The sequence below is a fragment of the Sciurus carolinensis genome, chromosome 8 (assembly GCF_902686445.1).
Source record: "Sciurus carolinensis chromosome 8, mSciCar1.2, whole genome shotgun sequence".
Taxonomy (NCBI): Eukaryota; Metazoa; Chordata; class Mammalia; order Rodentia; family Sciuridae; genus Sciurus; species Sciurus carolinensis.
Window position 1 is genome coordinate 120305012 of NC_062220.1, and position 287364 is coordinate 120592375.

Here is a 287364-nt window from a genome sequence, read left to right on the forward strand (position 1 = left end):
ATATTCTATCCTTGCACACCAGAGGCAGTGCCTTTTGGTACCTTCAACTCAGTTTCTGACTGTCCAGACTCCTTACCATGCAAGTGTATAAATGCCTATAATACAGAATCTCTTCCATATACTTGATCTCTGACAGACCAACTCCAAATGCAAGATTGTATAATAACCCAGAAAACCATTCAAAGGCTAGATTTGTTACAGTAAAACATCTTTCTCTTAGATAAGCTTATACCTATAAGTGGCCCTTTTTCAACTTTCTTTACTACTGACAGGCCAACGCCAACTGCAAGATTGTACAAAAAAAAAAAAAAAAAGAAAGAAAGAAAGAAACACAGAGACAGACAATAAGAAATGATCCCAAAACCATGACTGATAGACAAAAACCTTAAAAACAGACCAGCCACAATCTTTCCTAAGAGACTACTTATAGGATCAATATAGTATTGCCCATGTCTTAAAAGGGGCAGTAACAGACAGAAACAAAAACACAGACAGAGGGAATTTCCAAACCCAAGGCCAAAAAACGGATGAAAACCTAGAACACAGAAGGACATAAATGTCCCTAGGTTCTCCAGTCCCACTAACCATGACTCCTATACCAGTGGCACCCCAGATGTCCCCACAAAGAGGGACCAGATGTGTGAAATCAAGGGTCTTGGCATGCACACTGGGGGAGTTACCAGATGGCCAAGGGTGTCACGACCTTATTGAATTCAGTTTCCTTTTTCTCAAAGTGGTCCAAGCTGGAGCAACCTGTACCATTCAGGGAGAGAAGCAGGTTGGAGTCCCTTGAAGCAAAAGGAGCTTTAGTAGCTGCTGGGATAGTCTCTCACTCCCTCCCTTTACTCACAGGAACAGCTCCTTTGGTTTGACCTGAGACAAACTTATTTGTCTCCTAACTCTCCAGCAGTTGGCCCTCATCTTTGCATCCTGAGCATAGAAGTGGGGTTGCTTGGCGTGCTAAGTCTGCCCAAGAAGGTTGGATACGGGGGTTGCTCTCAGGTTCCATCTGGGTTACCAAATTTATTGCCAAAAGTTGGGTCCTTGTCCCAATGCCAATACAATAACAAAGACACAGTTTTGAGAAAAAGAAAAAAGTTTTATTGCTTTGCTAGCAAAGGAGAAACACAGTAACTCCTGTCCCAGAGGATTTTTTTTTTTTTTTGTGGTGCTGGGGATCGAACCCAGGGCCCAGGCAAGCACTCTACCAACTGAGCTATCTCCCCAGCCCCATCCCAGAGGATTTTTAAAGAGGTGAGTCAAAGGCTACATTCCATGTGTTCACTATCAGGAGTTGTAATTCACTTGTTAATTGGGGAGACAGTCGTTTCTGAGATCTTCTGGTGCCATCCCCAAAGTCTGAATTACTTCATTCCTGTGGTGAATGTGTACTCAAGGACAAACAACTCTGCCTAGAATAGGGAAGAAAGATAATCCTATTTTCCAGAGATTAGGGAGGGGGAGAGGTTAGGGAGGAGTAGTGAGAAAACAAGAGAAAGAAACATATCTGCTTTTAAAATAAGCTTCAGTGGCAGGACAGCAGGGCAATAATCAAAGTATAACATGAACAACTGTTATATTCCTGCTGTTATTGGTTCAGATTTTATGGGCCATTACTACTACCTAACAATGGGAAAAGTTCCACATGCTAAGGGGTGAATGGAATTGCTCAAGGTATGTGTTGACTATGCATTTTCCAGATAAGCTTGAACTTCCTGAAGTTCTTTTCAACCCAGGAATGGGTTATGTTCTGAAATGGAATGTCTTATGCTAGTAGCTGAATCTGTTGTTGCAGCCATCAAAACATAGCTGGATAGTCCGTTGAAACCATTTGTCAAATTAATAAACATATCTCTCACAATACTAGGAATTGAGCCGGCCATATAGCCCATCTCGTAGAATGCCTGCCTCTCATGCTGGAGGCCCGGGTTTGAGTCCCCAGCACTCTGCGATTATGGAAATAACCAACAAAAGAAACTATCCTCTCTCACAATACTAGGAAATGAACCCAGGGTCTGGTGCATGCTGGGCAAGTGTTCTACCACTGTGCTAAACTTGCAGCCCTTCAAGTTAACAGACATTTAAAACAGTTGTACTAAATCAGCCTGCACTTTTAGATCTACAGGCCGTGATGTAATCTTATTCCAAAACAAAACTGGACAAACACTCACCAAACTAATATAATTATTGAAAAGTTTTACATCCTCTGGATTTTACCTTACTGATCAGAAATCAAATGCTTAGAATGGTTCACTTGTGTTGGGAGCTGTGTATGAACTATGGATATCGTTTGAGCCATTAATGCAGGGAAGCTGCTTTTCTGGGAAATCCTCCGTGAAACTCCCTGGTTGGAGAAGGCCCAGATCATGCTGGCGCTCTGCCTTAGCTCACATTTCCAGGTTCAAACACAGCCTTCCGAAGATGACTGTGACTTGCCAAGCACCAAACAACCTGCTTTCCCCCCACTCTTATCCTGTTTTTTTTTTTTTTTTTTTTTTTTTTCCTGAAGGAGCTCCTACTGATCCCCTTTGGTATGTACTGCTATAAATAAAGCAAGCACGGATTTTTCTCTTTGTTAGGGTCAGACCCATCAAGTCTACTCAACCCATCATAACGCTCACTTTTGAATTCTTACCTTCTGTATTTCTTTTTTTTTTTTTTAGGGTGAAAAAATACACTGAGTTATTATTTTTAAACATTAATATTAATTTCAAAAATTTCAGAGGAATGATAGTCAAAGTCACTATTAACAGAAGGAACCCTGAATAGGAGGGTATTATATTCTGTGGGTTTGCCAAATGGGACCATTTTGAAAATAGGTGAGGTCATTTCACAATAAGACTAAAAGCTAGAGCTAGGTATAAGTCTTTGAACAAGTCACATAACATTTCTAATTTCCTTTCTTTTTTTTAAAATTTATTTTTATTGTAAACAAATGGGATACATGTTGTTTCTGTTTGTACATGGAGTAGCAGCATACCATTTGCGTAATCATACATTTACATAGGGTAATGATGTTTGATTCTTTCTGTTATTTTTTCCTCTTCCCACCCCTCCCACCCCTCTTTTCCCTCTATACAGTCCCTCCTTCCTCCATTCTTGCACCCCTCCACCCCCCATTATGTGTCATCATCTGCTTATCAGCGAGATCATTCGTCGTTTAGTTTTTTGAGATTGGCTTATCTCACTTAGCATGATATTCTCCAATTTCATCCATTTGTCTGCGAATGCCATGATTTTATTATTCTTTATAGCTGAGTAATATTCCATTGTATATACATACCACAGTTTCTTTATCCATTCATCAATTGAAGGACATCTAGGTTGGTTCCACAGTCTGGCTATTGTGAATTGAGCAGCTATGAACATTGATGTGGCTGTATCTCTGTAGTATGCTGATTTTAAGTCCTTTGGGTAGAGGCCGAGGAATGGGATAGCTGGGTCCATTCCAAGTTTTCTAAGGAATCTCCACACTGCTTTCCAGAGTGGCTGCACTAATTTGCAGCCCCACCAGCAATGTATGAGTGTACCTTTTTCCCCACAGCCTCATCAACACCTGTTGCTGCTTGTATTCTTGATAATCGCCATTCTAATTGGGGTGAGATGAAATCTTAGGGTAGTTTTGATTTGCATTTCTCTTATTACTAAAGATGGTGAACATTTTTTCATATGTTTGTTGATTGCTTGTAGATCTTCTTCTGTGAAGATCCTTAGCCCATTTGTTGATTGGGTTATTTGTATTCTTCATGTAGAGTTTTTTGAGTTCTTTATATATTCTGGAAATTAGTGCTCTATCTGAAGTATGAGTGGCAAAGATTTTCTCCCACTCTGTAGGCTCTCTCTTCCCATTGCTGATAGTTTCCTTTGCTGAGAGAAAGCTATTTAGTTTGAATCTATCCCAGTTATTGATTCTTGCTTTTATTTCTTGTGCTATGGGAGTCCTGTTAAGGAAGTTTGATCCTAAGCCAACAAGTTGAAGATTTGGACCTACTTTTTCTTCTATAAGATGCAGGGTCTCTGGTCTGATTTCAAGGTCCTTGATCCATTGTGAGTTGATTTTTGTGCAGGGTGAGAGATAGGGGTTTAGTTTCATTCTGTTGCATATGAACTTCTAGTTTTCCCAGCACCATTTGTTGAAGAGGCTATCTTTTCTCCATTGCATATTTTTGGCACCTTTGTCTAGTATGAGAAAATTGTATTTATTTGGGTTTGTGTCCGTGTTCTCTATTCTGTATCGTTGATCTACCTGTCTGTTTTGGTGCCAATACCATGCCGTTTTTGTTACTATTGCTTTGTAGTATAGTTGAAGTTCTGGTATTGCGATACCCCCTGTTTCATTCTTCCTGCTAAGGATTGCTTTAGCTATTCTGGGTTTCTTATTCTTCCAGATGAATTTCATGATTGCTTGCTCTATTTCTGTAAGGTACACCATTGAGATTTTAATTGGAATTGCATTGAATCTTATAGCACTTTTGGTAGTATGGCCATTTTGACAATATTAATTCTGCCTATCCAAGAACATCAGAGATCTTTCCATCTTCTAAGGTTTTCCTCAATTTCTTTCTTCAATGTTTTGTTGTTTTCATTGTAGAGATCTTTTACCTCTTTGGTTAGATTGATTCCCAAGTATTTTTTTTTTTTTGAGGCTATTGCAAATGGAGTTGTTTTCCTCATTTCCCTTTCAGCTGTTTCGTCGCTTGCGTATAAAAATGCTTTAGATTTATGCGTGTTGATTTTATAGCCTGCTATTTTGCTGAATTCATTGATGAGGTCTAGAAGTTTTCTGGAGGAGGTTTTTGGATCCTCTAAATAGAGAATCATGTCATCAGCAAATAGTGACAGCTTAAGTTCCTCTTTTCCTATTCATATCCCTTTAATTTCTTTAGTCTGCCTAATTGCTCTGGCTAGAGTTTCGAGGACAATGTTGAATAGAAGTGGTGAAAGAGGACATCCCTGTCTTGTTCCCGTTTTTAAAGGCAATGGTTTCAGTATTCTCCATTAAGAATGGTGTTGGCCATGGGCTTAGCATAAATAGCCTTTACAATGTTCAGGTATGTTCCTACTATCCCTATTTTTTCTAGTGTTTTGAGCATGAAGGGGTGTTGTATTTTGTCAAACACTTTTTCTGCATCAATTGAAATAACCATATGATTCTTATCCTTAAGTCTATTGACATGATGGATTATGTTTATTGATTTACGGATGTTAAACCATCCTTGAATTCCAGGGATGAACCTCACTTGATTGTGGTGCACGATTTTCTTAATATGTTTTTGGATATGGTTTGCCAATATTTTGTTAAGGATCTTTGCATCTATATTCATCAAAGATATTGGTCTAAAATTTTCTTTCCTTGATGTGTCTTTTCCTGGTTTGGGTATGAGGGTGATATTAGCTTCATAGAATGAGTTTGGTAGGGTACCCTCCTTTTCTATTTTCTGGAATACTTTGAGAAGTATTGGAATGAGTTCTTCTTTGAAGGTCTTGTAGAAGTCGGCTGAGAATCCATCTGGTCCTGGGCTTTTCTTGGATGGTAGATTTTTAATGGCTTCTTCTATTTCATTGCTTGATATTGATCTGTTTAAATTGTGTATGTCCTCCTGGTTCAGTTTGGGAAGAGCATATGTCTCTAGAAATTTGTCAATGTCTTCGGTAGTTTCTATTTTGTTGGAATACAGATTTTCAAAGTAGCTTCTCATTATGTTCTGTATCTCAGTGGTGTCTGTCATGATATTTCCTTTTTCATCACAAATTTTGGTAATTTGAGTCTTCTCTCTCCTTCTCTTTATTAGTGTGGCTAAGGGTTTGTCTATTTTGTTTACTTTCTCAAAGAACCAACTTTTTGTTTTGTCAATTTTTTGAATTGTTTCTTTTGTTTCAATTACATTGATTTCAGCTCTGATTTTAATTATTTCCTGTCTTCTACTACTTTTGCTGTTATTTTGTTCTTTTTTTCTAGGGCTTTGAGCTGTAATGTTAGGTCATTTAGTTGTTGACTTTTCATTCTTTTCTGGAATGCGCTCCATGCAATGAATTTTCCTCTTAGTACCGCTTTCATAGTGTCCCAGAGATTTTGATACGTTGTATCATTGTTCTCATTGACCTCTAAGAATTTTTTTATCTCCTTCCTGATGTTTTCTGTTATCCATGTTTCATTCAATAGCATATTATTTAGTCTCCAGGTGTTGGAGTAATTTCTGTTTTTTATTTTGTCATTGATTTCTACTCTCAGTCCATTATGATCTGATAGAACACAAGGCAGTATCTCTATTTTTTTGCATTTCCTAAGGGCTGCTTTGTGGCAAAACACATGGTCTATTTTCGAGAAGGTTCCATGTGCTGCTGAGAAGAAAGCGAATCTGCTCGTTGATGGATGGAATATTCTATATATGTCTATTAAGTCTAGGTTATTGATTGTGTTATTGAGTTCTATGGTTTCTTTGGTTGGTTTTTGTTTGGAAGATCTATCTAGTGGTGACAGCAGTGCATTAAAGTCACCCAGAATTATTGTGTTGTGGTCTATGTGATTCCTGAAATTGAGAAGGATTTGTTTGATGTACAGGGATGCACCATTGTTTGGGGCATAAATATTTACTATCTTTATGTCTTCCTGATTTATGGTTCCCTTAAGCAGTATGAAATGTCCTTCTTTATCCCTTCTGACTAACTTTGACTTGAAGTCCACTTTATCTGATATAAGGATGGAAACCCCTGCTTTTTTACTGAGTCCATGTGCGTGGTAGGTTTTTTCCCATCCTTTCACTTTTAGTCTGTGGATGTCTTTTTCTATGAGATGAGTCTCTTGCAGGCAGCATATTGTTGGGTCTTTCTTTTTAATCCATTCTGCCAGTCTATGTCTTTTGATTGATGAGTTTAGGCCATTAACGTTCAGGGTTATTATTAAGATATGATTTGTATTCCCAGTCATTTGGCTTCTTTTTGGTTTTTAAGTTGGCTTGGTTTCTCCTTTGAGTGGTTTTTCTCTAAGGTAGTTCCACCCTTTGCTGACCTTCATTGTTGTTTTTCATTTCCTCCTCATGGAATATTTTGTTGAGAACATTCTGTAGCACAGGCTTCCTATTTGTAAATTCTTTTAACTTTTGTTTATCATGGAAGGATTTGATTTCATCTTCAAATCTGAAGGTAAGTTTTGCCGGGTATAGGATTCTTTTAAGCTCTTTCAGAGCTTAAAATACGTTGTTCCAGGCCCTTCTAGCTTTTAGAGTCTGGGTTGAGAAGTCGGCTGCTATCTGCATTGGTCTCCCCCTATATGTAATCTGATGCTTTTCTCTCGCGACCTTCAAAATCCTATCTTTATTTTGAATGTTAGGCATTTTCATTATAATGTGCCTTGGTGTGGACCTGTTGTGATTTTGTGCATTTGGTGTTCTGTAAGCCTCTTGTATTTGTTATTTCCACAATCCCACAGTGCTGGGGACTCGAACCCAGGCCTCCAGCATGTGAGTCAGGCACTCTACGTGATGGGCTACATCACCAGCACAAGCCTCTTGTATTTGATTTTCCATTTCATTCTTCAGGCTTGAGAAATTTTCTGATATTATTTCATTGAAAAGGTTGTTCATTCCTTTGGTTTGTAACTCTATGCCTTCCTCAATCCCAATAATTCTTAAATTTGGTCTTTTCATGATGTCCCATAGTTCTTGGAGATTCTGTTCATGATTTCTTACCATCTTCTCTGTTTGGGCAACTTTATTTTCAAGATTAAATATTTTGTCTTCATTGTCTGAGGTTCGTCTTCCAAGTGGTCTAGTCTTTTGGTGATGCTTTCCATTGAGTTTTTTATTTGGTTTATTGTTTCCTTCATTTCAAGGATTTCCGTGTTTTTTTTTTTTTTTTTTTTTTTTTGAGAATCTGTATCTCTTTGTTGAAATGATCTTTTGCTTCCTGCAGTTGCTCTGTCAGCTTATTGGTATTATCATTCATTGTCTGCATTTGCTCTCTTATCTCATCCTTTGCTTCGCAAATCATCTTAATCATGTATAATCTGAAGTCCTTTTCTGACATTTCTTCTAACATACTGTCATTGGATTCTATTAATATAGAATCTAGATTTGTTTGGATCATTTTCTTCCCTTGTTTTTTCATGTTGTTCATGTATCTTCCCCTCTAGCAGTGCAGATCTGGGGTATTACAGATTTCCTCCTATAGGCTTCTAGAGGCCCTATAGGTTTCCAAAACCCTTTCTTTAAGGGGAGATCAATATTAGCAGTGCCCAATTCAGACACTATGCAATACTAGACCAAATAGCCCCTATGAGGACAATAACAACATTGTCATAATAAACAGAATGAGTTCAAATATTATCTTCAGTAAAACAAACAAATTTGCAATAAGGTTTGCAGTTTCAAATGGAGGACAAAGAGGATGCAGAGGGATGTAGAATGTGGCTGTTAATGGGATAAGAAAAGAATATACAGAAGTTCTAGATAATAGAAAGGGTGAGAGTGGTAATCAAAAGAAATTTTTACCAAGTAAAACTGCATGGTACGAATATCTTCAAAAACAAGGGAAAATAGAGTATATATCAGCTGAAAAATGCTAATAGAATAACAAGTTGTTACCAGTAAGAGTGTATTGAATCAATAATCATCATTTTACTTCTTGCACACTAGTTTTATAATGCCTGAAACATGAATTTCTGTATTCATAGTGTCTTCTTACCCAATCCCACTGTGCAAATGGTTCTATGAATAAACACCAATTATCAGAACCTAAACAAAAGGAAGCCCAGCTAGTTCTCTTCCCATAATCCAAGGATTTGAGGGGAGTAGGTTTTGCATCCTAAAAAGAATATATCACAAGACCAAGTCTAGTGATTTTTTTTTTTCCCCAAAAATCTTTAGTATTGGAGCCACACCATTTTATTTTCCTGGGAGATGTAAAAGCATGGAAGTTTTGATCCTTTTTAAAATTTTCTTTATAAAACACTAGAATATTTGGGTAGCTCCATTTTGGAGTTCACTTAGTTCATTTCAGAACTCAAGCTTTATTTATTTAGTGCTTGTAGATTACCTTAGATCAATATGTACAAAGAATGTCTCATTCATCAATATTCATGTAAATACTAGACAATTAGCTTCACAAGGGCCAGGATGTTTGCTTGCTTTGCTAATTTATTCCTAATGCCTGAAACATTACTTGAAATAATACTTGTGCTCAAAGAATATTGTCCAGTTTTGCAAATACTCTCCAAGAGCCAGATTGGTGTTGGAGGTGCATGGCTAATCATACTACTGCATAAATGGTTTTCTCTTAGTTGTGGGGGAAGGATTCCTACATTTCCAGGTGTTCTTGAAATACATATTTCTACTAAAACAGTATTATTAAAGATTTTTTGTCTTTATAACTTGGAAACTCAATAATTAAACACTCAGATAAAAATTATTCCTAAATCAATGACTGAGAAATTACACATGGAATAGAACACCTCTACAATTTAGGGACTGATCATACTACAATCTTCCAACTCTCACTTGAACCTGAAAACCAAAGGAAAACAGAGTAACAAAACAGCTTGGAGAAGATGGCTGGTCTTGTTACTTCTGTAGTGTGTTTAGCAGTTTCAAAACTTTTCCATCTCTCCTCAAAGGGCAAAAATCAACTTTCTGAGAAAGAGAAAGTCTCAACTTACTCTGTACAAGTCGAATAAATATTCTAGGATTCAGAACAAAGTTCTCAATTTTCTAAACCATGAATTAGTTCCAAGAAATAGAGAGGAACCCAGAAATATGTACAACGATGAAAATAATATTTCTTGTGTATATTCTGGCAGTTCTACATTGATTCCTGTAAATACCTCAATCTGCTAATGCCTTCACAGCCAAAGTAAAATCATAGTTTAAACTACTCCCAGAAAAATGCAAATAAAAGAAAATATTCTTTCCTAAATTTTTATGCAGAGTACTTGTGTAGCTATATTTTACCAAACTATCCAACCTATTAGCAGCTTTAGGATCTATACTCTGAGTTAGAAAGAGTTGTTCTAGAAGTAGAAAAATTATCCCCAATTTAATAAGTTAATATTAAACATCCAAAATCGTTCACATACATTACTGAAATTTAAAAATAAAAAAAGTATTCATAAGAGCTTAAGCAATTCGAATGTATTAAATGCTTTTACCATAAGCATACTGAAGAAGAGATGCCATAGTCTAAATGCAAATGATTCCCCACTTTATACTGATTAAATTTTCATATACAGATTTAACTTGTAAAAAATGTACTCTTTGGCATGTAAGAGTCAGTTTTCTTTTTCTTTTTCTTTTTTTTTAACAGTCAGTTTTCTAATTTTTAAAAATCATTAGTAATACTTCTTTAAGACAAAAGACAAATCACAGCTCATATTAAACTTAGGGTAACCTGAAATCCAGTTTTTTTAACTAAAAAAAATTAAAATATGAAAGAATTGTGGCTAGCTATTTTTCACGTTAGCAATAACTTTAAGTTTATTTGGGTAAGATTAGTTAATAAAAAAAAAGAAATTGGATGTTAGCATGCAAAAAAGGGAGAAAGAGACTCTGAAGGAACAGGTAAACAAAAGGAAAAGAGAGCAAGAAAAGTAAAGAAATAAAAACTTAAATTTTTTCAATAAGGAGAAAAAAGAAAATCCACAGTATAACAGTCATATAGTAATGAAACCTCCCAGAGTTCAGTAGCCTGATGCATGAGAGGTACCTGACAATGAGCTTCAAGCCTCCAGCAGGTGTCTCAGGATGGGTTTTGCCCAAGAGGTGGACTTGGATGGAACTCTGGAAACTACCTAACGATTGGAGCTACAGCTTCCAGGATTATCCAAGATGGCTGCTCTGGCTTTGAAATGTGTTGGCAAATGGGGAGCTGCAGCTCAGGGTGTGGACATGGTCAGCAGGAGGTCCTGCAGGCGGGATGCAGTTGGTCAGGCAGGGGTCCTGGAGGTCGGGTGTGTTTGGTGTGGTTGTGGGATCCTGGAGGCCAGTTGCAATCAGTCGGTCTGGGGTCCCAGTGATAGGGCGCAGTCAGTTGGTCTGGGGGTCCTGGCGGCAGGGAGCAGTCAATCGATGTGAGGGCCCCAGAGGCAGGGAATGATCGGTCGGGCTGAGGGATCCTGGAGATTGGACTCAGTCAGTCTGACCAGGGGTCCTACAGGGCCTGGCTGTTTTCTCAAAATGGCAGCAGCCACGTGTAATCAAACCTGCAGGTACTGTAACAGTGAACTTTCAGTCAACAGCAGGCAGCTGGTGCTCCACTGGTGGTCGACGATCAGTTTGCTGACTGTTGTCAAATGATAGAGAGGTGAACCTCATGCGTTGGGTGATGGATAGGTGTAAGGCAGGCGATGGACAGGCGAGAGGCAGGCAAATGGCGGATGATAGGAGCCTGACAGTGAGCAATCTGCACTCAAAGAAGGCATCGATATGCTGGCAGACTGCAGGTGATCACAGCAGACAAATGCTCACAAATAACTCATTTGCCATTTTTAATAACTTCATTTTCCTCACCATTAAATGGGGTAAACAGCAGGCGATCGATAAGCAGCAAAAACTGCCTCACCAAGAAACAGATATCCTCTGCTTGAAGCCGGAGTTACGGAGTTACGGAGCGACAAGGAACGCAGCCTCCCTCTAGTCCGCCATCTTGGATCTCTGTATTTATTTCTTAATATACTACTTTCATAGATTTTATTTCTCAGCCAGCCCACATCTCACTTTGTTACCCACTCCCTCCCCATGCAGATCGAGGACTGAACACTTGAGCTTCAAACAAGTTGTTTCACTTAAGTTCTTCTTAAGTTTTATGGCTATTCAAGCCCAGAGAGCAGAAAGCTGGCACAGAAAAATGATCCACTCATGGTTCCAAGCCTCAATCAATGTAGATAAAATCCTCAGTATGCACCCTGATGGGACTTTCAACATGACCCTGGTAGGTAGCTAGTCAGCCATGAATGGGTGAGCAGGGAAGGACAATGAAAGGCAACTAAAAACCAAAGGGAGCCTTATCTGATAGATAAGTACCTGGTAGATGGGGGTTGGTAGGTTAAAACCTCCTCCAGCCATAGTTACAGCCATTTAAGAAAAAAATATTATTCCAAGATCATGTCACAACATATCATGTGACCTGGACCTTCATTTCCCAAACTATGTTACAACCTCCATCACTGTAATAGCCAAACATCAAAGAAAGCTTGATAGGGTTATTTGAAGGGTAATAAACTGATGAAGAGAGCAGGCAATTGAGGCAAAAATAGGGAAACCCTTACTCAGACATAAAGAATGATAAAATTATGGCATTTGTAGGCAAATGGATGAAATTGGAGAATATCATGCTAAGTGAGATAAGCCAATCTCAAAAAACCAAAGGACGAATGATCTCGCTGATAAGTGGATGATGACACATAATGGGGAGTGGGAGGGGTTAGTGTTAGGGTTAGAGTTGGGGTTAGGGAGGGGGGCAGAAATGGAGGAAGGAAGGACTGTATAGAGGGAAAAGAGGGGTGGGAGGGGTGGGGGGGAAGGGAAAAATAACAGAATGAATCAAATAACATTACCCTATGTAAATTTATGATTACACAAATGGTATGCCTTTACGCCATGTACAAACAGAGAAACAACATGTATCCCATTTGTTTACAATAAAAAAAAAAACTCAATATTCCAGCTCTAATAAGAAAGGATTTTTTAAAAGTTAAGGTATTTATAATATTTTAAATTATAACTTGTAAATGCAAATAAACAGTAATATGATTTTCATAAATGAAAAAAAAAAAATAGGGAAACTTGCTAACAAACCCATCAAGGGGAAAGGAGATTGAAACAAGACAAGGAGACTCAATTTCCTTAAAAACTCCTACTCAATGAACACCACACCATCCTCTCTTGGAAGTGGTCCATGCAATTCCTATGCTGTCAGTCAAAAGTCAAGAGGTGGACTTGGATGGAACTCTGGAAACTTCCTGGGACTACCCAAAAAACTGGAGGGCAAGAGAGATGTGATAGGATCCACTTCTTCATTGAGAGTGCCCCCTGCTACTAACTCATTCCTGAGTTGGGTTTGATGGCACAAGACTATAATCCCAGTGACTCAAGAGACTGAGGCAGGAGATCACCAGTTCAAAGCCAGCCTCAGCAATTTAGTGAGTCCCTGCCTTAAAAATAAATAAATAAATAAAAAGGTGGGGGTGCTGGAATGTGGCTCAGAGGGTAAGTGCCCTTGAATTCAATCCCCAGTACCAGTAAACAAACAAACAAATGCAATCCTGTAAATCTGAGTGATCTGTCTGAAATTTTTCTAACCTGATCCCAAGAACCTCGGGTGAAGGGGTGGCCTTCACACTGCCTCAGTTTCACAGAAGGCCCTAGCCTGTAATAACTCATTTGCCATTTTTAATAACTTCATTTTCCTCACCATTTAAGCAATTTTTAGGTAGTTGAAGCAGGAAGGAAAAGGACAAATCTCCCAGGATTTAAATATCTCAGGATAGTTGTTCCCATTGTTTCAACTGTAGTTTGACTAGTTGATAAAGCATCTCAGTGCTGAGTCCTCTCCTCAGAAATCGTAGCTGACCTGAGCTTTCCAGGGCAGGATTTTGCTCCTGGAAGAGCTTACCAAAACTGTTACTGGGCAACAAGAGTCAACACTCTCTGCTTCAGAAACATTCATAGTCAAATTGGTAAGAAAAGAAGTTTTATTCAAACAATGATGAAGAAATCTAATTGTTTCAAAAAATTCCATTTTCAAAAATCTCTGGCAGAGAAAAGCTTTTAAAAGAGGAAAAGGATGCATTAGGACAAAACAGAATTTTACAGGGGTGGAACAGATTTCACTTAGGAGCCATTATGGCCCAAAGGAGTTTCACAGGTTTTGATTCCTTCTGAGTCCCTGGAGCCTTCCTTATCATATCAGTCTATTTCAGGATTAAGTGTGTTAATAGTCACATAGCTTCTAGCATAGTTTACAGAACATGATAAGCACTATATAAATTGTTCATTAAAGAAAATAAGCAACAAAATTGGTTATAGATTACAACTCTAATAAATACTGGTGTATCTATAAAAGGAAAAAGAACTGATTTGAACATGGAACAATTAAAAATTTTTATTTAAAATTTTAAATTCTTTGATGTGGAAAAAGTTCTTAAAGGAGCAACAAAAATCTTGGGAAATTTCAATGCATAATATGACGGGGGCTAGTTTCTTTAACAGCTAAATACTTAAATATTTACTATCAGAGAGCAAGAGTCCATTAAAAATATTCACGGGGATATGACTCATTTGTCTGTCCACTAGAAATACTCTCAGGGGCATGACTCATTTGTCCATAGAAGGAGAACTTCAAGTAACTGTTTTTAACTTGTAAGAAATTACCCAACCTCACTCATAAATAAGCATTGCCAATTAAAATAACAATGAGATCCCAGCGGGACAAAGCAAATAACTCTAGACCCAGAAGGCTTCTTCAGTGAATTCTTATAAACATTGAAGAAAGAAAATAAGAGCTTATACAAACTCTTCCAGAGAATGAAAAAGAGGAAACATTGCTCAACCTCTTTAATGAGGTCAGCTTAATCTTGAGAACAAAACCCGACAAAGAAATTTCAAGAAGGAAAAGTTGAGGGTGATTTCATTCATGAACAGAGATGCAAGTCTCCTATATGAACTATGAGCCAGCCAAATCCAGAGGTATAGAAAAAGAACATTTGTTATCACCAATTTGGGTTTGTTTCAGGAATGTAAGATTGGTCAAATGTTAGAAATTCACCACGCTAACAGAACAAATAAAGAAAACCATGGCCACATCAACAGAGGCAGAAAACTCTTTGATAAAATTTGCCAATATTCACAAGCGATAAAAACTTTCAGGAACTAAGAGTGGAAGGAAACTTCCTTGATCTGATCAGTTGTGGCTACAACAAAATTACAGAATGCAAAAATTGGTAAAATGTAATGTTAAACATTTTAAAGATTATGAATTAATTCTCACCCCCCCTCCAAAAAAAAACCCATACAGTAAAGGTACTTAATAAACAAATATAAAAAACCTTCTCCTTTTGAGATCAGGCTCAAGAATCACTGATGTTCATCATTTCCTTTCAATAGCATAAGGGAAGTTCCAGTCGGTGCAATAAAATGAGGGAAAAAAAAGTCATAATATGGATTAGAAAGTAGGACATGCAGGGTTGGGGATGTAGCTTAATGGTAGAGTGCTTGCCTAGCATATCTAAAGTCCTGGGTTTGACCCCCAACATCACAGAAAAAAAATTAAAATAGCAGGGAGTGGTGGCACATTCTATAATCCCAGGAACTCAAGAGCCTGAGTCAGGAGGATCACAAGTTTGAGGCCAGCCTGCTCAATTTAGGAAAACCTTATCTCAAAATAAAATAAAAAGAGCTGGGGATACAGCTCAGTGGTTCAATCCCTAAGACTGAAAATTAATAAATGAATCAATAAAATAAATATAAAAACCACAGATAGAGGATCTACTATAACGGATTTCAAGAATAAGCTATGGGGGCAGGGGTCGTAGCTCAGTGGTAGAGCACTTGCCTAGCATGTGTGAGGCACTGGGTTCAATCCTCAGCACCACATAAAAATAAATACATAAAATAAGTGTATTTAAAAAAGAATAAGATATGGTAATTAAGGTGATTTGGTATTCAATAGAGTCACCTGATCCCTGACAGAAAGGACACAGCAGTGTAATAGGAAAGGGATAGTGTTTCAATAACTGTTGCTGAATCCTCTGAATATTCACATGAAAAAAGTATACCTTGACCTCACAATATGCACAAAAATCTATTTTACATGGTTTACAGACCTAAATATGAAACATTAAGTAATAATGTGTTTACAAGGAAAACATAGAAAGTCTTTGTGACTTTGGAGTAGGTGAATGTTTCTGCAATAGAAAAAATAATAACTGTAAATTGGACTATTAAGATTAAGAATTCTGTTCAACAAAAGACACCACTGGAACACTGAAAAGGCAACTAACTCCCAGAATGGAAGGATATTTGCAGTTTGTATACATGACAACAAATTTTTATCCAGAATATATAAAGAATTCCTACAAATCAATTAGAAAGATCCACCAATAGAAAACGAGCAAAACACTTGTATGGGCACCTCACAAAAGAGGAGATATAGATAGCCAATGAACATATGAAAAGTTGTATAACTTTACTAGTTGTCAGAAAATGCAAATAAGTCCACAATATACTATTACAATACCCCCATCAGAATAACTGAAATGAAAGAGACTGACAATATCAAGTGTTGACAAGGATGACACAACAGAATTTGAATAAACTGATGAAGAATGTCAATTGATAAAGCCATTTTGGAAAACTGGCATTTTCTACTAAAACTAACACACATATACCCTATGCCTAGCAATACTACTACTAAGAACTTACCCAAAATAAATGCATATATTTATAAATCAAAAGACACATACAAACTGGACATGGTGGTGCATCCCTGTAATCCCAGTGGCTTGGGAGACTGAGGTAGGAGGATCATGAGTTCAAAGCCAGCTTCAGCAAAAAAGAGGCGCTAAGCAACTCAATGAGTCCCTGCCTCTAAATAAAATACAAAAATGGCTGGGGATGTGGCTCAGTGGTTGAGTGCCTCTAGGTTCAATCCCTGGTAACTGCCCCCACCCTCACCAAAAAGAAAAGAAAAGAGAAAAGACACATACAAAAATGTTCACAAAGATACAAGTCATTGTAGTCTATTTTAGTCAGCATCGCATTGCTGTGACCAAAAAACCTGACGGAAGGATTAGAGGATGGAAAGTTTATTTGGGGCTCATTGTTTCAGAGGTTCAGTCCATGATAGGTTGATTCCAAGGCTCTGGGCCCAAGGGAAGGCAGAACATCATGGCAGAAGGGCATGACAGAGGAAAGCAGCTCAGGACATGGTAACCAGGAAGCAGAGAGAGAGTGAGAGCTCTGCTTATCAAGGACAAAATATAAACCCTAAAGTCACACCCTTAGTGCTCTACTTCCTCCAGTCATACCCTACCTGTCTAGAGTTAAATCTTTCATAATCTAATAATTTCACCCCTGAAAATTCTTGCTTTGTCTCACACATGAGCTTTTGGGGGATATCTAATGTCTCAAGCATAATATAGCCCTACACTGGAAACCACCCCAATATGCCTCAACAGAAGAATGGATAAACACATTGTAGTGTTATTAGCTTTTCATTACTATAACAAAATACCTGAGTAAGAAACTTATAAAAAGGAAAGTTTATTTTGGTTCCCAATTCTGGAGGTTTTATTGCCGAAAGCTCAGTCCTTGTCCCTGATTCCAATCCAATAACAAGGACATGGTTTTGAGAAAAAGGAGAGTTTTATTGCTTTGCTAGTGAAACATAGGGGACTCCTGTCCCAGAGGCTGTGATTCTGCCCATCAGCAGGAACAGGGGGTTTTTAAAGAGGTGACCCAAAGGTTACATTCCACGTGTTCTCTGTTGGAGTTGTAATTCACTTGTTAATTTGGGAGAGTCATTTCTGAGATCTTCTGGTACCATCCCCAAAGTCTGGATTACTTTGTTCCTACGGTGGGTGTGTACTCAGTGACAGATAACTCTGCCTAGGATGGGGAAGAGAGGTAATCCTCTTTCCCCTGAGATTAGGGAGAGGGAGAGTTTAGGGAGGAGCCCAGAAAGAGGAAGAGAAAGAAACATGTTCATTTTAGAAATAAGTTGCAGTGGCAGGGCATCAAGGGTTATATTTAAAGCATAAAGTGGACCTCTCTTACAGTTTCAGTTCTTGACTGTGGTGACACATTATGGCAGGAGTGTGTGGGGGAAGAAACCCATTCATCTCATAGCTGAGTGCCAAAGAAAGATATGGGACTGGGTCCCAATAGCCCCTCTGAAGGCGTGCCCTATTGACAAGACATCCATCTGGGCTCTGTCTCTTAAAAGTTTCATGATCTTCTAATAGCACCAAGAGCTGGAGACAAGACTTAGTACTTGCATTTTTGGGAGACACTTGTTGAAGCCATAGCAGGTGTATTCATCAAATGAAATAATACTCAGAAAAAAAAAATAGCCTCACACCTCAACATGAATGAGTCTTATACACATAATAGGCAAAAGAGTAGATAATAAAGCATTTATGCCACAATTCCATCTATGTTAAGTACAACACTAGGCAAAACTAATCTATGGTGTGAGAAAATACAATAGAGTTACCAGGGGAGGAGAGGATGGTGACTGATAGAGAACATGGTGGGAGATGAGGCAGAATTGACCTGGGTGGTGGTTACCAGGGCATGGTCTCGTACGGTTAATTCATTGAGTTGAACCTTTCACAGCTGTGTACTTTCCTACACACGATTCACATTTTATTTATTTTTTGGTACCATAGCTCCATAGTTGGCTCCATAGTTTAGCTATTGTGAATTGAGTTGCTACAAACATTGATGTTGCTGTGTTACTGTAGTATGCTGATTTTAAGTCCTCTGGGTATAAACGGATGAGTGGGATAACTGGGTCAAATGGCAGTTGTCTAATAATAGCATCAGTTGTTATGTATCTATCTATACATATATGTGTGCTCAGATGTGTATATGCACATCTAAGCACACAGACACGCATACTACATTGATAAAAATGTTCCTAAGTTGTAGAACTGAAAATAGTTACCATATTATTCTCTGAATTCTCTGAAATTAAATACATGAGCTTTCAGAATTACTTTCTGAAAAAAAAATGGTGGTTGTCTGTTTTTAAGATGGGGTCTCACTACATTGTCTAGGCAGGTCTCCGACTCCTGGACTCAAGCTGTCTTCCTGCCTTAACCTCCAGAGAAGCTGGGACTATAGGCACACACCACTGTTCCCTAACTTTTCTTTAAAATGTGAATTGTAGCCAGGCATGGTGGTAATCCCAGTTACTCAGGAGGCTGAAGCAGGGGGTTTGCAAGTTCAAGGTCAGCCTCTGCAACTTAGTGAGATCCTAAGCAACTTAGGGAGACCTTGTCTCAAAATAAAAATTAAAAAGGGCTGGGGATGTGACTCAGTCACAAAGAAGAATGAAATTATGGCATGTGCTGGTAAATGGAAAGAACTGGAGAATATCATGCTAAGTGAAATAAGCCAATCCCCAAAAACCAAAGGCTGAATGTTTTCTCTGATATGAAGATGCTAACTCACAATAAGGGAGGGGATAGGGAAGAATAGAAGTACTTTGGTTTAGACAAAGAGGAATGAAGGGAAGAGAGGAGAAATGGGAATAGGAAAAAGAGTAGAATGAATCGGACATTACTTTCCTGTGTGCATATATGAAAAACAACCAGTGTAATTCCACATCCTGTATAACCAGAAGAATGAGAAGTTTTACTCCATATAGGTAAAATAAGTCAAAATACATTCTACTGAGCCAAGGAGCACCATCTTGCCTGGGGTGTGGAGAGTCCTCTGGGGAGGAAGGAGACCCAGAGAACCTGGGTCCCCATCTGCAGCCCAGCCTCCAGCTCTCCCCAGCACCAAGACCAAACCAGAACCACAAAAGCCACATCCTTTCTTCTTTTCTTGTATCGGGGATTGAACCCAGGGGCTCATAACCACTGAGCCACATCCCTAGCCCTTATTTATATTTTATTAGAGACAGGGTCTCGCTGAGTTGCTTGGGGCCTCACTCGGTTGCTGAGGCTGGCTTCGAACTCGCATCCTCCTGCCTCGGCCTCCCGAGCCGCTGGGATGACAGGTGTCCACCACCCCCTCACTGGGTTCTTTTAAAGCAGTCCCAGACACTCACTTCCTCCAAAACCATTTCAGCATATATCTCTAAAAGTTTGTCTTTCAGACCTGTTGATCCTGGAAGAGGGGCAATTCGTTTCTGGTGAGGTGATTGCTTCTACCTGCGTGGGGCGGGGGAGCGCGGTGATCTCACGATGGAACGATCTTCTACCTGGGGGGCTTCGTTTTTCTGGAAGGTGCAGGGTACTGACTGAGGACTTCCAGGTGCCACTCCAGCAGGTCTGGAACAGGATGTTGTACAAGCTGGCAGTTGGATGTTCCTGCAAATCCTGAAATGCCTCCTTTACTCTTATCTCGGTGCCTTTGGCTTTGGATGAACACTCCTTAAATGACTGACGTACCCATGCACAGAGCCAAGCAGGGACCTGAGCCCAAGCTGAAGGTAAGACAGGAGACAGCGCCCATGAAGCAGAGGCGCCAAGCTTCATCGGGCTCTTACCTACCCGTCAGGCACCAGTAGGCCCACGTGAAGAGTATGTCCCCTGTCCCTCTGGAGGTTCCTAACACTCTTAGAAACTCTAAGAGGTGGTGTTAGCAGAGGGGCAACCCCAGAAAGCAGGATGCAGACTGTTGCCCCACTTGGTAGCCTGAGTCCTGCAAATCAAGTAATTTTCTAATAAAGCTCTTTAAGGTTGCTTTTCAGAAAGAATGTTCCACAAGCTACCCTGAAGAGTCTGAGTCAGTATCCAAGAGGCGAACTTCATTTCACTGAAACACCGAAATCTCCACCTAGGGAAGGGCTGAAGTCTCCTTCCCCAAACCGGGAAGGGTGAAGGCCGCGCTGTGGACTGCACCTGCGCGGGCTAGGCCACCCCCCCCCACCCCCCCCACCCCCCGTCCCCGCTGAGTCTGCATCCCATCCTCAGAGCCTGCCCTTGCCCAGCTTCAGGGAGTTACAGTTTCAGAAGTGATTTCCCTCAGTCTCCTTATTTACTGCACATGAATTTCACTCTGCGACAGCTGTTCTCAGTGTTTGGTTCTTGATTCCCACCAGATCCACTGAGCCTGGTGACAGTGGACCAAGTGGGAGGCCTTGAAGAGGACCACAGGACGGGCCTCTTCTCCTTCTCTCTTTCTTTCCATTTCCCTGCCAGGAGGTGAGCAGTGTGCTCTGCCCTGTTCTCCAGCACGTCGCTGCCTCGCCACAGGCCCCAAAGCAATGAAGTCGTTGGATGATGGGTGGAAGGAAACCTCCAATACTAGGAGTCATTTTTTTTTTTCTCTTTATAAGTTGATTATCTCAGATATTAGTTACAGTAAGGAAAGACTGACTTGGACATGTGAGTGCTTTGAACTGAAAAGTGGTTTTCCCGCTCCTTTTCCCCTCCCCACCGAGCTGGACCCTGATTCTGGCTCCTCTGCCTCTCCCAAAACACAGAGAAGATCTTTTTTTTTTCCCCCCTCAAATTCCCTTATCTGACTAAAGGAAATTCCTCCAGAAGGAATGTAGTCGTCTTGAGCCCCATCTGGGCAATCTCATGCAATGGGAAGATTAACTCCAAGCCGAAGAAACTGAAAGTCAAACACCCGGAACCCAGGAGAACTTTGTCCCAGGCTATTGTCTGTTCTTTGGATCCATTCGTGTCTCCTAAAAATCATTAACTAAACTTGCCTATGGCGACACTCCCTTCCCCCTATGAACCAGGGCGTGTAAGTGTCTTTGGCTTTAGGATCTTGGGTATACCACTTTCCTCTGGTGCTCCCGGTGCAGGGTGAAAGTGCGTGTCTTTTCTCCTGTTCACCCATCCTCAGTTTGTTTTCGTGGCCTCAATCACCTAAACTGCAGAGGGAAAGAGGGTAGGTCCCCTCACCCCTACACGTTTAAAAGTTTAGAACTTCCACATATGATCCAGCAATCCCACTTCTTGGTATTCCCCTTCCCCCTGACAAAAAAATGAGAACAGGGTCTTGAAATACCTACACACTCCTCTTTATAGCAATGTTATTTACAACACTGGAAGCAACCCAAGTGTCTATCAACAGGTGAATAAGGAAAATGTAATGTGTAAATACAATGGACTATCATGCAGCCTTAAAAGGAAGCAAATTTGAACGGGTCATTGCATGTCTCGAGGACATTATTCTGTATGAGTGAGATTCCGCATGAATCCACTTGTGAGGAATTTAGATTACTCAAATTGATAGGGACAGAAACTAGAATGGGGGGTTATCAGGGCTAGTGGGAGCAGTGGGGAGTTATTGATTAATGGGTATTGAGTTTCAGTTCTGCAAGTAGGGAGGAGTTCTAGAAATTGGTTGCACAAGGATGTCAATACACTTAACAGCACCTGGAAATAGTAAAAATGGTAAATTTTTTATCGAATCAGGATTTTACCACGATTAAAACTCTGCTCTTAGTTTCAAAAGATTAACAATAACATTTATATAGGTAGTGACAGCTTCAAGGTAGCTCAGCATAAATCCAACAAAAGATGTGCAATACTTTATGAAAAAATTTATAAAACTTTACTGGAGGGCACTGAAGAAGAGTTCAGTGAGCTAAATGGATGGAGAACTGTACCTGGGCGACCTGCTGACCCTGTGGTATGAGAACATGAGGTTTTGGCAACACAGACAGGTCCAGAAAGCACATCCTCAGTGCCAATGTGAAGCTGCAGGTTGTGAGCACCCTGCCTTGTATATAGAACTTGCCTAGGAGCACATACAGCAGTGCTATTATAAATGTGGGCCAGGTACCCCCAAAGAGAACACTACCTAAAATGTGTATACTTCCCACGTATTTCAGGACAGTGGTTATGCCTTAGTGGGGGTGGGGGACATTGGAGGGATGGTGGGAGATGGTGCTATGGTTTGGATCTAAAATGTTCCCCAAAGGTGTTCACGGCTTGGTCAAGGATGGCACTATTGGGAGGTGGTGGGACCTTTGAGAGGTGTGACTTAATAGGAGATCTTCAGGTCACTGGGGACATGCCATTGAATGACATTGCGGAACCCTGACCTGGTCCTCTTTCTCTTTTTGCTTCTTGACCATGAGATGAGTAGTTTTGTTGAACTAAGCTGTGATGTGCTGCTTCATGACAGGCCCAAAGCAGCAGGGCCACCTGACCATGGACTGAAACCTCCAAGACTGTGAGATGAAATCAACCTTTTCTCTGTGTAAGTTATCTTGGGTATTTCATTATAGTGACAGAAAGCTGACTAAAACAGAGTATTTGGTTTATGTCTATAGAACTTCATTTGTTTTAGGAAAAGAAGGCAGAAACAAAAAAGTTAAAATATTGATCATATTAAATCTGGATTTTAGATAAAAAAATACATTCTACTGTCATGCATAACTAATAAGAACAAATAAAAACAATAAAAAAAGGCAATAAAAGAAAACTGGGTACAACTCAATGATAGAGAGTGTGTCCTAAGCATGTGTAAGGTTGTTGGTTCCATTCCCAATGGGCACCTTCCTCCCCCACAAAAGTAAAAGATGTCACATTTGTATCAGTTAGGATTTCATCAGTGAAGGAGGTCCTACGACTGTGGAAGCTGTTGAGCTAGCTCTTTAAGTCTGTCCTCATTGATCTAACGTTGGAGCTTAAGATTCATTCTGCTGGGAGTCAGGAAGGAAGGATGGATATAAAGTGGGGTGGGAACTCCAGAGCTAGCTGGAATCACAAGCCTGGCTGGCACCCATGAGGATGGACTTAAGCCCACAACCCTTCTTGTTGACATGGGTGATGAAGGTTTCCTGCAGTAGCTGGGACCCTTCATTGAACGCCTAGCCCAGGAGACAGTGCTGCTGAAGGCTAATAGAGGGCAAGGCAGAGCAGTTGCAGGCCTGGCCTCTGCTGATTCAGAAATCAGCTGCAAAGACAGTGAGCTCCAGAAGTGACTGCTGCTTCTCTCTTCTGTCCATCAAATCGTGCACAGGAATCTCTCTTGTGAGCATCCTAACCAGAAACATGCAAGGAAGGGAAATCTTGGAAGTGGTGTGCAGCCTAGCCAAGTTGACACAACCCTTACATTTTTCATCCGTCTAGCAAAGAGAAAAAAAGAAAAATAGGAGTTCCATACACCAATGACAGAGGCAGGTGGGGTGAAGATCCAGGCTCTCTGGTAGGTTGGTGGTAGATATCAACGTGGGGGCCAACTTGAGGAGGAAAATATATATGCCGATTAACCAGCCAATCTGCTATATGGATTTCTCCTCTGGGCAAAACTAAACATATTCACAAAGTACAACAGTGTTTGAAGAAGTGAAAAAATGAGCACAATTGAAATGCCCAACTGGGTTGTGGGATGTGGTGGTGAATGCCTGTAATCCCAGCGAATGGGGAGGTTGAGGCAGGAAGATCACAAATTTGAGGCCAGACTTAGCAACTTAGGCTGTCTCAAAGTAAAAAATAAAAAGGGTTGTATCAAAGTGGTAGAGGCCTTGGGGTCAATTTGCACTACCACAATCAAACAATCAATCACATAAAAAATAAAAAAAGCCTAACTAGGGTCTAGTTCAATAAATTCTTAACTAGTTTAAATTGTTCTAACTTTATATACACAGTATTTATTTTAATACTAATGAAAAGAAGGGCAGTTTTTCCTACCTCTGTTTCTGGTGAATTGTTAGAGGGATCCACTGATGCAATAAAACTACCCCCTTGGGCTGGGGACATGGCTCAGAGGGAAGAGTGCTTGCCTCACATGCACAGGGCCCTGGGTTCAATCCCTAGCACCACAAAAAAAAACAAAACAAAAAAACAAAAAAACCCTATCCCCTAGCCCCACATTCCAACAACATATCCTGGTTGAATCATGAGTTTATTTCTTGTTTCCAGAGCAGTATAAGATGGTTGGATGTGTGAGTGTGTGTATGAGTGTATATATGGAGGTCCTCTTCCATGCTGGGGACCTAGGAGGGACCCAGGTTGACATGGCTTCCAAAGTCATTCTTGCAAAGGCAAGAGCAGGAGAAAGAGCCTGGGAGATTTTTTATGGACCTGGATTGGAAAAGTCTCCCAAATCCTCAGCTCACATGGCCCTGGCTAGACCCAATTACATGACCACCCTGAGCTACAAGGGAGGCTGGGAAATATATCTACTGTGCAACTGGAAGATGGGTCTAAGCGATGTGGGTTGAGCTGCTAGCAGATAGCTGTTCAACTTCACTTCCCTAACTGGTTTTCATCCTTAGAGACTTAGCTGAAGCTAGACTCCTCCAAGAAGCCCCACTGACTCCCTACTCCCACGACATCCTAAACTGACCATTCCCCCCTCCTCAGGCAGATTTAGACCTGAGGATAGGTCCCCAGGGAGTCCAGCAGAGGTTTGGCCCAAACCAGAAACTCAACTACCATGAATTTTTTTTTTCTTTGCAGTGTTGGGGATGGAGCCCAGGACCTTACACACGCTAGGCAAGCACTCTTCCATTGAGCTATGTCCCCAGTCTACCCTAGGGTTTTTGAAAGGAACTGATTGACCTGGCAGAAGTGGAGGGGACAGTTCCTGTACTTGGTGGAAGTCCTCCTCACCTTCTGCTGTTCTCAATTGTGCTCAGCCAATGGGAAGTCCTAGTGAAAGACTGGAGTGCAGGAGGAGAGAAGTAGGTGCTTCTTTCTGCTTCAGTTGATGGGGGAGTCTGTGGCAGGATTGATGCCCTTGTGACTCTGGCCAGGCTGAGCCAACAGGCCTGCATAGTTCCTGCTTCTGTGTGGACCTGGGCCTGGCTCCAGGAGCACATCCTTCACTTTAATTCCTCTGCCCAGGGGTGGTGCCAGGATCCTGTGGGTATTTCACTGGCAATTATTTGATCCTCTGGCTCTCCCATCATCTCTTTCCAAGTCCTTGGATTACCATCTCCCCTAACCTTATTCAAGGGGTGCATAGTGTGCCACAGGGCTCTGACTTGGATGATCCATCAGTCCAACCTGTGGTGGGCCATTCACAAATCTCCCACTGTTGTCCGTCCAGCAAGCTCTGTGGCTGCTGTTTTAGAGACCACCTCCCCAAGGTAGAGGTCCCTGCCTTTGATGTCTCTAGAGGATCTGTGCTTGTTCTGGTAACTTCCACTTTTGCAAGGGCCCAACAGTACCTCTATCTCCTTTGGGACCCTGGGAAAACCCCTGTCAGGTGGTGGGGCTTCCCAGCCTGGCCTGCCCCTGGCAATGGGAATGTCTGGGGCTAAGGTCACAGCCAGGGTGCCCTTTTCTCCTGCTGGGGAGGGGAGATGTGGAGACAGATCTAGGGCCTGTCTTGGAGGAAGATAGTTTGGACAGAGAAGACTGAAGTGATCTGTGCTTTACTCAGGAAGTCTAAATGCCATGGCGTGGCAGCAGAGACATCTTGACTGGCCTCCTATCCCACCCACTGCTCCTCAGATACAACTACCAATCTCTCCCTCTGAGCCTCTAGTTAGGCTGTTTCTTTACCTGGACTAGCCTCTCTAATCGGAGCTCTGAGAATATAATGTCTTTTTTGAGAGGGCCTGTCCATGTTGCCAGTCTGGCCCCAAACTCCTGGACTTAAGCAATTCTCCTGCCGCAGTCTCCTAAGTAGTTAGGACTACAGGTGTGTGTCACCACAACCTATCTTTTACCCTGTCTGAGACACCCTCTGCTAGACTGAGTCATGAAGTTGCCCCTGTCCTCCTGGGCTTCTTGAACTGCCTACATGTTCAGGCCTTGACCAGGAAACCAACCTCTCATTGACTGAGGCAGCTAGACTGGCCTGGCTTGGCATAGGAATGTACTGGGGACTCAGGCAATGAGGAGATGAGACTACCTCATCTGTACAGAGGAAAGTACCAGCTCAATGTCCAAGGGGCAGGGAGCACCACCCCGCCCCAAGCTACCAGTCTAGTCTAAGAACAAGGCAAGGAGGGATCTGGGAAGACAGGACACTGACCTCATTGTTTTTGTAGTTTCTTGGATGACCCTTCATTCTTCTAACCCCTGCCAGCTGTTTCCTTATACATGTTCCATCATGATCTTCCTCCAGGAAGTCCTCCAGATGGGAACTGCTCCTGCCTCTCAGCTCCTCTACTTCTGGCCTGGACCCTTTACTAAGTGCAAGGCTCAGTGAGTGGGAGTCCTGAACTCTTGACTCCAGTGTCAGTTAGACAACCCTGGGCAGCCTGTACAATCTTTCCTGAGACTGAGAGTTAACCCGTGGTCCTCCCAGGTAGGGGAATATGAAGGCATCACAAATCTCCATTACAGCTGTGATCAAACCTGCTGGCAGCAGCAGATTGTCAAGCTTCCCCCAACACACTCATTGTTTCTACCCTCTGCTGCCTCCATGTGGTCATTCCTAGAACTGCAGGCTATAATGACACCTCTACTCTTCCCCACCCAAGGGACTTCACCTATGGGCATCCCAAGCCCCACCCTCTCCTATACTTTCTCCATCTAAGATCTAAGATGCAAATCTGCCTAACCCTCATTCAGCGACCTATCCACAAAAGAGGACTTTGGGCCCTACTTTTCCTCCAGCTGGTTCCAGGTTTGTGCTTCCATGGTGTTCTGCCACTCTTAGTCCCAGAGGGGCAGGTAAGGAACTGCTCAGGTGGGCAGCAGTAGTATGTCTGTATCTAGCTTCTGGACATTCTTGAGTGAAGGAAGGTGAATCACTCACTTGAGGACTTAGGCATGGTCCTACCAATTACTGCCCAGGCAAGGAGAAACCTCTTGTAGTGCAATGCTAGAGTTATGATTAGGGGCCAGGGTAGGCTTGGCAGCTTGCTGTGGAGCATACATCTCTTCTCAGGGAACACCAGGGCAGGGCATGCTGGGAGAGCATGAGCATGGACAGGGTGGATCTGCCCCTTCCCGTTTCCCAAGTAACCAGTGTGGCTCTTCATTTCCTACCCCACAAGGTGGTCACTATTCTGGAACCTATTTTACACATTAGAAAGAGGCTGTGGAGACCTGTCCCAAGTGACCCAGAAGTGGATGAAGCAGACAGTACTCAGACCCTGGTGCTGTTGGTAGGTGACTTCACAGGATGACCATGGAGCCCTCCAGAATCAAGGTACAGCATAAGCAACAGGACAGCAGGGAAGGAATACAGAGAGTTTGTTTTCTCCTTGTACAGACAGTGGTGGGGAGTATTCTTGAGCAACATTCCAGAATAGGTAGAAATACAAGCCTGAAGTGCAGAGAGATCTCTTCCCTACTGGGGGACTTCTCTTCCCAGGGGGCACTGAGGTCTCTCATTACCCCAGGGTTGAGTCCACCTGAATTCTCAGGCTGAGCCCGGGGTCTAGGAACTAAGACAGCTTGGCCCTGAGGCCCCCACAGGGGGTGGGGGCAGTAGATCTCAGTCTACCAGGGGTCATGGCCACTGGCATCAGGTTATGGGGAGTGAGTTTCTGATGTAGAAATATTAGGGCTTGGGGCACAGGCACTAGCATTCCAGGACATGAGGTCTCAGTTCTTAGGAATTAGAACTGTGAGTAGTAGGGGAACAAAACAAGGGGTTGATGACCGGGATTTAGAATTCCTAACACCAGGTATCCTACCTCCATCTGAGATGACAGACTAGGTACCCGGTCTTAGGTCCACAGGTGTTAAAGGCCCAGGTATCAGGTGTCCAATCCTAGGGGTTTCAGAATCACAGGACTGGTGACTATATTATTGGGAGTCCAGGGCTTTCTCCTGGGAGTCTGGGTCTTGGCCCTAATGTGACCCTGTGTTGCTGGCCAAGCATGCTCCACTCTCAAGGCTGCAAGTTCCACATGTTCCTGCAACAGAGATGAGGTTGGACCAGTCACAATTGTCCCACTGGCTGTCCCAGGGTCCCAAGAAAGCCCAAGAGGGGCACAGGTAGGGGCCTCAACCACAGGTCGGTGGGGCTCTCAACCTGGGTGGGGTCTCACATGTTGCCCTTCCTTCGAAGCAGCACATAGATGATAGCAATCAGTAGTACCACTGCCAGTCCTCCAAAGATGATGCTCAGCAGCACCGTGTAGCTCCGTCCTGATAAGTGGGCCAGAGTGGTGAGCGTAGTTTAGGGCATGTGGGCGTGCAGGGTTGGAGGGTGCACAGGAGGTATATCCTCACCTAACTGGCACTCTGGAGTGGGTGTGGACCAGGTGCCATCTGCCTGGCAGGTGCTGGTCTCTGCCCCAGTCAAGCTGAAGCCGCTGTCACAATGGAAGTGCACAGTGGAGCCCACCAAGTACCTGAGGCCCTCCTTGTGCCCATTGGAGGGGGGAGCCAGCCAGCCACAGGATACCACTGGAATGGGGGCAGAACATAGACCACAGGTCTGAGTCACTGGTCACAGCATGCAGTTGGCCAACCCTAGAGGCCCCCCTAGTTCAAGGTGGCTACTGGTTTGCCCAGGCCTCCCCGCCCCTCCCCTCACCAGGCTGCAGGTTCCGTATGCGCTGCTGGTGCAGTTGGTGGGCAACCAGTGTGGCATTGCCCACACTCAGGTTCCCAGTGGCTGCCACATCGAAGTTGCAGAAATGGTCATTCCCACACAGTTTGGCTGCCTCATCTGCCTGGCTCGGGCTGAGAGTGGTCTTGTCAGGGAAGAGGGGCTCAAAGGTGGGGTCATGCTTGGGTTGGTACAGGAAGTTATGAATCAAAAACCAGGAGTCATACGTGAACAGGGAAGAGGTGTTGTGTACTGCCCCTGCAAAGACAGGTGGTATGCCTGGGTGGTTATGGCTCCGAGTAGTGGTCAAGGGTCTGATGTCCCCACGATTCACAGATCCCACCTGTGTCATGCTCCAATCCACTACCCCCCACTCCAGCTCTGCTCATTCTGCCCAGTGTATTCCATGGGGCCACTTACAGTCAGCCCCAAACTGGAACAGCTCCTGGGCACTGGCATTCGGGGGCAGGACCTGCCCACTGCGTAGGGTGAAGTCATCGGTGGGATCATTATTAAGTGTTCCAAGGAGGCCATGGGTGTGGGTCAGGAACTTATCAGGTAGCAGGATGTCCACACTCAAGAAAGGGCCCTGTTTGCTGACCTCTAGGCCGGCTCCCGATGACAACATGATGGATACCTTGTCCTCAGCAACCATTGACAGGAACAAGCCTAGGCACAGTTGGAGATGAGCTAGGACACCCCTATGGTCCCTGTGCCCTGTCCTCACCCCCACCACAACCCAAGAATTGGGTGGGGGCACCTGCAGAGAAAGAGGAGGGCATTCCCAGGGCTGACCTGTTGACTATGATGTTCTACCATCTCCAGCCCACACTTGCACCTGGGCCCCAGATGGACCCAAATTGCCCAATTCCTGCAGAGAATGTGGGGGCTGTTTCTGAATGGGACTTGCAGCAGTGTCACCTGCCTCTGCCTTCTCTAGGGGTTTGGCACACTCATCCCTTCTATCTCCACTGGGAACTATTTCGTTTGTGTAGCCCCTGAGGTAAGGGAATGGTGGTGGCAAGGGAATGCTACACTGAAGCTGAACCCTTGAGTGCCACTCTGAGCTGTGCCCTGAACTCTGGAGGCATGGCTTTCTTGCAGTGGCCTTCCTTTCTTCTTCTTTCCTTTTTCCCTTCCCCTTCCCTCCTTTCCTTCCTTTCGATTAAACCCAGAGGTGCTCTACCACTGAGCTAATTCCCCATCTCTTTTTATTTTGAGAGCCTCTGCCTTCTGAATAGCTACCCCATTGCACCCAGCTTGCATGACTTTTGATGATGGAATGAGTGACCACAGCAAAGTAGTAGAGCCATGCAGGCCAGCAGTGAGTCCTGACATGCTGGACCCTGGACTCCTTTGAGTCATGGGGAGGCCCCATCCCATACTTATGGCCTCTCAGGACTCTGAGCAGACCCCATGTGTATGACATGGGCATCTTCATAGGTGTCAAGATGTGAGACCAGACCTTAGGCTGGACCCTTGCTACCTCTGGCCTAAGATAGCCATGGGCAGGGGCACAGATTCATCCACCCAGCTGTGCTTTGCTGGGTCCATCTCCAAGCCCCAAAGGCCTGAAGGCTACCCTCAGCCTCTAGGCAGATCACTGACCTTGTCTAGCCATGCCACTCACCCTTCAGGTCCATCCAGCTCTGCTCAGCAAAGCTGAGTACCTCCTGATTCAGCAGCACCTCCAGGACCCCAGACCTGTTGGCCAGTCGCACCTCTACCACATCTGAGTCGCCCTCCTGGACAGCCACTGCAGTCAGCCCTGTGCCGCGGGCCTGTGAGCCTGGGGTAAAAGGTGCAGAACGGTGTCACCTTGGCTCCTACTTCCCACCCCAGATGATCCAGCATCACTCAGAACCTGTGGGACCCTGGACTCACCATTGGTCAGCGTCCCAGGCTGAGCCCGTGCCTGAACTCTCAGGTCTGTCACCACCGCCTCTAGCAGCACATACTCGCCACGCCCATTGAATGTGAGGTTGGTGCCATCAAACGTGACAAAATGAGGATCCCCGAAGATGGAGGCTGGGGCAAGAGCAGATTAGACAGGTTGCCCAGCACTTGGCCCTGCCCAGCCCTCCCTGGGGCTAATGCTCAGGAGGCTGGCACCTACCCAGGTGTGGGGGCCGGTAATTGCGGCAGTCACTGGAGGGCCGCCGCTGCATGTAGCGGGAGCACTCGGGAGCCCAGAGGCAGCAATAATAGAAGCTGATGACATCATAGAGCCAGTGAGACATGCTGGGCACCCGGGGTGGTGTGCGGTACGGGGGTGCACCCCAGTCATGGCCACGGTCGGGGGTGCTGCCACTGGTGGAGTCAGCTGTTAGGAGCTGTGTGCCAGCTGCTGTGTAGCAACACTGCTGGCCTGAGGCGTACTGGGGACTGGTGGAGGAAGGCAAGTCAGAACCACTGTCAGGAGCCTGTTCCCCACTCCTGCCCTGTCCCCATCCGTGGTCCAGTGGCTTACCTGGCTTGCACAGAGCGTACGCAGTGCACAGCTCCGGGGTGGTAGGTGCAAATGCTGCCATGCTCAATGTCACAGCCATAGTCTGTCTGCAGAGTAGCCAGTGGCTGTCACCTGGGTTCTGTATCCTCTCCCTCCTTGGGAACCAAACTCAAGGGGACCCTCTGACCCCCAACCTCACCTCCTGGGGGTGTCTTGAGTGGGGAGGTTAGCCCTGCCTATCCCCCAACTCCCTCTCCCAGGCCCTAATGGGTTCAGGGGCTCACAAAGAAGCGGCCAGAGTCAGCTCGGGCTTGGGCCAGGGTGCAGGGGCAGTCAGGTAGCTCCTTCAGGAAGTTGGGCAGCTGGTCCTCCAGTTCCTCCCAGGCCAGACACTGTGCCCGGGCCCAAGCCACAGAGTCTGCCCGGAAGTCATCACCCAGGTGCCAGGCCAGAGCATGATCATTGGTCCAGAGTGCCAGTACATCCCTAAGATGGTGATGATACAGTCACTAAGGGCCAGGCCATGCCTGGCCTGGGGTTTCCCAAGCAAGCACAATGGTCTACAGTTGGATTCCCCCACCCCCATTCTCTGTCCTGAGGCCCTTACTTTTCCCCTGGATAGTTTTTGCTGTCAGTGATCCGCAGTGCACCCACTTTCCATCTCTGATAGTTGGGAGATGCAGATTTTGGAGTGAAAGTGAAGAAGCCAGAGTTGGGAATGTTTGTGGCCAGGGTGTACAGGTATGACCACTCTGCTGTCCAATTCTCTGAGTATGGCTTCCCTGAGGGGAGAGAAGTTCTTGGTCAGCCCTAGAACTCCTCTGAAGACCCCTGGGGCAGGAGAGGAACCTGGCCCCAGTCTCTAGCACTGAACAGCCTGACAGATGGATAGAAGGGCAATGGATGAACAGATGGTCCTCATTGGAGGGCCTGCTGGAGTGTCAGGGACCCTGGCTTTGATGCTCCATATCCTCCATTTCTGGGTTGCTGTCCCTGCATCATACCAAGCTCAGAGAGGAAGGATCAGAGTCAGCTTCTCTGTCTCTAGCATAAGCCTCCTATCCAAAGGCCAGGGCATCCAAACCTTCTTCTGGGCCTGGGGCCCGAACGGTCAGTCACCCCCTCACCATGCCTTTCGCCTCACTCAATCTGATGGAAGTTACTGCTATTCTTCTTCCATATATGAATGTTTCTTGCTCCTGATCCCCCAAACCTGCCGGGAATGCCCCTCCTTTCTCTTCCACTTGCAAGACCCCACTCCCACACTTAGGACACCCATTTCTGGGAGCCCAAATCTCAAATGCCTCCACCAGCCCTGGGCCAGACTCACCTGTCTCCTCATAGCCCCACAGCTCAATGGTGACAGCCTGCATGGGCAGTGCCGAGTTGTTCCAGATGAGACTGAGGTTACCTGTGGTGCCTGGGGTGCCGTAGTATTGCCAGCGGGTCTCATTCACCAGCTGGCTCTTCTCTGTCTCTGACACTTTGTAGGGGTGCACTGTGCAGAGGTAGGTAAGGGGTGAATGAAGGCCTGGGGCCCAGGTGGCTCAGGGAAGGAGACCCTGGGGCTCTAGGTTTGTGGGGAACTCTCAAAGATAAAATACTGAAGCAGATGGCTGACTTGTCTCCCCCAATGCCTCGTGGAAAAAAAGGATAGCAAGGCTTAGAGAAATGGGGGCCTGGCCTGGCCTGGCCTGGCTAAGCCGTGTGGCAGGCACTGGTCTATCTTGCTGGGGACCCTCTGCAGCCCCACTCCCTCTTGGGTTGGGACTCCTGTCTGGATGCCAGGGGATGGGGTAATGAGCTAGGGGAACTCTTGTCCAAGGGACTGGTTCAGCCAGAGTGGCAGGTGGGTGGATCAAGTCTCGGTGTGCATAGATTAGCACTGGGGAAAGTCCCTATGGGCTAGGGATGTGTGGGGGTGGGAACCAGGACCCACAGAGGGGTGTGCCATTTGGGGCCCACAACCTGGACTGACTTGGTGGAGTGAGAGCTCACCAGCCAGCCAGGTGCCTGCATAAGGGAAGGAGCGACCATTGTCCATTGAGATGTTGAAGGGGATGCGGCCACTCTCATAGAGCAAGGGTGATATGCAGTGTACTTGCCGCAAGGAGTCCACATGGCCAAGGGTCTGGATGCTCTCCTTAAACCTGTGGAAATAAGAGCTAGTAGAAGCAGCTGTGCCAGTGTGAGCTGACAGACTCAAAGTCCCAAGTTCCCCAACCTCCTCAGGAAACACAGTCCAATCAACTGTCCCTGGGCCCTCCTGCCTCTTCTTGGTCCCAGGGCTCCACCCAGCCAACTAGGGGTTGTGGATGTGTGGGGCCTCCCACCTGCAGATCACACCATCTGTGGAGTTGAACCACTTGAGATGCTGAACCACAAAGTCCTTGCCACCCATCATGGAACCTGAGGAAGGTGAGATCTCCAGGCAGAAATTCTGGAAGTCGAAGCAGCAGGTGCCAAGGCCCGAGCAGGTTGGGTGGCAGGAGCAGGGCCCATTCCGGTCCCCACAGCGCAGGGAGCAGCTATCCTGGGCAACTGGAAAAGAGAACCCTGAGCACCTGGTCAAAGTGCATGTTGGGCTTGCTGCTCCAAGCACAGGGTCTGTCTCTATTTTCCCGAGTCAGAGGGAAGCATTCTCAGGCCCTCCCTGGTCACCATGTGGACAAAATGGAAAGCCATGAGTTCCATGGGGCTGGGGTCAACCTCAGCATAGATAATTCGGTGGGAGTGACTAGAAAATAGTGAGATAAAGAAAAATGCTTCAGACATTCAAACTTATAGGGTCAGAATACCTCGTAGGGATCCCCTGGCTCTCAGACTAGGTCCTAATAGCTCACAGGACAGGGGTTCTTGGAGGCCCACAGTTGCCTGAGCCCTGGGCATGGGGACCTCTTTTGGCTCTCAGATGTGTCTGTGGACAGTATGCTATGCTGGGGCACCACTGCCTGGAGGACACCTCTTGCTTGCTTAGGCTGGGGTCTGGTCACATGGCCACAGTCAAGATCTGGGAGGGACTGGTGCCTGGACTGAGCTTGACCCATCTTACTTTCCCAGGGGGCAACAATAAAACTCCAAGGAGAGCCCCAACTTCAGGGAAGAAGGCCAGCGGTGCTTCCTTCCTCTTGGGGAAGAGGAGGGACATTTTTAGTAGGGAACCAAGGAGTAGGGAGAAAGTAGTCACGGGGAGCTGTGGAGGTCACACCCAAGCCTTCTGCTGTGGATAATGGGGACCTGAGACAGGGTAAAGACTCGGGTGGGGTGCAAGTACCCAAGCTAGAATCACATATCTCACCTGGCCCTAAGCCATCCCCTGCAACCAAATGAGGCCAGTCAAGGGCCAGGCCTGGGTCTGAGCCATCACAGTGTCCCCACTTCACTTAAGTGCAGTGCCTGGCATTCAAGAGTGGCAATAAATATTTATTGGCCAAAGATGTGATGTCTTAAGTGGTGTGGGAAAGAGGCTTCTATATGCCCATATGATAAAAATGGCAAAATGGCAGAAGGGTGGTGACATTTCCCTGCAAAGGTAGAGTGGGTGGAGGACTGTGGGTGGGTGGGTGATGTCCCTTTCAGGCTGGGGCCAGCCAGGGTCTCAACTCTGGAGTTCAGGCCTTCTGCTAGACTTTCTTGGGTTCAGTCTAACCCTGATGAGGACTGACAATCCTGCCTAGAGCTGGGTGGGGAGTTGGGGGCTCCCCATACATGATCACACTCTTCACTGGGATTTGGGGTACAGGTCAAAGGCTCCGCTGGTCTCCCCTACCTCTCTCCTGGGCAGCCATGGTCTCCTGTCTCCCAGTAGGCATAGGACAGTCTCAGTCCGGACTTCCTTCTCATCCCTGCCGTTCTCTCAACCCTGGGGCCTCAGAATTTCTTCCCACCACTCACTGTATAGCCACGGATGGCCTGACAGATGGACAGAGGTCAAGCCCAGAGAGATGTCTTCCCCAAACCTGGCTGATTAGGCAGATGGATAGATAGACAGGGGGACATAAGGAGGTGGGGACATACCTGCTGTGGACCTGGGCCCTGGGCCGGGGACTGTCACCAGCAGCAGCAGGACCCAGGGCAGGAGGGCAAACTTCATGGTGAGGTCTGTGTTTGTAGTCAGCAGCAGCAGCAGCAGCAGCAGCAGCAGCAGTGCAGTGGATCAGAGGCGGCAGGAGGCACTTACTCCTTGCTGACCTGGCCCCGCCTGCCTGTCCTAAGCTCTGCAGCACCGCCCCTCCCCCCCCCCCCCCCCCCCCTCTCCCTTCCCACCCCACCTATTCTCCTCTCAAAGTCCACAGGTGCCTGAGTAGAACAGCAGAGCCCAACCTGCTCCGTTAGCACTTTCCTGGCCCACTAGCAAAGGATATGAGAGAGGGAAGAAACCCAGCCCTGGGACGCTGTGGGAGGGATATGGGACTGGAGCCTTCAGCTGCAGGATCTTTGGCACGTGATGAGCCGGATGTCCAGAGGCTGCAGCTCAGACCCTGGGTCCCAGCCCAGTACTACGTACAGGGCCTGAAGGGTGGGGCTTCTGAAGGGGATGGGATACTGCAGGATGGGTGAATCTGGGCTGTGCTTGAGATTGGCAGGATTCCAGCCCCGTGCCCTCTGGACAGATTTCACATCCTTAGTTCTTAGTTTCCCGCTGGGAGGTGTTGCTAATTCCTCCTCAAAGATTGGTGGGGTGAGGAAGCAGATTCTAGCTAGGGCCCGCCCCCCGGCGGGCATGTGTTTGGTGTGTGGGTAATCCGAGGGCGAGGGTGGGAGCTGTCAGGTCAGTCCCAAGTTGATCCTTGGCCAGAGGCAGCTCTGGGAGGATTCCTGTTGGAGGGAGGAAGGGGAGGGGAGGGGAGTTCCCTGAGAGTGAAACAGGCCTATTTGCAAGCTTCTGTGATCCTCCACCCTGGGCAGGGGAGCCCACAGGTGCACAGCCTGCTCAACTACACCCACCCCTGAGCTGTCATTCATCAGAGTTTGCATAATCTCTTTAGGATTCTCCTCCCCAACCTTTGTGCAGATGAAGAAGCCAAGGGCCAAATGGCAGGGGCCAAATCAGGCCCCATGTGGCTTCTAGAAGCCCATGCAATCAGGGTGAGCTGAATGCCAGGTTTGGGACTTTTCAGGGTTTGCCACCTTGGCTGGATGTCAGGACAGGTCCTCCTCTACCCCAGCTGCAGCTTTTCAAGGTGTCCAAAGGGGACATCTGCTAACTTTGCAGCTGGTCTTGAAGAGCATGAGCTGAGGCCATCTGGGGTGTGACCTGCTTTGGCCTGGGGCCCTGCCAGCTCATTGTTCTCCTTTCTCACTTAGGTCTGCCCCAAACCACTTGGTGGTCATCCATCTGCTCCTCCCTTGGGCCCAGTTCCATAGAGACTGGCTTCTATTCTAACAGTGGTCCTTTTAATGCTTCGAATATAGCCTTTGCTGCTCTGCCACTGCAACTTATTTTTAAAATGGATGTTTCTCTTTCTCTCTCCCTGCACCTCCCTAACTTCCCCAGCCCCACCCTATCCCCAAATCTCAGGGGAAACAGGATTACCTTTGTTCCACATTTTAGGCAGATTTATCTGTCCTTGAGCACACACCCACCTTACAAACAGAATAATCCAGCCTTTGGAGATGGCACCAGGAGATCTCAGAAATGACTATCCCAATTACCAAGAGAATTACAACTCCACAGAAAACATGTGGAATGCAGCCTTTGAATCACCTCTTTAAAAGACCCCTGTTCCTGCTGATGTCACAGCCTCTGGGACAGGAGTCTCCTGTGTTTCTCCTTGCTAGCAAAGCAGTAAACCTTTTTTCCTTTTTCTCAAAACTGTCCTCTTTACTAGATTGGCACTGGGGACAAGAACTAAGCTTTCAGCAACACTACTGAAACTGTCAAAGGAAGCTTGTGGTTGGGGGAGTTGGAACAAGGCAGAGTTGCTCCTGGGGAAGCCCTGCTCCCACTCTATATCTGTGAAGCAGAGACACATTTGGTGAGAAGTCTTTAAGACCCTCACCTCCCAGAGGGGATAAAGCCCCATAATGCATAGGGTTGCTGAGCACTTAGGGTACCTCCCTGAGTGGTGCCCTGCATTTGAATACTTAAATCCTGTGCCAGGAAGCAGCTTATAACCCAGCCTGGGCCCAGGACCAAGGGTACTTCCATCCACATGGGCAAGGGCTGGCTTGAGGAACTGCTGGCCCAGCTTTCTCGTCTCTCCAGATGGCAGATCTAGCCAGGATCTACCCTGGGCTGCCACATCTCTAATTCCAAATGGCTTGGGCTGGGGATCTAGAATAGTGCCCAGGTCCTGGTCCCTTTCCTCCTGGGTACAGGCATCAAGCAGCAAGGAGGTGCCCCATCTTCCATCCTGGACAGAAAATCTCCATTTTGACCCAAAATTGGGGGACAGATGGGCCCCTGAGGAGCATAGAGGGAATGACAGTTGTAAAGGGCAAGTATGAGCCTTTGGAAATGGCATCCTCTAAAGAGATGGGTTTGGAGCCTGGGGGGCAGGGTCAGTATCATTTTATTTTTTTTAGGTACCAGGGATTGAACTCAGGGGCACTGAGCCACATCCCCAACTCTATTTTGTATTTATTTACAGACAGGGTCTCATGGAATTGCTTAGTGCCTTGCTTTTGCTGAGGCTGGCTTTGAATTCCCAATCCTCCTGCCTCAGTCTCCTGAGCCACTGGAATTATAGGCATGTGCCACTGTGCCCTGCCATGGGCTTGTTTAATGCTGTTGTCACCTTAAAATTCTTAATTTTTGAACAAGAATTTCATATGTATATCTTGTGCTGACCCCACAACTTATGTGGCAGGTCCTGTGGGGTGGGAAGTATGACACCTGCCTACCCCCAGTGTTTCACTGCTAGTCCCTCTGGCACTCTAGTGAACTCTGGGGACCTCCCAGATGCCTCTTGAAGCCCAGCTCCAGCCTTGCCTAGAGGGGTCTGCTATATTCTCCCATACTCTACACTCTCTAGACTCTTGGGGTGTCCAAAGGCTAGGCCCTTCCCTGGAGGAGGAAAGGTTTCAGAAACTGGGACGGCAATCTTCTGAAGTCTGGGGCCTCCAACCCCACTAGGAGAACAAAGTAGGTAAAGACCATTGTTCCATCTTTATTAGAAAAGAAACCAAACCAAACCAAAACAAAACAAAATAAAAAACAAAAACAAAAACAAAAAAAAAGGTGTGGGGCAAGCCTGGTCCCAGGTTCCATTGGGATCTAGGCAGGGCCAAGTTTGTCCTGGGGTCAGGTTGTAGATAACGGCCTGCTGGGCTGGGTGTGAGCATGTTTACAAAGTCAACATTTCATAGAAAGTGATGCTGGTCCTATTGCACAGACATGACCAATCCATCCTTAAAGGGCTTGACCAATCCATCCTTACAGGGCTAAGCCGGGCCTCTTCCTCCTCTGGGCCCCCACACTGTGGGTGTGGACAGCCCAATCTGTGGACAGCAAAATTGCTGTGAAGACAGGGCTGGTGGGCCTGGGAGAATGCATGAGAAATAGTACCCACTTAGGCCCCTGGCCTTGTTCAGGGCCTGGGTCAAAGGGGCATTCCAGGCTCATCCTGTCCCCTGGGGTGTGGTTGTGGGGCTCCCGCAGGCCCTCCTCAGATGTCCATGTAGTCATCATCCTCATCTGTCTCGCTCTCTAGTGAAGATTCCTGGCTGGATGTCTCCAGAACTTCCAGGGCTGGCTGACACAGGTTCTCCTTCCTCACATTGGCAGCCGACTGGGCAGATAGGATGGCTGACTGCAGATAGGGCAGGGCACTGGTCAAGGATACCTGGCCTACTCCAGGCTTCTTGACTCTATCCAAGCCCCTCTCCTCCACACCCACTCTCCCAACCTGGTAACCCAAGCCACTGCTCTCGGCTCCCCAGTTGCCCAAGCCCCTGCCCTAGGACCCCCAATAACCCAAGCCCCCACCCCAGGCTCCCTGTAATTGGTGCCCTTTGCCCAGTACTTGTGGTCACCTTTAGCTTCTGTTTGGTCTCCTCCGAGATGCTGCCTTTGGGGGAGAGCAGGGTCGGGGTGGGTGGTGTGACGGTGATCTCGGGGGGAAACTTGGTGGTGGCCGAGGGGATCACCAGCTTTGGCATGTTGGGCAGGAGGCGGGACTTGGCCCGGATGGGCTCGGTCTTGCTTGGATGGCCCTCGGGTGGCTGAGTATTCCCACTGCTGGGGACCTTGGAGGTGGCAGCTGTGGAGGGAGACCTCGGGGGCTGAGCTTTGCTAGAAGCCTCCTGAGCCTGCCTGTCCCTCCCCTGCTCAGGATTCAGTTTCCCCACTGGAAGATAGTGATGAACTGAGTCTCTTCCTTGTTACATTAGACAGTGGGTGCCTTCTCTTGGTCCCCTGGTCCTAGGCTTGCATGCTATTCTGCTTGTACTGGCTTGTCAGGCTCCCAGGCCTCCACCCTGGTCAATTGCTCACCTTAGACCCACAGGGACTCAACTCTGGCTCTGGACCTGGGGTGCTGGGATGGTGACTCTGACCCAAGAGCACCATGAACTTGGAAGTTAAGGACCTGGGACACGGGAGCCTCCCTAAGACTTCCCAGGGATTCCATGGCCCTCCCAGACATCACACTTACATGAACTGTTACATCCCCCAAACCATTCTAGGACACAAATCCTATTGGTGTCCATATCTCAGGGAAGACACTGAGGCCCAGAGATAGTTACTCAGCCGGGTGTGGTCACTGAGCCAGTCCAAGTATATCTACTTTCCTTATACTCCAGGGAGAGTGAGGGGTTGTGTTTTCCTGGATATCAGAAGCCCCGGCTGTTGCAGGCTACAGCTCTAGGGCTTGGCAACCCCCCGGGAGCTGCGTGAGCTGGGAGAAGCACAGCAGGCCTGGCAGAGTTCCACATTCCTCTGCAGTCCCATGGCTTTAAAAGGAGTGGGGCTTACTCAGAGCCTAAGCCTGGTCACTGCGGGTTGGCACCAGGTCTTACTGTCCTGAGTGGTCTGTGGGAGGCTCAGCCAGGAGGAGTTCCCGAGGGACCTGGGTCGGCAGGGTGGCTGATGGGACCATATGGGACAGAGGTTGGGGTTAGGCTGCCTCAGTGGCCCATGGGGATGCCTCAGTGATGAAGTCCAAGCTCTTCCCCATACATTTCTGTTCTCTTGTCCCATCTGGGTTTTGCAGTGGGCTAGTGGCCATGAGGCCCAAGCAAAATGTCTGTCCTTGCTGGAACTCCTCTGTGAAGCCAGAGGCAGAATGAAAAAGGCTCTGGAGGCACTGACAATGGTCCATACCAGACTCCAGCTTGGGCTCCTCCTTTGCTCCCCTACCCTCCCTGCCTTTTCTCCCCACTCATCTCAACTGACCTTCCCTGGGCCTGCCCTAAGGCTCAGAGTCTCCATAGGCAAGCCTACCCTGGCTACCATTGTGAAGCAGCCTTGTGGGAGCCAGTGCCCAGCTGCTCCCCACTGGCCTTACCTTGGCTGCAGGAGGGCTCTGCCCCTGTCTGAGGGGCAGCCTCTGTTGGCCAGCAGTGTGGCTCTACCGGGGGACCTGTAGGGGCCATCTTCACCTGTTGACTGCATCGTGGCTGCTGAGGTGGGAAGCCAGTGCTCTCTGCCACTCCTGCCAGCTCTTCTCCCTCTGTGGGGACATAGGCGAGATGCGCAGGTGATATACTCATAATGTCTCATAGGGCATAGCCTCTATTGTGGGCATCTGCACCAGGTCCTGAGTGCCTGGGCTGTGTTCCGGGACACCTAGTAGGGGAATATGGCCAAAGTGGGGAGCCAGGGCTAAAGCAGCTCTTTATTTCCACTGGGGCAGGCTGGGGACTAGCAGGAATGCTTCTGGGACAATCCAGGTCGGTACTTTCAGGAAAACTTTCAGTCCCTAAGTGGACATTAGAAGGAGTCTCATATTCTGACGCAGTATATAAAATACACTAGGGGCCACACTGGAGGCTGTATGGCCCCTGGAACTGGGTAAAACACCACTAGGGTTAGGCTCATGGGGATGGAGAGACCTCTCTCCTCTGGCACACAGGAATGGCCTTGAGAACTAAGGTCAGGACTAGAACCACAACTACCCAACTAAGACCAAAGTGAACAGAGTACACACTGGCACTGTGCCCTAATGCTGAGCCAGACTACTCCTTCCCTGGCACAATGCAGGGGCTAGGAATTGGCCTCAGTGGTGCCAAGGACTAGATGGGCCCAAGGGGGCTATTGCTGTGCCTGTGGCTGACAGCCAGCCCATTACTCAGCATCAGTGCTGCAGGCGCCCAAGCTTCCCCAGACCTTGCCTCTAGCTTCCTCTCTGTCTCCTAAGTCACTCTCTTATTCCTGCTTCCTCAGAGCAAGAATCTCCCAGCATGCTGACACTGCTCCATTGCCTGCCCCTCATGCTCCTTTTACGAGGAATGCCTTTTCTACTAGGGAAAGCAGGCCACCCTCCTTGGTCAGGTAGGACAGCTCCTGAGACAAAGATAGACTAGGTTGCAGGTACCAAGGGCCACCAAGCTTCCCTGGTCTCCATTGAGTTGCTTAAGGGTAGGGTCGGGAAGATGGCTTTATCTCAAGTCTGGCTCCGGGGAAATACTCCCTTTCTTGGTCTCACTACGTGGCAATCCATACTCATAGCCCAACACAATGGCCTCAGAAGGCCCCTCCTGTAGTTCCAGGTCACCACTCCCCACCTCCTGCAGACAAGACATCAGGCATACACTATTAAACTAAGTTAATTTTCCCTTGGCCTGTGGCCCTAAGGTCATGCCCTTTTGCAGGGGTAACTGCCTGTTTCTGCCCTGGCCAAATTTTCCCCTTCTGCAGCTGTTTCCTGAGTAGTGTATGTTGGGGGAGCTGTTCAGGTTGGGGAGGCCAGAAGCCTGATCCCCTTTTTTTTTTGGTATCGGGAAGTGAATTTAGAGGTGCTTTGCCACTGAGTCATATCCCCAGCACTTTTATTTTTAATTTTGAGACAGGGTCTCCTCCCTAAATTGCTTAGGGCCTTGCTAAATTGCTAAGGCTGGCCTGGGATCCTCCTGCCTCAGCCTCCTGAGTGGCTGGGATTACAGGCATGTATCACCATGCCCAGCAAGTCTGGCTTTCTTGATAATATAAATCTATAGGACCTGGCTGCAATGAGGTGGGGCCAGGCACACTCCGAGCACGCCTGGGGCCCACAGGATGGGTGGAGGCTGCTCTCAAGGCGGCTTTGCATCTTAGCCCCAGTAGCAGCCCTACTGATTATTCTGCCTTCTCAGGGTGCCCCCAGGAAGAGAAGGTATACCCCTGCATAGTGTCTAGCAGAGACTTGGACACACAGGGAGGTGTTCCCTAGGTCAGGTGGTCTCCTCCCCTCACCAGGGCCACATGGGCCACCAAGGGAGAGGGATCTACTAAGGGCATGGCCTGCAGAGAAGGGCTGTCTGAAGCTTCCTCAGCCTTGGGTTCTTGTCTGGGGAGCAGGTGTCTAGGTAGAAATTATATGCAATCAGGACATTTCTTCTGTTTACCAGGACAGATGTACAGACAGACTGGCCCCAGTTCTACCTGTCCTCAAGGCTCATATTCTGGGAGACCACGGGCCTGGCTCAGACTTTCCCTGGTCTCTCAGGGCCTGCATGAGGTCAGCACTCTTACCCACTCAATCCTGCTTGTGGAGTTCCTTCTCTGCTTTACTCTTCCCACTCTAGAAGGCACAACAGCTTTAGAGAAAAGGATCCTCTGGGGAGAGCCGGTTCTGCACAAAACTAGGACCTGGCCTAGGGTGGTGGACACCCAGCAAATAAGGAGATAGACACACATTGGGAGAAGTTGCAAAGTGACAGGCAGTGCCTGGGACTCCCTGGCAAGACACAGGGGCCTGAGCCCTGGCCAAACCTGAGGGGTACATCTGCTACACAGAGTCACAGTTTGGGCAGCCTGGCCTGGCAGGGACATGAGCTCAATGGGGTCTGGGGATGTCTGTGCAGGCTACAGCAGGCGGGACAAGCTGGGGCTGGATGCTGCCAGCTGCCTTCCCCCTGAGTGTGAGGGGCAGCCAGTGAGGAGGCAGGAATGCCTGCCTCAGGGACTGCAACTGTCAGGTCTCCTCTGTGACCACTGTCTTGGTTCTCTCACACTAAACCTGGGAGTGTACTGGGGAAATGTATTTTTAAGTATGCTCTCCCAGGGCTCAGCACTCACTTAGCATGGACTCCCAGTCTTATGCCATTGCCCTGGTTTTGCCTTTAGGCACACACATCCTCTAGTCACTGGGAGCTTTTGCAGGCAGGCCCCACCATTACCAGCCATATTGCCATATAACTCTGTCATGCCTGGGAACCTGGACCCTGCTAGGAGATACCTCCTTACTTCTGAGAACTTTCTCTGTTTTAGAGATGTTGGCTTGGTGATATGTACTTGTCCCAGCCTGGTCCTAACGCCAACCCAGAAAGTTAAGGAGCATGCTGGGTGCCTGGGCCATTAGAAGGCCCCTCTGCCAGGCCTGTGTGGGCACTTATTCAAGACTTCCATTCTGACAAAAAGTCATTTAATCTAGTTTTGGGGAAGGAAATAGAAAAGGATTGACTCTCCAGGCTGAAGAATGTACACTTGAAATAGTCTTCCCTAGATTCAACAGTTAGAAAAGAATGTGAATTGCAGGTTCTGGCCTACTTGGAGGTGGGGCAGAGAAGGTTGAGAGGGAATGAAGGCAGTCAGTCTCCAGGGCTTCCTGGTAGTCATCCCAAGGAACCTGTCCCTCACTGTACCAGGTTTGGTGTGTGGCCAACAGTGATGGTCAGTCCTTCTGAGATTAGGTTATAAGAGACATTCTTTTTTAAAAACGATTAGATCACTGGTTCATCATGATATGGGGAATACTAGCTGTATGCAGAAAGGCCCATAGGGGAGAAACTGAAGTTTCCAGTCAACAATGTCCAGTGAAGCCTTCAAATGGCCAACCAACCCTGAGAGAGCTCAGGAGACCAGTTGAGAGCCTCACAGCAACTGTGGGAGAGACTCTGAGCTAGGACCATCTCAGTATATTGCTTCTGGATTTCCTCTTCAGAATACAAGTCAATGAGATCACAGTACAGGGCAGGCAGACACAGAGGAAGAAAAGCTGAATTTTTGTGGGAGTGAGTGAGCCATCAGTTAATAGCTTAGTTGGGCGATGGCTCCCCTCTGCTGCTGCATTTTTGAAATCTCTATCACCACCAAACCCACACCAAGGTGTTGCTCACTACCTGCCAAGCAATGTTTCATGACCTGCCATGCTGTTATCTCCTCTTTGTACATCCTATGCAGGAAGCTGAGGCAGAAAGAGGAAAAGGAAGTGCCCAAGTAACTAGGTAGGAGAACCATCACTTATAGTTCTTCAACTGTTCTTTGTCCTGAGGACTTCAGAGGCTCCTCTGAAGCCAGCACAATAGTGAATGACTGGGTTAGAGGGTTCCTACATTTCTACAATCCTCAAAAGAAACTGGGGATATAGCACCAGATGAAAACACTAGCACCTGATCCCTGAGCAGAGGGAAAGAGCTAAGAGGGTAGACTCCTAGTTTTGGTCCCCATTTGGGCAAAATGGCCTACAGGGGCAGATGGACCAGGAAATGACATAGCCAAAGTCAAATGGCTGAAAGCAACAATTCCAGATGTGGCTCTGAACCACAGGATTGTTACTGAGTGGACAGGTGAGCCTTCAGTGATAGCTCCAAGTGTGGACAGGTAGGAGCCTGGCTGTGGACCAGTATAGGATCTTGGGAAAGGGTACAGGCTGGGAGAAGCATGGGGTGGGGCTTGAAATACAGGGCCAGGCAGGCACATCCATCCCTGAATCTCAAAGTGTTCTGGAGACAAGTCAACCCACCAACCAGACTGATCTTGACTAGGGACCCAACACTTGGGAAGGTAAACTGGTTAGGGAATATCCCTGTCTTGTTTTGGGTCCCCTGGGAACCCACAGGGGAGGGCTCCAGCCTAGGGGACATGCAGAGTCTGGCACAGCCCTGAGCTGGCCTGGTCAGGTAGAATCATAGTCACCAAGCCAGAAGCATACCTGCACCAGTGAAGGAGATGGTGCTTTTGCCTAGTCCCTTCCAACTTATGGCCTGTGTGGTGCTGCCTCAATGCCCCTTTCTCCCAGAAAAGCCCCTGGCCCAGCCCTGTCTAGTCCATTAGTTGACCCTAAAAGACAGGCTGCCCTTTCCATGGATCCCTCATTCTGGCTGGTTTCTATCTGTCTTGCCATGGAGGTGTGACAGGACCTGAGAAGATCTGGTGTGGGAACAACTGAGGCCAAGTGCTGGTAGCCCAACAGTGTGTCAGAGTCAGGAGCCCTCCTGATACCCATGGGAAGGTCTGGCCAGTACTTCATCTCCTTCCTACCTGATCAAGACATCTTTCTTACTTATTGTAAGGCTTTGTTGCAGGGAGTGAGGAGAAAACCATGACAGCAGCAATCACATCAAATGATGGTGTTTGTTCCTCCTCCACCACCCCTTTAAAGATAGGAAGACTGAGGCATGGAGGGTTAGGTTGAGATTGGTATGTATAGTATGTACTGACTGGCACCACTGATGCTGCCAGAACCTGACGAGTAGAAGAGCAATCCCTGCCCTCCAGTGGGATCACATAGGCTGCCTTCCCCTTTTGCTCATGCTGTCCATTCAGGGAGCAGGACCTGCTGTTGGCTGATGGTGGGTGCCTGGGTCTGGCTCTGGCACAGTTGGCTGTGGGGGCCTCACACCACCAGGTTTACGAGGATGGGACTCACCTGGGCCCAAAGAGGTCATATTGGAGGGGGCTTCGGCTCTGTGTGGTTGGGGGGGTCCAGGGTCCTTGGATGAATCTGGAGTAGAGGCTGATACTGAGGCAGGGCAGCTGATGATAGCTGTGGCAGCAGCCAGTGCAGGGCGAGGTTTGGCTTGGGTATCACTGGGTCGCTGGAGTGCATCAGCTGGCACAGGGTCAGGTGGTGTGGGACCCACCACCACAGGGAAGAAGTTCTCTCGGCTGTCCTTAGGGTGCTTGGGGGTGGTAGGCATATCCCCTGAGGTCTGTGAGGACAGAGGAAAGGTAAGGAAGGCCAGCTGGTCAGCCCTGGGCCCATATAGCCCTACCTCACACCAGCCCAATGCAGTCCCATAGGATAGTTTGTCTGGATCTGGAATGCCAACCTGGCCCTTTGGCATCTGAACCGCATCCCGCTGCCAACAAGATCCATAGGCACCCTGCCAAAATACTAAGGATGAATCTGTGGACCCTGTACCCCAGGAAGATGTCTAAGTCATGCTGGTGGGGACTCACTGAGGATCTCCAGTTGGTGCCAGCCTGGAAAAGCAGGTCCAGTTGTGACCCAAGGCACAGGGTATTGGCCCAATCTGGGAACTTCAGGAATGCATGGTCAGTCTTGGAGAAGGACTCCTAGAGCCACTAGTGGTCTCAAGGGGAATACTGCAAGAAACTACTCCCTGAGCTTGGGACTGCAACTGGCTGCAACTTCCAGACTGATGCTGTCTCTGCAGCTTGACTACATAGGCCCTTTGCCTACAGCCTGGTCTTGCAGTGCACCTGCCACAGGTCTCTAGTTCCCATGAGTTGGGACCTTAGGGGCCTCCAAGAATCTTTCTTCACCTAGCTTCCTCTGTCATGAGGCCCTTTTGGGGGTTATTTACACATGGCCACACCCATTCCTCCCCAACCCCTTCCCATCCCAATGGATTCCCCTCCTAGGCTGCATAACTGTGAAGGCCATGGTGCCTGACAGTGTGCTTCAAAGTGAAATTAGGTAGGGTAACTCAAGGTGGTAGTCTCTCACAGCAAAGCACCTGGACCCTCCCCAGCACCAGGCCCAAATGTACTGTATGAGCTGCCCACAATCGGGCAGCAGGACCCTCTGCCCTGCAAATGTGGGAAAGTCAAAGGCCTAATGGTAGGCACCTCAGTGCCTTTAGGGCAGTTGGCTTCTACTGATAATCCTGACTCCTCTGATATTTTGCTTGAAACGGGGTCCATTATTCTGAGATCCATATGGTGGGGGAAAGTCTTGTGAACTCTGCCATGTAGTAGGTATTAGGGATAAGCCCCAGGTTGGTGCTCTATGGGCAGGTTTGGTGGCAGGATAGTGCAGGAAGACAGACCAGGCTCTCAGGGTGCCCAGAGCGGTGTTATCAGTTAAGAGCAGCCCAGGTGGCAGTGTGGGCAGATGTGATGGGGAGGACAAGTGCTATGTCCTTGTTCCCACCCAGGAGTGAGTCTCAGTCAGAGGCAACTGCACCTAGCTTCTTATGATGCCCAGAGCACCCTACAGGCATGCACAGAGCTGCCACAGCAAATGTGACATGTTGAGAACAAATGGACACTCCTTGAGGGGCAGAGGGATCTGACTCTGAGGGCCATGGCTTCCTTCTCCCTGGTTCTGGTCAGAAGTGGGCCCAGGATGGCTGTCATTATCCAAACTGATGGCTCTGAAGTGTGGGGTGGGGGAATTGCCAGGTACCATGGGGAAGCGGGTGAGGGTGGGGTAGCTTTGAAGTAGACCCTGAGATAATACCCTGCCTTCCACACCCTCAGAAGGGGCCTTGGCTGAGATGGACATCAGGTAGTAGAGGAACACAGGGGAACCTACCAAAGGGCTTATAAGGAGTGTTCTAGGTGGTTTCTCCTAGGAGAATGGGGCAAAACACAAAGGTTTCAGAACAGGGAGAGATGGGAAGCAGGAAATGCCTTCCCAAAGTAGATGAAGGCCAGAGCAGAGTAGCCTTCAGTAGTGATGCTCCAGGCCGGGACAGGAGTTGTAGGTCAGACTTGTGGTGAGAGGGTTTTGGGTAATACTAGGGGCACTCCACTCCACCAGGGTCTAGGAAATGGGTGCCAGGTGGGAATATTGATGGGGAAGACCTCAAGACCACTGGGTTGGCTCTCCTCTACATGGATTCCACTGGGGCCTGACCTGACATTGTCCAGAAGCAGGCAACCTGAAAGTTAAGGAACCCAGTCCACCAGTTCTGGTCATTCCCACCTCCCAGCCTGTTTTTTGAGGTTCCTGAATTAAGGAAACTTCTGTCCCCTTACCTCTCAGAGGCCCTGATATGAGCCTGTCTCAGTAGCTACTGGTCCTCTAAGAAATGAGACTCTGCTCTGCCCTTGGCTTTTTTTTTTTTTTTTTTTCCCCAGTACTGGGGATTGAACCCAGGTTCTTGCACACTCAGTTCCAGTGTTTGGATATTTCCTGTGTGGGTCTATCATTTAAGCTGGGTATGGTGGCACACACCTGTAATCCCAGCTACTCAGGAGGTTGAGGTAGAAGGGTCACAAGTTCAAGGTCAGTCTACGCAATTTAGCAAGACCCCATCACAAAATAAAGTAATTTTTAAAAAGGGCTGAGGATGTAGTTCAGTGGTAGAGTGCCTGCCTAGCATGTACAAGGCCCTGGGTTCAATTCCTAATACTGAAAAAACAAAACAGCGCTCCTCTCTTCTTAGTGGTCACAGCCCACATGTTCACTTACCCAACTTGGGTCAGTAGAGGAGATAGGAGGGGTTTGCAGGAGGGCTTAGGCCTGAGCCCTGCACAAGGGCCTCAGCAGTTACTCCTGCTCCATGGAGCAGAGAGGCTATGGTGGGGGCTGAAAGGTCATGGCCAACTGTGCCATGCACTTTGAAAATAATAAAGTGGTAAGGACCGCTGGCAGATTGGGGCCATATCCTGCCAAGGACTCAAGCCCTCAGTTAGGAGATTGGTCTCACCTATGACCCCCAGAGTGTGCCCTGCCTGGCCCACAGCCTGCTTGGTATAAGGAGAACCCATCAGGGCTTTCTGAGACCTACAGCTTGGGCAGGGGTTGTGGCCAGATGTTCAATTTTCCACAGAGAAGAAGCCCATCTGGACCCCCATGGTGGCCACTAGTCAGTTACTGGGTCCCTTGGGACTAGATGGCCCAGGGGCTTCGGGTGGAAACAAAAGGCTATACCTATTCAAATGATAAGCCTCTGTGGTTTTTCACTGGTGGTACTAAAGATTGACTCAGGGCCATTTAACCACTGAGTCACATCCCAGCTCTTTTAATTTTCTTACTTTTGAGACAGGATCTCGCTAAGTTGTTTAGGGTCTTGCTAAATTTCTGAAGCTAACCTCGAACTTTCAGACCTTCTGCTTCAGCCTCCCAAGTGGCTGAGATTACAGGTATGTGCCACCAAGCCTGGCTGAGCCTCTGCTCTTTAACCAGTAGGCTCTCGAAGATTTAAAGTAGGTGGGGCATGCTTTATCTGCCAGGTTCTGATCCCATCCCTCTAACCTCCTAAATCACCAGGACCCTTCCCAGTGGCCAGATCGACAGTGTCCATCAACCTTCCCATGAAGATCCAGTCCCTCACCTGCCTCCTGCTCCTCAAAAACAGTTCTCATCCCTGGGTCCCTGTACCTGGTAGGTCCCCATTCTTGCTATCCTGGCTCTTGGAACACTGTCTTTCCTGGATGCCACTCTTTCTTGTCCCAAAACTCCTCCCTATGCCTGTGGTCCTGCCAAGGTGCCCTGCCTGTGCCCTCTGGTTTACCCTGATGGCTTCAGACTCACCAATACCAGGGTTCCTCACACATAAGGTTCTTGCCTGGACTGTTCCTGTAGGCAGGGGCAGGGTGGGGGACTCTTGACCTTTATGCCTTCTTGGCCTTTCCCATTAAAGAATCCCAGATTCAACAAAAACCCAGTCGTAACTCTGGCTGGGGCTCTCCCAGGCATTTCCTAGGAGAGGTTTTAACTCTACTTCCACCCCTGCCATTCTACTATACCAGTTAACTCTTTACCATCTCTTGGACCCACCCTTCCTCATCTGGCCTCTGCACCAGCTCCCTATCCTCTCCATCCAACAATGACACTGTGGCCCTATCTCCTTCCCTGCTTGATAAACACCAGTTTTCCCACCCAAGCTCTTTGGATTTGTCTCTACCTTCTTGTTTCCACCACATGCCCTCTTTGGTGGGCCTCTGCACAGCCTGTCTTTCCATCCTATGCCCCCAGCTACTTTGCTCCTAATTGACCTGGCTCTAACATCATTTTCTCCACCTCTAAGAAGAAAGGTCCTCCACAAATGGAAGGACTTTTCCGGGTGAGGTCAGTTGGCTTGAAGTCATCCTCCCTGTTTCTGGAAAAGGAAGCTAAGGCAAAGGGAAGGACCCATCAGGTCATGTATTCACATACGCCAGAGAGATGGGATCCGGGTTCTATTAAGGCCCCCCACCATAGGGTAACACCCCACCAGCTGGAGACTCACTCACTTTCTGCTCCTCTCCCCACAGCCCACCATGATCACAAGACCAGAACTGATCTCATCCCTCTCACCTCCCTACATGATGAGGCTGGCATAGGCTAGTTTGGGCTTACCTGTCTCTGGGCAGCAGCCCCAAGGTGGACTTGACAGAACTTCACAGCTTGCTCCAGTGCAGCCTCCTCATCTACCTAAACAAGGAGATGCCCAAGGTCAGAGGACCTAGTGGTGCTCAAACTCCTCCCAGTCTTGTCCTTTAGGTAGCAAGGACCAACCTTTGGGGGAAAACTCACTCCTGTGAAGAGCCCTCTTCACTGCTGATGACACCCAGGACTCCCTCAGCGCTGACTGTGGGCAGATGCTCTTGTTTCCCAGATGGAGGGGCAGGGTTGAGGTTCCATGGCACTAGGTACTGGTGCCAATACTGGATCCAGCCACTACTCTGGCCACACAAAGTTAATTTCTATGGTGAGTTATTTTCACTCTCAAAGGCTAAGGCTGGCAGGACTCAGACTCCCAAAACTTTCCAAATTTGGCTAAGGCCAGTTGCTTCTAGATGGCTTCTGAGAGGGGCAGTCTTCAGGTCTAGAGTCTGCCTCTCAAATTGGCAGGACAGAGGACTGTGATCCAAGTGGGCAGGGCCTTGTGGAAACCCAGGTCTGGGTGGTAGGCAGATGATGGCAATGGCCCTGGGCTGTGCCAAGTGTGTCTGGAGACCAAGAACCCACGGAATTAGGAGGTCAGTATGAGACTAGGGAGATATGGGGGTCACTCTGGACAAGCATCAAGCTAAGCCTGATTGTAGGAGATGGCCATACACTGCCAAGCAAGGGCAGGAGAGTAAGCAAGGCAGGAAGAGGGACCAGGCTCCCCAGCAAGGAAAGCAGCAGCCCTTGAACTATCTTCTGAGTAATTAGCAACAAAAACAAATGAAAGTTAACACTGGAGGCTTGTGAGATAGAGACAGGCAATCTCCAAGGTGGTCCTGCAAATTGACAGAATTTGGGAAAAAAATTGTTAATCAGGGATGGTCACTTTTGAACTTGTCACTGAAGTTCTGGGTATTCTTTCTATGGGAATAACTTCAGTTTGAAAAAAATATGTGCCTAAAGAAAAATGAAATTATGTCATTTGCAGGAAAATGGATGGAACTTGAGAACATTATATTAAGAGAAATAAATCAAACTCAGAAGATCAAGGGTCATATGTTTTCTCTCATATGTGGACGATAGGAAAAAGTAAAAAGTTTGGGGGAGGGAATCTCATAAAAACTGAAGGGAGATCAGCAGAATAGAGGAAAGGGATTGGGAGAGGAAGGAGGGAAGAAAAAGCCAGGGATATTGGGGAGTGATACCGGCCAATTATATTGCTATATTGTGTTCATGTACAAGTATATAACAACAAATCTCAGCATTATGTACAACCATAATGTACCAATAAAAAATGTGGGAAAAAAGAAAGACAAGAATAATGTATGTGCCTATACATTGAATAAAAAATAATAAAAAAGGGAAAAATGAGAAGGGTGATACTTTCTCTGGTCACATTCAGGGCATTGCAGCCATCTTTAGATGGTACCCACAGAAGCAACCCAAATGTATCCATAGTCTCCTCATAGTGGTGGGACCAAGGGTCTGATTTCTCTGTGCTGGATTTGCAATATGGTTTAATTTTACTTTAAGACTGAATTCAGACATTTTAAAGCTCATTATTTTTCTGACTCTAAATGTATTGCCTCATCACAGTAGAAAGTCTTAAAAACCAAACCAAACCAAATAAATCATTCTAAAGGAAAAAAGTGCACAGTGGGGATGTGATGAGCAAGATACCTAATACCCACCCCAGAGGCAGGAGCTGGTACATCTGGACACCCAGGAATGAGCATCCTGGAGAACAGAAGGTCTGTGGACAGGCCCACTCCTCGGGCTGCCTCACTGCCCACCCACCTGCTTGATGAGCATGTAGGTCTCTGACATGATCCTTTCAATGCGGCCCAGGTCATAGGCCACTCCCTTCTGGCCCTGCTGCCACACACGGTAGGCATCCAGCAGGAGTGTCTTGCCAGACTCAGTATCCTCCAGAAGCTTCCTCTTGCGACTGGGCCGTGGGGGTGGCTCCTCAGGGTGGCTGACCCCCCTGGCCCCTGTGGCAGTGGCTGGGGCAGAACTGGTGGTAGAGACTGGTGGGGCTGGTACGAATGCAGAGGGCTGCTGCCTGGCACTGATGCTTAGTTCCTCCAGGGACAGCTCGGTGGGCCTGCTCTCAGGACCCCGGTCCCTTAGGGGGTGGCCTGGCAGGAGAGGTGGTGTCTGCTCCAAGTCTGGGCGATGAACAGCAGCCTCACCTGTGTCCATAGGCTCAGTGGGCCCTGCCCTGGGACTCTCCTTGTCCTTCGGTTCCTCACCCTGGTCTGCACTGTCTCCTGAGTCCATGGCCATGGGTTGGTGATTGACTGGGCCCACTTTGCACCCTGGCTCAGGCCCTGGTCCTGAGCCCTCAGCCAAAGGGGGCTTCTTAGAGTGGGGGAGGCTCTCCTGGCCATCTTCAGGACTGGCCTTGTGTGAGACATCAGTGGTCATCCTGGGTCCAGGGAGGCTACAGGTCTTGGGTCCTGGGTGTTCTGACCCCTACAAGGAAACCACAGTTAAGACATTGGTAACCTTACCTCTTGACATTCTCTCCCGCCCAAAGCCACTCTGCCTCTAGACATCTGCTAGCTGCCTAAGTCTGTGACATCAGACATCAGAGGAGGACACCTCGCCCAGAGACCTGCCCTCCTATCTACCTCTGGCTGCCCCATGACACTCCAGGTAGTCAGATCAATGGGACTCTATTTGTTGCTCCTGAGTAACAAGCCTGGGATGGCACTGCCTAGTCTTCTTGTCCCTTTGTGATGGGAGACACAGGGAGTTTTATAGGAAGGGGACCTGCCTAGGGTCACCAAGTATGCTTGTTGCACAGCCAAGTCTTTCTCACTCCTTGGTACATGAGGCCAGGGTTTCTGGTGGCAAGGACACTTTCAGACCTGGGCACCATCAAGCCCAGTCTAGCCTTACTGGTTAGCCTCACTAGTTCTGGAGAGGCAGTCCTGGCGCAGTTTCCAGCAGCCTCACCTATTAAGCGGGTCACTTAAGCTCCTGGGCCTTGTGAAATGGGAGCATTACTTCACCTGCCTAAAGGATGAAGAAGGAGGGTGTACACACATGGGACTTGCTCAGTATACTGAAGGGAGGGCTCAGAACCCACCCTGCACATGGCATAGTCCTGGGGAATTGGTTACATGGAGGGTCATTGTCACGCTCATCACCACCAAGTGTATTGGTCCTTGAGTACCTGAATGTCTGTAGTCCTGGCTGACCTTCTCTGTCTGGGGTAGGAGGCAGAATGGGTGCTACTTCACAGGTGGGGACATAGAGACCTAAGGATGTGCAGGCAAGTGGTGGGATCAGGACCAATGCCTGGAACCATGTTCACTGGTGGTAGAGGAGAAGGGTGATGGGCAACATACCTCTGAGAGCTCACTCAGTGTGTCCTCCAGCACCTTCACAGTGAGAATGAAGGCCCGCTGTGCCAGAACCTGGCGGTCTGCATCTCGTAGATACTTCCTATGGTCACACAGGATGGTCAGAAAGTATGGGAGAGTCTCAGACACCACACAGTGCTACTAGGTAGTGGGCCGTGTCTAGTGCCTGCCCCAAGAATGTTTGTGTCTGTGTCCCACTTACTGAGGTCTGCTCCCCCAAAAGTTTCACTTGAGTCCCACTCTCCATACTCAACAGGTTTCTGACTTAGCTCCAGATGGTTGTATGCACCTTCTGGACTGGCTGTGAACCCTGAAGGCAGGGCTATGGTGGGCCAGTCCTGTGTGCTGGCTCAGGGAGGGTAGGGGCGAGGGGGTGAGCTTTAGTTCCTCTCCCTCAGGTCTGTCTCAAGGGTGCTCCAGGCCCTAGCTAGAGGTCCCTATGAACTTGTGGCATGTCACCTGGGACCTCATAGGTAAATTAAGACTATGAGATGGTAAGGAGAGCAGATATTAGAGGATGGCTGGCCTAGCTTGAGACTTTATAGCCAGGCCTGTCCACTTGTGAGCTGTATTTCTTGGGACCCCCACAACCCCTATATGCACCAGTTGTGGCAGGTGCCCCTCTGTTTTGGTTATTCCACTCTTCTGACTGAGGGACTCCTGGTTTCCACTGAGTCCCAGGCTTCCCTGTTGCACATCTAGTCATTGGCCTTTATATGGGGTACCATGGCTATGATGTGAATGTCTTTTTTTCCACCCCCAGGATTCCATACCACTTCTGGCAACCCCAGGCTAAGGGGAAATAGAAGGAAAGGGTACCAAGGTCAGTGGAGAGAGCCTGTCTTGGCCTCTGAGTGCCTGAGGGTAGGAGTGGTGTCCCTTAGGTTCTAACTATTGAGACAGAGAGGTTCTAGAGGAGAAATGGGTGGCTGGGGCTCCCCAACAAGTGGGCTTCAGGGCCAACTTGAGCAATTGCAAAAGCCCTGGGTAGATGACTGACTCATGGCAGCATAGTCACGGGCCAGGTTGGGAATGTGTATGGTTCACTCACTTGCCCTGGTCTGGGGTCCGCTGCAGCATGGAGGACACCTTCAGCAGGGTGCTATGGTCCCGGAGCTGGGCCAGCACCTTGAGCAGCAGCACGATGGAGCGGTTCATGTGCCAGGCGAAGCTGCCCGGCCGGTCAATCTCATCCACAGGGATCCGCCAGATGCCCTGTGGGATGGGCAGAGGTGGGCTGTAAGGAGGACTACTATGGCTGAAGGCTCAGGGACACTCCTGCTTGGAACCTCCCGTGGTGCCAAAGTCACACTATCCCATTAGTGGGATAGGCTGCTTCTCACTATCCAGAACACAGAAGTGTGGCCACCTCCACTTATTCCCTCCTCCTCAATGGTGGCAAATGACATACATTCCATTCTGCCACCTCTTACATATGGCTCTGTTGCACATTTTTACTGGATCTATCTTCTATGGTGGCACTCAGGTCACACACACACCTCTCAACACAAGTACTGACATCTGCACAACCAATTCCTGGAGGTGGAAATGCTAGGTCAAAGGGGGCCATCATGCTGAGTATGGTGGCACATGCCTACAAACCTATCAACTCTACAGGCTGAAGGATTTCAAGTTTGAGGCCAGCCTCAGCAACTCAGTGAGGCCTTCAGCAACTCTGCAAGATCCTGTCTCAAAATAAAAAGGACTGGGGATGTAGCTCAGTGGTAAAGTGCTCCTGGGTTTAATCCCTAGCAACAAAACAAAACAACAACAAAAGGGGGGCTACAGTGAAGCTCTGGCAGTTGCTACCAGCAGATGGACTCCAACATAGCCCTATCTTGCATACTTCCTTCCCTAGAAGTACCTAGAGAATTTTCACAGCTCCCATGATATCTGGGTCCCTGTCACCTCAGTCTGAGCAGTTTGCTCTGGAAGGGACCCTCCTCCCTCTGCCTAACCCACTACAGAACTCCACAAACATTACCCACTGCCAGCTCCAGAATCTAACCCCATGCAGTGTCCTGATATGACATCTAACAACTAACTGGGGTCCAGTCAAGGTGTAAGGAAAGTGTGAGTGAATGAATCATTCCCAGAGAAAGGGAGTGATGAGTGAATGAACATGAAGGAGGCTGGTCACTGGCAGAGGATTTCAGGGGTGTGGAAGGAGATGGCAGGCTCCCACATGGGTTCCTGTAGTCTATTCATGGAGACATTCCTGCCTGAATGGACCAAGGCTGCAAACGACATTGCCTCCTCTTGATCCGCCTGGGTATGGGGCCTGGTCTGTGTCAGGCTGCAGTATGGGGTTCTTGGGATCTCAGTTATCAACCATGGGGACCAGAGTGGATCACCCCTCTCAGGGCCCTATTTCTGTGGGTGCTCGATGCCTATTTATATGCCTAATCAGACCTGTGGGCCTACTCTGTTCCTGCAGTCCGGGAGAGAAGCCAGGACACCTCCAGCTTAGAGATCTTCAGGTCCCTATAGAGTTTTAAACCCACAGCTCTGAGCCCCTGCACTCTCCAATGGGCAGAGAAATGAGCAGCCTGGCTCATACTCTGACAAAGAGGGTCCACCAGATAGGCTAAGGGGCTATGCAGAGGCCACATTCTATCCACAACAGTGCCCAACTAGGATGAAACTAGGGAGTTGTGGCCATCTACATCCATGATGACAAATACCAATGCTGTGTCTTTCTCAGAAGTGGTTCTGTAGCAGCTGAAAGGTCACCACAGGGTGGTATGAGGGATGCCTTTGAGCAGTCTGTAGCTGCTGGTGCGGGGAGGTGAGGACCCTAGGCCCTGGCAACTCTCTGTTCCCAGGGCTGTGTAAGACCTAAATGAGACTGCTGTGGCGATCAAAGTACATCTCTGTTATCTGCCAGGCCTAGCAGGAGAGGCCAGGGAGGGACCCAGATCCCTGGCAAGCACTTTACCACGGCTTCACACAGCTACTTTGTGGACACTGGAGCTTGAAGATGTGGAATAACTCTCAAGGGGCAGCTCAGGGTTGGCCCCTCATCACATTCATGGCTCTGAGGAAAGAATTTCTTTGGGCCTATGGAGGGAATCCTGGACCATATGTGCCAGCCTCCAGTGCACTGGTTGGGAGAGGGAAGAAACCCAGAACTACATGTCACATTAGAAAACTGGGTATGATGTCCTGTTCTTGGGTCCTATTCCTTGAAAGGGAAAGTGAATAATATGCCCTGCTCAGTCAAATGGGAACGTTCAGAATGATCCTGGATTTCACTGAATACCCTCCACCACTTTCTGTGCTGAGCCTCTGATCACTTAGATTATTCTTACTAGAACTGGAGTCAGACTCTTTCAAGTAGCTGTGGATGGGAGAAGGTCCAGTCCTTCTATCAGGAGAGGATGAATAAAAGAACTGCATATGCTTTTCCCAACTGTGCTTTTAGAAGTGGGGGTGTAATGAGGGGGTGCTGACTTTCCCAGGCCATCCCACATCACCCTGAGTCTCCACACTAGTGGCTCTGGTGCCAGGGCATAGGCAGTTGAGAGAAAGACAAAGACAGGGGTTGTGACGGCTTCAAAAGCTCCCCAGGCACTTGGGGCCAGACAGGCTGAGGAACGTTGAGCCCTACTGCCTTTTTACCCTCTATAATGCCAGGCTGATGCCCCTCAGCTGCACATCTTAAAGGGTAACCACCTCTGAAAGTGGCCCATTTTATCTTTGGTTAAGTAGCAGGAAAGATTTTTTTCTTTTTTATGGTTCAGGAACCCAGGGTTAGCCCCTAAGGGCTGAAATTATACTCACTGGGTTTTTAAACCTCGCCTTTCTCAACTCCCTTACCAAGCCATCAGCCTCCCTAGCCTGATGCAAGTCAGGAATTCCATGCCTGTGAGCTTGCTGATGCCCTTTTACCTCCTCTGCCTAACCAACTCTTATGTGTCTTCCCAGGACCAGCTGAGATGTCACCTTTTCTCCGAAGTCCTCCTGGCATGCAGCTCTCCTGACTCGCACAGAGACAACTTAAGATCAGCCCCTTAGATGGTTGGGGGTTGGTTTGGGGCTAATAGTATGTCGTGGCCAAGAGTGGGTTTGCTTCAGTTGTGGGTCCCCAAGGCCCTGACAAACCTGGCAGAGCAGGTAAGTTAGCCAGTTTGAGAAGGGTTTCTGCCTCCTAGAGAGCAGACATGGGCTCTGCAGAAGCCTCCATCTGGAGAATCATAGTTCCCTGAACTCCTTGTTTGTCCCTCACCCTGTAAATTTTCATGTTCAACTGTTCAAGGCAGGTGGGAGATAATTCTGCTCATGGAAAAGAGAATGTTCTTCAGTCCTCTGAGTATGCATAGGAGCCCCATGCTGGGGACAGGAGTGGGGCTACAGGGAAGATGAATGGTGTCCCTTCACCTAAAAGGCAATCATTGCAAGGCAGAAATAGTTGACTAGGCCAGGTAACAATCAGCTCACCTTTCTCCCACATGAAAAAAAGGGGCCAAAAAGGTGCTACTTAAGATAACCACTAGTGGCCCTCTGCAGATAGTGAGGCAATAGAAGGGCAGAGAGGGATTTCAAACTCTTGTTCCCAAGTTCAGGGATTGAAGACACAGTGTATTTACCTATTTTGGGGTGTGCATGTGTATAGTGTGTCAGGGGGTGTCTTCTAAATGAGCCAATGAGGATGTAGAAAAAACTTTGTGGAGGGCCCATGAGGTAACCTGAAGTGGGCTAACTGGTACTGCAAGTGCATCTAAAACTGCATGAAGGCTGGATGTTGGTAGACCCCCATCACTTTTGGGGACAAGAGCTGTCTTTTGCTTGTTGAAGTGAGATAGTGCCACAGGAGACAGGTATTGGAGCCCCAGGTTCATCCCAAGTCTCATTTGGAACATCTGGAATGTCCACAGGTTCTATTTCAGAGGGAGTTGGGCAGTGTTGGCCAACCGGCACACCTATCCTCTTGCCTCCCCTGTCCCTTTCCAGCTGATGCTGGATTTCCACCCTCAGCAACTAATCTCTCTGGCCCAGGTACTCACTCTGCTAGGGGGTTGGGGGAGCTTCACCTCAGGACCTCCTTGTTTGGGGTAGAGTGAAAAGTAAGGCAGTCAGTCCTTCTGGGTCTCTGTCACTGAGCAGCAGTGTACAAGCACTTCCTGGAATACCCAGACACTGACAAACACTTCTGTGTGGGTAGGTCTAGTTTACACTGCACATTCCAGAACAAGGTTTGGATCCCTATCTTCCTTTCGTTTCCGTCCATGATATAACACCACCTATCTTGGGAAGAACAGATAATGAAATGAATCAGGTAGTGAGTCCATGGAAAAACAAAGGGAACTATGGACGTTTCCTTCTATTGCCACTGAATGTTCCCAAATCAGCCCTTAGAGGCCTGTAAGCATTTTCCATCTGTACACACTTGTTTCATTCTGGCATCTTGTTCATTCTTTTCCTGATAACACTGATGCTGAAGAGCATACTTCCTATGCTGAGTCTGGCTGGCTGGAGTACGTGTTCCTTCACTCTCCTTTTATTCATTCATACAGCACAGCGTGGGGCTCCTGAATCTGTTTACCAGGCACTAAGCACCATTCCCTCCCCTTAACCTGTAATGTGCCTTCCACTCCTAGGGCTGGACCCTTGCGTTGCCCTGCTCACGCAGCAGCCATGGGGATGTAACCAGCAAGTGAGTCTAGGATCCCAGTCAGGCCTCCCTCTCCAGTAGGAGCCCTAGGAAACATCCCCTCCTTTCCTTAGCATGGGGCTGTGTGCAGAAGGAAATAACACCCATCCCAGCCCAGAGAAGGTTTCTTATAGCCATGAGGATGGTCTTTAGGGACACTCAGACTAAAGGAGTAGAGCCACCAGGCAGAGACAGCACGATGGAAAGCAAGCCAACAACTGTGCTTCCTGGATGAGTCAAGAAGAGATGGGCTTCTGTGTTTGTAGCTCCAGTGTGGCCTGGACACAGCCCTACTCCATGGGGATAGGGAGAAGCCAAAGCAGAACTCTCTTTATACTGCCCCTCTCACCTTGCCTGTGGAGTGATATAAAGAGATCCAGAGTGAGCCATGGTATTGCAGAGGTCCTCCCAGTTTGAGGACAGGAATTCAGTAGGGGATGGCACTTACTTTGACCTATCTTTCTCATCACTGCCCCACATATGAGGTGATGTGAGGCTAGGTGGAGGCCCCTACTGGAAGGTGTGAGGGACATGCCAGCAAGCGAGTGGAGGAAGAGCTAACCCTGGGCCTGATGAGAAGGTTTGTGGACAGCAGTGCCAGAAAGGAGGTCTGGCTAAGAGCAGATAAGAGACCAGCGATGGGGTGCTGACACACCCACAGGTCAGAGCAGAATCACAGATTTGAAAGAGCCATGGGCAGGAGGGAGCTGTAAGCAACAGGGAGTGCCTCCTGAGGTCCCCTACCTAGCTACCCTCAGTCTGTGCTGGTGCTCATGAATGTTCTGTCCACTCACAAAGGGTCTGGAAAGTGTGTGTGTGCCAGGGGAGGAGGGTAGGGGAAGCCAGGAGACCAGTGATGTTTGACTTCTGCTCATGGCAATCTTGATGGTTGGCACCCTAGGAGTGAAAGACAGCAGTGACTCCTGCAGGTATGGAAAAATATTTCTGGATCATCTGGCCAAGGCTGTGCCTGGGCATATGGCTCAGGATGTTTCCTGTGCACTGTGATACAGAGGAGCTTGTTAGTGAGAGCTTGTCTCACTAAGCTGTGGAGGCTGCCAAACTGAAGATACTCCTGCCTCAGCCTCCTGAGCTGTTGGTATTACAGGTATGTACCACAGTCCCTAGCCAGGCTCCTCTTTCCCTGGATTCCAGAAGTTGGCCAGTCCACACTTCCCTAAAGGCCTTGGAGGAGCTCACTCATGCACATTCCTGGGCCCCAGGGCCCCTACATACCAGTGGGGCTACTGGACATAGCCTTTTATTCAACTAGAGCCACCTCTGAATCTAGCACCTGAAGGCCATAGATTAAAACCCAGATCTGATTCTCCCAGTAAACCCCATGGTCCTCTGATGGGTCACTGCTCAGGCCGCTTTTTTTTTTTTGCGGTACTGGGGATCGAACTCAGGGCCTTGTGCTTGTGAGGCAAGCACTTTACCAGCTGAGCTATCTCCACAGCCCTCAGGTCACTTTTGATAGCATAGCCCAAAGCTATTATTCTGGGGCTCCTAAGTCAAGGGTTCCTAGACCTGTTACCTTAGCAGATCCTGCCTTTCATTTACAGATCCTGCTTCAGCCTTCTCCAAGGATACAGGGAAAAGCTTCCCCAGAAAAACAAGTGCTCACAATAGCCCTGTGAACAGACCTACCATCCTGGGGGAGCTTATGACCTGTGAGGTGAGGTGAATTCTTAGGGAACTCCTGAAGTCTGCCTGCATGAGAGAGGCAAGGAAAATCAGGATAGCTGTCTACTGAGTCTGCCTATAGACTGCCTTGAGAAGGAATGTTTCAGGTCAAAATCATAAACCCTGAACTCCAAGTCCTTTCAACTTTGGTACAAACATTGGGTGGCTTTGAGTCCCAGGAGGGCAGGGAGAGCACCTGTCCCCCAGAGCCATGCCTGGGCTAGCCCTGGGCAGACTCTGGGAGTTAATGCAACAGATAAACCCTCTTTTAGGGTGTGGGGGAGGCCCAACTCTCCAGCGATCCAGGGTGCAGGGACAGAAGAGAGGCTGATAGAAGGGAGTAATGGACCACGAAAGCAAGGACTCAGGGGTTTTCAGGGAAAGCCAGACAAAGCAGAAACAGGAGCAGGAGCTAGAGAAAGAGACTCCACAGAACAGGTGGAGATTGGGCAGCTGAGCTAGGGTGCACTGATGACTCCTTTAATAAGCACCATCACCCAGCATGTTCTAAGCACAGGGAGCATGCAATGTTTATCTTGATTCTTTAATTCTGTAAATAGAGCATACATGTTTTCCCACATTGTCAAAAACATCTCATTTAAAAGGACCACAAACCAGGCATGGTGATGCATGCTCGTAATCCCACCAACCCAAGAAGTTGAGGCAGGAGGATCTAAAGTTCAAGGCCAGTTTCAGCAAAGTAGTGAGGCCCAAAGGAACTTCATGGGGTCTAAGCAATTTAGTGAGGCCTAAGCAACTTACTGAGACCCTGTCTCAAAATAAAAATGGCTGGGTTAAGTGCAGTGGTTAAGTGCTCCTGGGTCAAATCCATAGTACTAAAAAAAAAAAAAAAAAATTATCACAGAGCCAACATAGTGGTACACACTTGAAATCCCAGTGGCTTGGGAGGCTCAGCTGAGATAGGTGGATTCCAAGTTCGAGGGTGGCCTCGGTAACTTAGTGAGAGACTGTTTCAAAATGAATTTAAAAGGGCTGGGGATGTAGCTCAGTGGTAGAAGACCCCTGGGTTCAATCCCCAGTACGATAATAATAATAATAATAAAAAATGACCATACAGCACTAAACCCAAAATGAAGTTGGCTATTGGTGGGCAACTGGTTCAGAGTCTCCAGAATTATTATGAAGAATGCTGGCCTGAACATTCTTATCCACGAAACACCCTTTCCTCTGTTCAGGATGGCTTGCCATCAGCGACCAAGAGAGAGGGCACCAGGCAGCAGGTTGGACTCCTGGAGGTGGTGCCTGGGTGTCTAAAGTCATAAAGTTGGGGAGTATGCAGGGAAGATCGGTAAGCAAGGCTTCCCAGAGCTGTTCCAACAGTTCTGTTCACAGAAAACAGCACTGCGAGTAACCAGGAGAGAGCCTGTTCTTCTGGCTGAGGGATTCCTACAGCAACCCCCAGCCCTGACTCCCATATGGACACAGTGGTGACTCAGTGCTAAGAACAGAAGGAGGCGGAGTCTATCGGCATCCCATTCCTTGGAGCAGCTAAAGACCAGATGCCTAGTGGTGGCTGGTGCTAGAGAGAGTGATGGAGTCTATCAGCAGGGTGGAGTTCTGGGACAGGAGATCAGGGGCCTTTCCCCCACCCCCCAGAGAAGCACAAAAACTTTCTGCTGGCTCAGGACAGCCTCAGAACTACAGCTTGACACCTAGCTGAGCCAGGAATGGGAAAGAGTCTGGATGGTAGGCCCTGGGGTCAGAAGCAGTTGTGGGGAAAATACCAGAATCCTCTAAAGTTTTAGGGAGACACCTGTCACCCACAGATCCATACAAACCATCCAAACAACACAACTACCTGGAAAAAGGAGCAGGCAGGGTATGGAGGGTTGCATTCAGTGCCAGTGAGCCCCAGGGGTTGATTTCATCTCCTGGGTCCAAAAACTCACAGGGTGCCTGCCCAGCTTCTTAAACACATGATTTCACTTATATCCTGCTGTTAGAGAGGAGACTAGTTCCAGGGCAGGCAGCCAGCAGAGAGCCAAGACCACAGCAGAACTCAGCCCACCAGGTTCTTTACACTCTACCCCACTTGCCCCAAGTAAGGACAGCATCAAGGACAGAGCCAGGCCAGCATCCTATCACCCCCCTGGCTCAGACTGTTCCTCTGGAGCTCTCAGCCTCAGGAGACCTGGCATTTTGGGCCAGGACTGTTTCTAGGTGGGCAGCTCCCCAGCCTTTGATGCCCTGAGGAGCCAGGGGCCCTCCCCCTCCTGTAGCACTGCTCCAGGCCTAAGAGGGTGAGAGGAGGGCTCATGAAGACCAGCTTAAACATCACTGGGGGTAGGAAGTTCTTACAGCTTCTACCCCAAGTCATTTGGGAGTCTCTCTGTGAAGAAGTCACCAGGGAAGCTCCCCCAAGCCCCCGCCCCAACACGGTCTTCATTGTCCATTTTGTGCTATAGAGGGCAAGGAATTCCCGGAGCCATCACAGGTAATGCGTCCAGGACCCACGCAGGCAAGGCCTGGGGAAGCCAGCAATTCGCCCACAGCTGGCACCCGCCGTTTCCAACCTCCTCTGCCAAATGAGACAACGCGCACTAGGTTTCCCTCCCCTCCCCCCCCCCCCCCCCCCCCCCCCGGGAAAAGCAGAAACGACAAACAAGTACGTGGGGAGAGCCCAGGGGCCAACTCTCGGTGGCCAGTCTTGCCTCCACATGGGCACTTTCACCCCACGCCCAGGCCCGTGCGATCCCTACCTCCAACCCCACCCTTTCCACCAATTTGAGTGCTGAGGGTCAAGGACCTGGTTTAGCTCAGAGCTCTGAGTCCGCGGGCCCGCACTTTGAAAAACGCTGGCACCATCTTCCCACCCCCGCACAGCGGCTATTTATAGCTAGGGAGGCACCGCGGCTGGGTGCTGCTGCCCACCCGGCCGGGGCGGGGGGCCAGCTCACCATCCCCAAGAGCGGCACCGCGCAGCTTCTCGCACGGTGCTTTTCATCGGTGTCTCCGCCGCGAAGTTGCTCCAGCTAGTGGCTTTCGCTTTCGCGCGATGTAGCGCAGCACACACCCCCGCGCGCGCCGGCCCACAGCCCTGGGCTTGGTCGGGCTGGGCTTGCAAGGGGCTCCCTGCGCGGGCGCGTGTACTGGCTCCGCTAGCGCTTGCCACCCCCGTGTGCCACCGCCTAGGCCGGCGTGGCAGCCCACCTGACGCTGAGCAGAGCCAGCTCAGCTTAGGCGTCGGGGTACCGCACCCCACTGCCGGCCCACTTCCTCCGCAGGGGCGCCAGGGAAACCACAGCGCGCGGGCTTCCTGCTGCTACAGGGGCTGGAAGGCGGTGTGTGGGGGTGCGGTCTCAGGGGCCCACCATGGGAGGACTGAGTAAAAGCAACACAGAAAAGCAGAGAGCGGGGCAGGCAGAAAGAGCGAGGTAGTCCTGTGGCCCTGGCCCCAGCCCCCGCCCTCAGTCGAAGACAAGTTCCTACCCGCCGGCTCCGCCGTGGCATCTGTGCAGGATAGCTAGGGCGGGCGCCGGGCCATGGCCGCGGAGGCTCGTTGTCGGCGGGCCGGGGTGGGGCGGGCAGAACCGGACTGGGCGCCGGCTCTTGCCTGGAAGCTGGCCCAACGGCGCAACTGACTTTTGCCGGCCAATCCTGGCGGGGTCCCTGGCCCGCCGCTGGTGCGTCGGTGGTGAGCTGCTGCTGATCTGCCACAGGGTGATGTGGGCGCAGCCCTCAGCACGGGAAGCTGTGGGACTGGGCGGCCCCAGACCCAGCACAGTAGGGGCAGCCGGGATGGCAGCAGCCAACTGCGTGCTTGGGTTGTCCTCTACCCGCCAGCAGTACCTATGTGAACGACGCCCCCTGGAGTTGTGCCACACAGTGCTCTGTGGTGGGCAGAAGTGTAGGTGTGTGTGGGACACATGGCCACACCTGAGCTGTCAGAACTTGAATGAAGATTTTTAAAGTAACATCCTCAAGGGGGAGAGCAGAAAAGAGATTCTATGGTGAGTCCTCCAGTGGGCTTTATCCCTGGAAGTGCCCTGGTCTCATTTTCCAGATGGGTCATGAGGCCCAAAAAGCAATCTGGATTAGAGGAAGGGCTGGGCCAGGTAGGTCTCAGGACCTGTGAGCCACTGCATTCCAAGAACAGCAATACCATTCTCCCCAGCACATGACTAGCTTTGCAGACCTCAGGGAGAGTACTGACTGTGATCATTCTACAGAAGAGGAAAGGGCTCAGAAAGAAAAGGCCTTACTCCAGAGCACATGACCACTCCCCTGCTATCCCTAGTCTCACTTTTGGTCCATTCAAAGAATCTTCCTCCCTGCTTATTTTCCAGTGAGGTAGGTTGCACTGAACTGTCCACCAACTGCTGACTGCTTCTTCTGCCCTCACTGAGGAAAGAACAAGGAAAAGTAGGAATGGATCATCTTTGAAAGTCTAACTGGAGAGCTGCTGCGCCCCCTACAAGCTTCTCTTACCACCTGAGTGCAAGGAGCTCCCTCTTCCCTCCCCAGACCCCCAAAGGGCTCAGATCCACCTGTCTCAGTGATATCCCCTCCTTGAGTTGGCTAGTCTCCTACCCTTGGCTGGTTCCTGCCACCAGCATTTCCAGGCTGACCATGTGTCCTGCCAGATGCCTTCAGTCCAAATTGGCTTGGGTCCAACTTGCCCCTTCACCCTGGAAAATGTAGCACTTTTTGCCCATGGGAGGGTAATTTCTTTGCCAGGCACTGTGCTTGCTATTGGGGACATGAAGGATGCATGCCTGGGCTCCTAGAAGTCACTCACTGCAGGGAGACATACATGGGCATGAGCCATTCCTAGGCTGTGGAGGACAGGGGGCTTCAATTGAGTGCTTCCCACAGTTGGATCTCAAAGACTTCTTGATCCACATGTCAGTCACACCACTATAGCCTCCTATCATCCACACTGATAGACACAACACACATATGAACAGATTCAGAGAATCTGAGCACTGATGCAGTTATGTAGCAAGAAGGCTAGGATGGTTGAGATCCATCACCCAGGCCTGGCTAGCACCAGTTGGGTCACTCCTCTCAGTTGTCCCCAGTTACTGGAGCAGGCATGAAAACCAGGTGCCAAAGTGATGCTTGCACCTTGCACAGCTCATGACCTCACTTCATACCTTATCTACTTCCTGTAAGATCGAGTCAGACCGAAGGAAGCTGAGAACATGTACTCATCACCCCCAGGCCAAAGAGAAGCTGTTATCAGTGTCCAGTGTGCAATCCTTGCACTTCCAGGCCCACCAGCAGCAGCAGCCACAGCATGCATGCTCTCCCATAGAGTCTGGGAGTGGGTCCACAGGCACATTCTCACATGCACAGTAGTGAAGGAGCCCGACAGCAACCCCACATCTGCCAGTACAGATGAACACACTGAGGCCAGGGGTGGGGATTTGAGCAGCCCAAGGTTCTAGTGTCTGGCTGTCATAACAAGAGGGAGACCTAAGGTAGTTGAAGTGAGCTCAGGGGTTCTGTGCTGAGCTCCTGCCAAGCAAGGCCTCTGGGGAGACATTCCTGAGAGAATGACCCTGTGAACTCTGGCCTCTTTGGATGTAGTACTCTACTACATAGTGTTCTGCACACTGAGCCCTGGTTTGTGCCAGCCCTCTCCAGAGCCCCAACATAGGCATACCATCTCTAGCTGAAAGGAGAGAACACTTAGGTCAAGGGCAGGAAGGTTTTTCATAAGGTGAGGATCTCCCTCCTTGTCCCTCCACAGGGGGAAGTACATGCTGGAGCCTCCTGGGGCTCCATGTGAGAGCACTATGACAGTTAGAGGCTGTATTGGATCCTTCAGAATGCCTTTTTCCCTGACAATCTGGTCAATTTCAAAGTCAGTACAAACCTTCAGGAGTACTCTGAACCCTCCTTGCTGAGGACTGGCAGATAACCCCTCTTCTGGGCCCACAGTACTGTGAGACCCACAGAATAGTATACCCAGGGTGCTTGGGCTAAGAGTTGGGAGTGGTGCTCACACTTGAGCTCAGGGAATGAAGCCGAGGAAAGTGGGATCCCAGCCAGTTGGAGTACTCTCTCTTATGGCTATGCCTGAGCTGGGTATCTCCTGTCTCCCAGGAGAGGGACTGCTCATCTATAACCACTGGAGGCCAGCTTTTCTGTCAAAAGCACACCTCATAGGTGCCCCATGCCCCTGAGGCAGGGTCAGGTTCATGCTTTACCAGGCCCAGGTCCTGGCCCTGAGCCCAGGTATGGCCTGCAGTCCAAGGCTCTCCATCCCTACTGCATATGGCTAAGCTAGACTCCTCCTTGGAAATGAAACCTGGAGCTGAGCTGATGGTCGTCAGTTCCTACTGGATGCTCCTATTGGCCCAGATGCTGGGTTGTTTCCCCAGCGGTCCAGACCTGGACCTCATTTGCTTGGGCTTGTTGAGCAAATGACCCAATGTTCCTATGTAGTGAGAGGGTGGTATCTGGGAGACTACAGAATCTGTGTCCAGCCAGTGATGCGCTGAGATTCACAGGTGTAGTCCATGGGGAACTTCCATAAGGTCACCTGCTCTGAGCTACCTTAACTTATATACATATTAACAGTCAGTATTTCAAAAAAAAAATTTTTTGTTTTGATACTGGGGATTGAACCTAGAGGCATTTTACCACTGAGCTATATCCCCTCCCCCAACTTTTTCAAAAAATTTTGAGACAGGGTTTTACTAAGTTGCTTAGGGTCTTGCTAAGTTGCTGAGACTGGTCTTAAATTTGTGAACCTTCTGTCTCAGTCTCCAGAATTGCTGGAATTATAGGAGTGCACCACCACATTAAAACTGTTTTTTTTTAAACAAGTGAATTTCTTCAATGCCTTCAGGGAGCCTTCCCAATTGACTCCAATCCATCTCACCACCTCCACTGACCCCACTGAGCCCTATCACCAGTATTCCTTTAACCACAAGTTCCTTCCCTACCACATGTTCCCTAATCACAATGGCTACTGTTGCTGTGTACCATGTCCCAAGCAGGTCCTGAGGTCCACAGCAGTAATGTATTTTTGCTGAGCTTTCTCATGTGATCCTTGCCATAACCTTGAGGTAGGTCTGGTCAGTTGTTCTTTGCAGATAAAGAAACTGAGCCTTATAGACACTGACTAGCTTTCTCAAAGCCACAAGATGTGGAGAATAGCCTAGGTTTGACTGGGGTGTTCCTCCCAAGATCAGAGACAGGACATCACAGAAGTTCAAAGGCCCACATGTGTAAGGGACTCCTTGGTCGACTCCTCCTGGGCAATGCCTGGCCCCCCAGGGCACTTGTGGGCCCAGTCTATTACCATGGTAACCAGGAAGGGGCATCAGTATTTCAAACTCAGCACTCTCAGAAGCAACAAGCAACATGGTCAAACTTTCCAAATAGGAAAAGCAGGGGAAAACAAAACAAAAACAAAAACAAAAAAGGGGAAGGAGGGAGGGAGAAGAAAGAAAGGGGGACAGAGATAACTTCCCAAGTCTGAAGCCTTTCCACAGAGGAGAGCAGGAAGAATAGGTGCAGGCTGGGACTCTGGAGGCAAGGAAGAAAGGAAGCCCATAGTTGTGGTTTACATCTTTCCTGATCAGTAGCCTGGGCCAGTGGGGGTGCAGCCCAAGAGGGTGGGGTCTGGCTCTTCCTGTCTCTGCTGGAGCACTACCCTTTCATCTGTTTTCCACTTGGTTTGTGAAAAAGGTTTCTTTTGGAGAAAGGGTTGGAAAACCACTGACCTCATCCAACTGGTCCACCTTTGGAGATGGAGAAACTGAGGTCAAAGAGGCCACGACCAGAAAGTCAACAACAGAACTAAACCAAGGGCAGGGTGGCATCCTTCCCTTAGAGTGGGCACACTGGGAAGATCTGAGGATTATGTTGAACTTGGCCCAGGTGTTCTGGTCTTCTGGGCCCCTCCTGCCTTCTACAAGCCCTGACCACATGCACAGAGGCTCCTGGCTCAAGACCCCCTACTCAGGACAACCCCAATGACATGCATAGTAAAGGATGGGAGCCCTCAGGCCAGAATGTGCTCTTTAACTGTGGGGCTTGAGGGCCAGCCAGAGTCCCTAGAAGGCTCTGAGCAATACTAGATTCTGCTGCCATGAGAATTTATCAAAAGCTAAGCCTGGTAGTTCATAACTATTTTTTAAAAGGACATATTCTTAAAAAAATTTTTTTTTTAGTTGTAGATGGACACAATACCATTATTTTACTATTTATTTTTTTATGTGGTGCTGAGGATTGGAACCAGCGCCTCACACATGCTAGACAAGCGCTCTACCACTGAGCTACAGCCCCAGCTCCTAGGACATATTCTTCAACTGGAGCAACTACACTAGTGGGCATCACTGGGCCATGGGAATTACTGTCACTTGGGCTTCCACAGCCAATGTCAACCTGGGGACTAAGTGAACAAAGTAAAGGCTGGCACTGCTACCTCGCTTCCATTCTTCAAAGGTGTTTTGTTTTGTTTTGTTTTTCCCCTTTTGTGGTACTGGGGATTTAACTGAGGGATACTCTATCACTGAGTTATACTCCAGCCCTTTTTAATTTCTATTTTGAGATAGGGTCTCATTAAGTTGCCAGTGCTAGCTTCAAACTTGTGATCCTCCTGCCTGAGCTTCACGAGTCACTGGGATTACAGGCATGTGTCACCTTGTTTACTGTTTTCTTGCAGTAAACCCCTCTTCCTCCTAGCCTAGAGATAGGGTTTTCTGTTTCTGACCCTTCAGTGGCCACAGACCTCCCCCAGCCTCTCTGAGTCTGAGTGGGCTGCCTGCCTTGTTCCACTTTCCAGCCTTGCTGAGGGTACTACAACTTAACTCAGAAGTATAACTCCCCTGCTGCCAACCTCAGGTGCTGCCCTTGTAGGTAGCAAGCCTAGGCCTATAGCAGTGTCTTGGGGGACAAAGCATGTAGGATGTAAGGCTTTGCCCAAGCTGAGACCCTCATCCATGCCTCAGAAAGACATGGCAGGACCACATATTCTAAGAGAAAACCTCTGAAAAATAACTTACAGTGGAAAAAAAAGTCTATACTGAAAAATGTTCTTCTCTTCAGGAATGTTAAACAGTGAGCTCTTGAGTGAACACCCGGAGTGGAGCAGCTGGGGGCGGAGGGGACCAGAACTGAGGTCAGAACTGGATATATACACAAACACTGCAGTCCTTCTGGGGGGGAAATAACAGTGCTCCTGAGAGGCTATACAGAAACTCTGGCATGGAAACTGGACCACAGGACGTGGGTCTCCAATCCTGGGCTCTAGTCCAGGCTCTGCCACTCACAGGCTGTGTGACCTTAGCAAGTCATAGCTTCCTCATCTGCAGGGGCTCCTGAACTCCTTTTCAGGGTTGTCCCAAGGACTTGGTGAGATCATGAATACTAAGGGGTTAAGAGATCAGCTCCCTCTTACCAAATATCTTGACCTCACCACAATTCTGAATCTACATCTAGAGGTGAAAAGTGTTTCCAATGGCCAGAAAAGAATGTACACCAGGGAATGACACTTGAACATTTGATTTCTTTCTTTCTTTCTTTTTTTTTTTTTTTTTAAATCATAGCCATCAGGGCTGGGGCCTGGGCATCCTGTGGCCATGGCTTTGCCCCCACCTTGTCCCTGCAGCCCTACTGTTTCCTCTTGCTAGCCCCTCAGGCAAAAGAGTCATGGAAGTTTCTCAGGGGAAGCAGTCCTCCATCTAATGCCCCTCCCCAGATTGGGAGGAAGGGATGACAGGGAAGTCTTTGGCACCTTCTCCAGGTTGGACCTGGGGCTGAGAAAGCCCGAAGTTGTTAAGTTCTACTAAGTCTTCCGAGTTAAGGACATGGGAAGAAAGGAGAGGTGGGGGATAAGCTGTGTGTTAACTCTAAGATTCCTAAAAACGGGACCTTTTTTCCCCGGAGAACTTGAAGTGTTTCTTTTGTTTACTCTGCTTGTGCAATTGGCCCATGGATCATCTCAGCAATGCTAAAAATAGTACTATTGCAGCAATTCCTACTACAGCCAAGAAGCTTGCATTTCCTCAATTTAAACTTTTCCCCTGCTTTTCTGTCCTCTGATTCTCACTGTGATGTGAATGGGCTTCCTTTTCCCCCACAGTAGTAATGGCTCTGCTATATACCTTGGGTCATTTTCATGATGAAGAGGGCAGCTCAGTGAGTCTAGGTGACCTAGTCACAACCACCAAAGGTAGGGCTAGAAGCAGAAGCCCCACAGGATTCCTGACCAGCCAGGGATGGTCTTTCCACAGCCATTGGTGACTGTGGAGGAAGAGAAAAAGCCATAACCAATCTCAGATCATTTTTTTGAGGACCAAATGATGCTGGAGCTTTAGAAAATAAAATGAACCAGTAAACAGCATCCTTGCAACACAGCCTCATGTGGCACAGAGGCACTGCTTACCTCTTAGTGGCATCCTGGTATGCTGTCCACTGGAGGACAGGCATGTCCTCATCCACATCCATGGCCTACTAAGCTCCTGAGCCCACTTCTCAGCCCTTTTATACTCCCTGTCATTACGGCCCTGCCCCTTATCCTGTCAGTTCATGGGTGTTTGACGTCCTTCTTGCCCTTCTCTGGCCACCATTCCTACTGCCACTGATTTGGTCCAGAACTTCTAAATATCAGCCACCAATCTCAGATTCTTTCTTCATCTGTAAGGCAGGGAGGCTGTGAAGATTTATTGAGCTATTTTGAGTAGAAGACCTGAGGATAGGGTGGGTCAGCAGTGCTCTTGGCACCCTATTGGCTCCCAGGTACATTCATGGCAGCTGGTGCCATGTATGGAAAATGCTCCTTCACTCTAGCCACCCTGCCTATTTGAGGAAGTCCACACTCTAGTCAACCATCAGCATCTAGCCAACCATCCTTGATGTGTGTGCACCCTGCAGCTCTTCAAGGCCCTTTCTGGTGTGTACCCATTTGATCCTCACATTATTGTGCAGGCTGTTTCCTTTGGAAGTTAGGCCCTGTTCTGTCCTTCATAGGCACATCCCCAACACTGACTTCCTGTCTTTTTCACACTGTCTGCTTACCTTTAGGTGATAGCATGTGAACTCCAGGAGGACTGAGAGCTTAGTCAAGTCTGGGGGCCTCAAAAAGCATATGTGCAAAATGATTCCTGTCGGGGGGCTCAGACAGGGCCTAACATGAGAGGAAGCCAGCCATGGCCAAGGAGGAGGTCAGTTCTGGGCAAGGCTGGGGATGAACTTGAGGAAGACCAGGTGCAGAGACCCTGTGAGGGGCCCAGATTGCAGAATGGCCTCCACCAGCAGGTCTGAACAGGCCTGAGGAAGGCACTGAGGGAGGCCAAAGGTCTGTGGTCAGGATGGGCAACAGAATGCCATGCAAGTTGCCTAAAAGGGAAGCTGGAGTGTGGAAGAGACTTATGGTTTCTACAAACTGGGGCAGCCTACCCCCATTAGCCCCTGATCAATGCAAGGGAGGGACAAGAGACTCCATTTCCTGAAGAGAGGAGGAGAAAAGCAGGACAAAGACACAATTTACCATTCTTGCTGCCCCTCCCCATCATGTACCTGCAGCAGATATCACAAACAGAAAAGAGAGCTGGGAGGTTGCCTCTGAATTCCCAATGACACAGCAGCTAAAGGTGCAGGCCTTGAAGTCAAACAGACCTGGAATTCCAGATTGGCCATTTGTTAGCTGTATGATCTTGTGCTATTTCCTCAGCTTCTGTGCCTTGTTCAAGGGGATACAATAGCACCAGTTCTCTGCAGAGCCCTGGGTCATTGTGCCATGACCACTGGCAGAAACATACTCAGCAATACCCTTCTGACAACACCCATAGCAGATAAGTCATTTGTGGAATAGACTGTAACAGGGCCTGAAAACAGGGCCATGAGCTCTGCTGTCCAAAGAAAGAGACCAAGCCTCTGCTTAGCTAAAGGGGCAGAGGGTAGAAAAGGGCTTTTTTTTTTTTTTACAACCTGTGGAGTCTATTGGTAAAATTTTCTATATCTCTATAATGGGAAAAATAATAGTACTTAAGCCTCCCAGATATGTTATGGGAGACCAAAGGATGCACCTCCAAATAAACCCTACAATGAAGCTGGTCCTACAATAGCTGCCATGGGCAGCACCCCCTGCCAGGTCCCCAAAAAGACCAGGCTGGATCAGGCACAGAGTTTTGGAGCTGTAGCAAGTGGTGGCCTCCCTCTACTGTTTCTGTTCTTGGCCTCATGAGCCTCAACCCTGAAACAGGCCTAGGCGAGGGGCCTACCATAGAGAGGTGGCACAAGCTGGTTAGCCAGCCCCTTGGGGACAACCCATATAGGCCTGTTGCCCAAGTTAGCCAACAGTGCAGTTCTACCTCCAAAAGCAGATCTATTAAACATCATAATCTACCTATTGCCTCCCTCTCATTGGGTTGGAATCCCAACCTCACCTCCTAGGGCAGGGCTAGATGCTCATGTCCTCCTATTCATTGCGACCTCATCCTCTCCATTCAGCCAAAGGGACACTCCTGACTAAGGCAGCTGGGCTAATGCCAGTGAAAGTACCATTAGACTCCTGGCTTTTCTCCTTTGGGTGGGGCTGCTGGCTTCCATGCAAGGGCTTCAGTGCTAGACGCTGAGGTTGATGCCCCTCCTCCAGCACAGACTGGTGATGGGACCTCCCAGCCTTGAGAATTGGCCTGCAGATCTGAGCCTTGCTTTCAATGTGGTGGGCCCAGGGCCTGATGGCAGGTTTACAGTGGGTTAATTCATTTCTTGAAGTATGGGCACAGTGATAAGTAGTGGTATATTCAGAACCAGTCACAGCTGGTCCTGAGTGGGGAGAAGGTGTTATAGGCCTGATTGGGGGAAAGTACAGGGCTATTACAACTCAGGCTCTTCCTATCCCGATGTTCCCTATAGCCCTAATCAGAGAGGGTGCAAAAAGGCCTCATGCTGGTGCTTCTGGGGCTTGTTTACTCCTGCTGGCTGCCTGGGGTGATGGTGGATCTCAGGGACTGGGAAGAGACCAACACCTCTTCCTTAGTTTGTGACTTGGCCTTTACTGATGTCTACCCACAACGAGTTCTGAACTTGGGGCTGGTGTCTGGGGACAGAGGTGGTCCGTAGGCCCAGGAGGAATGGAACCTCTTGAAAGTGGGAGGGATAGAGGGGGAGAAGAAGCAAGTCTGGTCTAAGGTGATAGGGGAGGCAATGAGGGATGCCCTGCAACAGGAATGAAGGCCCTGAGGCCTGGCCACAACTGAATTTCTGGGCACCTGAGTCAAGATACGCTGATACACCTTTTATCCCTTTGTTCTAAGGCTGCTGCTTTCCAGTTATTCAATCCAGGAAATTCTTGAGGGTGAGAGGGATTCATAGTCACTAGGCATGTCCTCCTTGAGCTGAAGGAAGTATTGTGGGGACAACAGCAATGTTGTTTTAGATGAAGTCCCCACCTGGGGCTGCCCAGGTCTGCTGGGCTCCATAGGCTGTGTCCTGCCTGGCTCTACTGGTCTCCATCTGGACCACTGGCTCTCTATGAAGGGAAAGGCATTAGCTGAAGCCTGGCCTGGAAGGTGGGTCCACTGTACCTAGCATCTACTCACCAGGTGGGAAGAAGCAGGGACTCTTCCCAAGACCACAAGAGAAAACTGGTACCAGTTAGAATAGAATGGGTGTGAGTGATTCTTGTTGATAAGAATGGAGTGATGGAGGCCATAAAGACCTTTTCTCCTTCCCTCTAGCTCTGGCAAGTGGTTAGTCCCCCAGGCGGCCACTCCACCAGCTGGGGCCCTTCCTTCCCAAGACTGCATCAAAGCCCTTAGTGTATACTCAGGATACAGGGCTAGGGACTACACAGAGCACAAATACTTTAAAGATACAAAGACAGAGGATAGGGGTGGCAAACACAGTGTCTGGTCATGAAGGTGGCAAGAAGCAGCTCCTGAAACAGCCTAAGAAGCAGGCCAAGGAGATGGATAAGGAAGATAAAGCTTTCAAGCAGGAACAAAATGAGAGCAGAAGAAACTTGAGGAGCTAAAAGCAAAGACCACAGGGAAGGATCCTGGCCATGGGTGGAATTAAGAAATCTGGCGGGCTGGGGAGATAGCTCAGTCAGTAGAGTGCTTGCCGTACAAGCACAAGGCCCTGGGTTCGATCCCCAGCACTCAAAAAAAAAAAAAAAAAAAAAAGAAATCTGGCAAAAAGTAAGTTGGTTTTTTGAGCCTGAAATGATGGTGACCATTGATTCCATCGCTATTTGAATATCAGGATCCCTGCTATAACTCTTTTGCCACCTATAACTAGAATGAAATGTTGTTGTGGAGTCTGTTGTGAATTTAAGAATAAACTTTTGTTAAAAAAAAAAAAGAAGAAAGAAAAAGAAAAAGACACAAAGATAGCTCATGATGGAACCATATCTCTCATCAATTTAAGTGGCATGGAGTCAGGACAAATAACTAACTGAGCCTGTGTGATGGCTGCCAGGTAAAAGAGAAAGTCTCAGAGCCTGGTCAGACAAAAGGGACTGGCCTCAGGTCAAGTCACCTGGGAAGCACAGACTGAAACCACCCAGATTCCTCACCATCCCCACATATGGGCAAAAATGAAAGTCATTGGTGGTTGAGGGCTGGGGGTTGGGGAGAGCAATGAAACTGACCCAGTACTATAGAACCATCTGGTGATTTGTGGAAGCACAAACAGAGGGTCTATGTCCTGGTCTGTACTTCTAGGCATTTGTACACAGAGATGCTAGCATAGGGGAAGAAGAAGATGTAAGGAAGCAGTGTGTTTTGTACCAGAACACTTATGTATTCAGAAGATGGCAGGTAAATAATCTGTGGGACAGACAGTGGAGTGCTATGCAGCTGTGGCCAAAAAAGAGGGAGCATGACCTGCATCCATAGGCACCAACTGGAGGCCTGACCACATACAAAGGGGCCTATGTGGTGGTGGAATAGCTATGTCTGCATCTCGTGAGACTCCACTAAAGTCAGGGTAGGCCTTGAGTCTTTGGATGCCCTAACCATGCATGAATCAGGGTCTCTACCAGCCCCTGCTTCAATCCCACCCCTTCTGGCATTGGCACTGGACTATGGGATCAGTGGAGGTCCACTGGGATTTATGGAAAAGCCCTGAGGCTCCATATGAGCTGATCTCCAGTACTAAAGATAAACTGTGCAATGTGCTCAGGACTTTCATCCACCTGTCAGGACCACCCTGCCCAGGGGCAGTCCTATGCCTTGTGTAAGGCCAAGGAAGGGATGCAGTATCAGGCACTGAGTATTTGTGATCAAGGTCTGTTTGTGTGTGCTTTTTGGTGACCTTAGGGTCCAGGGTCTGCTGGTGGCTATGGAGGAAGCACCACACACAGGATAGTCACAGAAGCCAGCATCTCCCCTCTGCTCTCTCAAGTTCAGTTTCAGGTCCCACACAGCCTCAGAAGTAGCTGCAGTGCCAGTTTGGCCTGCAGCTCCCTTTGCTTCTTTAACAGAGGCTATAAACTGAACTGAAATAAGAAAAAGCCCTGCCTGCTAAAATAAGCAAACATTTTGGGGAAGAAGGGAGAGCCATCTCTGGTTTGGTTACTATGGGAACATTTCTGAATCAACTACAAGATGGGGAAAGGAGTTCACTCTGGACAGAGCAGCTTGGCTCCAGCTCACACAGGTCTGCCTTCCTTCAGGTGAACTTCATGGGAAGGTCCAGAAGTTTCTAGGCACCCAGAACAAGCACTTACTTTGTTGGAAAGGGCAGTCACTCAGAAACACCTGCCACCCAACTTGGCTTGTGCTTTTCTTGCCTCCTCTGCCCAGGGAAGGACAATCCCCTGGCTTCTTTCTCTGTAGCCTCCTTGGACTTGACTGGTTCAGGAGAGGGACTATCCTGCAGAAGCAATCTCAGTCTCACTGCCTCCCATCCCAGGTCTCTGTGTCCTGGGACTTCCTTTTCTGCACAGTTGGTTTAAGAAGCCACCTTTGAATCACAAGGCCAATGCCTTCTGTCAGTCCTTCCTGAGACTGTGAAAGGATGAGCAATAATGTCATGTGTGGCCCCAACCAACAACATTCCACAACTCTGGCTCTGTTTTGGCACAGACCAGACTATTCTGCTGGTAAGAGAGGACTGGTGTAATGGGGGCCTTCAGCTGGGGTGTCAGATTACAGTGGTAAATGAGCCTCAGCCCAGGAGCTTTGACTTGCTCCTGCCTTAGCTTGAGCACCCACAAGCAGGATTTTCCACAGCAGAGATCAGGTGGCAGGAAAAGGCTGGGTGGGAAGTTGTTCCTTCACTCAGGATGCTGGTTCAGTCAGTGTGCAAAACAGAGGGAATGGATATGCACAAGTTCAGTCCTCCCTCACTCATCCACAGTTCCAACCATACCACTGGCACACCATGTCTGCCACTGCAGGGGACTAGACAACTGTGGGGCAGTCCCCACATGCAAGGATTTCCTGTTAGGAACGTTGGAACCTAAGGTTCCATTTACCCATGTCCCTTAGCATCCACTCCTTCCCAAGAAGGTTTAGTCACTCGCCTAAGGAGATTTACAAGGGTGCCTGTAATCCTGGCCCTTCTCTCCTGCCCACGTCCTGGCTAAGCAGCACTCTGCCCTCCCATGTGGTCTACAGCATCCAACAGAGGCCCTGCAGAAAGGCCCTGAGGGGCTCTATCACAAGCCTCCTGTGTCCTGTGGCAGGGATCTCCCTGTCCTCTACAATATCCAGCACTAACTAGACCAGGAGAATGGAAGACCAGGCTTGGAAGTCATTTATCAAGGCAAACGAGTTGAATGAAATCTATCCCGAAATTCTCAGTGAGCCCCTTCTCTGGGTCACACTAGACAAGACCAGGAGACTCAAACAACATGGCAGGACCACAAAGATACATGCCATAGGATGCTGTGAGAGAAAACACATGTGCCCAACCAAGTAGAGGGCAGCAGTTGTAAAGAACGAGATGGCCTGAACTTCTCACATGGAAACTCAGGGTTTAATGTGAGTGAAAAAAGCAAGTTGCCGAAGAACACACATTATAACACACTCACAGATACACACATACACGTTTTTAGAAACAGAACAGTTGGGCTGCTCACTGAAAAACCTCTAAGAAGAGCACAGTGTCTGAGGTAGGCAAACAAAGGGGTGTAGTTCCTCTATGTGTCTATCTGCAGTGACAACATGGTCCTATATGACTCACATGATTTTTGAAAATTGTCACTAAAAACATAACAAGAAGGTTTCCCACCTTCTGTTGGGATGGATGAGGGGGGCTGCTCAGACAATTGGGTGAATGGTGTCAAGGTTGGGCAGCATCAATGGTCTAGGCCAGTGGGCCTGGAAGGATGGCAAGCCAGGGCATGTGGTGACCCTGACCCTCAACCTCACTCTGACCTATAGACCCATCTGTTAAGAGACATGGTTTTATACCAGTAGGGGCTGAGGGCTGCCCCAAATACTCCTCCATCAACACATTAGCAAACAGTTTCCTCACACTTGGTAGAAGATATTGAACAGAATTGTGTGCTGACTACTCAGGGTCTCCCAGAACTTCCTGCCATGCTGGGTACCAGGTCAAAAGAGGAGAGGTGGCTAAGAGGGAGGCTGAGGGTAGTAGAAGCAGCAGGTTGCTGGAAGAACAAACAGCTGACCCAGAAGAGGCAAAAACCACTCAAAATATCAGTCCATGTTTCTACAGAGGCTTCTGGCTGGCACAACCTGTGAATGCCTTTTTGTTGGACTCATTTTCTAGAAGGTCTCAGAAACTATGACAGGACTTACTAGGAGTGAGCCTAGTGGGAATGGGGTCTGGAGCATCTGATCTCAGGCTCAGATGTGCTCCATTTGACCTGATACCTAAAGTACTAGTTTCCTTAACCTCAGCATTAGAAAGGCTGGGTGCCTCACCCATGAGGAAGGCATGGAGGCTAGGCCTCTCCTTCCAATATCCCCGTAATGAGTTTAAGGGCATAGCATCAACAATAGCAGGGGAGAAAAGAAGGAAGGGGAACCATTTTCTTGAGTACCAACCATGTGCCAGATTCTGGGTTAGGGACATTATCCCATCATTTAATTTGGTTCCTACACTTACTCTCCAAGGAGAGGCAAGGTAATGGAAACCCACTTTAAAAGGTAAATAACCCCCCCCCCCCAAAAAAAAGGTAAGTAACCCAAGAGCTCATGGTAATCAAACACTTGCTTGGCTCTAACTTTGGTCTATCAACTGCAGAAAAATGTTACCAAATGGACCCATTTCATTTATAAAGAGTTCTTATATATCAATAAAAAAAGAACCAATAATCCAACAGACAAATGAACATGAGTATAAATTAAACAGAAGTTAAAACTTAACATGATATCATCATGGTCAATCTCACTCATATTACATAAAACACGATAGATAGCATTTCCACCTACTAAAGAGCAAATATTTCCAAGTCAGTAATATAGAGTTGATGAAGTCTGAAAACATGAGTCTAAAGGGAAAGTGGGCCAGATCTTCGGAGAGTGGTTATATACTTTAAAGGTACCACATCCTTTGTCCCAGGAATTCTATTTCAATATTCCTCCTATAAATGAACTCCCACAAATGTACAATGAGGTATATATTGAAACATTGTTTGTAGTAACAGAAGACTGAAAATAATCTAAATGCCCATCAATAGGAAATGGCTAGATAAACTGTAGGGCATTCCTATTTTGGAAGTCCTGCACAATTATTAAAAAGAATGAGCAGGCTAGGTATGTAGCTCAGTAGAAGAGAACTTGCTTAGGCCCTGAGTTTGATCCCCAGCACCTCAATCAATCAATAGAATGAGCAAGTGCTAAAACACTCTCCAAGAGATGCTCTTGAGTGAAAAAACAGAGGGAGGGCACAAACATGTACTTTTTCTTTTTTTTTTAAAATGCAAACTAGCTTATAAAAGGCAGATATCCTCTGGAAGGACACATATGGGACAAAGAATGGTAGCTCCTGTGGGGCATGGCTATGGCCTGGGTATGTGGGTGAGAGCATGCTTCTATTTCATGGCAAATCCCTTGGTACCATGTGGGTTGATTACCAATGACACCTACTATTTGTCTATAATACCAACAGAGAGAGGTGCATAGATGTCATAGTCTGGGAAAAGGGAAGAGTCATGGACCCTATCACCTGGTAGGGTGGGACCTGAGAACCAGCCTTTGTCACACTCCTCTAAATCTGAGACCTGCCCTCCTTAGCTCCTATTCAAGCTGACTCCATTCTTCAGTTTTTCTATAAGTATTGGGAAACCAGGGAAAATAAAGAAGAAACAAAGGTGAAGGGACTGTGTGCCTTGCCAAAGCCACTCAGCTGGGATTTGGTCATGCTAGGAGGGGTGATGAAGGATGCATGTGGAGTTGGAGGTAGAGAAGAGTGAGGGACCAGTTGTCCGTGAGAGGCAGAACAAATGAGGGAGGGCTGGGCTTGGCAGGGTGTAAAGGAAGACAGATGTGGGCTTTTGGGATAGGAGGAAGACAGGCCTGGGCAGTTTCCACCCCACGTGGAATAGCAAAGCTGAAAGGGTACTGAAGGGCCAGCATTGGACAAACTTGTTTTTCAAGCAGTAGAGTCACCTTTAGTCAGAATCTCCTTGGTGCCCAAGACCACAAAGTGGGAGAGCAGGGCTGTGATCTAAAGCCCCTCTCATTATTGCCTGCATTTTTCCAGAACAACTGGGACTCCAGACAACACACCAGGCTCACCCATGCCTCTCTCACTGCAACCAGTGCCCAGAAGGGGCAGTGATTTGCCAGAAGTTGCTCAGCAATCAGCCCAATGCCTGAGTCTGGAGCACTCTCACCTGCACCACCCTGCTTGCCCTCTGAAGGTGCCGCAAATCTGTGGCCCTGGGAATGCCCACCCAGGAGGTCGACTCATGCACCTTCAATCAAAAGCAGTGGCACCAAGCAGCCTCAGAAATCAACAAGGCAAAGTACTCACATTGAAGAAATTGGTCTTGTTCCTCTCACAGAAGAGCCCCTGTGCCGGCATGTGCTGCAGTTGTTGCCATGGGATACTGCTGCCTAGCAACACGTCTCGGGCCCACTGGAGGTTCTGGGGAAACAAGAAGTAGGTTGGAAGTGAGTGTGTGGGCTGTTCAGGGCGCCCACGGGGAAGGCGGGCAGTCCCCTCCTTCCTGGCTGCACTAGCAAACTGAGATGAGAAGCAGTTTTGCAGACATCGATCCCACAGCTCCAGGCCGCTCTGGCCATGGGCTTTGATCACTGAGCTATGGGATGCATTTCTGGAACTGATTTCTTATCCAGTACAGGTGACTGAGGGGAGGAGTGTGGCCTCAGATTGCTCAAAGTGGGCACAGAGGGACCTCTCCCTTTGACCAACCCTACAAAGTTGCCATGTGGACCCAAGTACTCACCTGCTATTGGGGAGGGGGGCATACTACCCCAAAAAGCAGCTCTGACTTGTTTATCTGGAACCCCTACTCACCGCCAGAGATAAATTGCTTTAGACTCAAAGGGCTGGGCTCTGGCCACGGTGCTTAGGACCATGCCCCCTGTGCAACGGTGCCTCTTGGTGAAGCTGGGGGCAGGGGGAGAGGGAGGGCATGGATCTGGCTTCCTCAAGCTTTCTCTGGGGCCTTTTTACTGGCCCAGAAAGCAGTTCCTTTCCCACCAGTTGCCTAGCCAGTATCTTTCCCTCTGTGAGTCCTTACCAGTGTGCTTAAATAGTGAGAACCAGGACCCTGGTCATATATCCCACAATAGGGCAGTGCTATCTTTCTTACAGGGGAGGTATTGCAGCTAGGCCTGGACCGCCATCCTTTCTATCATACCCACTCTACCTGGGTCAATCAGTCCTCTCTTCCCACTTAGGCCCCTTGCTTGTTTTTCCCAGCACTGTGCCTACACCTTCATCACCTCACATTCTAGCTGCTCCAAATGCCCTCTCACTTCTTGGCCTGCAAGCCTTATGCTGGCCAGGTTGCACTTACTAATCGTTATCTCTATCAACAGGTTAAGAAAAGTACAAACTCAGTTTCTTGGCTTGCTGGCTGTGAGGTTCATGCTTGCTGGCCTCTGAGCTTCAGACACAGAGGGCCATGCCCAGCAGGCTGTTCCCTAGCATCAGGCAGGACCCCGCAGCTGTGTGGGGGTGGGCCACACAAGAATGAAGGCCCATTTGGTATGGTGACAGTTAAGGTCTCAAGTATGTGTCTGCTGGATGACATATTCATGGCAGCTCCCCAGCAGAAGGCAGAGGACCTTCTAACTCCCATGCTTGAAAACCTTCAGGCTGTACTTCCCTTACAGCAAGGTCCAGCTCCATGCCTCAGTCTCCCTGCCTACATGCCAGTTCATCTTCTCCCTGCTCCCTATTGGATGGCCCTCTAGTCCCATTGCCTCTGCTCCCACTTTAGTCCCTACAGGTACCTCAGCCTGGTGCCATCTTGCCTGACCCCCACCCAGCCTTCCACAATACTGTCCCTACAGCATCACTGCTACCTTGTACAGTAGTGCTGACAGGTGACTCACTGACAGGTTTGGTGTCAGCCCTGAGAGGAGAGGGACATGGAATGACTTGTTTACTAATTGTTCCTCAAAGGGTTAGCCCTCTGTTTGGAGCCCATATAAGGGATGCCATAGATATTTGTAGGGAAAATATTTCCTGTATTGAAAGGAAGATGAGCAGGGTTCATGCTTTCAGAAAATGGGAAGGAAAGATGGATGCAGTGGTACATGGCTGTAATCCCAGAAACTTGGAAGGCTGAGGCAAGAAGATCATAAGCTCAAGGCCAGCTTGGGCAGTGTAGTGAGATCCTGTTTCAAAAATAAAAAATGAAAAGGGATGGGGATGTAGTTTAGTGGTAAAGCACTCTTGGGTGCCATCCCCAGTTTAAAAAAAAGAAAGAAAGAAAGAAAAGAGAGGAAAATGGGAAGGAAGAACACATCAGGCTGAGGGAATAGTCTGAAGCTCAAAGGTAGTAAAGGGCCATCAGAAGATCAGGGAAGGGGAGGACTACACCTTAGATGCCCAGAAAAAAGAGGCTGGAACCCTTTTATAAACTAGGGTCTGAAACAAAGAAGAGGCTTGACAAATGAGGTAACAGGGCCACAGGGCATAAGTGGGACAGCCTGGGCCCCACCCAAGACCAGGATGCTCAGCATTGGGCTTCCCAGGCCATCCTAGTAAGACAGCCCATGCCCACTAGGCTTACCTCAACTGGTCTGCTCACTAACCTGCACCACCCCATCATTAACTGCCTCAATACAATACCAATGGGCTAACTCCCAGAGTTCCTGGGAGCCCTTAGGCTCTTCCTTCACACAGGACATCAAGGCCTGGAGCAGGGTACCCTATATCCCTGACTATAGCCTTCCAAGAGTTCTACATGTAGTAGTGGCGTGGCAATGCCTGCTAGTGGCAGGAAACAGGAGAACTGGGTCTACTTGTCCGTGGGGTATGAGAAATAGAAAGTTTGATAGTTCATTTTCAGAATATAGTATTTAGCCTTAATTGGGATGTAAGATCCAATAATAGCCATTTTGAGATCCAATTGTAACCATTGTAATTAAAGGCCTTCTCTTAGCCAACCCCAATTTTTAAATTAGCCAATTGAGTAGACTGTAACCCCAAGCTCCTCCTATCAGAGCAAGGAACAGTGCTGTGTTGGGGATAAAAACAGGTGGACTGTCCACCCAAGTGAGCAGAAGTAAAATTTGCCTTGTCAAGTTACTTCCAAGCATATGTTTGATTCCTTGCAACACCCTGGTATTTCTAACAGGGAGTCCCAAGAAATGCAAGGCTGGAAAGGAAACCTGATCTCAAGGACCATCTGCCTGTGATTCCACTGTATGGGTGGCCCTGATGATGTGCATAACCTGTTTCTGCTCCCAGGGGCTCCCTCTCTGCCACAACCAATGATGGTTCACTCACTGCTTAACTACCTCTTCCCTCACAAATCCATGAAAGACAGACAGAGTGGGGCTCATAAAGGCCAGGTTTCATGATCCCTACATGGTGATACCAAGTATGGGAACTACCTGGCATGGATCCAGGAGGAGAACCAGCCTCTCTGTGAGACAGGTGGACTCTGCAGAGTGGCCTTCTGCCTAGCATATGTGATGGCAGCCTCAGCAAGGCTCAGCTCTTCACCTGGCCATATCTCAGGAGTTGGTTTTGAAGGAAGGGATGGGGCTCATGGGTTTCAAGACAATTGGAGGAATAAGGAATAGGCAGAAGTCTTAGCTTTAGCCTGTGGAGTCACCCCTGCCCTGGTTTCCCCAGGTTGAGGGGAACTGGTTGGAGCTTTTGGAGTGCAGGCCTGCACAAGCCAAGGGAAGAGGAGTATATAGCCACTAGCTGATGGGGGACTCTGGTGGGTTGCTGGGGACATTCACAAAGCTGAGGATACACATTCACATGGATTCACCTAGCAATGCAAGACACCTCCATGCCCATCAGTAACTACATGAGGTTAAGAACAGAAGGACACATATATCCCAATCCTGGACCTGGCAGATTGATTCTTTTAATCATAGGGGGAAAAAAAAGGTGATTAGACTTTACATGTCTGGAAAAAGCGAAACATAAGGAATTGGAATACACTGATTGGCCAGGGCACTGTGCTCCTCCTCCTTTGTGGATTCCTATTCTTTGTCCAGGGCTCTATAAATTGACCCTTCATTGAATGCTCTTTGGATCATGCCCTGACAGGTCTCCTACTGGCAACCCCTCCTACTGTCTACATAGTTCAAATATCTTTCACATCCATAAGTTGCATGACACCTCTGTTGCAATGGCTTCAACTTCATTTAGAATGATGTCCCCACATTCATCCTGCCTACCCAGGCCCCAGCAGACCTCTGACCACACTCTTCCCCCTCCTTCTTGCCTATCACTTCCTACCAGGTCCACCTCTTTATCAAGGCATGCATGCTGGCTGTGCCATCCATCTGACAGCCTCTGTCCTGATGCCCTGGGGTGTTAGGGCTCCATCTGATGATTCAGGTCTTTGCTTAGATAGATCTTCCTTGATAGCCACACTTCCTCTTCCATCTTTTTATCCACTTTATTTTTCTTCCCAGACCCATTACTAGCTGCCACTAGGTGTGTTTTTCCTCTCTACTCTCCCCCAGGTGCATGCTGGCCCTTGACAACTCTGTTCCAGGCAGGGAGTTCTCAGAAGGCCTGGCAGAAGGGCAAGCAGCCATGGAGATGCTCACACTGAGGAAAGGGACCTAATTAGAAGGAAAGAAGGGCCATTGACTGATGGACTCATGGAACCCTATATACACTTCATCTTTTTATCACAATAATTCTATATGCATATCACCAGCATTCTCCTAGAACAGAACTTCCCTGGGCCTCCAAGAGCTCCCACCATAAAGCCAGGATCTGAACCCAAGAAAAGGCAGCCTCAGAGCCCATATTCTCATATTCTTTCTCTCTCTCTCTTTCTCTCTCTCTCTCTCTCTCTCTCTCTCTCTCTCTCTCTCTCCTCAAAATCCCTACTGCCAACAGTGAAGTAAGTAAAGCTCTGTGTCCTGAAGGTGGTTTCTTTGCAAGGCCTGGGGAAGTTCTGAAACAAACCATGCCCCATCTGAGGCACCTGTGAAAGATCTGAGGGGTAGGAGTCAAACATTGGGCCTGAGTAGGCTCTGTCTGCTGGGTGCCTTTGAAGACTCAGACTTCTGACACTCTAGTTGGCCACTGAACCACAAGATAGCAACCAGAAAATGTCACTGTCAAGCCCACAGGCGTGATTTTATGAAGAAATGTGCTGTTGTTAAATATACACAGTGTGAAGTGTTTGTTACCAAATAGCTGAGTTTGGAAAGTGGTCATTGCTGTCAGTTAATGGTTTGGAATTAGTCAGCAACAGAGAGAGCTGTGTCCCCAGATATGTGGACAAGCTGCTACCAGCAGAGCTGACACCCAGGCCAGGCACTGTCTCCAAGATAGTAAGGCATATCCTGAGCAACAGGAAGATCTTAACTTAGGCTTTCAGTGGATCTAGATGCTAATAACCTGCCATTCAAGTTGGTGGTAGCAAAAGGTGCTCAGCAAAGGTCTCTGGATGAAACTGACAAAGAAGCCAGTGGGAGTTGGCTCAGGCAAGCAATCAGGTCCCAAGGGTGTGCACCTGGTGGACTGCAGACCACCAGAAGCACATCTGGCAATGCCTGGGGTTCTGGGTAGGCAGTGTAGCTATAGAAAGGGAGCATCTGCCACCTAAGGGTTCTATCTCAGAATCAAAGCCAGCATTTCATTTCCAAAAACCAAGGAACCCAACCTAGAAATACACCTAACAGAAGAGCTGGAAGAAACAACTGTGACAACTGTGGGAGTTGCTCAGGGTTATGGGCATCAGTGGGGCAGATAGCTGTAGGCAGCCTCTATCCCTGCTAATGGGAATGGCTGGGTCAGCTGGGTCCACGGACCCATGGATGATCCAGATCATCATAGAGTGACCAAAATGACCTGGGGTCATTCATGAAAAGAGCAAAATGGGAAGCCACACTTAAGGTAGACACAGTTAACACAATGGGGGTAGTGGAGCAATTGGGCCCAGGATGAGGCCACATGGGCCAATATCTGGCTCTGCCACTCAGTCCCACATAACCCTGAGCCTGAGTTCCCAGACATAAAGTAAAGGGGATATGAACCCTGCCACTACAGGCCCCGAAGCGAATGGTGGCTCAGAAGCACATAATCAATAGTGTGTGTCCATAAAAGCCAGAGGAATGTTACATATGAGATAACTTTTGTTTTAGGGTGGTAGAATTGTGGTTGTTCTCCCTCTGATTTTACTTTAATTCGACATAAATACCATTTTCTACTTTGAAGAAACTCATCAAGTGAGGCGGACAGGCTGTAATAACAGCAGCCTCTGCCAGGCACTGTGCTGAGCACTTTATGTGGATCAGCTCCCCCAGGCTCCAAATCAAGCGCTTTAGCAGGAACTAGAGACTGGATAGCCAGGCATCATGGGGCCTGCATTGTAGCTTAACTCTCTTCCCAACTAATCCTTCACTTTCTCCCTCCCTTCCAAGGTACCCATCCTTACAAACCATCTTGTACTCTAAATTCCATTTCAGCATCTGCTCTGGGGAAGGTGCCCTGCAACAGCACAGGGGAAGGGTCTGAGCTTCAGCACCAGGAAGTGCTATATCCTGGTCAGAGTTGACCACGGCTACATGGGGAAAGTGGGGGAACACCCAATGATGGCTGCTAATATCCCTCTCACTGAGACACAGAGGGCTCTTGCAGTGGGTTCTGCTATTCCTAAAAGAAACAAGGCAGAAAGTTCCTAAAGCAGTGATCAGGTGGGAGTGGGGAAGATGTCTCAGTCATTGTTCCTCTGGCCTGCAAACTGCTTCTACAATGAGGATACATGATGGTTGGAGTTTATCAAAACTCAGGCCATCCTCAGTACAGAAGGCCTGGGGCAGAGAGGTAAGGTCCACTGCCATGTACAAGCCAGGCAGTGAGCAGGCCAGGCTCCTGTGTGGTACCAGCAGCACCAACAGGCAGTGAGTAGTGGAGGAAGACATAACATGCTATTGTTTGCCAGCACACACCTCACAGTGGCCAAGGCTCTGAGGACAATAAGATCTCTTCCCTCCCCAGGCCTGCTGAGGCCAACTCCACATTCTAAGGGAAACTGGTCAAGCCCTATGAGTGATCAGTTCCTGTAGGGACAAGGTATGTACCTTCTTGAACCTTAGAGACTAGTCTCCCAAACAGAATTCTGTGAAGTAACCAGTACTAAGCCAGGGTCCATCTCTCTGGTCACATGCCTTTCCTGGTTCTTTAAACATCCTACAGAGAAGGTAGCAGGTTTGTGGGAGGGCAGTAGGAGGCCTCTTGGAGAAAAACCTGAGTTCCGAGAACCAGACAAAGGCAGATCTCCCAAGGAGACCCCAACAGGCTGCCCTGCTTGCATGCCCATCCCAGCTGTCAACCACACATCCACTTTTTGGGGCTGCGGGTCCTAGATAAACACTCTCCTTCTCTGCTAGCCCGCTGCCACCCATTACTTATACCACAGGTCTCAGCACAAATGCCTTCACAGAGCTACTATAGGAACCCCACGCCTGTGTTCTATGTTATTTTCTATGTAGTATTGGTCAAAATACTTTGCATGCACATCTGAATGTTCTAAATCTCCTACTTAGAATGTAGCTACATGGGGCAGGTGCCATGGTCAGGTGCACTGTCTCCCCAATACTACTGGGTAAGTAAGGAGTGAATGAAGGTTAAAAAAAAAAGTCATCTAAGTCTCTCCACAAATGCTAAATGCCAGTAGAAGAGGTCTGGCTAGAAAGCCTTTGGGAACACTTAAGCTTGGGGCACAGCTGTTGCTTTCTAAAAGGAGCCAGAGAAGTCTGTTGACACCTAACCTCCATGAAACAGCCTGAAAATTGTTGTGGCAGCTGTACCTGGGAGGTGAGCCCCAAGGTAGGATGATGGCAAGGAGGCCACTGCAAGATAAAGTTGGAGTGCTGGGGCCTGGAGCAAGTTGGTCCTGTCTTTGCAGGGCCATCCCCTCCTTTCTAATCCCTCCCATAAGAGTCACCAGAGCCCTATCACAAAACTCCAATCTGTTTTGGTTCTGCCTACCAACTTTCAAGGACTTGTCTGCCCTGGAAGAAGATCCAAGTCCACTTACCCGGTGGGTCTTGCTGTAGGTATAGAGGAAGGCCAGTCGATAGAGACTCTTATAGTGCTGGGGAAAGCGGCTCAGGCACAGGCGGAAGGAAGCGATGCACTGCTCTGTGAGGAACTGGCGCTGCTCTTCAGCATCAGCTGGGAGCCCCTGGGGGAAGGTCACTGGCTCCCCTGGAGGTTCACTCCTCTTCTTCCCATCCCACAAAGCCGGTGTGGACACTGGGGTCTTGACAGGGATACAAACAGAGGCCAGGGGGTCTGCAGCAGGTTTCTGGACTCCATGTTCTGCAGCCCGGAAGCCTTCTGTGCTCTCCAAGGACTCCTCAATCTTTCCTACAGTTGAGAAGAAAAAGAAAGTCACCCTGGTTTTAGTCCTTGCTCATGCAGCAGTCTATTACCAGTAGTGGATGCACTTCAGTGAGGTAACTGGCAGAGTTGGGTCAGTGCCCATGCTAGACCCAGCAATGGGAGGGGGAGGGTGCAGGACTGAGGACTGACTTTGCCACCACTGGTTTAGGCTCCTGTGGCCACATGGTCTCTTGTCCTGTGAAATAGGAGATTCCAGCTGGCATGCAGCAAAGGGACCCAGAGGCTACACAGAGTAGGGGTTATAAACTGGGGTCTAATTCCTCCCCACTGAATATCTGGCAGAATAGGTTGCCCCACATTCAAGGGCTGGTACAGGTGCAATAGGAAAGTGGTCCACAGAGGCAGGTGCTGTCACCACCACCATCAAATAAAAAAGCCAGAAAAAGGCTCACCACGTGCTACACCAGTTTAGTACTTCAGCCCACAAATCTGTCCAATATCACTCTCCAGGGCTCAGTGTGTGTTGAGTGCTTACACACAGGCTTGCACTTGATGCAAGTCCAGCACCTGAACATCCAGCCCTCCTCCATTAGGGACCTTCAAGTCAGGCAGTATAGGAAACCCAAGCTGGGTCCCAGGATGACAACAGAGGCTGGGTGGTCTCTAGCTAGTAACCCTGAGGCGCAGGTTTCCTTAGCCTTGAGGGGGCTATCTGCCTCAGGAAGAAGGGATGGAAGGCATTGGGGTGGGGACAGGGGGCAAAGGCAAGGGGGCCTTTGGCCTCTGATTCCTCTGGCACTAGGAATTTGGCACATCTTGCACAGCTTGCCTGGAAGAGGCAGGGAGTCAGCTGTCATCATCCAGTCTGAAGGTAGTTTGCCTTGTGAGTGGCCCTGACAGTGCTCTCTCTACTATAGGAGTGGCACCTGGGGTCTCTGGTGCAGGGCTGCAAGGACTAAGGCCCCAAGTTCCTCTCACACCAAGAATAAGTATAACCAGGTGGACATCAGGTGTGTGGCAAACTTGACCATCACCGTACTTCTTATTGAGACAAGTCACTTCCTATGCTCCCCTCGGCTACCTGCTATTCCAGCTCCCTGGAGACCAGCTACTCAAAATATTTCCTTCAGTGTCCCTGAATTTCCCATCATTCCTTTTCCTGGAACACTGCCTTCTTCTCTCCCCTTCCTTACCCACTTACTGTATCCCTCAGAACCCTACTAGGTGTGGCCTCTCTTAGGCTTCCCCACCTCAGGGTAGAGTTTGCAAAGTGATGGCACAAAAACATCTCCCCTCCCCAGTGGCCCAAAGCCCAACTGGGCCCTGCTCCCTTCCACCATATGAAGCAGACTGAATGACTTGAGTGCGAGGAGGTCCTAGTTGGTCCACATGCTATAGTCTCCTCTCATGTGGGCTCAGGATGCTGCTTAGGTTCCACAGCTTAGGGCTGGTATCCATCTTACAGGGTATACTCATTGTACATAAAAGTATCCAAGATTTCCAGTGTGTTTGAAATGTGGCTCAATATATACTGTGAGAGCAATGGCTCCTGGCCTAGCCCAGAGGCCCCAAGAAGATGGAAAAACTGGATGATGATGCAGACCTCCCAGGGGCTCAAAAAAGGCACTAAGTGCTCAGACACAAAGACACAAAAATACAGTGTTTACAGAAAGTAGGCAGAGGGCAAGAATTAAACCAAGCAGAATGCAGAATACATGTCTGAAGACACATGAGGAACCAAGAAAATAGCAATCCCAGAGAGATTAAAAATTGAGGAGAAATGAGGCAGTTGCCTTACCTATAATATATATTCCTGCTGTCAAATGGCCCCACAGGTCAACACAACTCTCCATTTACTTGGTGGAGGGAAGAGGGTCAGAAAAGTAAACAATGCCACAAAATGCTTCCTAGTTAGGATGTTCAGTGCTAACCCTAGCTGCAAGATGGGAACATTTCTTCTTCTCAATAGAAAGCAAGAGAAATGCATCCTTTGGCCACTCAGCCTTGACTGGGATCTGTTTCTGACAAGAATAGCCAGCAACATGATGTAGGTACCAAGGCCACCAGAGCATAGGACCCCCATGAGAGTGGAGTGGTTATATATAGTGGGATACCTGGGAAGGCTGGAAAGGATCTCTAGCAAAGTTTTTGGGCTGATGTGCATGAAGAGCACCCCCCTGAATTCAGGGGGCTTCATTATGGAAAAGCTTGACCTGAGGTGGTTACATGTCTTACAGAGATACCAACAGCTGAGAAGCCCAAGCCAAAATCTGCCCTGACAGATCTCAAGTTTCTTTCTCCTGACTGCTAAGATTTTCTCATCTAAACTCTGCTAGTCTGAGACAAGAGTCCAGTAGGGGTGTTCCCCAACAAAAGGTGGGCAAGTGGGCGAGCTGCCTCCTGGGCAGATTTCTCCCACACCCAGTACTCCACCCTGCTCTGCCTGTGTCCTAGGCCTCCATTTGACCAGGAAGGGGGAATGTGTGGCCATAGTATAGAAGGTTGTGATGTTCACTGCATGGACCACATAGGCAGCTGACAACAGTACTTTAGGTGTTATCTTTTGCCCTCAGAATAATAGAGTGGGCTTATGATTAAGAGGTGAAATTGTGGGCAATGTTTTTCTCTATTAAAAATTAAATCTTTACTGTTGCCACCCTCACAATCTGGACTTTAAAAAAACAAAAAACAAAAAACTCCTCTGATCTCTGCAAAGGTAAAGCTGCAGCAACCATCTTTGCAAAGCCTCCTTTTTCAAGCATTCTGGTATAGGCCAGTGTGAAGGACAGCTCATACCCACTGGACACAGTGGGAAGGAGTGCAGTTCAGAGCAGGTATGTTTGGCAGCTCTTTCCTGCTCCCCTCAGCACTGAGTGCCTGGCACAGACCTGTACCTGTTACATCCTATTGCTCAATAATGGATGCAAAATGTGTGGGCAAGGTCTGTGCCCTACAACATGGGCCATGGAGGAAGCAGCAGGTTGCCTATGAGGATATGCCTGGAAGGTGAGGGGTGTGTAGCAAACTTAGGGCACATGCAGCACTGGCTTAAGCCCTGGCTTTTTCAGGGAGTCCAAAAGCTGCTTAAAGGCTGAGGATGCAGCCCAGTAATAGAAAGTTTGCCTAGCATGTGTGAGATTCTGGATTTGATCCTTAACACTACAAATAAATGAGAGACTCAAGCCCAAAGACCATGGTGATCAGGACTGTAGCCTACTAGGAACCCAGGGGAGAATGTGCTCTCAGAGGTTACCACTTGTCAAAGCCAAGCCTAGAGGAGCACTCAGCACTAGGTATTGTCTGGCTGTCTGCTGGGTACAGAATCAATGCATTCCTTGATCTACTCCAAAAGATGTTGATCAATTTTACTACTGCAGTTCCCAGGAAAAGCTAGGCTTAGAGGAGAAGAACATGTTCACGGAAGCAAGATACTTCATTTCAAGCCTACTATTTCAAGGTCATCACCTGCTACTGTGATGACTTTGCTTCTATCCTTACTTTACCAGCCCCAAACACTGTCTGCTTGAACCATTGGTTATGAATGGAAGAAGTAGGATGCTCCTTATAAGTCTAGAAAGGTCTGGATAGGCTGGGGTGAACCAAAGCCAAATGCTCTTGGCTCAGCCCCCACTTCAACCCACCCAGGTCCCTCACCCCGCATGTGGTGAAGAGAGGCCCATAATGACACGACAGCATCCATAGCGGTTCACTCCTGGATGGGACACAAGACACAGATGATAAGTCTCGCTTGTCCAAGAGTAAAAATAATCTGATTTTTAGGACCATAAATGCTATATTACAGTGTTGAGATTTTAAATTACTTGTTTCCTTCTCATTGTAGATTTTCTACTACATGTGTTTCTCTCAGTTATAGAGTGTTGACATTGCCTGGGGACAGCAAATGACTGCTTATTCAGAAGGTAGGGCAGTAGCTTTATCTCTGATGGGGACCAGGTGCAGGTAAATCCATCTGGCACATCCCCTGTTCCATATCTCTTACCTGATACTAATGGGGACACCTTTTCCAACCTACAGGGGGTGTAAGCCTCACCCCTTCTAAGGTTAGCAGGGAGTAGAAAGCTGGGTAAGGCCTCCCCTCCTGCTTTGTCTCCATTGCCAACCCTGCAGGTGAGCTCCCAAACCCTAATCTTCACATCTAGGATCTGCACAGTGAGAAGCCTGGGTTCCCAGAGTATGCAGGCTGTCATCCGCTTGCCCCCATCTAGTCCACCTGAAGAAGGCAGCACAGGATAGTGGCTAAGCCTGACCTCAGGTAAATTCCTGACACTCTTTGAATTTTAGATTCTTCACTTATAAAATGGAAATAGTCATAGTGCTGTCTTCCTAGGGTGGTTAAGAGAACCTAAAGAGTTAAAGCAGTGTCTGGCCCAGGGCAACAAAGCATAGAGTTGTGGTTGCTATTGTTTGGTAAGTACCGGTATGCCTGGCTCTGGCCAGACTGGGAAAGCTTTCAAAAATCCATGGTTGATCAGCTAAAACCTTAGAGTAGCACAAGAAATTCCCTGGCCTGCCTGTGGTCTCCCAGCAAGCCCAGAGGTGGGGTTCTGCTCATTGATTTCTACAAAAGAGGCCTGGGTATATCCTGGACTTAAATCAGAGCCTTCTGCCTAGAAAAGGAGATTTTTCCTAGAGCCTTGATGTGATTTAGACTAAAAAGAAAACACATTTTTGACATTTAGAATCTGAAGACTTTTAAAATAACCATTTATCAAGGGAAAAAAAAATAGGGCATGCTGACATTGTGGACATGGATTTCCCAAGCTGGGCTATGGGGGTCACAGCAACAACAAATGTCACTGAGCACACATGCTGCACCAGGCTCTCTGCCAGCACCTTCGGGAGCTGTCTTGTTTAATTCTCACCCTGGGAATGGGCACTAAGATCACTACCATTTTACAGGAGAACAATGGAGGCCCAGAGAGGTGAGTAATTTGACTAATTGAGGTCCTAGGGCAGTAGCTAGAGGCATTATGGACAGAAGCCATGCTGGGCTGATGGTCTTCAGCTCTGCCCAGACTGCCACAGGACACCAAAGCAGTTCTAATTCACTGACTTAGGTATTCATACCTCTTTCATCTGTGGCCCCCTGAAGATCTTTACCAGTTGGTCCTGTTTGGGCATTGAGCATAGGCAACCTCTTCTCAGCATAGGGCTTCCGGGAGCCTTCCAGTGAGCTGGTGGGCTCGTTAAAGAAGTCCTGCGTTGAGCTGGAGTCTGAGAGCGCCACGGCTGTGCTGTCCTGGCTTCGGTCTGGTGGGGAGAAGGAGGGAGAGAGGGCGGGAGCATGAGTCCACACCACCTCCAACATGGAAGGGCCTCCCCCTGTGAATCTCCCTGCCAGTGGTCTGGGAATACCCTGCAAAGGAGATGGCCTGAGCATAGCCACTCTGACCCTGCTGAGTCCAAAATATCCCAGAGGCCCCTGAGTCACACTCCAAAGGCACCAATCTCCATAGTCAACATTCCTGGGGTTTCCCCAAACAGTGGCATTTTGGTAAGTGTTCAACAACTGGCTCTCAGAGGTAAAAGGCTCTGATTTGTAGTATTTAATGATTTGTATGGTATAAATATTCCCACCATTACCAACTGCAAGCTATCAGTGTGCTATTGGTAAACATGGAGGTGGGAAGAGATGCACAGCAGCCATCATTATGTAGTATTGCTACCATATAGAGATAATAGAAATAACATGTGGGAAGGAATTAGGCAAATATTTTTAACCTATTGTTAAAGGCCAGGTAGGGTCTAGAACCACAGTCTACATCCCTGGGAGTCAGACACAAAGGGAGTTTGTATTCACTTTCTGGCTGTTCTCCTAGGGTCTCTCTAGGCACTAGTGTGGGAGGAAGACTATTGTATTGTAGTACGTGTGTGGGTATGAGGATCCCTTCCTGGGAGTGTACACTTGGAGGGAGGAACAGGGACTGCTGTGGAAAGACTTGAGTCTGCCTGGACTCTTCTACTCTAGAGGACAAAAGCCTTGGAGGAAGGGTAGCAAACCTTGTTGCTTCCATGGTATAGGGGAAAAACAAAGAAAACCCTCTGCCTTGAGTAAGGGCAGGAGATCTTCTGATAATGGAGGGAAAAATCACTGAGAAAGCCCTACCCCCTGAGATGGAGGAGGGATACAGAACCTGCTTAAGTCTTAAGGTTGGACCAAGACAACAGAGAGCTACCCTTGCCTCTATCCCACGCTATCAAGCGCTGAGTGGCAAGAAAGCAGCCTACTATAGGGAGAGGGCAAGAGCTGTCAGGGAAATTCTCTCTAAGGTGCACATGAAATGGAAGGTGGAACGAGAACATTGAAAAACGTCTGTGGCAAAATAGACCCCACTTGAAGTACAAGATAACACAAGGGGAATACAAAGCCGGTGACATGATGAAGATAACCAAAGCAAAACAACTTTCAATCCAGCTCAACTTCTTATTAGCCTAACTCAGCTTCCCCTAATGGCCTAGAAACAGAAGAGGGAAGCCCATTCCAAGCATAAATGATCCCCTTCATGATATCTGGTATTCAACATAAAAATTATAAGACACACATACCAAGAAAAAAGAAAAAAAATATTGTCAGGAGATAAAAAAAAAAAAAAAAAAAAAAAAAACCAATAGAACTAGACTCAGAGATGACCCAGATGTTAAAACTACCTGATGGGGAATTTAAAATAATAAGAGTAATATGATTCATAAATATGATTAGTATGTTAAAGGCTATAGTGGAAAACCTAAACATCACCCACAAATTGATGGAGAATTTTAGGACTGAGATGGAAATTATAAGCAAGAGTCAAATAAGGATGCTAGGGGAAACAGCAACAGCAACAACAACAACAACAACAACAACAACAAAACAGTAACAGAAGAATGCCTTGACCAGGTCTTTCAGCAGACTCATCACAACTGTGGAGGGAAAAGTCAAAACTTGAAACTAGGTCAACAGAAATAATCCACACCAAGAGAAAAAGTGTGTGTGTGTGGCAGGGTGGGTGAGTTAGAAGAACATATCCAAAAGTATCCAAATGTTTTAACCCGTTAATTGGGCTCACTATAAGAGATGAGAAAAAAACAGGACAGAAGAAATATTTTAAGACATGACAACAGTGCTTGTCTAGTGTGTGCAAGGCCCTAGTGGGTTTGATCTCCAGCAACACACACACACACACACACACACACACACACACACATACCCCAAAACAACAAAAGACATCAAATCACCAAGAATCTCAAAGAACACCAAGCAGGGAAAAGACCTCCTCCACACATATCTGCACATACTCAAACTGCTGAAAGCCAAGATAGAAACTCTTAAAGGCAGTCAGAGAAAGATATCCCATATACAGGAACAAAGTTAAGAATTACAGTTGACTTCCAGGACTTCATGCATGCCAAGCAAAAGCTCTATCACTGAGCCACACCCTTAGCCCTAGATATTATCTTCAAAGTACAAATAAGTAAACAAATAAATAAATAAAGTCAACTCAAAATTCTATATGCAATAAAAATACCACCCCCAAAATGCAGGAAAAAAAAAGGCTTTTCGTCAGATGAACAAAATCAGAGAATTCATTAATGGTAGATCTGAGTTACAAAAAAATGTTAAAAGGCAGTTCCTGAGGTAGAATGAATATGAGAATAGATAGAAACTTGGATCTACACAGAGAAATGAAGTTATCCATAAATGGTTAAAATGATCTTTTCTCATATTTCCAATTTCCTAAAATACCACATCACTTTCTAAACCAAAACAGTAGCAATGTATTATGGGTCTGCAGCATAAGTAAATGCAAAATGAATGAAAATAATATGAAATATGGGAGACCCTTACACTATCCATAAAGTAGTATAATACCTTTTGAAGGTAGACTGTGGTTAGAGATGTATTTTGTTAACCCTAAGGCAAAAACTACATTAAAAAAGAGATATTATAAATAACAAATGAATAGAGATAAAATAGAACCATTAAAAAAATAAAAGTGCTTTGTCTTGAACTTTGTGTATCTAAAGGTGAAGTTCAATGAACTAGGAATCAAAAATTCCTCTTGTGTTACTCACGAGTTGTGTGACCTTGACCCTGCCTCATCTATAAATTGTAGCCACATTATCTCAGAAAGGTCCATGCTACATGGCTTCTGGGGACACAAGGAGAAAGGCAGAGAAAGTCCCAGGACCCTCCAACTCTATACTTGGGTACCTTAAAAACTTGATATTGGTTGATGTATTAGCACATACATACACATGCTCTGGTCTCTTGGCCTATTTCTCATCATATACCCAAGATCTGGGGACATTACAGTTGCACAGTCTTTCAGAGCTGCCTTTGTAATGTCCACTGTCCAGTAACTGATGTGTCATAAGTATTAGCAAGGTTGAGAACAATAAGAACAGGGTATCTGGGTAGTGTGTGAGACCTGAGCTGAGGAGCAGGGATCTGACTACACCCTCTCTGACTTATGCTCAATAAAACGTTCTTTGCTAACTTGTGAAGCCAGATCTTGAGACTCCAAAAACTGTGAATGGGAGTTAGGAGCAGGCCTACCCTCCTGAAAGATTCTAAACCTATGTCCGAATTTTAAGGGAATAACTTCCCTTCTCCCTCAGGAGAGATGGAGCAGTCATTTTCTGTCCCTGTGGAAAGGCAGAACTGACAATCGAGACCCTTAGCTCCAGAAGTCATGTATGATAATTGCGGGAGCTCCAAACTTGGGGTTCCAGTCCCACACTCAGATCTACTACTTACGGGTTGGTTAAACTTAGCTGAAAGATTTTGCTGCTTTAAGTCCCTGACTTCATGCTTTTTTAACATGAGACAAAACTGTCTCCCAACCTCTGCCAGACACACATAGGATCACAACAGGGACATGGCCTAGTGCCTGGCACACTTGAATAATGGCTCCGTGACCCATCCTCTCCTGTAGCATTCACTGTGGTCCCAACAGCAAGAATACTGATGACTTGGACAACTCTTGAGAGGCCTGTTTCCAGAAGATGGCAGGTCATGCTCTTGCAGTTGATGTCTCCCTGAAAATCAGGCCAGGGCCAGCTCTCTTCTGACAGTACAAGACCAGCTGAAGTCATTACAGGCTGATCAGTATAACCTGCAGCAAGCTCCAGGAAGCAAGCATGGCCAAGATGATCTCAACTACTGGCATGCTGCCCCACAAGCTCACTGGTCACAAGCTGTTGGGCTCTGGGCCTAAAGGAATCGCCAGTTTGGTGGAACCCCAGCTGTCATCATTTTGAAAACCAAGAACTGACTTAAGCAAACAAGTATTTGTCCCAATGTGCTAAGAATAAGGCATTCCAGGGGCTTTTGCTCCCCCAAGGAGCAACAGTCAATCAAGTGACGACTATCCTGACTCTTTTTGTTTTGTTTTTGGGTGGGTGGGGGGGCTGGCTAAGGATCGAACTTAGGGGCACTTTACCACTGAATTATATATCTAGCCCTTTTTATTTCTGAGATAGGGTCTCACTAAGTTGCTGAGGTTGGCCTTGAACCTGTGATCCTCCTGCCTCAGTCTCCTGAGTCATTGATATTACAGATGTGCATCACCACACCAGGCCTAAACCTCTTTTAAAATAACAACCACAGCTGGGCATTGTGGTGCATGCCTGTAATTCCAACAGCTCAGGAGGTTGAAGCAGGAGGTTCGAAAGTTTGAGGGCAGTCTCAGCAACTTAGTGAGACCCTGTCTCAAAACAAAAAATAAAAAGGTTTTGGGATGCGGCTCGGTGTTAAAGCACCCTGGTAGAAAAAACCTAATTAATTAATTAGTTAATTAATTAAAAAACTAATAAAATGACACCCACAGCAGAGAAACAGGTCATGTGAGAGCTGAGGGACCTAGCAGTGATGAGACTGTTAGCTGCACTTTCCCAGGCCCCTCCTGAGCTTCTCAGACATGTTCAAGAACCCAAAACATCCAATCCTCTGAATGCCCCTGAAGTTAGAGGCTGGCATTGGCACTGTGGTGATTCTGGATGAGGCCTCCTCCCAAGGTGATCACAGTACCTAAGTGTCCCACTACTAACGGGTTGGAGCCACCACAGTTCTATGGTGCCACCTGCAGGTCACAGTGCTGGGGCAGAGCTGATGAGGCAGGGACTGTGCATGCCAAGGGCACCAGGCAGGCTTGGGGAGCAAGACGGTATGGGAGGTGCTGGCCAAGGTTCCTACCAATTCTTGCGGCAGTGAGTGGCATCACATGGGACACACTGGGGACTTGCATGCTTCAGAAACAGAGGACAAATGTATCTCTTCAAACAAAAACCACCATATGGATGCAAGGCCCAGGGTTCAGTTTCTCTCTGTTCTTTCAGGTCTTGTTGGTCTGCAAGGGTAGGCACAACCTAATTTAAAAATGATCCTGATTTTTAAATACCAAGAAGCAACCCAAAGTGTGACACCATGAAGCCAGTCACTCAAAGGAAAACCAAGTTTCCTTTCTTTCTTCCTTCTTTTTTTTTAAACATCAATAGGGTAAAAAACGATGAATGGAATGGTTCTATCTACCAGGGCAGATGGCACTGCCCCATCTCACCTCTCCAAGGGAATATGACCTTCTCCGGTACAGTTGACTAAGGACATCAGGGAGGTCAGACAGAGAGACAGACATATGGTGGGGGAAGTTTGACAGAAGCATTGCAAAGCATGTGAGAAGGCCCCTCTTCCTGCCATCAACTGAACTGCTACAGATGGGACAGCTTAAGGACTGGCGTAAGATGAGGTGGGAGGACAATGGAGTCATGGTGCTGGGAAGAGGCTCTTAGCAAACAGAAGGCCACTCTTATACCCTCAGAGATAAATGAGCTAGCTGGGCAGGCAAAAAGGAGGGCTGTTTGGACTGGGGTGTGCAGTCCTAGGTCACCTCCACTTCTTGATGTGAGAAGACCCTGCCCTGGGAATCTCCACAGAGGGGCAGGAGAAAGGAAAAATGCCATTGTCCTTTCCCCACTCCCAGTAGGTTCTTCTGTGGGGTAATCACTTAGGTCTTCAGGCACAAGTCATAGAAGGGCCAGTGTACCCAGGGAAAGCTAAAAACAGGGGAAATTTTAGGAGGGCAGGAGCAAAGACTCCTCTGGAGTGGGTCCTCACCCATCAGCCTTGTGCCCTTGGGCAAGAATTCACTCTCTGATTCACTGCCTGATTCCTGAACAGTTGAATTCAGATAGGTCCCAACCAGGCAAGTGCTTAGTTGCCCATGTACACACTGGTAAAAGAATGTGGGGAGTATACATATGAGTGCAGAGGGAGAATTAGAGAATACGCTGCTTCCAGTTCATTGTGAGCTGAGCTTCCAGGCCTGGTTCTAGTCCCACCATCCTCTGTGAAACTGCCTGAGTATGACAGACCTTATCTAGGACTCTGGCAGCTGAGGGTCCAAATAGGGCTGACATACCACTATGTGTATTAATGGCCTGATCTGAGCACTCAGAGGACCAAGTGAGTCAGCTGATGCCCTGCAGGAAAAGGATGCCAAGTGGTGGTCAAGGCTCTCAGTTGTCTTATCTGGCCCAGCAAAGGCAAAGCAGAGTCAGATGTAAGGAGACAGAGGCAGGTAGTACTGATGTTATCGTGCCTCCATCACCACCTGGAGGTTCTGTGGAAGGATCTGGAGTGGGAATTTTCTGGATCTCTGGTCCTGAGATAGAGCAAGAGACCAATGGAAAGCCATTTTGACATAGGAGAGATATGAAGCCCAAACTTCTCAATGGGCTGGGTGTATATGGCCTTCCAGGGAGATGGGTATGCTTAAGGGGCCCCCAGGGATCACCTATATCAAAGCTTTGCCTTGAGTCTTGCCTTCTGAGGGAGGCTTTATTTAAGGAGCTGCCTCAAAGCCAATAGGAAGACAACTGGCACCAGTAAGCAAGCTGAAGGCTGTCCTTGTTCTTCTTTTCAGAACATTTTTTTAAAAACCTACCCACACAATAATTGCTCATAGTAGTTAATATTTGGGGCAAGATTATAAATATTTGATTCTCTTACTGTTAATCAACCAAAACATTTCACACTGATACACATGGACTATTTCAGCCTTCCCTCTCTGAATCCTTAGGGGTAGGTGTAGCTTCCAGCCACCTGCTGATTAAACAGTCTGCTTCTAAACCCTGGCACCCTGCACTTCCAGGGTGGGATCCAAAGGGATGACAGCTGGCTATGAAGAGAGAAAGGAACCTGGCGTGGTGACAGAAAGGCAGTCTGTCCCACTCACTGTGAGAGCAGGCTCTGTTCTGAGTCTTCCTTTGTTCAGGTTTGATTCAGATCAAATTGCTTGCACATTTCCAGGACTCTCAGGTTAGCCTACAGGAGCTCTTCAGATATAAGATGCAAGTTTCCAATGTCTTCTTAAATGTGCCATTTGCTCCAACCATGACTGGCAACAGCTCACAGCCACTGATTTTTTTTTTTTTTTTTTTTTTTGGTACCAGGGATTGAACCCAGGGGTGCTTCACTGAGCCACATTCCCAGAGCTTTTCTATTTGGAGACAGGGTCTTGCTAAGTTGCTTAAGGCCTCACTAAGTTTCTGAGGTTGGCTTTGAACTTGTGATCCTCCTGCCTAAGCCTCCCAAGTTGCTGGGGTTACAGGTGTACTCTATTGCCTCTGGCCATAGTCATTGATTCTATAAGTTCAGGTCAATTAAAGTCTGAAAAAAAGGTGTGGTTGTGCCATCAGAAACTGCAGTAGCTCTGACTAATGAACACTAAAAAGATCACAGATGTCCTGCCAACTAAAAAACAACAGGCTTTTAAGAAACAAACTCAGGTGGAATCAATATTTAAAGAAAAATTTATACTGAATAAAACCTATTCTAGTAAGTCCCTGCCAGTCAGCCAGCAGCAAAGGACACAGCTACCAGGAGCAGGGCTGGCTATATGAACTGGAGGTACCCATAGCAGGCTAACACATGGAAGCAGACATATGGCAGGCAGCAGGTGGGCAGGAGGGCATTATTGTGGGGGCCAGGTTGCACCTCCAACCTCTCTCTGTCAGTGCTTGTGGGCTGACATAGCAGCACTAGGTAACTGGAAGCCCCAACACACTCAGACAGTGGTGTTGTCATGCTACAAGCGTGATGCTAGGGGCAGTGGTGAGAAGATAGCCCCACTGTCTCTCTCAACCTGTACTTCAAGCCAGGGGAGACCTTGACCAGGGAAGCACTGGCAGGCTTTACAGGTTTTCCTAACCAAGGAAGGTGGGTAACCTGCTCTGGACATAAATGTCAGGAGCAAAGGAACAGTTCTGTCAGGTGAAGTGTTCTGATGAAGGTTGACAAAGAAAGGCCGTGTGATTGCATCATTCTTCTACAATCCTCAAGAAGTTCCACCCCTTGGGGCCCAGCTGCCTTCTCAGACTCTCCTCACAGTCTCTTTCTCACCCATTCTGGTCATCATAGTGTCCAAACACTGTAGGACTCTCAACTTCCATTTTTTGTTGTTGTTGTTGTTGTTCCCATTTCCTGCTGACTTCTACCTACAGATCTCTCTGGAGGCCCACCTCCTCCAGGAAGTCCTCTCGACCTCTGAACCCCTACCAGCTCCAGGTACCAAGCAGTGCCCCAAGAAAACCTAAGGGCTTGAAGATCCAACCTGGAAGTAGGGATCAGGGTACCCTCATCTTGATTTTCCCCATAGTGTCCTTTTCTATGCCTGGTATACAGCAGCTGCTTAACAAATGCCATGACCTCCTATGGCCTTTAGGGGTTTTAGAAAGGTAAGAATAAGAGGAGACCAAGAAGTATTGGCTGTGTCTTGGGGAACTAGGAGAACAGCCTGAGTTTCCCTGGTCAGTCTTGAAGAACTAGGAGAACAGCCTGAGTTTCCCTGGGAGTATTTCCAACTTTGAGAAGGAGGGCAGTGTTCTCACCAGAAACTGACCTACCCTTGGCCCTAGGAAGGGCAGAGACCAGGACAGGCCTATCCCTTCAGGCAGATGGACATTTATAGCTCCTGGCCCTCTGCAGGTTGGCCTCCATGAACTATAGGCACCGGGCCATCTCAGAGTGTTGAACTTGGTATTTTAGAGTCTGTTGCCTTTGTTATTATCATAATTTTTTTTTAAAGCAAGATAGAACAAAGCAATGGAAATATAGACTAAGCCACCTGCTCAGGAGGTGGACGGGTGAGAAGTCAGGTAGAGGCCACAAATGCCTCTGCATCTGGCCAGAACTGGGAGGATGGGCCATCAACAGAAGCCAAGCACATCAAATGCACACTCTCCAAATCACAGGACCAGTGAATATGAAGGTGCTTCTGGTCATAGGGGAAGCAGGGAGCCGGACTGAGGGCTGAGCATGCGGTCTGCGCTGTTCCCTGAAGCGAGCCGTGACAGGTGCAAGCAGAAAGACAAAGCCTGGAGAACAGAGTGTGGTCAGGGTTAGGGGCAGCACGGGCAATATTGGTGAAGGCAGTATGGGTGAACAAGTGAAGATGAGCACAGACGGCACATGACAGAAGGTAATAGCATGGTGGGTGAGGATGAATGGCTGTGAAGGGAGCTTGGCATATGGCACCCAGGGCTCTCCAGAAGGCCCATACCCTACAACCTGGGGCATAGGACAACCTCGGAGGGTCCTTGGCAGTTCTGCTCATGCTGTCAGTGAGGCTGGATTTGGGGGAGCATCATCTATAACCTGAATATCAGACCGAGTCTCCCACTCTTATCCTTTCTCCCCTGGCCCCTCACAGTAAACCAAGGCACCCCTCAGATGTTGGCTGCTTTGACTCCTCAAGAATGTCTTCTACTCCTGGCCAGGTCAGGTCTCTCTGGGATAGGTAAACTTACCTCTTTGATGCTAGCTTTGGTTGTACCCCAACCCTTGGCAGTGTAATTGACTGATTTGTACCTGTCTCCTGTACCTGTCACCTGGCACAGTGCTGACAGAATACCTGGATGGTATTCAAAGAACCACAGAGAAGGAAGGCACAGTAAACTGACCATAGGGCAAGGCCTCTGACCAATAAGTTACTTCCTTGCACTGGCAGTGACAGGGAGTATGATAGGCAGAGGGTTTACTTCAACAGAGCTGCTACATATGCCAATGGCTAGCAAAGCCAGACAAAGTGAAGGACCAAATCATTCTGGAACAACCCTGCTAACCTAGGCCCTCCTCTAAGGCACCTCCAAGTAGGGAAACACATACACACACGTAATCTGTCAGGTCAGCCTGGCACAGGAACTTCCTTGTATTAGCTTCATGTCTGCCCTGGGTGTAAGAGACTCATATCTTTGTCTTCTTTCAGCTCTGCCCCGACTAGTGAGAAGTCTTAGATGTGTGCCTACCTGCCCTTGGTTGGTTTCCTCTCAGAGATACAAGGACACAACCAAGCCTGCAGTGTGGTTGCAGTGTGCTACAATCCTGCAGGCACTTGCTTGAACTGGCACAGAGCAAGCACACAGTGCTGTGTGGAGGAGCCTAACACATGCAAATGCACATACACTTGCACACCAACACTGCCTGTAGGAGAGGGACAAAGGTTTCATTCAAATATCTCCTTACCCTCTGTTTGACATGTGTAAATAGCAATCGCTGGGAGTCCCTTGAAGGTCACACTGTTCTCCTCACGTCACTTTTTTCTCCTAGTCAGCTTCCTACTCCTGACTAGGGGTTTCAACATGAAATATTTCAGCACTGTGGACCAATTCCAAGAGACTGATGGAAGGGAGAAGTTAATCAGGTGGGAAGGACAACCAGGTTAGCTGGCTGGCCTGTCTCTTCTCTCAACTTGGCCAGAGGGCTGCTCCTGACTATCCTGAGAAGGGCAAGTAATGAAGGTTGGCTGTGGTGGTCTCAGGATGACCTAAGGGGTCAATTCCAAGGCTTTCACCAAATTGTGGAACCAACGTGTGGATGGGCTGCGGGAAGCTTCCAACCCTAGTAGTGAACCTGGATCCTATGAAGCTGCTATTATCAAATGTCAAGTTTCCTACCTATACAAGGAACCATTTTTCTAAATCTTTCCTATAACTTACATCAAATTACTTGACTCCAGCCGATTTCTGCTTTTGAAGCAAAGGAGTATCAAAGTGGGGAGGTAGCCTTAATGGTGGGTCTCCTAACTACACTTAAAACAAGTCCTGATGCTTGGTTCTCTTTTCCTGCTGGTGACAAATTAATTAGCCGAAGAAGCCTCCAGGAGACAGGAGACTGGGACCCAGGTAGCCCAATGCCCAGGACCATGCTGAGACTGCTGTTTCAGATGGCACTGCCCAATCACTGGCTGGAGAGGTGGGGTGCAAGAGGAGGGCGATAGGTCCAAGAGCCCAGCCTTTTCCCTCTATGAGGTTCTACCCAGTTCTCACCCTAACACCACTAAGAACCTGAACAAAAATAAACTTTTGTTTAATACCCATGAGGTGAATATACCTCATTCTATAAGGGGAAACAGGCTCAGAGAAATGCAGGCCCTTGTCCAAGGTTGCTAAGCATGTAAACAATGGAACTAGGATTGGAAACCAGATGTCTTTGACTCCAGGGCCTGCTCTGCCCTTGCCTTCCTGTCAGAACTCAAAGCAGCTCCCTGAACCCAGTGGTACCAGGGCTAGAAGAACCTATTACTCTCCTTGCAGGGAGAGGACTTGGGCTTGGCTATGAACTGTAATGAGTGCTAATGCCCTTGTTCTCCCAGGGAAAATCTGAGGCTGGGCTCAGACTGAGAAGCTAAGTGGAAAGCATGAGCCATATATTCTCCTCCCAGGGCCAGGTCAGGAAGCAGGAATGGGCACTGTGGTTTCTTAGATTGCCAAATCCCCTGACACAGCAATTTGCTGTTTCTGCCTAAAGTGTGGGCCTTTCCCTAGCAACCAGTGAAGCTATTGAAGGGCCACCGCAGCATTTGAAAATTATAACTATTTTAGGGCCCTGAACATTTTCCTGTTGCAGACACTGTTTTCTCTTAGAGGTGAGGAGGAAAGTTCTGAAAGCACTGTGCTGCTCCACATACTAAGCTGGCACTAGGCCAAGGTCGGCCATGGAATACCAATGGTTCCACACTGCTGATAGGAATCACTTCGAAACCATTGAAAGTACATTTGAACTTATTTATAAGGCTCCATTTGCAAACTTCTAGAACAAATACTTACATTGGCACCTTTGATGTGTCATGCCCAGTGCCCACTTGCCTCCCCAGCTCTATGCACACTTATGTGCCTGCACAGGACAGCTAGGGAGTCAGTGCCAGGTGGTGACATGGTTCCTCTTTTGAGTGACTCCTGCCTCCTTTCTTCCCTGCTTCTAGAGGTGCACCTAGCCTTATGGGCTGACAGCTAACCCCTATGGTACCTCTGACCTGAGCTAGGTGGGAAGTTGCATGGCTGGTACTGGAATTCCCTACCCAGGAACACAGAAGTGGGGCCACATGGCATGTTCTCTTTCCTGAAAACTTTGGCCTGGTGTTAAATCCTCACAGGAAGTATCTGGCAGAAACTAACTCTCACAGCAAGGATTTATTGCTAATGCATTTTCTTAATATTCTCAAGAGCAAAAGATTGAAACTGGGTGGTTTCCTGGACTAACTTGAGTTAACTAAGAAGGGGAGGACCTTACTTAAGGAATTTCCACAGAACCGAATTGGAGTAACAGGCAGTCAGCTCCTCCCATCTCAGTTCGACACTCCAGGGAGGGCAAGGAGGTGCCAATGCTAGGACAGAGTAAGGACACAATCCCTTTGGGAGGAGACAGAGACATGCAGCACACACACAGATACACTGCTTCTCTCTGAACACACATGCTACAGACCCAAATACAGGGAAGATGCTGCAAGTCTTCTGTTCTCTCAGGAGATTACCAAATCCCACCCTCAGAGAAGCCAAGCTTTGGCCACCTTGTCATCTCTCATGAGTGTGTCTCTAAACCTGATCTCCCAGCTCAGCAAGCTGGGGGCAGATACCCATGTTCTCCAAGAACCTATACAAACTGGACAGGGCCTAAACAAGGCAGTGGAGCCAAGGCAGTGTATCCTCCTGGTCCCCTTCCACTTAGATCTGTACTGGACCTCAACTTTAAGGCTATCACAGTGCCCTGAAAGCTAATCCTTCCTCTGAGAAATTGTTCTACAAAGGCCACCTGGCAGGAGGCAAAGTCCTGGATCCAATCCTACCCACCTAGGGGTTTCCCAACACCTTGGGGAACGTAGAGCAAGGCCTATTTCCCCACAGTCCAGATAAGATGAGCAACATGGGAGTGAGAGCCCAGGTATCTTTTAGCATTGTCACTACCTCCTCAGGGGTTCACTTTAATGGCTCTCTAAATCCACCAGTTTGGCTTATCCCAGCAAGTACCTTGTCACTGTAAAGGAGAGGAGAACATGAAGAAATAAAGCTACATGCAATCATGCAAGTCTCCTAATGTTAGTAAGAAATGTGGTTGAATAGTCGCCACCTGCCCCATTCCACATGGGATGGCCTTGCACATGATCCTAGATGACCTCCATCAACATTCTGTTTGAATGCCCTGGGGTGACAAATTAGTCATTGCCTTCCTGTGATGATCAGGACAGAAATATAACAACATGCTATTGAATGATGCAGGCCTCGCCAAACTGATGTCTTCCAAATGCCCCAGAAAGAAGATGTCAGCACCCTCATTTTGTAAGTGGGAAAATGCAGGCTTAAACAAGTGAGGTGCTTTAGCCCAGCCTGACCCTCCCACCGGCTCCCAGGTGGGCAAGCTAGCAGGTGGCGACCCTGAGCATGTCTTGGAAGCACAAGAATCACTGTGAGTCCATGAGGTTAATGAACAGCCGCAACATTGCCCGTGTCACCCCAGACCCAGTACCCCCCCTCAACAAAACAAAGCGACAAAACAAAGTCGCTCGAGCACCCTCCCCGTGATTGGCGTGCCGCCCTGGGCTGGCAGTAGGGAGAACAGGGACTATACCGTCCGGCGTCGCCTGCTGGTGGGGTTTTTTACATTTGACGTAATCGTGGTCAATCGGAGTGGCTGTGTAAGGTGGGGATGTCAGACCTGGGCCAGAGGAGGGGAGGGAGGCTCCGGGGCCCGGCAGTGTCCCAGCTGAAGAGTGGGAGTCCTCATCCACCAGGCAGGCCTTCTCCCTGTGGGGACAGACGGTTGGGGTACAGGTCAGAGCCTCCATATCACAGTGAAATGGACATGTGCCACTGTAAGTCAGTACCATTCCCGGAGCATGTTGCTCCCACATACAGTTAGAGGCCCTTGTGTTGCTTCTGGGAAAAGCTGTTCTGACAGCACCCAGATAGCTCCAGCCCCTAACTGGATGCTTCCCAAACATTCTGACTTGACTCTGTAGCATTTCTGGATCTCAGGGCCCAGTAGGCTCTACAGGGGAGCTGACAAGCCTCTCCTCAGAAGCACTCCAACACCCCTTCATGCCAAGTCAGTGCACTTTTGCATGACAACCCAACAGATCTAATCCCTGACAAGTGGGTGGACAGAAATGCAACTGTATTACTATAGGCTCACACTTATACAAGGATATCTACTGCAACATGGGTAAATAAAAAAAGTAGAAACACTTTCATGTTCAGGGGAATGGTTACATAAAACAAGGTACATCTGTGCTATGCAATAGTAAGTATAGAATAGAAAGAATGTGGTGAAAAGAGTAACATCTTTATAGACAGTGGTCTTGGCCCACTGTTAAGGGAAAAAGCAAACTCTGGAGCAACATCTTCAATAATTTATCTTTATGAAATAAAGAAAACCCTTAATTGTGTGTGTGTACATAAGTGTGTACAAATTAAAGAAAATGATTTGATAAATTAAATTGTGAATAGTCTAACTTGATTTACATGTGCCTAAATTTCTTATAAGTCACATACTATTTGTATAATTAAAAAAAATTTTAAACAGAATTATGATCAATGAAAGACAACTTCATTACTTCATTGTGACTAAAAAAAAAGAATATATATATATATATATATATCTGTAATTTCTGAGCACACTATATCTACCCAAGTAACACACCACCAGAGTGCCTATTTTTTCTGTAAACTGAGGGGTACTGCCTCTGTGGATTATTTGTAGCAAATTACCTCTACCATGTGGCTACCTGTGGTCATGAACTTATTTATATAAGGCCCTCAGGGACAGGGCCTGGGAGCAAGACCCAGGTAGGGGCCCCAGAGATGGAGTGCATTAAGAGGAGCACCAGGACGCGACACCGTTCCATGCCAGGGGACCAGCTTCCCTGAGCTCTCTGGCACTGCAGAAAGAACCCATTCCTCCCATGCTCTTCACTGCTTTTGAGAATAGGCAGCACACCAGGCCTCAAAGGTCACCCATCCTTGGGAGAACCCCAGAAGAGGGTGGGGAGTGGGGTAAGCATCTGCAAAGTGAAAACTGGCCTTCTGCAATGCTCTGCATAGAACAGAGCTGTGCTCCAGTGGAGTGGAAGGGAAAGTGCCAGCTCCACCCCAGGTCATGCACCCAAGGGTGGGGTGACACCAGGCAACATGGCCACAAGAGAAGGAGCTGAGGACTGCATACTCACCTTCTCCCTCAGATTCAACAGAATGATCTTGGCCTAGCAACCAGAGTTTCCAGGCAGGTTTCAGACACTCCTTGAGCTACAGGTTACCCAGTGGTCATATTCTGAATACTATACAGCAGTAAATGAGCCATTTGGGGTTACCACAAACATGCTACTCACTTCTCTGAAGCTTTAGGCGTATTCTTCTCCTCACCCCTGGCAAAGGGTCCTTCTGCAGCTTCCTTCATAAAGTTGACCAGGACCTCTGCACCAACCCCAGAATCAGGTTTTCCCAGGAGCTTCAGGATGGAAGCATGGAGCCGGAAGTACACCTAGAACAACACTTCTGGTGTGAGCAGACTTCCCAGTGCTATGGTTTATTCCATAGGCTAGCAGCCACACTGGAAATGGGTCCCTGCCTGTGGAGACAAGCTACCACACACTACCTGTTTTGGTTACCTTTTAAGCCAGACAATCCATAACTAATTCAAAATAAACTCTAAAAAATTAAAATGGGTACTGTAAGCATTCCAGCTTAAACATTTTCCCAGTAATCCAGGCATGTCAGGGTGAGATGAGAGTAATGACCTTGGCTCCATTCACTAGGCGCTGGCTCTTGCTGTGATGCCACTGCCCCTTTCCTAGAACCCATAGAAACTGAGCCTCTATATCTGTCTCTGCACTGAACTATGGATGCCCTGAGGCAAAAAGTAGGTAGTATTTCCTGTCTGTAATCTGCCCCAGGGAACAACCAGGTACTTACAGGTCTCAAGAACCTTTGCCTGTTGGATGTAGGGCAGGTAAGCAGGCAGAACACCAAAACAGACAAGGTCCTGTGCTTTTCACTATATTCCTCAATTTACGAATAAGTGAAATTAAGTTGCCTAAGGTCCCACAGCTGGTTAAACCCAGGTCTGTCCTGTCTCCTGCCCTCTGCTGCTCCTACATGAATGAGATGCCACAAGCAGGCACCTCCACAGGCAGCTTGATAGTGTGGGTATCATGTGGTTACTATTTGTAGCACATGCCCCCATGGAGGATATGATGGATATCCCAGGAGCTGAGAACTGCTGGCACCTCAGGCCCTGACTAGCAGACTTCCGCATACCCCAGAGATGATTTTCACCTAGGTGACATGTGTCTGCTGGTCCAGGCCCAGGTAGCTCACTCAAGGGGGCATACCAGACAGGGTTCACACCCAGAGCCCTCTACCTCTAGCCCACTCATGGACCTATGGATTATAGAGAAATTGGCTCAGCAACTCCATTTTTAGTTGTAGGAAACCATCCATGAATATCCAGGTGGCCAAACTTGGTGGAAGGCAGTGTTTAAGAGGTAAGTAAAGTATTTTGAATAAAGGTTCCATACCAGAAAAACCAAGGCATTTCGTTTTTACCAGGTCAGGGTTAAGTTCTTCAGAGAAATGTCATTTTTAAAACAAGATATACACATGTATCAACTGATTCAAAGTTACAGCTACATTGGAATGCCCCTGGAATGAACTCTGCACCTGCATTCATTCCTTCAAGCCAACAGTGTACTGAAGAAGGTTGGTCCATATAACTGACACCTCAATTCCTTATCTGGAATTCCCTGAGCCCCCTGAGGCCACCATCCTGCTTGGTCACTGGCTCTACTAGATAGCAGCAGAGTCCAAAACTCAAAGAAAAAACCATGAAGAGTTGATATCATCTTTCTGAGGGTTAGGCCATCTTTCCCCACTCTCACACTCCACTCTGGCTAGGGTCACTTCTGCCCAGAAGTGCCATGTGTCACTCATAGGCTAAGTGGATCTGGCCCAACTCTCTTTCTCTCCTGCTGGTAATTTAGGAAGAGTCACGCTTCTCCCTTGGACTTCAACCTTCTGTTATAGTTCTTCCAAAGCACTCGGTGACTAGTGGATGGTGTGAAAGTAGTGTGAAGAGGGAAGGAGTCGGCCACTGCTGAAAAAGCATTCAATAAGAAGCTTTATTCTCTATACTTGAGAATATTTGGCCTCCAAATAGCCACTATGTAAACACTTCATGGGAATCATTTTAAAAAGGCAACTTTTAAAAATTGATACTTTTTTGTCTGCTCACAGGATTAGCAGATGTTAAAAAGCAAGTTCTAGCATGATTGGGCAGTTCATCAATCAGTATAATCTGGCAGGGTAACTGAACACTGTTAATCGAAATGTTAAATGACCCAGTAATTTCACCTTTGAACATTAGCCCTTGGAAATATTCATTAAGTATACAGGAACATGCCCTATGGTGGCAAGAAGTGAAGAGGAGGCCAAACCCATTAAGAAGGGGTTGTGCAGATAAGCAAATGCCCAGCCCAACCACAGGGCACTAGAATAGGTAGGGAAGCTTACCACACCTTCAACTACATGTTGTCCAAAGAACTTGGAAAATGTTACTAAGTATCTACATATTGATAGTAAAAAAACATGGACATATAGGGACATGCCCAAACTGTTAGGATTATTAACAGGGGGCCAGTGTTAAGATCATTAGGGCCTTTCATGTTTTATACACTTGTGAATTGTTCAACTCTCTTTAAAAAGAAAAGAAAACCATGAATAACTGTTAAACCATGTTAAACTGTCTGGGCATGTAGCAGCCTTAGGAAGGCAAAGCTAACATGCTCAGGGCCTGGGGGAGCTTTGAGTTCTGTGTTGAGTCCAACAATGTCTGGGTCTCCACCCATATCTTTGATTTCCTCCCTTACAAAATGCACTGGTCACAGCTGCCTGGCCTGCCCCTCAGGACTATTATGAGCAACAGTGAGGGCATTCATTAGAAATGCTCTGGAAATTGTAAAAGAAAATCCCAGCAGTAAAACAAAACAAAACAAAACAAAACAAAACAAAACACAAAACCAAAAAAAAAAAACTGCCCTTCTCTTGAGCAGCAGTGAGAAAATACCAAATCTGGGGTCAAGAGCAGGTGGATCACCCTGGCTCAACCCTGCCAAGCTGGGTAGCCCAGGCACAGGCTGGGACCTCACTAGGCCTTGGATGTCTCATTTGTACCTGGGAGACAGGGTGCCTGTATTTCCCCTGCCAGGTTGTAAGGTATGAATGCTCTTGGCACCAGAAGACCCTGAAAACTATACTGACTGCCATCACCAAGGCCAAGTTCTTAGAACCTGTGTGTGCTAATGAGAAAGGATTCTTTTTTTTTTTTTTTTTTCTGAGAAATAAGAACAAAATGCACGTTCTTCCAGAAAGGAAGAACCCTTAGAAAGAGAGGAAAGGCTTTTTTAATTTAATTGCACATAAAACTGCTGAACACAGAGAAGTTTCCATTAAGTTTTCAGGGGAGTCACTGAGACTGTGAGCCCCATCCCCAAGGAGACAGAGAGACCAGCCCACCCCTGCCCTGACTCCCAACCCTAGGCCAACATGGTGTCACCTCCAGGGCCTCCATGGCCAGCTCAGGTGGGTTGTGGTAGTGGATCTTCTTGGGGTAGCGGGCGGCCTCCTCGTGCAGGTAGTGGCTAGCCTGCCTGTAGTGTAGCAGGTAGACGGCTGGCGGTTGCTGTTGCTTCTCAGCCACCTTGCCTAGCATATAGTGGATGAGCCATTCCTCCTCATCACCATCGCCCTCACAGTGAGCTGCCGATGTGAAACAGTGCCTGGCTGTCTCCAGCATGCTGTCCCGCCGGCCCTCCATCTGTAACAAGTCCCCAAGAGCATAGGCCTTAGGAACAAGGCCTGAACCTACCAGGAATCATGCATTCTCCAGTATTAAGTCAGTAGACTTGTTCACAAATGTATACTCCTCTCAACAACTCTCAGACCAGACTGTTGTCACCATTTCACAGCTGATGACAATGAGGCATGGAGAGGCCTGGGGACTCTTCATAAGTACACATTTAGTAAGGTGCAGAACTGGACTTAAATTAAGGTCACTGCTCATCAAAGTGGGGTCCTTTCTTATGCCCTTTCCCTGTAGCTCTTAACAGTTTATGAATTTATCAAGTACCCACTGACTCCCCTTTAAGGCTCCTATCTATGATCTATGTGGCTGCAGTAAAGACTTGTGTCTGCAAAAGTATGAATGCTCTTGGCACCAGTAGAGGGCTGAGTCTGCCGACTATTGCCAGAGGGAAGAACCAGGCCAAGGGTAATTCTGGGATGTCAGCCTGAGAATGCTGAGCACAATGACAAATGTTCACCCTCCAGGAAAGAGGGGTTTTCAAAGGATCACAGTGAAACAACTGTGGGATGTGAATTTCATTCAGTCCTCCAACAATCTCATGACAGTGTTAATGTCATCATTTTTTGAGTTTTGACTGAAGATGATCACCCCAGAACTTAAGACATAGTGCCATCTACCTGCCCAGCAATTCTTCAGTACCCTTGCTCTCCTTTTTGGGCCAGATTGTCTTACTGCTGTGCCAGTCTAAACATGTCAGTTTGAGGGCTGGGGATGCAGCTCGGTGGTAGAGTATCTGCTTACTATGTGTATGGTCCTGAGTTTGATACCCAGAATCATCAAAAAACCAAAAACAAAACAAAATGTCAGCATGGTTCCTTTGCTTCCTTCTCAGGGAGGCCAGAGTTCCCTGCTGAACAGATACCTCATGCCAGATCCAGCATCCCCAACTAAGGGTGTTGTCCCTTACCAAAAGAGACTTTAAAAATCTCAACACATGGTCAAGAATTTTACAAGGCCCCAATAAATTTCTTTGAGGGAAAAGGAAGAGATACCTACTTTAGGTGACTACTACCTCTCCTCCACCACTCAACTACTCTCAAACAGATGACTGACAAGTCAGGTCACAAGAGTCTGTCCCTGAAATGCATGCACTGGATTGGGTGGCTAAAAACCAAGGGGACAAGTTATAACTATGTATGGTATGGTTTGAGCCTCCTGGGAAGAATCACCCCTGAGCTCCAGTCTTGAATGTGAAGATAGGCACAAAGAATGTCTGGAAAAGAATTCTTTTGCAGACCTGAGGGCACTCTGGTCAGATAGAAAGATGACAGTCCCCTTTGTATGGCCTGTCCTCACCTGCTGCACAAGCTCAGGGGGTAGCTCCGCTCTCCACTGCTTCAGCTGGCGTGAAGCAAATGAGTGCAAGGCATAGGACATGGTGCCATACTCAATCCACAGAGATAGGTTAGAGCTGTCGATTTCCAGAGCCCGTCGGAAGCAGTTCAGGACAGGTGTGGCATGTTTCCAGATTGGTCCATCACTCTTCAGCTCATTGGAGTTCAGTTTATCCTGAATGCGACTAGCCCGAGCCAGAGCCATGCCTGCCCAGGAATCAAACCTGGGGTGGGTGACAAAAACACAAGCTAAAACCACCATTACCCTGATAGCAGGGCAGATATGGCTTTGAGGGTAGGCAGATAGGCACTGTGGACAATGCACTACCACACTAGAGCTCAAAGCCCAGGATCATTATCTGGACCAGCCACATCTCGAAGTCTCAGTCCCTACATCATGACATATATCTAAGAAGATCTACCTCAAGAGAAGAGCTGCAAGATGCTGAAAGATAAAATGTGTAAGTCCTTCTATAATTCACAGGCACTCAATGACTGCTCTACTGGATGGGCTCTTGGACTCTGCTGCCCTGTTTCCCTGAACTGAGGAGGAGGAATAGATCTCATGGAAAGGAAGAAGGGTGCTCTGCAAGGAGTCAAAATAGGGCCCAGTCAAGGTATTGGGGAAACTCTCAGAAGGTGTCACATTCCCTCCTGCATAGATAGAGCCTGAATCAACACACTCATCAAGGAAGAGCACAGGAAGTGGAAAACCATGGGGCACCAGTCATTCCTCTCCCTGTTTTCCCTCTGGGACCTTGAGAAGACCCTGACTTTTCTAGCTCAGTTCCCAGGAATAAAACAGAGTGAGGGGACTACATGATGGCTGAGCCCCTATCATTCTGAGATCATCTGAAAGAAACTGAGGGTGAGAATGCAGAAACCTCTCTGCAAGGGTAAATAGCTACAGAGACACTAACAACAAGACAATTTATGGGCTCTTACATAGTTTAGAATTTTCTGAATGCTACTATAGAGGACAGAAAAAGGAGCCCAAAAGATGGAAGTTACCCTCCCATATGCCAACAATTCTTGCCCACCATAGTTAAAAGTAAACTACTATGACTTTAAAAAGGTCTAACTGGCTTCCTGAACTATTTAATAGTCTACCACATCTCCAAGATGTGGTAAAAGGTCAAGAAACCTTGTGAGTTCAGATGTACTTTCACTGTACTTCAGCACCCAAGGAGGAAGCTGTATAAATGAAAGAAACAGAAAAAGATAGAGGCTCATGGGGAAAGGAGGACAGTAAAGACAAAGGCTTCACCCCTCATTCCATGTGAGGGGCTCCTGAAATTAGCTCTTCCTCCTCAGGGACCTGGGGGACCCAAGGCTACCATGTCTTCCCTTGCTCTGCTTACATCACACTGGAGGGAGCATGGGGTAAGTGGCAAACTCCCCTTCACCAGTAGGTTTCACAATGGAAAGTTTCTTTCAATTTCCAGCACCCTTTCTGCAATTCCATTTGTCCTCATCTTAAAAAAAGGGCCCGGGGCTGGGGAGATAGCTCAGTTGGTAGAGTGCTTGCCTTGTAAGCACAAGGCCCTGGGTTTGATCCCCAGCACGCAAAAAAAAAAAAAAAAAAAAAAAAAAAAGGGCCCACATCACCATAATGCCTATGTGGCTACATGAGAACCAACAATGGAAACCACTATAATCTTATCACAAAGTAACTCAAAGCAGAGGCTTACCATCATGGCAACTGAAAATGTTTAAGTGTCCCACCTAGAGCTATCTTCTGATGATGAGTGTCTGAACTTTCAGTGCAGTACATAGCCCATACTCTTGAAATACTGATTTTCAGGGACACCAAGGGGCCTGAGGGTCAATGATGTGAACTTGGGGCAGCAGGGTGGAATGTCAGCTCTGACTTGCGCAAGGCAAGCCCGCTGTCAGCACAGGGTACAGAGTTATCTCCTTGGCAATGAAGAAAGTAGTCCTACTTTCATTTTCCCCTTCCCAAATGGTGCTCTGACCAATTTGGGCTACTTCCAGTTTAGCAAAAGCAGAAGGAATGGTCAACATAAAGGAAAGAAAATACTGTCATCAGTGTCCGCACAGACTCTGTTTTCAGATAGGAACCTCCAATACTACAATCAGGACACTATTATCCATCCAGCTGTCTGTTATGGGCTTTACCTCTACCCAACAAACTGAGAAGACTTTAATAAGAAAATAAAAACAAAAACAAAAACAAAACAGTATCTAAACTTCCACATTAGCTAGACCAGAAGCCACAAGTCTCCCCGGCATCTGTCTGTAAGGGCCAAAATGAAGAAGGCCAAGAGAGGCGGCTCAGGACTAAGCCAAGTTCCTTCCTGGTTCTGGGGACAGCATTCATAAGAGACCCCTCCTCTGCAGCAGGTAAACTGGTCCTGATGGGTTGATACCCTTTGAATAGGTGGTATGCAAATTGGAGGGAGGTACGGTTGAGACTTTGCAACCCACATTTCAGTAATTAAGGGGTTGCCACATGAGAGAAGCCACAGCAAGTGCTCACCACCCCATGGCTGGTAGGTTTTATCATACTCTGGGGAAGCAGCAGAACAGAGGAGATGATCCCCGTTAATACAGTAAGCACGCAGCCAGTCTTAATGGAAGCCTATGCCACTACAATAGTTCACAAAATCCCAGAAAGGACATGCAGGGCTCTAAGTACACAGCTCCTTGGCTTGAAAATAACCACAGGCTGAGCAAAAGGGGGCCTTTGAGGACCATTCCCACAAGCTACAAAAGTCTTACAAATTGACTTCTCCACTCAGATCCCAACCCCTTCTCCTATTGGCAAGGTGGGACCCAACAAAATTCTCAGATTTCCCAAGTGAGGGCAGTTTTGTGCTCATGGTTCAAGGACAGCCACTGTGGGTTAGCCCCTGAGTACTTCTAGGAAGCCTGTCTATAGATATTATATTTTCATAGGCTGATAGCCACAGGTGGTAGCCTTATTTTAATCATGACACAAGGCTTACCTCCTAGGTGTGCCAGCCATGAGAAGATATCAAGTGCCTTAGACTTCATGAGTATAGCAGGGTCTTTAAGGATGTTCAGGTCAATCACATTTTAAGAGAAAGCTAAGCAAGGTTCCACGGGAAGAAAGCATGAATCTCATACACAGGGGGTTCTCCTACATGTATCAGGTAACAACCACTACTGCCAGTGATGCTCTGAGTCTCAGCAAGGAAACAGAATTTCATTTTGAGTTTTTCTATTACCCTCTCTACCCCAAGAAAGCAACCATAATTAAAGAACCTGCAACAGAAGCTCTTCAGGGTACATACAAGCCAATTTCCTGGAGTCTGAAACCAGAAAGGAGGCAGCACAAAACAGTACTTCCTTTTCCTACACACTAAGGCCCAAACAGATACCTTGGACCTTCTCTGACTCCCATGTCCCTTTCAGGGAAAGAAGCCTTCTGCCTTGCTCTTATTTTTATGGAGAAACTAAGAAGGTGCTAAACCACCTTCTTATTTATTTTCCCTGGTCCCCTTGCTATGAGCAGGGAAACTCTGAACTAGCCTACTGAAGATCTGGCTGAGTCAGTCACCCCAACCCTCTGGATAGCCAGTCTGGCCCCAGTCCACATCACCCACCTGTTAGGGCAGATGCAGATGTCATGCATGTAGAATTTGATGGCTTTTGACTGCTCCTTGTTTTTGAAATGATAATCAGCCAGGAGGTAGTAGAGTTCATTTACTACTGGAGGAGAAGGGTCAGCCCCTTCTGGGAGGCAGGGTACCTGGCAGGTAAGAGGGTAAGTATAAGAGGAGGTGGAGTTGAGGACTCAGCTGTGCCCTATAGGCCCAGGTCTGTCAACACATGATAGATCCCTGGCTTCTCCTAATCCTGACATCTTGTGCAGAGCAGGAAAGAAACCAGGGCATACATGTAGTAGTGCCGGAGGGGAGGGATGTGATTTGGTCCCATCACTCCTACTTCCTTGTATTTGTTGAGGCCCACCTCAGATGAGGTCCCTTCAATGTAAGCGGAGACTTTGTCCAGGCTCAGTGCTGGTCTCTCTGTACGCGGCACAATGGTAGCAATTCTTTTCAGGAGGTTGGCCAAGTCAGCAGACACAGTGCTGGTCTTGTAGCTGTCAAACTCAGGAAGGGTCTTAGGCTTAAAATACTCAAACATAAACAGGGCATCCTCCCATATAAGATCCACCTTGAAAAAAGACAGAAGGCAGATTCCTAGTATATTCAGGGCAAAAAAAAGGGAGAAAAAGTTTCTCTATAGAAATGCATTGTGACCAATGTAAATGAGGTCGCAATATTTTGAAGGGTCTAAAACAAGATCCTATTACATTTCTTATAATCTGCATGCCCAGCATAATCCCCAAATTCAAGTGTTTGAAAAGTACAAGTCTAGTTTCTATAAAGACAAATGTAACTGAGGGTTATGCTCTGTGAGACCACATGGCTCAGCCAGAGTGGTTGTATCATAAGTGGGGACCTGGGGACAGGCCATTGACCCTCTCTATATCACAACTGCTCCCTCAGTCATTTGGTTGATGGAAACTGAGTGCTGACACTGAGCCTGGATAGTTTTAGAGGCAGGGACCAGAGTGGAGATCCTGTTCTAAGGCACTCATATTCGAGAGGACAAAATTCCTGAGATTAGAGAATAACCGACAGTATTGAGTAGCCATAAGTTAATATACCCAACAGTGCTTGGAAAACCAAAACAAAGAAAAAAGAGAGAGCGAGAGCGAGAGCGAGAGCAAGAGAGAGAGAGAGAGAGAGAGAGAGAGAGAGAGAGAGAGAAAGAGAGAAAGAAACCTCCAAGGAATTATTCATATCCAAGTTGCAAATAAATCTACAGACAACTGTTACACTATATTTTTAAATCATCTGTCAACATTTATGAAGTTACATTCTTTTGCAAGAAAAAACTTTATTCTTTAAACAAAGACATCATATGGTCCTCTTGCCTCCTCTTGTTGCAACTTGTACTGGGACTGTGGAGCTAAGTATAACAAAACTGACATCCTTCAAAAGAGCTTCTGCTTCCCTGGAGCCCCACTGTTCATCAGAGTTGCCTCCTTCCCAGGCCTGTGGTGGCAAACTCACCTGCTGGACTGAGTGCTCCTCTAGGTACCTGGCCTTGCTCTTCTTGCTGGGAAAGCTATACAGGCAGTAGAAACACTGCTCCAAGGCCGTCTCCAGTTCCTCCTTATAGGGGTGTGTGTCTTCAGAAGTGGAGGCAGCAAGTTCCTTTTGGAGAACTCGCACCTATGGTGAGTAGAAAGAGATAACCTGAAAAAGTGGCCTGAAAAAGTAGCCTGCTGCCACAGTTATCCTGTCACAGATGGAACCCAGAGAGATTCAAACTCTTTTAAGCTAAGGAGGCAATGTTTGTTGGGCCTCTGCATGACTTGATTCCAAAAAGACCTGCCTCCTGGGAAAGAACTGTTATCCCAATGGGGTTACTCTGGGCCAGTTCTAGTAGCAGCCTCTTCCCATTGGGTTTGCTGAGCTGCCTTCTTTCCAAATACTCAGTCAGTTTGCACCAACCACTAGAAGAAAGTATTATACCCCCAGGTAACTTCTTCATGCATTTATTTAGCTGTACATTTGCTAAATGAATATTTACTAAGCACTGTCTTTTCCTAGGCAATGAAACACAGTCCTGCTTTTAAGAAGTTTAGGTTCCAATAGAGATAATGGAGTTCAATATTTAAAAGAAGTAAGTATAAGATCATAAATCTCATTAGGGTTGAGGGAACCTCACTCAGACAAAATAATAGTGAGGATCAGAAAGAATGTAAATAATATAGTAAACAAGTTGTATCTATAGATATGAGATCCTAAATAGGCATTCTTTTCAAGCAACTATGTGATTTTTGCCAAAACTAGAAAAAAATAGAACTCGAGAAATACTAAAAGACTAGATATAATACAGACCACATCCTTTAAACGTAATTCAATAAACTCAGAAAACAATTACATAAAAATCGTAACCAAAATATCAAAATTTCTGGGATGACCTAAAAATGTATTAGGGGCAAACTTATGGTCTTCAATACATATATTAGAGAAGTGAATACTGAAATATTGTACTCAATAAAAAAACAAGAGTATTCCAAAGAAAATAGAAACATAGCACAAATAGATCATACTAAAGTGGTAATTAATGAACTAGAAAGCAAAGGAAAAAAATAGATCCAGGAACTAATAGATTGTAGTTTGAAACGATTAACATAGACCTCAGGAAAAGAACGGTTTTTAAAGTCACAGACAAACACCATGATCAGTTTTATATTAATAAGTGGACACTATTCTGAAAATATAACTGACTTGAGGGAAAAAAATCTAAATGGATCTATAATCACTAAAGAAAGAGAGTTTTAGTTTAGATCTGTGTTGAAGGTTTCATCCCAAGGAGGTGGGTCCCTGGGGGCGAGGGTGTGCCCTTGGGATCTATAACTTGATCCCCAAACCCTTGTGCAGGTATTCTCTCGCTGCTTCTAGTCATCATGAAGTGAGCAACTTTTCTCCACCATGATATTCTAACTTATCTCAGTTTCAAAGCAATGAAGTCAACTGACCATGAACTGAAACCTGCTCATAGGTCAAATTCTGCCACTGTCTATTTTTGTATGAGTTAAGAATGGTGTTGCATTTTTAAATGACTGAAAATCAAAAGATGAAAACTATATTGTAACACAAAAATTATATGAAATTCAAATTCCAGTGCGCACAAATTTTATTGGAACATATTCTCCCCTCCCCACTAATTAACATATTATTTGTGGCTACTTTTGCATTGTAACAAGAGCCTGAGTAACTACAATAGAGACCTTATGGTCTACAAATCCTGAAAGATTTACTCTGTCCCTTTACAGGAAAAAGTCTGCTAACCTCTGGCCAAAAGCTAAGACAAGGGGGGAAAAAGAAAGAATGACTATAAAGATCAGGAAGGGGAAAAAATTATTCATGGATAATAAAATTGTCTATATAGAAAATTCAAGAGGCCCCCAAATTATTAGAATTGCTCAAGAAAATAAGCAAAGGAGCTATGCACAAGAGAAATTTATTTTTATTTTATTTTAGCGGTGTTGGGAATTGAACCCAGGGCCTTGTGCATGCGAGGCAAGCACTCTACTAACTGAACTACATCTCCAGCCCGAGAAATTTACTTTTTTTAAAAAATTGTTCTTATATGCCTGCAAAACTAAATAGAAAAATTCAGTTTTAAATATCTCTTACAATGGGAATAAAAAGAAAAAAAAAAGATACTTAGGATTGGAGATGTCCTCAGAGGTAGACTATTAGCCTAGCATAAGCAAAGCCCTGTTAAGATCCTCAGAAGTACAAAACAAACAATCCTCCAAAACAAACAAACAAAAAATAGTCATTAATCAAACAAAATATACATAGGAATTGTATGGAGGAAAAAGACCAAAATAAATGGAGAGATATACTGTGTTCATGACTGGAAAGAATCAATTTGGGCAGTTCTCTCCCAAATTAATCTGTGAGATTAACGCCATTCCAATAAAAATTCCAGGGAGGGACAATTTCACAAAATTTTAAAACTGATTTTAGAATTTTATGGAAGAGGAAAGGCTCAAGAATAGCCAGAAGAATGTGATGAAGAGATAGCTAAGGAGATTAATCCTATCAGGTACCAAGATCTCTCAAATACAATATGATATTGGCACAGGAACAGATAAACCACTTCCAACAATAAAAAGAACAGAACCCATAAGTGTGATCCCTCACACTTATGGACAAAAGATGAAAGTAACTTATAAATCAGTGCAACAAAACACACTTTAATAAATGGTACAAATCAACTGGCCTTCTGTATGGAATGTAAAGCTGGGTTCCTATCTTACCTCATAAACAAAAATAAAATCTAGAGGAAATGAAGATCACATGAAAAACAAGAGTGAACTTTAAGAACAACACAGAGAATTTAATTTTGTAGGAGAGAATGATTTCTTAAAGTAACAAAACAAATTGCACAAACCACAAAGAATTGATGAATATGACATTAAAACGTCAAAATTCTCTAAAACAAACACCATAAAAAGTTAAAACATGTTATATAAAATTGAATAAAAATAGAATGCACACACACACATACATAAAGTGTATAAAGTAAAAACAGTAAAAAGACTGGAAATCAAAGTATACAAAGAACTCTATAAACCAATAAGAAAAAGAAAAACAATCCAACAGGAGAATGGGCAAATTATCAAACAGGCAACTTCCAAAAGAAGAAACCAAAGGGTCAAATAACATAAAAAATAAAGTAAAACTCAGTCATCACAAATTATTACAAAGAATATTTAAAGAACAATGAAATATCATTTCATACTTCTTAAATAGGCATCAATGTTTTAAGTCTAGGGCTGACAAAGATGTGTGGGAATTCTCATTCTTCTGTCAAGATTATAAAATTAATTCAATTATTTTGGAGAACAACTTAAAAATGTAGTTTTTAAAGCTGACAATGTGCACATTCTGTGATCTAGTCATTCTTTGAACCCGGGCGCTTTAACACAGAGCCACATCCCCAGCCCTTTTTTATACTTTATTTAGAGACAGCGTCTTGTCTTGCTGAGCTGCTTAGGGCCTTGCTGAGTTGCTGAGGCTAGCTTTGAACTCATGATCCTCCTGTCTCAGCAGCTGGGATTACAGGCTACCACGCCTGGCTTAGTCATTCTTTTTATAGGAATCCACACTAGAAAAATTCTCACAAGTACACAAAACAACTAGGTGGATGTTAACCTCCAAAATGGATAAATAATGCCATCAGAGTAATGCCATAACACCATCATTAAGAGAATGGTAATCTATTTATAGTCAAAATGATACAAAGTCTAGGATTTGCTTTAAAACAATGAGGGATGGGAGTAGGTGGGGGAATGGCAATGCATTATGAATTAATAATTACTTTTCAGTGCTCAGCGTCTCAGAGAACGCTATACTATTACTTCTATTTTATTGTTTGGAAATTTCCATACTAAAAAGTTAAAAATAATTCATATGCTCACACAATATATGATCCTATAAAGCAAATGAAATGAATAACCCAACACTACTTATTAAAATGAATAAACCACTGATTTGTATCAATGTGGAACTATCTTTGTACTGAAATGAATAAAAGCAAGCTGCAAGAGCATATATTTTGTGCTTAAAATTTTAAAAAAATCGTGTAACTATATGTTGTTCAGTGATATGCAGATATGTAATAATTAAGTATAAAAACCTGGACAAAAAGATATACACCAACTTTAATAAAGTGAGCAAGAGAGGGAAATGAATAAATGCTATCCCTCCTATTACTTCCTATTTTCATTAGAAGACAAGTTTGCAGCAAATACAGTAGATTATTAATATGCATACAATCTGAGTGGTGGTATGTGGGACATAGTATAAAAGGGAACATCCCAGAAAGTAGTAAAGGCTCTACACAAGAGGGGTTATCTGAACTGAGCGTGAATGAATGGGTGAGAATTCCTCAACCCACCGGAGAAATGATAGCTATACTCCATTTGTGTACAATGAATAAAAATAAAAATTAAAAAAAAAAAAAAGAATTCCTCAACCCAAACAGAACACAGGATAAGAAATGTTAACTCTAGCTAGGCATGGTGGTGCACACCTGTAATTCCAGACTCAGGAGGCTGAAGGAGGAGAATAACAAGTTCAAGGCCAGCCTGGACAACTTATCAAGGCTCTGTTTCAAAATAAAAAATTAAACAGGGCTGGGAATGTAGTTCAGTGGTAGAATACCCCTGAGTTCAATTCCAAGTACTGGTGGGAGTGGGGGGACAGCTAACTCAAGAAAAGATGGGATCCAAAAGAATTTCAGACTATTTCTACTCTAATAAGAGAAAATAATCCACACAAAGGATCTCTCTGATGTTGGCCCCTAAAGCACTCTCAAGACAGTCTTTTACCTACAGACCATGAATCTGAGATAACCTCTACAGCACCCAGGATGAGTGCTCAGGCAGCACTTCTGGACAAATGAATAAGTGTCTATTTTATTCATTCACTGGAAAAATATCACCTGGACAAGAAGTCTACATCAGGCACTGCTCAGACCCCTAGGGATGCTTCAGACAGCAAGACAGAAAAGGTCCTGGACTAAGAGATGCAATCTAGTTGGGGAGGGGCATGCAACACAGAAACAAATAGTAAGGTATCCAGCTGTAGGGGCAACAGAGAATGGAGGAACCAGGGAAGGCTGCTCAGAAAAGAAGGAAAGGATCAGCCAGTCATGTGGGACCTAAGAGAGAGAGTGGCAGGCAGAAGGCATGGGGTTGAGTGTGGGAAGTCACAGGAATCTCAAGTGGACCCTGGGCAGAAAAACGAGGAACTATAAACAAAACACAAGTGTGCTCATATCACTTCTACTCTCTCAAATTCAACTGGCAGATACTGGCAGCTACATTCATTTTCTGCCAAAAAAGACAGAGATTGAGTAAAATTGGGAATAGGACCACCTGCTGGCCCCTTTAGCCTCTTCTTCTCTACCAGCACCCAAGGCCAGCCTACAAAAGGTACTAACTCACTCTTCCAATTTGCATGAGAAGGTGACCTTGTGGAAGCAATGTCCCTGCACTCTGCAATGCAGAGGGAAGAAAGAAGGGGACAAATTCCTGGTTAGCAAAACAACTCCACCTGGCATCAGTCTTCCCCAAATGGTCCCGGAGCATAGAGCTACTCTAGGGTGAGCACACAGGGCCCTTGGAGCTCACAGAGTAGGGCAGACAGTCATCTGGAGCTGGGGCTGGGACCTGCCTCAGACATTAAGCAACTCCAAGGCCCTGGGCCAGAGGGTCTCCTCCACCAAGTCTCCACATCCTCAGCATGATGCTTTTCCAAGTGTCAGGCCCTACACATACATGAGCTCTGGACATATTCATTAAGAACCTACTCTGTGCCACGCACTGTACTAGGCACTTGGATCCAGAAGAGAACCAAATTAACAGAATTCCCTACTTTTTCACAAGTTACATTTCAGTGGAGAAGACACACATGAACATAATAAATAAATAAATTATATAGCATACTACCAGGTAATGAGCTATGGGGAAAGTATAGGGCAGAGGAGGAAGATACTAGGAAGGGAGGCTACAGCTGTAAAGCGTGCTGAAGAGAAGGTATAGAACAGCGTATGGTAAACTTTTTAAAGGACCAGATAGTAAATATTTCAGGCTTTGTAGGCTATAAAGATGTGTCAAATACTTGACTCTGCCACTGTACTGCAAAAGCAGCCATAATTAATTTGTAAATGAGCAGATGTGGCTATGTCCTTATAAAACTTTATTAAGAGATATTATAGGCTGGATTGGATGCCTCTCCCTTGGTAAATTCAGAATACCTGGTGCTCTGTAGCTTGGCCTCCCACTCAACAAAAAGCTTTGGGGACAGGGTTTATGCTGCTTATCCCCAGAAAGCCCAGACAGTTATTAACAATAAGTCACAGTTGGCAAGTTCAAGGAAGTCAGCTTATGTAGGCTCACTAAAGAGTTATTGACTGAATAAATGTAATAGCTATCGATCGAACAATTACGATCTGACATAATGAGTGGTGCTTGGCAAACAAGACTCAAAAGAAGTTGGTGGTGGTGAATGCAGTAACTACTCTTAAAATTATTATTATGGCCTACCTTTGTGTCCAACTAGTAACAGACACAGCAGTAACTAGTGGAACTAAATTCACCTGCTTTTCAAGACCATGTCTAGAGTTCCCTAAGTCTCAGGTGTACAAGGGAACTGCTACAGTTTGGATTTAAAAATTTTTTTTTTCTGGTGCTGGGGATTGAACCCCAGAGCCTCATGTTTTTGAGGCAAGCACTTTACCCCTAAGTCACATCCCTAGCCCCATAGTTTAAATCTTGAATGTCACCTAAAGGCCCATGATTGAAGGCTAGCCCTGCCCATAGCACTATTAGAAGGTGGTGGAACCTTCAGAAGTCAAGGCCTAGTGGAAGTAAATGCTACTGGGGGCATGCTCTTAATGGGGATTTCAGGACCCCAGCTTCCTCCTGTCTTTCTTGTTGCTTTTCAGCTGCCATGAACAGGTTTCCTCTGTTGCATGCTCTTGCTGTGATGTACGGCTTTGCCAAAGAACCAAAAGTAATGGGACCAAGCGGTAGGGACTGAAACCTCTGAAATCTTGAGCCAAAATAAATATTTCCTCCTTATAAGTTGATTAGTTCAGGTATTTTGTCACAGTAATGGAAAGCTGACTAACATAGGAACCAAGTTCAAGTTTTCTGGCAAGTCTCAGTAGTCACACATACACACACAAAGTACAGTCAAAGAAGCACAGTGGGCCCTCCTGCAGGGGAAAGGCCAAACAAGCTCAAGAGAGCCTCTTTGCACCCTCTGCCCCATCCCAGCCCAGTACTAACAGCCCATGGCCTGGGGAAACCACTCACATAGAATCGTAGCAGAGCCCCATCTGAATTGCAGCACCAGGACCTTCTTCCCAAGTATTCATGGGCTGTGTTGAGCAGCATAAGGGAAGAGGGGAGCATGGGTGTCTCTGACATTCCTAAAGAAGACCGGACCAATAGATGCAGAGTTAGCAGGAACATTCAAGGAATTGCAGGCAGCATTCAAGGCTATCTCTTCTTTGGGGCCTTTTTGTCTTTACCAAAGTGCCCGCAGAATTTTTCTTTCTTTCCTTCTTTTCCTGTTTTTAAATAAGAATGATTTGACTGGTTTTACTAAAACGATACATGTGTATCAAAAAGAAATTCAAATCATACAGGAAAGTATAAAGAAGGAATGCTTCATTCACTAAAATACTAGCCTCCAAGGCTGAACCAATGTTGACATGTGGTGACCATCACTCAAAATATCTTTATGTATATCTGTGAGGCATTTTGAAAGAGAGGGACAAATAATTTATAATAATGGAACTCACAGTACCTTTTCCTAAAACTTCTTATCTTTAGACATGCCTGAATATTATAGAAGAAAAAGGAAAACCGAAGGGGAAAAAAAACCCTGAATTTCAGTTAAACATTTGATCACCACTAGAATTATTATTAGTTCCTTTAAAGAACCTCAGTATTTTTTAATCTCTAGGTCATAATCTATTAGTGGCTTATAACTAGCACTTTTAGAGGGGATTAAGAGAGAACATATCAAAATAGAAAATGTCACAAGGCATTACACCCAGGAGAAATAAATTTCTTTCCTGAAATTTGCTTGGTACTTTTTATTTTTGGTCAGCACCAGTCAAAAAGTGTAAGCACTGGTTTGAAAAAAAAAGTCAGGTCATCATCAAATTCAAGCAAGTCTTTTTTTTTGCCCTGGGCACTGAACCCAGGAATGCTCTACCACTGACCTACCTCACTGGATTTTTTTGTTTGTTTGTTTGTTTGTTTTTGAGACAGGGTCTTGCTAAATTGCCAAAGCTGTCCTCTGACTCGTGATCCTCCTGCCTCAGCCTCCAGTCACTGGGATGACAGAAGTTATTGTGCTCTGTTAGCCACTCCAATCCTTTGAGGGTCTTACCATTTCCATTTATAAAGACATTGAATGATTGTTACATAAGATGAGTGATTGGTTTTATAACGCTTCCTTCTGTCTCCCTACCTTTCAGTTTTGTTGCATACATTTTCTGTAGCAATTCTAGGTTTATAACAAGTCCATTTTTTTCTACAACCATACTTAGCTCAGTTGCTTTCTCTCAACTCCAATTTTAAATGAACTGGGTGCTCTATAATTACAAACAACTGGGCTAGATATCTCAGGTCATACTTTCTTTTCTGGGGAACTGGACAGACATATACATCATCCCGACTGCACTGACTGATGCTTTAGAGAAATCTAAAATGAGTCTCATTTTTTAATCCCATGAAGACAATAATTATTTGTTCAGCTTAGAAACCTAATTTTTTTTTACCCTTTCAGTAGATGATTAACCAGGATGTATCTGATATGGATTGATATATATTAATTTCTCCTGCTATCTACTGTACACTTGGAATCTGAAGATTAAATTTTTACTACATTCACAGATACTATCTTATATTTCACATTAGGGGGGTTGCTTCTCCTGTCTCATTGTCTATGTTTTTCCACTGGGGACACTATTTGTCCTTACATGGAACCAATCCCTGTCCACCACCTTTATCATCTTCCCTCCAATACTTTTGAGTTCTTCATTGCATCTACTTATTCATTTTTGTCATATTCATTCTGTTCCTTGCTGTTTGGGTTTAGGAGTTTATAACAGTAAGAACTGGTTTGCAGAGTTTTCCCTTAGTTCTGCAATTTCCCTTTTCATTTCATTGTTAATCAGCTCAAAATTTTTAATAAATTATTTTCTTGGGCAAACCATTTACAGAGATTCTGTCTCTCTTTCTTGGAGTACATTTTCTGCCAGGCTGAGTTCATTGGGGTTTTTTGTAGACTACAGTCACTCTTTTCTTTTTGTTCCCCCAACCCTTAGTGGGGGGTGGGTTACAATATGTTAGCACACTTACCATGTCATTTCTTTCTGTCCTGCTTAAGGTCAGCCTGGGCAATTCCTCCAGACTTACCTAAGAGTTGTAATGTATCATGGGTGAATTAGCTGAAGCTTTTCCTTAAAGCTACAATTTTAATTCTCCTTCTATGTCTACAGAGGTAGATACTGTTCAGTTCCTTCAGGGTCTGCTAGAGCTAGAAACTCACCTTACCTGAAGTTATATGCTTTTCATTGAATGTGTAGTCACATTCAATGATTAAGTGCGATGGAAGTATAAAGGCCTGGCTACCTCAGTTTAGGTGGGACAGCTCTGATGGGCAACTATCAATCCAGAGCTCCCTGCCAGGTTGGCCAAGGCTTTGTCAGGCCTGCATCACAATTTCACTTCTCCCTCCATCCAATTCTGCTTCCTCCTGCCCTACTTTTTGCACATACTAATCTTTAATAAACCTTATTATAGTGTCTGCTTTGAGAGACCAATATGTGGACCAACTCTACATCTCAGACCACCCCTACTCCTGCTAAGAGTTTAGTGTATGACAATGGCCTAACTAGTCCTTCTTGCCATACATTCAGAAGTATGTTTTATTCCTTCAACTTAGTCTGCTAAGGGCCAGGGCAATATGGAAGGGCTTCTCCATCAGTACACTCTGAACAAATTAGAGAAATGAACATTTCCCTGAACTTGATCAACTTATCATCTTCCCTCAGTTTACCTAAATTGGGGCAGAGATAACAGAGCCATGTGTGTGCTGTCAGTCCACCAGAATTTTTATCTCTTTCTTTGGCATACTTTTCAAAGTTGAAGGCATGTGACTCGTCCTCTTTCCTTGTTTACTTCCTGGTGGATTTTTTAAAGACTATTTTTTGTTTGTATAATTAATTTTGAGGGAAAGGGAAAATCTCAATATGGAAGTTTTCTTGTATTATCTTTAGAAAAATAATAAACGTTTAGAGTTACAAATCTTTTATTTTTCACTACTAAAATTTTATTGGGAAAATAATAAGGTACTAAAAAACTTCCCAGAAATTTATGTTAAAAAAAATCAACTGAGGGTACACATGAAGTGTTCCCTACAGTATGACCTATAAGAAAGAAGTACTGCAGTCTTCCTACTTGCAGGGGGAGGAGCTCAGGAGAGGATGCACCTGCAATCAGTATTATGAAGACAAGACAATGGAACAAAAAACGGGAATAGCTTTACAAAACAAAGTCTAAAAGTCCTTTGCAGTCTGCCCTCTCTCATGTACAACCCACACACCCCATGCCTCCTGAGTCACTGCCCACCATGGCTCCACCTCCCAGCATCTTCTGCTCCAGATTTTCTACCAGTTCTCAGCTTCACCTCTCAGCCTACCTAAGGCAGCCTCAGGCACCTCACCAATCTCACTGGTCTAACAGTCAGAAAGCTCACCTCTCTCCTCCTACCACAAACCTGTCAAGGCCAGTGGAGTCTTATTCAGAGGCCTTACATGTATTGAGAAACTGAAAAATATCTGAGGAGTAAACAAAATTATAGAGACAGTGAGTAGAAGGAGACAAATTACAAATTAACTCTGGTTTTCTCTCTGGTCAGGTGGAATAGGGATACCTTTCTTTCCACATTTCTTATTTTACAAATTACTGAGGAAAAATTTCCCAATAAACTTAATTTTAAGTTAATTAATAAATACATAAATATGTGTATTATATACACTTAAAAATAGATGTATATAAGCCAAGGCTGACAGTAAATTCAAGAAAGAAAAAAAAAATGAAAAAAAAAAAAAACCTTGACAGGATTATAGCAATGCTTACTTTTTAAGTGTCAACTAGGTGTTTTGATGTAGTTTCTTTAATTCAGAACATTTTCTACCCATATTGACCACAGCTCAAGTGCCATCTCCATCAAGGGTCCTAGATTGTCTTCTTTGGGTTCTCAATTCATGACTACTTAGCATCTACTACATGCTAGATACTGATCTGCTATGGTGCTTCATGGCTTTAATCAGTCTGTTCTTGGAACAACCCCCTGAGGTAGATGCCATTATTCCCAGTATGGATAAGAGAAAATAGAAGTTGAGGTTATGTGAATTGCCAAAAGTCACACAGCCAAGAAATGACAGCTGGGATGTGGAACTTGTGCTTGCTCCACACTGCTCTAGGCTTCTCATTCTGGGGCTGCAATGGGATTAAAGGAGCTACAAGTATGAGACACTTCAAAGTACTCCTTAAAGTTCTGGCCTTGCTCTCATTCCCTCTATGCTGCCACATGCACCAGACATGCAACACACCATATATCCATGCTTCCCATTATCACTGCGCAGTGAACTTTCTGAGGGAAGAAACAGGGAAGCTTCTGCCTCTAAGAGGCATAAGAAATCCTGTCACACCAAAACCCAAGCCAACTTAGAGTACCTTGGTAGGGCCTTGGGACCCTAAGGCAGAGGTCAGGGGCAAGGACACCATGGGTCAAGGCCCATTCCCATCAAACCTGTTGCCTGCGCACCTTCCTCTACTGGGTTCTGAAGCTGCTGCTGGTGGCAGAGGGAACGGAAGGTATCCTCCTCCTGCCAGATGATCCTGTGCAGGATGATCCAGGGTAGCACTGAGGAGACATGGGGCTCCTTGGGCTCTTCCTGCACAGCCATACTGCAGTCGATGACCTGGCAGGGGGTACCAGCGTTATTAGAGTATGGCCAGTTCTGCCCCCCACCCTCCTGAAATGAGTACCATTGCAGTGCCCACTAGAAGATCTGGGGCATGCAGCCTGCCCACCCCTACTAGGTCAGTGTTCCTAGTAGCACCCCAGTATGTCATCAGACAAAGTCTCATAGTACCCAGTGATGAAGTCACAGCATTCTCCCTCATGCCATGTGCAATTACTCAATGTGGAAGAAAGCTACGGACAAACTACCTGAGTGCTAATGAGAGCAAATGCAGCAACAGGGAGTTGCAGAGGAGGGGTGGGGCAGGCAGAGGTGAACCCTTGAAAGAAGTTTCCAGGTGAGTGGCTATGCCCAGTACCCAGGGAGAGCAGGCATACAGACAGGAGACCAAAGGCTGGCCCAGAATGGTTGCAGTCAAGGAAATAGAAGAGGACAGAGAGAGACAGTATCAGTGCACCTTGGGCAGCACACCACCCAGAGGGAATGTGAAGGGTTTTTAGCAAGGAGAGAAACACATTCATGTTTCAGTTTTGGAAAGAGGCCTCTGTGGTAGGGTGATAGCTGGGCTGCAAGGGTAGAAACAACGGAAAGACCATAGGGTTGTGCTGTCACAGTTCATATGAGGTGACAGTGGCCTGGACTATGACAGAACAAGGAAGATGAAGGGAAGAAACAAAAGGAAGAGATGCAAAGTATGTGTGTTTAGCAGGACTTGCAGATAGCCTGAGTGGAAGTCGAGGAGAGAGTCAAGGGTGGGGCAGAGGAAAGTTCCCTGCTCAAACCCTGCCTGGATGATATGGGGTGCTGTGATTACCTTTGAGGAAGAAGTGCCATAGCAGCATGGTGGTAGAGAGTCCTGATAGGAAGTCAGGAGGCTTAGGCTCTCATCACCACTCTGCTTTTGGCTCAAGGCAAGCAGACTAGGCCCTGTTCTAAGCTTGTTTCTTCTTCTCTGGGACTGGTGGTCTGGGAAAACCCCATCCTGCCAAGTATATTGTCTCTAATTCCCAGAACCCAACCAGACCCAGGGAGTTTGCACACCCTCTCAGATCCCCAAAGTGTCTGCCAGTGAGGTCAATTCATCCTCTTTGGGGTCTTTAACTCACAGTAAAAGCCAGTGAACTACTGAAAATGGAGTCATCAGATTGACACACTTTCTGGGGCAGGAAAGGGAAAGAAAAAAATAGAGGTTACCTGGATGAGGTTGTTAGTGAGCCGGACAAGGCCAGTGGTGGAGGATGATTCCTTCAGGATGCTGCCACTGCCGTCTGCAGAGAGTGCCTGCTCAATGCCCAGCAGCAGCTGGGTTACTGTGGCCACCCACTCCTCCTTGGCTGCAGCCTCACTTGAGTTCACCATCTGTTGGACAGCCTCATTAAGAGCCACATCAGAGCATTCAAAACACTGCTGGTGGTCCTTCAGCCGAAGCAAGGAGTCCTAAGCACAAGAAGAAGGGAGATGAAAGGTATACTATAAGCTCAGTACATGTTGGTCTTAAACCTGAGGTGGGAAGAGCTGAGGTAAAGAGATGAGGGGCAGTGCAAAACCCTCACTGCAGTGTTTGTCCTACAGCCTTCAGGCATCTAAGAGGGCAGACGGTGACCTATGTGCAATACTAGCATGGCTGCCACAAGTCAGGGGGCTTTCAGAAAGGCACTTCACCTCTGTGACTCATCTTCCCCATTTATAAAGGTGGGATCCTGGAAATGAGGCCACATAGTTGGCAATTGGTCAATATGAAACAGAGGGATTCTAACACCTCCATCAGCTCTCCCCTAAGGCACCATGTCCCTTCAGTGCCAAAGCTCTGGAGGGGGCTCAGCAGAAGAAGGGCAGACTGCTGGAGAGGAACTGTTTCAGCAGAGAAGGATCTGAGCTGAGATCATAGCAGGGACAACTGGTCAGACAGTGCTGAAGTCATTGTTCTATGAGGCCCCTCTTCCCCTGTGATCAGGTGGGGCCAAGGTGCTGAGTCCTTTTCAGCCTCAGCCCTGCATCACCCCCTTGGAGGTACCACGAGTATTCAATGAATGAGCTTATATGCACATAGAAGAGCTCTCAGGACACCACATGGAGATGTTACTTCTATTTTAAAATCTCTCTGGGAGTCATCACTTTTTGCAAAGCTCTTCCCCTACCCAGCCGACCCCTGGGCCCTAGAATATAACCTATTTAAACCCCTGGGAATCTTAGGTTCTTTCATCACTATATAGGGAAATATAGCCTATTTTGAATTCACAGATCTGGCAAGCTGCTTGTTGGACCAGCAGAAAGTGCTAGTGCCCCGTTGGGATCTGACCTCCCCACAGCCCAGGCCCAGCAGTGGTTCCTTCCTGCCTCAACATGTGTAGTCACCACTCTCTGAAGTAACAATGATAGGTGTGAGAGCAGAAATATCCAAACCGTCTTTGGAATGTGCTGCAATGTCTGAGCATACATCAAAACCTCCCCAAACAGCCCTAATTGCTAGAAAAATCGAACCTGTGTTTCTTTATGGAAAGTCTGCTCCCTTAAGCAGGAGGAGAGTGCAGGAGGCACCTATGAAGTGCAGCTATGGGGTCCAAAACCTGAGCTGACTCCTTCTGGTCAAATCATTGAGCACAAAAGGGGCAGATAAAGACTTCTGGCCTTAAACTGTAGTCATACTGTGGTGAAAGTTAGGGACAAGACAAAAATCCACTAGTAGTGCCCTACTATGATACAATCCCCAGGCCTCAAGGCCAGGAAGAAGTAAAAAGCTTAAGAATAAGTGCCAACAGGGGCTGGGGTTGTGGTTCAATGGTAGAATGCTTGCTTAGCATGTATGAGGCCCTGGGTTCAATTCTCAGCACCACATATAAGTAAATAAATAAAGGTCCGTCAACAACTAAAACATATATTTTAAAAATTAAGTGCCAACTAATGTAGAACACAAATTACCACTGACTGTGAGCAAAACAACTGCACCCAAATAAAATGAGTAGAAAACAATCAGAAATAATAATCCAGTACATGGTTGGATTCAAAATAAACAGGCAAAAGTCAATAGGGTTCCTATAAACCAGCAATGTACAGTTAGGAAGTATAATGCCCAACAAAAGTTCCTTCTCAAAATAGCAACCCCAAATTCTGAGTTCTAGCAATCAACTCAACAACAACAAAATTATACTGAGGGACAAAAAAAAGCAACTTGCCTAAATTAGGAGACAACCCTCATACACTTATGGTGGAGGGTTCCAAATTCAACCCCCAACTCCAGAGAAGTCAAAGGAAGTAAGTTAAACACAAAACATAAAAGATGAACATTGCTAGAAGAAAACAAGGTAAAATACATTTTTTATCTCTAGTGGTATATCTCTTGCCTTTCCTCAAAACTGCCTGCCTTGGGCTGGGGTTGGGGTTCAGTGGTAGAGCACTTGCCTTCCATGTGTGGGGCTCTGGGTTTAATCCTCAGCACCACATAAATAAAATAAATAAAACACAAGTATTGTGTCACATACAACTAAAAATTAAATACAGGAAAACAAAAAAATAAAAAACTGCCTGCCTCTTGTCTAGTGCCAGGCACCCTGTAGGAATTCAAGCCATGTATGTGAAACAAATAGATGAGTATTTTTTTTTCCTGCCTGGGAAAGCCTGATTAAGCAAAATAAACAAAACCCATAATGAACAAAATCACAAACATTTGAGAACGTCAAATGATTTGGCCACATAAAAATTCAAACTTTATATGTTTCTACATATAAAGCTTTTATATGTAGAAACAAACAAAAAACAAAAGCACAATTTACAAGCAAACAACACACTGGCAAAAAATATTTGCAAGATATAATGGAAAAAAAATCAATATCAGATAGATAGATTAGATACATAGATAGATAAGCACTCCAGGGTTAGGAGTGTAGCTCAGTGATAGAGCCCTTGCCTAGCATGTGGGTTCAATCCCCAATACTGTAAAAAAAACAACCAAACAAAAAAGTACTCCAATTGATAAGAAAACACTCTCTCAATAGGAAATAGCAATGATCAGAAATCTCTTACTCACAAAAATCAGGAGCTTCCACAGCATGTGGCACAGTCCTAAGGTACAGCCCTTAATACTATTCAGTGTCCATTTAAACACTGACTCCCCCCATCAATGGAGCTTCCTGCCACATTCAGTAGGTGATTACAATGACCACAGTAGTAAGACATGTGAACACTGGGGACATCCTACAGAGACAGAGACAGGGCTGACCTCTTCCCCCCAAAGCCATTCTGGGGTAACACCCCACTGTCCCTCCCACACACTGCCATGCTGAGTCACCCAAAAGTCTGCTATTATAACCTAGGTCAGATACATCTCATCTCCTGATCTCAGCTTGGTCCTGCCTGATCTCCTTAGCCAGGGTCTGGAGCCTGCCTCCCCATCCCCTGTTCTCCCTCCCAAAACCAACTCTTTCCTCCCAAATCCAGTGCTGTGGTGCTTGACTGTTGCCCACAGTTGTGTTCTCTTTCTAAACTAAGAGGTAAGAACCCAATAACATAACATATACAATGTGATTAGTGGTATAAACCATAAAGGACCAGGATTCCAGACCAGTCAATGCTGCCAAATACATTACTATTGCCCATGTTTGTCTCTCTGTCTAGTTAGGCACAGAGGTTGGTGGCAATGATGACAGGGGCACCTTCATAGTACTTGCTATGTGCCAGGCCCTGTTCTAACACAGGTTGACTTGCATAATCCTCACAGCAGGCGTGAGGTAAGAAAACTGGCCACCCTCACCTGAGTGTTGAGGAACTGAGGCTCAGAAAGTTGAGTAATTAACTCTCCAGGGTCTAGCAATTGCTGGTTCCCTAATAGGTTCCATAATGGTTTACTTCCTAAAGAACAGAGGCAGGAAGGGAGCCCAGAGGGCATGTGCAGCTTCAAACAAGATGTTGGTATTCTTTTTCTTCAACTATACAGTTGTACATGGATCTTTATTTTATCTTGAATCTTTACACTGTACAGGTATTTTATCAATTTTATATCTACTCATTAGTTAAAAAGCAACAAAAGCAGAGATGATGAACAAATGAATGGATGGAAGGATGACATCCTGACACTTCTTTCCTCCTCTGCCATGCAAAAAGTTCAGAGTCAAGTTTGGGGTTCACCTTAAGCCATAAAGAACTCTAAAACCTGCATTGCTAGATTCTAATGTTTCCCTCAGTCTTTTTTTTTTTTTTTTTTTTGGGTGCTGGGGATCGAACCCAGGGCCTTGTGCTTACAAGGCAAGCACTCTACCAACTGAGTATCTTCCCAGCCCCTCCCTCAGTCTTGAACAAATCTTCTGACTAACATATTCATAAAGCCAGGTTTGATGGTTTTGACTCCCACTTTTCTAAGTATGTGTTCTCAAGGTCCACCTCAGAGCCTCCAGAGAATAAACACATATACAAGCAAAGGTGAGGGACACAGACAGGGAGCACAAACCTGTAGCAGAAGCAACTGGGCTGGCCTCTCAGGAATGGAAGTCATAAATTCTAGGTGTTTGGCCCGGTCAAACCCACTGGTGCACAGAGTGGGGCGGAGCAGATGTACAACAGCCTTGTAGTCACCTGCCTCATAAAGTCGCTGAATCTCCTCCAGGGACTGGCACCGTTCCAGTGACTTCAGGTTCTTATCAATCTGAAAAAGGTCCAGAGATGCTGTTTGATGGCAAACCCTTCAAGACCTCCAAGAATCTGTCAGTGTTTGCATTTATCCCATCAGATGAGAAGGATAAAATTAGACATTGACCCCTACTCCCAAACTCCAGGCCAAAAAATATTAGACTTTCACTTAATATATCAGTGTTCACATAAATATATGCATTTTTTAAAGTATTTATATTAAGGTCAAGTCATTCAGTTCTTTAATAAATAAATACACCCAATCCACAAAATCACCAAAGAAGCAGAGGGGTTCCAGAACAGCATCTACCATAATAGTCAAGATAGCCTTGTGGCCAGGCACAGTGGTGCATGCCTGTAATTCCAGCAGCCTGGGAGGCGGAGGCAGGAGGATTGTGAGTTCAAAGCCAGCCTCAGCCCCTTAGTGAGGCCCTAAGCAACTCAGCAAGACCCTACCTCTAAATAAAAAAGGGTCTGGGGATGTGGCTCAGTGGTTAAACACCCCTGGGTTCAATCCCTGGTACCAAAAAAAAAAGAGCCTTGGGGTCACATTTCAGCAAACCAGACTTTCAGAACCACAGTGTCAGACTATAGACCTAGAGAGATTAGGCACTCATAAGTGATCCACAGAACCTTTTCCTCATAGGGCCTGAGGCAGTTTCAGCACATAGGCAGGAGGGCACTGTACCTGGACTTGCCCTGAAATAAACCTTGAGTCTACAGGTTACTTTCAGACAAGGTGGACACATCACAGATGTGGAACTACAACAGGACTAAGGTTGCATAAAGAGAAGAATGCCATCTAAATGAAATCTAGCATGTGTGCCAGGCACCGCTATTCCACCCTCACGGCCAGATCAATACTGGTCTTCATCAGCTAACATTTCCCTCTAGTTCTGCTAGAATTGCCACCATACATAGTCAGGGGAGATGAACAATAACCACTTCTAAATTATGCTAGCAGAAACTTCTATATCTGCCACTGGACAAGCTTTTCATGTGTGGAGTGTGACATCAGGGGAGCCTTTGGAACCCTTTTGTGCCAGAGCTACCTCTCTTGGGGCTCTCCTGACCCCTCTTCAGGAACCCTGCTTAGGATGCAGGTGGTTCTTTTCCTCCTCAGGGACAAGTCAGGCCTGGTCTAACTGGGCCGACTCAGAATAAGTTTTTGACCAAGAAAACACCATTAAAAACTCCTACTCACCTCCTCCAGGGAAACGATGGAGTCATTGTGGAGGTTGGGCAGTCGGATGACAATGTCTCTTTGCTCAGTCCCTGCCTTTGCTTGGATGGCAATGGAACTCTGGAGCATTTCTGTGCAGATGTCATAATTCTCCAGAGCCTGCTCCATGTCTCCCTAGTCAGAAGGAAAATAAAATCAAGAAACAGGGGCAAAAGGCATGGAAATGTCTGTGCTGTGCCAGGTTCTTTACATTCCTAATCTCAATGGATGATGGGTACCCTGAGGGCAGGGTGTTAATCCAATTACTACTCTACTCCCATAAAAGGGTCTGGCACACATTTGGGGCTCAACAAATACTTGCTAAATGAGTGAAAGAACAAATGATCCATAGCACAACTCTAAGAGGGGAAGTATCAGTAAAGCCCACATTGCAAGTGAGGACACTGATAACACTTAAGCAAGGCTAGGTATCTGGCAGAGCCAGGATTAGAACCTAGGGCTGCCCTAATTAGGGAAATGACAATCTTCACGTTAAACAATGTTATTTCCCTCAAAATGAACTACTGCTGCTGTGACCCTAGTAATCTTTGGCTTGTTCTACCATGGTGCACCATGTACCACCCAGTACTGGGTACTAGGTAACAGCCAACCCACCCTGGCCTTCTCAGAACTCTCACAAAATAGGTGGATAGTTCCCTTCTAGAAAGCACTGTTTCTATTCATGTACTTGCTCAAGCTTTGTCAGGAAAACATAAGGGTCAACACCAAGGCAATCTTGAGTAGGGTTCAATGAGGCATAGGAGTGCCCTTCCAGAGTTCTGTGGTTCTGCTGAAGTACTTTACAGACTAGAGGCCATGCTTGGATTTTAGACAAGCTGAAAATTTCCAACCATGTCCCATTTCTTCATGTCAAACCCAGTGCCTAGGTAGGTACTATGCATACATACATACACTCGCATGGCAGCTGACCAGAGAACCAACCTGCAGTGCCAAGAAACGAGCCTTCAGCCAGTAAACACGGACCACAAACTCCAACCATTCATCTTCAAACAGGTCACGCTGGGATGAGGCAAATGACAACTGTAGGAGGTCACCCAGGCAGTGGGTTCCTGGGAAGTCAGGCCCAAATCTGCCATTCACCATACCAGCAGGGCAGTTACGAGGAGACACTGAAATCATCAGGCCAGAAAGTCACATTCATATGCAGTATGAGAATGCCCTTCTGTTCCCCAGAGGTCATCCTCAGCCTTCACCACATCTGCTCTCAATCTCTATGGGTGCTCTGAGTTTCTCTGCATTTTACCAGGTGGAAGTTTGCTTATTTATTTATGTATTTCTGTGGTAATGGGGACTGAACCCTGGGCCTTACACATTCTGATCAAGTGCTCTACCACTGAGCTACATCCCCAAATTTTTGAATTTTGAGAAAGAATCTTGCTAAGTTGTCCAGGCTGGCCTCAAATTTGTAAGCCTCCTGCCTCATCCTGTAAAGTAGCTGGAATTATATGCATGCACCCTTTGCCCAGTTCAATTGGCAATTTAAAAGTCAGAATGATCCATATCACTTGGGAAAATTATTGGGGAAACATACAGCACTGAGAAGTCACTTCAAAACTGAGACCCTGCTTCATTTAATCCCAAGTAACAGCTAAGGCAGACAGATGGCTCCCTCTCAGAGCTCAGCTGCTGCTAACTACTCCTTGAAGTCAGGGAGATTTCTCTGGGATCCTGGAACTTGTCTGGGACCTTGACAAGCCAATCCAGAAAATGTGCCCACTGTGAATGTAAGTATGAATTTCATGACTCAGTCCTCCACTTCGGCTTCCTCCAGCCAGATGAGAGTTCAGAAAATCACCCTATGACACAACATAGATATCTCCTACCTGCAGAGCTTCTGCCTTTAGTCAATAGCCACTGGTCCAGTTGGAGCTCCATGCAGGAAAGAGACATTAGCATCATATCCTGCAAGAAAGGCACAGAAAAGTCAGGAACAAAGTCTCAAAGATTCACCTAAGTATGGGGGTAGGGAGGAAACTAAACTAAAATTTACCTTGGGTAAAAACAATTTTTCTTCATACTTTCTATTTCCTAAGTGATAATTAGTGGTTACTTGCTAGGACATAAAAAAGGCACATGAATCCACATTGGGGTAAGACTTGGGAATGACAAAAGACCAGTGATCAGAGTCCTGAGGGACCATTCAGCAGAAGAGGCAGCCATGTCACCTGCCACATGTCAGGCCAGACATTGCATCCACTCAAGTCTTAAAAGTTCCCTGGGAGGTCAATGCATCATTCCCAGGGCACTAAGGGAAGTTGAAACTCAGTGACAAGGAGGCACCTGCCAGCAGGCACAGCTGAGAAATAATTAACTTGGTTAGCCTGGGGACCAAAGCCTTGGCTCTTGCTGCTCCACACTATTCCCAGCAGAAGTAAGGCCTGGTGCACAAAAGCTACCAGGAGAGAGTCCCTGAGGTGTCACAGTGGGGTTTGCCCAGCAAGGAAGTGCTGACCCACCTGCTCCTCCAACTTGATCCTCAACCAGAAAGATCACATGGGCAGGCCCTAATAGCTCCCCATGCTCCCACACTGATAACTGATAACTAATTGGAGAAGGAGGCCCAAGTATCCTGTGTTCCCTTGAGTTCTGGGAGGCAACTAGTGGAGGAGCCTGGGGTGCAGAGTGCAGTTAGCAGACAAGGCTGAACAAGGCTCAGTGCTGGAGGCTCCACCACTTCCCTAAGATCCCTATTTAGCCTCTGTACTTCTGTTTTTCCACCAGTTAAAAAAAATTAGCTAGTCCTTCACATCTTGAACAAATGCTTGTGTGTTCAAGGTCCTCCAGCCTCACCCAGTTAACCCACTTGTCTCAGTAAATGACACGAAAAGCCCTCACTATGACTCACATTCTCTCATATCTATGCTCAATTTATCCTGTCAGTTCTACCTTCAAAATACCAATTCCACTGCCACCACTGGTATCAGTCACCAACACTACTCAACATGCAACAGTCTCCCACTGGCTCCCTGAACCCACTCTTACCTCAGTTTATCCTCTACTTAGTCACTAGGGCCTTTCTGGACACAAACCATGTTGGTCCTGTGACTTCCTACTTCAAACTTCTGAGTGGCCTAGGCTTCCGACCCACAAGTAGATGCAACAAGTGGGCTAATCATATCAGCACTGTACCCATAGAAGATCCCTGTCTCTGTCCCCTGGTCCCACCCTGATGTTGGCCCTAGAGAGGCCCCTGACCTTGATGTGCTTGTTGCTGCAGTCTCTCAGCAGTGGGTTGGGCAGGCTGGTGCTGTGCCTCCTCCAGCTGTGGTAGACGCTGAGCACAACCTCTGCCAGACCTGGTGGCCATCTCAGCAGGAACTTGTGGCCCATGCCCTTTAGGTAGCGCATCATCAACTCCAGAATGCCCCCATTGGTCAGGTTCTCCAGCAGGAACTCATGTACATCCTGCTTCTCTACCCAGGGAAAGAGAACAACCTGATCTGGATGAAGGGGACCTCTACATTCAGTCTCCTATTCTCTTTAAAAGAGGAGTACCTGTGCCCTCCCTCCACTCCTCAATTCAGGTAAACATGGTATCAAGTTACAGTGCTGAGGTCAGGCTGCTGGGGTTCAGTGGCTGGCTCCAGCCCACATCATTATGAGTAAGCCTCTCATAATCACCATGTCTAAGGTGGGCATCAAAAGGGCTGACTTCCAGCCAGGTGTGGTGGCCCATGCCTGTAATCCCAGCGGCTCGAGAGGCTGAGGCAGGAAGATTGCAAGTTCAAAGCCAGTCTCAGCAAAAGCAAGGTGCTAAGTAACTCAGTGAGACCCTGTCTCTAAATAAAATACAAAATAGGGCTGGGGATGTGGCTCAGTGGCTGAGTGCCCCTGAGTTCAATTCCCATGCCCTGACCCCCCAAAAAAGGGCTGACTTCCGAGTGCTGCTCTGTATACTGAATGAGAACATGCACATACAATATTGCAGTGTCTGGCACATAATACACATTCAACAGTTGTGGTCATAAAGATTCAACTTGCAAATCCAAGCCTCTGAATTCAGCCTTCAGGGAGCACACAGTTTTCAGGGGGCACAGCAAGTATAAGCCTGGACATTTCAGTAGACCTACCAGTAGGCCACTTAGGCCCAAACAAATCTAGGCATCTCTTTGATCAAAGGTTAAAAAACATCCCAGAACCATTCTCCCAGAATAAAACATAGACAGGTTATAGGATAATGTGAAGAAGAATTTCCAACAGTGTTTGACCACATTGCTAATTCCTACCAGATTCCATGAACGTGGCTGAGTCAAAGGACAGTCGATGAGGTCCCATGCTTGAGAAGCTTTCCAGTTTGGTTTCTGATTGAACTTCATAGTTATTAAAGGGATCATCTTCCTCTTCGGGGTCCAGCTTTCTTAACCTGCATGGAATATGCCAAAGTCACAAAAGTCACACCACCCATTCTGACACAAGCATCTGAATTTTTCCGATTAAGAGACAGGGTGAAGTAGACTAAAATAGGTGGGCGGCAAGGTCCAGAGCCCAAGCCTCCAGGTGGTTCTACCTCTTTCCAACACTGTGAGCTGGTGTTTAGTCTCACTCATTCATATACTCCATCAACAGATGATTGCTTTATATCAGCCAAGTTCCAGGCATGGTACTAGGTGCCAGAATATAGCCTGCCTTCAGGAAATTTATCTTCTAATAGGAGAAACAGACAAAAAGCACAAACACAATTAACCTAGATAGAGATCATCCACAACAAAGTGCTTGGGACAGAGGTTCACAAGGGCCTAGCCTTAGAGAACAGAATCATTCAGGCTGACAATAGAAAAGGGCTAGCCATGCAAAGAAGCAGGTACAAAGCCACAGTCTGAATAACCACAGGCTACTATGACCTGGCGGGAGGGAGACATCCAGCAAACAAGGAAAAAGTGAGTGGGTGGGTGAGAACATGGGGGATACATCAGGCCCTTCTGAGCTTGGTTCTGGGCCTCACAAAGCTCTGGGCCTGGCTCAGTCTTGGGATTAGAGAGGCCTCTCCCAGCAGGAATCATTCTTTCAAACTGCTGCCAAGGACCACATTTTGGCCATCCTTGTGCCTTTACCTCAACCAGCACCTCTGCACCATAAACACTCAGGACACTTGTAAATGTCTTCACTCACTTATTGCACACTCCCAGGAAGTTCATTGAGCAAGCTACCATATCGTTGCCCGAAAATTCAAGGATGTGAACACTAAAACCTTATAGGAAACCAACAACTAAAAAAAAAGTAAAACTATTCCACATAAAGGGGGCTGGGGGGCAAGTTCTCAAGTAGAATAGCATGGGTAAAGGGGAAGGTGGGATCACTCTACCAAGAGGTACACAAATCCTGCAACTCTTCCAAGGAGAAATCTTTTGGTACCACACCTCAGGAGAAATTTATCAGAAGGTACTGTATCCTTGCCTTGGTCCACATTAACTGCACTAAGAACAACATTTACTTGAAGCATTTCACCTTCACCTCAGAAAGGTAACAAATTAGTAAAATTAGGAATCCTGCTGTAAAACAGGTTTGAAATTCTCCTAAAGCTTCTGGCGCCTCCTTCTGGACTTTGATGGAATTACCACTGAAATTGTCACAAGACAAAATGACAGTTGAAAAATCCTGGTCAGATGGCACACTGCACATAAAGGGTTACCTCCCAAACCCCACTCCAGAAACCATGAAGGAATAAGAAAGGCATGAACTTATAAAGATACAGGAGATATGAGAGGAAGCCCTAGGAGAAAAAAGATGTGCCAAACAGATGTTAGAAAAGGCAGAAAGATGGACCAGAGTCCATCTGAACTGCTTTTTCCACTCAGCTAAGTTAGAGAAAGGGAGTTATAATACCTACTGGCACTATAAACCCTGGAAGGTTCAGAAATAGAGGGCCCTGGAGCCTCTGGAGGTGAGAGGAAGAACAAAAAGCAGGACTGGTGAGAAATCTATATACAGAGCAGTGGGGCCCAGGTCCCTCCCAGCTCCGAAGAACCTGGTACCTTCTCCTCCCCTAGGCTTCTCTAAGTAACACTAAGAACCAGCAAAACCAGGGAACACCTTAAAAGCTTTTCTACCTTCTCAAAATACAAGGGAATACTGCTGAACCTGGAGAAAATCAAGCAGGCACCCACTCCCTGAAAGAAGCTCCTTTCAAATGGAGTTCAACAAGCATTCACATCTAAGTAAAGAACTGTGGCCCCGGGCTTCCAACAACAAGCAGATGTCTGTGGGTGCATGGGGACACATGTTATTATGGTTTGGACCTTAAATGTCCCCCCAAAACTCAGGTGTTGAAAGCTTGCTCCCCAGTTGATCGGGGTTATTGGGACTTGGTGGACACTTTAGGTATAGGACCCTAGTTGGATGAAGTAAGTCACTGAGGGCATGCCTTTGAAAGGGGTTTGGGGAACCCAACCTCTTCCTTTCTCCCTGCTTTCTGCACCATGAAGGGAACAGTTTTCTCTGTCACATTCTTGCAAGGCAATGTACTACCTCATCACAGGCCCAAAGACAAACAGTCCAAGCAACCATAGATTAAAACCTTTGAAATCATGAGCCAAGATAAATCTTTCCTCCTTTTAAGTTGATTTTTTAAAAATATATTTTTAGTTGTAAATGGATACAATACTTTATTTATTTTAAAGTGGAGGTGAGGATTGAACCCAGTGCTTCACACATGCTAGGCAAGAGCTCTACTGCTGAGTTACAACCTAGCCCCTAAGTTGATTTTCTTAGGTACTTTGTCACAGTGACAGAAAGTTGATTAACGAAAGTGTGTGTTGTCTTTAGCTCCCTGGAAGTACCTAGTCCTCAAAAGATGAACAAGTCAGAGCTTCTGCCTTAGGAAGCTCAGAGGCAGGAAGAGGCAAGAAAATCCAAGATCCTAGTCCAGTATGAAGTATACTATGGATATTTGCACAGATGTTAAGGGAAAACAAAGGAGGTGCCCAGAAGAGAGGATGACTCAATAAGAAATAATATTGAAGGTGTAAGTTGGCAGTTTTTTTATTTACTGTTTTGCTAATCAGAAAAATTGTGTACAATACCTGGATGGCAAGAACTTCACCAGAAGCTCCTGGAAGTCCACTTTCTCTTCTTTTTTACACTTGGTGTTTCGGACACGGGCAGATCTCCGCTTTGCTGTCTCTCCACTCTCTTCTGAAATCTTCTTTCGCTTTACCCCTTTCTTGGATTTATCTCCCCCAGAAACATCACCTTCACAAATAGTGCAAATTAAAACCTTATAAGATAGCAAAGGTGAAAAAAATGTGCCACACAGATGCATTAGTTCCCCTCTTAAAACTATCAGCATTGAACTCTTCTTTGACATTCAAGAAATCTTTTTCAACAACAGAGTCTTCAGTAAAATAAATGTAAACCCCTTAACTCTCACACCCCCTTCTTGAGTTGATGAGATGCACAAGCCAGGTCTTAGAGCATCCCTTCCCCTCTGGGGCCTTACTAAATGTGTGCTGGGAATAGGTGAAACGAGTGGTACTGACCCTATCCAGGACCCTCTGAGCACAGATGATATAAAAATACCAAAAGAACTGTGTGAATTATCTAGAGAACAGAGGAATGTCATATATGATTAAGAAAGAAAGTTAAAACAACCATGTATGTGTGCATTCAGAAATTTCTTTAACTACCATTCTTTTTTGCAGTGACAGAGAAATTAAGGAAAGTTGTGGGAGCTTTTGTCAAAAATTATTTAAAACTCCAAAGATAATAAAAATCAATAAAATAAGTGAGACACAGTCATGCCTGTGTATAACCCCAGCTATTCAGAGGCTGAGGCAGAAGGATCACAAGTTTAAAACCAGCCTCAGCAACTTAGCAAGACGCTGTCTCAAAAACAAAAACAAAACACTAAAAAAACACTAAAAAGGGTTGGGGATACAGCACAGTGGTAGAGTGTTCCTGGGTTCAATGCCCAGTATGGCAAAAACAAAAAATGGAAAAGACATTACAAAAATATACTACCACATGTGGTAATAATTTTACTGACTTTATTTTCTAAGGTCAAAGAACTCAGAATGCATGTGACAAGCAAGAGGGGACCTGACAGTGCCCATGACACAAAGTGTGACTCAGCAACTGGGGTGGGGGACAGGTTGCTGTCAATGAGCAAGGAACTCCATCCCAGGGCCCTACAACCTCCCTGCAGGAGCTTAAGTACTGAAGCACTGGCCCTGGGGGCAGGTTCATAAGCTCCTTCAAAGGGTTATGGGCTCTTACTTCCACTCAGGCCATGAGGATCAGCAAGTCTCATCTACCTAGAGAGGCTAGGGCACACCAGTGCTCTCATTCTTGCTGAGTTAGCACATAAGGTCTCTCTAGAAGTTGACTCCAAGAGGCCTGCTTACCCACAGTAGCGCCTGTATCCAGCAAGCTGGGACTGTGCAGTGGGAAGTTGGCTGTTGCCACAGAGGTATACGAGAGCACAGGCTCAACCACAGCTATCGCTGGGTTGGTATTGACAGGGCTTGGCTGGATCACACTGACAGGTGTCACCACCATGGAGGATGCTAGCAGCAGGCTGGGGTCCTGGTAGTCAGACAGGTCAATTCTCTTGCCAAGGCTGGGTCGTGGAGGCTCACAGGTGGTGAGGTGGTTGTACATAGCCAGCAAGCTTTCTCCCAGGCACTTCCACCTGCAAAGAAAGAGTCACCACACCTGGTTGGTACCTGTTACAAGGGTCAACTAGCCTACAGAAAGGCAGCAGTTATTTTTGGAACTATGACTTTCATGGGAGTGGAGGTAGGTAGATAATGTTTTGTCATTGCTGTAACTGACAAAATCTTCAGTGTAATACATCTGAAGTTGGGGTAGCTTGAGCCAGAGTAAATTCAGGGGTTGACACCTTCCGGCCCCTCATGCCAGCAGAAGTCCCTAATGTTCTTCTACTAAAGGGATGTCACTTTCCTGATTTTTAAGGAATAGCATTTAATGTCCCAATGGTCACCAGCTAATAACAAGAGTGCCAGAACTAGATCCAAATGTGTCTGAGCTAGGAAAGGAATTCCTGGACAATGCCTCTGAGGAAGGTGTATGTATGTGGGGAAGGGAGGTGCAGGGGATAGAACACTGATGCCAAGGTATGCTAAACTTAAAGGTTTAAGATTCAATGTCAGAATCTTTTAAAACAGAAATTGAATGCCAGAGTTCACAGGCTAAACTACCCCAATTTTAGTGGGCCATGAATACCAGTTTGCCCTTCCTGGAGTGGGAGGGCCTCTTACACATCATAGGGCTCACAAGGGTGACTCTCAGTTCCATCTTGCAGGACACCTCATTTGGCCCTGGAGGGAAAGCACAGACTTGACAGCCAGGGAACTCCACACCTAGAATCAACTGCAGATTTTCCAGTTTCCTTCTGGCACGTGCTTTAACTTCCTTTTCATCTCTGGGTAGGGCTTTCAGAAACATGGCAGGTGGCTGGGGTCAACAATGGTGAGAGCCAAGAGGGACTAAGACTGGACATTCTTGAGAGAGAACTGAGTTGCTTCTTAGTAGTCAATGAGTAGGTACACATCTCCAGCCTTCTGGCAATGGTGCTCCCAGCCTCTACCCATGACACTAGCTCAAGGTCAGACTTGGGGCTTCTTTCTCCTGTGCAAGGTGGTGTCCAACATGAGGATCCACCAGCCAACCCAGCATTCCTAGAGACAAAAGATAACCTACGTGAAGAACGGGATTGGCTGCACCAGTTTCAGGTCTGGCTCCTTCTCCCGCACAATCAGTGCTTGCCTCTTTTTCCGAAGTCCCAGGGCCTCATCTACGATGGCCTTTGTCTCAGCAGCACTCACAGACACATCATGAATTGACATGTCACTAAAAGCATGTAAAACAGGGAAAATTATAATGTTACAATTTGAGCCAAGGCTAAAATTTTATAGAGAGGGATAGATTTAAGTTAATATCCTTTAATCTGTATCCATTCTTCCCACATATAAAATAACCACTTGGGTCTGGCCTCAAATGGACAGCAATTAACATTCTTAATACCCCCATAACTGGAAATGACTAATACCCTTTGTTTCTTCCACAACTTACAACTGAGCAGAGAAAGTATTTTTGTATGAATTAATATTATTATAATGCCTGAAAAGTCACAGAAAATAAAGACATGCTCTCAAATATTTATAGAAAAACACAAAAGCATTTAACTATCCTATATGGCACAATCCAACAAAATGTCATTAGACAAACCAAGCTCACCAGTCAATGGTATCCCCAAAATACAATAAGGATAGGGCTCTCAGGTCTTAGATGCCTTCCCCAAATCATACTGTGCTTGAGGTGACCCAACAAAAACTGCCATCCTGTATAGACTGTCCTGATCCCAACAGGGTTACTCCACATAGCTACTCATATAGGGACTAAGGTCCCTCATGACAGATGTGAACACAGGCATAAGCTCATGGAGGACAGATTATAACAAAATGAAATACAACAAAATAAAAAACCTCACTAGCTCTAAATAGGTGAGTTCCAGGGGCCAAGGAATACAAAAGGTCAAGAGAAGCTGGCTCATCTGGAGGGTTGCGAGAGGTATAGCTAGCACATGGAAAGTGGCAGAAGCATCACCAGGAGTTGAAATGTGAAGGAGAAGCAACAGCAGGACAAGCAGAAAGGGGTGGGAAGATGGTGAGACAGGTTAGTGCACAGTGGGAACCAGAGTGAGAAGACAGGATGGTACACAACAGGGCCAAGACTGGAATCTACTAGGTACCCAAGGCAACTCTACCAAAAGAAGCTTGAGAGAAAGAGCAGGAGGTGAGTGCAAACCAGAGGACCAGGCTGCAACCTCTTGGATGATGCAGCTGGGCTCTGTCCTGGAGGCAAGGTAGAAACAGCACAAGATCCGAGACATGCTTGGGACACTGAACTTGGGCAGTACTGGAGACAGAACCTTGGTTTGGAGAAAGGAGGCAAGGTAGGAAGAAGTCTGTCACAAGCATCCAGAAGAGAACTATAAAACACTAAGAATTTTCAGGACAGTAGGAAAGGAGAGCAGCAAATATGCTTAACCTCGGCCTGAGGAGGCAGAGCCAAGATCAGGTATAGTTGAGAGATAAATGAGGCAGGGCAAGGTAGGTTCACTGGCCTCTATAGGAGATGAAGCCCTATTCAGGCTCCACCCAATTTGAGGTACACTCCTGTTATTTATCAGATGTACAGGGAGCGGTGCACCACATGGGATGAGACAGGACTTACCATTTGAGGAACATTCTGAGCGAGTCCTTCCGGAGACAAGGCTGCTCCTCGAAGATCTTCTCCTTGAGAACCAGCCCTTTGCTGTACCTGCAATCCTTCTCCAGTGCTTTGCAAATAAAGTACAGACATGCTGAAAGGGAAATAAATATTTCAGGACTTTTGAGACTACACTTAGAAACTCCAGTCTTACTAGTTAATAGAAGGAAAATGTTCCCACTCTGGAATCAAAGAAATGTTTGGTAATAACTGCAAGATAGCACTTTATCCAATTCAATTAGGAAAGATTTCTAAGATTATAATATTATATTATAATTATTATATTATTGATTATATTATTAATTATAATATAATTGATATATTAATATAATACATTATAATATTATAATATAGATGGGGCACTCCAACGTGAGCAGACCCAAACATTGCCAGCAGAGGATAAATCGTAGGACCTTGCTAGAGAAACTGGACACTGAAATCCCACTTCTAGGAATTGCTGCAGGAAAAAACCTGTGGGGCTTACAATGATCAGCTATTGGCCAAGTGGAAAATCTTCAAAAAAATCTGGTAACTACTCTGCCTCACCATGGGGACCTAGTTAAGTCCAGTTGATCCACACACTACATTGCCAAGCAGCCATTGTGCAAATGGTCAAGGAATGTGCTAAATGGCCAGAAAGAAGGCCACAATACAACATTGGGAAGAGGGAAGGGATAAAACAGGTCACATTTGTGACCATTTGTGACCATTTGCTTCCATTTGTAATATAAATAGACTTTTTTCTTTTAAATTTACTTACCTGTATTTTACAGTATTTCTTCTTTTTCTTTTAAAAACTGTTCTTAAAGTTATTGTCTACAATTTAAGATGTGTACTTCCTTCACATTAATATAGTAAAGAACCTTCTCAAGTCATTGATCTGGAAAGCCTATGCCAATTCTGGCTCCTCCAGGAGACAGTAATAGGCAAACTAATGCCTGGAGACAAATAGAATGACAGATTCATGAAGGAAAACTACAATGTGAGTTATAAAAATCTTTAGCACTTATAAGTGAGACTAGTCCCTGGCAAATCATACCACTGAGTTCCCAGCTACTCTGTGCTGCCAGAACTCACCAGTAAGCACTCAAGGAAATGGCATGATGCAACAAAGCACCAACAAAGCAGTCCTACTCTGCCTGGGCACTAGGGCTACCATCATGCCCTGCTATGCTTCTCAATTTGAATGTGGTTAGGCTGCAAATCACTCCTATTAAGAATAACCAGAAAAAGAAAATCTGGAACAAAAGAGGGAGAAAAGTAAGCAGAAGTGATCTGGGCATGAAGGCCTTGGGAGAGAAGGAAACAATATGCTTCAGGTATACCAAATCGGGGGTTAGGAGGGCCTGCTCATGACATTTGGCAGGGGTCATGCCTTTGAAGGCATATAAAGGCCCTGCACCCAGTAGGCAGGGAAAGGTCTGTACATTCCCCCCTGTGGTCCAGCATGTTGCATACAGAATTACTTGATGGATGGTCCAAAGATACTTATCTCAGGCAAACAAGGAACATGGTTCCTTTGGGACCACAGTGGGAACTGAAGGGTAGCCACCAGCGACTTCCAGAGAGAAAACCAGGGAGGCACTGAGAATCTGGATGATGCTGATTCTTAGAAGGGACATTAGCTGCAGTAAGCCAAGCTTGCTATCTGTACTATGTTTACCATCCTACAGAGTAAATGCCTGAGAAATCTCAAGGAAACAAGAGAAGGCCAATAGGCCTTAACCCAACACCCCTGCCTTCTTATCTCATTAAGCATGAATTCAACACATTGCTTTTACTTTTTGGATTAAATGAATGGAAAATTTATCAGGAAAATTTATCATTTACACTTTATGTGTAAATTTGTATGAACCACAAGATGTCCAGATTTTGGTCAAACAATATTTTGTGTGTTTCTGTGAGGGTATTTTTGAGTGAAATTAAATTTTAAATCAATGGATGGAGTAAAATAGATTGCACTCCCAAATGTGGGTGGGCCTCATCTAATTGGTTGAAGGCCTTAAAAGAACAAAAAGGCTGACCTTTGCAAGAGAGAATTTTTCCTGTGTTCCTATCTTCAAACTTGGACATTGACTTTTTCTTGTCTTCTCAATGGACCAAAACATTAGCTCTTCCTGGGCCTGCCAGCCTAAAGACTGGAACTACACCATCAATTCTCTGGGGTCCTAGACCTTTGGACTTGTTCTCCTAGGTCTCTGGCTCACCATTTCATCCTATAGATCTTGGAACTTGTCAGCTTCCGTAAGTACATGAGCCAATTCCTTATAATAAATCCTTTTCTATATATGTATATATATCCAATTGGCTCTATTTCTCTGGAGAACCTGTGTACAGGCTCCCAACTCTCTTTGTCCCACAAGGACTTTACTGTGCATAACTTCTACCATGAATGTAGGGTGCAAAAACTAAACCAGTTGACATAGGACAGGAAGGCTGAAAAATCAAAGATGGTACCCAACCTGTGGGAAGAACCCCAAAAAGAAACTAAAAACCTCTGAAAGACAAAACTGCTAGAGTCAAATGTTAAGCTATAGAATTATCATACACTGTTGGAGGTAAAAATTGGGGGAAACCAGAACAAGAGCATATGTCTACTGAAAGATGTATTTAAGAATGTTTACAACAGCATTATGCCTAAGAGCCCAAAGCTAAAAAAAACCTCAAATGTTTATGAACAGAATGGTTAAATTGTGCAGATGCATGTAACAGATCACACTGAGAAATGAGAAAGACCTACTGGCTGCTGTCCCCTACCTGGGCATACTCACAGACAGGATGACAAGTTGAGAAAGCCAGGATGAGAAGAGTATACTGCTGACTCTACCTCAAAGAAGTTCAACTATTGGCAAAGTTAATCTCTGGTGACAAAAAGAGAGAATAAAGTTGCCTTATGGGATGGTAATAAGTGGAAAGGACCTAAGTAGCTTGCCTTCTGGGGTGCAGCAAATGTTTCATATATTGATGTATTTTCACACATACAAATTGATGGGCCTCATTGTGTACTTTATTGTGTGTGTTGCCTCAATTAAAAAGATTTTAAAAATCATTCTGGAGAACAAGAACTAGAGGTAGGAAGAGTGAGCAAGGCCTTGTGCTTCTCAACGTACTCCCTTCTGCTGCTATTGGATTCTGAAAAAGGAAGGAGAAAAAAGACTTCCCAACTTCCAGAACTGTGGGAGATAAATGTTTATTGTCTAAGACCCTGAATCTATCATTTTGTTATAATAGTTTGAACTAAGAAACAGGCACCAAGGAATGGGGTGTTATTATAACAAATACCTACAAATGTGCAAGCAGCATTAAAACTATGTAATGGGTAGAGAATTGAAGAGTTCTGAGGTACATGTCAGAAAAAGTCATATTACCAAGAAGGAATTGTTAAAGGTGATTCTGGTAAGGGTTCAAAGAAAAACTGGCCAATAGCTGTTGAGAAAGTGTTCATATTCTTATAATAAATAATTACATCTAGAATGTCAGTAGAAATATGAATATGAGGTCTCAGGCAGAAATGAAGAACATGTTACTGGAAAACAGAGAAAAAGTGATCCATGTCACAAAGATATAAAGCACTTAGTTGAATTGTTCTAGTGTTTTATGGAAGGGAGAATTAGTGAGCAATGAAATTGGACATTTAGTTAAGTATATTCCTAAGTAGTGTTAAAGGTACATCACAGTTCTTCTCGACTGATCATAGTCAACCCTCCAAATCCACAGGTTTGGTTGGCAGATTCAACCAACCACATACCAAAAATATTTGAAAAGAAATTGTGTCTGACTTTTGTCTTATTATTATTTCCTAAACAATACCATATAACAACTATTCATTTACATTGTATTAGGTATTAGAAGCAATCTAGAGATGATTTAAAGTATACAGGAGAATGTGCATAGTTACAAGCAATACTATGCCATTTTTGTATAAGGGATTTGAGCACCCACAGATTCTTTTATCTGGGAGGGTACTAAAACCAATCACCCATAGACACCAAAGGACAACTGTATAGTAAAATACAAGAAGACAGAAATGAATCTAATACCTAATACAATGAATTAAAAAGGGAATTATTAAGTAAAAAGGAATAAGGACTTAAAGATTTGGAATATTCTCAGCCTATCTATATTGCAAAAATTGAAAAAGCTTGTTCTGAAGAGAATACCTGTGTGTGGCTGATCAACCATTTGATAACAAAATTTATGTGAGTATGAATCACAAACTTAATCACTTATCTCAGCAGAAAGTAGGAACAGATATGGAATTATACCAGCAGAAACACCACCAGTTAAGAATAAAGTGAACAGAAAAAAACAGGAGGGAATGAAGAAAGGCTATGAATGTGTACTTAAAAAAAATAAGAAAAAAAAAAAAAAAAAAGGAAAGGGGCTGGGGACATGACTCAGTAGTAGAGTGCTGGCCTGGCATGTATGTGGCCTGGGTCTGATCCCCAGCACTGCAAAAATATAGATAGATACATGAATGAATGAATGAATGAATGAATGAATGAATACAAAAATATATAAATAAATGGAAGAAGGATCCTGAATATAATTTCAAGGTCACTAGGCTGCCACTCCTGCTGTAGGAGGCAGGGCTTATTCCTTAAAGGGTGGGTTATCTCTCCACTGGGCCAGGATATCCAGTGAGCCTTATGACCTAATGAAATTTGCCTTGGTATGTTTTGGACCCATCACCTCCTTTCCTATCTCTCCCTTTTGGAAGGAAACATCTAGTTTATGTCTGTCCCATCATTATATTTTGGAAGCACATAACTTAGTCTTGCTTAACAGGTTCACAACTGAAGAAGTAGTTTGCTCCAGGATAAACTGTATCTCGAATCTCACCCATACATGATGTAGATGAGACTTTGGGGCTTTAGAATTGATGTTAAGACAAATTTGGGGGCTCCTGGAATAGAATGAGTACATTTTGTATGTAAGAAAGACATGAACTTTGGAGGTGCAGGGCAAAAATATTATAGACTGAATGTGTCTCTCCAAAATTCATTTGCTGAAGTCCTACTCCCTATGTGATGGTATTTGGAGGTGAGATCTTTGTGACATAATTAGGTTTAGATGAGGTTATGCATGCCCCAAGATGGGAGTGGTGTTCTTATAAGAAGAGAAAGAAACTAGAGTTCTCTCAAGCTCTCTCTTTTTGCCATGTGGGGATATACCAAGAAGATGGCCCTCTGCAAACCAAGGAAAAAGCCTAGACCAGACACCAAGTCTGCTGGCACATTGATCTTAGACTTTCTAGCCCCCAGAACTTGTGAGAAATAAATTTCTGTTGTTCAAGCCACTTCATCTGGAGTATTTTTTCACGGCAACCCCAAACTGATTAGACACAAAAGACGGGACAATGCACAGATGAAATAAGATAGACAAAAGGAAAAATCACTCAGAGAAAATACCATTATTATTATAAAGCATTTGATCAAAAAAAGACAAGGCTGGGTGTGGTGGCATACTATAATCCCAGTGACTTGGAAGACTGAGGCAGAAGGATCCCAAGTTTGAGGCAGCCTGAGCAACTTAGCAAGATCCTGTCTCAAAATAAAACATAAACAGGACAGCTCAGTAATAGAGCACCCTGAATTCAATCCCCAGTACCATCAGAACAAAAGAAAGACACTTTCCATTTATTTGCTGCTATAATCTCTCAGTGATATGAGCAGTTATACCAATGGGATAAAATTGGGCTATTATAAATTGAGATGCAGTCACTTTCATCTCTTCTGCATGATCTAGACATTGTTAAAAAAAAAAAAAGATAAGAATAATAAAGTAGGGATCTAAAATAATAACATTTCATTCTCCTTGATAGTCTAGCAGAAAGCCTGTCAGTGTTAACTTTGGCTATCATCTTATACCCAAGCCATCCTCCCTCCTGTACTGCAAAAATAAAAGCACATGGAGAAAGCATCAAAGTCTGACTCACTTGTGTAATCACTGAGGGTGTACAGGACAGTGATGAGATTGTCCAAGCAAGGCCAGTGGTCAGGATTGCACCGCAGCCCTTCCTCAAAAGCATGACGAGCCAGGGGGAGCCGGATGAGTCTCAAGGCCACATGTCCAATTTTATACCAGAGGTTGACATCTGTTGAGTCCAACATCACTGCCTGGAATAAGCACATGCACATTTGGTTGCTGAGATCCTAAGGGGTACTGGCCTTGCCACTTAAACAGCAAAAGTGAATGCATGATCGCTAACTGATTAGCAAGGTCAGTCCCTGGAGATACTTTTTTATGATTCACAGAAAAAAAAATATAAAAAGTTAGAAGGACCAATTTATTTAACTCAGAACATTTTTAAATCTATTTTGTTAATTTAAACATCTGTATTCCTTATATATTTAACAGGAAAAGGAAAGGAGTAGAATGAAAAGAAAATATGGCAGTCTTGTAGTACTCTAGAATGATTATGGAGAGACCTCAGTTCACATCCCTGCTCCAATACTGATTAACAGAATGATCCTGAGCCTGTTTCCTTATCACTAAAATGAGGATAAAGACATCTTCCTTGCAAGATAGTAATTAGAAAGCAATTAGAATAGTGTCCAATTATCATATTAGAGGTGCCTCCAGATACAGCAATGGTAATATGGAAATAATGGCAATACTACTTGACTGCACACTGGATGCTAGGTGTCTAGGTGCTAGGTGCTCTGTTTTTCATACTTATATGTACACCAACAGATTTGATCTTCTCAACTGTCCTCTTTTTTCATTATTTCAACTACACTGGTGTGACCAAGAGGGTCAAATAACTCACTCACAGTCTTGTGTATACTGGGTAGCAGAGGAAGAATTCATATGCAGGCCTTTGCACCCAAGAACGCCCCTGCCTCACCACTGCTCTTCAGGCTTGTATATACTCCTTATTAACATCCATTGGCTAGGGTCTCTTGCAAAACACTTGGTGATGCACTACTACAAATGCTTTTTTGGTCAACAAGACCACAACCTTAACCCTTCAGCAAGAGCTTTTAAAACACAGAGATCTAAGAACTGCCAAAACTGCACCTCCAAGTAGAACTCCATGGCTGTCTCCAGATCCTCTCGTTGGGCTGCCAACTGGGCCAGGTTCTTATACGTGGAATATTTCAATATCAGCCCAGGGTGTTTCAATCCTTCTTTCTCATCACCAGATGAAACTGCCTGTGAACAAAAGAAACAGGGACAAAGAAATGACATCGAGACCTTGAATCTTGTTACAATTTAGATATGATATCCCCCCAAAAGGTCATGTGTGAGACAATGCAAGCATTTTCAGAAATGAAATGAGATTATAAAGTGTAACCTAATTGGTGGATTAATTCACGGATATGGTTTAACTAGTAGTTAGTAACCTTAGGTAGGTAGGATGTGGCTGGAGAAGGTAGGTCACTAGGGGTGTGCTTTTAGAAAATATATTTTGCCCCTGGTAAACAGTTAAGCAGTATTTCTCTTTCTCCCTCTCTCTCCCCTACCCTTTTCTCTCTCTAGTTCCTTGTTGCCATGTCCTGAGCTGCTTTCCTTCTTCACACCCTTGCAACACAATGTTTTGCCTTACCTTAGACATACAGCAATGGAGTTGGCCACCTATGAATTGAGGCCTCTGAAACCATGAGCCCCAAATAAACTTTTCATCCTCTACATTTTTCTTCTCAAGTCTTTTGGTCACAGTGATAAAAGGCTGACTAAAACAAAGTTTCAGCAAATAGCAGGATGCATGGCTTCCAGTCTAGCCTCTGCTATACACTCTTAGGTCAGTTTAATGTCAGCCTCCACTAGAAAATGAAGGTGCTGCAGTAGGTATTCTTAGAAGATCCCTCCAACTCCAACTTCACAGAGAAGAAAGGCCACCATAAGGCAGTTTGCAAAAGTTTGGGCATCAACAACTACAGAGGGAACCCTCCCCCGCCACTACTACCACACCTGAGGGCTCAAAGCCTAGATGATGACATTTACCAGCATTCATAAGCCAGACCCGCCAGTCTTCCCACTGTAGGACTGAAGATGGAGGACAAAGTGTGAGGAGGCTTCCTGGGGCAGCAGGAGCTTCAACCCAAGGAACTCTGGATTAGCAGTTAGGAAGCGTGCTCTCAATCTTGTAACTTATCATGAGACCATATGCAAGTTACTTTAACTAAATAGTATCTTATAACCTCTGTAACAGAAGGATAATAATTCCTAGTTAAATAGCAAAGGTGAAGATGAGCTGAAAAAGAATAAAGATTGTAAACATCTTTAATATAAAAAGTGATTTCATATAGCTTCTATGACAAATCTCAGAAAATGTTACACCTTCTAAGAAATTATTGATTAGAAAACTATTGCTTTACCCACAGGACAAAGACAAAAAAACATTTTCTAATAGAAAACTCACAGGCACAAAGGCAATTTCCAGTAACTAGTCCACACTACAGTCCTGAGGCAAGTGGCTTCCACAGACTATTCTTCATGTTCAGAATAAGTAAGACCTGAGGACATGCCATTCTCAGGAGGCACCCCTTGATTAATCCAAGAAACGTAACCTGGAACTCTTAAGGAATTCCATCAAGATTGAAAACTCAAATCAAAACCTATTCACTCATCTACTGTTGTCTGGCTTAGACTATAAAAGGGTCCCTAAGAACCAGCTGACCAGGGCTAGATTCCAAGTATCTTTGCTCCTCAAAATATAGAACCCTTCAAAAAATTAGTATGAACAAAAAATAGTTTGAGTCTACTTCACATTCTAAATAGCAATACATGCACACTTAACAGTGGAAGCGCTCTAAACTGACCTCCACCTAACTGACCACCTACATTCAGCACCACTCTCTATCTTCCCTAAAAGGTTCACCTAGACAAGCCTCTCCATGATGCCACCAGCTAGGCTATACACTTCTTAGGAATCAGCTGTGGTCCGGGGCCTAACCATGCCAATCATTTGTGAACTTATAATTACCCAATTTAGTTTAATATTAAATACACCAATGCCTTATAAGTATAAAAAAAATTTCTGTATATTTTTTGTACTTTTCAATTGTTTAAAATGACCATGTTTTACTTTTATAAGCAAAGGGGAACAGTGCCAAAATGAGATATACACATGTATGACTATAAGACTAACACATGGCCAGTGCCCTTAAGTTAAAGGCCTTCTACCTTGCACCTATCTGCCATCAGCTCTGTACTTAGAATGCCTGCTCAGTCTTACTTGTTCCCATTTCTGAGATCTACTCCACAAAGGGCTGAGAGGGAGGACCCACTCTTGAAATAAGTCCAGGGCCTGACCCATCACTAAAGCTCAGTAAATATGGAAAAAATTATTTTCCCTCTGAGTCCTCATTTACTTCCTACTAATGGGAGAAAAGCAGGCCACAATTCCCATACCTTTTTAAATTCTAAAACAATATAACTAGCAAACAAAGAATACTGACAAGCTATATAGTCAGAAATATGAGAAAATACTTTGAGAGAAGGGATAGATACTTTCTGCTGAAAATTTAGATGTATTCCACCTCACAGGCAGCAAAATTCATGCAGGAGTAGACACAAGCATGTGCATTCCTGGGGGTGTAGGGGATTCTGCTTAACTGAAAAAAAGGTGTGGTCCTGAATATGCCTGCAGAGTCTGTTAGCTTCCTGAATGCATATCATCTGCATGTTTGGGCATCAGAAAGCAAAAACTTTTCTTCCTAATGAAATATAAACCTTCCTAAGTCAATTTCAGGTTGAAACCAATTTCCAAACCTCCATATGACATCTTCATGACTCAGCAAACTTTCAGTATGGTCCCTACACTAGTACCAGTTCCTGCCCTATTACCCCTTTCTGCTATTCCCAGAAGGCAGGAGGCAAAGAGGATCACTTGAGCTCAGAAGTCTTGCCTGCGCAACATAGTGACTCCTTCTCCAAAAAAAAAAAAAAAAAAAAAAGAAGTCCATAGTGTTCTTACACAGACTCCCTGAGCTCATGGTCTGTCATCCAAATGGCATCTGCCAATATGTCTGCCCAAAGGATCTCTGGGTACCAGAAAATGTGTAATTCAATCCTGGCCCTAAAACTTCAATTTACATGAGTGGCTCTGAGCCATGGATACCTCACTGAGCCTCAAGTTTTTACATCTGTAAATGGGAACAGTACTCCCACCTACTGGGCAGAGTAGCTGTGAAGTAAAAAAAAGAGTGGGTACTTGAACTGGAATCACTCAATCCTCACAACAATCCAATGAAGTCGATACTCTACAAGTGGAGAAAAAGGGTGGCTCAGAAGTCCAATACTGTCTTCAAGGATAAGAAATGAGAGCATAAAGATAAGAGTCAGGCAATCCTACCCACTACAGCTCACTGCCTGGCCTGCTAGTGCCTCACCTCCCGCAGCAGGCGTGCCTCCAGGAGCTCATGGTAGGCTTTGGCAGACTCCTCAAACCGGTCATGTTTCTGCAGATCCAGAGCTTTGTGGTATAACGCAAAAGCCTCTGCTTCCTGCAAACCAAGATGGGAGATGTTTTCATACAACACAAAGGTTTGTCTTTCTTAAACCAAAAATGTGTATAAGGGGAGCAATAACCATATCCATATTAACTGTGAGCAGCTGCACTCTCTAGAGTTAAAAACAAAAACAAAACAAAACAAAACAAAACGAGAAAACAACATGTAGTACGACAATCTCCCAGGCATTAATCACTGGAGAAAATCCCCTTATGAGCATCCCTTCCCACCAAGGAGACACAAGTAATGCAGGTACCACTGAGTCTAATCAATGGTAAAGACAACACAGAAAGTCAGGACATGGAATCAGACATGCCAAGGTATAAGCCCAGTGACCTTTGGGCCAAACGGGGAAAGCGGCTGTAGGGGCCAGAGTAACCCAGAGATTTCAAGAGACTATGTATCACACTGAAAGAAGTACATATTTTATCTTTGTCCCCTATTCCTGAAGTGAAGCTTCTAAAATCCTTGGAAGTGTGTCTCAGTGGTAGAGTGCTTACCTATCACGGTAAGAGTCCCTGGGTTCATTCCCCAGAACCACAAAATAAATATATAAATAAAGTCTTCTCTGAACCACCACGAAAAATAAATAAATCAATACAAATAAAAATACATTAAAAAAAAACCCCTTGGAATTTCCTGGGTGACGGGGATAATATGAGTATCTTTTGTTATTCATAATGAGACCCTTTCAACCAGATTTGAGTTTATGTTCATGAAGTTACAGGTTGTGGGGTCCCCTAGATAGCTTCAGGACTGGGCTGGTGGCCAGAGGAATCAACCATGATTAGAGGGTTGAAATTTTCAGCTTCCCCACTTACCTTCAAGAGAGTCTCGAAATTGAGTTGATCACTAATGTTTTAATCTATCACACTATGTAATGGAACCCTTAAAGGATGGGGTTTGAAGAATTTCTGAGTTGGTGCTAGAAGGGAAGTACATTCAGAGAGGGTATGGAAGTTCTGTGCACCACCCCCTATACCTATGCTTATCTCTTCCATCTGGCTCTTCCTGAATTATATCATTTCTAATAAACTGATAAGTGTAATTGAAGTGCTTTCCTGAGTTCTGTGAGCCATATTAGCAAATTATTGAACCTAAAACAGGCAGGAGGTAAGAATCTCTGACTTCATAGCTAAGTCACCTGAAATGTGGCTATACTGGCACTCAGTACTTACAACTGGCTTCTGAAGTGAGGGAAGTCTAGTGGGACTAAGCCATTAAACTTACAAAGTCTTACACTAACTCAGAGAAGTTAGTGTTAGAATTAACTAAATTGTAGGACACCTAGTTTGTGTCTAAAGAGTTAGAGATTTGATGATTTGACTGGTGTTAACAAAAAACAGCTCATACATTTGAGGTCAGAAGTGTTGTGAGAAAAAATAATTTCGTGTGAATGGTTTCTTCCACTGCTCAACTGCTTATCATCATCATCTTCTTCATCATCATCTTCTTCCTTTCCCTTCCTTCCTTCCTTCCTCCCTCCCTCTCCTCCTCCTCCTCCTCTTCTTCTTCTTCTTCTTTTTTTTTTTTTTTTTCCTTTTTGGTGTTGGAGATTGAACCCAGGGCCTCAAACATATTAAGCGTATACTCTACCACTGAGCCACACCCCAAGCCCTCCACTGGCTTTCTACCAAACAGTCTGTACTGGCCTGATCACTGCCTGGAAGAGTGACAGTCTCCTCCAACACTCCCACTCTACCCACTGACTTGCCAATCAGAAACAGCTGACTAGCAGATTTCTGAGAGGGCTCTGGAACTGTCCTGGTTTTCTCCATAAAAGAGGGCAGGAGACATATCTTCCAAGGAAAACAAAGACAAGACCAAACCTTGTTATATTAGGGTAGGGCATAGGTGGATGGATAGAAGGTAGGGAGGAAGAGAGGGAAGGATGAAAAGGATAAGAAAAGAAGGAAGGCCAGCTAAAATGGAAGAGTTACCAAATATCACAGTAGAGAGGAATAACCAATATCTAGAAAATTGATGTTGGACCTGGCTGCCCCACTGACCAAGAGTGAGATCCCAATCAAGGCAGCTTCCCTCAAGGGTCTCATTACACTATTCAGTGAGTGAAACATACTAGGGAACCTTGTAGTAACACCTACCATAAATATTCTACCATTCTCTGGGTATGTCAACTATGAGGGCTACATAGAGAGCTGGGACCTGTTGTAAAAGTGGCCCTGGTGCTGAATGGGCCTTCATACATATTCGTAGAATGCATATAATTTCTCTTCAGTATGACTGTGTTCCAAGTAAAACAGATTTAACATGAGATGGAGAGCCAGCCATCATTCAAAATGGAATTTCCTCCTAAAATCCCATTAAGGAGATGTCTGAATGTATTTACAATGAGGTTCCATCTACAGAAACAAGAAGCAAGGTCTACTTACAGAGGAAGATGATTTGGATTACATACCTGAGCCTCCTTTGTCTGGGTTTTGTGACTTTTAAAGCTTCCTTCATGATCGTCCTCAACTGTGGAGCTAGCATTTAAGGCTGCAATTCGAATCTAGAAACAAGTTTAGAGGAAGAGAAGTGCTGTTTTCAGACGAGTACAATTTTGTGCCAGCATGTAATATAGTCTACCTTGAAAAGTTATGGGGGGAAAATTACAAATGACAGATCATCTAGGGAAAAAATAAGGATTAGAACATGCCAGTCTATGTAGGAAGCACAGCCTCGGTACTGTGTACTGCAAAAGGAACAAAGGCTGGGACACCCCAGCATCAGCTCTACATAGTGGAAGACCCAGGTATCAGAATAACAATTCCAACAAAACATATTAACTGTGCTTTTCCAACAACAGTGACTCTGCACACAACTTTAATAACCTTTTGTCCCTTTGCTTAATAACCAGTCAAACATCCACACACTCAAAGGCACCAACAGCCCTCCTGGGAGGAAAGATGCCCCACAGTGAGAGCCTTCAGAGTCTACCAGGAAAATGTATCTCATACCCAAGAGTTATATAACAACACTGGAGCCAGCAACACAGGCAGGTCTTACTCCTTACCATATTCAGAGAGATTCAGCACCACCACAAAGTATCACTTCCCATCACTGGCAGAGGCCCATCCACAAATCTCCTAGAGAAGAAACAGGACAAACTGTGAGAAGGCCCAGGAATATTCTAGTACTAGGGGATCACCTATGTTTTAGAAACATAGGTGGGTACATAGAGGTAGGCAGACCAGTGTGAAGCCTGTAAAAGACAACAGGATTGGCAAGGATGTGGAGAAATTAGAACGACATACATTGTTGCTGGGCATGTAAAATAGTGTATCTCCTGTAGAAAAGACACTGGCAGTTCCCAAAATGTTCAACACAGTTAGCATACAATCTATAAATGCCACTCCTATGTATCTACCCAAGAGAGGTAGATACATAAAAACATGTTCACACCAAAACTTGCTCATGAATGCTCACAGAAGTATTATTCACAATAGCTAAAAGGTGAATAAACCCAAATGTCCACCAACTGATAACTGAACAAATAAAATGTCATGTCCACACAAGAGAGTTGTTATGGTTTAGGTATTAGGTGCCTCCCCCAAAAGCTTCTGTGTTGATGCAGGAAGTAAAATGATCAGATCATGAGAGCCATAACCTAATCAGTGAAGTAATCCATTTGATGAATTAATAATTTGAATGGACTAACTGGGTGGAAATGCAGACAGGTGGGGTGTGGCTAGAAAAAGGGGACATATCTTTGGGGTTTAAATTTTGTCCCTTTGCTCTCTGCTCCCCAGTTGCTATGTCCCTCTGCCATGATGTTCTGCCTCACCTCAGGCCCAGAGCAATAGAGTCTGCTGACCACAAAATGAACCTTTTAAACTAGGAACCAAATAAACTCTTCCTCCTCTGAGTTGTTCTTGTCAGGTATTTTGGTCACAAAACACAAAGCTGACTATTATTCAGTCATAAGAATAAAATTCTGATATATGTCACAACATGGAATACCCAGAAAAGGCAAAGTAGATTAGTTGGCTAGGGGAAAGGGACAGTTGAGGAGTGCTACGATTTGCATATGGTTTTCCCCCTCCATAACTCATGTTGAAATTTGGTCCCCAATGTAAAAGTGTTGAGAGAAGATAGGGCCTTTAAGAGGTGATTAGGTCCTTAAGAGGAGTTAACACCTTTCTAACAGGCATAGGGAATGAGTTCTCTCTTCTGCTTCTGGTTGAGTTAAAAGTGGGTTGTCAGAAAGTTATGGCTGCCCTCTTTGTTTTGTCTCTTTGACACACCAGTTTGCCCTTTCACTCTCTAACATGCCTTAAAGCAGGATAAGTCCCTTACCAGATGTGACTGCCCAATCTTAGACTTCCCAGTCTCCAGAACTGTAAGCCAAAATAAAACTCTTTCCTTTATTAATTACCCAGTTTCAGGTATTCTGTTAGAGCAACATAAAACAGATTAAGATGAACTGCCTACTAAGGGATTCAGGATTTTTTTCTGGGTGATGAAAATATTCTAAAATTGATTATGGTGGTGATCACAATTCTGTTACTACACTAAAAAGCACATCGAATTGTATACTTTAAATAGGAGAACTGTATAGTAGGTGAATTATACCTCTAAAAAGTCTTAAAGCATTCCATTTTTATAAAAGTAAACCACCATCACCAACAGTGCTTATAGCAATAACTTCTAGTTCAGACTTCTGTCATAGGTTATGAATTCTCTAAGGGTTCTTGCAAGGAAGGAAGTATGTTTTTGTTGCAGACAACCTTTCCTAGGCTGATAGCTAGGTTCTGCAATAAGCAAATAAGAATGCTGCTGATTAAAACTACTGCTTTACCATAAGCTATGCCATGATGATCACTGTGACTACCATGGAGGGAAAAAAAGAGAAAAGTAGAAAATACAGCACTAAAAACCTAACTGTCATGTATAATTAATTAGAATAAATAAAAAAAAATTTTAAAAGCTTGTATCCATGGCTGGGGATACAGCTCAGTTGGGAGAGTGCTTGCCTCCAATGTATAAGGCTCTGGGCTCAATCCCCAGCACCACCAAAAAAAAAAAAAAAAAAAAGGCTGTATCCAGGCTATTATCAAAACAAACCAATAACAACTATTTGTAAAAATACAGAGAAATTGGAGCCCATGTACACACTGGTGTACATGGTATGGAAAAGAATATGGCAACTCCTCAAAAATTTAAACAGAGAATTGACATATGATGCAACAATTCCACTTTTGGGTATATACGCAGAAGAACTGAAAGCAGGGACTTGAAAAGTTACTTGCACATAGTACCATAATCTTACAACAGCCAAAAGGTGAGAGTAACCCAAGTGTCCATCAACATATAAATGGATAAACAAAATATGGTATATAAAAACAATGGAATATTATTCATTCTTAAAAAGGAATGAAATTCTGATACCTACTACAAGATGAATGAATTTTGAAAACATTATGTTAAGTAGAAGAAGGTAGACACAGGGTTAGGGATATGGCTCAGTGGTACAGCACTTGCCTAGCATGCATAAGGTCTTAGGTTTTGACTCCCAACATCTCAATCAATCAATCAATACCAGACATAAAAGAATAAATAGTGTCTGATTCTACTTATATGAGGAATCTAAATAGGCAAATTCGCAGAGACAGAAAGAATGGTGTTTGCCAAGGCTGAGGAAATGGCAATGGAGATAGTATTTAACAGGGACAGAAGTTCAGTTTTGCAAAATGAAAAGAGTTCTGGAAACAGGTGGTGGTGATGGTTGCACACAATGTAAATATATTTAATGCCACTGAACTGTACATGTAAAAAATGCTTAAAATGATAAATTTTGTTTATATATTTTACTACAATTGGGGGAAAAAAAGAAAAAGCCTGAACTAACAATTACAGAATAAGAGTTTTCAACTAGAATGAAATGTGATCATATTTCTAAGTACAAAGACACTACTCCTCATAAAGTATCTACTAGATTCTGATCATCCTCAAAGAGGGGCATAGCACAAGGTGCAGACCAGCAAGCAGCACAAGCCTCCTTGATGACTCCCAGCAGGCAGTCCTAGATACCACATAGTCACTCTCTCACACTCATCCATTGGGACTTGTGTACTCAATCCCAGAAAACCTCCACTGTTATTGAGCAACACATAGCCTCCTTCCTAACTGTTACTCCCACTTACAAACAGGTACTCAATAACTATCCATTGGTGGATATTTTTTCTACCACTACCTTATTATAAAAATTGTCCGGGCTATACCTAAAATTTTAGGAAGAAAAAACTGAAAGGATACTGGATTTGGAATGGGAAGACTTTAGAGCATGACTAGTTCTGTCTCAAAATGCTTGAGACCCTGATCCTTTACCAGTTTTGGTGTCCTTGTGCATAAAATGGGGACAATGGCCTAACTAGACTGGGAGCTCAGCTGGGATTCACAGCATCACACCATGCTCATGGAAACTCTCAACTTTTAGCCAAATGAAACCAGTCAACCAACCTTGTATCTGTTCCCGTGTCACCAAACAGAGGCGGAAGAGAAGTCACAGGCCTCTCAAGCCACTCTCCAAAGGGCAGGTGCTAGCTCCAGGTCTCAGCAAGTCTCTCTAGATGCCAAATGAATCCTCATAAGGAAAGTAAGAGAAGGGCCCAGGGATGGATGGAGGATCAGGTCTCTATGGGGAAGTGGCAAGATCTGTGTACATGGGTGGCAGAGCATTAATAAAGCTATCATGTAGGGGACCAACCTACTCCCAAAGAATAACAGCTCACCTACTTACTGCCTTAGCACCCAGCAAGTACCAGGATTGTGCTAAGTAGGCCCATGCCTTCTCAGGTGCATATGCCTCTCTGTTCTCAGGACAACAATGGGCATAAAGGTTTATTCTTAGAGTTGACAGGAGATGGCACTCCCAGGACAGACTGAAGAACTGAATGATTGAGCAATGATGTAACATCAAAACCACAATGAGATACCATTTCATATCCATTAGGGTGGCTAAAAATCAAACATAGATAAAATAGAAAATAAAAGTTAGTAAGGATGTAGAAAAACTGGAACTGTCCTACATTGCTGGTGAGAATATAAATTGCTACAGTTGCTATGGAAAACAGGGTGGTAGTTCCCTCAGTATAGGGGATGGGGTTGTGGCTCAGTGGTAGACTGCTTGCCTAGCACATGTGAGGCACTGGGTTCAATCCTCAGCATCACATTAAAAAAAAAAAAAAAAAAAAAAAAACATAAAATAAAGTTAAAAAAAAGTTAAGTATAGAACTGCCACAAAACCCAGTGATTCCACTCTTGGTATATACCTGAAAAAAACATGGATCAAGCAGATACTTGTATACTCATGTTCACAGAAGAATTATAAACAATAGCCAAAAGGTAGAAACAACCAAACATCTAGCAATAGACGAATGCAAGAACAGAATGTCGTATACATATACAAGGAAATATTATTAATTCATAAAAGGAATAAAATTCTGACATGTGCTGCAACATGGATAAACTCTTAAAACATTTTGCTGAGTACTATAAGCCAGACAAAAAAGGAGAAATGAATGAGTCTCCTTATACAAGGTACCTAGAATAGGTGAATTTGTACAGGTTAAAAGTAAAATAGAGATTACCAGTAGTTTTGCAGAGGTAGAAATCAGAAGCTACTGCTTATGGGTACAGAGGTTCTGTTTGGGGTGATGAAATTTTTCTGGAAATAGACAGTGGTGTAGACAGCATTATGTCTACACTTAATACTACTGAACTGTTTAAAAATGATTAAAATGAGACTAGGAATGGAATAAACATATGACCCAGCTATAACACTCCTCAGTATTTTTACCAAAGAATTAAAGCCAGCATACTACAGCAATAAATGTATACAATGTTTATAGGAATGTAATTCATATTAGCCAAATCATGGAACCAGCCTAGGTGTCCACTGACATGAATAAAGAAAATATGCTATATATATACACAATGGAGTTTTATTCAGACATAAAGAGTGAAATTATGTCATTTGCAAGAAAATGAATGGAACTTGAGAGCATTATGTTAAGCAAAATAAGCCAGACTCAGAAAGTCAAGGGTTATATGTTTTATCTCACATGTGGGAGCTAAAGAGAAAAATAAAAGTGGTGGAGAGGATCTTATGAAAATAGAAGGGAGACTAGTAGAGAAAAGGAAAGGGACCAGGGGGAGGGAAGAGGAAAGCAAAAGGAGAGGTACTAGGAAATGAAATTGACCAAATTATGTTATGTGGGCATGTACAAATATGTAACAACAAATCCCACTATTTATGTATAATTATAATGCAGCAATTAAAATGGTTAAAATGATAAATTTCTTATACATATTTTACAACAAAAATAATTGAAATGGGCAAAAATCCTGAATGACACTTTACTGAAGACATACAGATTATTAATAAGTACATTAAAAGATGCTCAACATCATTACAGAAATGTCAACTAAAACCATGAAATACTACTACACACCTATTAGGATGGCCAATTTTTTTACTTTGTTTTGATTAACATATAATAATTGTACTTACATATGGAGTAGAGTGTGATAATTTGAAACTTGCATATAGTGTGTGATGATTAAATCAGGGTTATTAGCATTTCTCTTTCAAACTTGTATCAATTATTTGTGCTGGGAAGTCAAACTCCTCTCTTTTTAAAATAGAAGATAAATTCTTTATAAAATAGGTGACAAATTCTTTATAAGACAGATAATAAATTGTTGTGAACTCTGGTCATCCTACTATGCTTTAGAAATTAGAATTTATTCTTCCTAACTGTATTTTGGTACCCATTACCCAACTTCCCACCCCCTGCCCTTCTCAGCCTCTAGTGATCACTATTCTACTTTCTACTTCTATGAAATCTACTTCTAAATGTTAGGTCAGGACTTAAGCAGCTACGTGGGAGGGAGCAGAACAACTGAGGCAGCAGGCAGCAGGCCAAAGAGGGACCAATCAAACATGGACAGATAAACTCCACTGACCCTTACTTCCACCTGTCACTCAGCAGGACTCCCCCCCCACCCCACCTATTCCGGCCTATAAAGACCCTGGGCAGCCGGGCCACGTGCAATTTTCTCTGGCTCTGCACCCTGACCTGAAACCCGGAGGGCTGAGAATTTCCACTAGAGCCAAATTCCAATAAAGCTTGCTTCAGTCATTTCTGTCCGCTTTTGTTTGGCCACCAGTCCTCGCCCTCAAGCTGACATGAAATATGAATGAGAACAAGGAATATTTGTTGTTCTCTGCCTGGCTGACCAAATTTTTTCTTGAGGGGGGAGGGACACTGGGGATTGAACCCAGTGGCACTCAACCACTGAGCCACATCCCCAGCCTCTTTTTTAAGTTTTTTTTTTTTTTTTTTTTTTTTTTTTTTTTTTTAATTTTGAGACAGGGTCTTGCTAAGTTGCTTAGGGCCTTATTAAATTGCTAAGGTTGGCTTTGAATTTGTGACCCTCCTGCCTCAGTCTCCTGAGTTGCTGGGATTATAGGCCTGTGCTACCACGCCAAGCTTGGCTGACAGAATTTTCAAAAAAACTGGTAATGCCAAGTCCTGATGAGATTACAGAGCAACTAGAATTCTGTTACTTACTTTGCTGACAGAATTGCACAATTGTTCAACCACTCTAGAAAATGGTTTCTTATAAAATTAAACATGCACTTAAAACATGATATCTATCTCAGTCCCTGCTATTTGCCCTGGAGAAATATCCACACGAAAATTGTACAAAAAAAATACACAGTAGCTCCACTTAAATCACCAAAAACTGTAAACAACCCAAATACCTTTCACTATGTAAATGGACTATAATATATTATACAATGAAACACTACTCATAACATTACTATTACCATACCAAAAGGAATAAACTGTGATGGAATAAACTTGGATGAATCTCAAAGTCATTATGCCAAGTGAAGGAAGCCAGTCTCAAAAGACTGCACACTATTTGATTTCATTTACATGACATTCTTGAAAAGACAAAACCATGATAATGAAGAACACATCAGTGGAAGCCAGGGATAAAAGAAGGTACCTTAAGGGGGTGGTGTAAGGGCATTTGGGATGGGGGCAATAGTACCATTCTTTATTATGATTGTAGTAATGGTTATATAAATCTGCACACCTGTTGAAAGTCATAGAACTACACACTTAAAAATGCCACATAATTTAATTAAGTTCAATAAATATAAAAACATCAATAAAAATAAACAGTATTTTTTTTAAAAAATGGTGCAGGGTAGCAATCCAAATACCAGACAAAATAGAATTCAAGCCCAAAAGTATTAAAGGTGACAAAAGACACAATTCACAATGATGATATAACATTGAAGAATATATACTAAACAGGAACCAACTTTAAGAAGCAAAACCTTCAGGTGATACACAGATACACAGAAACACATTGATAATAGGAAAGACTTTCACAAAACTCTCAATACAAGACTTATCAAGTAGAGAAAAAATAAGGGGATAGAAATGGAGATAGAGGATATGAACAAGAAATAAAGGAGGTTTTGCAGATGTATATCAAATTCTACACCTGGATAACGAAGATCATATATTCTTCTCCACAGCTCACAGCACATTCATGAAAAGATTATATATTAGATCACAATCAAAACATCTTCCATAAAGTAAAAATATTAAAGACAACAATCTATTATAACCAGAATTTACTACCACCAGCAATAGAAGAAGAAAAGTCTACCTGTCTAAAAACTTAAGACTACATTAAAGTTCTGGATGAAAGGAAATACAACTATAATTGGGGAAATTTAAAGAAATATAACCATAAAAACACATGGGAAATTTAAAGAAAAATAGCAATGAAAACACATATTGTGTGAAAACCCAATGAAATCATCTAAGGGAAAAAATCATGAGTATCTTTGTAGGAGAGATCTGCAGTGAAATTCAACACCCATTCATGATTTTAAAAAAATACAAACAGGAAAATGAAAGAATACATTCAGGGAAATGAGGAATACTTCCTTACTGTGGCAAAATACATATACCTAATCCTAAAGCCAAATTCTTATTTAATGGAGAAATACCAGAGGCACTTCCAATAATATCAGAACATCCACTGTTCTCTGCTACCATCCACCATTGCATTTGGAGTATCAGTCAATGCAATGAGAACAGAGAAATCAATTAGAAGTATTGCAGATACTTGTCACTAATTGCAGATGACAGAATATCTGAAACCCCTGAAATCTATAGTAAAACTTATGTAATAATAAAGGAACTCAGTGAATATAAGATTAATATAAAAAACTATAAGCTTCATGTACAAATACCATCAACAGAAATATTATAGTAGAGAAAAATCTCATTAGCAATATTAACAAGATGATTAAATTCTGAGGAATAAGTAAGAAATATGCAACCTGCGCAAGGAAAATTTTTAAGCACTATTGAAAAATGTTCAAAATGAATTTGAACAAATGGAATTACTCCCTGTTCCTAGGTAGGACTCAACAATGTAAAGATACCAGCTCTCCCCAGTTAATTTATAAACTCAATATAACCCCAATAAAAATACCGATAACAATTTGATAAGAAAGTTCAAATGGAAAAACAAAAATTTGAGACTACCTAGGAAAACTGAAAGTAAAAAAACTCTTAAGAGGGGATTAAAACATACTATATAAAGCCTTAATAATTTGACAGTATGGTACTATTGCATGCATAGACAGAGATTAGGTTCAGAATTAAGACTCAAGCACTCATGTGTTATGATTTGAATTTAATTCACGTGTGTCTCCCAAAGGTTCATGTGCTGGAGAATTGGTCTTCAGTGTAGCAATGTTGGGAGATGGCAGAACCTTGTGGTGGGTATATCCTCTGAAGCGGTTAATGAAGTTCTTGTAGGGCAGTGGTACATATACCTGAATCTTTCTACTATATACTATGTATATAAGAATAAGCTACAAATGGATTAGGGATCTAATGGGGAGGGAGAATTGAAACCACACTCATATCAAAGGAAACATGGGCAAATTTCTCTTTAATGTTAGTAAAAGGAAGGGCTTTCTAATCATGATTTAAAATTCAAAGACAGTAAAATATTAATAAATTAAGCTATATAAACTGGGTGCAGTGATGCACACCTGTAATCCCAGTGACTCTGGAGGCTGAGGCAGGATGATGGCAAGTTCAAAGTCAGCCTCTGCAACTCAGTGAGGCCCTAAGCAACTTAGTGAGACCCTGTCTCAAAATAAAAAGGGCTGGGGGTGGAGCTCAGTGTGAAAGTGCCACTGGGCTCAATACCCAGTACAAGAAATAAAAAAAAGTTTAGGTACCCCAAAATTTTTAAATTTCTGTGTTAACAAAAATCAGGAAAAAGTCAAAAGATAATTGACAAACTGGGAGAAAATACTTACAACATGTACTAAAGACAAGGGACTAATATCCATAACATTATAAACAGTTCTTAAAAATTCAGGAACATAGTATTATTTGCAACAGTCCAAAGAAATAAACCCAGGTGTCCATCAGCAGACAAATGTGCTAAAAGAAATGTGGCACATACACAAAATGAAATATTATTCAGCCCTAAAAATGAAAGTAATTCTGACATGTGTTATAACATGGGAGAACTTTGGAGACATTATGCTAAGTGAAACAAGTCAAAAACACAAAGACAAAAACTATTCCACCATATGAGGTAGCCAAAGTATAGTCAAATTCATAGAAACAAAGTAGAATGGTGGTTGACAGGCAAGTGGAGGCAAGGATAGAAGGGACAGTCAGTGTCTGATGGGTAAAGATTCAATGCGAGAGAATAAAAAAAGGTTCTAGAGATGAATGGAGATGATGACTGCCCAACAATGTATATATATTTAATGCCACAGAATGGTACACTTAAAAATGGTTAAAGTGGCAAATTGTATTTTACATATAGCTTACCATAATTTTTTAAAAACACTAAGAAACAAAGATAAAGCCTGATTTTTAAAAAATGGAACAGACAATTCACAAAAGGAGACTAAAACTCTCTCATGAGACAGTTCAAACTCCCTCATAATTATAGAAATGCATGCTACAACAGCACCTAAACTCCATTTCTTATCTATCACAATGGCAAAAAATTAAAGAATGGAAGTACATTCTCTTGGTGAGGTTGTGAAGAAACAAGCACAATTCTTGCGCAAATGCAAATTGATACCACCTTTCCAAAGGGGAATTTTCAAGACCTGAGAAAATTGCATATGTGTTAAATTTTCAATCCAGCAATTCTACTTCTAGGAGTCTACCCTGAAAACGTACCTCCAACAATACAAAATTACACGTGCACACAATTATTAATTGTGTAGCACTGCTTGCAACTGTAAGAGATTGCAAGCAATCTAAATGGCCATAGACAGGAGAATAGATGAATAAACTGTGGACAGCAATGCAAGGAAGAAATATGTAGCTACAAGAATTAATGAGAGGCAGGGCACAGTGGCACGCGCCTGTAATCTTAGCAACTTGGAAGGCTGAGGCAGGAGAATTCCAAGTTTAAAGCAAGCCTTAGTAACTTAGTAAGATCCTCATCAACTTAGTGGGACCCTAAGCAGGACCTCTCAAAATAAAAAAAATATACTAGGGATGTAGTCCTCAATGGTAAAGCACTCCTCGGTTCAATCCTTAGTTCCTAATAATAATAAAAAGGAAATATTCATAGTAGTCTTATTCATAATAATTCACAAGTTGAAACAACTGCAAAGCCCACCAACTGATGAATGGATAGATAAAATGTTGTATATTCATACAATGAAACATTATTCAGTCAAAAGGAATAATAAAATACTGACAATGTAAATAGACCATGAAAATACGCTAAGTGAAAGAAACCAATTACAAAAAACCTCAGTATGATCCCATTTATATGAGATATCCAAAATACACACATTGAGACAGAAAGTAGATCAGTAGTTGCCTAAGGCTGGGGGAAGATGGAATGGAAGGTGACTACTGATGGATCAAGATTTCTTACTGGAATGATAGAAATGTTTTAAAATTAATTGTGATGATGACTGCACAACTTGAGACTATACTAAAAACCACTGAACTACACACTTTAAATGTTTAAAATAGTGATTCTTTTTTTTTTTTTTTTTTTTTTTGGTACTGAAAATTGAACCCATGGGCACTTTAACACTGAGCTACATTCCCAGTCCTTTTTATTTTTATAACCTGTAAGCCACTGGGCTTCTCATAATTCATCTGTCTTTCCACTGTGACTCCTCCTACAGGGTGATGGAATAAATTAATTTTTAAAAATGGACTGAAAAAATAAAATAAAATATACTTAAAAGAAATAATCATTTGAGATTATACATTTATCATTCTGTATGTAAGCAATTTGAGGATGATGATGTGTTTATTATTCACCATGAACCCCAGAGGAGCTTTAAAAAAAAAAAAAGCCAATTGTGGTAGTGCATACCTGTAATCCCAGTGCTAGGAGGCCAAGAGGATTACAAGTTTACAGGTTTGAGGCCAGCTCAGAAATTTAGTGAGACCCTTCTCAGAATAAAAAATAAAAAGGACTGAGGGTGTAGCTCAGTGGTAAAGCACCTCTAGACTCAATCCCCAGTATCAAAACCAACCAAACAAACACAGCTATGATAGAAGAAAGATGAGAAAGAAAATACAAATTGTCAGAACTATTTTGGATTTCAGATCCAAAATACATCTCACATACAGAGATGTATTTTTTTCATATACATCTCATACAAAGAGCCTGAAGATAATTTTATACAATATGTTTAATAATTGTATACGTGAAACAAAGTTTCATGGTGTGGAACTTTTCACTTATGGAATCATGCCTGCACTCAGTTTCAGATTTTGGAGCATTTCAGATTTTTAGATTAGTGGTGCTCAACCTGTATTAATTTCTCAGATTCTCAGCCCAGCAGTTGCACTTTTCCCAGAACAGCACATTCGGCACTTTAAGCTCACAAGTATTCAAACTCTCCAGTTTCCATGAGTACAGTTTAGGAAATAGTTTCCATGATTTAACAACACATGAAAAAGAACAGCACTTTGGGAACCTCAGCATCCTGATTGACAGTGATAAGTAGTAACATTTTCTAGTCTATTCTGGCCTAGGGGTCTGGAAGCTGAAGTCTTAAGCTCAGTTGTGGCAAGACCTAGCTGGGTGACTGACTTGGTGTAGATGCCCATAAGTCACAGTTTCCTCTTGTGGGAGGTTCAGGACTAGAAATGTTAATCAGTCCATTGCTTTCTTTGCACAGCCCAGGAGCAAAGAACAGTTTTTATTTTTAATGAGGAAAACATTCATAACACATGAAAATTACATAAAGGCTACCAAATTCAAATCTCAGTATTCATAAATATAATTTCTGTAAAACATAGCCACTCTTATATATTGTCTTTGGCTGTATTCAAACTACAACAGAGTTGAAGTGGTGTATGGCTACCAAAGCCTAAAATGCTATTAAAAGTAGAGTTACTATATTTACAACACATTACAATAACACAATTTTATTCACAAAAAGTTTGCTGACCCCTGAACAATACAGTTCTAAGGCTATTCAATTTCTAACCACAGTAATGTACCACACAGAAGGAACCTTAGCCACATGGAATCCAAATGTCCCACTTATGAACCGTATTAAGCCAGGTACTGAAGAATGATGTGGCCCAAAAGTCACCTGTGCTGACATCTGGGAATGTCATGTGAGATCTATCTAATCAGGGTCTGCCTCCTCCGAGGGGCAGTGCAGCAGGATGGTCAAAATTCTCAGTTGGAGTCCTGCTGACCCACTAGATGACTTTAGGCACATCATTTCACCTTCCCTCGGTCTCACTTTCCACCCTGTAAATGGCACTAACAAGAGCACTCACCTCGCAGAGCTATTGTGAAGGTGAGTGAAAGGACGAGAGGAAAGGGTTAGCGACAGGCTGTGTACCCAGCAGACGCAGAATCAATGGTGGCTCCTATTGCTGTCACTGAGAACCACTCCTGAGACTACAGACCATCCTACGCACCCTCAGAGAGGTGGCGAGGGCCATGAGAAGGCCCGCGGGGCAGACAGTGAGCCCCGCCCTCGTTCTTTCGGTATCCCGGCCTCGGTTTCCCTGACTGTGGCTCTGGGAATGCCGGAGGAGCCCTCAGAGTCTTTAAGTGACTCCGCCTCGCGCCAGCAGCCTCTGTGGCCAGGCCCCAGACTCACAAGAACAGCACCCCTACATCGGGACCGCCCCGCAACCTGCTGCCCGGGAACTCACCAGGTGTCTCCACGGCAACAACCCCTCCGCCGACCCCCTAGCCGGCCGGCAGCGCGCCTGACAACAAGACGAACTCCCATTGGCTCGGGTGCCGGCCCTGCCAGCCAATCAAAGTTGGCGCACGCGCCTCTTGCCCGCCCAGCTCACTGAGGCCCAGTAGGAGGCGCCCCTCAGATCCGCGGGTTAAGCGTCTGGGACCTGGAGGGAGGAGCTTGTTGGATCTGGAGCCTTGCTCTTAGTCCTTGAACTTCAGGAAGTCAGAGCTCCAGCTCGCAGTTCGGACTCCCGTCCCATCACTTGTACTTGTGAAGCGCAGAGTTCCGTGTCTGGTCCTGTGCTTGGCTAAATAAGGGACTGTGTATTCTTGTTATGAGCCCGGGAAGGCGCTCTGAAGGCAGTGGAAACTTGGGGAACACTTAGACTGAACTAAGGGTGTCAGAGCGCTCTCATTCTTTGGGGTGGGGGAATTGAAGCCCCAAAGGTACAAACTATTGAAACGTGGGGGGAAAAAATAACAAGACCTGTTAAATGAACTGGGTTGAGATTGAGGGTGGGCAGGATAGTGTCCGAATTGGAGCTGAAAAAACGTTCCAGAGTTGAAGGGTCCTCAGACTGAGAAATTACCCTCTTGGGAATTAGTAATAACGCGTTTTAGGGAAGGGGTTCATTCAGACTTTGATCGAATTCATAACTGCTTGGGACTGGCAAGGATGATTTAAATAAAAATGAATGTTATAGGCTTTTTTTTTTACCTTATTTAAAGACAATATATAATTTTAAAAGCTAAGGACAATAAAATCATGCTGAATAACTCGTAGAGTCAGCTCAGTATAAAAAAAGCTTTACTGATATTCTAGGAGGCACAAAAATTCTTGAATCATCAATCTTTGACTTTAAGAAAAGTATAGCCTGCCACGATGGGGTGGAGGTGTGATGGGATTAGACAGAACGGAAACAAATGGTTACAAAGTTGTAGGGATATTATGCACCTTTAATCCAGCTCTCAACCATAAAAGTTGTATTTGAAAGATGCATTGGAGTGAGTCCTTAGATATAAGGTAGGAAGGGATATCATGGCAGCAGGTAACTGCATGGTCAGGGTTCAAAGATGAAAGACATTATAGGACAGCACAGTATTACCAGGAGGCAAAGGGCAGGGCCAAAGTGGGGCAGGACCAATCCACAAAAGCCAGCAGCTGATATCACTCTTACTACAGTGGCTTTTAATAGGCTTAATATAGGAGATTGTTATGACCATGTTATGATCCTGCTGAGAGACCCCAATTCCATCTTCAGGCTCTGTAACCATTCATTCACATTCAACCCACAAAAATTCCTTAAGCCACTCTGGGAAAAGGTACACTCACAAAACATCTTGGCAGAAGAAAGACTGTACAGAAACAATTGGAATGAGCCAGGGGAAGGAACTGCAAGATCTAGTTTTAAATGAGAGGCCTCAGTAGTGGTTAGGTACAAATGCAGCAAGGATAGGCATATTCCATTGGAAACTCACCTTACTAGCTGTGTAGACTGCACAGAATGAGTTTCAATTTGATATTTCACAAGTGTATGAAAGGATCACCAAATATTTAACTGTGCAGGGAAATAGCACCCACCAGTACAAGGAACATCTGGAAAGCTACTGAGATGGAGACTTCCTTTGGGCTTCTATAGCTTGCCTGTACAAACTCTGAAATGCAAAGCTTGATATGGTATGCTGATGGGGGGAAGGGACATTGATTCAGTTTCCAGTGGCAGATATTAAATTTCCAGTTGGCATGTTGGGACATGATTTTGCAAAGTGCACACATTCAGAGAATTCTCAGCAAGACTCAAGAGAGAATGTTACTTTTTTTAGAATGACTGGAGAAGCTTTCTGAAGTCTGGCCATCCCTGTTTCCCTACTAAGCAGGGCTTTTGTAGATAGTGAACAGCCCAGGCCACCGCAAGCAGAGAACAAGAGCCACAGGATATCAGCAGAGTATACTGGAAGTTCCAGGACAGATTAGCTGCCCCCATGACTCCACTTGGGTACAAAGAACAGAACCTGCAGACTGAGCCACTCACCCCACATTTCAGCACTGTAAATATATCAAATAGCAGACCTGAAGACAGAAAACTTCCTACCTCCATGTTCCCTAAGGTCCCTCCTTATAAAACAAATCACCTGCCAAGGGTAGCCAAGGGTTGCAAGGTAGGGAAGTAGGGAGATAAAGAACTCATGTTTGAATAATCTCTTCATTTCTTTGGCATGATATGGAGAAGAGGATTGTGAGGTCAATTGCATTTCTGTATGAAGGGTGTCCGAAGCTGGATTCCACCCGGCCTTGACTGCTAGAACGATTCCATGGAAGGGACAGCCAGGTCCCAGGTGCTCTGGATCCTTTGTGCCAGTCATAAAAATGTCACAACTGTCCCATCCTTGCCAATCTGCCAGGGCTCCAAGGGGTAAAAACGGATAATTATCCTTTGAGAAACAGAGAAAAGGATGTCAGCCCCTTAGCAAAAAACTCATTTTGCAAGACACCCGCCAGGCACCCCCCATCCACCCATGAAGTATTTGCCAGCCTGCTCATCCAAGTTAATGATCCTCTCCTGGCCCCATCATCTTGCACTTGTTAGTCCCACTACCCTGGGACTAACAAGTGCAAGATAATGGCTGCACATCAGCATGCCCCACCCAAGACAGACACAACACCATGGCCTCAGTGGGTATGCTGTGTGTTCATTCAAGTCTGTCAGTCTGTGGGCTCAGAGGGATGGTCTTCTCCCCTAAATGCAGGCTCCCTGGGGTATGCCCAGGATATCAGGCACTTTCTCTTCTCTCAAAGTCTGACTCGGGTCAGGTACAGGGTGACCCTAATGTCTGTGGAATAACTGAATGTGCTCCTTTCACAGAGATGACTGGAAATTCCTGGTGAAGAGCATGAGGGTGGAGACAGGTCAGCAGGGGCTAACAGCCTGTTTTCCCATCTGCCAAGTCAGCATAATGGAGACATCTATCTCATGGGATGGCAAGTCTTCACAAGGGGGTCAGGTCTTGTAAGGACCAAATGGGATCATATGTGTTGAGTTCCTGGCACATGATAGGCATTAATACATAATTTATTGTTAGATTTATTATCTCTCCCCAGTCTGAGGATCTGAAGACCCATCAGGGGCAGCTGTTCCTCACCGGCCTCCCTGATTCAATAAGGGTTTCATTCTGGAAGGTCCTTTCAAGTTTCTCATGCCCTTAGTTTCTCACAGACATGGACTTGACTTGGGAATATTTTTCACTCAGCAGGAAACTTTAACCCTATCATAGTGTGCCAGGTTTGGGTGGTAGGACCTTCTTGTGGGGAAAAGAACTCTTTTAGCCCTCCTCTCTCTAATCACAGGAGTCTGGAAGTGGAGATGGTTCATTTCCAGTTTTGTCTTGGATCCCCCACCTTTAAGGGACCCAGAACTTGTTGTCTAGACGTCTAGATCAGTGTTCTTTTCACTACTCTATCACCCACCCCCCAACTTTACCTGGGACCTGGTTGAGCCAATGTTGCATAGTCTAAGGACATACCCAGATTTCCTTCTGAACAGCCTAGAAAAGTTCTTTTCTGGGAGAATTAGACTCTCTCTGACTTCTTCAGGGTAATAACGTCCTCCTACTTTGCCTGGTGTCAAGACAGATGCAGGGCATAGGCCACCTAAATGACCCTTCCAATGTCTCCTGGGGAGTGGTTGAAAGAGAGCCTTCCAAGTGGACAGAGGGAAACACTGTGATCCTAGAAGCCATGCCTTCCCAGGTCTCACAGTGTGAAAATAAAGCACAATGAAAGCAACATCAAGAGAGCTTTTCAAAATGGGTTCAGGAGTTCATTAAAGGAAGCAGAACTTGTGTACTTTTGAACCCATTATCAAAAATTGAACTTAGGTTCCCTCCACCCTTTGATTGTGGGTATCTGAAATTATCTGAACCCTGAACTACAGGAAAATTCCATTGTGTTCAGAGACCTAAAATGCATATTAAGAGATTATTGGGCTCATTTTTGGCCATTTTTACTAAATATGTATTTTCTTTCTTTACATTCTAACCATTCAGGCACCCCCGTTCTTTCTCAAAGAAGATTCCTACAAAGGAGTTTTTACTGCTTTGTAATCATGGAACACTGCTTGCTCATATAAAATCCAACTTTCCCTGCCTTTCTCGGAACACTGGTTCAAAGCTGTCTCCCCAGTTGCAATTCCTAAGACTACAAATAATGTTGTTTTACAATTCTGAGTTTGAATTGATCAACAGCAAGAACCTCTTCATATCCAGAAATTCATCCAATCCTAGCATACCTGTGAACACAGACCCACCAACAGGAAGGAGGAGTCAAGAGGCTCAGGACTCCTGGGCAAAGCAAGGAATGAAATTTCCCCCCTTTTTATGCAGTGCCGCTATCACTGCCTCAGTTTGCAGAGCAGTCCTAAATGGGTTCTCTCATTAACACAACACACCTGTCCTGGCCTAGGGCCAGCTCCTTGGTGAGGAACTCGAAGAAACCCGCACTGTGACCCCGATTCTCTTCCGCAGTGCCCACCACGCCAACGGAGGAGACAATCAGCTGGACGCAGGGTTCTGTGGATCCACACAGCGCCATGGTCAGGCCGGTCCGCACCGTCACGTTCACCCGCTGCAGGGGACACGGAAGTTTCACCTGAATCTGAGGCAACTGGGCTAGAACTGGGGACCTGGGCGTACCAAAGCCGAGATGCGGAGACTCTAGTCGGGATAATGAACAAGGAACAATGAGAAGCGGGGCCCGCCGGTTCATGAGCATGGAAGGTTAGAGGTTGGAGGACCGATGAAGGTCCCTGAGGAGAAGAGTCCGAATCACTGTGGCGAGGCGAAGAGTGGACAGAGCCTGACCCCACTATGCCAACCTTCCCTCGTGCTCCAGCCCTCGCTCACGTTCTCAGGTTTGCCCAGAATGGCGGCGGCGGTCGCGCAGAGCCGCTTCTCCAGTCCGGCGGGCACGCGGTTGACCGGCAAGTTGGTGTCCAGCTCGATCGTGGGCATGTTCCTCAGGAGAAGACGACCAAGAGGCTTAAAGATGCTGAGTGGAGTTCTAACTTCCCCCGGGTAAGTAAAATAGAGAGCAGGGGCGGGGCGCCACAGCAACTAGGCTCGTAGTTGGCTGACCAGAGACTTACCACTCCGGGATTGGCTGCCCAGAGTACGTACATCCCGGCCTCAGCAGACACCTGCAAGTGTCTGCCCTGATTTCTCTAAGTCAGACATCCCAGCACATTGGAAAACTCCGGCGGTATCAAGGACCCGCCCACCCGCTGCAGCAGGCTGTTGGTGGTTCTCTCTTTCCTGGGATTTTCCGGTTCAGGTGCATGGGACCACGGTTTCTAACCCTTTATTTAGAGAGGGGTCTTAACACACACACACACACACACACACACGCACACACACACACACACACACACACACACACACACCCCTGTAGAGGTCTTCCACAAGCTGACCATAATCGCCAGTGTCACGGTGATTTGAAGTTTTTGGTTTTTTTTTTTTTTTTTTTTTTACAATTGGAATAGATTTATACATGGGATGGGATGGAGGAAGCTTAAAACCAAGTAAGGATAAACAAAGAAAAATCAAAATACAATTATACAGAACTAAAATACTCTTCCAATCAGTCATAAAACAAATTGATTCCAAAATCGATGTGCAAATGGAAAGTCAACATTCAATAAGCTGAATTTTTTTAAAACGAATTGTTACCATTTCAAAGTCATATATCTTCACATTCGATATAGAAATCTGAGCTCCCCTTGAACAATCAGGAGACATAGTGACACAAATTGGTGCCGGTGGGGCTGGGAAAGATCCTTAGGTTATACCATCCCTGCCTGGTCTCCATAGACACCTGCCTTTTCAGATTCTTACTCCTAATGCTGAGCCACATACCACTAGGGGGTAGCAAAGGGTATCATAACTCAAATTAGTATGTTGGTTCAAATGATTCTCAGTATTGGAAAGTCATTTTAATTGGAAATTTCAAATATAATTAAAATTCTGTGGGTGTATAGTTGCAATTTCAATTATGCATATAAATTACTATATAAGTGTGCATAATAAAGGATCCTCCATGGGAATTCGGGGCCAGGGGCTCTGTCTTGACCTTTCCTGTCCCTTTATTATTATTTATTAGACACCAGCTTATCAGAGGGTCTGGTACACAAGACAGGTAGATTGTGACAGTTCAGAGGAAATGTCAAGAACAGGTGACAAGTCTTAGATCCAGAGTTGGAAAAAGAGAAGACAATGGTCTCTTGCCTAAGAGAAATCAAGTCTGCTTAGCAGTACCTTCAGGGTCATGAACAGGACTTCCCAAATCAGGGACTTCCCTCCCTACAAGGAGGTTCATGAAACAGCCTTGCAACCTGCCTGTGGAAAACAGGTAGCAACCCCTCAGGAAGAGAGAGACCTAGGAAATCAAGGCCATCCCTAATCAGACATCTCTATGCAGGGTCAACCAACACCTGGGACATGTACTCAGCCCAGGACTGAAGGAGGAAAACATTGGAGCTGAGGAGCCCAGAGAGTCAGCTGTCCTGGCCTGGGGATGGGGAGGTCAAGGAAATCTTCCTGGAGAAGCAACATCATGCCAAATGCCAAAAGAACAGGAGGGTATCTGGCAGAGAAGGTGAGGAGGGAATAGCATGAGTCAAGACTGGCAGGAGAGGGGTCTGAAACGAATGTAGTTTGGAGGCAGGGAGGTTTGAAGGGATAGGGTCAAGATTTTCAATGCTAAGTGCAATGACTTATACTTTAGGGGCAGTGAGGAAATCTACTTAATGTCAAATAGCCCTCCAGAAAGGTGATATTCTATCTGCAACAGAGTAAGAGTATGCTCATTTCATGCTCTCTCATATACGCAGGGTCAGGAACTAAGGAAATGCTCTGCAAATATTAGTTCAGAGTATGGCTTTCAAAAATATATACACACAGTAAACATAGTACGTGGATCTTGAACTCATGTATATTTACTTGCTTATGACTGAAGGTAGACATGTTTAGCTCTATTTATTGGCCAATTTCCTCTTCAAATAAACCCTTCCTTGATTTCTTGGCCAATGTTCCTCCAATTTTTTATTGTTCCTCTTTTAATTTTAATGCATGCATTTTCCTTTTTATTAGTTCTTTTTAATCATACATAACAGTATGATTCATTTTGACATAACTATAAAAGCATGGCATATATCTTGTTCTAATTCAGTCAGTCCCCAGTACCTTTCCTTTCCCTTCCCTCCTCCCAACCCCAGCTCCCTTTCCCCTATTGATCTTTCTATAGTTTATCCATAGTTAATAAACTAATTTCATGTGGGTGTACATGATGGTGAGATTCACTGTAGTATATTCATATATGTACATAGGAAAGTTATGTCAGATTCATTCTACTGTCTTTCCTTTCTCCATCTCCTCCCTTCCCTTCATTCCTTTTTGTTTACTCCACTGAACTTCTACCCCCCCACACACCAACTTATGTGGGTTAGCTTCCACATATCACAGAAAACATTCAACTTTTGGTTTTTGGAGATGGGCTTATTTCACTTAGCACTATACTCTCCATATCCATCCTTTTACCACCAAATGTCATAAAGTCTTTATGGCTGAATAATACCCAATTGTATACATATACCACATTTTCTTTATCCATTCATCTGTTGAAGGTCACCTAGGTTGGCTGCATAGCTTAACTATTGTGAATTTTGCTGCTATAAACATTAATGTGTCTGTATCACTGCAGTATGCTGATTCTAAATCCTTTGGATATATACCGATAAATGGGATAACTGGGTCAAATGGTGGCTCCATTCCTAGATTTTTGAGGCATCTCCATACTGCTTTCCAGAGTGGTTTCATCAATTTGCAGTCCCACCAACAATGTATGAGTATACCCTCTTCCCCATATCCTCACCAACATTTGTCATTACTTATATTCTTGATAATTGTTATTCTGACTAGAGTTAGATGAAATATCATTGTAGTTTTAATTTGCATTTCTCTAGTTGCTAGAGATGCTGACCATTTTTTCATATACTTCTTGATCTTTCGTATTTCTTCTTTTGAGAAGTGTCTGTTTAGTTCCTTTGTCCATTGTTTATTGATTGGGTTATTTGATTTTTTGGTGTTGAGTTTGAGTTCCTTGTATATCCTGGATATTAGCTCATCTGATGAGCAGGCGGCAAAGATTTTCTCCCATTCTGTAGACTCTCTTTTTGTACTCTTTAAAGGGCTAAGAAAAAGGGCTCTCTTTTTGTACTCTTTAAAGATCTTCCCTGTCCGCATGCCTGACATGACCTTAGCACACCCTTGAAGAAACATCTAAAGACTGACTTCTGGGTGGGTTTGACTCACTCACAAAAACTCAGTCATTCACTTATCTCAAGTCTATCACTCCCTCCCTTCAAGGATCTGGCCAGTCCTTGCGGGGATGAGGGTCCTGAAGGGGATCACTAGGCCTTGCAGGTTGTTAGAATAGAACTTTCTTTTTCTAATTTGTATTTAAGGAACACCACTGGGAATAAGACTATGGAGTCTCATCCATAGAGAGGACACTGCCTGGAACCCCAGTTGGGATTCTGAAAACTACCCCAGGGACTCCCAGTTACATGACTTTGGGTGTTGGTGTTTCCCCCTATCTGCTGATGTATTTTCTTTCTCTCTCGTCTATCACTTTTGCATTGCTCTTGCTTCCATATCATTACTAAAATAAATGCTATCTGGTATAAAGAGAGTCTTTTTATTGTTTATGAGTTCTGACCTGGTAAATTTAGCAGCTGCACACATGTGTAGTGCTTTAACGTTACACTCTTGTTTCCTTTGCTGTGAACAAGTTTTTTAATTTGATGCCATCCCATTTATTGATTTTTGTTTCTACATCTTGTACTGTAGGAGTCTTGTTAAGGAAGTCAGTTCTTGAGCCAACATGTTGGAGTGTTGGGCCTATGTTTTCTTCTGGAAGTCGCAGGGTTTCTGATCTAATTCCTAAGTCTTTGATCTACTTTGAGTTTCGTGCAGGGTGAGATATAAGTGTTAAATTTCATTCCACTATATATGAATTTCAAGTTTTCCCAGCATTATTTTTTCTACAATGTATGTTGTTGGCACCTTTGTCAAGTATGAGATAACTGTCTTGATGTGGGTTTGTCTGTGGCTTCTGTTCTATTCCACTAGTCTTCATACCTGTTTTGGTGCCAGTACCATGTTGTTTTTGTTACTATAGCTCTGTAGTATAATTTAAGGTCTTGTATTGTGATGCCTTCTGCATTGCTTTTCTTGTTAAGGGTTGATTTGGCTATTCTGGGCCCTTTATTTCTCCAAATGAATTTCATATTTTTTGTGATGAGTTTCTAAGAGCACGCTAAAGAACATTACTTATTTCTAACATAACTTTATCAACATTAGTCCTGGTGTTTTCCTTTTAACGCTTTTTTTCTTGCATACAATTTCATTGACTATAAAATCTATCACACTTTTCTTTGTTGAGTTCTCTAACAAACATTAATTGAATGTCTCCTCATGTCCTCCCAGTCTGATTCTTTTTATTTAATATCTCCACATCAGGGAATTATGTGTGTAGCTTGTATTTTTTTTTCTAGCCTCAAAAGGTAGTATTTCCAGGCAGTATGCAAAAGGGAATAGGACTAACTGCTGGTAGCTCAGGAATTAAGACACATTGGGGGAATCTCTACTTGATTCACTCTGTGCCTTTGTTTCCCCTCTGGGCCACAAGTTGGTTAGATTTGGCAGTCTTTTGCATTCTAGAATATGGTGTTTTAAGTTCTCAGATCTGAATGGAAGTTTTGTTTTATTTTAATTTTTAATTTTTTTGCTCTGGAGATTGAACCAATCCCCAGTCCTTTTTATTTTTATTTTGAGACAGGTTCTCACTAAGTTTCTTAGGGCCTCACTAACTTTCTGAGGCTGGCCCTGAACATTCAAATCTCCTACTTCAGCCTCCTGAGTCACTGGGATTATAGGCGTGCATCACCATACCCAGTCTTGAATGGAAGTTTTCAAAGAGAAAGCACTATCACTTAAACATCCTTGTTTCCTGTGACTCGCCTTCTACCAAATGATGACCCTGCCACAGCAACTCCGCAGGGCTGTGTGCTGCCGGGACAGGCACTCATTCACCCGGGCTCTGGCCTGCAGGTCCTGGGGGTACCAGTAGTCAGGGACCTTGTACTTGCCGCTCAGATACAAGAAGATGGCCACACTGTGGGAACATGACAGGGGTGGAGAACATGCCCTGGTCACTCTTCGGTCATTTGGTGGGGCACTTTCACCATTCACTTCATGCAGAGCAAGAATGTGAGGCTCAGAGAGGTCAAGTGACTGCCCAGCGTCACACAGCTCTACACTGGGCCATCCCATCATCTGAACCAAGGATGCTAAGTGAGAAACAAAATGCCATGGATTTCAGAAGGAACCAGGGACTCAGGGAAGACTGCCAGGATGAAAGGGTACCCAGTGTGAGTCTTGAGGGATTACAGCAACTTGAATACTATTCCCCACCATATCCACAAGAGGGACAGAGCCAGGAGTAAGGCCACTGCCCCTCCTGACTCTCCTGGGACTAGGAGAATCCTCCCAGGTGACATGAGGGCATTACTTGCCACCCTGTCTCCCCTTCTCTCCACCTGTTCAAAGTTTTTAGCCCCTTCATCCAGGAAACTCTTCCTGACCTTCAGCTCTCATCGGTTGCAGCCTGACCCCCAGAGTTCATCATGCCTCCCTGGGTGTTGGATTGTGCCTCAGCCTCAGGCTCTGTAGCCAAATGGCTATGAGTATAAATCTGGCTCTACTGGCACTCTGTAACCTTGGTAAAAGATACCAGCACCATTGTGACCAACCCTTTGGGTTGGCCTTGGCTCCCATCTCTCCCATCTATGTCTAACCTTTCAACAAACCCTTCAGTTCCATGTTTTGACATCCATAACAGCCAATTTCCCTACCCTGCATCACCACCAGCTTATTAGGGACCCAGCAACTTGTTCCTAGATTATCACTGTAGTCTTCTCATTGTTAAAACACAGGTCAGTCATAGCACTCCTCTGCTCTAATCCCCCAACAGCCCCACCCATGCATAGGAAAAACCAAAGCTGTCCCTGTGCCCCATGCTCCCTTCTGTCCTTTACGCCTGCATTTTTCTTCTTGTTCACCCCAGCCACAGTACTTCCCACCATGCTCTTAACCAGTATCCCAAGCTTGCTCTCACCTTGGGCTTTTGCCCTTGCTCTTCCCTCCACCTGGAACACAGTTCCCCACATCCGGTACCTCCATTATATAGGTTCCTGCTCAGATGCCACCTCCTCAATGTTCCACTCCAAATCACACCCACCCACCCCCACACACCTACCTTCTCCACAGTATTCTCCACCTACTTGCTACCTGCTTATGTAGGTTGTCAGCTCTTTCCACTAGAATGTGAGCTCCATGAAGGCAAAGACTTAGATATGTTCCCTATTCAGTCCTGGACCAGGTCTTGGCCTTAGTGTGTGCTCAGCATAGCCACCAAGCTCACTGTGTATTCCCTCATCTCCCCAGGGAAACAGCACTTCCTCCCAGGATTTGTGGGAAAAGTGGTCACTTGGAGATATCTGATGCAGCTGTGTTGCTTCGCATTTAGCATTCTCCTTCCTGCTGAGTCCTGGGTTGGTTGGAAAGGGGCCTGAAAGTAAGGTGGGTCTTAGACCTTGTGGAAGTTTGATCCCCCTGCCAGTTTCACTTTCCTCATAAGCACAATTGAGGATGGTGTAGGAGATGTCATAAGTTAAATAGCCTCTCCCAACCCTGTTAACTTTGCCTGCTTCAGTCATTTCTCCACCCTGGGGCTGGCATAGGTACTTGGGACACATAAGCCATGATTCAAGTTGTCAACATCAACAGAGATTGCTGATTATCCTCACAAGGTTTGGAGGCAGGCCAGGGTTCTATTATCCTTCAACCAATATGAAGTTCCATCCTTCAAGGCTTCATCTGGGTAAAGAAATCAGTGTAGTGCTGACCTGCAGGAGAGACCAGTGAGGTGGGTGGGGAGGAGATCTCTGCCTGTTCCCATTCCTAAATTCAATTACCACCTTCTTGGGGATAGGGGCATCAGGGAAGAGGAGACCACTGTGCTGGTCCGTGGACCATAGACACTGACCCCATCTGCCTTGTGCCCAACCCCTTGGAGCCTGGGCCAAGCAGAATTTCAATTTGGCCTCGGGGTGAGGTTAGGGGATTCCCTGGAGTTTTAATCCACCCATCATCCAAGTCAGCTCCATCCAGTCTTCTGGATGGCACTCTAGTTTTCTCCCTGAGCTCTACTCTTGGTGTTCTGATTTATCTTTGCACGCCAGGTGGAGAATCAGGCCTTTCCAATAAGGCTGGGAGAAACATCTACACCTCAGAGCTCCAACCTGTGAAACACCTGGGCAGAAGGAAGGAGCACAGAAATACTTGGGACAAGCCAGGGGAAGGAACTCCAAGGTCTGGCTTTTAATGAGAAACCTCAGCAGTGGCCAGGTACAAACCCAGCAGGAAGAGGAACACTTCATTGGAAACTCACTTTATTAACTGTGTAGACTATACAGAATGAAAATTTGAACTTGGTATTTCATTGATGCACTAAAAATAAATCATCAAGCCTCTAACTGCTCAGGGAAACAGTGCTCACTAGTGTCATGAACAATGAACTCTGCATAGAACACTGGAACACTAGAGATGGAGACTTCCTTTGTGCTCCCCTCAATCAACTCAAATACACTTTTTTTTTTTTTTTTTGCGGTACTGGGGATCGAACTCAGGGCCTTGTGCTTTCGAGGCAAGCACTCTACCAGCTGAGCTATCTCCCCAGCCCTCAAATACACTTTGAAACATAAAGTCACGATCTGATTTTAGATGGGGAGCAGGAATGACATTCATCCAGTTTCTTGTTGCAGACATTGCATTTACACAGCTAGTGTGCTGATGGACTGTATTTCCCAGGTTTGGCATAGGTTGTACAAAGTGAACAGCTCCAGAGAATTCTCAGCAAGATTCAAGGTGCAGAATCAATGCTAAGAAAGTTCTCTGAAGTTAACCCTGTTCTCTTGACTAGCACAGCAAACTAGACAGTTGACGGCCCAGGCCAAATGAGGCTGAGGTCAGGATTCTCAGGATATCAGTAGAATAGAGAAAGTTCCAGGTCAGATCAGCTACCCCCATGTTCCCACTCATCTGCACAAGAGTGACCCACCCACATATTTTAGCACAATAAGTGCATCAAATAGCAACCCTGAAAATAGGAAAAATCTCACATCCATGTTCCCTAAGGTTCCCTCTTTATAAACCAACCCTCTGCCCACGGTGGACCAGGATGCTGGGGAGTGGAGTAAGGAAGTAAATAACTCATGTTTGAATAATGAAGAGTGTTTTGTTTATTTGTCATGAGGATAAGGAGAGGAGCACTATGAGGTCACAGACATATCTGCACAAAGGGTGCCCAAAGGTGATATCCACCTGGCCTTGCCTCTGCCAAGAGAACACTCTGGAAGGGGCAGCCAGCTCACAGATGCCTTGGATCCTTTGTACCAGTCATAAAAATGTCATGACGGTCCCTTTCTTTCCCAACTGCCAGGGCTCCAAGGGGTAAAAACGGATAATTATCCTTTGAGAAACAGAGAAAAGGATGTCAGCCCCTTAGCAAAAAACTCATTTTACAAGACACCCGCCAGGCACCCCCCATCCACCCATGAAGTATTTGTCAGCCTGCTCATCCAAGTTAATGATCCTCTCCTGGCCCCATCATCTTGCACTTGTTAGTCCCACTACCCTGGGACTAACAAGTGCAAGATAATGGCTGCACATCAGCATGCCCCACCCAAGACAGACACAACACCATGGCCTCAGTGGGTATGCTGTGTGTTCATTCAAGTCTGTCAGTCTGTGGGCTCAGAGGGATGGTCTTCTCCCCTAAGTGCAGACTCCCTGGGATATGCCCAGGATATCAGGCACTTTCTCTTCTCTCAAAGTCTGACTCGGGTCAGGTACAGGGTGACCCTAATGTCTGTGGAATAACTGAATGTGCTCCTTTCACAGAGATGACTGGAAATTCCTGGTGAAGAGCATGAGGGTGGAGACAGGTCGGCAGGGGCTAACAGCCTGTTTTCCCATCTGCCAAGTCAGCATAATGGAGACATCTATCTCATGGGATGGCAAGTCTTCACAAGAGGATCAGGTCTTGTAAGGACCAAATGGGATCATGTGTGTTGAGTTCCTGGCACATGATAGGCATTAATACATAATTTATTGTTAGATTTATTATCTCTCCCCAGTCTGAGGATCTGAAGACCCATCAGGGGCAGCTGTTCCTCACCGGCCTCCCTGATTCAATAAGGGTTTCATTCTGGAAGGTCCTTTCAAGTTTCTCATGCCCTTAGTTTCTCACAGACATGGACTTGACTTGGGAATATTTTTCACTCAGCAGGAAACTTTAACCCTATCATAGTGTGCCAGGTTTGGGTGGTAGGACCTTCTTGTGGGGAAAAGAACTCTTTTAGCCCTCCTCTCTCTAATCACAGGAGTCTGGAAGTGGAGATGGTTCATTTCCAGTTTTGTCTTGGATCTCCCACCTTTAAGGGACCCAGAACTGGTTGTCTAGACATCTAGACTAATGTTCTTTCCCTCAATCTCAGATAGGACCCTGAGGCAGGATCACTATGTCTGGTTGCACATCAGTCCCAAAGGGATCCTCACTACTGCTACGTACGCACCGGTCCTGGTCCAAGGCCAGCTCCTTAGTGAGGAATTCAAAATAACGGGCGCTGTGGCCACGGTTATCCTCTGCAGTACCCACGACGCCAATGGAGGAGACCACTAGCTGGACACAGGGCTCTGTGGTTCCTCCCAGTGCCATGGTCAGGCCAGGCCGCACAGTGACGATCACACGCTGTGAGGGATACAAAAGTTTCACCTGAAGGTGGGCGGGTGGGACTGCCTTAGGGCATAGGGGCGCGTGAGGCCGGGACGCGAGGGGGTCTGAGGGGATCAAGACACCGGCTAGGGCCCCGGGAAGTCACGCAGGGTACCCGGCTGGGGAGTGCGACAAGGTCAGATGCGGGGAAATGGGGATAGGAAAGGTCAAAAAGGTTGGCTGTCCTATGAAAGTCCCTGGGAAAACAGTCCGGGTCCCTGGGGAGGTGCGGAGAATGAACTGGGCCCGATCCCTGGCCCCCGAGCTCCCAGGGCAACCCGACCCTTGCTCACGTCCTCAGGTTTGCCCAGGATAGCAGCGGTGGCCGCGCAGAGCCGCTTCTCCAGTCCCGCAGGCACGCGGTCGGCGGGCAAATTGGTATCTAACTCAATGATCGGCATGTCAGGGGACAGCCACAACCGGTACAGCGAAGAGCTCGCAGAGTCCAACTCCCGTTGCCTGCAGCGGAATAGGAAAGGAGGTGGGGCGCCGGGGTAACCAGGCTCCTCATTGGCTGAGCAGAGCAAGCGCATTCCGATTGGCTTCCAGAGTTACACCCCATCCCTCAGTCACGTGCGTGCGCGGGCACCACATTTCCGGAAGTTCTACCTCCCTGCAAGTTGGATTTAACCCTACCTGGGACTGGAGGCTGGCCATTCGCGGCCTTGCCCTCTCCCCTCCGGTAGGCGGCAGTGGTTTTCCCTTTCCTGACGTCGAGTCGTTGGTTTAAACTATTCCTAATCCATACTTAAATGCAGGTCCAAATACCCCCGTACAAATATCTGTAGGGCCCTTCACAGGCTCCCTCGACCCTAATAACCATCGCCACGGAGGTTTAACTTTTATTTATTTATTTATTTTAATGAGGTGCCACCATCTCAAAGTCAAAGATTCACCTTCAGTATGGGAATCTGCCCTTTCTTGAACAGTTTGGAATCCTGGTGACAAGTGCAGGCTCACTGGAGACTGTGAAAGACCCTCGGCGAGGGCATCTCCTCCTCTGTTGCCTCTGGTGTGAGTGGTGGCAAAAGATTATTTAGAAGGTGAGGAGGGAAAAGTATGAGCTAAAGCCAGGAGGCCAAAGTAGGACTAGGAGAGGGATCTGAAATGAATGTAGTTAGTACGCAGGGAGCTTGTAGAGATAGGAGCAAGATCTTCAGTGCCAAGTGCAATGATTTGTACTTTAACTTCAAGGAAGTGGGGGTACATGGAAAGTTTCCATAGAAGAGGGACAAGGCCATGTATGTGTTTACTAAAGCTCTCTCCAAAGGTCAGACCTTATAAAGGTGGGATGAGGATACAAAGGGAATACAATACTGATACTTGAGCAGAACTGTGGAACAGAGACTGTGTGGACATGTCCTGCTTACAGCCAAGGAACAAGTAGCTTCATCTCTTTTTTCTTACAACCCAGCATTTCCCTTGGTAGTTTTACTGACCAAGGCCACCCACTCAGTGCAACAAACTCTGAAATGACTGCATCAATTTCTCCTTCAAGGTAGAATCTGCTGGAGGAATATCCTTGGCCTTCAAGATAGCTGCATGGGCTTCCTGGAAGAGGTTCTCCCCTACTGCAGCCTCCACACGCTGGCGCCATGCAGCCAGCTTGGATCGGCATTTAAAGACTTGGCAAACAGCACTGACAGGCTATGGGGAGAAGGAACAGGGTAGAGGGGCTGTGTATAACCAAGACAGCATGACCTGCTTTAGGGATCTATGATTGAATTTTCCTTCCTTCATCATGTGTGTGAGGAGTTGGGTGTCCCCCTCCCAGGGGACACTGGGAAGTCCCTCAACATCCCTGCAGTGAGGGCTTATCAAGATTCATTTTACAGATGAGGAGACTGATGCTCACAGGGTTAAGTGATTCCTCCAGGGTCCCATAGCCAGAAAGATCAATTTAAGTGGAGACATTAGCCCTCTCTCAGGAATTCCCACTAATCACCCTACCCCATGGAACTCACATGCATCAGCTCTGTGATGGCCACCAAGTCAGCCACAGAGATATGGGACCCAGTAAAGAAGGCCTGGTCTCTCAGGAACTTGTTTTCAAGCAGCTGAAGCCATCTGTCCTACTTAGCCAAAGAAGTAAGAAGTGGCTCCTGAGAAGGAGGCATTGGCTGGCCCAGGAACACAGGGAACATCATCTGGTTGGGTCAGCAGGCAGAGAGAAGGTGAGGCTCCACCTAATGCCCATCCTTTACCCTACCCTTATCCCATTCAATACCAGTCCCACAGATTTTTTTCCCCCACCATGTTCCTGCATGAAACTTTACCTGGCTCCTCACTGCCCTCAAGACCTCACTGCTCCCCAGTGCAGCAATCATCTGGTCAACTCTCCACCCACCCAGAATTCTCAAGTGGTATACATGTATAAACACCCTGGGATGTAGTTCGTCCATGTTCTTAAACACTTCGACTGGCAGTCTCTGGTATTCTAGAAGTTGGTGTTCTATGGTCTCAAATGTGAATAAAAGTTTTTATTTAGTTATTTTTCCACATTTTTATTGATGCATTATAATTATACACAACTGTGGGATTCATTGTTACATGTTCATTCAGGCACATGATATAATATAATTTGGCCCATACCATTCCCCAATATTTCCCCTTTCCTTCCCTTTCTTGCTCCCCTGTCCTTTTCCTCTACTCTGCTGATCTCTCTTCACTTGTGAATGGAAATTTTAAATAACACCATCACCTAAGCCTCCTGTGAGGTGACCTTGTCTCCTGTGACTCACCTTCTGTCACATGGCTCTGCTGCAGCAACTCTGCAGGGCTGTGTGCTTCCAGGACAGGTACTCATCCACCTGGGCTCTGGCCTGCAGGTCTTTGGGGTACCAGTGGTCAGGGGCCTTTTACTTGTAGCTCAGATACAAGAAGATGGCCACACTGTGGGAACATGACAGGGGTGGAGAACATGCCCTGGTCACTCTTTGGTCATTTGGTGGGGCACTTTCACCATTCACATCATGCAGAGCAAGAATGTGAGGCTCAGAGAGGTCAAGTGACTGCCCAGCGTCACACAGCTCTACACTGGGCCATCCCATCATCTGAACCAAGGATGCTAAGTGAGAAACAAAATGCCATGGATTTCAGAAGGAACCAGGAACTCGGGGAAGGCTTCCAGGATGAAAGGGTACCCAGTGTGAGTCTTGAGGGATTACAGCAACTTGAATACTATTCCCCACCATATCCACAAGAGGGACAGAGTCAGGAGTAAGGCCACTGCCCCTTCTGACTCTCCTGGGACTAGAAGAATCCTCCCAGATGACATGAGGGCATTACTTGCCACCCTGTCTCCCCTTCTCTCCACCTGTTCAAAGTTTTTAGCCCCTTCATCCAGGAAACTCTTCCTGACCTTCAGCTCTCATCGGTTGCAGCCTGACCCCCAGAGTTCATCATGCCTCCCTGGGTGTTGGATTGTGCCTCAGCCTCAGGCTCTGCAGTCAATGGCTGTGAGTATAAATCTGGCTCTACTAGGAAGGCACTCTGTAACCTTGGTAAAAGATACCAGCACCATTGTGACCAACCCTTTGGGTTGGCCTTGGCTCCCATCTCTCCCATCCATGTCCAACCTTTCTAGAAACCATGCAATTATTTGAACCTGAAAAGAACTCAGAGTCAGTCATTCCCCATGGTACACCACCACTGTGTTGACCTGGGGCCTAGCACCTTATTCTTGGATTTCCTTGGTAGACTTCTCACCCCAGGCAGGGGGATCATTTCACATAACATAACTCTCCTCTGTGGGGAGACGTGATGCGAATCAAAGTGTTTGATTACCTCATGGTTGTGTTGCACTTGCACTGGGATCCCCCTGTATGAAAGTACAGGGTTAACATTCCTCTGTGCAAAAGTACCAGGTTAATGTCTGTAATCCCAGCGTTTCCAGAGACTGAGGCAGGGGGATCAAGAGCGCAAAGCCAGCCTCAGCAAAAGCGAGGCTTTAAGCAATTCAGTGAGACCTTGTCTCTAAATAAAATACAAAAAATAGCTGGGAATATGGCTCAGTGGTTGAGTGCCCTTGAGTTCAATCCCTGGTATCCCCTCTTCCCCAAAAAAGTACTGGGTTAACATTTCCCCGTTGCTATGGCACACTGGTCCTTGGTTTCTCTGGGCAAACGTCCAGAAATAGCAGCTTTAACCTTGAATCCACACTGACTTCTAGGGAAGTCTGAGCATAGCAAGGTAACCATAATGTCTTGTCCACACTGTGACCTTCAAGCCTGCCTGCTTGGCGGAAACTTTCTCACCAATAACCTTTCGATGATAAAACCTATATAACAAATGTGTAGAGCCAGCTCTGGGTCACTGTTCTCAATCAGAGTTCAGTTCCCCACCTGATCCTGCTTCTCTCTCTAAATGTTTGTGTGTTTTTTCTTCATTTTCCATCACCCATTGCCGGTTTCTGAATTAACAGAGCAGGTCGCAGCACTCCTCTATTCAAATCCACCAAAGGTCCCATTCACCTACAGGAAAAGCCCAACTTTTCCCTCTCCTGCCCCCTCCTCTCTTGCTTTGCCCCCCTCATCACAGCCACATTGAACCCTTGCTCTTTAGCCTTCACCCCAAGCAAGGTCCCACGTCACTACTTTCATCCTCACTCTTCCCTCCAACCAGAATACCCTTCCTTACATATCTTGCATCTGAGTCTGCAAGTTCCTGCTCAAATGCCACCCCCTCAGTGGTACTTCCCTTGACCACCCATTCAAAATTGTACCCCAACCTATTTCCTCCACAGCACCCTCTACGTGGTTATGTCATTATTGTCAGTTCCCTCTAGAATGTGAGCTCCATGAGGGCTTACACAAGCCCCTGATTATGGCCAGGGCCTGGATGGTGCCTCATGTTGATGGGTGCTTGGTAAATAGTCACTGAGCTCACTGGGTGTTTCCTTGGTACCCCAGGGAAATACCACTCACCCCCCAGGATATATGAGAGCAGTGGTTGCTTTGAGATACCTGGGCTGCCACCATTCCACATTTAGCACTTTCCTTTTTGAGGCCTGGGTTGGTAGGGAAGGGGCCTGAAAGCAGTCTTGGTCCACAACCTGCCCTCTCCCAGCTTGTTTTCTTATCTGTACCATGCAGGGGGAAACAGGCATGCCATAACTTCAACAGCCCCTCCCAGCCCTGGACATCTCTGCCTGCTTCTGCCCACTCTGTACCCTGCAGTTGGCACAGGTATTTGGGACACACACACTGTGGCCACAGTCATTAACAGTGGACATAGGCAGCTGATTGGCCCAACAGGCTTGGCTACAGGCTAGGGATCCATTACCTTTCAGTCAATGTGAAGTCCCCACCCTTTAAGGCTGGCACCTTCCTCAGAGGGTTCACCTGACCAAAGGATTCAGTGTAGTGCAGGAGAGACCAGTGAGGTGGATATGGAGAACCCCAAGTCCTCTGAAGTCTCTGCCTGCCCCACCCTTAACTTCAGGCACCAGCATTTGGGGGGTGTATAGAGGAAGAGGTGAACACCGTGCTTGTCCATGGATCATAGATCACCCCACCTGCCCTGTGCCTACCTGATTGGAGCCTGAGCCAAGCACAATTTCAATTTGGGCCTGGGGAGAGGGTAATACTCTGGAAGCATAATCCACCTGATACCCCAGCCAGCTCCATCCATGTCAGGCACTCCAGTCTCCTCTCCGAGCTCTACTCTGTCTCTTCTGATTTCTCTTCCCACCCTAGGGCCAGGGAGGGGGATCAGGCCCTTCTAACCAGGCTACCTGTTCACACCCCCAGAGTTCCAGCCACCCTTATTCCCATTTCTATATCCAGAAATGCTTGCCCCATTTGGCCACTTAGCCTTTAACAGCTCAGCACTTCTTCCTTTCCCGTGCCAAACCCTCAAAACTCCCTTCTCAAGATGGTTTCCCAAGTCCGAATAACTTCCACAGACTCCATCTCCAAGCCCAGGCTAGTGCTAGAGGGCACATTAAGTGCCCAATTAGTATGTGGTGTGCACGGCCTCCATCAAGCCAGGCTTCAGCTTGATCATAGACCTACCTGTGGGCCTCTTTTTCCTTCCACTGAATGGACACCATTACTCCTGCCCATCCTCTCTCCAGAAACTGCCTGTAGCCACCCTATGTCCCACAGAAAGTGGCCCAAGGCAGCCAATGGGAGGGCTCAGCTGAGCAGGGGCCTTCGTCTGGATTGGTTACCTCCTGCATCCTTTACTGGATTCTGCTCCAACTGTGTTTCCAGGTCAGTCAGACCAGCAGCACTGCATCTAAGTTAAGGATGTTGGTCTTCCCTACAGCTCTTCCACAGGGTTCTTCAAAGCCCTCAGGGCCCTGGCAGTGGGTGGAAACATTCAGGGACAGGAGTAAGTCATGAGCAAGAAAAAAAAAAAAAAAAAAAAAAAACCTGAAGAATGACAAGGAAGACATGAAAGTAGAAGAGAACCAGGTGGATGGGGGCTGTCTCCTGCCTCAGAATGCAGAAACACAACAGATGGAGAAAACTTCATTTTGGAAATGAAGAGGTATTTCAATCTTTTTATCCAGTCCCAGAGGTGAAAATAGTTTGGCCCTTTCTCCACTTCTCTCTTCTTTCCAAGGACTGTCTTCTCCCTTTTATCCTATATTTTGAAGAATGCCTTGTATTCACTAGGCAAAGATTAGGGTTCTTTAAAAATACACAATTGACAACTGATGTAACAGCTGGATGTAACTGGAGAGACTGGCACTTCCTGCTTTTCTATACACCTAGCCTGACCACAAAGCGATGCCATAGGCAGAGGACCACCTGCACACCTAACCCATACTTCCCAGAGCGCCTACCCGGCCCACCTTTGAGCAGCTCCACAGTGCGCAGCTGGAAGGGGATGCCATTCCTCCTGGTGAAGATGTGGACAGTGCGGCAGGGCTGGGACAGCAGGTCCAAGAAAAGCTCCAGGCCCATGGTGAGATCAGCAGTGGGTGGGGTAGGGGCACAGCGGGCAGACCTACGAGTCTGACCAGGGGGTCAAGGACAGGAGGCCAAGGACAGGAGCAGGAACAGGAACAGTGGCAGGAATGGCTGGGCGCATAGTTCACAGCAGTTCATGGAACAGGGAACCTGGCCTGACCTCGCCCTCCCCATTCACTGGATGACTCAGGAAAACTTTGGGCCAATCGGTGGCACCTCTACTCTCTTGCCCCCATCCCCATGCCCTCAGAGAATCTGGGCTGAAGGTTTCTTCCCTGTTGGAGAGGGGTCAGACAGGCTGGCCTGGGTGCTGACCACCCCAGATCTCGCTGTCAGGTCAGATACCATCCACAGACCTCAAAGTTCATCTTCTTCAGATGGATCAGGGAAAGGGTTAATGGGAAACAGAACACCAAAGACACTTCCAGCACAGACCCTCAGGGAATTTAGGGTGGAAAGATTGTGCTGTCTGCCATCAGCCCAAGCCTCCTCCCTCCATCCAGTGAGAGGGCTGAGAGAGGAGTGGCTTGGGGTCCAAAGAGAAAGAATAGAGGTGCAGCAGCCTCCTCACTTGTGCCTGGACCCAGGTTCCAGGATGGAGGCTGGGGAGACTGTGGGGGCTGGTTGCTCTGCTGAGGTCAGGTCTACACCTTGTGAAGGAATTCTTCCCCAGTGCCTCGAATCGTATTCATTATTAATCCGTCCTCAAAAAGCTAGAGCCCTGTGAGGCCTATCCAGAGGTCAGCAGATGGGCCTGGGATTATACAGAATTTCCCCACCTCTTTTGCAAGGCCAAGTTCCTCCAACTGCAGGTTTTTGTTTTGTCTTGGTTTTGGTTTTGGTACTGGGAATTGAACCTGGGGCCTCACCCACGCTAAGTCATGGCTTCTCCACTGAGCTACATCCCCAGCCCTTTCTTCTTATTTTAAAATTTTGAGACAGGGTCTCACTATGTTGCCCAGACTGATTTAAACTTGAGCTCCAACTGCCTCAGCCTCCCAGATAGCTGGGATTACAGGTGTGCACTACTATGCCCAGCTCCAATCGCAGTTCTGGGACTCCTGAGGTCTATGACTATAGCACCACTATTTCCCTTGAGAGCTTTCCAAGATGTAAAGACACTGTTCCCAAATTCAAGACTAGGAGAACGTCTCTTGGCAAGAGGATAAATTATTGGGAAGCTTGAGAAGAGCTTTGTCTTCCTGGCTCCAAATGGTCCCCATTTTAGGAACACTTGTTTCTCCCCTGTCCCAACACCACCATTCAGACCTAGGAGAGTATCTTCTTGGGAGAGTAGTGCTGTAGCACTTTCCAAACTGAAAGGAGCCGGTTTTCCACTCTTCCCTGCCCCTCAGTGCTTGCCAGTTCTTCACAAATCACTTCTGGCCCTAATTATTGCAACATCCAATCTCCCTGCTTCTTCCTTGGCTGTCCTCCAGTCCAAACCCCACCAGCAACCAGAATATTATTCTAAAATGCAATCTGAGACTTCTATTCCTGTTTACAATTTATAGCTAAGTGCCTAAGAATTGCATTTAAGCCCCTGCATGACTGAGCCCATGAATTTTCTCCTCCTGACCAATTCCTCAGGACAGATGCAGAACTGGTAATTAATAGTACTACATGCTAAAGGGTCATGTCCTGAGAGATCAGTAAACATGCCTGCGACCAACACATGAGATGCCTGCAGATCCTCGTGCTGTATGACAAATCATTCTTGAAACCAGAGGGCTACAGAGCATTTGTGATTTCATTCTTAGCAACCATCAGGGGGAAGCTGACCCTCAGGGTCTGGGAAAGGGGGTTGTCTTTTGGATAGAGACTAAGACCAGGGTCAAGGACAGAGGAAGGGCAAATAAAATATACAGCACTAGAAACAAAGACTAAGGCTGAGCCCAGGTTTATTATTGAAACTTAAAACAAAATGCAGGGATTAAAGGTCTGGGTTTGTGTACTTATCATGACTGGGATGGAGCTCTGGCAGTAGGATCAGGGTAAGTAACTCTTGCTCTCTGGGCCTGCTTCCCACAGCGTATTGGAAATGAAGGTGCTTTGTGAACTGCCAATGTGTTCACAGTGCTGGGGTGGGGCCTCCAAGTTCACTGGATCATGGCCAGCACTCTAGGCATCAGCTTTTGCTTTATGGTGGGGTCTGCAGGGGGAGAGTCCTTGACCTTTAGAATGACCTCATGGGCCTCCTGGAAGAGGTCCTTCCCCACTGCAGCCTTTACACGCTGGCACCATGCAGCCAGCTTGGGTCGACTTTCGAAGACCTGGCAGCCAGCACCCACCGGCTGTAGGAAGAAAATAATAGAGTGAAGCGAAGTTGAGGACCTGCCTCATTTGTCTGGTCTGTGGACACCAGTATTCCAGAAGGGGTTTCCACACACAAACATAATTTCACAGCCAGGTGAGGGCAGCACAAACAGGACTTCAGCAAGTAGTTGCCCACCCACCCCCACCTAGTGGGCCCACACTATCTACAGCACTCACATGCATGAGTTCAGTGATGGCTACCAGATCAGCCAGGGAGATGTGGGGCCCAACAAGAAAGTCCTTGTTCTGGAGGAACTTGTCTTCAAGCAACTGCAGGGTCACATCCAATTCAGTCAATGTGGCTGTCAGCATCTTGGGAGACACTTGCTCACCCAGGAAAACAGGGAACATTACCTGGTGGGTGGGCAGGTAAAGTGGGCGGTTAGGGAACAGCCCAGCCTTGGTTTTAGGAATACAAGACCCCCAACTTTGGAGCTCTTTTTTTTTTGTTCTCTGCCTCCTTCTTCCATGACCTGGCTAGCCTGCAAGGAAATTTCCAAGGGACTTCTTTTCCCAGAAATATTCTTGCTTCACTGATCTCTGACTGGCTGAGACCCTGGAGTATCAGACAAAAGTACTCAAACCTCTTTGAAAATGACTCAAATTGTGACCTGAACAATGGTTTTAATACTCTGGGGGGAGGGAACTAGTTTGAGAAGTACAATTATGCATCAATTAATGATGGGGATACAGTCTGAGAAATGCGTCATTAGGAGATTTCATCATTGTGCAAACATCATAGAGTGATAGCATAGGTCAATCACATAAAATGTCCTTTTGAAGAAACCAAGAGACATGGGAAACATGAAATGGATGAGGCTGCTGCTAGGGTGTTAAACAGCAAACTAGTAAAAGGAATGTATTCTAAAACAATGATAAAAATTATATTACAGTAAATACATAAACCAGTAACTTAGTTATCCGTTATCATATCAAGTATTATGTTCTGTACATAATTATACATGCTATACTTTTATATAGCTGTCAGCATGGCCATTTATACCAGAAAACACATGGGGGAATGTATTGCACTGAGATGTTATGACACCTACATCACTAGGTGATAGAATTTTTCAGCTCAGCTTCATTATACTTTTATAGGACCATTATCATATATGTGGTCCATTGTTGGTTGGAACATCATTATGTTGTGCATGACTGCAACTATTTTATAACCTCTTTCCCCCAAATATAAAAACAAAACTTCTTATAGTATAAGTAATTAGGAGGGTGGCTTTTAAGGTCTCCTTGATTTCACTTATAAACTGTGTGACCTTGAGTGAAATACTCAAATTCTCTGGACCTCAATTTCCTCATCTACAATATAGGAGTAATAAAAGTACATGGTTTATCTTGTAAATGGAAAAGTGAAGCCCAGAGAGGGCTAGTTTGTTGCCCAGGATAGCACAGCCAAAAAACTAAGTCAAGCATTCAACCAATGCCCTCTCCAGAGACTAAGGAGGAAAGTGGAGTCCATGGAGGATGATGAAGAGGAAAGTTATAAACTGACTCAGACTTGGTAGAACTGTCAGGGAGACCCAGGGGATGAGAATTGAGGGAGGGGTAAAGCTCAGCCAGGTGTTTTGTTCAGTAAAGTTGTTCAAGAGAGCCTGGGGTGGAGGAAAGGGTCAAAAGGACTAAGATTGTAGCAAAGCCCTAGCTTCAAACTTCAGTTCCCCTTTCCCATATAGGAAGGTATATGAGATCACAGATAGCAAACTGATGGCCTAGAACCAGTCCTGGGCTAATGACATTCCTCTGGCTGCAAAGATTTCTAAAAACATGGATCAGTGGTGGCATTTAAAAACTTAGATATTCCATATGAAAGTCCATATTTCCAACTTCTTTCTAACTTAAGGAGTGCTAGCCACAAGAGGCCCCATGTGGCTAGCATTCCTACCTGGTACCCTGACTGAGCATCTAGGGCTGATGCTGGGGAGAAGCAGCTCCATCTAGAGAGTCATAGTGACTTCTGTCTGTGAATTCCAGTCAGCTCACTTCCCTCCCTTATTTATCTGCCTCATACCTGCAACAGACTGTCTATGTTTTTATTTTGTTCTGAATCCACGGCTCCAAAGTCCTTAGGGTTGAAAAATTAGTCTGTTCCTCTTTCAGTTTAAAGTACAGTCATGCACTACATGACCATGTCTCAATCAATGAAGGACCACATATACCATAGTGGTCCCATAAGATTATAATGGAGGATCCAAGATGGCGAACTAGAGGGAAACTGTATTCCTTGTTGTTCCTGACTAGGGATTCAAGCAGAGGAAATACTATTTCTCTGTGAGGCAGTCATTGTAGCCCTCTGATCACCTGCTGTTTGGCCCCTGACTGCTCACTGCTGCCTGGAAGCCCATTGTCAGAGCGCCTGCAGGTTTGGTTACACATGACTGCTGCCATCTTGGTTCACTGTTTAGAAGACGGAACCTCAGGCAATGAAGACAAAAAATACACTCTTGAAAATAAAGTTGACTGTACAATACTGGGCCTTAAATTATACTACAAAGCTATAGTAACAAAAACAGCATGGCACTGGCACCAAAACAGGCATGAAGACCAATGGAATAGAATACAAGACACAGAGACAAACCCACATAAACACAGGTATGTGATACTAGACAAAAGTGCCAAAAAACATAAAATGTGGCCTTTTAAACAAATTGTGCTGAGAAAACTGGTTATCCAGAATGAAACTAGATCCTTATCTCTCACTCTGCACAAAAATCAACTCAAATGGATCAAAGACCTTGCAACTCTGCAACTCCTAGAAGAAAACATAGGGTCTGCACTCCAGCATACAGGCACAGGCAACCACTTTCTCAATAGGACCCCTAAAGCTCAGGAAATAATGCCGAGAGTTAATAAATGATATGGCATCTAATTTAAAAGTTTCTTCACAGTAAAGGAAACAATTAGGGATGTGAAGAGAAAACCTACAGAATGGGAGAATCTGTGCTAGTTACTCTTCTGGCAGATATATCTAGAATATATAAAGAACTCATGAAATTTTACATGAAAAAATCAAATAATCCAATTAATAAATGGGCAAATGAATTAAACAGACATTTCTCAAAAGAAGAAATATAAATGGCCAACAAATACATGAAAAACATGTTCAACATCATTAGCAATCAGGGAAATGCAAATCAAAACTGCACTGAGATGTCATCTCATCCCAGTCAGAATGACAGTCATCAAGAATTCAAATAATAGCCAGGTGTGATGGTGCACACCTGTAATCTCAGTGGTTTAGGAGGATGAGGCAGGAGGATTGGGAGTTCAAACAAGCCTCAGCAACTCAGTGAGGCCCTAAGCAACTAGTGAGACCCTATCTCTAAATAAAATACAAAAAAGGCTTGGGGATGTGGCTTAGTGGTTAAGCTCCCCTGTGTTCAATTCCTGGTACTAAAAAAAATTTTAAAAAAATAATAATAAATTGGAGAGGATGTGGAAAAAATGAAAACTTTTACACTGTTGGTGGCATTGTAAATTAGTACATCCACTATGGAAATCAGTATGGAGATTCTTCAAAAGATGAGGTATGGAAGCATCATTGGACCCAGCTATGCTGCTCTTTAGCATTTATCCTAAAGAATTAAAGTCATCATACTACAGTGATACATACATACCCATGTTTATGGCAGCACAATTCACAATAACCAAACTATGGAACCAACCTAGATGTCCATCAATGGATGAATCATAAAGAAAATGTGGTATATATACACAATGGAGTTTTATTCAGCAGAATAATGAAATTATGTTATTTGCAGGAAAATGGATGGAACTAGACTATTATGTTAAGCGAAATAAGCTAGAATCAGAGGTCAAGGGTCATGTTTTCTCTCATATAAGGAAGCTAGTGATGAAAAAGGAAAAGAAAGGCTGGGGGTGGATCTCATGAAAATCAAAGGGCAATCAGTAGAGAAAGGGATCAGGGAGTAGGAAGTAGACAGGGAGTTGGGGAAAGGTTGGGGAATGATATTGGCCAAACTATATTGTAATATTTTGTGCATGTACAAATATGTAACAACGAATTCTATCATGTACAACTATAATGCACCAATAAAAAATGTGGAAAGTGTGGGGGAAAAAAAGAATGTTGGGATGGGCCTGTGACTCAGTGGCGGAGTACTTGCTTAGCACATGTGAATCATCCTTAGCACCACGTAAAAGAATAAACAAATATAATAAAGGCATTCTGTCTATCTACGACTACAAAAAATTTTTTTTAAAGAATGTCTTGTGATATATCTTGTTACAAGCATGTATGCAAAAAAGCTCCTTTTACATGATCTTCCCCACCTCCATTTTTTTGAAGTTTGACATGAGTGACTCCATTTTGGTACCAGCAACTTTCAGAATGTGTATTTCAAAGTATATAGTTTAGCGTACAGAGTTTAAGTACATCCACATTGTTGTGGAGCCATCTCCAGAATTCCTTTTATCTTATAAAACTTCAGCTCTGTACCTATCAATCATAATTCCCCATTCACCCCTTCCCTTAGCCCCTGGAAATCACCTGTCATTCTACCTTCTGTGCTTAGATTCTGAAGCCTTGCTGAAGTGAACGAGTGACACAGTCCCACCTTCAAAATATAGTGGGGCTGGGGAGATAGCTCAGTCAGTACAGTGCTTTGCCTTGCAAGCACAAGGCCCTGGGTTCGATCCCCAGCACCGCAAAAAAAAAAAAAAAAAAAAAAAAAAAAAAAAAAAAAAAAAAAAAAAATATATATATATATATATATATATATATATATATATTGCTTCTTGATTTTTGATGGAGGTAGTTCCCTATAAACCCATCATTAATTTGAAACATCATAAATCCAAAAAGCATTTAATATACCTAATGTAGTAAACATTATAGCTTAGTAACACAGTACACTAGAGATATCTATGGCTTGCTTCCACTGCCTAACATCATGGAGAATATCATATGGCATATCAGTAGCCAGAAAAAAGGTCAAAATTCAAAGTATGGTCTTACTGAATGAATACCCTAAAGTTGAAAAATGATAAATTGAACCACTGTAAGTTGGAGACCATCTGTATTTGAAACCAGAGACAAACTGAAACTAACTGAAGTCACAACCCAATCCACCTCCTGATTATCTGGAAGAGAGAAATCTTGCACCCTGAATGCCTGACAAAGTAAAGTACAATCCCTTCCTGGGAGTGTTTATTATACACTTCAATCTCTATTCTTATTTTATATATAATATCTGGCATCCAACAGTATCTTATGAAACATGTAAAGAAGCAGGAGAATGTGATCCATAATCAAGAGGGGGAAAAACAATTAACAAACAGATCTACGGCAGACTGAGGTGTTGAAATTAACTGACCACTATTTTTTTTTTTTTTGCAACAGGGATTAAACCCAGGGACACTTAATAACTGAGCCACATACCCAGCCCATTTTTATATTTTATTTTCAGACAGGTTCTTGTTAAGTTACTTAGAGCCTCACTAAATTACTGAGGATGACTTTGAACTCACGATCCTCCTGCCTCAGCTTCCTGAACAGGTAGGTGTGTGCCACAGTACCTGGTAAAGACTTTTTTTTTTTTATCTTATGTAACCTATCTTTTAAATGTTTTTAGTTGTAGATGGACACAATACCTTTATTTTATTTTTTAATTTTTTATGTGGTGCTGAGAATTGAACCCTGTGCCTCACACACGCTAAGCAAGCACTCTACCACTGAGCCACATCCCCAGCCCGGAAAGACTTTTAAGTAACAATGAAAATACGCTAAAAATTTAAAAGAAAAGATTAATAAAATGGATGAACAGATGGTGAGTTTCAGCACAGAAAAGAAAACTAAAAGAACAAATGAAATTTCTAGAAATAAAAATATATATCTCAAAAAAAGTATATTATATGGGCTTAATAGCTATCTGAGCAAAACAGAAGAAATAATCAGTGAAGTGAAAACAGGACTATAGAAAATACCCTAACTGTGAAAAGAATTGGATATTGCCCAAATCCCTTTGGGATAATGTCCTCACTACGCAAACCCGCCATCCTTCCAGCCTCACCTTATGCCACAGGGCCCGCAGGCAATTTCTCCGCAGGGTTGTGTGCTGCCATGCCAGGTACTCATCCACGCAGGCTCGGACTTGCAGGTCCTGAGGGTACCAGTAGTCGGGGACCTTGTACTTGTGTGTCAGATAGAGCAGGATGGCCACACTGTGGGTATGGGGGGTACGTAATGGGTGGGGGAAGTGTACTATGCTAGGGACTTAATATCCAGTACCTTCTTTGATCTTCCAGACAATCTGTTAAGATAAGCCTTATTTTCCAGAGCAGGAAAGCAGGCTTAGAAAGGTGAAGGGACTTGCCCCAGGGCACACAGCTCTTATTGGCAAAACTGGGAGTCTTTCTGGGACTAATACCCAAGCTTATCCTTCCACCAGGGAAAATCCCACAACAGAGTATCCCATTAAGTGTTCAGAGAGAGTTTTTGATCAGAGGTCCAGAGAGAGCTTCCTGGAGGGATGGCATCTAAACAGAGCCTTGAGGAAACTCAGTTCTTTCTGATTCGTATATACTTTCATTCATTGTCATTCAGACCAGCCTCGGATTGCCCGATTGTTCAAAAAGAACATCATCATTCCTCTATACTCTCTCTCTCTCTCTCTCTCTCTCTCTCTCTCTCTCTCTCTCTCTCTCTCTTTTTTTTTTTTGGTGGTGCTGGGATTGAACCCAGGATCTTTTGCATGCTAGGCAAGCACTCTACCAACTGAGGTATCTCCCCAGCCCCATCATTCTTCTACTCTCTATGTCATTCTTTCTGCTAAGAATCACCTCCTATCTAAATCAACCACAGTGGCTCAGCCTTTTAAAACCTTACTCAGGCTGGAATGATGGTTCATGCCTATAATCTCAGAGCTCAGGAGGCTGAGGCAGGAGGATCACAAGTTCAAATCCAGCTCAGTAACTAAGCAAGGCTCTAAGCAACTTACTGAGACTCTGTCTCAAAATTAAAAATAAAAAGGGTTGGAGATGTCACTCAGTGGTTAAGTGCCCCTGGGTTCAATCTCCAGTACCAAAAAAAACAAAACAAAACAACAAAAAAAAAACACAACCTAACTCAGGAAATATTGGGTGTTCAGAACCCTAGAACAACAGGACAGGCATGCCTCTGGTGCTTTCCTCCAACTCTGGGTTATGAGGGCTGTCATGCGTGGGGTTGGGGATGATCCTTAAAAGACATTGAGGATGTGTTCACTGGGGCTATAGAAAAGTTTTCAGGAACTTGGTGTAGGGTGTAACACCCAAGGATTGGGTGTCACAGCCCAAAAGGAAGAAAATCTCTGTATCTGCCACTGGCTCATGTTCCCTATTAAGATTCCTGCATCCACACCCCAGCTTACTGCCTCAGTTTTCCTGAGAAAGGTTCCCTTGTGCTCCTTTTGCTCCCAGATAATTGTTCAAGCCACCTCTGAGGAGGGCTGTGGGTCCCTTTGAGTATGAACCTCTCCAGGGTGAGAGTAGAGAAATGCAGAGGTTGCTCACTGCTTTTGGCTATTACACAAGGTGCTCGACATTGAGCAAACAAAAGGACTCAGGACACCAGGGGACGGCAGAAAGGAAGAATGATGCTGGAAGAATGCCAGAGGAATTCATTGGGGTGCATGCATCTCAAAATTTCAGAGATTCTGAAATCTCAAAATTCTAGGTTCTCCTTGCTATGGCATAAGTGACTCATGTGACAAAAGGGGCAGAACTGGGAAGAGGTTTGGCCTTTCCTGAAGAGGGAGAATTCAACTTCTTGGGATTTGCTGTGATATAAAACACCCACATGTATAGTAGGTCTCCTAGGAGACCTACAGTGACTACATGGAAGCTACAGTGACTCCAGAGATGGAGACATTAGGTAATTTGAATACCACCAGGCCATCTTGACCTAAGCTTGCTCCAGAGGACTGTCCCCATGGTGGGTGAAACTGCCATCCACTCCTGCCCCAAATCTCTGTCCCAGGGATACTCCTGTCAACAAACAAGAGACTAGTACAGAGGTAAAGTAGATGGCCTGGTTTTCCAGACATCCTGGTAAACTGGAAAAGAAGACAGTTAGGAAGAGGTCTGACTTCCAATTCCAACTCTGTGGGATATGGGGTAGAAGAACCCTTCGTCTCTAAGGACTTTAGTTTCCTTGTCTATGACCATCTATGGGTTAGGACAGGATTTTCTAGTAAGGCCTGGCAGTAGCCCCTGGGTCCCAATTACCTCTCAGTCAAGATGAAGTTCCCATCCTTCAAAGTTGGTACCTTCTTCAGGGGGTTCACCTGGGCAAAGGCATCACTGAGGTGCTGGCCTGTGGAGAGCCCATCATGACAGGGATGGGAATAGAAGGCTGAGCCTTCCATGTGGACTGGGCCCACGCCCTGCAATGCCCAGCCCCCAATTTCATGGTTATTCTCCCCACTGGTCTGCTGTCCTGAATGGGAAAAGCTGGTGGGGGCTTCTGTGGAAGGAGGGGGTGGTTGCTGTGGTAGCTGGTACAAAATGTACCTTGACATCTTTTGACAAGTTCACCTAGGCACTACTTCCCTCTAATTCCTCTCCACCCCCAAAACAGAGCTCAAAGATCAGGGCATAATGCCTGGCCTCCTCTTTCTGCCATTACCAGCTTCATAAACTCATGATTGGGGTGTCCCCAAACTGTAAGGGCAGGTCACCTGAGTGGATCTCTTACTTCCTACAGCAGCTATCTCCTATGGATTGACCAAAACACAGAGAATTGGTTTTTCTCTGATATCTATTTACCTGTAATCAATTTCTACTTACCCATCTGTGTCCCCTTGCTTCCCTTGCCCTGGGCTCTAGGACTTCAGAGCTGGCCCTGCTTTCAGGCTCTGTTGAAGCTGGGACAATCTCATTTCTTGCCCTACCCACAACCCCTGCAAAGTATGTCCCAGTGTCCCTTGAGACCCTGGCCTTTGAGCTTGTCTTAATCGTTTCTGCTCCTTCGGATATACTCAGAGAAGCTTCTAAGAGCATTAAGTCTATTGCTGCTCTGCCCCATGGCCCTCAGTGGCTCACCATTACCCCTGGATCAGGTAGAAGTTCCTCAAAGCCATATGAAATCACTTTTTTCCTCTAGCCTTGAGGCTACCCTCTCTTCTCCAGACTGTTCCTCCACTGGGGGCACACTCCTCTCCTTTTCTGGTAAAACACATTTCCCTCTGCACCTCTATATTTGATAGCCAACTTAACATCCCCTTGTCCACCACACCCTCTCCTCTGCCCTTACTCTGCAAAGTCCCTGAGTAAGGCAATGGGCAATCCCCAGAGGAGGTTGGGTAGAGGTGAAGTTTTAGAGGGACAGGCTGTGCAAAGGCACAAAGGCAAGCAAGGTCCACCTGGTGGTGGGAGAACTAAGTGGAAAGCTGAGCCAAATAGAGTCACCCTGCTTGCCTACCCAGCAACACCTACTGCCATTCCCTCTTACCACCCCACCTCTGCCAGATTTGAGCCTGAGTCTGTCAGCTATCCTTGAGGGCACCCACAGGTCTGTGAGAGAGATAATCACCCCTCTCAGGCTGCAGGGCTCACCGAGGTGGGGAGTCCTGCTCCCAGCACACCCCATGGGGGTGGTCACACTCTGCAGCAGGAAAAAGAGAGGCAGAAGACAAGATAAGTAAGACAAAACAGGAGGAGCAGAAGAAGGAAGGAACAAAAGGGACTCCAATACAGTGTGAGATAGTGTAAAGGACAGAGCTGGAAAGACAAGTTCCCAAAGCAATGCCTCTTCTGTGTGCTGCTGTCAGTCTCAGGACTGGGGACCACAAGGGAGGGACCTAATTACATTTGGTTCCCTAACCCCTCTCCTCCCTCAACCATCTCTTTTCTGGAGGTTGTCTATCCCAAGGCCCAGGTCGCACCCATTTCTGTTTGCCAGGTCTCTCATCTCCTCATACTCCTCATCCAATCATTCAGCTTTGGCAGAGCCCCTGTGGTTAGCAGAGTTTAGGGGATTCCCAAATCTTGGATCTCCTTGCTGGTATTCCATTCTCACAAGGTTTCCAAACAAGAACAGCAACGTCCCCAGGAAGTGGGTGGCACAAGAAGGGACCCCCTAAGCTTGTGTGCCTCCCAGGCTGACCCTTTCTGATCTCTCTGTTCCAAAAAAGCACCCACCCTTGAGCAGCTCCACCGTACGCAGCTGGAAGGGGATGCCGTTCTTCTTGGCGAAGATGTAGACAGCGCGGCAGGGTTGGGAGAGGAGATCCAGGTACAGCTCCAGGCCCATGGCGGGGGCGACGGGGACCGACTTGTAATCCCCGGAACACAGCAAAAACGCGTGTAAAACAGATATTGGCTCAGCCACGTTCCAGACAGCGCCCCTATTGGGCGGCTCCAGCGCCTAGGGAACTTTGTCTAGCAGCAGCTGGCAAGCTCCAGACTCCATTTTCTTAGAACAACACTAGCGATCTTGGTGCCAGGAAATGGCAAAGCCTCAGGCTTGTATTCAGCATTTTGTGGTCACTTGCCTCACTGGAATTGCGAGTCTTGAAATTTGATAGCGTGCACCTGCTAAAGCAGTTCCCTCAATCACATTCCTGATCGTCTTAGTCCTGTTTAAGCTGCCATAACAAAATACTTTAGGCCGGGTAATTTGTAAACAATAGATTTGGAGACTAGTAAGTCCAAAAATCAAAGTCCCAGCAGATTCACTGTGTGATGAATGCTCGCTCTCTGCTTCAAAAATGGTACCTCTTTTGTGTCCTCATATGGTGGGAGGGGCAAGGCAACTCCTCTCAACCTCTTTTATAAGGGCACAAATTCCACTCCTGAAAGGGGAGCCCTGGACTTAATCACTTCCCAGAAGCCCCTAATACCTTAGGTTCCCACATTAATTTGGAGGAGACAGCAATATTCAAACCATAACCCAGGTTTCTTTCTTCACTTCTCTCAGCCTCAGTTTCTCCAAGTGTGGAATGTTGGGGAAGCTAAAACTGTCCGGGACCTTTGCAAGTCCAGGATACTGGACTTACCCACTGAGTCTTAAGCTCAGTCCTGCCTATTGCCACCCAGGTACCTTCAGGGCCTGCTACCCAGTTGACCAAATGACATCAGTGTCATGTATTATCTTCTAAAACAAGTCCAACTGAAAATACATCATCAGGAACATGACATTTTCTACACGGTCTGGAAGATTTCTACAAAGAAAATGAATGTTGGTAATAATGTAGTATGAGAGGGTGGTACTGGGGATTGAACCCAGCAGCACTCTACAACAGAGCTACATCCCCATTTTTATTTTGTGTTTTGGGACAGGGTCTCCCTAAGTTGTTCAGGTGGACCTTCATCTTGTGATTCTCCTGCCTTGACCTTCTGAGTAGCTGGGATAATAACATACACCATTACTCCCAGCAGCAATAACAATTTTTAAGTGAAAAAGAAGTTTAAAATGAGAAATTCTGGCTTCTATGTTGAGGTTTTAAAAAGAGCTAGATACTCAGAGGAAACAATATTTTCCTTATCTTCATCTCTCAGTGTCTCCAGTCGGTGCTCCAGGAAAGAACTGTTGGGATCCTTGTCTAGATTAGAACCAGTATTACAAGTCCAAAACCTAATTTGGTCCAGTATTGCAGGATTGATCATGATCTTAGGACAAGACTGAAATAAACTCGCGAGAGACAGATTTACTACTTTATAGGGAAAAAAAGCCATTTAGACAGAATACTCTTGATGATTGCTCAGTATAACCCAAACTAAGTACCACCCTCTCAGCAGTTCAGTCTCCCAGAAAGCTGGAGGACTGGGGGAGGTAGAGTGAGAGTAAAGGCAGCCAGATGACCCACAAAACTGACAGCTTTGGGGCAGTTAAGAAGACCTTCTGTATTACTTAGCTATTGCAACATAACATACATTTAGCCAGGCATGGTAGCATATGCCTGGCTAATCCCAGCAGCTCAGGAGCTTGAGGCAGGAGGATCGCAAATTCAAAGCCATCCTCAGCAACTTAGCAAGACCCTAAGCATCTTAGCGAGACCATGTCTCAAAATAAAAAATAAGAAGGGCTGGGGATGCAACTCAGTGGTTAAGTACCCCTGGGTTCAATCCCTGATACCAAAATAATAATAATAATAACAACAACAACAACAATAACAATAACAACATAACATTTATTATCTCACACTTTCTGTGGGTCAGGGTTCTGGGCACAGTTTAACTGATTCTTCTGCAAGGCTGCAATCAAGGGGCCAGACCCCTTAAATTCATGAGTTTGAAAAGAGCTGCTGGCCCCTCCCACTATCTAAGGTTCAACTGGGAAAAGATCCATTCCTAAACTCTCTCAAATTATTGACAGACTTCATTCTTTGCAGGACTGAAGTTGCCTACCGACTGTTGGATGGAAACCACCCTTAGCAACTTGCCATATGGACTTGCTAACATGGTCACATCTTCAAAACCAGAAATGGAGACTCCAGAGTTGATAAACTAGCAAGATGGAGTCTAAATCAACAGGGTAATCTCAGTAATCTCAAGTGAAAACAGACAAGGTTTTCATGGGTCTGTAGCTCAGAAGAGCCCTGCTCATTACCATCCTGAAATTCTTGAATAATTTTTGAATAAGTAGCTCCATATTTTCATTTGTATCCAGTCCAGGCCAGGGAGTTCAGAGAGCTCATGGGGTGGTCAACGCATGATTTGCTCTGGGTGGTGATGTGGCCACCAACTAAGAACTGCTCCTGAGTTCCCTGCCCCACCCTACCCAGTTATTGTCTTTGGCAAGAAACATGGGAACACTCAAATTTCCCCAAGGAAGGGGGCATTCTTCACCATTGAAAAGATAAGCGGCCTAGAACTTGCTTCTCAAATTGTGGTCCTCTGATGAGCAGCAGCAGCCTTGCCAGTGAGCTCATTAGAAATGAATCTGGTGACTGGGGTTGTAGCTCAGTGGTAGAGCACTTGCCTAGCATATATGAGGCACTGAGTTAGATTCTCAGCACCATGTATAAATAAATAAAACAAAGGTCCATTGACAACTAAAAAATATATATATTTAAAAAAAATGAATCTTGAGGCCCTGAACATCAGACCCACTGAATCAAAGCCTGCTGAGAATCACACTCAGATGATTCAAATGTACCTGTTTAAGAACCTGAGGTCACGGGGAACCAACTCTCCCAGAGACTGCAAGGCATTTTTTTTCTTTTTTGTCCTCTCTTTTCCCTCACAGTTTCCTCCTCTCTGTGTGTCTGCTCCAGAAGTGCCTATGATACTTCAAGGGGGTTTCTGTTAGCACAAAAAGACCAGGCAGGATGCAAACCTCACGAATCATCTCAGCTGTTTCTTCAGAAAATGAAATTTCACATGGGAACAGGGGATGCAGGGATGAAATGGCGTCAGTGAACCCACTTTCCTGGTAGAAAATGAGCCACTGAACAAAGAAAGTGACTGGTTTTGTATAGGTTATTTTGAGGGGTGGTCTAGTGAGCATATCAGTTTGGGCACTCAGGAAACAGGTTTGTGAGAATTTAGAAATTTGTTTTTACTGGGCAATATTTTTACTTGGAGAAGAATGGAGGGTCTGGGATCAGCGTTCAGTGTTTATCTCTTTACCTTCAGGGTCTCACTGTACTGTCACTGGGAGAGGATGTATTTGGGGAAGGATCAGGGCTTGGGCTTCCTTTCTAGGCATAGTTCTGTCATTGGTAAGGAATGCACTGAGGAAGCAATCAATGCATGGCTTCCCTTTTCACTCCCTTTTCTCGGGTCTCACTGTTTTGGGATTTTTTTCATCTTCCATATCTAATAGTTTCCACTGCAAAAGACCTGATTCCCCTAGTATTTCTGAGTTAGAGTGGGAGAGAGAATCTGCACCATTCTCTATCTGGGCTGCTCTTGAAGTGACTACTCCCATCCGTTTTTAAGCAGAATCAGGCTTGGCTGAGCCATGGGATACAGAAATCTGACTCCTAGGAACTGTCAGTCATGGGAGACTGTTTTCAGATTGTTGTTGTTTTCAGAGGAGTAAGTGACCCTGTACAGAGTGACTCACCCCTGAGGATATGCTAATTCTCTAAGCAAAATGCTTCTCTAACTCTACTTCATCCTGTTCCTTACAGAAGAAGCCCCTCCTGGTCCAGGCCTTTTTACCTATGCGATTATAATAAAGGTGAAGGCGGGGTCCTCCATCCTGTTGGAGGCTAGATCTGGTATTGCCCAATCTGCCACACCCTTCCATTTGGAAAGATTATTGGCTGTTGTGTTTATTGATTACATAAGTTTATTAGTAATTAATTGATCACTGGCACCATCAGCCTCCTACAGAAACTCTTCCCTCATCCCACCCCCACACTCCACTCTGGTGGAAAGAAGTCACATGATATAAAATATGACAGCTACCTTAACTCTAACTGTGGGCTAGGCAGTTCCTAAGAAGGGGTTGGAAACAAGTAGATATATCATGTTCTATTCTCTGGACCCACACCTGTCCTAGAGTCACCAAGATTATGCTTTTATAGACCATGTCATCTATGATATAGGGAGTTTTCCTCACTTCTCCCAGTTGGACTCACTCATAACTCCCTAACAGTCTAGCACCCCCTCACATTCCCTGGACTTCTCAGGTTTATAGCAAAGAATAGGCTATGGGGCTCAGCACAGGGCACCAGGCTGTGTTATGTCTTACTCTATTACTATAAGATGACCAAACAACCCATTATTATTGAATATGTACTGCCGTATGTTTATCATGTTTTAAAATTCTTTAAAATCTTCTGTGTGTCTACAGTGATATCCCAGTTCATTTAAATTAACCACCCAACTCCCCTTTGCTAGTGAGTGACAGCATGATCTAAAATATTTTCTGTTATTTGTGGGTCTCCAGGTGATAATGTGAACATTTTTGGAGAATTCTAGGTCAAGCCATTTTAATAAATTAATATCCTAAATTAGTTTAATATTATTCATATATTTACTCATTTCATGTGCTCTTTATAAATAAATACTTGTTATGGATTTACTGTGAAATGAAAGTCAAGTTTCACAATAAATGATCTTTTGTGGTATGTAGTGATAGTTGCAGATTGTAGTTATATGAAAGCATTTGTAAATAATATATCTATGGTTGGTTAAATTTTTCTTTCTTTTATTCTTTAATTTTATAGACTACATTTCATGTTGTAGAAGAGGTTTCCTCACTTCATGTAACACTGTTTTATTTTTGTCTATATTTTATGAATATATGACAATTTCCATTACTTCACAAATTAGGACATTGTTGGAATTAAGATATGCATAATTCTTGTTTCTATTGCCAATAAAATTTTATATGCTTTAAAAAGAAATGACCAAATGGAAAGGCTTTTTTTTTTTAATCTTGAGAGAAAATAGTCAAATTCTACGTTGTAGAATAAAAAGAGCCATCATTTATGTTTCATGTTTTCTGAGGCTACTTCCATGTTCTACTGTACACGGAATAAATATGAACAATGTGATTTTATTATTGTGATATAATTCACATATCACCATACTCACCCTTTCAAAACATACAATTCAGCATATTTTAGTATAGTCGCAAAGTTATGCCACCAACATTGCCACCAACGCAATGATCTAATTTCAAAATATTTTCATGATCCCCCCTCCCCCACAAAGGGAACCATGCACCCATTAAGCAGTTGACTTCCATTTCCCCTTTCCCAGCCCCTGATAATTCCTAGTCTACTTTCTGTCTCTGTGGACAGAAAGTATTTGCCTATGTGTTTGTTCCCCAAGGATTCATGTATTACAGGTTTGATCTTCAGCATGTCCATATGAGAGATGGTAGGACCTTTAAGAGGTGGGATCTAGTGGTAGGTCCTTAGGTTATTGAGGGTGCTACTCTCAGATTAGATTAAGGTAGTTCTCATGAAACTGGTTAATTCTTGCTGGAGGGTTGTAAAAAGCTTTTGCTCAGCCCCATCCAGTCTCTCTGGCTTCCTGATTTGCTACATTATCTTTCCTTCACACAGTTGAACATGATATTACTTATCTTTAAGCCTTCACTAGAAGCCAAACCAATGGGGTCACCTGATTTTGAACTTTTAGTCTTCAAAATTGTGAGCTTCCTAAGTAACCTATCTCAGATACAGTAACAAGAGACTAATACATTTGGGCATTTCCCTCAAATGGAATCAGGTGGCCTTTTGTGAGTGGTTTCTGTCATTTAGCATGTTTTCAAGGTTCATCCATACTATAGCATTTAATAGTATTTCATCCCTTTGTATAACTGAATAATATTCCATTTTGTGGCTATACCATCCTTCATTTGTCTGTTTATCAGTTGATAGGTTTGGTGGGGAGTTCCTTCTATCTGACTGTTTTGAATATTGCTGGGATGAACATTCATGTACAAATTTTTGTCTGCATATTTGTTTTCAGTTGTGTTGGGTATATACCTAGAAGTGACTCTGTGTTTAGCTTTTTCAGGAACTGTCAACCTGTTTTCCAAAGTGACTGCTCCATTTTACATTTCCATAAGCAGTATAGGAGGGTTCCAAATCCTTCATATCTTTCCCAACATTTATTATCTGTCTTTTCCATTATAGCCATCTCAATGTATATGAAGTGGGATTTCATTGTGGTTTTATTTGCAACAACTTGATAACAGTTGCCTTGTATTAAGTTTTGAAATCTAGAAATAAGAGTACTTCAGCTTTTTCTTTTTCAAACTTTTTGGCTATTCTGAGTCCTTTGAATTTTCATGTGATTTTCAGAATCAATTTGTTAATTTCTGCAAAGAAACCAAATGGAATTTTGGTGTGTATTGTGTTGAATTTGTTCATTAATAGGATTGGATTGCCATTTTGACAATATTAGGTCTTCCAATCCATTAATAGAGAATAAACACATTCATTTGTTTAGGTCTTCTTTAATTTCTCTTCTCCCAGCTTTTTTTTATTATGAAAATATTTAACTGAGCATAGTGGTACACTCCTGTAATCCCAGTGACTCAGGAGGCTGAGAAAGGAGGATCGCAAGTTCAAGGTCAACCTCAGCGACTTAGAGAGATTCTTCTCAAAAAAAAAAAAAAAAAAAAAAAAAAAAAAGACTGGGGATGTAGCTAAGTGACAAAGCACCCCTGGGTTCCATTCCCAGTATCAAAAAAATATTTAAAACTCATAAAGTGAAAGAACTAGAATACCACTCATATATACAACACAAATTTCAACACTTGGTAATGTTTTTTATAAGATACCAACATCATGCCACTTTTTCCCAAAAGATACCTAGAGGAAAGATATTCTAGCTTCATCTGATCCTGAGGTTCTATTTTTAAATGTACTTCTATGGATCATGAATGTTTCCAATGATTGATCCAGATTCTGTTGGTCTTTTTTTTTTTTTTTTTTTTTTTTTGCATTGCAGGTTCGATTATGTGTCTACATTGCCAAACTTGCCTCACAGACACACCTTGAACACAAGAATAGGTGTTTACTAAAGAATGGGATTCATTCTGTTAAACCTATGATACTAGATATAGGTTTTTTCATAGATGCTTTTTATCTTCTTGTCTTTATCTATTGAGTGATTTTATTATAAAAATCTATTGATTAGAAAGAAGTTGTTTCTTCTTCAAGTATGTGTTAGAGAGAAATTCCAGACCATATGGCTATCTGGTCACTACTCTTTGAGCTCTTGAGTTGGACTCCATGTCCCTGAAGCTGTAATTTCAGAGTTTTCTATTTCCAAGAGCAAAGAAAATGAATACATTTGTAAGTTTGACCAGTTTTCATCTTTTTAAAGATCTTGGGAAACAAGATGGTGGGTTGGAGGCAGCCAGCATTCATCCACTTCTCCCCAAGTTGGAATCAGAACGACTAGAGAGCAACTTCTCATTGAGGTGGGTGACTGTGAGAAGACTCTGAGGTTCAAGAGTGGGCAGAGACTTGGAGAAGCCCAGGTACTCCAGAGAGTGAAACAGTGAGAAAGTGCGGCAGCAATCAGCACACAGAAGTGTGGTGCATGGCAGTGCAACTAAGGAAGGGGTAATAGAGCAAAAAGGGAGAGAACCAATGAATGCAACTAGAATAGAAGTTGCTACCGTGCAGAAGGGAAATCTGAACTCAACTAATGGGGGATCTGCATAGCAGGCTGGCACTGGAGAAGTTCTCTGTACTTTCTACTGTATGCTCATGGTGATATAATAGGGAGCCATCTTGAAAATGTCATGTCTGAACTTGCTGCTGCTTTTGAAAAACAAAAGACCATGTATTTTCCTGTGGTCAGAAAACCACAGCAAACATTACTACGCTGTCTCAGTGGGCATTTCTCTTGAGACTTAGTTTGGCCCAGGAGAGAGCTACTAAAACAAACCCGCTGAAAATTCTGTGGAGGGCTGGGGATATAGCTCAGTTGGTGAAGTGTGTGCCTTGCATGAACAAGGCCTTGGGTTCAGTTCCCAGCACCACACACACACACACACACACACACACACAGTGTGGCACTAAAGTAGCAGGATACAAAATCAAAATACAATAATCAGTAGCTCTTCTGTACATCAATAATGAACTTCCTGAGAAAGAAATTAGGAAAGCAATCCCATTCACATTAACCTCTAAAAACAAAATAAAATACCTGGGAACAAACCTAAATAAGGAAGTGAAAGTTCTCCACAATGAAAATTATAAAATACTGAAGAAAGAAATTGAAGAAGACACTGAGAGATGGAAAGATCTCCCAAATGAATTGGGAGAATTAATATTTTTTAAACAGCCATACTACCAAAAGCAATCTACAGGTTCAATGCAATCCCTATCAAAATACTGTGTCTGTTGCCACATAACTAGAAAGAATAATTCTAAAATTCATATGGAAACACAAAAGACCCCTGTATATCCAAAGCAATCTTAAGCAAAAAGAGCAATGCTGTAAGCATCTCAAAATCTGATTTCAAAATATACTACACAGAGCCATAGTTACAAAAATAACATGATATTGACATGAAAACAGACATGTAGCCAAATGGAACAGAGAAGACCCTGAATTAAACCTATGCATCTACCGCCATTTGGTTCTTAACAAAGGTACCAAAACTTGGGCAGCCTCTTCAACAAATGGTGATGGGAAAACCGTATAACCACATTAGGAAAATTGAAAGTAGATTGTTATTTCTTGCCCTGTTCAGAAATCAACTTGAAATGAATCAAGGAACTTAGTAAAGGACATGAAACTTTGAAACTCCTAAAGGAAAATACAGGGGAAAAACTTTAAGATATGGCACAAGCAACAATTTCCTAAATAAGTCTCTACTAGTTTAGGAAATAACAGCAAGAATTGACAAAAAGGATTACATCAAATTAGAAAACTTCTGCACAGTCAAGGAAACAATCAACAGAATGAAGAGACAACCTACAGAATGGGAGAAAAATCTTTGCCAATTATTCATCTGACAGAAGATCAATATCCAGAACATACAAAGAATTCAAAAAAGTCAACATCAAAGAAGAAGTAATGCAATCAAGAAATGGACAAATGTGAACACTTCTCAGAAGTATAAACAGCCAAGAAATTTATGAAAAAATGTTCAACATCTTTAGTCACAAGAGAAATGCAAATCAAACTTCACTGAGATTCCATTTCACCCTAGTCAGAATGGCTATTCAGTATCTGGGTACGGTGGTGCACACCTACAATCCCAGCTACTCAGGAAGCTGAAGAAAGAGTATTGCATGTTTGAGGTCAGACTGGGCTACTCAGTGAGACCCTGTCTCAAAATGAAAATTTTAAAAAGGGCTGAGGGTGTTACTTAGTGGTAGAGTGCTTGGTAGCATTGGAAGATCCTGGGTACAATCCCTAGTACTGCAGTGCTAAGGATGCAGAGTTAAAGGAACCCTCATATTTCGTTGGTGGGAATGTAATATATGGCCACTGTAGGAAACAGTATGAAGGTTCCTCAAAAAACTAAAAATAGATTTACCATACAATCCAGCCTATCACTCCTGGGTGTACACAAGAAGAAAATGCAGCCAATATACAAAAGAGAGAACCTGCAAAGTATTCACAAACTCCAGCACTATTTGCAATAGCCAAAATATGGAATGAACCTAGGTGCCTGTCAACAGATGACTGGATTTTTTAAATATGGTGTATATACATAATGGAGTTCTATTCACCCAATAAAGAAGAATAAAATTATGTCCTTTTCAGGAAAAAGGAATGGAACTGAAGGTTAGCCCAACACAGAAAGATGAGTATCACACATTTTCTCTCATATGTAGAAACTACAAAAAAAATAAAATAAAAATAAAAAATTAGAAATGAAATGACCTGAAAATAAAAAAGACTATTAGGTAAGGGGAGGGGGATCCAGGGGAGTGTGAGAGAAGGTAGTAGGGTCAGGCATGGTGGCACAGGCCTGTAATCCCAGAGACTTGGGAGGCTGAGGCAGGAGGACTGCAAGTTCATAGCCAGTCTCAACAACTTAGAGAGGCCCTAAACAATTTAGTGAGATCCTATTTCTAAATAAAAAATAAAAAGGGCTGGGGATATTTCTCATTGGTAAGTGCCCTGAGTTCAATCCCTGGTGCCAAAAAGAGAGAGAGAGAGAGAGAGAGAGAGAGAGAGTCGTAGGGAGGGTAGAAGTGAAGAGCAAATGAACCCCCAGGCATCCCCTGATCCTGTAGGGTTGGCAAAGTCAAGCCTGGGAAAAATTCCTTGCCAAAGGTCAAGATGTTATGTCTTGACTCTCAGCTCTCATGCTAACAGTTATCAGATGTCCCAGGATAATGAGTGTCCTGGGTACAACAGGATAATGGCAAAATTTTCTTAGCACTGCAACAATAGTATAGCTGCTGCAAAATATTTCTAGCTCTGTAACTTTTTTAAAATTTTTGATTCATGGTACACAAATGGGGTACAACTTTCATTTCTCTGGTTGTACACGAAGTAGAATCACATGGTTTGTGTAATCAAACATGTATAGGGTAATGATGTTTGTCTCATTCTATTATCTTTCCTTCTCCCCTCGCCTTTCCCACCCCTCATTTTCCTCTATACAATCCATCCTTCCTCCATTATCCACCGCCTTATGTATCATCATCCACTTATCAGAGAAATTATTCAGTCTTTGGTTTTTTGGGATTGGCTTATTTCACTTAGCATGATATTCTCCAACTTCATCCATTTACCTGTAAATGCCATAATTTTATTCTTCTTTATGACTGAATAATATTCCACTGTGTATATACACCACAGTTTCTTTATTCATCCATCTATTGGACATCTAGACTGATTCCACAATCTAGCTATTGTGAATTGAGCTGCTATAAACATTAATGTAGCTGCATCACTGTAGTATGCTGATTTTAATTTTTCTCAGCAAAGGAAACAATCAACAATGTGAGGAGAGAACCTACAGAGTGGGAGAAAATCTTTGCCACACCCACTTCAGGTAGAGCACTTATCTCCAGAATTTATAAAGAACTCAAAAAACTTTACACCAAGTTTACAAATAATGCAGTCAATAAATGGGCTAAGGAAATGAGCAGACACTTCACAGAAGAACATCTACAAGCAATCAACAGATAGATGAAAAAATCTTCAACATCTCTAGTAAAGTAATAAAAGAAATGCAAATCAAAACTACCCTAAGATTTCATCTCACCCCAATTAGAATGGCTATTATCAAGAATATAAGCAACAATAGGTGTTGGCGAGGATGTGGGAGAAAGGTACACTCATACATTGCTGGTGGGGTTGCAAATTAGTGCAGCCACTCTGGAAAGCAGTGGGGAGATTCCTTGGATTACTTGGAATGGAAACACCATTTGACCCAGATATTCCACTCTGTGACTTCTTAATGCACACCTATAAGCCTTGAACAATTTACAATGCTCTTATAGTTTAACTTCCTGATTATGAGACCCTATATGATAAACTTGCAGAGCTAGTTCTAGGTCACTGTTCCTCTATCAGAGTGCAGTTCCACATGGTCCCAGATTTTCATGAAAATATCTGTGTCTTCTTTATATCTCTGTTTTTTTTTTCTTTCTTTTAAATATTTTTTTAGATGTATTATTTCATTCATTTATTTGTATGTGGTGCAGAGAATCAAACCCAGTGCCTCACACATGCTAGTCAAGCACTCTACCACTGGGCCACAACCCCAGTCCTCTGTGTTTTTCTTCATCTCCTGTTGCCCCTACTCGAGAATCATTTGTTAATGCTGCATGGGTCACAGCAGTGGTAGGTACGATAAAAGCACGGTATGTGTATGTAGGGAAATGTCATTTCCATACAATAATTTGTATAATTAATATAATCAAATAATTATAATTTTTAAGAAGACTGGATTTGGGGATGGAAAAAAGTATCTAGCAGAAGTCATCATGAAATCATCTGGTCTTTGAGTTTTCTTCATAGAAAGCTTTTTTAATTTAATTTTTTTTTTACCTATTTAGTATAAGTCTATTCAAATTTTCTATTTCTTCTTGAATAAGTTTTGGGAGATTGTGTTTTCCTAGGAATTTTCCCATTTCATTTAGGTTATCTAAATTACTCACATACAATTATTCATAATATTTCTTTATACTTCTTTGTACTTTTGTAAGACCAGTAGTGATGTCTTTGTTTCCTTTCCTAGTCTGAGCAAGTTTTTATTTTTTCTTGGTCATTCTAGCTAAAGTTGTTAGTTTTGTTGATCTTTTCAAACAGCATCATTTTTCCTCTATTGTTTTTCTATTTACTTCATTCTAATCTTTATTATTTCCTTTGTTTTTAAATTTTGCAATGCTGAGAATTGAATTTAGGGCCTCCTGCATACCAGGTAAGCACTTTACCACTGAGCTACATCACGGCCCAGTTTCCTTTCTTCTAATGGTGTGGGTTCAGTTTGCTCTTATTTTTCTAATTCCTTAAGATGTAAAGTTAGGCTGGGGGTTAGCTCAGTCAGTAGAGTGCTTGCCTTGTAAGCACAAGGCCCTGGGTTCTATCCCCAGCACCCAAAAAAAAAAATAAATAAATAAAAAAATAAAGGATGTAAAGTTAGGTTTGTGATTTGAGATCTTCCCCCACACCCCGTCTGTGGATTGAATCCCAGGGGTACTCTAATACTCTAACACTGATCTACATCACTACCTTTATTTTTGAGACAGAGTTTCACTAATTTGCCCAGATTGGACCTCAAACTTGTAATCCTCCTGGCTCAACTTCCTGAGTAGCTGAGATTAAAGACATCACCACCTTGCCCAGCAAAGATCATTCTTTTTAAATTATATGTTTATAGCCATAAATTTTCTTCTTGGCACTACTTGTACTATCTTCCCATAAATCTTGTTTTCATTTTCATTTGTTCAAGGCACTTTCTAATTTTCCTTGTGATTTCTTCTTTAACCCATTGGTTGAGTATGTTGTTTAATTTCTACATACTTGTGAATATTCTAGGTTTCCTTCCATTTTTGCCTTCTAATTTCATTTCATTGTGTTCAGAAGACATAATTTGCATGATTTCACTATTCTTAAATTTGATAATTATTTTATAGCCAAACATTTAGTCTATGCTAGAGAATATCCCATGTTCCCTTGAGGGAAATGTTTATTCTGCTATTGTTGTGGGGAATGTTCTATGGGTCCAAATGGTTTATAATATTGATCTTATTCTATTATTAAAAGGGATATCAAGTCGTCAACTATTATTATTGACAATGTAATCATATTTAACCTTTAATTTTTACATTCTTTTTGGAAACTAGGAAGACCCATGACTACCACCTGCTCCCACACCAGGCTCTATGCTTATATCAACTGTTCTGGACTCAGTAGTCATGATGGATGTTCTAGTTCTTTATTGGGCAAAAGAGCACAGTTGTTTTTTAGTGGCTCCTTTAAGGAAGGAGGCTGAGAGAACTGAGCCAGCCAAGTCCTGCTGGATTAGTTGCCTCTGGGGTCACTTGTATTTCTTCAGAAACTCAGAAATCCTGTCTTTGACAATTGGATCCAATGTTGAATAGTCCCAATCTGCCAACTTTGACAGCCGGTCGTGGGCCTCCCAAAAGAGGCCAGAGCCAATTGCCAGCTCTACTCTCATACGCCACTCAGCCAGCTTGGAGCTGTGGAGGAAAACGTTGTAATTTCCCCCCATGGGCTGTAGATAGACAAAGAGGAAGATGTGGTCAGCCCAGTGCCACTTGGGTCTTCTACAACCTCAAGGGTCCTCCCCATCTGCCTTTACAAAGCATTAGTCATCCTCTGGCCCCCAAGACTCAAGCAAGAAGTCACAAACTATGTAAAAGATGTGAAGTGGGAATGAGTATTCCAAAATCCCCTAGGGTTCTTGGTCATTGGTCTTGCTCCAAGGCTCCTGAACCCCTCTCTAGGTGATTGCTGGTCCAGGTAGTTCCCAATTCTCTGACTTGAAACCTCCCATTGTTCCTGCCTTTTTTCCAGGTAGGTTCCTTGTTCCCAAGGGAATTGGGGGAGGAACTCAATTCTTTTCTGCCCACATTGAACCTTTCTCTGTGATCAAGCACAGGGGATGAAAGAGGAGACCCAGGAGGCAGCCTGCCTAGAGATTTGTCCTGATCATTTAAGAAATATGTACCTAGGGGCTGGGGTTGTGGCTCAGTGGTAGAGTGCTTGCCTGGCCATGTGAGGAACTGGGTTCGATCTTCAGCAAACATAAAAATAAAAAATAAAACAGAGGTATTGGGTCTATCTGCAATGAAAAAAAATAGAAATAAAGAAAAAAGAAAAAGAAATATGTACCTAAAAAAAGAAAAAGAAAAATGTATGACTAAGGTGTCCAGGAGGCTCAGGGGTGGTTGAGGTGGGTGAAGTATAAAGACTGAAAGTGAAGCATAGGACTGTATACTTGAGACTACTTGAATAGTTTTTCCTGGTGCCAGTGTGTACTACACATTGATCAGGGACCAAAGTGGCCACTTTTCATTCCAGCCAGTGACCATACCAGCTCTCAAGACACTGGCCAGGGTCTAAAGTATCCATCCTGCACGTACCAGCTAGCTCCGAACTAGCTACTCTTTCCTGCACATAAAGACCACATAAATGCCCCACACCCCTACATGCCTCCAAATGCACACTGTATGCCTCTCAGACCCAGAACCAAGAGAGTTTTACCCATACAACTCTCTGTATAAAGCTCTGGAAAAGAGGTAAGATCTCTTAACATTTCCTGGAAAATCCTATAGCGGGGCTGGGATGTAGCTCAATGGCAAAGCCTTGCATTTGCAAAGCCCTGGGTCTAACCTCAGTTCCAAAAAGAAAAAAGAAGATCCCATAGGGGGAGGAGGCATCTGGGATCCTGGTGAAATGTGGTATTCTCTGTATTCTAGGTTCATCCTCTAGTTCCTCCCCATGCTGTGGAAGCCTTGCCAAAATAGATGATCATGATCCTCCTTGATTCAAAACCTGTACTCCCATCCTGTTGTTCCCAAATGAAGCTCAGCCACCCAGATCTGGTTCCCACAATCCTCAGGATGGTCATGCCTGCTGCTTCTGCTTTGACAGTCTATTCTCAAGTTGTGGTTACACTGATCACAGAAGTGTCCTGCCTCTTCCCATCCTCTGACCACCCCCATCACCCCACTCCACACCTGCATCATCTCCATTAGTGCTACCAAGTCAGCCAGTGAGATGTGGTCCCCAGTGATGAACATTTTGTCCTGTAGAAATTTCTCCTCAAAGAACTGCAGATTTTTGTTCACCTCTTCCAGCGTCTCTTCCGTCTTCTCAGCTGGAACCTCCTCACCTGTGATCATTGGGATCAGCAACTGGCCAGGTGGGGGAGAGGAAGGAAATGGAGGCTGCAATCCTGTTCTATCTGCCTCTCCAGCTCTCTGTATCTTTGTCTGCTAGATAGATAGTGGACAGTACCAAGGGCTGTAAAGTAGTTTCACCTTTTTTAGCAGTTCTGACTGGTAGAATTTGCCTGGGGTCATGTGATCAAAAGGATTTTGAGAACTCATCAAGAGTGAATCTGATGATTGATTAGTGATGTCTGTCATAGGTTTATATTTGGTTTGAGTGTGTCCCCCAGTGTTCATATATTAGAAATTTGCTCCCTAGGGGAACAATGTGAAAAGTGGTAGAAACTTTAAGTGGTGAAGCTTAGTAGTATATCATTGAGGTCACTGCCCTTGGAAGGGATTGATGTAATTCTCATGGGACACTAAGTTAGTTCTTAAAAGAGAAAGTTTTGCCAAAGAGCAAGACTGGCCCCTCCCCACTCTCTGTCTTCCTATTTTACTATGTGATCCTTTCATACTGTTCCCACTGTGATGGCATCTGCCATGAGGCCTTTACCAGATCTGGTGCCATGTTATTTGGACTTTCAGCCTCCAAAACTGTGAGCAAAACAAGTCTCTCTTTTTTTATAAGTTACCCAACTTCAAATGTTTGGTTACAGTAATGAAAAATGAACTAAGACATAAGCTTAGGATTAGAATTAAGGACATGTGTTATTTATCATCTTCAAGTTTTCTAATGTCAATGGGCCCTTTGACTCTGACATTCTCTAGTTCAGAATGAAATTTTTTGAATCCTGTCCTGGCTTGAGTCATATCAGCTCTTCTTGGGTGTATTTCTCCTGGTCTTAACAAGACTCTGTCATACTCAATGGTTCATTCCATATTCCCAGCAACTTTATAAGTCAGGAAGGAGGGGGAGCACATGAAATGAAGTTCAAAGAGGAAGATTTGCTTGAGCTCATTAGTGGTCAGCACAGCTTGGACTGGACTTCAGGCTTCCTGACTCCCTTGTCCCCAAGCCATAGACATGGCCCCACTCACCTTGATCCATAGTATCTTGCTCATGGGCAGCTGAATTGCCGTGTGCTGCCAGGCCATGAACTCATCCACACGGGCTCTTGAGTGCAGGTCTGGTGGGTACCAGTGGGAGGGTGCGCTGTACCTTCGGCACAGGTAACAAAGGATGGCCACACTGCAGAAAGGGCAGGTCAGGACCACTGCTCTTGTATTCTGAAAGCCCCAACACTGACCACCCCAGCTTGGCCAGGGCCCATCTGCTGGGGCCTCCAGCCATAGTCAGGTTCTAGATGCTGACATTCCTTCAGGAGAAGCAGTCCAAAGGGCTCAGGGAAAGGCCTCCCCCAAGCTGTCAGTCTAATAATCAGCAAGGGCAGGGAAGGAGACCTACAGGGTGAGCAGGAGTCATTGGATGGCATAAGGAAGGGCAGTCTAGTCAGAGGAAACAACGTAAGTCAAAACACCAGGGTAAGAGGGAGTGAGTTAAAATTTTGGAGAATGGAGAGCAGGCAAGTGCACCATAAGGTGGATGGGGGTGGTCAGGGAATGGAGAGAGACAGTCAGATGCTGTGGAGCCCAAGTATGGAGGTCCTTGGAGATGCAGGGACATTTGGACTCTTAAGATTATGAAGAATGAGAGAGAATACATCTCTCTGGTGCTGAATGGAGGGGTCAGAATTGATAACAGGAAGGCCAAGACAGTAGCTCCTGCATCCAGCAATACCCAAGCAAGGGTTTCTTGTATTTGTGGGATGAGATTAGGAACAGAGGCCTGGGAATGCAGGACAGGGAACAGATTGGAGACATTCTAGTGGTGGATGGGTCCCAGGCCTTGCCTCCACAGGACAAAGGACCCAATTTCTTCATCATCATTACTAATAAATATGTTAAGACAAAGAGGTCAGGGAGTGGAGAGGATGCTACAGTTTAAATGTCCCTCCCAAAACTTGGGTTTTAAGTTTAATCCCTGCTGTAAGTATTAAGAGATAGGACCATTAAGAATGAGGAGCCCCCATGAATGAATTAATTCATTTGCAGATAAAAGAGTTCCTGGATTAATGGGTTGTCATAAGAGTGAATTTGATACAAAAGCAAGCTCTCTCTGACTTGCTTGCTCTGTCTCACCATGTAATTCTTTGTGTCATGCTATGACCCAGAGGGAAAGCCCTCAGCCAGTGCTAAGCAGCTCCATGTTCTTCAACGTTTTGGCATCCAGAAGCATGGGCTAAATTCGACCTCTATTTGCTATAAATTTCCCAGTCAGTAATATACAGTGATAGCAACCTAAGATGGAGTAAGACAGGGGCTATAGGCAGAGAGGCATAAGCGAGAGACCAAATAACTGTAATACTCAGAACCTTTTTGGACCCTGATTCAAACAAACTGCCAAAAAATATTTATGAGATAATTAGAGACTTTTGACTAGGAGCTGGATATTTGCTGAAATGCAAGAATTATTGCTAATTTTAATAAGTGTCTAACAGTAGTGGGGTGGTGCATTTTTTAAGAGTCCTCATTTCTTAGAGACATACTCCTAAACATTTATAGGTGAATTAGTTGTGGACTGAATATTTGTGGGTGTCTGGAAGGGGTACAGGGTGGGGTGTGAATGATGCAAAAGAAGCCCTAATTGACAACTATTGGAACTGAGAGATGGGTATGTGGGATTTGTTATACTCATATACACATATTAGTTAGTATGCCTTTTCCTTTAGTGCATGTGTGGAGTTTTCCATGGCAAAAAAAAAGTAAATAAATAAATACTACATTGTGGGTTCCCATTGAATCTCCTGGGAAGAGCACTTGCCTAGCATGTGCAAAGCAAGGCCCTGGATTCCATCCCCTGAGTAGTGGAAAGGCAGTTACCTTTCAGATAAGATAAATCGTCCATCTTTGAGGCTGGGCAGCTTCCTCAGGGGATTGATCTCGATGTATTCCTTGCTGTGGTGATGACCTGAGAGGGACAGGGAGGGTCTGAGGCTGCTGGGACCCAAGGGAAGAGAGAACTGGAACTCCTAGAAACAGAAATGCCTTTCTCCCTATTTCATGAAGAAGGGGAAACTGAGACCTTAAGGAACACTGTAACTTGCCCCAGTAAGGAGCCAGGATCAGGACTCCTACATCCCACCCTGCCCCTATCCCTGACTTGGTGACCCTTGTGCCCTGGAACCAAGACAACCTTTTGGCTCCCAAAAGCGGGAGGTCTCCTGCCCCTATTCCACCCCTACCTGAAGCCACAGCCTATGAATCAGCTGGAGCCCTAAAAACCTGCCCACTGTTCCTGACACTCCTTCACTTTGTCCCCCCTTTAAGGGAAACAGGGCAGCCACAGCTGGAGGTATAGTCCCAGAACACAGTGGAGTACCCAAAAAAGAGTCCCTTGTATGTAATCAGTGTCATCAGATCTGAATGCAGAACTCCTCAGAGAGCAGGAATCATGATTCTTGACTCCACCAACTGCTTCCAAGTGGAAACATTTCTGAGGGCTCCAATTACACCTCATTCATTTCCATAGCTCCCATGTCTCCTTCCTTCTCTACAGTCTAGAGCCTTCTTCTATACACTGGACTTTTAGAGCCTTCTGTGTTCTGTGGTGGGGCTGGGGTCTGATCCCCCTGACCCTCTTGTGAGGTAGGTGTAACCCCAAGCAGGTTTGCTCTTCATATAATTTTTGGAGGGAGGGGTGCTGGGGATGGAATCCAGAGCCTTGACATGCTAGTCAAGAGCTCTACCACTGAGCTACATCCCCAGTTCTCTAAACAGGTTTGAACACTGGGAATAAAGGGGGTTGACTGAACAACAGCTGCATTCTCATGTAGGTAATGACTTCCTTTCTGTGACCTTTTCTATACTGATTGGCAGGTGATACAGATAACAAGATGCAAGACTCCCATAAGGAGATGGTGAGGGTGCTAACTGGGAGTTCAAGGATTCCCTAGAAGTCCTTCCTTCCCCTTTGCCCTCAGAGTGTCTGTTCATCTCAGCAGGGGTGCCATCATTAGTGGGAACTCAGTGACTAAAGTGAGCTAGACAGGGGTGCCCACTGTGTACCTTGACACTTTTGGCGCCTATTCTTCCCCTGCAGACTTCTGTGGGGAATGGCCTTGATCTCTGTCTCTGCTTCTCCGAAATGTCCCTAACTGGGTGTTCTAGTTGCACCCCAGGATGAGTCTTGCCTGGGTAGCAGTGGGGACTGACCTTTCAGCAGATCTACAAACTGGAAGTCAAAGGATATGCCATTCTTCTTGGCAAAAATGTAGACGGCGCGGCAGGATGCTGACAGTAGATCCATGTAGAGCTCTAGCACCATGCTGACAATTCCTGGGGCCCAAAGCTACAGCAGGCCTGAGCTTATGTCCAGCCTGAGCCCCTGGTCCTTTGCCCTCTCTGACCTAAGCCCAGGACCCCATATTCTGGAACTTCTTGTTTCCCTTGGTGTTGTCATGAGACCAGGAAACCTGGAATTCTCACAATAACAGGAATTCTGAGAAGTCCTAAGAGTGGAGAGAACTCCCTGGCAAAGGGTTGGGGGAGGGGGAGCAGATGTCCGTTTATGCACGTTGTCCCGTGCTTCTGCCTTAAAGATACCCTGAGAAGGGGTCATGCATGAGAATTCCCAGGGTCAAGCCTTCAGTGCAGTTCTTTTTAGAAAGGACTTTGCAGGTCCAGACTGAGAATGAGGCAATGAAAACCAAATTTTCAGAGTCAAAAGTAGGGACTGGGGCTATCCACAAGTAAATTTGGTCTGAATTGGGAGAAAAAGACACAGGAGCTTGGTGCTATAGTTTGGATCTTGAATGTCTTCCAGAGGCCCATATGTTAAAGCCTTGGTCCCCAGAGTGGTGCTATTAGGAATGGTGGAACCCTTAGAAGGTGGAGCCTAATGGAAAGAAGTTAGGTCATTAGGGGCACACTCTTGAAGGGAATTGTGGAACACTGATCTCTTCCTCTTTTTTCTTCCTGGCCATGAAGTAAGCAGTTTTCTCTACTACACATTTCCCACATTTTCTGGAAGATCTGTGCCAGAGGCTGAAAATCAATGGGTCCACCTGATAATGCACTAGAAACTCTGAAACTATGAACCAAAACAACCTTTTCCTCATTATAAGTTAATTATTTCATATATTTTTCTTACAGTGATGGAAAGTTGACTAGTACAGTGGGGGAGCCCAAGAGCATTAGGGAGAACACCAACAGGGGATCCAAGGGTGTGAGCAGCCGGACTGTGCCATGCAATGAAGTCCTGAAACTTCCTGGCTTGGGTTAGGACTACAGTGAGCAGACTGCCCTGGAGGCTGAGGAACCTAACTTGAGACCCGTGGGGAGGCCTCATACTGACCTATGATGTGTGATTTTGAAAGATTCCCTCTCTTTCTAGGCCTCAGCTCAGAAATGAGATGGGCTTCACTTCCTGGGAACAGAGTGAGGCACAGGCAGAGTGTACAGAGTGTGTTTATTACAAACAGCCAAATACAGGGGAGTTATCAGGCTGTACCCCCTCAGTAGAGCTGCTTCTGCAGAAGCTGCACCAGCTTCTAGGCCTGCTGGGGAGTCTTTCTGGGTTTCATGGAGGTCCCAAGGCTAGAGTATGAGCTTGTTGGCCTCCTGAAAGAGATCAGCACCCAGGGTGACCTCCACAAGGATCAACCACACCGCCAGCTGGGTCAGTCTTGAAAGAGGTTACAGCCAATGGCAGTGGGCTAGAGAGAGGGCAGCTGACTGGTGCCTCAGCTTCATGCCCTGTGTATCCCCAGAAGGCAGGGAGGTGGGAAAGCCTCACCTGCATCAGCTCTGTGAGTGCCATCAAGTCTACCAGGGAGACTTGCTGAGTCACCAAGTAGGGACTGACCACCAGGACCATCTCATTCAGGTGCTGTAGGATTAGTGTCAGCCTATCCAACAGCCACTCCCAGCTGCACGGCACCCACAGCCTGCCCAAGAAGAGGGACAGGAGAGACTGGGTTAGGAGGAGAGGGAACAGCTTATCATAAGCCCTTCTAAACTTCACTGATCTCCTTTCCATTCTTTCTCTGCCACCATTCGTTAGTGATGCCCCCAAAGCTAAATATTCAGAAGGATTCTGAGGCTTCATTAAAACTCAGGGGACAATGGAACTGAGGCAGTATGTGTGTCAACAGGTATCTACTGCTCTGGGGTCCTGGTTTCTACCCAGACTGCATAATAGGGCCAAGGAGGTTCACCTGCACAGATAAACTTTGGTCTCAGGAATCTGTATGGATGCTGACATACCAGGTACCTGTTGGACACAGGTGCAGGCCTGCAGTTCTTAGTAGGGACCCATTTTCCATCCTCAGGCAATACCCGGAAGGTGATGATATTTCTTTTTTTCTTTTTCTTGTAGGTGGTGACATTCCTTCCCCCATTTTGCAGAGGAGAAACTTGGGCATAAAGTTCTTTGACCTGCCCAAGAACTCAGAGAACAGAAAGTGGGGAGCTGGAATTCAAAGTGGAATCTGACCCTGGGAGTACCCAGCTCTTGGGACTTTGAAAGGACTAACCTTTAGCCCAGGCCTTGCTCACAGGCTCAGGTTATCCAGATCTGGCTAGTTGACTTATGCTCCCTCTCCAGTCTGCAGCTCTAGCCATCTCAGGCTCTAGCCAGGTTCCAGCCTCCCCACCCTTAACTTTAAGTGACCCCTGGGTCTTGCCCTTGTCTCTGAGCTAGGCAGGCTGCCAGCAGTTTGGAAAGTCTCCAAGCCAGGGGTGATCAGCTTTCTTCTATATCCCCTCCACCTATTCCCACCATCCTGAGCCCCAGAACTGAAACAGTCTGATGCTGAACCATGGTGAGCATCAGTTCACCATTAGCTCTCAGTCAGCAGGAAGTCACCATCCCTGAGGGTGGGCACCTTCCCCAGGGAGTTCACCTTTAAGAACTCAGCGTAGAGGTGTTGCTCTCACGAGCAGAGAGGAGGGGATGCTCAGTACATGGCCTGGTCCTTTAGCAACCCCTCTGTGGGACCAGTCCTGCTCACCCTGTACCAGCTTCACCAGCTCAAAGGTGCTGTTCTTTCTGGCAAAAATGTAGATGGCACCCAAGGGAGGCAAGTATAGGTGAAGAAACAGCTCAAGCCCACCCACCTATACCTCCCACTTGCCCTTACCCTGGTCCCCCACTCAGGTCAGTCTCTGAAGGGCTGCTCACCCCTCTGGACCAGTGCCTTTCTCCCCAAATGGGTCCAGTATTCTGTGCTCTTCCCTGAAACCTACTTCCTCCAGACTCAGTGAGCCTCCACCCATCCCTGGCTCTGGAATGTGCTCCTTTGAGGATTGGTCACTGGCTTTTCCAAAAGCAGTCTCCCCAGTCTGCCCCTCCTTCTCCTCTACAAGGTGTTGCCAACCCCTGAGCACTCTCACCTCTCACCCTGTCCCTTAAACAGAGCCAAACGCCTCACCCCCATCTTGGCTTTCCTTGATTTCTGCAGTATCTGGCAGCTTACACAATCCTTCCAGCAGAGGTGATGGTGACTGGGAGGCTGACACACCACAAGTCTTCAAGGCTTCACTCATTCTCACACATATATACTCATGTACAATCACAGTCACACAATTCACTCACATTTACAACAAAATTCACTCATATTCACACAAGTATGCACTCACACTCATATGACCATATGACCATATGCATGCACCCACACTCTGGCCACTCTCCCAGCCCTGGTCTCTACAGACCCCAGCAACTATCCTGAGGTCTTCAAGGCACCTCCCTCTCATCTCCTCCTTCCTAGTCCTGTTTGTACCTGTAGGTCTTCCTCAGTTCTCCTGTTGGACCACATGTGCACATCTCTGTCAGGACCCAGGTCTTGTGACATTGAAGGCTGGGTTGCAGACAGGTGATCTGTGGACCTGAAGGACAGCTCATGGGATAGGGGGTGGGGAGGCATGTAGAGAGCCAGGGACTGGCACTAACATTAGACCATGCTGGTTGAGTGAAACATGGAGCAGGCAGCAAGCCAGTGCTGCCTAGGTCCTCCTGGCACCCAGCTAAGGCCTCCTAGGAAGTTGTCAAGGCCCCACTCTGGAACCTGAGGAAATAGGAGCCACCCTTTGGCCACAACTTCTTGGCCCATGCAAGTGGACTATAATGTTTTCCCTACTTTTTTCATAAGAACTGAAGCTTTCCAGTGGACAGAACTTTGGGGGACATGCCAACACATATTCACAGGCTATGTGGCTTGCATGGAGCTGATACCACGTCTGATTCCAGGAACAGCACATGGCCTGGCTTGTTGAGTGGACACCCTGAAACCTTTGGCCATTCTTAAAGTGTCAGCAGGGTCCTTGTGAAAAGTCCTGGGACCATGGTTGCTGCTCTTGGGTGTAAGAGACCAAGACATATGTGCAAGTCTGACTCCTGGCTGGGTCATCACTACTCTCTAGGAGCCACTGGGAGCCCAACCAGCATGGAGCCCTTCCCAGGGTCAGGCAGCCCCTAGGGACCTGCATTCTCCATAAACTGACTGATGTGGAGCCCAGATAGGCAGGAACTGAAGCTAGGAAGGTCTAGCAGAACCATCTGTTTTCCAGCAAGACCTGTGGTAGAAGCTGGACCCAGTTCTGGCATGTCCAGGAGTGCCAGGAACCCTTGACCTGATGCCCTTGGGCCCAACATACCTACCTGTGTAGGCAGCCCCTCATCCAGATTTGCCATCTGGGACCTGGGGCCACAGTCCGGCAATGGGAGATGAAAAGAATAGTCAGACAAAAAGGAAAGCAAGATGGGAAATGGGTTAAAAGAGAAAAGAAAAACATTTATTTATTCATTTAATGGAAAGTGAGACTCAGAGACAGAAAATAATCAATGGAGGGGATGGACAAGGACAGATGACTAAAGAGAAGTCTTCATTGTGTCTCTTCAAGAGGACTTCTGGTATAACTTTTGCAGAGATCCTACCTTCCTCAGAGGCTCAGGATAGGGTTATGGACCTCCTGGGTTTGTTTTGCACTTAGAAAAGCCTCCACTTGCCCATACGATCCCACTAGTCACACCTCTCCCTCTAACACATCATAGCCAAGAGTCACAAGCTGTTGAGACAATAGCACAGGATGCAGGGACAGTTACATCCCTGACCTGCACCTGAGGCCCAGAGCAGGGTGACAGCTACAGAATCTGAGAGAAGCCAAAGAGGGATCCTATCACCTCTGCCAGAGGCAGGCAGAAGGCCAGAGAGCACCCCAGGAAGGGCGACGGATGGAGGCTGTGCTGCTGCTCCGAGCATACTTGCAGCAGCATCAACTTTTTCATCACTATGAGGTCAACTAAAGTCACCTGGTGACCTCATCATAGTAACCTGCCCAGTTTCCCCTTGAGCACAACAAACACCTGTCAGGTGGGTAGAAGATGGGCTCAATCTCTACTCCTCCGTCCTGGGCACCTTGGTTCTTCCCGCACCCTGTCACATCTTCTGTCCTAGCTACCTTACTCAACTAGGTCCACACAGACATACACCTAAAGTGCTCTGAACACCGCATGTCACTAGGCCAGCTTGTGTGCTCATTCATATAGGAGTAAGCCTGCAGGTGGGACAGTACCAGAGGGTCATTATCTGGAATTATTGGCTAAGTGTGGGCAGGGTTGGGGCAGTGGCAATGGCCTTGAGGATCATAATATGGCAACCACTTCCAATATCTCTGAGGAATTTTAAGCTTCTGACAGAAGAAATCTCTGCCATTTGAAAGATTCCCTCTCCATCCAACCCAGTCCACCTTGATTCACCATCCAGAAGTCAGGCCATATTCATGACCATCATAAACTCCCCATTTCTTGGAAACTAATGCCCCGTTGGTGTGACTCATCAGTCAGTCTTCATCTTGCTAGGATGAACTTCCCAGTGTCACTTCTGCCTTCACCTCTCAGCATCCCTGTTCACATGCCTGGACTGTCTGAGTGTTCTTCATACACCTGATTTTCATGCCTCCAGTCAGCATTAGTGTGGCCCTTCCCTCTACCAAAAGCACCAGTTGGAATTTGAGGTCACTTCTAGGGAATCTTTCCTGCTCTTCCTGCCAGATGAACTGGGGATCCTGGTGCCCTACTGGGGTTGGTGCATAGCATGGTTAGTTCCATTAAAATCACTCTCCTGGACTTACACAGCATTAGGAGTCTTGATTAACTTATCATTTACTTTTATGCTCTATTGGAATGTCTGTTAAAAGGAAAACTGTCCAAGTCAGGCGTGGTGGCAAACATCTGTAATCCCAGTGGCTCAGGAGGCTGAGACAGGAGGATTGCAAATTCAAAGCCAGCCTCAGCAACAGTGAGGCATCAAGTAACGCAGTAAGACCCTGTCTCTAAATAAAATACAAAATAGGGCTGGGGGTGTGGTTCAGTAGTCAAGTGTCCCTGAGTTCAATCCCCAGTACCACTCCCGCAAATGAAAACCAAAAAGTAAAATTGTCCAATTATGAACAACTGAAAAGCAGTTGGATCAGAAAGATTCAAGCTGCTACCACTCATCCTCAATCCCAGGGGAATGCAGGAAAAAGCCTAGAAAAGCAAGGCAGGGTGCCCCTAAAGAGTATGAGGAATCTCTGAAAGGAAGAGGCAGCCAGAATGGTATCTAAAAGGACAGCCAAGCACCAGCCACCCCCAGGGAAGTGCAGTCACAGTTTAGTTGCTGCTTGGAGCACTCTAGGCTGGGAATGGCACAGGGTGGTCATAGAATAGGCACGGGGGATACCAAGGCCACAAAACAGGCAACTAAGAGCAGAAGAGCAGGATGTCAGGAACTCCATCTACCATCACATACAAGAATGTATCCACATCATTCACATGGCTTCCTGTGAAGAGCTCTTGAGAAACTGGAGCACCCTTAGGAGATGATGCCCAAGGGTCTAAGCACTCTCCTTCTTGGAAGTCTGAGTTCTAAGGAGCCCCTCCTCCAGCTCCTAGGTTTACATGATTCCAATGTCCTCCCTTGGTTCCCAGTCCTAGGAATACTGGCTTCTTGCAGTGATCTTCTCTGTGATAATCTGGTTTATCTGTATTTGGGGTTCACTAATGCCTGGATACTAATTCTTTATATTGAATTCTCTCTGTTAAAATAACTGGTATGATACACATGGAGGTTTGTGTAACAATGCATAAGTCCTACTGTTTGCTGTTACTGTGAAACTCTCTCAGAAAATGAGAGCTTGCTAAAAGAAATCTTATAAGTTCCCTAGACTTCAAAAACAGTATGTCCTGTGAAACATTGTCTTTATCCTGTAATAGTCCGCAATTTTAATTGGCTACTTTATATTTTGTTGCCTTGGTAATAGTGTTATATGCACTTTATTATCTGTGAGATTTCTTTAGTTAATCATATGGGTTACTGGGACAAAATCTTATCCCATTCATAAAATAGAACAATGTAATAAAAGCAATAATTCTTGGTTTCTTATTCAATGTATTCTTAATCATTTTTTCAGTACTGGGGATTAAACCCAGGGCTTCGTACATGCTAGGATACTACATTCTCAGCCTCCCTTTAAAAAAAAAATTATTTTGAGATAGGATATGGTTATGTTGCCCAGACTGGCTTTGAACTTGCAATCTTCATGCCTCAGCCTCCAGAGTAGCTGGGATTATAGGCACAACCAGGCCCAGCAGAATCTTTACTGTTTAAAACATAGATAGTATTTGCCAATTTTTTTTCTTTCATGTTATTGACTTTTTAGGAGCTCTTTATATATTGTAGATTTTAGTCTCTTATTGGTATGCAGGTTGCAATTGAGAAGTACTGTCAAAGACATGTGATATTCTGCCTGTGTAGAACTCCTCCTGGAGTCAGAGACAAGGGACTGGGGCAAAATGAAAAAGATAAAAAGGGGGCAAGAAACAGAATGAGTCTTTATTGTTAATCAGACCACTCAAGGAATCTTAGAAATACGAAGCAGCATACGTGTTTGGAACTCTGGTGGAGGCATTGGAAGTGCTTTTTTGGCCATTTGTTCCAGAATGTTAAAGATGGGGTCATGGGCCTCCTGCCACAGCTCAGCACCCAGGAAAGCTTCCACTCGTCCACGCCATGCTGCAAGTTTTGGCCATCCCACAAACACGTCATGGCCAACAGCCACGGGCTGCAGGGACAAGGATGGAAAAGTTGTGAAGATACTAAGGACCCAGTGCTTGGAACACAGCAAAGATAACAGGGATATGATCCCTTCCCCAACCTCTACATGAGGCCCAGGCCAGTGAGGTGAGCCTCAGGGCCTGAGAGCAGCCAGAATGACACCATCAAGCAAGAAGCAGGTCAGGCTCTGGTCCCAGTTTAGCCAGAGACTCACTCTGGATTCTGGGCAAATCCTGGCTTTCCCCAGGCCATAATATTTCTGACTTGTGGGAGTGGCAATAGAAAGTCCCCTGCCCATAGCCACTGCTCTACTGGCTGATCTCATACCTGCATCAGCTCCTCCAGCAACATGAGATCAGCTAGTGTCACCTGCTGTCCCACAAGGAAGGCCTTGTCTCCCAGGAACTTGGATTCCAGTTCCTGCAGAGCATGGTCCATATAGGTCCTGTTGCGTTTCACCTTCTCCTCAGGCACCTGGGTCCCAATATGTGGCGCCAATACCTGATGAGGGAGAGATTGGGCTTAATCGTGACCCGGCCCCGTACCAAGTCCCTGAAGGTCAACCCCTCCCCAGATGGTTCTCCTCACCCGGATCCACAGGGATACCCCAAAGGTGCCACGAATGTTGTCTGCATGCCAGCCCAGATACTCATGGATGCGGGAACGGGTCTGCAGGTCAGATGGGTACCAGTGGTCTGCTACCTGGTACTTACAACTCAGGTAAATCAGGATGGCTGAGCTGGAAACAGGGATAGGAAGAGAGTCTGTAAGGACCCTGGCTCTGAGCCTTTACCTCCCACCAGCTGTTTCTATTCCCCAGTGGGTCCTTGGGGCTTCTCTGCATTTGAAGGACTCATTTCTGGCCTCACTCCCCTCTATTCCCAGGTTTCTGATTTCTCCCTTTCTCCTTGTCCTTTTTTTGGTCCTGGGGATTGAACCCAAGGTCTTGTGCCTAGGCAAGTGCTTTACCACTGAACTACACCCCTACCCCTTTCCTCCAACTCTTAACCAGACCTGCATTGTCCTTTCAGAGATTTGTCTCTGTGATACCCCCGCATCTGCTCTTTTATATGAGGAAACTAATGCTCTGAACAGTTAAATGAACTTGTTCAAGGATTCGCAGCTCAGAAAAGACTCTCTGGGCCCCTGGAACCTGGCATGGAGCAGGCACACAATGGGGTTCCATGGAGTCCTCTGAATATCCACATGTGTATAGGTCAGAGATCAGGAGGGAATGCATGCTCTGACGTTTCCTTGGTCAGGTTCCTTAGCCATTGATTTCTTTTTAATTTATTTAGTCTTTTTTTTTTTTTTTTTTTAGGTGCCAGGGATTGAACCCAGGGGTGCTTAACCACTGAGTCACATCCCCAGCCCTTTTTTATATTTTATTTAGAGGCAGGGTCTCACTGAGTTGCCTAGGGCCTCACTAAGGCTGAGGCTGGCTTTGAACTCACAATCCTCCTGCCTCAGCCTCCCAAGTCACTGGACTACAGGCATACACCACCACACCCAACAGCTGCTTTTATAGTCCCCTGATCTCTTGTCCTCTTCCTGCATGATGGGAGAATCCACCAGGAGCTGTGCCTTCAGGCCCTGGCACTGGTCTACAGAGCCAGCTTGGGCAGTCTGGGGCAGAGAATATCTGAAAAGCCTGGAGAGATCCTTTCCAACTTCCATTTGTTGAACCTACTCTCTGTCCAACAATGGACAAATGTCTCCTTGACCTCTCTTCCAATACCCCTCAGTTTGGGGGTGGAGAGGCACCAGGGACCAGCAGAGGAGGCTAAAGACAAGAAGCAGGGACAAGGTGGGTCAGTCCCTGGTAATAGACCCTGCTCTCCTCCCACCACTTACTTTCCCCTCACTGCCCCACAGGGTCTGCAAGGGCCCACAGAGGAAGGGGTGGGGGGATGCTGGGAAGCTCAGGATTAGAGAGGGAAGGAGGGCACCTTTCAGTCAAGACGAAGTCACCATCTTTGAGCACAGGCACCTTCTGCAGGTTGCTAATCTGTGAGAACTCCTTGTGGCAGGTCTCCCCTGAGGAAGAAGTTTTAAAAACAAAACAAAACAAAAACGTGTTCCAGTCAGGAACCAGAACTCTTGGTCCGCCCTCTTCCTGTCGGAGCAGGGAACTGGGCTGTAGCCAGAGAGCTGGTCAGCCCCATCCCCCTGTCTGGGCCTCCTGGGCTGGTCCTGGTGTCCATGGGAAGGGCCTCCCTGAGAAGGGCCTCTCTTCCCTGCCCCTCCAGGGGCAATTAGGTGCTGCAGGTGGGTGAAGAAAAGTTATTTAGCCAGGACAGGGTGGTGGTGGGGCGGCACAGTGGGGTGGCTCAGCTCTTCCAAGGCCTCAAGGGTTTTGTGAATTTAAATGAGTGCCTTCAACATAGGAACTCTGAAAATCCTGTCATTTTTATTTCCACCCCACACAGTAGAAAGTACTCCTCCTCCTTTGCAGCGCGGCAAGCTAAAGTTCAGAGAGGGCTGTGACTGTCTAAGACAACTCAGTAGAAGGCGGCGCTATGGGAGAAGAGGCGGCTGTACAGTCCCGGGAGAGGGTGGGGCGCTCAGAGAAGAGCCCCGCGTAGGACATGTGGATGCACCCGGTGTGCGAACACACTGGGAGTCTCGCGGGGCCCACCTTTAAGAAAAAACACCGTGCGCAGCTGGAAGGGGATGCTGTTCTTCTTGGCGAAAATGTAGACGGCGCGGCAGGGCTGGGACAGCAGGTCCAGGTACAGCTCTAGACCCATGGCTAGGTCGGCGCGGACGGCGATGACTGCAAAGACCGCAGACACGGTGTTCGGCTAAGGAAGACTGGTAGACTAGGAGAGCCCCCAACATATATGGGCCCAGGCTCCTCCCCTTTGTTTACAGCCAGTGGGGGCGCATCCCACTCCGCCTAGACACTTGTCTACGCCCCCAGTCTGTTTCAAGTCTGCCCTCTCCTGGGCGGCTTGAAACCGCCACCGCCCACACCGCCACCAAATCCCTGAACAAGATTCCGGGAGCCGGGGAGGAAGAGGAGGCCCACGTCGGAGAGGGTTGTGTCGTGGGGATGCTGTGGAGTGACATGGTGGGTGCGCGCAGGGGGAGAGGAAGGTTTTGAATAGGGAGTAGCCGGCCTCGTTTTCCAGCCACGGGTGCCAGGGATCCAAGGGCAGTACCCAACCTCATCCTAAACCGGAAATGGGCGGGCCCTGTCCTCCGGGAAAATCTCCAGTGCTCAGACCCCCGAGTTTATTTTCAGAATTTTGTTTCTGGATGCTGCAACCCAACGGAAGAATCGGGGCAGGGAGTGCGGGGAGGGGAGAATGAGATCTTCAGCTCGCAGCTGCCAGGGGTCCCTGGAAGGAATCTAAGGTCACTCAGTGGGGGATCACCTTTGCAGGTGTGTCCCAGGCTGGTGGGAATCTTGCCTTAAGAAGAACTTTCTACTACCCAGTGTTCCCCAGCATAGCAGCTGTGCTTAGAAAGCTGGAGTTCTCCATCAGTGGACAGGATGGGGTCAGGAAGACTAAGAAGCAGGGGACAAGCTGGAATGACTGACAGGAACCTCCTAATTCCTGAGTCCCCTCACCCCACCCTACCATCTTCCCAGGGACCATAGTTTTGGTACTCGGCTTGGCACTGATTTTAGCTAATTCTTTCTGAGTAGCCTTTCCCCTCTGATCAGTGACCCACGTGGGTTCTCAGAACACTTCCCTGGGAGTTGGTTTTTTGTTTCTTTTTGAGATCTTTTTCTCCCTATGTTGTTCAGACTAGTCTCTGCTTCAGACTTACAAATAACTGGGACTACAGGTGAACACTACTTTGCCTGGTTTAGCTGGGTGTTTTGAAATTGGAACTCAGGAGAGAATCAGTCCCTTTGGGAAGGGACTGGTCAGGGGTGGCCTGCGATGACATTTCCAGACTCGCTGACTAGGCTGGTCCCAGAGGGAGAAGCTGACACACAGAAAAAGTGACTTGAGAGAGAGAAGCAGGTTCCTACTGCAGTTCTATCAGTGGCCTGTATACCTCTCCTCTCCTAGGACTTAATGTTTTGCAGGAAATTCATGGTTTTGGGGATTGGTTGGTTGGTTGGTTGATTGGGTGATTGACTCACTGATTGATTTTGGTGGGGGGAGTCTTTTTTGAGCCTAAACCAGTTGGCATTGAATTTCCATGGAAAAGAATTGTTCTGACAAACACAAAAAAGGTTCCAGAAGAAACCTCAGAAGCTCTGATGGGCTAAGGATTCATCTGGTGTGGAGGGAAGTTGGAAGAGTAAATGTGCCAAAGAGAAGTTTAGATCCACAAAAGGACCTGGTTGGGCCCCAGAAGATTGTGAAAGTTTCATGAATTATTCACTGCACATTCTGATAAGTAGGTTCCTTCAGGATGCTCACTTCTTCCACTCATAGGATCAGACCTGGATCATAAACTGATGGGACTCTACATTCCCCTGGCCTCTATCCACAGTGACAGGTTCAGATTCAGGTGTTTTCTTATGCTTTACCCTTGACCATCTACCCTGGCAAGGACCTCACTTGGCAACTTATCTCCTCTCTTCTTGCATTCGTCAGCTTTTTGTTGCTGTGATCAAAATATCTGACAAAAGTAACTTGGAAGAGGAAAAGTTTATTTTGGCTCAGTTTCAGATGTTTCTGTTCATGGTTGGTTAATTCCATTGCTGTGGGTCTGAAATGAAGTAGAATATCATAGTGGAAGTCTATAGTGGAGAAAAGCTGGTTGACTTTTGACACCTAGAAGGAAGAGGGAAAAAGAAGAAGGGATCAATGAGGTGCTTCATCCAACTGGGTCCTACCTCCCAATAGTCCACTTAGCCATCAATGGATTCATCCACTGAAGAGGTCAGAGTCCTTATGACTCATCATTCTGAACACATGAGATTTTGGGGGACATTTTGGATCCAAACCATAACAATCCTCTACCTTCAACCTCTTCCCCTTTACTGGCTTCTTTCCTCACTAAAATCTTGAATGTTGAATCTTGACCAAAAAATAAATAAATAAATAAAAATAAAATAAAAATAAAAACCTCTTGCCTTATCCTTGTCTTCCCTCTTAACCACTAACATTTTTTTCTCCTGTTCATCAGATGTCAGATGGCTTCACTGCCAGGTTATCAACATGTATGCATCACTCACCTGCCCCTAACCCCCTGAAACTTGGTTCTGAGGCCCCATCTCCAGTAATCTCTGAAGCCAGCAGCCTGAGGTGGTCTCTTATAGCCAACTACTGGCTGTCCCCTCACCTCCGGAAGGACTCGGGAGAAAGGATAGCCTCAGCTAAGCCAGAAAAAGAAGAGAAGGGCCGAGGGGAGGAAATGCTAAAATCCAGACCTTAATGTCAAAGGCAGTGGTATGTGGCAGGGGAAAGGGCTGTGGCAACCATAAGTCTTTGCTGTGAACACTATTGCAGAGTGAAGCAGGGAAGGACATAGATTCTAGAAGAAGCCGACACAGGCACTAATGTAAGCAGGGTGTCTTAGTCTGTTTTGTGCTGCTATAACAAAATGCTACCAACTGTGTGATTTATAATAATTTATTGGCTTATAGTTCCAGTGACTGAGAAATCTAAGATGTAGGGGTAGGCATCCAGCAAGGGCCTTCTTGCTGTGACATCCTATGACAAAAGTGGAAGGACAAAGAAAGAGAGAGAGCAAAAGATTGAACTCAGCTTCAAGTTCTTCTAGTATTAGTATTAATTCATTCTTAAGGGTCACCTCTTCATGACCCAAACACCTCTTTTCAGGCCCCACTTCCCAAAGCTGTTGCATTGGGGATTAAGTTTTTTAACACATTCTTTGTGGGGGACAAATTCAAAACATATCTGAGGGAGGGACATCTCCTCTTTCCTTCCTGTAGTAGGCTGAATAGTGGTCCACAAAGATATCCTGGTCCTAATTCCCCATGTTAGTCAGCTTTGTGTTGCTATGATCAAAATACCTGAAAAGAACAATTTAGAGGAGGAAAAGTTTATTTTGGCTCATGGTTTCAAATGTTTAGTCCATGCGAGTCAGTTCCATTGCTTCAGGTTGGAGACAAGGCAGACCATGGCCAAAGGGCCTGGTGAACAGGGAGAAGCTGCTCAGCTCATGGTAGGGTCAGGAAGCAGAAAGGGGTAAGTGGAGAAGGAGTTGAAGGAGAGATGAAGGCTTTCAGTGACCCACCTCCTCCAGTGACACCCATCTGCCTACAGTTACCACTCAGTTCTTTCACACTAGGGGTTGACTGATTAGATTGCAGCTCTCACAATCCAATTATTTCTACTCCAAACATTCATGCATTAATGCAGGAGCTATTGGGGGGACATCTGATATCCAACCCATAATACCCTGGAACCTGTGAATATTGCCTTTATAGCCAGAGACTTTACAGAAGTGATTTAGTTAAGCATGTTGGGATAAAGACATTATGCTGGATTATCTAGTTGAACCCTAAATTCAATCACAAGTGTCTTTTTTTTTTTTTTTTGAAGTATTAAGGATTGAATCCAGGAGAGTTATACCACTGAGCTACATCCACAGACCTTTTTATTCTTTTTATTTTGAGGGTCTGTTGAATTTGCTTAGCTGCTGAGGTTGGCCCCAAACTTACTATCCTCCCACCTTAGCCTCTGGAATCACTGGGATTCTGTGTGCCCCAACGTGCCAGGCTGTAAGTGCCCTAATAAAAAGGAGTCAGAGGGAGATTTGACACATAAGACAGAAGAGAATGGAAGCAGAGAGACATTTGAAGATGCTGCACTGCTGGTTTTGAAAATGGAGGAAGGTGCTATAATAGCCAAACAATGCAGTTCAAAAAAATGGAAAAAGTAAGAACAAATGAAGAACATACTTTTGGAAGCTGGAGTAAAGGGAATCATTCCCTCTAAAGGGAAACTATATAGAGGCAAAAAGCTTAGCTGAAATGTGTCCTACAGTTGTGTGAAAGGTAGAACTTGACGAAATTACCTTGGATTTTTAGCTGAGGACACTTCCAAGTGAAGTGTTGAAGATGCAGCCATGTTTCTTCTTGTTTATAGTGAAAATTAAGATTAAAAAAAGATTAAGTAAAGGAAAAGCTATTAAGCAAAAAAAAAAAAAAAAGAATCAGTATTGATGAATTGGAAAATTATCAGCTTCACTATTTGGAAAGTACACCTCTATCCTGGGGTTCACAGAGGATTTTGATCCACAGAAACTAGGCACCTCTTGATTCTATTGTTCATTAGCTGTGTGACCTTGAGCATATCATTAACTTCTCTAAATTCTGGTATCCTTTGCTGTTAAATGAAATAATTCCTATTCTTACAGAAGTGTCATGAGGCATAATTTTCAAAATATCTGTAAAAATAACCAAGTACATTGCCTGATTAGATGTCAGCTTCTTCATACCTGTATTCTGATCAGAAATTTGTGTGCACATTTTCCATATTGCTGTAGAGTCTATTTATTTATAATTTAAATAGCTGCCAAGTATCCTACCAAGTTGGTGTATGGCCTTGGTATATTAATATTTGATTTACCATTAGATTTGACTTTTTGAATATCCTCTGTCCCTTTGTATGTGACACATTATCTGCCTGACATGAGACCCCCAGTGTCACTTTTCCTCATTGATCTGGTAAGATTCACTCTATGTTCCCAGTTTAACAGGGCACTTCTAGGCTTTCCATGGGAAGTGTTTGGAAATAGGACATTTTCTGCCTGAGGGTCCCCAAGACCACCTCCAGGTTCAATGAGTTCACACTATTGAGTTGTTCGCACAGTGATTTGTATTCACACAGCCATAGTTGTGACTATGGTTTACTATAGCAAAGAACTACAAGCCAAATTAAAAAGAAAGAACATATGGAACAAAGTACAGGAAGAACCAAGCAAAAACTTCCAGAGTCCTCTCCTGGTGGAGTCACACAGTACATACATAACACAAGGAGTGAAATGATGCCAAGTTGGGAAGTTCATTAGCGCCTTCATGCCAGAGTTTTGGCTGCGGACCGGTCATGTAGACCTCTTCTGCCTGGCACACATACAAACTCCAGAATTCCTACAGGAAAGCAGGTGTTAAACATAAACCATATTATTTGCACAAATAATTTAGGCTTAATGAGTCACTCTTTTAGGTTAGTTATGTGATGCCTCCCCAAATCCACTAGCCAACGGCCAAACTTGTAAGTGGGAATTCCAAGAAATAGTAGTCCTGCCTGCTAGGTTAACACTTTTCTGTACAATTCACTTTCTTAGCCCTTGACCAAGGAATCTTTAAAGCAAAATTACTATCAGTAGGCCCTCACACAGCTAGGTGAGACCAGCCTGTAATACTGATCTTACTTATCACCTTTAGCAGTCCTGTTAAAATAAATCCCATTAACCATAAGATCCATCGTACAAGGCTCAATGACTTCCCCTTACTTTTCCACATAAGCCTTTTTACCTGGCCCAAGGCATTGATTTAGGCACAAAACTATGGTCAGTAGCTTGAAGTTGACCTATTGGCTCCCAGAGCAGTCATGATAGGATCCACATACCACAATACAATCCCCAAGGATACATATGGCCCCCTGGAAACACAGTGTACAAAGTTAATGCACTGGGCAAGCAGTGGGGCAAACAACCTCCATGTGGCCTTCCATGATGGGGACTACTGTCCGAGAATTCTCAGTCCCCTCCAAAAGCTTTAGTGTAATCCCTGATTTCTTAGGGACTATTTGATTTGATCAGTTCCAAATTGTTTTGCTTTTCCATGGCATCAGTTCATCTTCTCATGAATGTGAGTGACATCTGGTGCTATTCTTCATGGAAAAATGCAAGAGTGGGGTGTATTCATCCATTTTGCTTTACACTGCAATTAAATGCCTGAGACTGGGTAACCTTATTAAGGAAAGAGGTTTGTTTGACTCATTGTTCTGGTTCAAGGTCCAGGGCATGCATCTGGTGATGACCTTCTTGCTAACAGAGTCCCAAGGCAGCACAGGGCATCACAAGAGATGGGGAGTGCATATATATACGTGTTCATGTATCCTCTGGTCTCTCTTATAAAGCCAATACTCAATCATGACAGCTTTGCCTTCTTGATGATATCTAAAAATCCTAATCACCTCACAAAGATTTCACCTCTTAACACCATAGTTGGATTAAGTTTTCACCCTCTTTGCAGGGCACTGTGGTACACGCCTGTAATCCCCACGACTCGGAGGCTGAGGCAGGAGGATCACCAGTTCAAAGTCAGCCTCAGCAACAGCGAAGTGCTAAGCAACTCAGTGAGACCCTGTCTCTAAATAAAATACAAAATATGACTGGGGATGTGACTCTGTGGCTGAGTGCCCCTGAGTTCAATCCCTGGTACACACAAAAAAAGGTTCCCCTCTTAATACTTAGCAATGGGGATTTAACTTCAAAACTGTAACCTGGCATCATCATCAGCAGGTCAGGTGTGAGTAGAGGCAGTTTGAAATCAAAGCTCTCAAAGCATCTTGGAAAGTCTTTCTTCAAGAAAGGGGGAAAGGTTGGGCATGCTGGCACATACCTATAATCCCAGCAACTGAGAGCAACTGTGGCAGAAGGAGCACAAGTTCAAGACCAGACTCAGTAATTTACAAAGCCCTAGACAATTTGGTGAAACCTCGTCTCAAAACAAAATAAAATAAATAAATAAATAAATAAATAAATAAATAGGACTGGGGATGTAGCTCAGTGGTAAAGTGTCCCTGGGTTAGATCCCCAGTAGCAAAAAAAGAAAAGATTCTGGGGATGGTTTTGAAAAAAAAAAAAATAGTAATAATGTCCTCCTTCCCTCCACTCTTTTATTAACACCTCTATCCCCACACACAGCACTTGTCTTATTTTTTAACCTCTCTGTGGTATGTCCCATTTAGACTTTACATCCCTTATTCTCTCAATCAGATCTTTTTCTGGAAGAGTTATGCACATGGAGGGATAAAAGTATTTTCAGATCCAGGTGGTGTGATGCACACCTATAATCACAGTGACTCAGGAGTCTGAGACAGGAGGATCAGGAGTTCAAAGCCAGAAAGTTTCTAAGCAACTCAATGAGATACTATCTTTAAATTCAAAATAGGGTTGGGGATGTGGCTAAGTGGTTAAGTGCCCATGAATTCAATCCCTTGTACAAAAATAAAAGTATTTTCAGAGAAAAGTTATTTTTATACAACTTGACCAGAAAGGCATGTCATGTTCAGGAACTGGTCAGGATGAAATTCTGACCTTTTCAACAGCTTTCAAATGGATTTTCTTAACCTATTTTGTTCTGATTATTTATCCAGTGAGCAGAGTAGGAAAGATCAATCTTTGTCTGAGAACAACTGCATTTAATAGTTATACTACCATTCTCAGCTGTGTGCCCCAAGGGAAGGACAAGGTCAAAACCCTTGCTACAAACTGGAAGGAATCAGGAAAGTCCTAAGTCAAGAACAGTGAGGCATAGCAAAGAGGGGGCAGGAGTCAATCTGGGCAAAGGGAACATAGTTCCTGGGCTATTCCCTTTCTGGACACCCAACTCCATGGCCTGTTTGTTGACTGGAGCAATTTCACAATAGCTTATAATTTGGTATGAGTTAATTAGTTTTTAATCAGCAGATAGCACCAGGTTTTATTTTAAAATTCAGGTCAAAGTAAACAGGGCACAGTGTTCTATAATCCCAGCAAATCTGGAGGCAGAGGCAGGAGGATGGTAAGTTCAAGGCCAGCCTAGGCAACTTAGTGGAACTTTGTCTCAAAATAAAAAATAAGGATTGGGGATGTGGCTCAGTGGTGGAGTGCTTGCCTGGCATGATTGAGGCCCTAGGTTCATATCCTCAGTACCACAAAGATGAAATAAAATAAATAAATAAAAAGAACTGGGGATGCAGCTCAGTGGTAGAGTGCCCCTGGGTCAATCCCCAGTACTACACATACAGAAAGATTGGGAGTGTAACTGGGAGGTACTTGTTTAACATTGTACCTGGGTTTCAATTTCCTACACCACAAAATAAAATAAAGTCCAGGTCTAGGTGATCAGCATTGGATTTGTGAATTCAGGATTTTAAAAAAGCCAATAGTTTTTCTTTTAGATGCTACAGGGAGCTGGGGGATGTGGCTCTGTGCTAAAGTGCTTGCCTAGCATGTACAAGGTCCTGAGTTCGCTGCTCCCACTGCAAAAAACAAACAAACCAAAAAAAAAGAAAGAAAGTAAGTAAGTAAGTGTTGGAAAAAACATCTCGTTTCCAAGTGGCATACAAGTTTTTTTTATCTTGTCCACCCTGGAGTCTAAACTGACTCCTTCAAAAATATCCACATTGGGCTGGGAAATCCCAAGTTTTGAAGGGCCTAACATCTGAATGCACAAGAGCTCTTGAGCAAACCAAACACCTTTTTCAAAATCCCAAATTATATCTTCATTCAGAGATTGCCTCTGTTTTCCACATCATCTTTCCAGACTTGTTTTGTTTTCAATATTTAAAGAATTTAAATTTTATCATGTCTTCCCACAAAAAGATAGCAAACTTTGGTTCACCAGCACCTTCTTTGCAGTCACCATTGATTGAGGCAATTCCTCTATTAGCTGTGAAATTAAAGAATACAACATTTAACATCAATTCTACCATGGATCCAGATGCAACTGCCAAAAAATGCAAAGACTTAATTTAAAAATTCCTTCTTTTTCTCCCCCCTCATTGCAAATTTGCTCAAATCCCTACCAGTAAATTCAGAATTGACTTGGTTTATATCAGAGGCCCTAGGGAAGGTCCAGATTGGAATTTGAGAGGGTAAGAGGGACCTAGAAGTGGAACTGGAGAAGTTACTCAAAAGTGACTGCAGCTTTGTGCATGTGCAGATTATATAACTTGCTTGGTGCTCAAAGTCCACTCACACCAAATGTTTTTATAATGAGATAATGTCTCCAGGCCTCAAGGACAGAGGAGTTGCAGAGTGTTTCTAAGCCATTCAAACAGAAGGCCTTTTTGTCCCGATGTGTTTGCTCACTCAAGGATTTTCACTCCTCTGTACTTCGACATGACCTGAACCTCTACAACCTCTTCCCCCTTTTATTTGTATGGACTTTTGAATAGATATGACTTGTCTTTTGCTTAAGGAAGGTGAAGGGAGAAAGCAAGGCAAACACTGGCAAAAAAACAAGCACAGCATAATAAGGCAAGTGTCAATAAATATCTTCCAATGAAAAACGATTTGATCCATGTAAAATTTAGAGCCATGAGGTTAACCAATCTAATAAATCCCAACCTCCATCATCTTGTTGCACCTTCTTTACAATGTCTTTAAGATGATCCATTTCTTTTTGAATGGGGTTACTGTTATCAGTTAAATTGAAGCAACACATATTATTAAATTTCTGGCATGTCTTATGATGTAACAACAGCAAATAAGCAATAGCAGCCCTATTATCAAGAATACTTTTGACAGATACAAATTTTCAGAAGAATTACAATTTCTGATAAGTGTGCCCAAATATTATAATAAGTACAGGGAGCCAAAGATGGAACAATTTTCTTTACAGGGGCACCATACAACAACAGAGAAATAACACAAGAATAACCAAGACAGTTGTGGGATTTGGGGTAAGTTTTGCAAACAGAGCTGTAACCAGATTTTTACAGGGTACATTCTAAACCCACCTAGGATAGCAATTGTTGAGCAGATGTTGTTAAATTCTTTATATGCCCCACAAGTCACTAGATGATTAGAAGACTGGGGGTTCCTTGGGCCTCTTGTTCTTGTCAGAGGTTCCTTCTTTGAATCAGGGTCCTCTTCATCCAAGATCAAGTGGAATTTGGGAATTGGATTGTGAAGTCCTTGATGCCAACTCATGATGATTGACAGGTTTCACACACCCAACAGTAATCCAGACAGGACCTGTAGGAGTAAGAACAGCAGCATACCCCTTCTCCATATAATTAAAGGTGCAGGGTCTTGCCATGTAGGGTTTGGTGGAATCCAATATTTTACATAAAAATTTGGTAGTTGTTCCTTAGGGGTAAAATATCTGTCCAAGGCAGAGGACCAGCATATTGTACATTAAGAGCATTTATTGTGAACAAGGCAATATTGAGAGCATTATTAACATGAGTGAGGCTACGTTCCCTTTTTTGTTTTTGTTTTAAAAGGCATGTTTTGAGTGTGTGATGTGCACATTCAACTAAGGCCTGTCTGGTAGGATTGTGGGGAATTCCATGGTTTAGAATTAGATTCTACTGATTACAAAACTGAACAAAGGCACTAGAAGTATAAGGAGGGGCACTGTCAGTTTTTAAATGATGAGGTTTACCCATGGTGCCAATGTAGAGGAACAAATGAGAGATACAGGCTGAGACCTGCTCTGAATGATATACACTGGCCCACAAAATGTTTGAGGATGTGTCTATGGTAACACGTAAGAAAGAATAGGGGTGGAAGGGAGGAAAATGAGTTACATTCATCTGCCAAAGGGCATTAGAATGTAAACCTCGAGGGTTCACAGTTTCCCAAGTAGGGGAACAAACGGGTGTGCAATGACAGCAATTATTAACGATGAAACAGGTCTGTTGAGAGGAAATAGAAAAGGTTTTCATTAAAGAGCAAGCATTTTGATGAAAAAAATTGTGTGATTCCATGGCATCTGAAAAGAGAGGATAAACTGATTTTATAGCAGTATCTGCATGAGCATTTCCTTCAGTGAGCAGCACAGGAATTTTAGTGTGGGTACATATGTGAACAAGAAATATTGGAGTTGTACGATCCTGCAAAAGAGGTTGAAGAGTGATAAACAGTGATAAACAAATTAGAGTCCAGATGAGGTGACAAAATGCAGAAGAAATATGAGGCATCATATACTGAGTCTGTAATGTTGTTTAGGTGCTGGGAAATATACAAAGAGCCAAAATAATTGCAGGTAATTCTGCTTGCTGAGGAGAAGCTTGAGGCAATGTGTAATAATCAGTTCATTTTTTATCAGTGAGTATAGATACCACGCCCTGTTGTTTTCCTCCATGAGTATAGACAGTAATCTCATTGGAAAGTGGAATGGAGGAGATTATAAAAGAAGGAGCATGAGAGACTTGACACAATAAGGAAAGGCATTCATCTAGAGGTGCCTGGAAAGCAATAGGAGCTAAAACATCAGTTAAGACAGCTTGGTAATATGATGAAAATTGTAAATACTGTAAATGTAAAGTCTTTCCATAAGTAAGATAAAATACATAAATATTCATTCCTGTAAGAGATAAAATACAACAGCCAGGCCCCGTAGGACCCCTGGCCAGACTGACAGTCCTGTCTCCAGGATCCCTCAGCCCTGCCTCCAGGGCCCCCACATAGACTGACTGCTCCCTGCCACTAGGATCCCCACACCTACTGACTAGCCCTATCACCAGGACCCCCAGACAGACTGATTGCACCCCGCCTCCAGGTTCCTGCAACCAGACTGACCACATCCCACCTCCAGGACCTCTGCCTGACCAACCGCATCCTGCCTCCAGGACCTCCAGCTGACCACACCCACACCCCAAACTGCAGCTCCTCATTTGCCAACACATTTGGAAGCCAGAGTGGCCATCTTGGAAAATTCTGGAATCCGTAGCTCTGATTTTTAGGTGGGACAAATCCCATCCTGATATGCCTGCTGGAGACTTGAAGCTCATTGTCAGGTATCTCTCATACATCAGGCTACTGAAGACTGGGAGGTTTGAATACTATATGACTATTATAGTATAGATTTTCTTTTTTTTCTCCTTATTGAAGAATTTTAAGTTTTTATTTCTTTACTTTTCTCGCTCTCTTTTCCTTTTGTTTACCTGTTCCCTCAGAGTCTCTTACTCCCTTTTCACATGCTAACAACCAACTTCCTTTGAATACACTCTCACTCTTTCTATTATCTAGAACTTCTACATATTCTTTTCTTATCCCATTAACAGCTACATCCTACACCCCTCTGCATCCTCTTTGTCCTCCATTAGAAACTGCAGACATTATTGCAAATCTATTTGTTATACTGAAAATAATAATTGAACTCATTCTTTTTATTATGACAATATTGTTAATGTCCTCATAGGGGCTATTTGGTCTAGGGTTGCATACTGTCTGAACTGGGCACTGCTAATATTGATCTCCCCCTTAGAGAAAAGTTTTTGGAAACCTGTAGGGTCACTATAAGCCTATAGGGGGGAAACTGAAGTACCCCAGATCTGCACCACTAGGAGGAAGATACATGAACAACATGAAAAAACAAGGGAACAAAATGATCCAAACACACCTAGATTCTATATTAATAGAATCCAGTGACAATATGGTAGAAGAAATGTCAGAAAAGGAGTTCAGATTATACATGATTAAGATGATTCATGAAGCAAAGGATGAGATAAGAGAGCAAATCCAGGCAATGAATGATAATACCAATAAGCAGTTGAAAGAGCAACTGCAAGAAGCAAAAGATCATTTCAACAAAGAGACAGAGATTCAAAAAAAAAAAACCAAAGGGAAATCCTTGAAATGAGGGAAATAATAAACCAAATAAAAACTCAATGGAAATCATCACCAAAAGACTAGACCACTTGGAAGACAGAACCTCAGACAATGAAAAAAAATATTTAATCTTGAAAATAAAGTTGCCCAAACAGAGAAGATGGTAAGAAATCATGAACAGAATCTCCAAGAACTATGGGACATCATGAAAAGACCAAATTTAAGAATTATTGGGATTGAAGAAGGCACAGAGATACAAACCAAAGGAATGAACAACCTATTCAATGACATAATAGCAGAAAATTTCCCAAGCCTGAAGAACGAAATGGAAAATCCAATACGAGAGGCTTACAGAACACCAAATGCACAAAATCACAACAGATCCACACCAAGGAACATTATAATGAAAATGCCTAACATACAAAATAAAGATAGGATTTTGAAGACTGTGAGAGAAAAGCATCAGATTACATATAGGGGGAAAACAATATGGATATCAACAGATTTCTCAGCCCAGACTCTAAAAGCTAGAAGGGCCCGGAACAACGTATTTCAAGCTCTGAAAGAACATGGTTGCCAACCAAGAATCCTATACCCAACAAAACTAACCTTCAGATTTGAAGGTGAAATAAAATCTTTCATGATAAACAAAAGTTAAAAGAATTTACAAACAGAAAGCTGTGCTACAGAATATTCTCAACAAAATATTCCACAAGGAGGAAATGAAAAACAACAATGGAGGTCAGCAAAGGGAGGAACTACCTTAAAGGAGAATTCAAAGGAGAAACCAAGCCAAGTTAAAAACCAAAAGTAAGCCCAAATGACTGGGAATACAAATCATATCTCAATCATAACCCTGAACGTTAATGGCCTAAACTCAACAATCAAAAGACATAGACTGGCAGAATGGATTAAAAAGAAAGACCCAACAATATGCTGCCTTCAAGAGACTCATCTCATAGAAAAAGACATACACAGACTAAAGGTGAAAGGATGGGAAAAAACCTACCATGCACATGAACTCAGTAAAAATGCAGGAGTTTCCAACCTTGTATCAGATAAAGTGGACTTCAAGCCAAAGGTAGTCAGAAGGGATAAAGAAGGACATTTCATACTGCTTTAGGGAACCATAAATCAGGAAGACATAATGATCATAAATATTTATGCCACAAACAATGGTGCATCCATGTATATCAAACAAATCCTTCTCAATTCCAGGAATAAGATAAACCACAACACAATAATTCTGGGTGATTTTAACAACCACTGTCACCGCTGGATAGATCTTGCAAACAAAAACTAAACAAAGAAACCATAGAACTCAATAACACAATCAATAATCTAGACTTAACAGACATATATAAAATATTCCAACCATCAATGAGCGGATTCACTTTCTTCTCAGCAGCACATGGAACCTTCTCAAAAATAGACCATTAGGAAATGCAAAAAAATAGAGATACTGCCTTATGTTCTATCAGATCATAACGGAATGAAATTAGAAATCAATCACAAAATAAAAAACAGAAATTACTCCAACACCTGGAGACTAAACAATATGCTATTGAATGAAACATGGATAACAGAAAACATCAGGGAGGAGATAAAAAAAAACTCTTAGAGGTAAATGAGAACAATGATACAACATATCAAAATCTCTGGGACACTATGAAAGCATACTAAGAGGAAAATTCATTGCATGGTGCACATCAAGAAAAGAATAAAAAGTCAACAATTAAATGACCTAACATTACAGCTCAAAACCCTAGAAAATGAAGGACAGAATAACACCAAAAGTAGTAGAAGAGCTGAAATCAATGAAATTGAAATGAAAGAAAAAATTCAAAAAATTGACAGAACAAAAAGTTGGTTCTTTGAAAAAGTAAACAAAATAGACAAACCCTTAGCCACACTAACAAAGAGGAGAGAGAAAACTCAAATTACTAAAATTTGTGATGAAAAAGGAAATATCATGACAGACACCATTGAGATACATAACATAATGAGAAACTACTTTGAAAATCTATATTCCAACAAAATAGAAAATACCAAAGACATCAACAAATTTCTAGAGACAAATGCTGCTCCCAAACTGAACCAGGAGGACATATACAATTTAAACAGATCAATATCAAGCAATGAAATAGAAGAAGCCATCAAAAGCCTACCATCCAAGAAAAGCCCAGAACCAGATGGATTCTCAGCTGACTTCTACAAGACCTTCAAAGAAGAACTCATTCAAATACTTCTTAAAGTATTCCAGGAAATAGAAAAGGAGGGTACCCTACCAAACTCATTCTATGAAGCTAATATCACCCTCATACCCAAACCAGGCAAAGGCACATCAAGGAAAGAAAATTTTAGACCAATATCCTTGATGAATATAGATGCAAAGATTCTTAACAAAATACTGGCAAACCGTATCGAAAAACATATTAAGAAAAATGTGCACCATGAAGAAGTGGGTTCATCCCTGGAATGCAAGGATGGTTTAACATCCATAAATCAATAAATGTAATCCATCATGTCAATAGACTTAAGGATAAGAATCATATGGTTATTTCAATTGATGTTATAAAATCAACACATATAAACCTAAAGCTTTTCTATACGTAAGCGATGAAACATCTGAAAGGGAAATGAGGAAAACAATTCCATTTGCAATAGCCTAAAAAAAAAATAAAATAAATAGGGGATATAGCTCAGTTGATAGAGTGCTTGCCTCACAATCACAAGGCCCTGGGTTCAATCCCCAGCACTGCAAAAAAATAAAAAATAAAAATAAAAATAAATAAATAAATAAATAAATAAATAAAATACTTGGAAATCAGTCTAACCAAAGAGGTAAAAGATCTCTACAATGAAAACTACAAAACAATGAAGAAAGAAATTGAGGAAGACCTTAGAAGATGGAAAGATCTCCCATGTTCTTGGATAGGCAGATTTAATATTATCAAAATGGCCATACTTCCAAAGGTGCTGTACAGATTTAATGCAATTCCAATTAAAATCCCTATGACATTTCTCATAGAAACAGAAAAGGCAATCATGAAATTCATCTGGAAGAACAAAAGACCCAGAATAGCTAAAGCAATCCTGGCAGGAAGAGTGATGCAGGAGGTATCACTATACCAGACCTTAAACTCTACTAGAGGGAAATAGTAACAAAAACAGCATGGTACTGGCACCAAAATAGACAGGTAGACCAATGGTACAGGATAGAAGACACAGAGACATACCCATGTAAGTACAATAACCTCATACTAGACAAGGGTGCCAAAAACTTACAATGGAGAAAAGATAGCCTCTTCAACAAATGGTGCTGGCAAAACTGGAAATCCATATGCAGTAAAATGAAATTAAACCCCTATCTCTCACCCTGTACAAAACTCAACTCAAAATGGATCAAGGATCTAGGAATTAGACCTGAGACCCCTCACCAAATAGAAGAAAAAGTAGGCCCAAATCTCCATCATGTTGGCTTAGGACCAGACTTCCTTAACAAGACCCCTATAGTCTTGAAGAAATAAAAGCAAGAATCAATAACTGGGATAGATTCAAACTAAAAAGTTTTTTTCTCAGCACAGGAAACAATCAACAATGTGAAAAGAGAGCCTACAGAGTGGGAGAAAATCTTTTCTACACACATTTCAGACAGAGCACTCATCTCAAACGTTTATAAAGAACTTAAAAAACTTTACACCCAAAATACAAAAGAACCCAATCAATAAATGGACTAAGAAAATAGGCAGACACTTCACAGAAGAAGATATACAGGTGATCAACAAGTATATGAAAAAGTGCTCATCATCCCTAGTAATTAGAGAAATGCAAATTAAAACCACCCTAAGATTTCATCTAACTCCAATTAGAATGGCTGTTATCAAGAACACAAGCAATAGTAAGTGTTGGCGTGGATGTGGGGGAAAAGGCACACTCATACATTGCTGGTGGAGTTGCAAATTGGTGCAGCCACTCTGGAAAGCAGTATGGAGATTCCTCAGAAAACTTGGAATGGACCCACAATTTGACCCAGCTATCCCACTCCTTGGTTTTTACCCAAAGGACTTAAAATCAGCATACTACAGTGATGCAGCTACATTAATGTTTACAGCAGCTCAATTCACAATAGCTAGATTGTGGAACCAACCTAGATGCCCTTCAATTGATGAATGGATAAAGAAACTGTGGTATATATACATAATGGAATATTACTCAGCCATAAAGAATAATAAAATTATGGTATTTGCTGGTAAATGGATGAAGTTGGAAAATATCATGCTAAGTGAAACAGGCCAAGCCCAAAAAACCAAAGGCCAAATGTTTTCTCTGATAAGTGCATGACAATGTATAATGATGGGGGGGGGGAGAAGAATGAAGGAACTTTGGATGGTGTAGAGGGAAAAGGTGTGGGAGGGGTGGGGATGGAAAAACAGTACAATGAAACAGACAGTATTATCCTATATATATGTATGATTACATGAATGGCATGAATATACATTGTGTACAACCATAGAAATGATAAATTGTACCCCATTTGTGTACAATGAATCAAAATGTGTTTGTAAAAATAAAAAATACTAAAAAAAATAAAAGCAAAAAAAAAAAAAGAGAGAGAGAGAAGGACCTTGGGCTGAGGTTGTAGCTCAGTGGTAGAGCACTCACCTAGCACATTGAGGCACTGGGTTTAATACTCAGCACTACATAAAAATAAATAAAGTTATTGGGTCCACCTACAACTAAAAAAAAATATTAGAAAAGAGAGAAGGGCTCTCTTCCACCCTTGCATCTGAGTGGCATTTCTAACTCCTCAGATGCACCTACAAATCCATAATCACCCATATCAGTTGTGCTCCTGGGTGGCGATCCTTTTTAAAGTGTTTGGAAACCTGATGACCCTCTTACATACAGTCAGTTCCTTCCTTCATTTACCATAATAGCCAATCTAAAAATTCTCTGGTATCCTCAAGCCACCTATCACAACGTTTACCCGTCTTTGTTGGGAAGTGACTGACTCCTCCTTAACCAAGAAAATCAGGACCATTATATATAAATGACTTTAACTTTCTCATTTGGCATCTGAAAATGGACTTGCTGATGTACCACCTCACCTTCTGCCTTCGGCTTAGAGGACAAGGTACTCCATATCCAGTACAGAAGTAACTCTCCACCTGTGTTCTGTTCTAATCTCGTCAAGATCCACATTTGCTTCATCAAGTTTTTTCTCCATCAGACATTTGACTTTACCCCTCCACTGTCTTCTTCCAAAGACCTATAAACAAGTTCAGCTCTTTCACTTAAAATAAAACAAAATCTCCCTCTTTCCTTGATTCCCTCTAGCTGCCATCCTCTGCTTCTCCCTTCTTATTGTATCACTCAAAACTCTTGGTTTTAAGCAAACCATACCTGAATCTGAATATACAAAGTAGGGAAAGGAATTTATTGGATTGAAACAGGAGGCAGATTAGCCCATCCCTTTGCTGGGATGTCTAGGACCTAACCAACTTCCTCCCTTATAAGTAAATAAGTGCCTAGGAAAACTGGAAATCCATATGTCACAAAGTGAAATTAAGCCTCTATCTCTCACCCTGCACAAAAATCAACTCAAAATGGATCAAAGACTTAGACACTAGAAGAGAGACCCTGCATCTAATAGAAGAAAAAGTAGACCCAAACCTTCATCATGTAGCTTAGGAACCGACTTCCTTAACAGGACTCCTAAAGCACAAGAAGTAAAATTAAGAATCAATAACTGGGATGGATTCAAACTAAAAGGCTTCTTCTTGGCAAAGGAAACAATCAATGAAGTGAAGAGACAACCTACAGGATGGGAAAAGATCTTTACTACACATATCTCAGATAAAAAAGAACCCAAAAAACAACACCAAAAATACAAATAACCCAATCAATAAATGGGCTAAGGAACTGAACAGACACTTCACAGAAGAAGAAGTACAATTGAACAACAAACGTATGAAAAAATGTTCATCATTTCTTGCAATTAGAGAAATGCAAATCAAAACTGCTCTAAGATTTCATCTCACTCTAGTCAGAATGGCAATTATCAAGAATACAAGCAATATTATTATTGCTGATGTGTTGGTGAGCATGTGGAGAAAAAGTTACACTCATACATTGTTTGTGGGACTAAAGATTGGTGTAATCACTTTGGAAAGCAGAACGAAGATTCCTCAGAAAACTTGGAATGGACCCACCATTTTGACCCAGCTATCCCACTCCTTGGTTTATACCCAAAGGACTTAAAATCAGCATACTACAATAACACAGCCACATCAATGTATATAGCAGCCCAAGTCACAAAATGGAACCAACCTAGATGCCCTTCAACAGATGAATGAATAAAGAAAATGTGGTACATATACATTATGGAATATTACTCAGTCTTAAAGAAGAATGAAATTATGCCATTTGTAGTTTCAGCTGGCATGCAAGCTGATCTCCCAAAGGCTGTGGTGTTCCTAGACCCTCCATGGGTCAGGGTACTGCTCCAGGAAGACAATGTGACTCTGAAGTGCCAGGGGGCCCACCCCTCTGGGCACAATTCTACAGGGTGGTTGCATAATGGAAACCTCTTCTCAAGTCAGGCCTCCAGCTACTTCATTGCATCTGCCAGAGTTGAGGACAGTGGAGAGTACAGGTGCCAGACAGGCCTCTCCATGCTCAGGGACCCTGTGCAACTAGATGTTCGCACTGGCTGCTCCAGGCCCTTGAGCGGGTGTTCCAGGAGGGGGAGACTATTCGGCTGAGACACCATAGCTGGAGGAACAAGGCTGTGAAAGGTCACGTATTTACAGGATGGCAAAGGCAAGAAGTATTTCCATCACAATTCCGAGTTCTACGTTCCAGAGGCCACATGCAATGACCAGTGGCTCCCCTTTCTGCCAGGGCCTTATTGGGTATAACAACAAGTTTTCAGAGACTGTGATCATCATCATTCAAGGTCCAGCATTTCCATCCACCTCCCCAGTCTTTCCACCTTGGCACCAAATTGCTTTCTGCCTGATGATGGGATTCTCATTTGCAGTGGACACAGGGTTATATTTTTCTGTGCAAAGAAATCTTCAAAGGTCAGTGGAAGACTGGACAGAACACAAATTTAGATGGAGCGGGGACCCTAAGAACAAATGACCCATGGGGTAATAAGAGCACTGGCACAGCTTCTATGAACCTGTGGATCAGCAACCTCATCATACCCATCAGGCATTTCTTTGAGCAACAGAAAAAATTACAACTAAGAGCCTGGGTTGAGGGTACCTCTCCCAACTCTCTGTTTTCTCTAGGTCTCTAGTAAAAGAAGAAGACCAAAAGCAATGTCCCAGTGAGTAGCTACTCTCTCAGGAATTGAGTGCAGGAGCTATACACTTTCTCTGGCTCAACCATTCCCTCAAACTCTGGATGGTGAACCTTTAAGTGTGTAAATGTATAAACTTTTTAATGTATTGTTCTGTTGTGGGGCGCAACTTAAGAACAGACCGATCACCACTGAGAAGTCCAAATTTGAGAGTCTTTATTAAGCTGGCCAGCTGACTGTCTCACACAATGCCCCCAAAAATGGCTATTGGGAGAACAGCCCCGACCACAGGGTTGTAGGGGTTCTTATACCAAAAATCACATCAATCATAAGTGTCTGTTGCTATGATTTGAAATTACACATTAACATCATGAGATCATTGACAGAGGGGGAAGTGGGTCAGAATGACCCTTACCTAGGTACAAACTAAAGAATGGTTGCTAACATCCACACAATCACTGTTCACATGGTACATTGTTTAGGAGCAATAGGAGTCAAAAGAGAGCAATTCTTTACTACATAGGAGTTGCCATTGTATATTATTAAACATGTCACACCAAGTAACTGATGATGGGCACAGAGGCGGGGTGTTCCCATGGAAGAAGCTTATTTCCTACATAACATAGAGTCTCAGAGCAAAATGGAGTCTGTTTAGTCATTTCCCTTAGAGTCTGGCCTGTAACATTCTCATGGAGTCAGATCTGTCAGTCCATCACAGTTCCTGAATAAATGAATAAGTAGATAAACCATTAACAGTTGAGAAAGGGCCACAGTGGTCTTGTTGCCTTCAGGGGAACTCCAAACTCCTTCCAAATGGAGGGTGGGAACTCCTGGGGACCTAGGCAAATAGACCTAATGAAGGGGATGAGAAAGAGCAGTGGAGCTCAGGACAGACCAGGGGAGGTGCCCACATCTGGACCCAGAGGTAAGACTGCCTAGAGCAGGAGCCATGTTGGAGTCTTCAGAAATAATAGCCGTGACATCTAGTTGAGTTCTCCAGAGGAGTCTCTGTCAGAATTGTAATGGTTTGTGAATATATAATAATGAACCCTTTCAAAGGCAATAGGCCTACGAAGGGGGTTGAAGACGGGGTGGGTTGGGGCAGGAAGGACAAATTGAAAAAGAAAGCATAGATCAAACTTGTGTTATGCTAACACAAGAGATAGTTTAGCTTCTGAGCTGAGAAAAGCACAGTCAAGAAAGAGTCAACCACAAGTTCACAGGAAGAAATAGTCAAAGGGTGAAGACACTTTTGATGACCAACTTGGTAAGAATTAGAGACAAGGGGCAGGGACTATAAAAAAAGCTTTTCTGTTTTGTGTTTCAGCATCTAATTCAGATATAACTTTGTTCACATCATTCATTAAACAAATGTTGGATAACCAAAAAAAAAAAAAGAGAGAGAGAGATAAAATACGATTGTGACCATCTGAGATAAGTTGAGCATACATATCAGCATAAGGGAGAACATTTCTTCCAGAAAAATTAGAATATAACCACTCTATTATATATAAGTTTTGATTATGAATGGCAACAACTGCAGTAAGACATAAGGCTTTTCTGTAAAGATTATTAGAGATAAAGGAACATTGAATGTTGGGAGTCTATCTATAAGAACTCTACATAACTTCTCATTAACATGCTGAAGAGCCGTAGCCAGTGAAGGAGTTAACTGTAAGAAACTGTTGAAATTAGGTTGTTTTTTTTTAACAGCTGAAAAGGGTGACAACATATCAGTAATTAAACAAATATGTGGTTGAGCCCAATTTAAATGTCCTAAAAATAGCTGTAAATGAACTAAGGAAAATTTGGAAGGAAGAGTCAATTTTGGAATATGAGGAATGGAATAATGTTGAATGGAATAATATCTTATGTCCTAAATAGTTAATAGGGAGTTGTCATTGAATTTTTTCTGTGGCCATGTGGATTACAATCTGTGGCCAGATTGTAATAGAATGTGTTGCAATTTTGTTAAAGTATCTTCTGTAAGTGATCGGTCCAGCAATCAAAATATCATCCATACAATGATAAACAAAAATATGTGGAAATAATTGTCAGAAAGGCTGAAGAACCTTATTCACAAAATGTTGACATAATGTAGGGCTATTTAACATACATGGAGGAAGAACTTTCCATTGGTATCTATCAGCAGGCTTATGATGATTGAAAACAGGAACTGTGAAGGCAAATTTTTCTCAATCATCAGGAAAGAGAGGAATAGAAAAAACCAATCTTTTAGGTCTATTACATATAAGAAAAAATCCTGAAGAATTCGATTAGGATTAGGCAATCCACATTGAAGTGGACCCATAGGTTGTATATATTTATTAATCTCTTAAATCATATAATAATCTCCATTTCCCTGATTTCTTCTTTATGATAAAAATGGATGTATTCCATGGACTGGTAGAAGGTTCAATACGTCCCAATTGTAACTGTTCTTGAATGAGGGCCTCTGCAACTGCCACCTTCTGTTTAGCGAGTGGCAATTGTCCTACTGAGACAGGAGTGGCGACCTTCCATTTTAATGGCAAGGCAATCAGATCCGCAGAGGTGCCCACAAAAAAAGATGATTCAATAGACATTTGTAACTTGTGTAAGATGTCTCTGTTCCCTATAGGAAAGGGAACTGCCATAATGTATGGTTGAATATGAGTACTAACTTGCTGTGGGTTGGAAGGGGTGGAGCATTGCAACCATAGAGAGTTTTAGACACCTGTTTATTATTGCCTCCTATGCCTCAAACCAGGGTGGGCCTTCGTAAGGGCCATGAACAAGGCCACATTGAGAGGGGGTATAACTGTAACATCAGCACCAGTGTCCAATAACCCTGTGATGGGCTACTTATTTAAACACAGTGTTAATTTTGGTCTATTTTCAGTAATAGGTAAACATGCTCCAGTGATAGTGGAATCAAATCCTGCATTCCCTCTTTTATTTAGGGGTTGTTGGGCAGTAATATAATAATAACAATTAATTGAGTTATGGAGGATCCTTTGGGGAGATTTAAAGGCATATGAGACCAAACTTGAATGTATGTTGCACCAATATAATCAGAATCAATTACTCCAGGAATTATAAATTTTCCTTCTTTAGCACTATGGGAGCAGGGCAAAATTAAGCCAAAGGTATATTTGGGGAGAGGTCCTGGAATTTTGGTAGCAATTTTTCAAATTTCCTCAGGGAAACTTACTTAGGCATCCTTAGTAGTAATCAAACCTATCCCTGTGCTCCCTCTAGTGGCAAGAAAGGATTTGTGGAAGGAGCTCCCGGTTGAATCGGAAACATTTGTGAAAGAGACATCTGCATCTACAGGTGAAAAGAGTGTCCCCTCTTTGGTCCTGTGTTGGGGGGCAACCCATAACTGGGCTTCCTGACATGTCTATTTTAGATCTGCATTGTATGAAATGCAACTCAATGAAATCCTTTATGATAGATTGGACATTTTTGATTGGGCCATTTTTGTGGGCCTTTTTTTTTTTTTTTTTTTTTTTTTAATCTTACAATCCTTTGAAGATGGCCAGATTTTTTACAATTGTAACAAAATTTATTGAGGGGTTTTAAAGCAGCAGTCAGTAAAACCACTTTATGAGTTCAGTTTCAACATTCTGACATGCCTTTATTAAATCAGAAAGTGTAGTATCCACTTTATGGTAAATAGATTTCATCCCTTCCTTACAATCTTGGTTGGCATTTTCTGAAGCCAATTATTTGGTCAGAATATTGGAAGTCTCCAAGTTCTCTACTTGTCTTTCATTAGTTTTTGTTAACTGATTATAATGAAAGGCTCCCCTGAGGCTCGTTGAATTGTAGCAAAGGACTTGGAAGGATCCCGAGTGTCTGGGATCCTCCTCCATGTTTACAACTAAGGTTCTAATCAGGGCAATGGCTACTGCTGGCAACTGAGCTTGTTGTTGTAGTGTCCCTCTTTGACCCACACCAAACATGTCATCAAAATCAATACTGACATTTCCCTGAGCAATATCCTCAGCTTGAACACAGGCTAAATCAGAGCGTTCTTGTAAAACACTGTATTTTGGGCAGGAGAAGTAATCATTTTCACCAATGTTTTCTAATCATTGGGAACCAAGGTATAACCCATTCCCCTCTATCATATTGAGTGAAATTACTTTTAATTCCTCTCTCTAACACCATCCTTCTTAATTCTTTAAACACAGCAAAAAGGCAATTGTTCATATTCTGACTGATTAGCATTATTTAGCAGACCACCAAGGTATGAGTTTCTCCCTCTGTAGCTGCCTGCCTGAAACATTAAATGAGATAAACAGATTAAACAGATAAATGAGACTGGGCTTGGAAAGAAGTAGGAATGGAAAGAGATGCAAAAACTTCAGTTGTAGGGACTACCGGAGAAGTTGGTGGCGTTGTCAAGGCTATTTTCGAGATAGCATCTCAACACAAATATCAAGCACGTAACACAGGTATAGGAGCCTGCAGCTCCACATGCAATTTTTTACCTATATCTTCCCAATCTTAGAGTCTTAAGGACTCACTCTCTGGATACCATGGACAGCAAGAATCTATTTCAGACAGCACAGCAGCAAGATCAGTATTGCTTACAATATGTTTAACCTTATGAAGCAAATAAGAAAGTTAGCCCAATGATGATGTTGAGCCTCAGACAGGAAATTTCCCATAGCTTACCAGTGGAATTGTTGCCAGCTGATGAGCAAAGCATCAAAGCCTGTTCCAGGCAGTAAGCAATCCCCTTCTCCCATCAACAAGTCCAGAAGGGTCCCTGTTTGGGTATCAACTGTAAAGGGGAGAGCAAATAAAGAGGGCACACAGGATGGTGTACAGCCAGAAGTGGCTCCCATGGGAAAGCCAGTTCAGTTTTATTATCTATTCCAGGGTTATATCAAGTTACATTAGGTTACATTAGGGCAGTTAGCTTTGTGAATGTGCAGATCATATAACTTGCTTGCTGCTCAAAGTCCACTAGTACCAAATGTTTTTATAATAAGATAATGTCCCAGGCCTCAAGGACAGAGGAGTTGCAGAGTGTTTCTAAGCCTTTCAAACAGAAGACCTTTTTGTCCTGATGAGTTTCTTCACTCAAAGGACTTTCCCTCCTCTTTACTTTCACATGACCTGAACCTCTACACCCAGAGGAACAAGCAACACAAACTTTTAACATTTTTGGCCCATTCAAAGCTGACTTTTGAAAATTTCAGGGGCCCTTTCTCCTCCCACCTGGAGGAGAGAACAAAAATCAAAGGCATCACCGTAGCTGTACATTTTCCCATTTCTTTGGCCAGTGTGGCCCAAATCAGTCAGGGGATTCAAAAAGCCTACTCTCCCATAAATGGATCAGTCATTTCAAATTCTACAGGTAATCTCTCACAACAGATAGCAGTTCAGCTGCTGCTTCACCCTGTAGATGAATCTATAGTTACCCAGGCACCAAAAGTTTATCATGCCTTGACCCTTCCTTCCCCAACAAGTGCCATATTTCTATGCCTAATTGTTGCAGATTTTATGCCAAAATTTTTTTTGCAAACTAGTGGGTGCAACCATTGTCCTCATTTTTTTCCTTTGTGACAGTATTACTTAACAATCATTTATTACTAACTGTCTTTTGTGCAAGATTAGGATGCACAGAATGTGAATATTTTTTAATGTGGTGGTGATAATTATGCAGTGAAATATGGTGCTTTCACTATATTTATGAGATAGGATTATGGTTTGGGTTTTTTGTTGTTGTTGTTGTTTTTGGTGGTGATGCTGGGATTGAACCCAGGTCCTTGTTTATATGAGGCAAGCACTCACATGAACTGAGCTATATCCCCAGTCCCAGATTATGTTTTGTGTTTAAGCAAATCCCATTTCTTTTTTTTTTTTATTGTAAACAAATGGGATACATGTTGTTTCTCTGTTTGCACATGGCGTAAAGGCATACCATTTGTGTAATCATAAATTTACATATGGTAATGTTGTTTGATTCATTCTGTTATTTTTCCCCTTCACCCCCACCCCTCCCACCCAAATCCCATTTCTGACACCTAATGTGCTGTGGGTCCCTGAACAACCTCCAGGTTTAGTGATTTACTTGGATGGTTCATAGGACTCAGCAAATAATCACATTTGCAGCATGATAGGAAACATAACAGTGAAAGGACATGAAGCAAAATCATCAAAGAGAAAAGGCACCAGGAGTAAGAAAGCTCCAGTGAGAACCAGGCACAATCTTCCAGAAACTTCTCTCAGTGGAGTCATACAGGACATGCTTAATTTTATGAGAAGCAAGTAGTGACAAAATAAGTGAAATGTTGCCAACTAGGGAAGTTCAATAGAGCCTCAATGCCTGCTGATTTTACTGGGGCTGATCACGTAGGCCTCCTCTCTCTGGCATGGTGCCCAAATTCCGCATCCCCAGAAGGAAAGCATGTGTTCAGCACAAGCCATTTTGTTTGTACAAACAGTTCTGTCCCGGTGAGCCACTGCTATCAGTTAATGGGAACCCACCCCACATCTAAGTTCTCAGTGTATTATTCTGAAAGAAAAGGAGGACCCTTAGACACTATATCTCTGGAATGCCCTTTTAGTTCCCAGTAACTTGGCTACTTCAAGGGAACAAAGAGGGCAGACCTGCCAGAAATGTCTAGATAAATCAATAAGATACTTTCTCTCTCTCACATATGATGGAAACCAGAAAAAGTTAGTATTATTTGTAAAAATCTGCTTTTTTGCACATATACCAGAACAGTTGCTCCTTGGGATGCTGGTCACACAAGGAACAAAGCAAGCTAATGCTAATAATGAAACTCCTTCTGTAGTCTAACTTATAAAACCTCTCTCCCTGCAGAACTGAGGCACTATGGAAAAGATACATGTCCCTCATCCAGATGTCCACCACTGATCAAAACACTATGAGGAAGAGGAGGCATTATTTTCTGGGGTATCATTGTGAGAGAGAAACATGAAGGAACAGAGGTGCTCCTGTTCAGCCATCACCGCTGGACTCTCTAGTCAACTCTTATCCAGTCCATTGCCTCTAGACCTACTACATAAGCATTTCCTGTAAGCTATAAAGCCACCCTTCTCTCCCGTTACAGGAATTTCCTGCCTCCCAACCACTTGTCAATCTGCGCTCCAACCGTCTCTTCCGTTACAGGAATTTCCGGCCTCCCCATCACCTGTCAGTCTGCGTTCTGCCCGCCTCTTACGTTACAGGAATTTCTGGCTTACGGTGCCATCATCTTCCTGCCTCCCATGTTACGTTCTAACATGTTATTGGTCCATCAGTCAGTCTGCAAGAATTCTCCTCCGCGATTGGTTCCTCCCAGCCCGCGAAATTCCAATATCTGGGAAAAGCCATATGCCATTTCTTTTTCCTTTTTTTCTTTTTTCTACCCCTAGCGGACCTTATCCGTCCCCATAAATAAAGTCTTTTGCGTGAGATTGCGTATCTGCGGAACGTTTTTTTCTGGGAGCTACGGGCGAGCCACAACTGAGCCAGCGACCCCTAACATTTCCCAGTAAATTTTATTCTCACACCTCATCTCCAAGTGTCTTCCTTGGTCTCTTGGCAACCTATCACCACTGTCTTAAGCACAATTGGGCTGTGGATATAATTCCAATCACCTATTAAGGGCCAAATTTGTAAAGAGGACTTTCAAAGGGTTGTGGTCAGTTCTGCTATGTTAACTGTTTTATGCAGTCTCTTTTTACTCTTTAGGTTCATTTTAAAATTTGCTTTAATAAAAAAAAAAAATAAGAAAGAAAAGAGAACGAAGAAGAAGGAGGAGGAGGAGGAGGAGGAGGAGAATCCCCTGAAATTGTAGCTTCTGGAACACTAGGAGCAGAGAGTGCAACAGAGTAATGGACACACCATTTTGTTTTACACTACCCTATTCAAGATTAGATATGCTTTGCATAATTGCCCCTTGTAAAGTTATTCTTTGCCTTTCCCTTTCCTTAGTACTATAACTTCTAAAGAAAATGTCTTTAATTGACTAAGATAATAACTACTAGAATTAACTATCTCAGGAAAAGATGACAAATAGAAAAACAATTGTCCTCAGACTTCCTAATTAGTAATCTTTCTCTAGTCTTTTAGAACCAGAACTACTGGTAGTATTCAAATAGCATCAAACTGTGGGCCAATGGTTTATTAATCCTGTTTTCTAATTTTAAAAAGAATAATTTTTAGCTTGTGTGAAGTGAATGTGCTTATCTAAAGGATTATAGAATGTGCCCAGGACAAGAAAATCATTTGTAACTGCAGGAATGTTTCCACTGAAGCCAGGTGCAGGATGGTGCACACCTGTAATCCCAGTTACTTGGGAGGTTGAGAATTGCAAGTTCAAGATCAGCTTAGGCAATTTAGCAAAACCCTGTGTCAAAATTTTAAAAAAGAATAAAACAAAGGATGTGAATTGTTAGTAAAATGACCCCTATTTCCATCCCCACTGTGGGGCCATTCCCACTAAAAAATAAAGAAAACATCCCCTAAATAACAAGGACGGCTATCATGTAAGTGTCTGGATGTGTAGATCAGTACGCAGCCTTCCTCTTCATTAACCCTCCTTTCTTTGTCATAAAAACTCTTCTGCATACCCAGAATCCTTTCAAAATGATCATTAAGACTAAAATCCAGTCATTTTCCCTATCAGCTAGCTTATCAGGATAAAACCTGATTTCCTTCCCACTAACCTCTAGCTCCAAAACATTAGCCGTCAGGTAGCAAGCAGAGCAGACCCTGATTGATAACCAAGTGAGGTATGAATCAGGACCCTGGGGTGTTCTGGAATAGAGGAACTGTAGCACCCAGGCTCAGGAGAGTTCCTGACTTCTGAATAAGAGATGCCCATCCCCATTTCAGATGCTAGCTGCAAAGAATAATGTGAGGAAATAAGGCTCAAGGTTGGAGAGTATGTGTGTGTGTTTATGTGTGTGTATGAGCGTATGTGTGAGTGTGTATTTGTGTAAGTATGTATATGGAAGTACCAATAGATATGTATACATGTGTGTGCATCTGCATATATGTGGGTATTCATTGTGACAGCATATAAGTGTGTGCTCAGAAAGGCATAGCTGGGTTCAAAAAAAAATAAAGGGACACTCTGGGGATGAAGATTAACAGGAGGCTGGAAAGCAGTGTGATCTGAGTGGGGGAGGCAGAGCCTGAAGCTGCAGTTTCCCTGAGATACTTCTCCCATCTAGAATATTAGGGTGTGAGCTATGTGGGGCTGCAGGACTGAGACTCTATCCAGAACCCAGGACTCAGGATCCTTCCCACCAGCAGAGGCAGATGACAAGGAAATTAACTGTTCATCTTGGTCTGAATGTTTGGTAAAAGCAAACAAATAAATCATCCCAAGCACTTGAAACCAAAGCCCATCCTCATTGGGTCTGGGATTCAGTTATATGCCCCTTGAACAATCCAGGCTAACAAGTTAATTTTCTATAGTCCCATGCTGGTAGAACCTGGCAGGCACTTTTCAGAAGCTGGCATAAATCCTTTTTAGAGGGACTCCCATACCCTTACCCTGGCCTCAATACCTGTAAACTCCATATGCTTACATAAACCTTTCAACCAAGTCACAAACCACAAGCCAGCATGACTGAGAATCAATGGTAAGACCAGAGGCAGAAACAGAACCCCAATAGTGTTAAGTATTAAAATTGTAAAATATGGAACATATAATGAATATGATGAAATATTTAAAGAAATAAGAGAGTTAAAAACATGACTTAGGAGCAAAGGACTATTAAAAGGCAGGGAAGGAGGCCACTGCTGCAGATGCCTGGAGTTTTCTCCGGGTGCCTCTGCTGCTCACACAGCCCTGGACTCCTGGAGGGCTTCTCTCAAGGGCGGGGTGCAGCTTCCCCTGGGGCTGCTGCCACAGACACCCGGAGGTGTATTCTCCAGGTGATGCTGCTGCTCACAGGACCCTGGGTGCCTGGAGGTCTTTTCCCCAAGCACTACTGCCATCACCAGAAGGTTTTCTCTTGGAGCGTGGCTGCCCCTGGCACCGCTGCCTTGTGTGCCCGGGGTCTTTTCTCCAGGTGCTGCTGCTGCTGCTGTTGAGGCTGCTGCAGTTGCCATCACCAGGGGGTCTGTTGCCCTCGATGCTGCCATCTACACTGCTGTCACTTCTGCTGCTACTGCTGCCTCTACTACCACCAGGGCTGCTGCCACTTCCTGGAGGTCACCTGGAGATCTCCTCTCTGGGTGCTGCAGTGGCTGCCTCCATTGCTGCTGCAGGTCTCCCACCTGCTAATGATGCCACCCACATCTGCAGCTGCTGCTTCCACTGCTGCCCAGGGGTCCGCTGCCAGGGAGACTCTGGGTTTGGTTGCATGTGGCCCCATCCATTTTGGGGCACTGTCCTGAGCCTGGGGTTTGTTTGGGGTGTTGGTGGGTTTACTACTGCTACCATTTTGGGGTGCAGCCTGTCTGGGGACACTGGCCAGGACCTGGAGGTTCAGTGTCTAGGTTTGGTTGCTGCTGGGGTCTCTCTCCTGGGAGTGAGAGTTGTTGCCATCTAGTTACTATCTCTCAGGATTGCTCATCCCTGGTGGTCTCTCTCCAAATTTCAGTGGCACTGAGATCTTGGGATTGTGGTGTGGACAAACCCAGGATATCTGAGGCCCAGATTGGTGGGATAGTGACTGGGTCTTCCAGGGCTTGTCTGGGCTAAGCAGTCTTGTGGGAAGTTGGAGACAGGGATGAGAAGCTTTTGGACACTGGCAGAGATAGTTGTTCAATTTTCTGCCAAGATATATTTTATTTCTTGCCTTGACCATCGTGACCAAACTCTTGGGTCCAGTGAGGGGCAATAAGGGTATTGGAAAATAAAGAATCACAAACATATATTTTGAAGATAAACAGCTAGGATCAGGTGGAACTCTACTCTCTGATTCAGATGCAGATCTAAAGAGTTATGCCAGCAAACTTTATTTATATGTGTCTCATTATCAGGTTTAAGACTATACAACCATTATTCTTTGTATACAGGAAAGTTACAGAAACTAGGACATCTATGTAGCTTTTCTGCAGTTGCAATCCACAGTTGCAAAGTGCAATGTTAGGAGCTTTATGGAGCTCAAGAAAGTCCATTGGTTAAAGTTACTGTAAAGAAGGCAGGAACCAGAGAAGTGGAGTTGGTGAAACATCGTAGTTGTTTAGCATAAGAATTCCTTCCTTCCCAGGAACTGTGTGCCTGAAATCAAGATCAGAGTTGGCAGGACTCTTGCACAGAGTCTCCTCATGCAGGGCATTGCCACAGCAGCTAATACACAGAAACATTCCCAGGCACCAGGCATGCCATAGCCATGAGGTCATCAGAGACCCCCCCCTCCCCCAGATCTCAGTCACTGCTCTCCACAATTTTTATTTTTTTCTTCTCTGGTTATCTCTCTCTACCAGATTTGGAGCACGGTGTTTTTTGTGCATCATTTGTCAAAGACAGTGGTATATGCATGGTGTTTTGCTGTTCTGCTTTATATTCTGTATATTCTTTTCTTCTTCTTTTTCTTCTTCTTCTCTTTATATGTATACTTCCTCTTGCTTGTCTGTCTTCCTAGATTCCCTTTCTACCTTTTCTCCACATGAGAGCCAATCTCTGTTGGTTCCTCTCCCACTCTTCTTGTGGATTTTTACTTCTGGCTTATCTCTTTTCCCTAATGAACACCATGTCCTGCACTGTTTATGTTATTTCTTTGTCCACTATTTGAGATTGTAAATCCATTTGGCAAATTTTCTGTTTTTACTGTGGACAGTACTTGAACTCATCATTGCTGTTTATAGTGAGAGGGCAGTGGACACCTTGATGGGAGTTATTAGTTTTGAGGTTGTATATTGTTTGCACTGGGTGTCAATTGGTCTCCCTCTTAAAGGCAGGATACTAGAAATCTTCAGTGACAATATAGGTCTACAGGGTAGATTCTGTATTGCCTCAGATTCACACAACTAGATGGGAAAACACACAAGCAACTTGAAAAAACAAAACACCACAAACCAAGATGCCCCAATAAGAGAAACCACTGACAACACAATAGAAGAAATGTCCAAGAAGACGTTTAGAATGTACATGGTTAATCTGATCTGTGAAGTAAGGATGCTATAAAAAGTGAAATCAAAGAGAAGATACAGGAAGTGAAAGATCACTTCAATAAAGAGTTAGTGATTGTGAAAAAAAGCAGAAATTCTCGAAATGAAGGAATCAATAAATCAAATTATAAATCCAATGGAAAACATCACCAACAGATTAGACCATTTGGAAGGCAGAACCTCAGACAAAGAAGACAAAATATTTACTATTGAAAATAAAGTTCACCATGCAGAGAAGATGGTAAGAATCCATGAACTTCCAAGAAATATGGGATAACATGAAAAAGCAAATTTAAGAATTATTGGGATAGAAGAAGGAGCAAAGATTCAAATCAAAGGAATGCACAATCTTTTCAATGATATAATATCAGAAATTTCCCCAAACCTAAAGAATGAAATGAAAAATCAAATATAGGAGGTTTACAGACCCCAAATGTACAAAACTGCAGCAGACCCACACCAAGACACATTATAATAAAAATGACTAAAATACAGAATAAGGATAAAATCTTAAAGGTCATGAGGGAAGAAAGCAAATTACTTATAGGGGAAAACCAATTCAGAACTCAACTGATTTCTCAACCCAGACCCTCCAAGCTAGGAGATCATGGAACAACATACTTCAAGCTCTGAAAGAAAATGGGTGCCAACCAAGAATTTTATATACAGTGAAATTAAGTTTCATATTTGAATATGAAATTAAAACTTCCATAATAAATAAAAGTTAAAAGAATTTACAAATAGAAAGCCTGCACTACAGAACATTCTCAACAAAATATTCCATGAGGATGAAGTGAAAAACAGCAAAGGGAAGAACTACAATAAAGGAATAGTCAAAAGAGAAGATAATCAAATTAAAAGCCAGAAATAAACCAAAATGACTGGGAATACAAATCATAGCTCAGTAATAACCGTGAATATTCATGGCCTAAACTCATCAAAAAGAAGACATAGACTTGCATATCGGATTAAAAGACAAGAACCAACAATATGCTGTCTCCAAGAAACTAACCTCATAGGTAAAACCATCCACAGACTGAAGGTGAAAGAATGGGGAAAAACATATCACTCATATGTATTACATAAACAAGCAGGGCTTTTTATCCTCATATCAGATAAAGTGAACTTCAAGTCAAAGTTAATCAGAAGGGACAAAGAAGTTTATTTCATTCTACTGAAGAGAATTGTACAGCAAGACATAATGATTATAAATGTTTATGCTCCAAACAATGGAACTTCTGTGTACATCAAACAAACTCTTTTCAATTTCAAGAAGCAAATAGACCACAACATAATAATATTGGGTGATTTTAACACACCTCTCTCACTACTGGACAGATCTTCTAAATAAAAACTAGATAAAGAAACTATAGAACTAAATAATATAATCAATAATTTAGACAATAGACATACATAAAGCATTTCATCCATCAATGAGTGAATACACTTTTTCTTGGCAGCACATGGATCCTTCTCTAAAATAGACCATATCTTATGCCACAAAGCAACATAAAAGTAAATACAAAAAATGGAGACGATACCCTGAATTCTGTCATATCATAATGAACTGAAATTAGAAATCAATGTTAAAAAAAAAAGCTACTCTAATACATGGAGACTAAATAACACACAGTTGAATGATGAATGAATAGTAGAAGAAATCATCAAGGATGAAATAAAAAAAACTACTTAGAGGTAAATGAGAATACTGATAAACATACCAAAATCTCTGGGACACTATGAAGGCAGTACTAAGAGGAAAGTTCATTGCATTGAGCTTATTTATTAAAAGAATAAAATGTCAACAAATAAATGACCTAACATTACATCTCAAAGCCCTAGAAAAAGAAGAACAAATCAACACCAAAAACAGTAGCAGAAATACTTAAAATCATAGCTGAAATCAATGAAATTGAAACAAAAGAAATAATTGAAAAAATTGACAAAACAAAAAGTTGGTCCTATGAAAAAAAAATCAATAAAATTGATAAACCCCTAGTCACACTAACAAAGAGAAAATCCAAATTACTAAAATATTTGATGAAAAAAGAAATATCACAACAGACATTACTGAAATACAGACATAATTAGAAACTATTTTGAACATTTATATTCTAATAAATAGAAAATCTCAAAGACATCAACAAATTTCTAGTGACATATGATCTATCTAAACTGAATCAAGAGGACATGCATGATTTAAACAGATCAATTTCAATAAAATTAAAGACACCATCAAAAGCCTACCAATCAAGAAAACCCAGGACCAGGCAGATTCTCAGTCGAGTTCTACAAGACCTTCAAAGAAAAATTAACACCAATACTCCTCAAATTATTGCTTAAGATAGAAAAAGAAAGAACTGTTCCAAACTCATTCTATGAGGCTAGTATCACCCTGATATCAAAACCAGACAAAGATACATCAAGGAAAGAAAACTTCAGACCAATATCCCTGATGAACATAGATGCAAAAATTCTCAATAAAATTCTCACAAATCACATACAAAAACATACTTAAAAGATAGTGCACCATGATCAATTGGGGTTCATCCCAGTGATGCAAGATTGTTTCAACATACGGAAATCAATAAACATAATTCATCATATAAATAGACTTAAAAACAAGAATCACATGATCATCTCAATAGATGTAGAAAAAGTATTTTACAAACTACAGCACCCTTCATGTTCAAAATACTAGAAAAACTAGGGATAGCAGGAACATACCTCAACATCATAAAACCATATATGCTAAACCCAAGGCCAACATAATTGTAAATGGAGAAAAATTAAAAGCCCTTTCTCCAAAACCTGGAATAAAAAAAGTGGTTGAATAAACCACTTTTATTCAACATTTTTCTTGAAACTCTAGCCAAAGCAATTAGACAGAAGAAACTAAAGATATACAAATAGGTAAAGAAGAACTCAAACTATCACCATTTGCCAATGATATGACTTATATTTACTGTAAGATCCAAAAAATTCCACCAAAAATTTTCTGGAACTAATAAATGAATTCAGCAAAGTAGCAGGATATAAAATCAATACCCATAAATCAAATGCATTCCTATACATCAGTAATGAATCCACTGAAAGAGAAATAAAGAACACTACCCCATCCGCAATAACCTCAAAAAAAAAAAAAAAAAAAAAACACCTTGGGAATCAATCTAACAAAAGAGGTGAAAGATCTCTGCAATGAAAACTACAGAACACTAAAAAAAGAAATTGAAGAATACCTTAGAAGATGGAAAAACCTCTCATGCTCCTGGATAGGCAGAATTAATATTGTCAAAATGACCATACTACCAAAAGCGTTATACAAATTTAGCACAATTCCTTTTAAAATTCCAATGATGTTCTTCATAGAACTAGAAAAAGTAATCGAGATATTCATTTGGAAAAATGAGAGACCCAGAGTAGCCAAAGCAATACTTAGCAAGAAAAGTGAAGCAGAAGGCATCACAATACCAGACCTCAAACTATACTACAGAGCTGTAGTAATAAAATCAGCATGGTATTGGCACCAAAACAGACATGTAGACCAATGGTACAGAAGAGAAGACACAGAGACAAACCCACATAAATACAGGTATCTCATCCTACACAAAGATTCCAAAAATATTCACTGGAGAAAAGATAGCCTATTCAACAAATGGTGCTGGGAAAAATGGAAGGCCACATGTAACAAAATGAAATTAAACTCTTATCTCTCAACCTGCACAAAACTCAACTCACTGTGGGTCAAAGACTTGGGCCCTAGAACAGAGGCCCTGTTACTACTAGAAGTAAAAGTAGACTCAAATATTCACCATGTCGGCCTAGGACCTGACTTCCTTAATGACACTCCTAAAGAGCAAGAAGTTACATCAAGAATCAATAAATGGAATGGGAGCTGAAGAAATAGCTCCTTTCGGAGGGCACTCACCTAGCATGCACAAGGGCCACTGTTCGAATCCCCGGCCCCTCAGAAGGGACCAAAAAATAAATGGAATGGACTCAAATTAAAAAGCTTCTTCTCGAATGATCTCGCTGATAAGTGGATGATGATACATAATGGGGCGTGGGAGGGGTTAGTTTTAGGGTTAGAGTGAGGGTTAGGGAGGGGGGCAAGAATGGGGGAAGGAAGGACTGTATAGAGGGAAAAGAGGGATGGGAGGGGTGGGGGGAAGGGGAAAAATAACAGAATGAATCAACCAACATCACCCTATGTAAATTTATGATTACACAAATGGTATGCCTTTACTCCATGTACAAACAGAGAAACAACATGTATCCCATTTGTTTACAATAAAAAAAAAAAAGCTTCTTCTCAGCAAAAGAAGTAATCAGTAATGTGAAGAGAGAGCCTATAGATTGGGAGAAAATCTTTACCACATGCACCTCAGATAAAGTATTAATCTCTAGGATATATAAAGAACACAAAAAACTTAACACCAAAAACCCAAATAACCCAATCAATAAATAGGCTAAGGAACTGAACAGACACTTCACAGAAGATATACAATTGATCAATGAATATATGAAAAAATGTTCAACATCTCTAGCAATTAGAGAAATACAAATCAAAACTACTCTAAGATTTCATCTCACTCCAATCAAAATGGCAATTATCAAGAATATAAGCAACAATAAATGTTGGTGAGGATGTGGGGGAAAAGGTACACTCATACATAACTGGTGGGAATTCAAATTGGTGCAACCATTATGGAAAGCAGCATGGAGATTCCTAAGAAAACTTGTAATGGAACCACCATTTGACCCAGTTATCCCACTCATCAGTTTATACCCAAAGGACTTAAAATCAACATACTATATGACACCGCCACATCAATGTTTATAGCAGCTCAATTCACAGTAGCTAAACTATAGAACCAGCCTAGATGCCCTTCAACAGATGAATGGATAAAGAAAATGTGGTATGTATACAGGATAGAATATTACTCAGCTTTAAAGAAGAATGAAATTCTGACATTTGCTGGTAAATGGATGGAGTTAGAGAATATCATGCTAAATGAAATAAGCCAATCCCAAAAAACCAAAAGTTGAATGTTCCTCTGATATGTGGAAGCCAAATCACACTAAGGGGGGGAAGGATAGAGAAGAATAGAGTTATTTATATTAGGTGGATAGGAGTGAAGGGGAAGGGGTATGGGGAAAGGAATAATAGTAGAGTGAGACAGACATTATTACCTCATGTACATGTATGACTGCATGGCAGATGTGATCCTGCAGTATGTATAATCAGGAAGGTGGGAGTTTGTGATCCATTTATGTATGATCTATCAAAATGTATAAATGCATTCTACTGTTATGTACAACTAATTAGAACAAATAAAATAATTTTTTTTTTTAAAAAAAACAGGGAAGCTGGGCATGGTGACACATGCTTGTATCCCATTGGCTGAGACAGAAGGATTGCAAGTTCAAAGCCAGCCTCAACAACTTTGTGAGGCCCTGTCTCAAAATAAAATATAAAATGAACTAGGGATGGCCTGGTGCAGTGGTGCACACCTGTAATCCCAGTGGCTCTGGAGGCCGAGGCAGGAGGACGGCAAGTTCAAAGCCAGGCTCAGCAAAAGTGATACACTAAGCAACTCAGTGAGACCCTGTCTCTAAATAAAATACAAAATAGGGCTTGGGATGTGACTCAATGATTGAGTGCCCCTGAGTTCAATCTCTGGTATCATCCCCCCCCAAAAAAGGGTTAGGGATGTGGCTCAGTGGTTAAGCACCCCTGGAGTCAATCCCTGGTACTTGAAGAAAGAACAAATAGGACTTATGGAAATAAAAAATAAAACCTTACTAATTAACTAAAAAAAAATGAAAAGATAATTAATGAACTAAAAAGAAATGGGTTTGAAGAAATTACCCAGAATTTGGAGCACAGAGAGAAAAGAAAAATGAAGAAAGAGAAGTTAACAGACAGGCATATAGAATAAGGTCTAACATATGGAGTTTTGGAAGGAGATACTGAGAAAGATAGGGAGAGATCATATTATGGATGTGGAGGCTGAGAATATTGAAAAATTAATGAAATGTAGGAACCTTCAAATAAAAGAAACAGGGTGGAAAATGGGCCCAGCATGTGTGGGGTAGAGAGTAGAGGCAGTGGTCTGGATGGTGGGAGAAGGAGGTGGCAAATCACTCATAAATGGTGCCTGGGCAGGACCTAAAGTCTAAATTCCAGGAAGGTGAGTGAGTGCTGTGCTTTCAGGAGTGTCTTCTTTAAGAAGTAGTGTGAGCTGGGTGGGTGATAGAGAGTTTGCCTAGCATGTGCAAGGCCTTGGGTTCAATAATCAGCACTGAGAAGAAAGAATAAAGGAGGAGGAATACAGATGAGGAAGATGCTGATAATGAAACTGTAGCAGGGATAAAAGAATACTTCAGTATGATGTTGGGCACTACACCCTTTGCTCTACAAATTTGAGAGGGGATGAAGGTGTAGCTCAGTGGTACAGCATGGGCCTATCATGCTTGAAACCCAGGTTCCAAGTTGCTACAGGTGGATTCAATGATGGACAGCAGAAAAGACATACTATAGAGTGCTTTATTGCGTAGTTGTTAAAGTTGGTTTTGAATGTTGGTCATTCTAGTTCCTTAACACTAGTACTTTTATGTGTCAATGTGATGATAAATATTCTGATTCCTACTAAAATTCCACTTCAGTGTGTATAACTGAAAACACTCATCCATTAGTAATGGATGAAACTTAATTTTAATGAAACTTATAGTAAAAAACCCATTCTTGCACCTTTCTGCCCATGGACACTGCCCAGGAAACATTGTTAAAGTCTCTCTTCCCACTGCCATAGTAACCAAAAGCTCAGTCCTACTCCCTGATGCCAATACAATAGCAAGGACACCGTTCTAAGAAAAAGGAAAAAGACTGTGTATTTGCTTTGCTAGCAAAGGAGAAATGCAGGGTACTCATGTCCCAAAGGCTGTGATTCTGACCATCAGGGGGAAGTGGGGGTTTTAAAGAGTTGATTCAGAGAAAATAAGATTATGGAGGAGAGATCAGAAAGGAGACAATCAGGGAAAAGAAGATCAGGGAGAAGTTTAGGGAAAAGAAAATCAGAGAGGAGAAGTTTAAGAAGATCAGGGAAACAGAAAATAACCATGTAAGTTTCAAAACCACAAGAGATATAGTCAAAGCATCAAGTGAACCCCTGTTAAATTTTCCCACTCTCAATTTCTGCCTTCCATTTGTATGGAAAGTGGGCAACGACATCTCCAAGATACTTTCCACTGAAAGGGGACAAAGTTGAGGGAAGTAACCAAAGTCCTTGTTCTCTAACAGGTGGGGTTTAGACAGTTAAGGGCATTCAGCATTGGAGCAGTCCAGAGGTCCACAGTGGCAGATGGCAGGTGACTGGACAAGGCATACATAGGACAGGGATCATGCTAAGACAATAATAAACAAGACAGCAAAGCATCACTTTTTTGTAAATAATTAGCACAAAAGTAATTAGTATTTCAGCCAGTCTCTAAAACCATAAGAACAGTAACTCATAAACTTATCAGTTAAAAAAAAAATCAAGTTTATCAATGTAGGAGGTTAGGAAGATTTTTAAGTCTATGAAATCAGACTCAAATTAATTCGCAACTCTTGTCATTATTATTAGGCACTCTCACATAAGAACCCTTTTCCTTATAGCCCCAGCTTCACCTACTTTTGGTAGGACTGACACAAGTATACACCTTAAGTTACATTAAAAAACATTGTTTTCCTTTAAATATCCATGTAGGATTGTGCTCAGGCTATACTCTCCTGCCAGGTGTTTAACACCAAGTTGGTCAAAATTGATCTTGTTCCTATCTACTCTTAAGAGTCAGCTGAGATTCCTCAGAGATCACACTTGGGTACATATGCAAAGCCTCCTGGCTCCTTTAGCTTTCCTCCACCAGTGGTGCCACCTTACAGGATGGGTCTGGGTCTGGCTGACCATACGTGGCTTCTTTTGGAAGCATCAGGGACATTTCCATCTCCAATGACACTTCTCTTTGCAGAATATGCACTGGTTGACTTCCTGTTCTCTAGGGTCCTCTCAATCTTGCCAATCAGCAGATTGGATGACTCACCAGAGTTGCAGGGCCCAGAGAGGGGTCCTGTCATTCTCTGCATCCTGGCTGAACTTAGAGGGCAAGAGCCAAAATGTTGGCTACTTTTTCCTTGGCCCTTTCACATTCTTGACTTTGGTCTTCAAGTTATTGGTTTTAAACACCCAACAAACAAGTTTTACAAGTCTTAAAGAGGGAGTTAGAGGTTATAATTTCAATATCTATAATATTACAGATACCCCTTTTATTTAATTATGGTTAGTATTAGTACTGGAAGTCAGCATTATATACTATCTGTCCTGTAGGTGATGGGTTATTATCTCAAGTTAACCAAGGTTAGTTTTGTTTTGTTTTGGAAGCAGTACCTCTGTAAAACACTAACAGACAACAGTTATAAAGTTTACAAGGAAAATACAAAATGAAAATAACAGAGCAAAAAAACATATTCAGTTTGTGTAATATAGCTATGAACCAAGAAAAATGACTTTCATAATCTTGAAAATTTGCTTAGTTATATATTATATTCCCTGTCTGAGATCACAGTGATCTTAACAACAAAATCAATCTTTTGAATAGAACTTTAAATTAGCTGAAGTCTACCCTATTTTGGAGCCAATCTAACTTAGAGTAAGGTGGGAGGCAGAGCCTTATCTCAGGTAAGGTGGGGCTCTTCACAGTTAACTCAATACAACATTACACTTGAAACATGAATCAAAGACAGGTTAAGAAAGCTTAACTTTCTTTTTGTGGAAGAAGTGGCAGAATGCTTCCATGTTTTACAATATCACCTTTAAACAAATCAGGCTCTCCTTAATACCTTTCAAAAATACATTTAAATTCCAATTTCAATGTGAAGAGTAACCCAAAATTGTATATATAATTTATTGACAATAGGTTACTTTATCCAGCTATAAAATATCAAATACATGAATAAATACCAACCAAATTTGTTATTCCCATACAAACCCAAGACTTTTGCTACACCTAATTTTAGTTTGGAGAACACCAACTTGGCAAAGTGCTCTCTGAAGTTTTACATTTACTAAGTTTAACTTTTCAAGTACAATTTAGAATCCAGAGTATATGGTAACAAAAATCACAGGTCTCAATGAATTAACAAAAATCAAAGGTGTCAGGGTTTCCAGGACCCCCAGCCTTGAGCACGGTCAAGATGGCGCCTGGCGCTGAGCCAAAAGCGGCCAGCTATACAGTAAACAACCAGCGAATTCCAATGATTGGCTAGTTAACGATGTGATTAGAGCATGCCCCCCTCGTTTACCTATTCTATACCTGCAGCTGTCCGCGCGTTTACCTCGTGTGCTCTCCCTGATTGGTTGAGGTGTATATAAGCTTGATGGGCGGGGGAGAGAGAAGAAGCTGGGAGTAAGAGGCAGAAGCTGAAGCTGGGAGGGCGCGGAAGGTGGGAGTAAGAAGAAGCTGAGAGAGGAAGAAACTGGGAGTAGGAGCAGAAGCTGAGAGCAGAAGCTGAGGGAAGAAGCTGAGAGAGGAAGCTGAGAGCAGAGGCTGAGAGCAGAAGCTAAGAGAAGAGGCTGAGAGTAGGGGTAGAAGCGGAGAAGCGGGACGACCGGAGCAGGTGAGAGTTAAGCGGAGGGAAAGAGAGCAAGAGAAAGAAAAGAGAGAAGAAACTGAAAGTAGGAGTAGAAGCTGGGAGTAGAGGCGTGCAAGCGGGCGTGAGCCGGGCGGGAGAAACGAAGCGGCCGGAGCAGGCGAGAGCCGAGCGGGAGAAGAGTGAAGTGCAGGAGAGGGAAAGAGAGCAAGAGAAAGGGATAGATAAGAAGGAAAGAAAGGAAGACTGTACGCAATATACTTCCAAACTTCAGATGTTTGTCATGTCTCTCTCTGCGGGAAGAGGGAACGCGATACAAAGGATAGCCTTAAATCTCTTATACATTTAGAAAACAGTGTTAAAGATCAGGAATTAACTTAGTCAAAGCAACAGATATATGACAGGTCTTCGAATTACAGAATCCTTCTGTGTCCTTCTGTGTCAGACGCAATGTTTAAAAGAGCAGAAGAAACGTGTATTTTATTAACCATATTTATACTAATGTTTGATGAGGTTAAAATACTCATACTAGACATAAAATAAGTAGTAGCCTTTAATATCTCAAAAGGAAAATAAGATGAAAATAAAATATTTTCTCTAAATAAAAATATCAAGTTCAGGATTAATAAATACATATTTTAACATATGAAAATAGATTTTATTATTATTATTTTACTATATAACATATTAGTGAATACACCAGATTGCATATTCTCAAATGGCAAATGAGACATCAGATAACATTTTTCTTTGATTCTCCTAAGAATCTCAATATCATCTGTCTTTTAGAGGACTTGGATTCTTACAAAGTCTGGGATACCTTCCACGAGGATATCAACGATGCTTAGTAGTAAAGAACATTTTGCTAAGTTTTCTATCATGAGTCCTTGCTCAAGGTGTTCACCTTTTTCTTCCAATATGATCTTTAGCACTTGATTGTGTGTTTCTTCATTATTGTGCACAGATTCTGTAAGAAATCCCACGAAAACCACGCCGGACATGGGAAATCACATAAGGGAGTTTATTAAGCAAACAGAGTGTCTCCCTGCAGGGTAAGAGAGAAAATGAGAGGAAAAGAAAGGGAAAGAGAAAGGGCGCACACTAGAGAGAGTGGAAAAGCAAGGAGGAGAGAAAGAAAGCGAGTCAGGGGGAGAGAAAAGCAAGAGAAAAGATGGTGGGGTAGCTACCCAAAGCAGTTGAATTCTGCCAGGCTAACAGGGGACCAATAACAGAGAAAGATACTTGCAAGCTGACTGATGAACCAATAGCTAGCTAGGATGTTCACAGACTGACAGTAGTTGGGAGGCGGGGGAAATGGCTGCAATGGAAAGGGTGGGGAGAGCAGCTTTGTACATTACAGGATCTTGTTGAGGGATAGGTTGTGTGTGTTCATGTGGAATATCCACATAAGGGTAGTAGCATACAATTGTCCTGCCATCGGATGTCAAAGTGAGCTCCACTTTGCAACTATTTTCTTCTCTGGAAAGAGAAGAAAATGTAGATTTATGACAAACACCAGATAAAGCTCCATTTTTAACTGGAAATAAATACTTCAAGAAAGTTCTCTTTGATATCACCTATTTTAATGCAGTTGCTGCCATGGTGTCATAAGAAAGATATGAAAAAAGATGTTCTCGGGGTTTTCAAGATGGCGGACTAGAGGGCAGCTGCATTTCATGTTGCTCCAGGACGCAGGATTCAAAAGAGGAGATAGTGAGAGACTTGGGACCAACTCAAAGCCGCCAGGTGAGTCTCTCCCGTTGGGGAGGCGTCCCGGATGGGGCGGTAGCCCAGGAACACAGAGAACTTTGTGAAGTAGATTTGCTCGGCGAGACGCCCCTCCCCCTCGCTGGAGCAGTAAACACGGATCACTGGGATCATCGTAGAGGAGGCGGCTCAGTACAGCGCTTGGACTCAGAGCAACCACTGGGGCTCCGGGCAGCTGCCTGAGGAGGAGCTGCATGGCGAGCTGTTTGGACTCAGAGCAATCACTTCTGAACACCGGGGGGTTGCCTGGAGGAACAGGAGAAGCGTGGCGGGTCGCTTGGTCTAGGAGTGACTGCATCAGAGCCACAGGCAGTTGTCAGAGGAGGAGCTGCGTGGAGAGCTGTTTGGATTCAGAGTGATCGCTTCTGAACACCGGGGGGCTGCCCGGAGGAAGAGGAGAAGCGCGGCGGGTCGCTTGGTCTAGGAGTGACTGCATCAGAGCCACAGGCGGTTGCCAAAGGAGGAGGCGAGTGGTGAGTTGTTTGGACTCAAAGCGACCGCTCCTGAACACCGGTGGCCTGCCAGGAGGAGGAGCGCGGTGGGTCACTTGGTCTCCGAGCGACCGCTCCTGAACACCCGGGGGGCTACCCCGAGGAAGAGGAGGAACAGGGCGGGTCACTTGGACTCGGAGTGACTGCCTAGGGCTACTGGTGGTGGCGGGAGGAGGAGACGCGAAGTGAGTTGCTTGGACTCCTAGTGACTGCGTTGGAACACCGGGCGGCTGTCTGGAGGAAGTGGTGTGTGGCGGGTCTCTGGGTCTCAGAGCTATTGTACGGGGCTCCAGGTGGCGGCTCAGAGGAGGGGCCGCATAGCCAGCCAATTAGGTACAGAGCAGGGTCCCAGGACCTAGGCGGTTTCTTGGTGGAAGAGTCGCACAGAGACACGCCTAGGGGCGGAGCGAAGGTTCCAGGACTGCGGGCAGATTCTCTGAGGACAGGCAGCCTAAGGAGACTCGTCTGCGAAGGGTGAGGCTCCCAGGCCCAGGAGGTAGGTCCGGGTCCCTGGGAACATTGCAGAGGAAGACAGCCCAGCCCAGGCAGTAGTTGTAGATTGAGGGGAACCTCTAGGAGGGGAACTGATGAGCAAGACCTCCCCACTGGGTGAGTCTTCCCCGCCGGATGAGGTTTTGCCACAAGGACGGTAAAACCAGAGACACAGGCACAAACAGGCCTTGCCTCAGCCTGCATCCTAGTTCCCCTTTGGATGACCATTGGTCAACAAGTGGAGGCACCTCTGCCCACTATCAGGGAATATACCCCACCTGAGGGTCACCAACCCTAGAGAGGCAGCTTCCTTGTGGAGCACCGCATTATCAACTTCCTCCAAGACTGCAGTCTACTAAAGGATAAGAGGGAATATACTAGCAATCTTCAGGGATATTATAAGTCAATAGAGGAAATCTGCAATATCTTAATGACCCACTGATTCCTGAACAATATGAGAAAACAAGGGAAGAAAATGCCCCAAACAAATCTAGATGTTACATCAATAAAATCCAACGACAGCATGGCAGAAGAAATGACAGAAAGGGAGTTCAGAATGTACATAATTAAAATGATTAGGGAAGAAAACGATGAGATGAAAGAGCAAATGCAGGCATTGAATGATGAGATGAAAGAGCAAATGCAGGCATTGAATGATAGCACCAATCGAGAGTTAAAAGAGCAAATACAGGAAGCAAAAGATCATTTCAATAAAGGGTTAGAGATATTGAAAAACAAAAAAACAGAAATCCTTGAAATGAAGGAAACAATAAACCAAATTAAGAACTCCATAGAAAGCATAACCAATAGGATAGAACACCTGGAAGACAGAACCTCAGATATTGAAGACAAAATACTTAACCTTGAAAACAAAGTTGACCAAACAGAGAAGATGGTAAGAAATCATGAACAGAATCTCCAAGAACTATGGGATATCATGAAAAGGCCAAATTTAAGAATTATTGGGATTGAGGAAGGCTTAGAGAAACACACCAAAGGAATGAACAATCTATTCAATGAAATAATATCAGAAAATTTCCCAAATCTGAAGAATGAAATGGAAAATCAAGTACAAGAGGCCTATAAGACTCCAAATACACAAAATTACAACAGACCCACACCAAGGCACATTATAATGAAAATACCAAACATACAAAATAAAGACAGAATTTTAAAGGCTGTGAGAGAAAAGAACCAAATTACATTC

General features: G+C 44.6%; 7 protein-coding genes, 1 long non-coding RNA gene, 1 other non-coding gene and 4 pseudogenes across 18 annotated transcripts; 3 read left to right on the top strand and 10 right to left on the bottom strand.

The window, feature by feature from the left end:
- Window positions 1-21082: 21082 nt before the first annotated feature.
- On the bottom strand, window positions 21083-35757 carry Susd2 (sushi domain containing 2). 4 transcript variants are annotated; one of them, XM_047562258.1, is made up of 15 exons: window positions 35563-35757; window positions 33879-34101; window positions 33544-33695; window positions 32876-33043; window positions 32153-32327; window positions 31830-32031; window positions 31567-31652; window positions 31213-31481; window positions 30981-31124; window positions 30727-30885; window positions 29517-29765; window positions 29082-29354; window positions 28775-28951; window positions 28575-28690; window positions 21083-28455 (listed from the first exon to the last, which is right to left on the bottom strand). In XM_047562258.1, the coding sequence occupies exons 1-14, from the start codon at window positions 35636-35638 to the stop codon at window positions 28587-28589; spliced, it is 2457 nt and encodes an 818-aa protein (XP_047418214.1). In that variant the 5' UTR covers window positions 35639-35757; the 3' UTR covers window positions 21083-28455; window positions 28575-28586. The 4 variants fall into 4 exon arrangements, with proteins under 4 accessions (XP_047418214.1, XP_047418212.1, XP_047418215.1 ...); XM_047562256.1 differs by having other exon boundaries at window positions 21085-28455; window positions 28591-28690; XM_047562259.1 differs by lacking the exon at window positions 35563-35757 and adding an exon at window positions 35315-35457 and having other exon boundaries at window positions 21085-28455; window positions 28591-28690; window positions 33879-34086.
- A 2880-nt stretch (window positions 35758-38637) lies between these two features.
- On the bottom strand, window positions 38638-176996 carry Cabin1 (calcineurin binding protein 1). 5 transcript variants are annotated; one of them, XM_047561620.1, is made up of 37 exons: window positions 176924-176996; window positions 163702-163774; window positions 163105-163197; window positions 160566-160679; window positions 157249-157383; window positions 156164-156344; window positions 150190-150319; window positions 148654-148803; window positions 147336-147622; window positions 146016-146184; window positions 143223-143359; window positions 142192-142409; window positions 140820-140898; window positions 139918-140105; window positions 138958-139110; window positions 137575-137769; window positions 133329-133571; window positions 131975-132131; window positions 127441-127556; window positions 120101-120262; window positions 118989-119195; window positions 118622-118767; window positions 114994-115255; window positions 113389-113649; window positions 110168-110319; window positions 108499-108587; window positions 94602-94784; window positions 89206-89537; window positions 81513-81626; window positions 55344-55507; window positions 54278-54374; window positions 52716-53396; window positions 50886-50960; window positions 46278-46560; window positions 40995-41159; window positions 39523-39749; window positions 38638-39299 (listed from the first exon to the last, which is right to left on the bottom strand). In XM_047561620.1, exons 2-37 carry the CDS (start codon window positions 163702-163704, stop codon window positions 39156-39158), a joined length of 6492 nt encoding a protein of 2163 aa, XP_047417576.1. In that variant the 5' UTR covers window positions 163705-163774; window positions 176924-176996; the 3' UTR covers window positions 38638-39155. The 5 variants fall into 5 exon arrangements, with proteins under 5 accessions (XP_047417576.1, XP_047417574.1, XP_047417575.1 ...); XM_047561618.1 differs by having other exon boundaries at window positions 108412-108587; XM_047561619.1 differs by lacking the exon at window positions 176924-176996 and adding an exon at window positions 176540-176889 and having other exon boundaries at window positions 108412-108587.
- On the top strand, window positions 72761-75660 carry LOC124990522 (translation machinery-associated protein 7-like; annotated as a pseudogene).
- On the top strand, window positions 155857-155979 carry LOC124992013 (small nucleolar RNA SNORA20). Its single transcript, XR_007110023.1, has one exon. It is a non-coding gene; the product is annotated as a small nucleolar RNA SNORA20 (small nucleolar RNA).
- An 871-nt stretch (window positions 176997-177867) lies between the features above and the next one.
- On the bottom strand, window positions 177868-181964 carry LOC124991563 (D-dopachrome decarboxylase-like). Its single transcript, XM_047562223.1, has 3 exons — window positions 181857-181964; window positions 181403-181578; window positions 177868-179390 (listed from the first exon to the last, which is right to left on the bottom strand). The coding sequence occupies exons 1-3, from the start codon at window positions 181962-181964 to the stop codon at window positions 179318-179320; spliced, it is 357 nt and encodes a 118-aa protein (XP_047418179.1). The 3' UTR covers window positions 177868-179317.
- An 8387-nt stretch (window positions 181965-190351) lies between these two features.
- Window positions 190352-192363, bottom strand: Ddt (D-dopachrome tautomerase). The gene is made up of 3 exons (XM_047562398.1): window positions 192198-192363; window positions 191705-191880; window positions 190352-190599 (listed from the first exon to the last, which is right to left on the bottom strand). Exons 1-3 carry the CDS (start codon window positions 192303-192305, stop codon window positions 190527-190529), a joined length of 357 nt encoding a protein of 118 aa, XP_047418354.1. The 5' UTR covers window positions 192306-192363; the 3' UTR covers window positions 190352-190526.
- A 542-nt stretch (window positions 192364-192905) lies between these two features.
- Window positions 192906-198818, bottom strand: LOC124991663 (glutathione S-transferase theta-3-like; annotated as a pseudogene).
- Window positions 198819-200708: 1890 nt separating this feature from the next.
- LOC124991662 (glutathione S-transferase theta-1) lies at window positions 200709-211689 on the bottom strand. Of its 2 annotated transcripts, none has more exons than XM_047562397.1 (5): window positions 211296-211689; window positions 209382-209469; window positions 207188-207338; window positions 201318-201410; window positions 200709-201118 (listed from the first exon to the last, which is right to left on the bottom strand). In XM_047562397.1, the coding sequence occupies exons 1-5, from the start codon at window positions 211405-211407 to the stop codon at window positions 200924-200926; spliced, it is 639 nt and encodes a 212-aa protein (XP_047418353.1). In that variant the 5' UTR covers window positions 211408-211689; the 3' UTR covers window positions 200709-200923. The 2 variants fall into 2 exon arrangements, with proteins under 2 accessions (XP_047418353.1, XP_047418352.1); XM_047562396.1 differs by having other exon boundaries at window positions 201318-201494; window positions 211296-211682.
- A 13347-nt stretch (window positions 211690-225036) lies between these two features.
- Window positions 225037-231182, bottom strand: LOC124991622 (glutathione S-transferase theta-4). The gene is made up of 5 exons (XM_047562323.1): window positions 231071-231182; window positions 229739-229826; window positions 227897-228047; window positions 226703-226879; window positions 225037-225234 (listed from the first exon to the last, which is right to left on the bottom strand). Exons 1-5 carry the CDS (start codon window positions 231180-231182, stop codon window positions 225037-225039), a joined length of 726 nt encoding a protein of 241 aa, XP_047418279.1.
- Window positions 231183-238689: 7507 nt separating this feature from the next.
- On the bottom strand, window positions 238690-241787 carry LOC124990142 (glutathione S-transferase theta-2B-like). Its single transcript, XM_047559876.1, has 5 exons — window positions 241589-241787; window positions 240900-240987; window positions 239539-239689; window positions 239278-239451; window positions 238690-238957 (listed from the first exon to the last, which is right to left on the bottom strand). Exons 1-5 carry the CDS (start codon window positions 241698-241700, stop codon window positions 238748-238750), a joined length of 735 nt encoding a protein of 244 aa, XP_047415832.1. The 5' UTR covers window positions 241701-241787; the 3' UTR covers window positions 238690-238747.
- A 1772-nt stretch (window positions 241788-243559) lies between these two features.
- LOC124990143 (uncharacterized) lies at window positions 243560-247427 on the bottom strand. Of its 2 annotated transcripts, none has more exons than XR_007109711.1 (3): window positions 246857-247427; window positions 245905-245964; window positions 243560-243692 (listed from the first exon to the last, which is right to left on the bottom strand). It is a non-coding gene; the product is annotated as an uncharacterized LOC124990143 (long non-coding RNA). The 2 variants fall into 2 exon arrangements; XR_007109710.1 differs by having other exon boundaries at window positions 245905-246014.
- A 13395-nt stretch (window positions 247428-260822) lies between these two features.
- Window positions 260823-261534, top strand: LOC124991598 (low affinity immunoglobulin gamma Fc region receptor III-A-like; annotated as a pseudogene).
- A 22647-nt stretch (window positions 261535-284181) lies between these two features.
- LOC124990221 (39S ribosomal protein L42, mitochondrial-like) lies at window positions 284182-285008 on the bottom strand (annotated as a pseudogene).
- Between the last annotated feature and the right edge of the window lie 2356 nt (window positions 285009-287364).

Coding starts and splice junctions, on each gene's coding strand:
- LOC124990142 (XM_047559876.1), bottom strand. CDS start 241,700: ATGGGTCTAGAGCTGTACCTGGACCTGCTGTCCCAGCCCTGCCGCGCC. Junction 240,988..241,588: donor CACGGTGTTTTTTCTTAAAG/GTGGGCCCCGCG, acceptor CTTCTTCCTCAG/GGGAGACCTGCCACAAGGAG. Junction 238,958..239,277: donor TGCTGGAGGAGCTGATGCAG/GTATGAGATCAG, acceptor TTGTCCCTGCAG/CCCGTGGCTGTTGGCCATGA.
- LOC124991622 (XM_047562323.1), bottom strand. CDS start 231,182: ATGGTGCTAGAGCTCTACATGGATCTACTGTCAGCATCCTGCCGCGCC. Junction 228,048..229,738: donor CGATTTATCTTATCTGAAAG/GTAACTGCCTTT, acceptor CCCTTTCTGCAG/TGTGGCCATCCTTTGTTACC. Junction 225,235..226,702: donor CACTAATGGAGATGATGCAG/GTGTGGAGTGGG, acceptor GTCTATCTACAG/CCCATGGGGGGAAATTACAA.
- Cabin1 (XM_047561618.1), bottom strand. Junction 133,572..137,574: donor CCCAGTTGCTTCTGCTACAG/GTTTGTGCTCCC, acceptor TCTTGTGCTTAG/GACTCCTTGCTTCGGCTGAA. Junction 118,768..118,988: donor TTGAAGGGACCTCATCTGAG/GTGGGCCTCAAC, acceptor CTTACCTGCCAG/GTACCCTGCCTCCCAGAAGG.
- Ddt (XM_047562398.1), bottom strand. CDS start 192,305: ATGCCGATCATTGAGTTAGATACCAATTTGCCCGCCGACCGCGTGCCT. Junction 191,881..192,197: donor TCCTGGGCAAACCTGAGGAC/GTGAGCAAGGGT, acceptor TATCCCTCACAG/CGTGTGATCGTCACTGTGCG. Junction 190,600..191,704: donor CTGGCCTTGGACCAGGACCG/GTGCGTACGTAG, acceptor TGTTTCTCAAAG/GATAATTATCCGTTTTTACC.
- Susd2 (XM_047562256.1), bottom strand. CDS start 35,638: ATGAAGTTTGCCCTCCTGCCCTGGGTCCTGCTGCTGCTGGTGACAGTC. Junction 32,032..32,152: donor AAAAACTATCCAGGGGAAAA/GTAAGGGCCTCA, acceptor TCACCATCTTAG/GGATGTACTGGCACTCTGGA. Junction 29,355..29,516: donor GTTCCAGTTTGGGGCTGACT/GTAAGTGGCCCC, acceptor CTGTCTTTGCAG/GGGCAGTACACAACACCTCT.
- LOC124991662 (XM_047562396.1), bottom strand. CDS start 211,407: ATGGGCCTGGAGCTGTACCTGGATCTCCTCTCCCAACCCTGCCGCGCT. Junction 201,495..207,187: donor TGCGGGCCCTGTGGCATAAG/GTGAGGCTGGAA, acceptor CCCACCCACCAG/GTAATGTTCCCTGTTTTCCT. Junction 201,119..201,317: donor CCATCACTGAACTCATGCAT/GTGAGTGCTGTA, acceptor TTCTTCCTACAG/CCGGTGGGTGCTGGCTGCCA.
- LOC124991563 (XM_047562223.1), bottom strand. CDS start 181,964: ATGCCCACGATCGAGCTGGACACCAACTTGCCGGTCAACCGCGTGCCC. Junction 181,579..181,856: donor TTCTGGGCAAACCTGAGAAC/GTGAGCGAGGGC, acceptor TGTCCCCTGCAG/CGGGTGAACGTGACGGTGCG. Junction 179,391..181,402: donor CTGGCCCTAGGCCAGGACAG/GTGTGTTGTGTT, acceptor TGTTTCTCAAAG/GATAATTATCCGTTTTTACC.